Source organism: Trachinotus anak, unplaced genomic scaffold (assembly GCF_046630095.1).
Source record: "Trachinotus anak isolate AG129_WGS33_773 ecotype Australia unplaced genomic scaffold, CSIRO_AGI_Tana_v1 ptg000026l, whole genome shotgun sequence".
NCBI classification, from domain to species: Eukaryota; Metazoa; Chordata; class Actinopteri; order Carangiformes; family Carangidae; genus Trachinotus; species Trachinotus anak.
Genome location: NW_027273877.1, coordinates 1,771,147 through 2,045,000, shown reverse-complemented (window position 1 = coordinate 2,045,000; position 273,854 = coordinate 1,771,147). Strand labels below are relative to the sequence as shown.

General features: G+C 43.8%; 1 protein-coding gene and 1 long non-coding RNA gene across 3 annotated transcripts; both read left to right on the top strand.

The window, feature by feature from the left end:
- The first annotated feature begins 113,402 nt into the window (after positions 1 to 113,402).
- LOC139609895 (uncharacterized) lies at positions 113,403 to 231,692 on the top strand. Of its 2 annotated transcripts, none has more exons than XR_011685395.1 (4): positions 113,403 to 113,647; positions 122,264 to 122,343; positions 122,630 to 122,746; positions 230,913 to 231,692. It is a non-coding gene; the product is annotated as an uncharacterized lncRNA (long non-coding RNA). The 2 variants fall into 2 exon arrangements; XR_011685394.1 differs by lacking the exon at positions 230,913 to 231,692 and adding an exon at positions 130,431 to 131,298.
- A 32,957-nt stretch (positions 231,693 to 264,649) lies between these two features.
- On the top strand, positions 264,650 to 268,001 carry pou3f3b (POU class 3 homeobox 3b). The gene is made up of 2 exons (XM_071464853.1): positions 264,650 to 266,534; positions 266,868 to 268,001. The coding sequence occupies exons 1-2, from the start codon at positions 265,323 to 265,325 to the stop codon at positions 266,964 to 266,966; spliced, it is 1,311 nt and encodes a 436-aa protein (XP_071320954.1). The 5' UTR covers positions 264,650 to 265,322; the 3' UTR covers positions 266,967 to 268,001.
- Positions 268,002 to 273,854: the final 5,853 nt, after the last annotated feature.

Below are 273,854 nucleotides of genomic sequence, written 5' to 3'. Positions count from 1 at the left end.
GACTTTTTAAAAGGTTTGAGGTCTGATGTTCACCTACATTGCATTTGCATGCTCCACATACATTTTTGCAAAGACAGAACAATGTTGAATTGCAATTTCTTGAATATGAATGTATATTTTGGTGTTTTTCTTTCTGGATATATATACACATATGAAAGTGTTTCCTTACCCTGCGAGGGTTAAATATTATCATTGCATCGCAACCTAAACGTTGTAGTACTGCACTTTTTGAGTCTACATTGTGCTCGCATGGTGCACATACCTCAATAATTGTGTTTTCCACATAATATACAGGGACCACAAAAGCACCTTTTTACTCCAGGGCCCCACAGTAAGTTAATCTGGCCATGTTTAACGCCACTTTAAAAATTTCCTAACAGGAAATTAGCAGTACAAACACTGACTCCGACCTATTCCCACCGTACTGACTTCATTTCAGCGAGTTATTTGCAAACCATCTCCAGGAATATTATCTCAAGCTATATGAAATTTGAAAGCAAAATAATGAAAACTGAAAAGTATCGGGGTTTTAAGATTGCTAAAATCCCAGTCATTTCAACACTAGCTTCATTTCTCTTCCTCTCTTTTCCTTACCTACCCATGAGTGAACAAAGCCCCGACGTGGCCAACTTTCTCCTGGTGATTGGAAGGGATCTCCAGCCTATATCTGCTCATACAAACACTGTTTGCTCAGGGCTTCCTGTCTGTGGACTTACATTACAATGTGTAGATTTAGAGATTGGGAAACTAAAGTCGCCAGGCTTTTCAGTTGGATAAGGGCTTCCTCTCTCTCTCTCTCTCTCTCTCTCAGACGGCCCCTCCCCACTGCGAAAGACCCCCCCCCCCCCCCCCCACATTCCTTCCTTCCCCAGCCCTCTGTCTGTCACACTGTCGTCCAATACCAGATGGTAGGCGTTCAGCACGGACACCAGCACCACTAAGCTAAAACACCTGATTACAATTCACCAATACAATTCAAATATCATGGGCAGGCTTAAGGATAATACCTCTGTAACAATATCATTTATTTTTTTCCCTGTTCCCTTTATCCTTGTTTTACTGGGAGAGGAGACTGCAAAGCCCCTTCTCAAACAGATAAAAGAAAAGATAACCTTTTTTTTTCTTTCTCTGTCCTCTTCCTCTGATCCTGTTGGGATTATACCCCCCCCCCCCCCCCCCCCCCCCCCCCCCCCCCACACCCCCCCACCCCATGATCTGATGTGTTTTCATAAAGTGCCAATAAAAATAAAAACGATAAGAAAATAATATTTAAACAGGACTTTGCTCGACTTTAACTCCATATTTTAGGGAAATAAGTAGACAAATAATTGAGGTGAAAATATTTATGGGATGTAAATTGTGCCCTGGTTGACATTTTGGAGCCATGACAATAATGAATGAAAATTTTATGCCAAATTCATATTTATGCTGTTTATTCATATTTGACGAATATATTCAACTACAGAACAGTCATACATATACATTGTGTTCTTGTAAATGCATGAAGTACACTAATAATTAAGCTTCACATTAGTGGTAACATATTAGATAAACCTAAGGGCAGTTTTGCTTAATGGGAAATAATAATAAATATATTATAATATAATCTAAGATTATCATCATTATAATTTTTTACATAATAATCTGATATAACCTTTGATAGAAATGCACATTTTAAGATGTTTTATTTAACAGTAATAGTTTGTGTTTGTATTACTTCAAATTTAGGCAAAAATATCACTGAACTGAAAATAAATATTTACTTGATTTGATTTATTTTACATGCTGTGGTGGATTCTTCCTTAAATTAATAACATTTTTTGTTGCATTATGGGTGGACTGATTTTCTGTCTTTATGTGTTTCATGATCTTCTTTAGTCCATGTGAAATAATTTAGTATAGTCTCTTGCATGTGCTAAGACGGTTGAAATGGCTTTTTATTAACAACATTAATTGTAATTCATATGCTAATAATGCTGCTCTGGTGTTTCAGTGCAAATCCAGTGTCTTGGACAACATCTTGACTTATTCAATAGCAAGTACATTAAATCCAATTTAATACAATAAGTATAATGATACAGAATTATTGTATCAATTGCCATATGTGTAATTTTCCTGGTTTTCTGATATGCAGCTAATTTTAGCTATTGAGTTATAATGCAGTGTTTCACTTGCCATACATCTGAGTCATCCTATATTAGTCACTGTGTCTCGTATCTTCAACACGTCGTCTGTGGACAAAAATACTCATTTAAAAAACCCACAAAAATACAAACAAATGTCATGTTAAAGTTTCATGAGCCAGAACTCATCTGAAGAAGGTTCAGGTTGTGAATCTTTACTGTGTGAGTTGAGCATCAGCACTGTTATTTTATATGAGGGTGGGATGTTTAACCACAAATATATATACCATTAAATTCCTCATATCTTTGCTGCAGGAGATAATACAAGTTAAAATCCATTATGTTCTATCACATCACTGGATATCAGCAGTAAAAATATGATTACGGGTGATATTTTTTGGAATTATAAAATGTTCAGGTTAACCCTTAACAACTGTAACCTCACTGCAGACTTTCAACACAACATTTTAAAAATAGGGAGATCAGGTTCGAAAACTTTTTAAATGACTTTTTGCTTGAAGGAAACACAGTCTCAGCTCTAGGTGTGAAGTAACTGCTCAATATGCACACAGTTCCTCACAACACTTTACTGCATGTGTAACGCAGGAACCTCATATCTAAGTGAAAAGCAGTTTGCAGCTTGACCCCCCCCCCCCCCCCAACCAACATGCATGGTTTTTAATGTTGTCCAGCTGGTTTGGAAAGTGTTACATGAATTCAGGAGTTGTATGATTTTTTTTTTTTTTCTAACTGCAAGAGAGAAAGCAGCGGTTGCTCACTGTTTGGAGGCGAGTGTGTTATTCTTCCATGGCCAGAGCGTGTTTTTCTCTCAGAGTGTGATCTCTGGTGTGGGCAGAGGTGCGTCTAGCCGCCCACACCACTGGCACTCCTGCCCATGTAGCACCCATAACACCGAGCCATTAGTGGCATGGCAGTCTACCCACATCTCAACCACCTTCATTAGTCATTCAGCTCCTTATTTTTGTTTGGTTTCCCCTCTGGCTCCTAATTAATGCTTAATCGAAACTGCTGAACTGAGCTGGTAGAAAATTCATGAATATTAAAATCGACCCTGACGTTTTTTCTCGCTTTCTCCTCTTTTTTTTTTTCTCTCTCTCTCTCTCTGTTTTTTTGGCTTGTCTACAGTAATAGCCAGGCGCCATTTATTTTTGTTGCTGTCAGAGATTTAAGGCGTCATGTTTCTTTCCCACTTTTCAATGGAGGACAGCAGGCAACAAAGTCATATTTTGCCAATTTGAAGTGAACCGAGAGTTTTTTTGTGTGACTTTGATGTAATTTTCTTCTTTTGTTGTTTTTGTTCACTTCGAGGGCACTTGAATGTGCTTTCACTTTGAGTCGGGCCTGTCAGTGAAGCAAACCTGGGTTTGAGACCCCCAAGACGTAAACAGATAAACACTATCACACCATAAAGTCAAATCCCATGATGCTTTATGGATAATCCTTCTTTCACAGAGGAAACTTGTTAAAGAAGTTTTGTTTCAAATTGAATCCTGTTAAATACATTTCTATTGACCTGTGCTGACACGACTGAAAGCCCTGTGACATGCTACAACTCAATATTTGCCTTTATATGTTTCAAACTGCAGACTCAGCATTCGTTCTGTTATATGACCAAGGTTACTAAGTTCATTTCCCCAAATATTAGTTTCTGGATTGATCAGGTTTTCACAGAATAATACTTCACATGATGAAAAAGGGATGTTTGATATCATATTTGAAAAGTTACAATGAAGTTTGTTTGGGGAAATGTCGGAAAGAAGAGTCCCCTGATTTACTCCAAAGTTTAAAATTAAGATTAGGTTTTTATTCATAAGTGATAAACTTTATATTGATGTTGATTTGCAGCAATGCATACAGTACAAGGAATCCTGATTTTTGTTGAAAATTTACAAATTAGATGCATCAACAAATTCACAATTATCCACTTATTCATGCAGCTTACAGAGGATCACTTCTAAATGTGTTTTCTTGTTACCTCTAATGGGACATGATTATTAATGTTTCCTTGGAGGATGCCCTGTCAACTCTCTTCGAGGGGAGTGAGTTTGTGTGCAGAAAATCATTTAAAAATATACACTAACCACTGCTGTTTATCATATTTTATAAAAAAAAAAAAAAAATCTGAATCTCAAATGAATTTATTCAACTTTCATAATTCAAAACCTTCCACAAGATGTACTAACTGTATATAATAATATATGATTGTGAAAACTGCTTCCCACAACAACACAATCATGTTGCTCTTTGTAGAGAAATAAACATATGTCTATATTTGTTTTGACTAAATTGATGGTGGCATCGCAGGCAAACCAAATTGAAATCTTAGTGACAATTTCTCTGAAGTTACTCAAATACAATTTGACTTCTGACAAGGGTATGCAATTTATAAAACAGAACATGCCATCAGTGGAACCCAGCATTTGCATAATGAGGATACTTCCATTTCCGCCAGCAATGTTTTTGACAGCCTCTAACTAAAAGCTGTGGTGGAGAGGAGTGAGAAATGTCGATACAAATAATCCAGAAGAGGCAGGAAGAGGGGCGATCAGGGCAGCCACCGGATCCATCAAATAACCGGCGAACAAAACAAATGTAGTTTGGCAAAAAAACAAGTGTGCTCAAGCTGCAGTGATGCTAGGTGACCCTGGCAGAAAAGGGACGCAGGGGCCTTCTGCCCTGAGCTACGGCCTTGACTTTGAACGCACCGGAGAGGAGTTGGACCGCAGGAAAAGCTACTCCAGAGGTTTCTCTGATAGGTTGACAAATCTGACTGAACTGACGCTAATGCCATGTAGCTCTTTTGCTCTAATTGTTGATTCAATTTGCTAATGACTAATTTGATTTAAGTGGCAGGCACATCTCCATGTGTGCAGGACATGGAGAGGAGGAACAAAAAAAAAAAAAAAAGCGGACTGGAGGTGGCGTGATGGCTTGTCACGCAAAGGCTGCTCGCCTATGAATATTCCATGAGAGTTCACACTTAATTGTTTCTGATTTGTTTATTTTTTTCAATACAGTGCTTTAGCGCACACTCCATCAGTCTCTGTGTTGACACCCCGTGCACCCACACCCCCCCACTCAGAACCCCCACCCACCCACCCTCCTCCCGCTCATGCCACCCTGTCCTCACCATCCCCCACACTTTCACAAGTGGTGCTCAGATGTCCATCAAACACGGCAATGAAGGATCACTATAAGTTGTTGGAGCCTGTCAACAAAAGCACTCTACCACTTTGTCCCCCCTGTTCTCCCTTGTTGAGCCCGCTGGAGATCTCTGATGTGAAGGAGCAGATGAATTTCTAACCAGACATTTTCGGGCCCCTATTGAGCGCCGCTACCTGTTGCCAATGCAAATGGATTCCGACTCCAAAGTTCCAAAGGAAGCGTATTGTTCCACCACCGAGTGTTTGAGTCCACTTGCATGTTGTTTGCCTCGTGGAGTGGACGAGTTGCCTCGGCTAGATCGAGAATAAACTGTTGAACGTGACCCCGCGGTTGCACTCCGCTGCATTTTGAGCAAGCGGCTGCACATGGCAGTTCAAAGTCTTTCCAGTTTCCAGCGGCGCAGACAGAAATGACAAGGGCCAGAGTAAATGTTTCAACAGTGAAAACTGTTTGTGCAAACGCTGATATAAATGTGTTCCAATATGGAGACTGTAACATAAGGAGAGTATGAAGACGAGAGTACTCACCCACATGAAAGCTGTGAGGGACGACCTCAGACCGAGCTCTTCTCCTCTTCCTTACTGGAAGCACTGGCGTCCGTCCGTTGGTTGTTTGTAACCGTTCCAAGCCTGTTGAGTGGTCTCCTGTAGTTTTTTTTTTTTTTTTTTTTGAAATCCCTCTCTGCTCTGGCTCTCCTGTACTTTTGTACTTGCCTTGTTCTGGCCGGACTTGTAAGGAAGCAAATCTCTTTCCTTTCTGCCTTTTATCTTCTCCCTTGATGTGTATTCAGAGCTGCATGACTTGCAAATCATGCCATGATATTGAATGGGACTGACATTTTCAGATGTAAATACATAGAATATTTCATATTTGGTAATGGGCAATGGAAAGTGGATGGAAGTGTAATTATTGTATAATGATATTTTTCCCTCTCAGATCTGCCGGGGCCGGCGAATGTGTTACTATCGAGATTATGAATAAATATGGCTGTGTATTTATGTATTAATTCATCTGTGTGGATATTTATTTGGTGTTTGCTCATGTATTCATTTATTAATTTATACATTTGGGTCGTTGTTTTGTCCGGACAAACAAGGCCGCTGCGATATCGAGCACTTCCTTCTGATTTTGTGTTCAAATCGTTGCACCGGAAGTTAGAGGAAAGCAACCAATCAGATGACATGAGACATGTTTTAGGACTTTCCAGACAGAAACTGACAAAAAACTTTACTAATTTCTCTAAGTTTTTTCTTCTTCTTCCAACTGTTGGATGTGAGTTACTGATGCGAAGCCTGGAGAAATCCGAGGCAGGTCACAGGAGAGTGACAGTTTAGGGCAGTTTATATTAGTATTGATAAATAAACATTATTTAAAACATCTGTCAGGCCCGGTTAAATATCCTCGGTGTGGTTCAGTAGCTTCACCAACCCAGGGCATCGAATATTTAATTATTATACTAACTGAATAATGAAAAAGTCAATTTCCAGACCGACGCCCCGTATGCAGAAGACAATTGCATTTGTAATATCTGCATGTGAAATCTTCTTCATACACCCTCCCCTTCCCACGTCCCGTCTCGATGCCTCGCAGGGCTGCGAAGTCTCCTGCATTACCATAGCTCCCTTCCTGACTAAGTCTGTTCCTCATATTCACTTGTCGTGGCTAATTACGTGTTTAACCCTGTGCTGGTGAGCTTGTTTTACATTCAAATTTATGGGGACCTCACTGATCTGAGGAAGCAGGAATGAGCGGGGACACGACGGCAGAGATCAGTCTTCTGGTAATTGATTACCCTCTTAGAAAAAGGGACAACTTCCAGAGGAGTGCTGTCTTTGAGCTGTTGACCTTTGACATCTGACAGCTGAAAAATTTAAAAGGCAAAGGTGACAGGTGGAAGATGGGTCGGAGGGGGCTGCACTTATATTTGCAAAATGTTGGATTTACTGTATTTATATTTCCTAAATTTTGAAATTTTTCTGGTGCTACATTGTATACATTATCATCATTATTATAATTATTATTATTATTATTATTGTTGTTGCTGTTGTATTTGTTCTATAATGTGATTTGCGTTTTTATTACCAACAAATGCAAATATTTCTGTTTTCATATTAACACAATGCTGTCGCAATAATTTTCTGATCTTGTTGTGTGTGGAATAAATAATTATGCATATGTTGTCAATATTTACATTTCCACTGTTTAATTCAATTCTAATAGAAGTCCCTGGGCGATACGAGCAGCAGCTAATAGAAGAGAAATGATTAAAGCTTTCTCCATAATAACTCTGCTGAAACACAACTTGCTGTACTGTAATCTAACGTACCATTTCAGTGTTTACAGACTACAGCAACTTTGATCACTTCTATTGTTGATTTAATTTCTTAATGTAATTTTTCAAACCCTCCTTTAAGGACATCTTCTCTGGCAGGTTTTATTAGTTTTGGAGCTAAATAAAAAGAAAACAATTGTTCGTGTGTATGTGTGTGCGTGTGTCTTGAGTGTGTGTAACAGCTTGGATTTGCTTTTTAATCATTGCCACACACCCTCCCCTCTGTACAGTGGTTCCATTGTGCTGTAAGCACTGTGTAGGGGGGGTGTGTGTGTGTGCGCTTGTGTGTATGTTTGGCATGCAGTACCAGGCCGGGTCAAAGCAGCTTAGTTCCGATCTGTTGGATGACCTGCCCGAGCCTCGCCGGCCTCACTGACCCGCATGATTTCGTTATAGAGAGGTGAGGCTCATGGCCTCTGCACACACATGCGCACACACACACACACACACACACACATACACGCATGGAGGTATAACTGTACATATGCACAAATACAGCTCAGGCATATAAACATACACTTGGGCGAACATTCACTACACAGGAATCTACACATACGCATGAAAACATTTAGAGAAGAAGTCACTGACATTCTCTTCTCTGTGTTTATAACCAGCAGCCTACCAGTGTTATTGTGTTAAGTCCATTTTTTATTATTTTTCATGTTTTCGGCTGCAACTCATGGAGTACATTGCAAATACAATCAATGGTCCATTTAAAAAATGTATTGACAAATAAACAAAAACAAGTTTGCATCTCTGAAATCCAAAACATTTTAGAGATACAAGGCTGTAATGAAATTAAGAAAAAACAAAAACAAGCTGCAGTACCTGGTCCTTTTAAAACGGCAAGTTGGCAAAAAGCCAAAAATGAAATGTTATTTCTTAAATTGTAAATATTTTTGGAGATACAAGACAGTGATGCTGTGATACAACACCAGAAACAAGCTACAGTACCTCATCCATTCAAAACTGCATTGAAAAAAATGTGAAAACAAAGTTGTGTTTATGAAATCCTAAATATCTTTGAAAATACAAGGCAATGACAACTGCATATAACACCAGAATGAGCCACAGTATCTGGCCCAGTCAAAACTGCATTAACAAAAAGCCAAAAATGAAGCTGCATTTGTTAAATCCTAAATAATCATGCTGATATGAGACAGTGATAATGTGATACAACACCCAGAACAATCTGGAGGATCTGTTCCTTTCAAAATTTCCTTGACAAAAAAGACAAAAATAAGGTTGTATTTGTGAAATCCCAAATAGCTTTGAAAATACAAGGAGCTGACAGTATGATACAACATCAAAAACAAACAACAGTATCTGCTCCATTCAAAATTGCATTGATAAAAAGCTGAAAACACAGTCATATTTCTGAAATCCTAAACAGTTGTGAAGATACAAGGCTGTGCCAAAAGAAAAAGCTATTAGGAGGCAGACAAATCTCTTAGACGTATGCAAGTTGCAAGTTATGTGCTATCGCTTCCTAGAAAACCATGCTTGGAAATTAGTAATTTAACTGTCACAGGAAGCAATGAGAACATATTGATCCCCAGTCTAAGAGCCTTTTGAGATGACTACATAAATACACCAGAAAAACAGATTTTATTTGTGTCTGATTGTGTAACGTGCCAGAACCAAAACCAGGATTAGGTTTAAACACACACACTTATACCATAAACTTAAAAGCAAAATACCCAGAATCCCATACAGACATCCTGCTGATTGTAAATGTTTCTTTGATCTGTTTTGTGTGTGGTTGCTGGAGGTGTCAGGAGCTGTACTGAACACCATCACTAGATGGCGATCTAGGTTAAAGCAGTGTGTTTTGAGGAAGCCTTGAGTAGCAGGGACACAGGGCTCGTCAGCAGTCTACTGTTCTGTGGCAAGTGATCCTCCTTATTGAAGTGTACACACTCGTAGCATGTAGAGCTATGGAATATGGAACAGGATTTGGTTTCACTTTTGCTAGGACTGAGGATTTTCTGGCGCACTTGTGAGGGATGCATGTTCTGAGCCTGAAAGCACATAAACAACACTACAGCCTCAGAACAAATTTATCACCGGGGTGAGATCACACCACAGCTAATATCTGAGTCCTAATTAGGTAAGACTGTGTTTTAACCCCAGCTAGCCCAATTAGGCTTAAGCAAGATCAGGGTGACAAATTCATGTCTGAGTTTTAGTTTAATTTGTTTATTTGTCATAAAAAAGTGATTAAAACATGGTAATGAAACACATGAATTAAAAATAAATATGTGTGGGAAAGATGGGGAATGATGATAAATCTTGTTTCTGTAATGGTCAAACTCTGGGTCTCACGACTTTAACATTTATAATCAATGGATGCGACCTAAAGACAGCAGGAGGATAATCCAAGCTACTGCATTTCAAGTGAAACCTAAAGTGACATTTTTGCTAAAAAAAAAACAAAAAAAAAACTCTACATAAGCAAATGTTACCGTATCCAAAATGGTAAAATGAAAATTGTGCAAGGTTGAAAGGTTGAAAGACACACTGACACAAACAGGGCACCGAATACTCTCTGCTGATGCTCTGGTGCTTGGCTTTTAGGCAAAGCTGATTTCCAAATGCCAAAAAGACATTTAAAAACCAAAACCAGAGGAGCTGATAAAATAAAACCAAATCTGTTTTCAATACAGGGGGAAAAAAATGCTGTGGCAGAAATCTCATAGTGGGAGGAGCTACAGGTGCTCAGACTGCAATATAGCTAACAGTCCAGCAGATAATATGAGGTGGCCAAGCAAGAGAAGCACAGGTGTGATCAATAACATTCATTATGGCCACGTTCCAGTTAGGTGACAGACACGGCTAACTGAGACGGGTCAGAGGCGTCCTTAATGTTATTAATTACACCTGTGCTCATCCTGCTGTGAAACGTCAGAAGTCTACGCGGGGAATCGAACAGGTGAGCAGGTGAGAAATGTTCTGGCACCTTTTGGTCACTTTAACTGCAAACTTTGCAGCTTCACAAAATTTATTTGCTTTGCTTTGCTTGATCCCAAAATGGTTTCGTATAATGGAAAATAAATAAAAGATCTGAGGAATCTGGGCCTTAGTGTTCTTAAAATTCTGGTTAAGCAGAATCTATAACTTGTATATATAGAAGTTAGGTTTTATATATATATATATAAATATATATATATATATATGACCTAGAGATAAGAAACCTAAAGGCAGACTTGTTTGGATCAGCTTGAGACCTTATTTCAGTGCTTGTTTAGCTGTTGACGCTGCGAGCTACAGCGACAGATGCATGAACAGTGACGGTGAGCAGGCTAGCTCACTCATTTACATAATTTACATGCATGGCTAAAGGAGTATGTGGCTACTTTGAATTTTGGAGATTAGCTTAGCTAACTAGCTAATGCAGATAACTGACTTTTCCATTGGTGTGTTCAAATGTTTGTTTTGTTTGTTTTATTGCCAGAAAAGGACAGTTTTAATAAACGCTTCAGCCAAACAAATATTGTAAATATTGTAAAAGCAGGCTTATGTTTTAGTTCAGTTCTTTGTGTCCAGTTTTACGGCTTAGCAAGCTAACTGTCATAACTCTTTATGTTTACTCCTTAAAAAAAAAACATTTTTCTGTTCTTATACTTGTTTTCCTATTTCTTTCTGATTGTGAAAACCACCGCACTTGAACCGTTAGGTTGGCAAATGAAATTCAGTTAATGAGATTTTCTAAAAAAAAGTGTGAAAGTGCTCTGCTTCATGGATGCATCTTGAGCACGTAGTGGCCGCCCCCTCGTATGATTACATGTTAAAAACAAACAAACAGGGAAAACACATGACGCGTAAATGCATCCTTAAATTACTTGTCTAGAAACAAACTCTGTGGCTCTGTCAGATGTTTCAAGTTTAGCTGAACAAAAAGGTAGGAGAGGCAGGAAACCAAGGGGGGGAGAGTTAAAGAAAAGACAACAATGAGAGGGAGACTATGTTTAAGGCCAGGGAATCAAAGCATTTCTATTTGCATAACCTGCTTGCATGCATTTACAATACGCACACGCATACATCCCATCACTGTAGTATCTCATCACTTCTGTCTCCGCCTCTTTCCAGTCTTCCTAGCCTTCTTTACATCAACTCTTTTTTTCCACCCTTTTCTTGTATTTCCTCCTCTCTCCTCCTGCTCTCTACCTATGCAAGTTGTCATTCTCTCACCATAATAGCGCGTCTGTGCCTTCATGTTGCTGGTTGTTTGCTTGAAACGTAATCTGCAGATGTAACAGAGGAAGAAATTGAGTCTAACAAATGGCTTGAAAGGCTCAAGGCAGCATATCAAGCCCAAACCAACAAAGGCAGACAAAACGCCCGTCTTTTTTCCTCCCATCAACATCTGAAGTTGATATTTTCAACAGAATAGCGCGTGGCTGACGTTCCCTGAATAAAGAACGCCGCGTTTTGCTGCTGTTGTGTTGTGTTACGCTGTCATTCTGACTTGAATGGGAAAGTTGAGGCCCGTTTGTTTGGTTTAGCTGTTGAGGAGAAATGGGTTTGTTTGATTAACATTTTGCTCGCGCATGTCAGTTGCAGCGGCATCATTTCTATTGGGAAATGAAAAGAGCTGAGGCTGTGTAAACTGTAGAATATAGGAGGATTCTGTCTATCTATCTATCTATCTACGTGATGGTAAAAAATGCTTTTTGTTTATAATTGGCACATGAAATCTATCTGAAACAACTGTTATTATAGTCATTGCTGCACACCGTGACCCACACATTAATGGACATAATCATGAATCTCTGTGTGCACGTGTGTGCAGCAGGTATAAATGTCTTCGTTTTCGCTCATGAGCAGTGATAACATTGTTTTTCAAATCTCCAAATTGCCTCTCACTTCCCAAAAATCACATCACACATTAATGTCATGTCTCATGCTGCTTGCTCGCAGCTTCAGCCAGTGCAACCTCCAATATCTTGCTAAGCACTGTAATGTAGGACGTCATACATCACCTGTTCCGTGGTGCAAAATGTTGAGAAAGATGTTACAAACACAAATGGTAAATCCAACTCCTTCAAAGTAAGATTTCGCAGACCTCTTCATTTACTTTTTACAATACAATTCCTAAACAAACACTTTGTTTCCTTATGTTACAGCTTGCTTCTCGCTGTCACCGCCATACATAAAACATTAGCTGTTTCTTTCACAGAGCCTCATGTTACCAAAGTGTCACTCCTCTCTGCCACTCTCAACACAAGCTTGTTAGCCACCTATCTATCTATCTATCTATCTATCTATCTATCTATCTATCTATCTATCTATCTAATGGCAAATTCACAGACACCTCTTCCCCACTGAATAATCAGCTGTCTTCTTAATCGCGAACATCACACAATGCACATCGTGTTGTGAGGCAATTCACTGTTGTTGTTGTTGAGTTTTTCTAATTGCTACAAATACAAGTGATTAAATCTGAACATACAGGATAAAAAAACACCAAAAACTCAACATGTAATCTAGAGAAAGTTGAGGGGGAGACTGTGTTTTTCAGACATTTCAACCAGCGATGCAGTGATCCAACTTATTTCTATTAAATAATTAAAAGTCAATAAAATAAATGAAATATGTTCTGGTAAAATGTAGTGGTGTTGAAATGATTGTTAAGTTGCATAAAATACTGATAGTAAAGTACCAAAATTTCACTTATCTTACAACTGTGGCTCGCTAAGATACTAATAAACACATCCTTAAAACGTCTCATCCTTTCTCTCTTCACCTTAATGATGAGTTGTTCAAACAAAGAAATGAAAAAATATCAGATTTTCCATCTGATAACATTTTGGTGAGCACCTTCTTGCAACCATGAATTTCAGTAGCCAGTGGGATGGAGGATGCAGAATGCAGCTTTTAATGACTGGCTGACTGTGCAACAAGCCAAGTCTTAAAGGGGTTCACTTGGAAGTACAGTGCAGCTGGGGGAGTGGGCTGCCTGTCTCACTGCAAGACGGCTTTATTCTCAGCACTTGGGTTTGAATTTAAAAAGAGTGAAGCAAAGGGCTCTGCAGTTTACTGCATGATGAATCACACTGCAGAACTTATTGTACGACATTATCAATAGTTTTCTGCTGCTTTCCCGTCACAAAGCTTTGATATTGAAAAAAATGAACAAGAATCACAGTGGAGGTCTGACTTGCTTTCCCTTCAGGGATCAATACAGTTAACCTTAAATCTGATGGAGATGAGGTTTACACCCCACCCAGCAGCATGTTTAGCCCCGACTGTACCTTGTTTCCTTTTCAAATACGCAATAATCTATAAGACTGCTATGAGGTGACCCTCCCCTTGCACTCTCAGGACCCCTTGACCACCCCCACCCCCCCTGCCCGTGACACAGTGTGCACGGTGGGGATCGTCCGCAGCCCTCCTCTTCTCATTAACCTCGTCTAATTAGATGGCAGGGAAGTCCATTGTTAGCCCTAATGAAGCCTCAATGGAAAGACAGGGCCTCGGCTGGCTCTTCTGACACTGCTGTGAAATTACAATCCCCTTAGCCCCCCCCACCCACCCACCCTCTCCCAGCTTGATTTCTCCCTCTTTCCTTCTCCTCCTCTTTCTGTTGGGTGTCTTTGAGAGCCACAGCTGAAGTTGGAGATAGTCTATCAGAAAGAGAGAAAGATTGAGAGACAGAGGCAGAAACAGACCAGCGAGCAGGGCAGATAATCCGTGTGATAGCTCCACACATTCCCATACTGCTAATTTTGCTCCAGTAGCAGAGCCCAGGGTAGCATTAGCTCTGCTTAGCGCCCCCAGTGTGGATCCCATCCACTAATTACTTGAGCTGCCGTGGTTCGCTGAGATTTAAGTACCACCTCAATCCCATTATCTTCCATCCCTACAGCTAGCCCCTGTCGCCCGGGCCCTTTGTAGTGGAGGAGCAGAGGCTGCAAGGTTATTGATACAGGCCTCCCTTGCAGATAAGATCCACGGCACTCTGAGGGAGGAATGCTGCTCTACTGTACGGCTGGTAAGGGAGGAGAATGGCCCTGGATCAGCGCTGGAAGGAGAAACAAAGAGTGCTGAAGGGCTAAGGGAGTGTGTGCGTACACCTATGTGAGAAAATCAAAGAAATCAAAGGCGGTGACAGGAGCACAAGGTGGTGATTGGGGGGTTAAAATTGGATGGGGTATTTGGAAAGATTATTCGCCCTCCAGTGTTTTTTTTTTTTTTTTTTTTTTCTCCTTTTTTGGTTCTTTTTCTTTTTGGGAGGTGGGGGTTTCGCTCTCTGCTCACCCCAGAGCGACTAATTACAATTCACATGTCACACACTCCACACATAATAAGAGTTAGGGAAACAGAATTAGAATATTCCAAAGGCCTGCAGGGGGTGTCATCTCAGGAGAAAGAGGGAAAAGTGTGTCTTTTTTTTTTTTTTTGCAAAAAGGGGGGAGAAAAACGGGGTGAGGAGGGGGGAGAGAAGAATGTGCATGTATTTATGTGCCAGTGCATGTGGCATGTGCGTAGTGGTGGTGTTTGTAAGGGAGAGGTGGGCGCCTTGCGGGCAGAGGGGGAGGCGATGGAGAGAGTGCGAAAAATCTACAACGCTCCCACACTGTGCATTCCTGCCTGCTGCCTCCCCCCACCTCCCCCCTCCTCCTCCTCCTCCTCACCCTCACTGTCCCGTCGATATGCCCGCCACCACTCTCTCTTCACACGTTGAGTGCCGCCTGCTTGGCACGCCGGCGCGGCTGCCTGTTAGGGTGGGGGTGGCGGTGGCGGTTGCGGTGGCGGTGGTGGAGTTTTCGAGGGAGGTGGAGGGCAATTGAGTGACATCTGCTCTGCTGAGACGAGGGGCAGGCGGGCTCCTGGCATTGGCGGCTGCGGTGTTGGAGGCGTTGGCACGAGGCTGGCTGGGTACAGCAGGGGTGGCGACGCCGGCAGCAGGCGGTGGATGGCCTTAACAGAGAACCGTTTGCTCAAACAGCATGACATCTCCTGGAATGAAAGCCCCCACACACTTACAAATACACACTCCTGGCAACACACACCCGTCTATGCTTCCATGCACACAAACTGGCACTTCGTCCTCCTCCTCTTGCTCTGTCACTTCTCTCTACTTGACTATTTCTCACCTCACACTTCAAGTTTTCTCAAAGCCGCCATGTCCAGCACGGAATTGCTGTTCAAAGGCGTTTTCATCTGCAGTCTACGAACGTGGACAGTGTCAGCGCGACACCAGGGTTCATTTATGTTGCCAATTACTTTTCCTCGCCGCCCAGTCCCTTCCATCTCTACCTGTCTTTCTGTCTTTTATCCTCTCTCTCTTCAGGTTTCCCTAAACCAAACACCGTTAATGAACCATGAAGATGACATCTGCAAGAAAGCAACAACTACATTAATGTGAGCGGCAGCAACATCCCAAATCTCTGCCTTGTCACCTGCCACCTCCCAAAGAGAATACATAAGTAAACGGGACAAGAAGAGGGACGGGAAAGTGAAAACGCGCTGAAGGAATGAGGTTTAGTAACTTGCAGTGGGATGAGGATAAACATGTTGGCGTTGCACTTTGGTTAAACTATTAAAGCTTAGCTATTTTTTCAAAATATCTATAAAAGTTATTAGCAAATAGTAATTTCCAGTGGAGGACAAAGGATGCAGGTAACCTGGGGGGGATGGAAGAGAAAAAAAACAAGATGAGTGACGTTTATTAGATTGTATCTAAACGAATCTACCACCGTCCTCTGTCTTTCTCTCAGAAGTTGTTTCCCTCCTCTTTCATATCACTGCTGTTGTCGAGGCACTGTGACGCTGATGCGGTGTAAATTGATTTCCCGGAAGATGTGATGGATGAATAGAGAATGAACATCTTCATCGCTGACCCCAGCGCCGATTGCTTCTCCCCCTGCCCGCTCCGATGATTGACAAGGCTGCTAACGAGTGCCGTCGCCGGTCGTGTTATAATTTCGCTGTGTTGAAAACAGCCGAGACTCGGTCCCAAGGTAATGAGCTTCTGGAAGAGAGGGAGGAGAAAGGAGAGGAGAAGCTCACCCCGGGAGAGGTGAAATAAAAGAGAGGAAGTAAATAAAAAAAGGAGACAAAGCACATGAAAGTAGATTAGAAAGAAGTTGAGGTTATCATCGACTTCAGAGGGGCTGTTTCATTGTTTATCTGCTGTCTTGATGGATGTCTTTCAAGCTGGGGTTTCTAAGCTGCAATGTATTCATTTCTCAATCGCTGAGAGGCAAGAAATTTCAAAAGGCACCATAAAATGTGGTATTTGCATTAAAAGTATTTGATGTAAAAGTGCTGCGTGCTGCAGATTGCATATCTGAGCGTGCACGTGCGCCGACATTCAAGCTTCTGTGTGTGTTTTTTTTTTAAGCAAATTCTGTGTATGTATGGGCAAAGTGTGCGTTTATGTGAGCGTAATTGTTTGCATATGCATGGAGGCATGTGTAAGACGTGTGTGTTTGTGTGTGTAATTTATTCCTCCACGTGGGGGCTGAGGGCAGGTCTCTCTCTGTTTATTTGGATGATTAGGAGGTGACAATATGTTGCTGATGATCAGGTTTATAATCAGCTACCATCACAGATTATTCTAACCTTGATTAAAGACCTGCAGTCTCCCTATCATCTCCCAGCTCAGCCTAACAAGATAGGACGACGCTCTGATTAATGCCGGAGAGCGACTAGTCATGACACAAAGGACAGGCCTGCATCACCGCAGGAGGACTCAGGGAAACTGTCACGCATCATACTTTGTTGTGTTTCTGATTTGTCTGCTTGATACAGGACCTTTGTCTTAATTATTTTTCTTTTACAAATTAATCTGTGTGAGACTGATTCAGTTTTCATTACCACAATAATAAGGACGGCATTGTTGACGTCTGCCGTGATTAGATATCAGGAAAGACGTTGCGCCAGAATGTTGCTGCTGTGCATCCATCTGCTAAGGCAAACGACGTCTCTCCCCAGAATAAGTCATAAACTCGTCTGCAAACTTTCTTTTGTCTTCGCTGACAATCATTAGTGTGATGTGTGTGCATGCACGAGTGTGTGTGTGTGTGTGTGTGTGTTTATGCGGGGGTTTGTGTTTTCCTGGCAGAGCGTTTGATTCATTATGCTGCGAGGTGTTGGTGAGGTCCCGGAGGTGTGTAGGAGAGGACTGAATGAATGAGTCGCTCTCACAGGTTGTCAGATGATGAAGGCACTGATCCAGGGTCTCTGGCAATCAACCGGCTGGAGGCAGACGCAGCAGCCTCTGGCCTTTGATTCAGTTTAGCACCGAACAGCACGGCCCGGCCTCTGTTTCTCCCCTGCCCTCCTCCGCCACAGTGGGATCATCACATACTGTTGGCGAAAACAGACCTCCAGTTTAGCAGCAGTGTCACGCCGAGGAGGAGGTTCAGCGATCCACCATTATTACTAAGCAAAAGTTGCTGTTTTCTTCCCTGAATTACAAATCTTTTCTCTCACTGTTTGACATTAGAGAAATGAACATTTATACTTTTGTTTTTTTTAAACTGATATTTTCAGATGTCTGTTACAGAAAAGTAATGCACCCAAGACCCTCACTGCAAACACAGATAAAACATGACAGATTTTCATACGATCTGTATCTGTGATTGGTGTTAACTGTTCTTACTGCTCCTTGCAAATACCAGATAAGATCTAATGGACCCAAAACACAAGTAACACCTCTGTGTATGATAAGATATTCTACATCTCGGTGTCTGTGGGATAAATGAAATATATTTGAAAAAATTTGGGTTTTAATAAGGGCAGAGGAATGACTGCATCTGCAGTTATTATATATAATCATGATTTTTACACATATTTCCATCATGAAACATCAACTTACAAACAAAATCTGAGCTCTAGCCCTTGAAACGATGGTGAAAAAAGCTCCATAGTTTCAATCACAGTCAGTCGAGAAAAGGTTTATTTTTGATCTACTTGTCAAACTTCACTTATATGTATCGTTAATTTATACAATTGAATAAAAAATATTTATTGCACCCTTTAGTACTGCACAAAACCTGACCTGAGTATAATTGTTTATAAATAGGTTTCCACTATCTTTCCATTCAAAAAGATCATTATGTGCAACTCATACTATCTAAGCTTAATTTGTTGACTTGAACAACAAAGAGCCTCAGTACACTGCAGCGTGCTGTCATGTTCTCTGTTTGTCCGAAGTGTTCTTGTGTCCAGATGCTCTTTGGACAAGGTGCCTCGTGAGGCCCCACACTGAGCCGTGGGACAGTCTAAATGGAGGAGATCCAGCCACTGATTGTCCCGCTCCTCTTTGATATTAAAGGCATTCTAGTGAGAATAATTTGTGTTTAGTGCCCTGCTGAGGAGAGAGCTGTCCTGTTTGACCAACGAAGCTGACCTAATTCATCCTCTCCAAGTGTGCATGTGTGTGTGTGTGTGTGTGTGTGTGTGTGTGTGTGCTTGTATTTGTGCTAAATGCAGAATAGCTGTTGTGACTAGCTTGGCACACACAGAGCCTTGTATTTGTTGCTGAGAGAGGCTGTGTGTGCATTTGAGGGCCACTGGGTACGTGACCTCTCCTCCAGCATCCCCAAAGCAGCGGCTCAGCAGGCGGGTAATTCATGCCAGAGCCCGGCCGCCCTGCTGCTTGGAGCACGTGCCCTCCCCAAGCGCCCCCCCCACCCCGCCTGCATGCCCCCTGACCCATGTCTCCGTGGCGATGGGGTGTCCCTTCACAGGGAGCACCTAGCACCTGGCCACCCCCTCTTCTCTCTGTCTCTCCTTTCTGTCTCCCCCCCGCCTCAAATGCCTCATTGGGGGGTCCACAATGAAGCTTCACATCTTCATTCAGGGAGCAACAGGAAGTGGTCCAGGCCTGGAGCGCCATCAAGCTGCTGCGGTGACGCAGTTTGAATGATGCTGGACAGTTTGAAGTATGAGTTACAGTTGTTTCCTTCTTGGTCAGCCCGCAGCCATGTTTCTCAAACATTTCCGGACCAAGGGCCGGTTAACCTTTAAAATAAAACCAAACAAAACGAACAGGACCTGTGGCTTCAATAGTATTGTGGCGAGCTCGTGGGGAAGATTGTCAGGCGGGATAGATATTTAATTCACACTCTGCACAGCAGCAGGTGGTGCTTTTTATTTAGCATGATAATGAATACACACATATGAACACTGTGCAGATGGACTACATTACTAGTAAAGCTTAACACTTGCCCATTGTGTCAGAGGTTTCATTAGATTTTCTTTTAATTGACCCGGTCTTAAGTCTCCGGTCCTTGATTGTGTCCGTTGTCTGTGTTCGATGGTTGATAATGAAGATGAACAATCCCAGGGCATGCTAACAGTTAGCTTCAGCCATATTTCTGCTCAAATGTCATACTGATCATGTTTGATGTACATCGTAAAAGAGAAAGTGTAAGCATCACAAAACCTTCGGTTACATTAATGTAAGTCCAACAACACTGCGCAACAGCAAATTAAATTGATAATGTTTGAACCAGTCTTAAAGAAAGGCTGCACCTATGTATCAGAAACGTATTAAGCATTTTAAGTGATAAAAATAAATAGTAATTAGACCTCTTTTGACATCCACTGTTGTAGAATTGTGTTAAATGAATTTCTCCTGGAGCTAAATTGGCTCCAAGAAATCACCTTTTGCAGGTGGTTTTTAGGGATTTATTGAAGTCATCACAATGATCAAAGTCAAATCTGTAGATAGATACAAGTCTCATTCACTCAAAACTAATTCATATTCATGTAACTTTCATTGTACTTACAGTCCTGCAGGCGGCTGATCAGTGGGTGATACACATTTTGAAATAGCAATAAAATACTGTCACATTATCAGGATCAAGACGCTGAGTCAGAAGTGACGGTGTCCAGATTAAAGATCTCCATTCCCCCTCCTGTCACCACCTCTTCAGTTTTTTATTTTTCCCTCTTCTGTTTTGCCACCACCTTCAGACATGACATCACACGGCCACTGACTCAGCGAATCACTCAGCTCCTGTCTCTTCTCGCTCCTTATTACATGCCGATTAGCCACACAAAGTGGTGTAAAAAGGTGTCTAATGCAATTACCCTAGTTAGGACGTTTTAATAGTGTGCTGTGCCTCAGAGATGTATGTGCCAGCCCGCCGCTGACGTTAAATCAATAATCATCCTGTCACGCCCGCTTGTTAATTCAGTGCTTTGCATTTTATTCCCCAACATGGTAAGATTGATTATTGGTCGCAGGGGTTTTGAAGTGGGGCAGGGGTTTATAATGATATGTGTAATGGAGTATGGGCTGTGTGGCTTTAATTTGCATGGTACTGTAGGTAGTGACTGAGATTTCATCTGTGGGATACTCGCAGCCTCTAATTTGCTCGGATAAATTGCTGTATGAACGAACAGTGGTTTTATTGAGTGTGTGAGTTTGTGCATAAATGTGTGAGTGTGTATGTGTGTGTGCAGGAGAAAGATAATGAGTCACGACTTAGTGAGGACACTTCCTTTGTTTCTGTTAACTTTATTGAAACAGCAACCATAGTGCAAACACAGTGTTACTCCGCAGATCAGCTGTTTGAGTCAGACGGAGCCAAGCGTAGGTGAGCTCGTGTGTAGGAATGCAGGAGCCCAACGGTTGGAAAAAATGCTTGGAGAAAGCTGTTTGATGGAAAGATAAAGTGGTGAAAATATTCACAATACAGCATGCAATTAAAATGATGTTCACCTTTTTATGGGCATTTTTGTGCAGCAGCTCATCACTCAGCTTCTCTGCTGGTGCTCCTGCTGCTTCTCTAACCTCAGAGCTACTACTACTGCAGGTCATACACTGACTACAGATAAGCACCTCTCACAATCCCATGTTAAATAACCCAAACTACCACTTTAAAGTCACATCACTACGCATTACTTAGCAATCATTTCACTGGTAACTGCTTATTTGCTACATTTTAAGAGGGTGAAACTTTTTTTTTAACTTGATATGTAACTCAAGAAAATCAAAATAGCGAGAATAACTTGAAATACCACTCATCTATTATTGGGATTCACTGTTTCATGAATTAATGTATAGGAGAGGGCTGATCATGGTGAACTGACTCCCACCTTCTTCCTTGTTCCAATGCTAGATGCTGATTGGTTGTTATGTAAATGCCTAATTGCTCTGCCAGGTGCAGTGCCAATTACCACGAGGGGGCTCACCTGTGCTTTTGCTATTTCAGAGGCATGTGTGCTGCACAGTTGAAACACTCATGAAGGCAGGAGGCTGTCATTGTGTTTGTCACCAACTCTTGGGTTAGCTGTTAAAAACGAGTGGAGTCCAAGCTAATATAATCTTATATCTGCATGATGCATGTAGAGAATTAAAAAGTACATTTTGAAAGATTTATATTTCATTTATTTAACTGAAGTTTTCAGTTGGATTCACTGCCACGTGGAAGCTATGTCGCTGGTGTTTACTTTTTTTTACTACCCCACTCTGTACTCAAAACTACATGACCACCCAAATGTACCCCCAGCATTTAAGAAAGTCAACCAGCACCTTCCCACCTCCCCAGGAGCTGTGGGGCACAGGGGACTCTCAGTAGAGCTGCATCATTGATCCTATTAGGCTTAATTAGGCCTCTGTTAAGAAGGGCAGCTCACTGTACGAGCACATATTAGCAAACCACTGAGAACACAGGATCCCTGGCCTCTTGGTCACAGTGACCAGGCCTTGTGGGGAGACTCCGCCTCACGTCCTCATCTCTGCAAACTTCATTTGGATTCCATTTATGCAGAGGCACGCCCCGGCATTCCCCTATGAACCCTCCTACCAACTCCAAACTCCCCAGCATTTGTTTCTCACTACGTCCCCACTTTTCCAAAGCTGAAAGTTAAGAAAAGTGTGCAAATGTTCTCTTATCATTTATCACTTTATAACTCAGACAGAAGGCGCAAAAATACCTGCTCAGCCCTGGAGGAACGGCATGGAAATCAAGATGAGGCTTTCATGAATGTGACAAAGTCGCAACACTTTCCCCCGATGCATAAAGTATAAGTTTCGCCTGTGCAATTCAAGGTTGTGAATAATGTGTTTTCACTAAACATTTTAATTAAAAAAACATCCATATATGGTGATTCAAAGAATTATGGTGCCGCTCTCTCATCCCTCCCCCGTTTCTGCCCCCCATCCTTTCGAAGCCAAAGTAATTCTACTGCGATGCAATGATGCCTCGATTTCCTTCAAGGAGATCGCTGGAAGTAGTATTAATCATTGTCTGGTGCTGGCCCACCTTCCCCGGGTGTTTTGCATCCTGCGACATCACTTTCAAAGTGTACCTCCAAACTGGGGAGAGTGACAAAGTGGTTCTAAAAGACAAGCAGCGCCAAGCATATGGCGGAGGGGGGACGGGCCCACTCCAAAGCCAATCCTGCAAAGAAGATGAAGAAAAAGAGGAAGACGCGGGAGGGTGGGGAAAATGCAGAAATGAAGCATCTCTTGTGTTTGTTTCAGACTTTACTTTTTGCCCTTTGCCAAGAACTGTTTACTAACTTGACGAAAATCTTCCCACTGAAAAAAAAACAGGCTTGCAAAGCACTTGCACCTAATAATTCTATTTTCCACAGCTTTTATTTCAAGCAGGAGGATTGTCATAATAAGGCACAGTGCTCTGACCTGCGTACACGCATTAATAAATCAAACATTGATTCAGTGCTAAGTACCTGGCGAGTGTTTGCCTCGCAAACAAATGAATGCCTCGCCGTGTTCCTGTTTCCTGGCTGCCTCTGATTGGTTCTGACAGATATTCAGGCTTTTGGTGGAGTAATTAGAGAGCCTCGGGGTGTGAGCTGAGGAGAGGCCTTCAGCGCTGGGTTACTTCACAGTCTCTCCTCTCCCTCTCAGGTAATTGCTAGCAGCTGCACAGCCAGGGAACCGAGCCTAAAAGAGCTCTGCATCGATTCCACTCTCAACCCCCCCTCTTCCACGCCATCACCACCTCCCTGATACCTCAGATCCCACAGACCACTCAGATGTACCTGATGCTGCAACAAGCCAGAGCCACTGCTGACAAGTACCCAGGTGACTGCAAGTAAACATTACAAATTTTGTTTACTTACAGTGTCCTAAAGGGGTAAAGGCGCAGAGTTAGAGAAGAGAGGAGGGAAAAGCAGTTTTATGTTGTTTTTTGTATGAAAGGAAAATGCACTCCCAGCTCTTTTTCTCTAGAGAAAACAAAGTGTGTCTGACCAAGCGTTCACCACCACCTACAGCTTCATCCAGCTCTGTGGAGCCTTGGACCACTTAGGTTCCCCGTCAGGGTGCCCTTGCTTTCTTGCTTCCTTCACATCTCCACGTTCACTTTATCATAGCTCCTATTGCCAGCAGACGTCAGGGTGGATAAATATGAGAACTGAACTGAAGGAGCATGGGTGTTTGTGCTGGAAGAAGCACGACTGTGAGTTTTTAAAAGTCCGTAAATGCACACAGAGTTAACTTTGGAAAGTAAAAACTGGTCAAGGTTAAACCAAAACTTTGAATGTTTGGTAACATTCAGCGAAGGCTCTCTGCGTTATATAAGAAATATTTTTACTCAAAATTAAAAATTAACTCAAAACTCTGCAAAAAAAAAAAAAAAAAGGAAAAGTTTGCATGACTCTGGAGTTCAACCAAGGTTGGTGCATTGGCTGATCCTTCCACCCTTTCCACCTCCACACACTGCTTCCCTCAGCAGTGTTTCAGTATCAACTAACATCTGTTTTTATTCACATCCTCGTCATGTATCCTTTTTCTGGTGGGTGCGCTCTCATTCCATAAAACAAGATTGATCATTTTCCTGGTAGGCTCTTGTGTTTTAGTACTGTGTATGTTTCCAGGCAATGATTTCAGTGATTGTTCACTCAAGACAGGCCTCTCTTTTGAAGTGGAGGTAGGAAGTGATATTTTGTGGCAGAAATACTCAATTTTCTAAGTAGTAATTAGACACCTCAGAAATTCACCCCACGAGGAACAAAAGGCAGTGCTATTAGCAGATGAATGCGCTTTTTCTTTCAACCTGTAAATTTTCTGCGAGGCTGGAATCAGCCATTACTGTCCATCATCCTCATTTTGATACAGTGTGGGCTCTTAGCTTGTTAGACAGGCAGCTAGCATGTCTGGACTGGAAAGGGGGGGTGGGGGGGGAATGGTCAAATAATAACTTTTAAATACTATATAATGTTTTGTTAACCATAGAATAAAATGGAAGAGCTGAGAGGAATTCATATTGTCTCACTTGTCAAGCTGCTGTATCCATGCAGGCTAAAAGAAAGTGCTGATAATGACCTGCTACATCCCCACCTCAGGTGAACTAGAAGCTGCGATATGCCAGGAAGTTCAGGACTTCATCTCAATGACTTGATATATTTATGGATCTGATTGGTGTTTCTATTTTCTGCTGCCTCTACATGCCCACACATAGCTTGAGGAGAATAGTGATAGTCTTACGAAAGCATTGTTTGTTTGGAGACATTGAAGTCTGTCTTAATGCATTCATCCCGCCAATGAAAACAAGACAGAAGCTGACAGAACGCATGCCTGACATCCACCAACACCCAAATACTTGAAGGCGAACGCTCAGATTGGCTTACAGTATTTACACGCTCACTGATACAGCATGTCACAAATCTAAATTTTCTTGACGTGAAATAAAACAAACCCTAAGGGCCTTTAAGAAAAAAAAAGAAAAAAAAATCAAACATCACCTCTTTCTGAAAAGATGACAAGCAAAGACAAGGCTGAATCAGATAACAGAGACCTAAATGACAACAAAACATAGGAGTGTGATATACAGTACCAATTACAAAATGCTTAAATGACAAGCAAAGGGAATAAAGTGAAACACAGTGTTAACGCTTCACCTCACATAAACCCGTCACCATATAAGCCAGAATCCTTGTGGAAATGGCAGGAAAGTGACATGTCATTGCAAAGCTTCTTATTGAGGGGGAATGTCCATTGCTCAGCTCTGTGCAAACCACACACAGGATTAGTATGAATTACATTTCTCTTAACACAAAAGGTTATTGTTTTGCATCAGTGGAACATTGCTGAATGGACTCTTTCTCTTATTTTAATTAACATCACAGGCGCGTCATAATGTCACCACTTTTCCCTTTTGTCTCCCAAGTGGCACCCCTTCTCTCTCTCTGCAAAAACTGTTTTTCTTTCGCAGACCCTTGACAGGGGAGCCAGTGAAAGCTGGAGACAGGGGATTGTCAGGAAGGAAATATTGTAGTAAAATAACAGCAGGGGCAGCTGTTTTGTCTGAGCGGCCCTCTTTGGCATTTCTCAGCCGCTGAAGAACACCACCGCAATTATAAGCGACAATGGCTTCACAGACACAGGTATAGATTCATTACCTTTTAACAACCTCTGGATTCTTTCACCAGATCCTATCAGTTGATCCATTCTTTTCATTTATACCACCCTTCATCCCCCTTTTTTTTCTTTTTCATTCATGTCCACTAATGTATACACAAAACACAGAGCAACACAACAGAAGAACAGAATAGTCTGGCAGGAACAGCACAGATGCACACTCGCATAAAAACCCCTGTGCAACCAGATGTTCACATCTGTGAAGCTATAAATCCATAAAAGACAGGAAGTCATTTCCAGTGGCAGCTCCCTGTGCAAGAAGACATCACTGGTAAGTTTAAACCAAGTGAGGCTATGAAGAAAAGATGAGAAACATTCATCTTAATGCAAATGCTCGAAGGAACCAATCACAAAGAGGCACCGAAGCTAAATAGAGAGCATTGGTTCCTACTCAACTCTCGTTCCGACAAATCAAGTTATTATGTTGGATATTTTCTGTCCTGCTTAATTAAAAGTGCAGGAGTGTTATGGAGATGAATGACGGGAGCGGAGAGAAGAAATCAACCTTTTACTACGCAAATCTGTATTCACCTCCACTCACCACCTCTTACCTTTGCTGGTTTTTGTGATAAAGTGGCTTATACACACCTGACATGACATACACAAACATGACAAGAACCTTATTTCAAGGGTTAATCTCTGATAATATATTGACTTGTATGTTTTATGAGCTTATGTTTCTGATTCATAATCTTTAGCCTTTAAATTAACAAGTGATAATAGCTGTAAATACAGTGTTTCCCTCTGAAATGTAGTGGAGCAAAATTAACACAATTGAATTAGGTGGGAGTTTCAGGGTTTGTATAGAGGTTGGAAGAAAATGAAGCTGTTATATAAGAAGCACTGGATAAATTTAATTTTTGACCTCACTCATAATGAACTCCAGAATTTCACCCCTAAAACAAAAATATGTCGTCTTGTGGTGCTACATGAAAGGTCAGAGGATCACCAGAGCCCATAGGATTCATCCTCTGAGTACCATAAATATATGCACAATATTTCCTGGCAATCTATCCAATAGTTGTTAAAATATTTCCATCTGGTCTGCAGAGCTGGCCAACAGACTTCATTCAGAGGATGTTCTTTGGCTCTGCCTTCAGGGTTTAAATCCAATCACAGATTAGACTTAATCAGATTAATTTTCCCTGCAGGTATAGGTGTCTAGGTAAATGCTTGTAGAGATAAAATTCTAATCTGTGGTCCAGCATGGTCGTGTTGAGGGCAGGATTAGTGATTTGATCCCTACTGGGGTCTCTACAACTAAAATATGCAGAGAAATGTTATTGTGAAGTGCTTTGGATAAACGTCACATGCATTAAAGGTCCCATACTTTACATTTTTCCTGTGTTTTATTTGAAGTGTTGATCTCCATAAGAAGATCTATTTGTGGTTTTAAGAACTAAAAACCATCTCAGTGTAGTTTTCTATCTCCTCTCTCAGGCTTCTCTCTGGAGCTCTAGTAACAACAGATGGATGAGCCTCTCTTCTGATTGGCTCTTTTCTGAGTGATTGAATAAGAATGTAGCAGATTTCAGGTAAACACTCAGTGACTGCTTTGTTGTGACATCACAAAGTTGCAGAAGTCCTGACGGCTTGTTTTAAGGCTCAGTGTCTGAATACAGGCTGTGTGCATTTCTCTGTGGACTGAGGCTTTGATACTTTCACAGTATTAATATAGAATCTAAACCTGCTTTATAATAAAAAACACATAGACATCTACCTTTAGACTGTATGAGACCTTTAAATAACAGATAAAAAGATACTAATGTTTGTTCTCTATTGGCAGAGAACTCATATAAACAACTATATGATATGTGTTGGGTGAGCAGCTTTATAGGCTGCCATATTTGGATACCTCATCCAGTCTTTAATGGTAGAGACACTGAATGACCCCTGAACAGTCATTGTGGCAGTGCATTGTGGGGGAGAAAGTGCAAAAAGCTGCAGACCATAAGCAGCCAGCAGATAACTGTTATCACGTCCAACCTCACTTCTTGTTACCTTCCAGCCACCCAGGGGCACATTCAAAGGTGAAATGAGTTAACACAAAATTAATTTCCTCTTTTCACTTGATTTCTCGAACCTAAACACCAGAGGGGTTCTTCCAGGGACTGGGATTGCATGGGGGTTGAATCATTCAGATCAGCTGCACAAGATGTCTCGAGAGGGCAAATTGACATGGCTCTGAGGGAGGACAGAGATTTGTCAGGCCTGATGCTGCACCTTGTGACAACTCTCTGTAGTAACCCTCACGTAGCTGTTCATTTTACTCCACCACTCATTTGCTCCCTTGTACCAGAAAAGAAATCATAGTCTTATCTGTGCCGGCGTCAGATGAGGAGTGCTTCTCCTGAGAGCCGAAAACAGCTGATTCTATTCTGAGAACAAGTTTTTGTCTTTGTGTTTGATGCTCGTTAACTGACTGACGGTTTGATTGGCAGACACACAGGAAGTTTTATATACTGTAACCCCGAAGTTACCACAGCTACACTGAAGTGATTTATAATAGTTAATGCTGTCTGTATGAGCACATTAATGTTCACAGTTTTGAGGAAATTGTACATGATTTTCTTTTTTTTTTTAATCCTCTGCTATTTGATAATTCCAATTAATAAGTAACTGGTCATTGATCAAGAAAAACAGGACAACATCTGGCCAGCTGTTACAAAGACACCCTAAAACTAAAATACAATGGCATATCTGATTAAATTTATATATATAACGTAATTAATATCTTAAAAATTGGACATAAATTAATACAATACACATCCACTTATAGATGATATCACAGTAGAACATGTGGCAGTTACCAAACATCCAAACTAAATAATAATATGATAAATATCCGTAACTACACAACAACTTCTCCCACTACTGCTTAAAATGCAAAATCAAATCACATAACACAGGTTTGACCACGACAAGCCGATGTGTTGGTGCATTTTTCACTGAACATTTTGTCGTGTAGATGAAAGTCAGACATTTTTTTTTGTAAAGCCAGTACAACCTGAATGTAGCACATGGGGCAGGCAGACAGACAGATCATAATTTCCACAGACAGGGAACCGTCTGTCTCTGTTTACCCTGGAAAGTCAACAAGACAATTGAAAGGTCAGAGGTCAAACGGCTGTCTGGGGTCAACCCTGCGTCTGGGCAGGGGCATTAATTTTAACACCAGGAGGTAGTTTAAAGACCCGCTTAGGGGAAAAATGATATGTGCTGAGGACGTTAAAGTGCCCCAGGGGCCTGAACATTTGTGTGACAGGTAATTATTTAGAAGTAAACAGAAAAACCTCAGCCAGACAATCTGTGGATATAAACTGGGCTGTGAAAACTCGAACGATTAACATACATGTTTAAATAGCTCTGCCACACAATCAGCTGTCTGAGAGATTTCTAGTCTTAAATGTACATAGTAATTAGTAGCTAAATCCTGTACAATAGCACAGTTGCAAATTATACTTCCTTAGCTAAACAATACCTTAATGATTGCAATACATTTTCTCCAGCCTCCATTCTCCAAAAGCAAACTAGGACAATGTGAATAATCACATATTGTAATTATGGACTGAAGAGGAATTTTCTTTTCTTTTTATTTCAATTTCCACCAGCAGCAGAAGAGTTTTAACTTGTTTCATTACCTTTGCAAAAGGGCAAAGATTTGATTGGAAAAAACAAATCGATGGCAAGACTCAATCTTTACTCTACAGCTTTTACTTTATACAAACTGATAATAGTCCCAAATATCCAGATTTATTCATTCCAATATTCCTCATTTGAGAAGTCATCTTGAGTTCAAAATATTGCAAGCTCCCCAACACTTCAAAACCTTAAAACCCAACTTTTAATGGAGTCCAAAGGTCAGGCTCTTGGTGCTCTGACAATATTCCTGTGACCCTGAAATGATCACATCTGTAATAAAGGAGGTCTACATGTGTGAACCTGACAGGTACAGTAGTAGGTTAACCATCAGAGCTCAGACCTGGAGATCATGAGGTCAGAAAGGCTGGCGAGGAGCAGCTGGTGGTTGTCAATGGCGCCGGACATCTCCAGGACACTGGTTACCTAAGCACAGGTCGCACAGACCTCAGAATAGACAAGTTTTTATCCTCAAGCTGCTCTCACTGAGAAGTTCTCACTGTTTGTAAGGGTGGGAAACCTCGAAATAGTGTTGCTGCCATGTTGCACAGGAATGAACATCTGCATGCAGCTGGGCTGTGATGACACATGGTGAAAGTGTTACTCCAAACATTTTTAAAGTTGATCTCATCCCGCTTTGTCCTCTCTTCCATTCCTATTCCACTGAATCTGCTATAGTTTTAACACTACCTTTCTGGCTACATGCATCTGTCCGTCTCCATGTTTTACTGTGTAAAGTCGTCGAAAATAACCATAATAAACTGAAATTAAAGGTGAATTGTTGTGTTTAATAAAATGTGCTTTAGGTGCTGGTTTTTGAAGTGTATGCTCTGGATGAAAAGGACTGTGTGGGAGAGCACAATGGCAGGAAAAATGTAATTAGCTCAAATAATATTTCATCAGCAGCCATTAGTGTGACCGACAGAAGGTTTCGTGAAAAATATAAAGCTGAGAGTTACCACTGGTCAGAGGACTGAGGGACGAGCGATGGCTTTACCCAGAACTGAAGCACAATCTTCATTGACAACACAATTCATCAACATTCACTGTACAATGCTGCAGAAATCATCTCGCAGTCTTTTCAAGGTGTATCAACACAAGGTTCACAAACTTAAAGGCACCAATCAAAATCTCCTGCAGCCAAGTTTCCATCTAAATATAACAAATTTTAACCAAATGTAAAAATTAATGTTTCCATCAGAAAAACGTGCCATTAAACCACTGCAGAAGAAGAAGAAGGTGCAGCAAGATGACGTAATCTAAGGAGCACCAGTGGAGCTGTGTCAGTGGATATTAAAGTTTTTGATGTGCGTTTTTTCTTTGAGTGGGTCCTGTTTCGTTTATCTTGGAGGATTCACACGCAGGTGACGCAATGCACTCTCCTGCCAATGGCGACACACATATGCTACAAGCAGGCTGGTGAACATGCATGGGAACAATGCAGGATTTAAAATGACACACACTGTAAAGTTGGGTACATAATTAAAACGTGTTAATGTCTTAGCCTATAGATTTATTATTAATATAGTTTTGACTGTAATCACAATAATCTTATTTACAGAAGTCAGCATTTAAAAAGCACTGTAGTGGCTGTGCAGAGGGGAGAGTAAGCTCATGTTTGTGTGTCCTCGCTGCAGCTCAGCGTGATGGGGAAAAACAGTCCCTGCGACCACTAACTGTACACACACACACACACACACACACACACACACACACACACACACACACACATACAAAAAAAAAGAAAAAAGCTCTGCTGACATTATTTGTTCTTGCCCGTTATTCCCACTGAATGTGGCACCGGCAGCGCAAACAGCCCTGCTTGTTATCCAATTGTGCCTCTGCCAGGTATGGCAGGCAGAGTAGTGTTTGCCGAGTTGACTGGAAGTCCCGAAAAGCAGTCTCTCTGTGACAGCCTGTCAATCATTACCTGTGGCGGCTTGCCTGGCGCGGCGCTCTTACACACTGCCAACATTGCCAGTTCAAACTGTTGTGTGCTGCTAGTTTGTCCTTGCAGAGATATCTGTCATTTCGCTCACAACCTGCTCCTGTCGAACTTTTATTTTTAGCTTCTCCTTCTGTTTGTCAGCCCCTGCTGCATTGTAAATCTCTCTATGTGTGTCTTACACTGTTCAACCCGATTACACCAAACACCTTCTCAGCTGACAACTCTGCAACCCTTCCTATCAATTACTATCAATCTTCGCTGGCCAATTACAAGCTGATGATGCCATTATCACTTCAAAAACAGACAAAAAGAGAACGAGAAAGGAAGGGATGGAAAGATGGAGGGGGGTAGAGGGGAGAGATCCAGCCTGTAATTAGTGGTCCTAACTGGAAGAGAGAACAGGGGGCCACATGGTTAGGGCATCTGTGGCCGAGCACGCACACACACGTGCACACACACGGCCCCACTAGTGTCTGGGGGTCCGGTGGTGTCAGCCCTACTCTGGGCCAGTGGCCAGCGCCTCTGTCCCTGTCATGTGGGCCCGTTAATGAGGAAGTCACATATGGACTAGGGACCCTCGTTAGGCAGCCGGGCAGGGAAACACACACACGCCATAATGTGGGAGGGAGCGCGTACACACACACACACACACACACACACACATACGAAATGAGGGAAGCGTACACGCACACATAAACAGGTGCAGGTGAGGGCACACACACAGAGTGATGGACACCAGGCAACACAAGCAAGCTGGGGGCAGAGAAAGTACATGCTGTCATGGACAACATGAGGGCAGCACCAGACGGGCCACACGCACACACACACACACACACACACACACACACTCACTCCTGTAGGTCTGTCTCGTCAGTGCTCACTCAAACACACACAATACTACAGGCCTCAGAGCAACACAAGCTCCCCCTTGTTAATGAACTGAACTGACTAGAGAGCCGTGCTGAGAGCAGACCAACTACTGTACTTTAGGGAGGGCAGTTGGATCAAGTAGCTGGGTACTGTGGAGCCTTGTTGAAATCCACCAAGCAAGTTCAAATTGTTCCAGGTTACTGTAAATGACGGTTAAAGTCATAATCCTTGACATTTTTGCACAAATAAATGTGTTTTGGTGCTCCATTATTACCTAAAGTGTACAGCCAGTTGTCAAAAGCTTTTTATTTTTGCTCCTAATACAGTTTTTCTTAAATGAATAATAATATGAATAATAAATATAGTGGGTTCCTTTTATTTGGCTGTACCTGAATAAAGTTCACTACTTATATTTCTGTCATTTTTCAATGAATTGTTTTTTAAAGGGGCTGAAATGAAATTTGAATAAATTTCACCTGGATGTCCTGCTGCAAAAATATCACTGTAGTTGACCATAAACAACGTCCTCTTGTTACGAGCAAAACTTAAAGTTTGGCTACCAAATTGGGGTTCAGGCTCCCGTCAAAGGGTCCCATGATGGATCTAAGGTGCCACAAGATGATTAAAAGAAAAAAAAATTCAGTTTTACAAAATTATGCTTTTTCTTTCAGCCTTCTGAAAATCCTTCCAATGAAGTCAAGTCTGGGGTGAATAAATTCACTCATGGGTTGAACTTCATATGAATCTTGTTCTAATAAATAAGGCAATAGTGTGTGTTTGTGTGTGAGATTCATTGATTTTACGCTGAAAAAGTTGGGATTCATTTGGGTAAAACATTACAGAGACTCAGTGAGGATCTGGTGGCAGCAATGCTAAAAAGATGTCTGTTCAGCAATTACTTAATATATATACATATGTGCATATGTGCATATGTGTGTGATTATAACCAATGGAAATTATAGCAGGAGAAGAGTCAAGTCAGTGACATCTTCCTTTATTGATGTAAACCAACTCAAACTTGTTGAGACTTGGCGCTTTAATGCAATATCCATTATTTTAGCCTGGAGGACAAAAAAATGTGTAACAGCTCAAATAACAGTGGCAAAAATTCCATCATTGCAGTTTTATGCATAAAACAACAAAAAACTAAACAAAAAAAACTTGCACACCTATAGTAAACAGACACTGATAACATTAGCTGTCAAAAGTTACCGCTCAAACCCGAACAAGTAAGGTTGCATCAGCAAAATCCTTGACTGTATGAAGTGAATGAAGGGTGCATTTTATCTGTTACCATTTCAACATTTTATTGATGAGCAGAATAGATCCCTGCAGAAACTCTGCACATGGTCACCTGACTGACAGGTGATCTCTGCACAGAGATGCTGCAGCGATGACCATGTGGCGCCAAAGATGTCACCGAAAAAATACAATAAAAAAGAACCATAAATTGACGCTACCTGTTTTTCTTGTGCTGTCGAATGAGACTCAAAAGGGGGGAAAGGACACGAGGGGGATGACGGAGCAGAGCCGGCTCAGCTGCTGCCCAGCCCTTTGGTTTTGCTGCCTTAGCTGTGTGTGTGTGTGTGTGTGTGTGTGTGTGTGTGTGTGTGTACGGTAAGAGGAGGGGTGGTGTAGGCATCATGGGGGCAACGCTCTTTCACACGGGCCTCTCACCAGCTGTCACCCCCAGCACACCGCTGAATGGGGCCTGTCACTCTGCCGGGCCCCGTCGGGATTTAACTGGTCAAGAGAGAGAGAGAGGAGAGGAGGAGTGGAGGAGAGAAAAGAGGATGGAGGGCAAGGAGGGGAGCAGAGGGAGGAAAAAATGAAATACAAAAGCAGCTCAGAAAAAGCTGGAGAGCAGGGATTAGGGTGCACATGTGTTGAAGACACTAATGCATCTTACACTAACTTCAACCTCAGCCCCTTCCCCTTGCGTCCCCCTCTCAAAGCCCAGGATTAGAGATCCCGAGCGGGCAAAGGAGAAACATATAGGCCTGGGTCTCCACATCTCCTGCTCAGGGTTATTATCCATGTAGCCTCTTTAGCTTATTACTGGCCTCATCCTCCTATTTATCATCCCTTTGTGTCATATTATTTTTCCTGCCTCAGGAATACATTATATTTTCTTTAAGTTAAGATGCAGATCAGATGGGTTTAGAAGACTTGGGGGGGTTTGAGGTTGGCGTGTTTGCCACATCTGCTCGCCGCCCGTTTGCTTCCGCGAGGGCTAAGACGAACAACACAGGGGTCGCTTCAAAATCTGAACCTACCCTGCTAAATCTTACTTGCTCTCTCCCTCCCCTTCGCTTTCTCTCTCTGTGTCTGTGTCTCTCTCTCGGCTGCTTTTTGTTTGTAGAGGATGATAGAGTAAGAGCGGCAGGTCTCGGCTCAGGCAAAGTCCTCTTTTTCTGGAGACCTGAGGGAGGTGGAACGGGAGGTGAGGGGAGGAGGAAGCGGGTGCTGTTCACCGCTGATACCGCTGCTGTCACAACCCCCCCACCCCCACCCCCCACCACCCAACCCCCCTCTCTCTCTCTGTCTCACATACACACTCCCATTCAAATTCAAATTCAAAATTGCTTTATTGGCATGACCCTACATAAGTGAAGAATAACCAGAGATGGTGGTGCAAGGGTTAAAATGCAACTAGAACGCTTCAGAATGGAAGAAGAAAAGGCAACAAATGGTTTGCACTAAACTACACTGAAAGATAAACAATTATTGCAAGCAAATTATTAAAAATTAAGAATAAATGATATATAATTGAACAAAAAAACTCAAAAAACGAACTGATTGTGTTCTGCTTGTGTGGCATCATTTTGTTTGGTCTTGGAGCGTGTTGAATGCTTAGTTTTTCAGTTTTATTTTGGTAAAGAACTTCCTCCTTCTGTCTTCATGTGAGCTGCAGTGTAGCAGGAAGTGTTGCTTTGTCTCCATACCTCTTGTCATCTCTGCTTTCTATGGGTTGCCAGGTTTGCTCGTGTCCACCAGTTTTAAAGGGCCAATCTTTTCTGTATATTTAGTTCATGTCTTCCTCAGCGTCTGGGTGCTCATGACGCCCAGATATTCTGCCCCTGGTGTTTTTGAAGTAGATTAGAGGTAGATTGTATTTAAAATATTGTTGCATGGCTATTGTTTTTTTTCTTTTTCTGGCAGTTATCCTAAAAATCTTCAGAAAACCAATGTGGAGAACTTTAAGATGCAAGGAAATGAAATCACCAGCTGGTTTCTACATTTTTGCACCACTTTGGAGAGTAATTTAAATGTTCCAGTTCTTGGCACTGCTCGGGGAGGTTTTACATGACATGTGCATGTTTTTTCCTTTTCTTCCATTGGGTGAGTGCAAATTCAGCCATGCACATCATGAATAGCCAAAAAACCACAGAATCTTGCCCATAGGGGTCACTAGCACTTCACCAAATGACTGAGGATTTGCAATGGAAAAGAGCTGCTGGTAGATTGTGAGTGTAACCACGAGTGTATGTGGGCTTGTGGCCTTTCCACGCTCTCACACACACACACACACACACACACACGATACTGCTAGAGCTAACCTGCCAGCAGCCCTCAGTCTCACCTTTACATGTATGTAGCATTTTCCCAGCATGCCTCCCTCGCCATAGTGTGCGCCATTATCTGCATTTCTTCACATGGTGTGGAAGAGCCTCGGCTGCTTGGCCGCGGCTCAATCCGGCCCTGATTAGCAAGGGCTACATGGATGTGACACGTCCTCTCTGCCAGCGCGCGACCCCCCCCCCCCCCCCCCATGCTGCCACACACACACACACACACACACACCAGTCTACTGCCTGGAAGAGTAGACAGGCCTCGAGCGAAATCCACCCCCCCACCCCACCCACCCTCCTCCGTCACCCCACACACACACTGCTAATGCAAATGAGCTCTCTGGTCAGCCAGGCTGAAAAGGCAAGAGAAGGCAGGAGCGTATGGCCAAACAGCGGGGCTACCACCCAAACCCCCCCCATCCACCCACCCACCCATCACCACCAACACCACCTTCTCCTCGCCCCTCTCCATCACTCACCCCCATGAGCACACGCACAAACCCACACAAATAACAAAAACCAATATACAGTATCTTTCTTGTCAACACACATCCATTTCCACCCTCCTTTCCCACCGGCTCAGACACACACACACACACACACACCTCAAATGTTCTTCTTCTTCTTCCTCTGTGCAGCCTCATATTTACATATTTATCATGCGTGGTATTGCACTTAGATTCCCTCTCACAGGATGAAACTGCATCTCACCAGGACCGAGTTTTGGGATGAGGAGAAAGTTTTGTTTCGCACATGTGAGTGGGCAGAGAAATCAATGAATTGTGGGTACATGGTTCATCGCAGACACTGTACTGGTTGCTACAATATTAAAGTCAAAAAGAAAAACAAAAATCTAATCCCAAAGCTGTACATTTTTCCCAAACAGAAAATATGCATGTTGTTATTGCGCATGGTGCATTTTAGCAAATGAAGGTAGGATTTCACAAAATTGAAACACAGGGAGGACCTCACTGTAGTCTTATTAAAATACACATACACTTTGAATAAATGTATACTTTGAAGACGTTGGATAATTTATTTATATTCTTTTAAAGTGAAATCTATAAATATATATTGTCTGTAATATCAAAATATCTCTATATCAGAAAAGTTTTAACCTTTTTTTTCTTATCTACATCATGCAAATAAGCCACAGGTGGCAAAATCCAAAAAAGTATGAAGTGCTGTGTTTTGACTTTAAGCAAGCCCAATTAATCTGAGTGCAAGTCACAAGATAACAATAAAAGAGGCCTAACGTTTATTATCTCTGGAAGTTGCACGTAATATTGGTGGCCACTTGTGGTACATTGTGTAAAATCAGTTAAAAACCATTTTAAAACACAGTTTTCCATTAAAAGGTAGAAAATAACTCTTTTCCCATAAGTCAATTTACATGTTGTGTCACTAGGTGAAAGTTTGAGCCCCCGTGCATCTGCACCCAGTACCAATAGCTTGTTTTGACTCAGTATAAGTGTTATTTTCTATATTACTATTGAGTTATTTTCCCAAAATTAAATATGTTAGATCCAACAAGCTGGAGTTTTATCTTAGAATATATTGTAATGCATATGACATTCAAGACTACAAGGATATGCATATTATTACCAACAAATAGTGACATTTGCACTGCACATTTCCCCACTGTGGGACTAATAAAGGATTACTATCCCTATTTCTATTACTGTGAAAAGAGCTAGTGTAGATTATATCAGCTCACAACCAAATAAAACTCATATAAAAACACAACAACCAAAGTTTACTGTATAAAGTTGAGCCAAGACTACACTGGGATTATATTAATATATTTTGAGCCAGTGATTTTAATGTTATATACACGTTAAATTAAAAAAAAATAAGTACCACTCCAGGTTAAAAAAAAAAAAAAAAAAGAAATAGAAATAAATGTGTCACAGCTTGAAACTCTCTTCTTCCTAACTAATCACTTTGCCTTCTTGTCTAGGCAGTCGTGCTAGCTGTAATATATTTGCAGTACATGAAAGTGTGAGCCAGGCAGTTGGAGCGGATGGCCTACTTCTCATTCTGCTCATTTCCTGCCTCTGCTCTGCTCCTCGCAGCTCACCTCTCTCAGAGCTGTTTCCCCCTCTCCACCTTACAGTTTGAAATCAAATCCGAACTTTACAACTAACTTTTACAAGTAGTTCTAGTGGTCACATAATTACAGGTCAGCATTTACCATTGATGTTTTTGTGGGTAAAGCTTCTGATTATTGATTTAAATAGCAATTTAATGTGCGTGTTAGTGGTGATATAAACCAGGTTGAGAGCATGAGAAATGCACTGGCCGCTGAGGTCGAACTAACTGCCGAGCGTGTGTCCCTGTGAGGCCCTAACAGAGCGTTTTAACTGATGCACAAGCACGCTATTAAAGCAAGTGCCCTCATTTTCACTCTCCTTGGCTCTTTAGATTCACTTGCAGCATCAATTTCTGCCTCTAATTCTGAATCCCAGCAGAGTGACTTTTATTCTTTCATCACACTGGCATTGTCTTCAGGTCTCATTAGACGGCCTCTCTCTCCCCTCGCTCTCTCTCTCTCTCTCCCACTCTCTCTCTCCCTCCCTCCTTAGGAAAGACCCACTCTGTTGACTACACAGTCAGGTCTGCACTCATCAATCAACGCTCAGCAGAGAGAGCGCGGAGACACAAAAGTTGAAGTCCATAGATGAAGGAGAGAGAGATTTTTTTTTCTTTTTTTTAACCTCTCTGTGGTTAATCTTTCCCCTACAGACTTCATAAGATTTTCAAAGAATTTACTCCTACCTGTGGAAACTTGACTTTCTTTGTATATCTGGTAACACTTGACTTCAGTGAGTGGCCTTATTCCAGATGTGAGTGAGGGTGTATCTGCACAATTTAACCTTGTATACATGTGTGTTAATGTAGTTCAAATATTTGCATACAGTGGCTGCAGAGGGTTGCCATGCTTTTATTTTCCTATTAATGACAGCAGCTTGTTTAAATCATTAGGATTTTTTGCAATAAAATAATAGATAATTTGATGAATGAATAAGCAGAATGCTTGTTAGTGAATAAACGGTTATATTAATGGTTGTAGAAATTACAGTGTGAAAGTAACCCTTCCCTGAAAGCTTGAATTATCAGATATTTAAATGACTGTACTTTTTCTTGTATATGCAAAACTCTGTGCAAATTAATAACTTTTTGTTTTTGTTTTAAACAAGTATTCTACCGTGAGTTTGATCCAATGTAGAAATACATTTGCATTTTTAAAAGAAATAGATTTTATTATAAGTAAAAACAAAGGAGTAATTAGATTTTTATTTGTTTTTGTTGACTCAAAGTAAAAAGAATATTTTAAAAAAATAATTAATTTAATGAATAATGGTAATAAAAAGTTCTACAAGAAGCTGCCCCCATCAGGCATTTAAATGTGTATAAAAATGAATGTGCTTTTTCCAGTACAAGCCAAACTCCATGCAAATGAAGACATTTCCACTCAAATCCAACAAAAACAAAATCAAAGTCACAATTACAACTACAAACATGCAAATGACAATAAACATGAAACATGTCACACCTACTGCAACCAGCATTTCAATATTATGACAATGCAATGGATCAAAACAAGAACACACACTATTTATTGTAAGCTGCTTTCCGTCTCCTCAAAGGGAAAAATATATATAATTTCACCCAGGTCAGGGTCAACAGCCCACATCTTAGGAGGGTCATAAACTTGACCCTGAAAGGTGACCCCCGCAGTTCCCAAGGAAAACCTGGAGCATTGTTTAGTGAGCACTTACACGCAATCTCCGTCCCACGAGTTACAGTACACGCTCCGTCCTGCACAGCTCCTAGGTGTGCAGCCGCCCGGTGATAAAAATGTTACAGCAACATCAGGGCCTGTCAGGGAAGTAGACGGGAGTGGGAGGGGGGAGGGGGGGGGGCTACAGGAGGTTTTCACTCAGCGGAGGAAAGAAAGAGGGCAGAAAAGAGGGAAAAAAACACAATAACCGATGAAAAGATGAGATGTGAAGAGGGAAAAATGTTACTTCTGGAGGCATTTTTCTCAAACCAATGAGAACAGAGCTTTTCACCTTTGTGGTGCAAAGGTCAGGTTTTGCCTCAGGCCAAGTCAGCCCAGACTTAGAGAAGCAACTTTCCCTTTTTTTCCACCATAGAGGGATAAAAGTGTGTGTGCATGTGTGTGTGTGTGTGTGTGTCTGTGTGTGTGTGTGTGTGGGCGAGAGTCTGTCTGCATATATGTGTGTGTGTGTGAGAGAACCCAAGCCAGGCTCACACAAAGTAGACCCTGTACATTATCCTGCTGTTAATGGGGCTGTTTAATGGCTACAGGGGGGGTGTTAGCTCAAAGTGCCACCCAGACCCTTGCTCTTTGTCTCCACTTTTTTTTTTTTTTTGGAGGGCTGTAAAGAAGTACGGGGCCTACTGTATCAGTGGAAAAAGGGAGGAAGAGGTGTGAGAAATGTGCAGACAAATGCCAGAATTCAGGAATGGTGAGACATAATCTATTGGCAGGGCTAAACTTAATGAGGACTGAGGGATCAGAACCCATTCAAAACTCCACCCGAAAAACTGGTATTTTAAAGATTTGGAACAATATAAAAATAATTTAAGAATCTATACATTTAAATCTAGGAGAAGAACAGTGACCCACAGCCCCAACCCCTGGTATGTGGACCTGAACCTGGCCAGGGAACATCTGCTACCGGGGCTCAGTGAAATAGTATAATTCAACAAGGGCACCTGAATAATTATTAGATAACTTAATTGGCTAAAGTTGTGTTGCATTATCTTCAAAACACGAACTTCTCGTGAGTGAATAAGTTCTGTTTTCATCTGTATTACCGCAAATTTTTCAGTTAACCCCACCAGTTCTTAAATAGGCCTATATATTCTGAATTTATGTGATTTTCATTGGACAACAATGCCAGGCTGTTTATGAGTTACTGTGCACGTGCAAACACCAGCAGGACACTGATTTTGAACTCAAATATGTTATCAGTACTCAAGTTATTCAGACATTAGCATATCAACCTGTGTGTTGTTTCCAGTGTTTCAACTAGAATAAGTGAGAAACACTGAGAGAGAATTTGAAAGAGCTTGAAAAAAGTGTTAAAACATCCCATAATATCAGAATATCTTAAGTAAGACTAATGTTTGCTTTCTGTCAACCTGTCTGCAACAGAGCTGTCAACATAAGAATGCACCAAAAAAAAGTAGAGAACAAAACAAATTCACTTCTACATATTAGCAGTCGCTGTAGTTGTGCATAACACTGAAGCTGCCTCTTTAGCATCGTACAGCAGGATTGTTTGTCTCTGGTTTAATGAGAAAAGTTCATATTAACAATAAACTCCCAAAATGTTTTCTGACGGTTCAGGATTCATTAATTAATGCTGTAATTTTATCCTTGTAGAAGTCTCGTGCAGCGGTGGAGGAAGTTCAGTAAAAGCAACAAAACCACAGCACAAAAGGACCTAATTACAAGTAAAGATACTGCATTCAAATCTTATTATCTTAAGCAAAATGTATTGATCAAAAGCATCAAAGTAAAGTATAGCCCCTGCCAGTGTTATGTAATTATGCTACATGGTATAATATTAGATTATTATTATTACTGATGCAGCAAAATATGAGCTGCTGGTTCAAAAGAAGCCGATTTTTTAATATAAAATCTTAAGATTTAATTTAAAAAAGTAGTGGAATAGACGTATGGCACATGGTTCATTTTCTTTACTCCATTTTTATTAAATGTAAGAGTCAGAGTCAGAGTCATTCCCATGACATCTTTTGCTTTCCTGTTTAAGGGTAAGAGAGTTGAATTTGGTGGTTTAACAATCTTTTCCCTCCCTCTCTGAGCCAATAGATCCCTGCGTGTAGTGCAATAAAGACCACTGTACCTATCAGCAGAAAAAAAAAAAAGGGGAAGGAGGGGGAGGAAAAGAGGGTGTGAGAGAGAAGGGAACAGTTTGACTAACTGATGAATAGAGTAGAAGAGAGAGTGAGTGAAAAGAGGGAGAGAGAGATAGAGGAGGCAGTGAAAAGGGAAGAAAAAAAGAGTGAAGTCTGATTAATAATTGCAAGGCTGCTAGGTGCCGATCTTCTGGCTTCTCACTTCAGTGGGCCGGCGCAGGGATCTCGCCTTCGGCCGTGTCGGTGGGGCTCATTAGGGAACCTCTAGGGACCTGACAGAAATTGTTAGCGGGATGTGATGGCCGAATCAGATGCCCCCCCGTCCACCCTCCACCTCACCCCAACACCACCATTCCCTCCACCCCTGCTTCCTTCTTAATTCCCTCCACCCACCCACCCACCAACATGCCCCTCATCCGGACAGGAAAGGAGGCAAAGGAGTAAAAGGTGGAGAAGGGGACCAACATTCCTCCTTTACACCTCCCTGTACTACACCTGTAATCAAGCTGCCCCCCCCCAAAAAAAAAAAACGCACCAGGAGAGTGTGACCAGCTACAGACCTCCGCTCTGATTGGAGCCGGCGGAGGAGGAGGCGAGGAGTACCAGAGCCCCAATCCATAATTGATGTGTGTGCACAATTACAGGCCCCCAGACATCAGCAAAGTGTTGCACAAGCGCGCCTCAAGGATAGTTGAATTTTGAACAGGCGTTGCATAAAAATCAAGGATCACTCTTTTTTTTTTTTCCTCGGACTGCCGACCCCCACCTCCACCTCGCTACATCTCTCTCTCTCTTTCCTGAATTTTGATACCCACTATCTGTCCAGTGAGAGTGAGTGTATGTGTGTGTGTGTGTGTGTGTGTGTGTGTCTAAAATGTGCCAAGCTAGTATAATGGATGAGTGAATGTGGGCTCACTTCGCTGGATATGCATACGATTTCTCCGTCTAGTGCATATTTCTGACTTTGAGGGTATTCTTTCTGCACTTGTCCACTCCCATGAGCTACACACAGCTGATCTACTTATTTTCTGCAGCAGCAGAAAACACATTACAACCCATGCTTACCTACAGCCTGAAAAAAGATATTACATCTTACCAGGTTTGGGTTAAAACCACTTTACTTTGCAGATTCTTTGATTTATTTTCATTGAAAAAACTGTTTATTTTGCTTTATTTTTGACTCTTTTAAAAGGCTCTTTTTAAATATTTCTCAACTCATAAGATTTTTGCCTTTTTGTCATTGAATTTGTCCTTTAAATAAATTATTTAGTTCTTTGAGGCTATAAATGGCAAAGAAGTACCCATAGTCACAGTAACACATTATAAAGTTTAACTTTCATTTAAATTATTTTACTATAAAAGTTACAGTTTGTTCAATATAAATTTAATGATTTGTCATCTTCAGCAATGAGTAAAAGTGAGAGAAATCTCAAAATTAATTAATGACGGTATATTATGCTTGAAAATGAATACATCTTCTTGCTCAGTTAACCTTCTGTACAAGGGCTAATTTAGAAAATAATCCAATTATACATTCTTAGTTCACTGAAAATGATCAGAAGTCGATATTTTTCCTCCATTAAAAGCTGTTTGCACTGATTTTAACACAACAGACAAAAAGAGACAATAGTAGCCCAAAGCACAGACGTACTGTACATTACAAGTGTGTTTTTTTTCTTGTGTGTGAGGCCTCGCTGAGTAATGTCTCACAGAGGAGAAAAGATTATTGTTGATTAAGTCTCCGTATGCACCAGCGGTCCAACACTAATTTGGCAGTTCAGCAAAAAAGAAAAAAAAAAAAAGTCCATTTGCAAAGTTTAAAAAATAAAATTTACATAAAGCCTAATTTTCAAAGAGGTGTGTGTGTGTGACAGAGAGAGAGAGAGAGCGTGTGTGTGTGTGTGTGTGTGTGTGTGTGTGTGTGTGTGTGTGTGTGTGTGTGTGTAGGTCGTCTTGTGTTGTATAGGAAATGACTTAAAGGTTGTTCAGGTCATCAAATCCATTGTAACTATAAAAATATCAGCATAATTTCAGATGTATTGATCCCTTTTCTTTTTTCTTTTGTGCCGAAGCTCTGACTCTTAATACAACTTTTAATTAAAATCTATTATTCTTATGATCGTATATGTGCTACAGCAACTACTTTTGCTGAATAAAATAAAGTAATTACCAGAGTTTGAGAGCAAAATGAACAGGTTTTCCATCTCGGACCATACCTCCCCTCGTCACTGATGTGTTTATTTATTGTATCTGCAGCTGCATCGGTTTTATTTCGGTGTGAACTTTTAACCAAAAGACAATCAACTCTGATTGCATGACAAGATTATTTTAAGATTCCTAAAGAATTGGAAAGTTAAGCTCTTGCAGTGTGAATAAAAGTGTTGGAATTCAGGAGGTGAACTTGTTCAGTAATCAGTTGATGACCTTATGAGTTTTTTCACAATCAGCCGCTCACTTAAGTGAAATCCTTTTAGCTCTATTGTGCCTCTGTGTGGGAGTAGGGAGGTTAGGAAATATTCTAATGATGGAAACACTCATATGCGCACATTCATGCACGCACACCAGGCTGACCCCCTCCCCAAGTTCAGGTGATGCTGTTGCATTTCCTTTGGAAATGAACCAAATAACTTCAGATGCGAGGCGTCGAATAAACCCGCGTGAACCTCGCAAATAAAACCAACCTCTGTCTGAGCGTCCTCAGCGGAGACATATATGCTAGAATGAAGAGAAAGAGACGGAGAAGAAGGAGAAGAAGAAGAAGAATGTGAAGCCTTGCCGCTCTCAGTGCTGAATCTAGTGTCTTCACCCTTGAGTGTCAACAGGTGAAAGTGGGCGATAACACTGTTTGATGTTGCCAGACAGAATTTCTACCACCCAACTTCACTTCTTCTTCTCCTAGACCTCTCAGCAGACTTCAAAGCCCCCCCTCCCCCCCTCCTCCCTCCTCTGTCTCTCTCTTCTCACTTTAATCCACTGCAGCAGAGTCCTTCAGTTCAAAGCGTTCAGGAACACCCCCTCTGCTCTCAAAAAAAAAAACAAAAAACTGCAACCCAAACTTTTTCTTCAGCCACCCCCTCCCTCCCTCCCTCCCCCTCATCCTCCTCCCTCTGCTGAGTAGCAATTACAGCTCTGCTAGCGCGCTGACCAGCTCCCGCTATTAATTAATCCCACAAAGAGCGTTCATTTCCTGGATTTCTCAGATTGACAAGAGATGAAGGGGAGAAGAGGGGAGCAGAGTTGCCTGTTTCAAAGGCAATTCAGTCTGACCAAGCCAAAGAGAGGAGAGAAGAAGAGAGTAAAAAGGGACAGGAGAAGAAAGACCTTCTCTCCTAAAGTAGGTGGAGGTGGAGGGCACATTTGATACAGGGCCCTACTTGAATGTGATTGAATGCTTTGTTGCAGAGGGCTCTTTGCTAATCTTTACCTGCACAAAAATTCACAGCGTTAGAAAATGCCCACTGAAGGGCTTGAGAGTTGAGAGGCTTTGGCCTGGGTGGGCGAGACGGTTGGGAGAGAGCTTTCAGGTCCTGCCTGCGCGCTCTCTCTTCCTTTCGCCTGTTGGACTTTCTTCTCGGAAAGAAAGGGAACTCCTTTTCCTCTAACGGACAGTCCGTTGGGTGGGTGGGTTGGTGGGTGTTGAGGTGGTTGGAGAGGGATGAAACCGCGCTGAATGAAGAGAGAGAGAGAGAGAAAAAAACAGAGGTTGAGAGAGGCGAAGGGGTGGAGCTGGAGAGGAACATCGCCAGGAAGAGGGGCGCAAATGACAGTGAGGGGATTCAGACATTTCATTCATGGCCTGTGTGCTGGTATGTTTGAATGGTGTGACACAATCAATCTTATTATAAAGGGAGGTGGGCCTATCACAGCTATTCCCAGGGTAGGATGGGAAAATCTACCTGGGCGAGCAGATGTGACTTCAGCAGTGTTTTCTGACCCGCCACCTCTATGGAGAGGCTCAGGAAATTAAAACTACATAGTTAAGTTCAGGGAACAACCATGGTCTTGGTTAAAACCAACCAACACTGACTTTTTGCAGGAGACGTGATGCAAACAGTTACTCTGCTGCGTCAAATCTGCCCGGCTACAAATCAAATGTTGCCAATTATTTGCATGGCCCTTGACAGGAAAACACGGACTAAATAAAAGATCAGAGCTGTTGTCTCTCTGCTGATCAACAAAAAGACTCATCATACAATCAAACTGCCACATTCCTCATTCAAAACCTGCCCCAGAAAAAGCTGTATTTTAAAAATCTGAACTGACATATCCGCTAATATTTTCAGATAATCTAGAATTTTAAGTAATGCATTGGGCCCAATAACCTGCCCTGAGCTTGCATCTAACACTTTAACACAGTTAATTTTAGTTGTCATTTTTAAGTTGGGACAAAAAAAAAAAAAAAAAACGCAACTAAATTTTATCGAAACTTAAAAAGTGCATATAAAGTCAACATCATCAAGTCCAACATGACAAAAAATTATGAACAGTCGGATAACCAGACGCTGGCAATAGCAAATAGAGTTACGGAAATAAAACCCAAGTTGTGATACCTTACTGCAGTTTTCCTTCGAAAAAAGACAGTATTTAAAAACTAATGGAATTAATCAAGTCTACTGTTCTTCAACATTTGTGAGTGGCTTTGGAGTACTTTGAAGAAAAAAAAAAAAGAATCATCTGCCTTAGTCTGATGCAACATCAATAAACCCTTCACTCACCTGATGAAGCATCAATATTTCACATAATCAATTTCTTTGAAGGTGGTTGATTGAGGGCCTGAAATTCATTTTGAGATTTTGCAGTCGATAAAGTTTAAAATATTAAAGCGTAGTCAGCTTCTCTTTGTTTGTTGCATGCATGAGAGATGCTGGCAAGAAGCCGGAGAAGAAATAACCTATTTTCTTATGCAGTTTTGAATGGTGTTAACATTTAACACAAACAAGGTGTAAGAACTTTGTATTTACCATCAGATGTTACTTTAGTCTTTTGTGGTGATGTCTGCTCTGCTTGTGGATGTTAAAGGTTCAGTTTCTCATGGCCAGAATTGCCTCTGTGCAAATTAGCAAATGTTAGCATGCTAATGTGCTAAATTAAGGTAAACCCTATACTTGCAAAAGATCAGCATGTTGGCATGAGCACTGTGAGCTGTTAGCGTGCTGATTTTGCAAATAGGCACCAAATAATAAGACAGGAAAAGTTTTAAATAATGTGAAATAAAATGATTTGTTTGTAAAAGAAGTCCGTGGTTGAAAGAAATGATTACAGGTTAGCGGTATAGATTATTGCAGCAGTGTCCTAGTTTTAATTCAAAACTTTTCAAACAGAAACAACCCAGATTTACATATGAACAGAGTCTCTGATTGTGTCCTCAGAGCTTGACAAAAGTGTACTGACTGATGACTTCTCCCTTGTTCGCTGAATAAAATCACATGTTAGCAGTATATCATGTTTCTGCATCCAAGGGCAAAACACTGGCAGGTGTGAAGGGAGCGGAGCCCTTCGATAGAGGAAGTGAAAATTTAAATATTCAGCCAGAGGGTGGAGAGGAGAGGGCGAGAGTGTAAAGGCCATTTTCACTGACCCCAAATGTCTGCAAGTCCAATACTGGCCCTCTCTCCTGATGGGGCCAGATGTTCTCACACACATTTTTGGTGTGAGCATACAAACACACACCGAACGGCGATCTCAAAAAGCTGGCCGAGCTCGTGGGACACTGCTTGTTTTTCTACCATTCATCACCCTGATGTCAAAAGTCATTACTGAGCAGTTGTTTTCATAAATGAAGGGCAGCAAAAACCTTGAAAATTAATAGCCACACCTAATTGGATGTGATCTCCTCTTCCTGTTGTATGTGTGGCCAGACTTAAGAGTTTGTTTTCCTTTTATTAGGGTTCAGACATTTTCTAATTTCGACTGGGACTTCTACACCTCACCGAGCTCTTTTTGTGAGTCGGACAATGACAAAGATATATTTTCAAGCACGGTGGATTTGCCAGTTTACCAGTAGCCTTGCTGCTTTAACACTAGACGTCATGTGGGTGTTTGGCCCTTCAGCAAATTATGAGCTGGTGCTCCACAAACAGAGAGCTCCCTTCAGGATAATTTGGTCCTCAGGGATGGACTTATGAGCCATTAACAAACTTCCCTCTGCTGTTCCAACAGGCCATGATTGTAAGAAAAACTAACACTTTAAAAACTTAATTTTCCCTCCTTGTTTGGTCGACCTGATTAGCACGCTGCTAATTCTCCTCCCTGGTGCAATTAATCACGTTGACACCTGTACTCCAGGCTTCACCACAGTCTTCATTCTCACTCTCTGCCAGGCTCCTTATAACTGGTTTGCTGTAGGCACATCACAAAGTGTTATTTCTGTCATCTCATTACCAGGGTAAAACAAAAGTCCACAATGTCAAGTCTTTGATTTGTGTCTTTTTTTATTTTTCTTGAAGCCATGTGATTAAAAAGAAAGAAGGAAAAAAAAAATCTGTTCATTCGTATGTGAATTTTTTCTCGAATTCACTGCGTCTCTTTCAACTGTTTGAATGATAAAGAAGCAAAAAGGTAGCACTCTATCTTAAGTGCATTATGCATTTCTGCTGTCAAATGGAAACCTTTATGAGAGCATGTAAGTGTGCTTGAGGCTACCTTGCTGTATGAATATACCCATTAAATCTCATTAGAATGAAGATTTGAGAAATTGTATTTGATGGAGTGTTGCCTTCTTTGCTTCTTCCCAGCTGGTAGAATACCCCAGACTAGAAACTGTACTTTTCATGTTACTGGACCTTAAATGAGGTGAAACTGAATTTAAAAAAAACCCATATTAAATTACCTCACCACTTTACTGGCTTTTACAAAATTTGATTTCAGAAAAATAACATTTCAAGTCCTCATGTAGAAAAGCAACCTTTTTATGTCAACTAAGTGGGATCTAAAAAAATTAATAAATGATTTGATGAAATTGTCTTTTTATTGCCTCTCAAAAGAGGGTAAAGTACAAAAAGTAGCTCTCACGTATTTTTTTCCATTTTTCCAAATTACAGTATGTACAGTTTACGCTCCCGCACAGATGTTTTTCACATCTGATTCAGCCTGTGATTTTTACCCTGCTGCTACATGTGTGTTTTGATTTTAGGTCATCATTTGGTTGTTTGACACATGAAAAAGTCCCATGTTAAAGTCTATAAAAGTACTTTGAATTGATAATATAACACAGAACATATCTGTGTATGGCCCTTAATATTTCTAAATGAAACTACAAATAATTTAGTGCCATAAAAGAGAAGGATTTATTTCTTTTTCATTTCACCATTGCTTCTCTACTGTTATTGTTTCATGTCTTGACCAGTGATCAGTGTCATCATGGATGAACCTCCTGAAACTCAGCCTGAGGAAGAATAATTCAGTAGTTATTGTAAAGAAAATCTAAGCTGCGAGCACGTATCACATGTACATTATCACTTTCATATTTTTTTACAAAGTAGTTTGAACTACTTTTAGCTTTGGTAACTTTAGTTAACTAAACTAGATTCATCCCTAGCACAGCTTTGCTGGAGTTCAACTTCTTCCAGTGTAAAGTAACTGGTAGCTTGCAAAGTTATGCTTCACAAACACTGGTTATCCTGTTATAAATGTCACCTCAACGGGCAGCTACAATGCTAATCTAGTCACTGTGATATCAGATTTGTCGTTTGGTATCAGAACTTGTACGATTCTGGTGAGAACTTGTTCAAAAGTTTGTAGTTGGGAGTTGAAAAATTATTTTGTGGCCTTTGAAATTCTCGCCGAAGCTTTTTTAATTCTTGGTGCAGAGCTCGAAATGGCAGGCTGACTGTTGTTTGAGAGGTCAGGGGCCGATCTGGGCATCAGAACGTCCTGGAAGCCTCATGTGACAGTGCACCTGCCTTGAATTTCAATCCTCGCACCCCAAACCTCGCACCAGACCTCGCCATCAAAGAGCTCACCCCGCACTGACTCACAAACAGCAACAGCCAGGACATCTGTGGAGTTTTGGCAGCTCGTACGTGTGTGTACATGTGCGCACGTCCGCTTGTGTGTGTGCACGTCTCCTCTCGTCCAGACAGTGTGTGCGAGACCTCACATTCCAGCCAACACTGACTCTTACTCAGGCTGTGTTTGGCCAGCAAGCCAGTGGGAGCCGCGCCGCGTGTTACAAGCGGCGGCCATGTCGGAAGCAGAGGCCTGTGGCTGCATCCTGCATGGGAGCCTGCTGGGGAATCACTTTAACAGAATCCTGCAAAAAAAAAAAAAAAAAAAAAAAAAAAAAAAAAAAAAAACACCATCAGACAGTATGCACACTCACATGTACTCACTCACACATCACATTTTTTCTGTGTTTGTCGCACTAAAATCAGGCACACACGTAAATACGTTGCACACAGGCGCCCTCCGCTGCATGAATATTCATTTGCAACTGTGATGAGCTGTGACATGCTTTCCTGGCAGGGCCCTGGGACCACATGGCCGGGGTGTAAGAGGAAGAGAAAGGCCGTGTCGGAGCGTGTTACTCAGGCCTGCCTCATTCAATTGGATCCAACCATGATGTTCCGATTTCTCAATCTCAGATGGATTCCAGACGTTCCCTTAAAGCCACTCCTCCCCTTCCTTCGCCCTTTGATTTCTAAAGAGGGGCTTAAGGGCCGGTTAAGGCTGCAGGGTGAGGGTGTATCTGCGTATGTGCGCGCACATGTGGATGTTTAAGAGGAGAAGTGAGAAAATGGAAACCATGTCGATGAAAAGGTGCACCTTGCTCCACATCTTCTGGGTGAAATTTGACCCGAGGTAACCCCACTTTAACGAGTTGTCGCCTTTGTCCGGTGTCGGCACGAGGAAGCTGGCATGGCCGACCGTGGCGGAACAATGCTGCCTTTCCACGGCTGCCCATTGTGCACAGATCTTTGCATTGTTTGTGCCTCCCTCGCCCCCTTCGCCGCTCACACCCGGCCAGCTGGCACGGAGATGGCAGCGCCGTTGACAAGGTTCACAATACCCCCTCTAGTCCACGCTACAATAGAGGGACATGAACACAGGCACCTCTATGGCACACAAGAGGCTGAGGAGGGGATACTGGGGCCTCACAGGCAGGTGGTGCTGCCAACGTCTCTGCGACATGTCGGTGGCTTTCAGTGCTGACAAGGGGCTGGCAGAGAGGTTTCTTCTTTTAAAATCCACATTGTTCGTGAGGGACTCTAGAGGATGAGTGTTTGTGTGCTGTTTTTTTTTTTTTCTCAGAGAAATGTGGAGCTTAGTCTCCTCTCATTCTCACTGCACACAGCCAAAAGAGCTGCACACACACATGCTCAAAATCCAACTTCTTCCCCTGTCTGTCTCTCTGCTCTCTGTTTGCCTCAGCTTATTGCATTATTGCAATGACTGCAGACTTTCGTCAAGGCTTATCAATAAGAGAGAAGTGGCAGATTCACATGTTGTGGCAAACTGGAGGGGAAGAAGAAGAAGACGGGTTTTTATTTTCTGAGAGAGGCAGAATGCTGAGGTATTTCAAGTCTGAGTGACAGCTGGGTGCCAGGGCGCTGCTCCTCAAGTTGCGATACGGCGTTTGCAGCGGGGCTTGTATTTTGTCTGGGTGCTGTTGCTGGAGCCTGAGCTGCTGGTTTGTCATTTCACAGGGAGCTTTAGTGTCTCTGGGAAGCTGAGACTGAGCTGAGGGGTGTGTGACAGCACCGTCAAGGTCACTGAAGGTCATTTAAAAAATATTTTCGTACTTTATATGAATTATTGGAGTCATTTGAAAGTATTTAAAGTACTCAGAATCATACATGCTTATTATGATTTTTTTTCACTCACTCTTGTATAGACTCAAACTGGCAACTATCTAGTCAGCAGGTTTTGGTAACATCTTGTCTGGATATCAAATTGCCCTAAAAAGCCACAATAAAATGATTTGCTTTGAGTGATTATTTTTGTATCATTTTATCATTTTGAACAGGTGCCAGCTTTCTACCTGCACTTCCATTGTTAGATCATCTGTTTTAAAGATGCAGAACTGACCAGAACTCACTAACTCTCATTTTCAAGTGAGCTAATAAAGCAATCTTCATTTTACTGTCATGCTTAATCGCTAAAAAGGCCCTAAGGAAGAGGAAATGCATAAGAAATAAGCTGAAGTAGGATCTGTTCTCTTTACAGGACTCACATACCAGACTTCATTACTAATTTTGCTTTTTTAAAAGGATGAAAGGTTTTTGGGCTTCTTCCTGTCATGGGTGCAGGTCCAGTCCCTGCATGTGGAAGTGGCCTATCATTAACATCCCACACCAACACACAGCACAAAGAACAGCTGTTTGACTGGTTGTTTTCTGTTATTTATTTATTTCCTTTAATAGCAAGTTGCAATTTCGAACCTTTTCACCAGTGGACACACACACACACACACACACACACACAGTGTCAAATGTTAATGTATGAGCTTGCATAAATTCTGAGGAGTCCTTGTGTCAGACGGCGGCTGTGCGTGAATATCATTACTGTCAGTGAAGTAAACAGCGCGCCAGTGGCAGCACCAAGATGGGTTTGATGTTGAGATGTTCCACTGCCCCGGGTTTTCCAGCACAGCCATGTGGCCCCAGTGACATCAAGGGATACCTATGCAGATCCAGGGCCTGATGGGGGTAACAACATAGGGTGGCCTTCCTTTTGGTGGTGTTGTACATACATTTAGACATGATAGGGCCATTGCTCTAGGGATGCTGATTGGTTATTCAGTGAGTCAGAGGATGAATCTTACTGAATTTGGTGCCATCAATAGATCTAAATTTTAATTTATCCATTACTCGCATTTAAGACCAAATGTCTGCAAAGCATTCCCATCATGTGTTACTGTTTAGTGCTAATTAGCTAGCATGCTAACATGGTAAACATTACAGATTCATAGTTTTATGAAACACAGAGGATAAACGGGGGATTGGTGGCTTGGTAGCATGTTAGCTGTACCTGCCAAACAATGTCTCCCTGGTCTGGTCCACTTTCAAGTCCTACTTCAAGTTTCATTTATTTTCTAATCAGTCCATCCCTGTGGACCCCCACCCACCCTCCCCCTTCCTCCCCCTTTCCCCTTCAGCCCCTCCTGCCCCACCCCAAAGGTTCTCCCCTCCTTGCTGCTGTCAGTTCAGCACTTTTAAGGGAATTGGTGTTCTTTGAAATGCATATTCCACAAGGCCTGACACTGGCATGTGTACACTGCTGAGTAATTGTGGAGGCCAAATGTTTAATTACACATGGCAGGCCAAGCAGCAGGAGGCCACACCGCAGCAGGGCTCAAAAACAACGGCCTAGCTTCTCGTCTCTCGGTTGGACACGCCAATAACAACCAGCCCCCCCCCCCCTTTTTCCAAAAAACCATACTGAGAGTACAGACGGCCGGGCGAGAGGAGGTGAAGGGAGGGAGGGAGAGACATTTGTTTTCATGTTTATGTGTAAAGGCAGATCTTGCAGTTGATATCTGATCACTTGCAAAGTACTGAAAATACTGGACTTACCATCCTGCAGCTGCATGCCAAGACTTCAAGCAATGATACGGTTCACTGAGCAATGCATACCTACAGCACAAGGTGTGCAAACACTTAGCCTGAATATGTTCTTCTGCTAAATGTGCTTAAGCTTTGCATTAGCCCTATGGTGGTCTTTAGTCTTCTCAGCAGGCCTGGGGTTTGTCCTGGTTCTGCTAATGGATCCAGACTGGTCGTGGGGAGCTGGGTGGAGGACGTGGCGATGGAGGGGGAGGCATGGAAACTGGGGGCCCAATGTCTGTGACCCCCGGGCGGCAGGGTCGGCGGGAGGAAGTGCAGAGCAGCAGGGGAAGTGGGAGCACCTGTGCAGGTCAGCGGCAGCCCGTCAAGCTTAACTAATTTTGAAATCGACCTCCGACCTCCATTCCCACGGTGCACCGGGGCACAGGCTGAGGAAGGTCTGGTCTCCTCTTCCAGTTTGACTCCTGCTTTTAATTACCGGCTTGAACAAAGTTGTTATCTGATTAAGCCTCCTTATAAAACCATATCATTGATTGTATCCTTTGCTCGGTGTCGGTACAAATTAGCCCATTAACACACAACAGGGATGTGGCAAGTGATTTAATAAAATGAAGCTAAAGCCGATAATGGCTGCAGTTCCTTGAGTGGTTGACCTACTGTGAGGGATTAGCAAGGCCTGCTCACAGCCCTACACCGATACTAACACTGCGCGCACACACACACACACACACACACACACAGATAGAGGCAAAATTAACTGCCCTTGTTGGCCCTGAATTCTACACTGAAGGTATAGGTCTGAAATAATGGCTAAAACTTCATAGACTCCATTACTAAAAAGTCAGTATTTACTTTGGCATCCCTAGCATGTGGTTCCAGTTGATGGATTTACAGCTTGTTGATTGGCTAATCTTGCATGTCAGCATCAATGACGTGGTGAATCAGAGCAGGAGCCTTCACATGCAGTGCACATACTGTACGTCCACGCACACCTGTGAGCATGCATGTGTTTTTGAGGCTCTTCTGAGCGTGTTTCTGTCTGCCGGTGTGGTCTGCGCCGATGTGCCTTCAAGCTGTAACATGCTCAAACAATCACACGGCGATTAGACCGCGGCGGCCCCTCAATTTTCAGCCACACTCGGCGTCACGGGGAGAGCTGTCCATCGAAAGGAGCGCTGCCAGATGTCTGCAGATGTTTCATATAGAAGAAAAAAAAACATTTACTCACACTGTACTGGAAGGATGTACAGCAATAAATAGATGCATAATTGTTTATACTAACATAACCTTAAGAGGCTCAGTTTACAATGATGCAGTGTTTATGCAATGCACCTCCCAGTTATCACCTGTCAATCAAACAGTATGGGAGGGTCCTGGGGTATCATCATGTTTAGATTTTGTATTGATGAAGTATGGTCTTTGCTGTTCATGCTACATCTCTTTTTTTCTTGTGTTAATTGAGCAGCAGAAGACCTGACTGCAGGTAAAGAGTTTTACTTTGAAGCGTTATCAGTCTCACCCCTTAACGTTCTCTCCTCTGCAGCCGAGGGACGAGGATTAATTTGAAGATGTGTTTTAAGGTGGACTGACTGGTAGGTGCTCTGGTGGAGGGCACCTGAAGGATGGCAACCAACATCCGGCGGCAGGCTTATTTTTCATCCTAATTGTCAGAGCCCTTTGTCAGGGTGCAGCAGCGGCCAGGACGCTTGGCATTCTTGACTTCCTGCCAACTCTCTCTCTCTCTCCCTCTCAGTCTCCGTCTTCCTCACTCGCTTTGCCCCGCACTAATGGAATTTTTCCTTGTTTGTCGTTGCCATGGTGAAGGGATCATTGCCAGGCACGCTGTGTGTTGACACATCTCCTGCTATTGGGGTGTGAGCGGCATGAAGAAGGGGAGGTTTGTCACTGGCAGATGGGTTATTAAGGATGTCATGAAGGAGGACAGGGGAAGCCTGACGGTGACCTCTGACCTCTGATACACACATGCAGATGCAGACACAGAAAGATGCACACACATCCACTTGCATTCATGCACTGACACATCCACACAGTTGCACACAGTAATGTGTTTTCTGTACTTGTGTAAGAATGTCTATGGTGGTTATTAGTGGGTAAAATTAGCTCCACCTGCAGCTACAACCACAAACTGCTGCTTACAAATATTTGCAGATAATTCTTATGTATTTGTACTTTATATTTATAATTACTTATTATTATTATTATTATTATTATTTTTATAGTATTTTTACACTGTGGTATTGCTACTTTAACCTAAGGAAACAACTGCAGTAAACCTTATGATGATAATTGGCAAATATTTGACATTTGCTTGAGGGTTGTAAGTAAACACTGCAGCTACATCCACTGCAACATGCAAAATTAATGTATACAAATTTGACTTTACAGCCATCTTTAAAATAATTAATTTGTTATTGATTTTACACAGGAAACACAACATTGTTCATAACAAAATCAACATACCTGGTGTCTTTAAAATATTACAGGTAATTTTAGGTAAATAACTGTGCTGGAAAAATGGTTCTTCAGTCATCACTTTCAGAAATATCCTATATCACCAAACAAATGAGCAGTTGGGAAATGATTGTGTTTGTGCATCATCTGAGGGGCTGTAAAAACTAAACACAAGAAAATCATCTCTTGTGCAAAGCTGCATTTTCTGGCAACAAGCATAATGTTGTCAGTGCCTTCATGTCTGCAAGACTCCTTGGCATCCAGCACAAGGTCAGTGAAAAAAATCTCCCTTTGTCAAACCAGTATTCTTTCACTGATTGTTGTGTATTTCCAAAACATCTCTTCATCCACGTCTCCTTCTAACCGCCATCTCCCAGGCTTAAAACACGCATTAATCTTATTTAATACAGGGCTTACTTTGTGTTTTTGGGTTGAGAAAACTATTTGTTTAGAATATGTCAAAAAAAATCAAAGTTGACATTTCAGAGATATGAAGTTTTTGCCCATCATTGTCACAAACAAACAGTCACTCACACGCACCTCCTCTGTTTCCCACAACCATAACCTCTGAATCCCAGCGTTCTCCCTCCATTGTTCCTCCACTGCTAGTCATTACCATCATAAAGGCTGTGAGGATATGCATGGTTTCATTCACAAAATCATCTCCCAGTGTAGGGGCGATGAAATCTGGGGAGGAGTAGGAAGAGGGGAAAAAAACTGCCCCAGGAGCAACAACTAAATGAAAACAGCAGTCTCAACCCAAAGCGTGTTCACTCAAGCAGGAACTCCCAGAACAAAGGGGCTGTTGTGTGTTTTCAACAACCCTGGTGTTGTACGGGGGCCTTGACCTTAGCTGAGCTTGACCCTAACCTGTAAGAGAAGTGGTTGTTTGTTTGGAAATGACACATTACACCTCACGTGTTGTGCGACAAAGCTGCTGTCAGTCACAGCACTGGGCATCATTGATTCTCATCCAGTGATGGTGAAAAAAAAAAAAAAACAGAGTTGACTTGAGTTCATTGTATTTCAGGATTTATGTTGTATTAAAATTTAGGTAAACTCCCATGATACTCTGCACTGAGTATAATATGTCATCTTGTCGTCTATGTGGGCCAAAAAAAGCCCGGGTACATCTTGATGATGGCATTGAAAATAATTTGGTAGATGTTTCCTCTAAAAAAAAGTCTGACATTATTTTATGTTTTTCTTATTGTCAACAAATTCAACAAATAAAAAGGCTCAGTAAGTTTCTAAAAACTGGGCACTGAAGTTTTTAGTAAACCTTTCACAAATAGGGAAATAGTGAAACAGTCAGTGCTCCAGTGAAAGAACATGTCACATACTGCAACGCTGTGGCTTGTTGATGTGCTTCAATAGTTTTTGGACAACAGTGGAGGCTTTGGATACACAGACAATACTTATGTCATCTGATAACATAAGTAAGAAAAATATAAACTCCAGCCTCATAAGAAGTGTGGATGACATCACAGCTGCTAGTCAGCTGAACTGTAAATACCTTGCCAGTGTTTTTAGCTGTTGTCCACTCTGCACTGTTGGGTGAGGCTCCCCCATCGTCCTGAAAGACTCTGAACATGAGGCAGCACTCAGAGCATGCTGGGCCTTCAGGCCTGCTGGGAAAGAGAGAATTTGAACAATGCTTTACCCGAGAGAAAGGCGCAGAGAGGATCTAAGCATGACCTTTCACCTTAAGAGTGGAATAAAAGTGCTAAAGATAGAGTAACCCAACAGAAAATGCTGTTAAATCAAATCAATTATTGGAGAATATTGGTGAAAAGTTTATAAAAATGCATCCGTGTGATGTTTCAGCATCTTTATATAGACCGGCTCCTGCAAGAACTGAGACAAATGCAATTTCAGTTTATCTGGCAGAAAATACTTTAGCAATCATCTCATTTTCCACTTGGTCTCCCTCTCACGTTCCCAATCTATATTATTTTCACATGCCAATATGGTGATCATACAGCAGCTCGTCCACCAGAGGGGAGAGGCATTTGCATACAGGTTCTCATGGTGAATGTTGAGACTGGAAGACACACATGCAAAGACACAATGTATACACAGAAATGCTTTTGTTTCCTAAACATATAAGACAATATGCAAAATATACCATGCACTGTGAACATAGTCTAAGCTTTTTACAATGTATATGCTTGCATGTAACACTGGATGCTGCAGTTATAAACATGCTTCTTCATACTTGTGCATAAATTACACACAGTGTAGACTAGTATGCATTTTGCACATTGGATTAAAACCAGATTTAAACTGTTTATTGTTTCATTAAAGGGACATTTTACAGATTTTGTAGATAATTTCACTCATTACAGGGCTCTGACTTCTGTGGCTGACAAAATAGCCTTGACGATATCACAGTGATGTCATCAGGATCAAACTTGGGATATTCAGGGCAATTACCAGGAAAGGGGGGTCTTGGAAAACACACCATTGAGTTGCATTATGGGAACTGTAGGATTTAGACTGTCACAGCATCTACTGCAGTAATTCTTTTATAAACTTCCTCCTCCAACTTTATGGAAGTGGTGTTCTGTTGCAGTTGGAAACACAGCAACGTTCGGATGGAGCAGAAAATCTAGTGCTACTTTCTAAAGCGCTACACAAAAATGATTTATGCACATGTGCTAACACACCATGGTATAGCCTGCTCACTCATAAATATGCATATGTTATAATCATACCAACACTGACCATAGGTATACTGGAGTTCCAGTTCATGCTTCACACTGATCTGCCCTCACAGGTACATTCCACATTCACAGAACATTAAAACTCTTGTGCAATAATTAATGGAGAAATGTAGATAATTGCCTTGCACTTCTCTCCCAGCAGCTTCAGCAGGGCTCCTTTTGACAATCAAACCAGCCCGCTGAATCGTTTCAATATGTATGCTTGTTTAAATATTTCACTTGTGATATGTAATATGCAGGCGGGGTACGGTGGTGAAACAGCTCCTCTGATGGTGAGCTTGATAATTGGAGGGTGCAGTTTTCTCTCCCGTCTTCACTCTCTCCCTCCGTCTCCTCTCCTCTCCTCTCCTTTACCCACCCATCGGTTTTGCACACCTTGCAGACCTGCGTTTACCGCTGACTTCTGAATGCCTTTGTTAAACAGCCATTTACACCCGCGTCCTGTGAATACATTTCCTCGGGGTGAATTCCATAATTTTTCATGTGCCAACGTGATGGATCGTCCCGATTTTAGATCCCAACTTTGACAAGCAGCCGAGGAGGGACCACACCACTGTGAGAGTGGCCTTTGTTTTGCATTGCAGCCCATTTACTGATAGACAATAAATCTTCCCCATGCAAATTTTATCTCCCTTAAGTGTATGATGCTTCCTGAAGGTTAACATGGATTGTGATGGAATTTAGCATTTTTGCCACAAAACGGTGTCCGTGCTTGTCCTCACGAGGAAATAAGCCAATGCGGATAAACTGGCAATACAGTCAGGGATTAGTGACGATGAGTGATTTTATGTTGGTTGTTACAATTTGATGGCTCTTCTGCTGTAAATGCTTGAAATAAAACCCATTAAAGTTTTTAGTGTACACTGTCTCTACACTCTCCCGTACTTTTACAAAACCATCTGAAATTGCCCCTTCAGGATTCCTATGAGCCATTATGCATTACACATGTGTGTGTGTGTGTGTGTGTGTGTGCGTAGCTAGGTGTGAGTGTGACTCAAACGAACCCGCCAGCTTGAGTACCTGCAACCAGCGAGCCTGTGCACAGAAGGAGGCACAACAAAAGCGGGCGAGCCATTCTCCCTCTGATAAACAGACATAATTCAAATGTCAGCATTTGAATGTCATCCTCAAAGAGCCCTCTCCATCAGCGCTCCAGTCATTACAGATGATAGGGAGAGAAAAAAAAGGAGGGGGACATTGTTTCATCTGTTTGAGCTTTCTATCCCTCTAATTATTAAAGCGCCTTTCTTCCTCTCCCCCCTTTTGAAAATGCACAGAGGGAGAAAGAGATTAGAAGTATTGTTGCCTTTTGACAATTCTATCCCCCCCCCCTCTCCTCTCCATACAGGTTGAGTTTTAATTTGTGGCCGCTGAAGAAGCAGAGCCCAGATGGCGAGGCACAACTCGTCATCCCTCTGTCTATCTTCCCCTCTCTACCTTTCTCTCCCTCAGAACCAGCACCAGATAACAAAGATATGCAGATGAGGACGAGGCGGCGAGCTCTGGATCGCCGCCAGAGAGATCGCCTCTCACAATGGCGGGGAACAAATTGATGTGTCCTGCAAACTGTGCCACAGTAGCAGCGGGTTACTCAGCGGCCTGCCAAAAAGCCTCGGCCTACCGTGCCAGGCGGTGTGCCCCCGGTGGCAAAGTGAGGACATCAGCTGCTGAGCGATTGCCAGAGGCCTGTGACACAATATGTAGCATCAGTGTCAACGATGTCATTAGACACAGAGCGACGCTGCCAGCAAACTCATTAGCCCGAGTGGAAGTGACCCAGCTCTTCGTATAGCAGCAATACGAGCAACAAATGCACTTCTGGAGGATGTTTTGAACGCTTTGATAGTTTTCAAGTGCTGCGATTCCTCCCAGTTTGGCGGTTACTGGGTCAGACTGATAAGATGAAACATGCATTATAGGAATATAGTGTGCCACATATTATGCCAAGTGGTACGCCTCCCGTTAGGTGGAGAAAAAACCAATACATGCTGTATGCATGGTGGAAAGTTCCAGTGAAATTAAAGTAATTCACTTTTTAAACAGACATGAATCAGTATTTCAGCTGCAATATCAAAACATTGCTGACCCTGTGGTGTCCTGTGATTGGCTGAACAATGATGTCACCATTTTATAGTGGGGATGAACGTGATTGGAAATTGGAAAATTCCAAAAAGCAGAAGAGAGGCTCACCTTCTGGCTAAATGCTCGTGACCTGATCAAGTGATACCACATCCAAAAGTGAGGAACCTTCTTGAGGCTGAAGTCCTCGTCCTGCTGCAGTCATGCCGCCTCCACAGGCTTCATAAACCGAGTTATTATAACTATTATGCTTATGTTGAGTGACACTGGCTGCTCACCTACTTGTTTGCACCTTTCCTCCACTCTGAGCAGTCAAAGACCGGGATAATTGATGCGGGAGTTTGTGTTTTCTGAGCTGAAAAAAAGGTTTTTGCAATCACTTTTCAAGTAAATAGCCAACAGATTGTGGAGTCATTGGTATTAATTAACTTCGGCTTCATTAGTCTCAGCAGATATGACGGTCTCTCTCTGAGCTGCAGGGCAATGCAAATCATATTTATTGGCTTACATCGTGAAGCAGATAAATAATACCCTGTAGTAGCACATGGTTCAGGCTTTTAAAAGTATTTTTGGGGCATTTTAGACTTTTGCTGAGAGTCTACAGTAGAGAGATGGCAGGAAACAAGGGGAGACATGCAACAAAGATCCAGTGCCTGTCCGGATGAGAAGTGGGGAGGTGCAGTGCAGCTCAGGGTTCGTGCCTTGGCCACCATGCTCTCTGATTCAGGATTAAAACCTGGAACAAGATGAACAGTTACTATCATATTTGTGTTGGAAGGACTCCTTTGATTGAAAAGTTTGATTTTAAAAATCCTACACAAGAGCAACCTTGCAGCACAAACCATTCACAGAATGTTTTTTCCAACTCTTTTGAGGGCTGATCTTCTGTGTAAATATTCATCCAGAGAGGAAGCTCGGCTGGATCATCCGAGCTGGAGACCGTGCAGGCCTGCAGAGACACCCACAGGCCCTCGGTGGGATCCCTGAGCCTCTTCCTCCATCCTGGATGCGTAATGAGTCTCCCTGCTTTTCTTACAATCAGCACAAATCAATATACATGCAACAAACATGCCTTATCCTGCTCTGATGAATGGCCGGGGTGGGGAGAGAGTGAGAGAATGTGGGGCAGGGGGGGGGGGGGGGGGGGGGGGGGGGGTGAAGGGATGGAAGAGGGGAGGAGAGATAATCATATCTCCAGCCTGAGTCAATAAGCCCACACCTCATTACCAATGCATAAGGGAGGGATGTGGGGGGGGAGGACAGTATGCACTCACATACTCATACTGTCATTACCTTAAATTAGCAGCAGAACGTGATTATCCCCAACTTAATGTCTCCCTATTCATACACGAAACCTGCCTGGTGTCATCTACACTTTGCCTGAGGAGGAGACCGAATCTGTACTGTCATTAAAATGTACATTAAAAAAAAAAAAGAAAATCTCAGTATATTTATGTTTTGGCGTAGAAAAATATTCACGATCTGAAGTCAAAAAATAACTCTCAGTTTGTGTTTTAGCAGTGGAAAATGTCACACCTGCAAGATGTTCCCTCCCACTGTAGTTTGAATTTCCTAACCCCACACCATATTATTATGACTCAGGTCTAAAAGTGGCTCTCTTTGGAGTAGGAGAGAGAGCTGGCTTAATTGCAGTGATTCAGGATATCATTCAGTGGCCTGAACTGAATCCTCGTCACCCCGCAGTCTGACAGCCAACGAAAACGTGAGGTGGAAATGATACGGTCACTGCCCAGACTGCGGTGAAACACTGAGTTTTGTTCAGGTTATCCGTTGCTGGGCTGCGCTAATCAGAGATCATGTGTCAATCAAACGCTGTGTACAGGACTGCGATTTTGTCTTCTTTCATTTTCTGTGGATGAACTTCAATTTCATGTGGTTTCACGTCTGTTCAGCCATGGTGGCGATTGCTGCTCATGCTAAGTGCAGACCCCTTTTCCTATTGTGTTGAGCAGATTTCAGACGTTTTACAGGTAATTTATTCACATTTATTAGGTGCCAGTGCACCTGTAAGGCATCGCATGTGAAAACATCAATTTCACATAGAATAATAAATGTGAACTGGCATTTAAATGTGATAAATTCACATATAAGTACATAGAATTCACGATACATTTGTATATAGCCTGAGCTGAACCCTTGAGTAAAGATACTCTGCTGTGATTAATATTTTGTCTAACATGATTTTCCCATATAAAAAGTGACTTACTTCCTCATTGAGAAATCTGGGTCAGGCCTTGTGTCCCGCCCACCACTGCTGCTTGCACTAGGTTGACAGGTGTTTTTTTTTTTTTTTTGGTATTTTGTGTCTGTGTGTAACTGTGCTCCCAAAACTTTATTGAATTTAGAACAGGCAACGTTTCGACCCTTGAATGACAGATCCTCCAAGATCAGGGTTTTAACTCTGACAACTTCCAGGGGCAAGCTCTCCTGAGGCTTTAGTGGGTGGGGCGCTAAGCCCCCCCCCCCCCCCCCCCCCCCCCCCAAGGGCCACTGATCCTGAGGGTCCCTAGAGTTCGCCTCCTTCAGCCAGATTGACAGATACTAATAGCGTGGACGCCTCTCATCCCATGGAGACGGCCTATTAGGGCAGAGAGCCGAGGGGAGACCAGGAAACTAGCCAACTAGCGGCTGACTTATTAGCGAGATTGGCTAGTCTGCACGCTGCTGTACGGTGCTACGCCGATATGCAAATGTCACACCGTCCTCTTCCCCTTTCACTCCTCCCAGTCCTCCATCCATCGTCTCCTCCTATCTTCCATCCCGCCCTTTGCTCCCTCCCTTCACCACCTCTACCGCTCCTCTGCCTCACTTATACTCTCATCACTTCTCCTACTCCCGTTCTCTCCCCTCCCTCCCTCTGAAGGGCAGGTTCCCTTCCTAATTGATCTGTGGAGATTTCGGCTAACCTTCTTCCTCTTGCAAAGGGAGATGAGAGAGCAGAGATTAGAGGTGGAAAAAGGGGAGGAGACAAGAAAGATGGATGGGTACTCTTTATGCCACCGCTGATATAGTAAGCCTACGACGCAACAGATCCATTATGTAAACAATGTAGGCAAAAATAAGTGGCCACTGTGTTCTCAGCTTTTTATGAATGTATTTCCTCGCAAGGATTTGGCTGGAATATGAATTGGACTCTGTAGCAATAACACTGCATTATTATGAGAGAGGAGGAGGATTTAGGCTCAGACGTGCTACTGTTAATAAACAAAAGAGGAAGGAGAGAGAGAAAAGAGATGAAAGACGCTGAGGATGTCTCTGAATGGCGCTGGCTTTTGCCCCTTTAGAAACCAGTGAGGTGATAAGCAGAACCATTATCCAGGCGATCGATGAACGGGGGACCATGATTAATGTCACCCCGAGCTCGCATGTCCCAGGGCTAGGCCACAGGGACTACTACTGTCCCCTCTCAATACGCTGCAAGCAGTGGCTCATAACAGGTTTTATGGACAAGCCAATTACTGTACTGTTGCTTTATGGGAGGTGATTTACATTGAGTTTCCTCTTAGATCTCTTCATATTAGGCGTTTTATGTTTCTGTCCTGTAATTCAGTCTTTCAGTATTTTTGCTGTCAGGACTCGCACTGGATTTTGTTTCACAACAAAGACTCTTAGTTCTTTATGTTCAAGTGGGAAATGTAATTACTGATGCTGCTGCTAACAGTCTCAGAACCTCAGTGCTGGTTTCTTCATCATGTCCTCACAGCAGTCTGGAAATCCGTTAAATTGCTTTAAAGCACAACAAAATAAATGACAGAACTGTTTGTAAAAGAGCTGAACCTTTAGAGGCTCATCGGCAAGTAGTACCACTGGGATGCAATGTCTGCCCATGATGCATCGCAGGCAAGTTTTCTGGATAGTTTGGTGATGAGGTTTTTGTGCACGCAAGCAAGAGTTTTCATTTTTACTTCCTCTAACCACGATCTTACCTAAAACGAATGTAATCTGTGGTTTTGTCAAATCATCTAATATCAAGGTTCTGGTTGAAAAGGCAGCGACTTATTGACTCAAGCTCAGACTCATTTATCAACAACTTCATCCAATGGCTTCACAATATATTTGTTATTGTTTTTTGATTTTGAAAAAGATGTTACTGTTTTTGCAGCAGCAATGGAGCAAAAAGTTGTAGAGATTCATATGAGGGCAGGTATTAAAGTAAACATTTCTTTAGAAAATTATCTAATATGGCATCATCTTGATGTGTAGAGACGCTGACTTTACCTGTATATTTTCCATCCATCCATCCATTCACATCTCTTTCCTTCCGACTCAGCTATTTCCAGTGTCACTCAGTGATCAGAGACTAGCTCTCTCCTCTCTCTTCCATGCAGCTATTATTTAAAGGATTAGAGTGGTAGAGATCTTAGCACGAACACTCCTCTACTGAGAGTGGAGAAAAAAGACAGGCAAATTACCAGCTAATGGACCACCGGGCACTAATATCTAAATCCCCAATCTGTCTGTAATTGCTGCAAAATGCTCTGGCTTGTGCTTTATGGGAGACTTCTAAGCGACTCTCTCTTTCTTCCCCCTCTCTAGTTCCTTTCCTTGCTTTATTAAAGCAACAAGGAACAGGGGAAGAAAAAAAAAATACGAGTAGTGTTCTCATTTTCCCTTTGAGTCCTTCCACTTTCCCCGGTGGAATCCCCAAGACATCATTAATGTCTCTCCTCTCTTTCATATCTCAACAGAAAGAGAGTGAAGTGACCGTCCCGCAGCTGGCTGCCTTCCTTTGCCATCTTTCCCTCCGCCGAGGAGTGAGTGATTAATTTCCTTGTAAGGAGAGATACAGACAGGGAGAGCTAGAGGGAGAGCTCTGTTTGAAAGGTGCTTTATTTGCATTAGCATTCATAATTACTTAATGACGAATCAGATATGGTTCATTGCGACTAACTGCAGAAACAAGCTGTCGGAATCATGTATTTCAATTAGAATACCACTAAAACATGGTCCTCCATGACCATCCAATATAAGGACGACTTATTTATTTAACTGGGGAATTATTATTGGCGGATGAGGAGGGCCTGCACATCCTTTGTCATCGTACTAGAAGACAATGCTCTAATTAAAAGAGGAGTGTAGAGCACTGAAGTCCTATGAACAGTGTAAAAATAATTAAGAATGAAGGGCTTGAGTTACAAGCACATTTGCACAAGTTAGGGTAATACTAGGGCTGCACGATTAATCAAAAAATATAATTGAAATCGCAATACGGCCAAGTGCAATATCCTAATCGCAGGAGCTGCAATTTTTTTAGATAATGTTAAAGTGTGTCACAACAGTGTTTTGCATTGTTAGCACAATAAGCATTTTAGTGCTACAGAGATGCCCCAGCCTACAGATCATGTTCTTCAGATGTAAGGTCGCTGCTTGTTTGGTACAAGCCCCAACAAAAATCACATCACCATCATTTTTATTTTCAGTGAAGATCGAATGTAAAACATCATCATCATTCCAAGTGAAATCATGACATGTCATTCAAACCTGGGCAACACCTTCCAGCACAGAATCATATTGGTATTTTCATTATGATTCATAATATTTATTTATTTGATTGCATTAAGCAATGCTGGAACTTGCTGGCATTCTTCTTATATCCTTGTTGTAACCTCAGTCTGATGTTTGCTGGATTTCCATGATGGAGATTAATCCCAGGATAACAAGGCACTCTACTCTGCAAATAAAAAATAGGTAGTAATACTGAACTCATTCGGGCCTGCTACAGCACATTCCTGAACACAATAAGTTAACTCGCGGACATCTCTATAAAGACCTAATCACTGAATCTGGATACAGTCCTGGATCAACACTATTTCCTTGTCCTACTAGAAGATGGACTACAGCTAGTAGGCTTGTTTTTAATACAGGACCCTATTTCTGATAGTATCTTTAGCTGGATCCATGGAGCCCACAAAACTTGCAATGTGTCCAAAAAGAACAAGGAAAAGTCCTTCGCAACAAAGTAACTTCTCTTTCGCCTACCACAGTGTGCAAAAAGTGCCTCCTTAGCAATATCCCTTTTAATCAAGCCAAGCCACAATACGAGACAGCAGGAAGCGTGTGTAAATAATGCATTAATAACCATCCCATCCACACTCCTGGAGGCAGCGCCGGCACGTAGGGAGTTTAAATATCTCTAAGGGATACCTTCATCTGAAAAGCACTCAGCTCTCTGCTCAGAGCCTCTGCTGGAAAGAAAGGGAAAAAAAAAACTCAAACTAATTGTGAGGAGTTCAATGGCAGTTCAGCATGGAGTGCACTTTCCAAGGCCTCAGCAGAGAGCGATAGAGGATGGCCAATCGTGTCCGCACTGCCCTCATTGACGGCTATTTTAGAGGGTTGTAACCTTTGATGATGAGCTATTGACAACGGTTTTCAAACTTTTCTCCCTCTTGATACTGACATTCACACAAAACACACTGCTTTAAAGCTACTTCTCTTTATACGGCTGTATTTATTGCTGCTTATTTTACATGCAGAGACTTCAGCGAAGACACTGAAGTCAACATAACCTTGTCAGTTTCCTGTTAATAACATGTGGATCAATTTTAAGGATCAAAGATTCCAGGAAGCATCAAAAATGGAAGAAATCTGTGTGATCGGATAAGAAATAATCAGTTTACCATGCATCTCTGGATTCTATTTGATGTTTATTCGTGTATTTTAATTTCCATATATACTGCCAGGTATAATGCCATGTCAGGCTATTTCACTCACATCTACAATCAAGACTGATAGTTGGAGTCATTGTAAACATAATGAGTGTAATTTAAAAACTGTGTTACCTTAAATGCCAAGTTAGCCAACATTTTAAAAGTTTTTCATGATGGTTATTAGTAATGATTATGGGATGGCAAATAAACTATGGTTAGGGTTAGACAGCACAGCATCAAGTGAGCGATGGCTTTTTAAACATTCAATCTTTTGCAAAGTCTTAATGTTCAGTATGAACATTTTCCATTGGCATGAAACAGTTTTGCACAATACATAAATACATAACACAGCCAGGATTATATTACTTAGAAAACAAATTTAATGCAAATTATTTGTTGGAATCTTGTGATGACTGTGATGTTTCTGGCAGTTAAAACTTGGTTGTAAACAGCCATAACATGTTGTAAAGGCAAATCTGTAATGATAGAAATATCTGCTGTGATTTATGACTTGTGATTTTTGAGATAGATAATATGGATGGTGCAGTATATACAGCGTAAACAATATGCAAATAAGGTTTGTGAAAAACATATTTGCACCACTGTTTTGGTTTAACTATTTCACGTTACCCAGAATCCTGCCTATTAGCCATACTGTGCATACCAAACACACTTGTTTGGTGTTGGACCAAAGTGTGTTGGCCTTGCCTTTGCTCCCGGAGCCTTGATGAGAAGCCCAATCAATGTGTTGAAACCTCAACCGGTGCTACTTCTAATCCAATACTGTTTATGTCTGCTGCAGTCGATAGCCTGTAACCTTGGACATGGGTGCAGCTCCTGCCTTCACATCGCCGCTGTCATCATGTAAAAACCTCACAACTGCGATTTTCGGGGCCATTTTTTTCACCTCAGCTGAAAGAAAGAGTGCGTGTTTTCACTGTGGCTTGTGAGAAATCTCAGCCGTGTTGAGGTCACGGAGAGCCTTTCAAAGCCAATTGGGCGACGTGGAAAACATACTGTCATCACGTTGAAGCTGAGGCTGTTATTCAGAGTTGCTGAAAAGTTGACATTTTAGAAGTGCGAGGTTTTCACCTTGCAGCGTGATATAGTATCCTGCTGTGGAGGCCTGAGTGAATGAGAACATCTGGTCGGTGGAGGAGAGCGTGCGTGTTTATGTACAGATACGTGTTCATGCACATAATGACACAAACCCACTCAGTCCCTGCCAAATCTTTAGTATATGAATCCCCCTGTACAAGTCCTCCCCAGTGGTCCCATTCAACACGGGGTACAGCGAGACCCTCTGCCAGTGTTAAGCCCTTTAAATGACTGGATTTCCTCCCGATTGCCAAGTTCCCGTGTAATTGCTTGATGGTCAGCCCGGTGCCGTGCCAGAGCCGGGGGAGCGCTTGGCAGTCGGTTTTGGTGTTGGCTTGGACAAGGGTGAGCAGAAATAGCAGCAGCGGAAGCTTTCGGAGTCGCCGTTCGGACAGTCACAGCCCAGGGTTTTCACACTGAGCGGGACCAGAATGAAACAGGGCCTTGTAGTCGGAGAAAAGGGGGAATAATGGAGAGACTGTTTCTGTTTGTTGAACCCAATAAGGATTGTGTTACCCCAAAAGCGTCACTTTACACACACACACACACATGCATCCAGATCTCTCGCTGTGTTCCTCTTGCCTTCTTCCTCTCTTTTTCTTGTTATTACACAGCTCCTTTCTTCTGCAAAATCATTATTATTGTTCCTTTTAATCACCAGGCTTTTATCTCTTCTGCACTCATTTCTGAAAATAGAAAATGCAGGTTAGCAGAATCAGGATAACTAAATAAAACACAGCAAGAAAAATAATTTAAAAAAAAGAAAAAACATTTCAGGGAGTTCAAGTGCAATAAATGGAACTGACTTCACCTATGGTGGCTGTGGGTTGTCAGACGCCTCCGAGCATGTCAACTAGAAATGGGAATTGCTGCCTTTTGCGCACATATCAGTGACCTTAAACCCACCACACTTAGCCTCCTTTTGTCTTAACACACAAAGATATCCAGGAGGCTGTAGTTTTAAAAAAGAAGGAAGGGGGGGGGGACAAAGATGTATGGTAATGCCCTGTCCGGCTGCACTGGCGCTGCCACTGTGGCAAACAAAACACTCTCTAAAAGACCCATAGAGGGAAAGAGGTAAGGAGATACATCAATCAATTAACAATTACCCCTGCCGCTAATCAGCTGTCCCCGGCCTGCACCGACCGGCCCTTTTGTAATCCCGTTGGCAGCATCAATTAAATTCTTAAGGTTAGTCTATTGAATTTTCCAGATAGGGGAAGATGGGGGTGGTGGTGGTGGTGGAGGGGGGAGTTTGAGGGGAAGGACAAACTGTAGCCCAAACCTTCACCTCTTTTATCCGGTACCTCCTCTCATGTACTGTATGTGGCTTTGGTATCTGAAGTGAAAAGACGGTAGAATTAGTAGAGTCAGCTGAGAGGGAGCAGGAGACGAGGAGACAATGAGATAGGAAAGGACAGGAGAGGCGACCTGTGCAGGATGGAGCGAGGCAGCAGAGGCCAGTGGAACACAATGAAGCACAGAGCAGGACAGCAGGAGTGTAAAAGCACAGTGGGCTGAAATACAAGCGAACAGGGTGATGGTCTTGTGTTTTACTGATAGCACCAGATTATCTCTTTACTAAGTAGAAAGCAAAGTAAATATGGATGATACATAAACCCTGAGCTGGGTGTTAGACAGTTACTAAGAGAAATCCTGCGTGATAAAGAAATAATTGTCTTTATTAGGATAAAACTTTGTAGTTTCAAAAGGTGTTTTTTTTTTCTTCTAGCGCACAATTAATTAAAAAAAGAGCTGCACACTAATTTCCTTATTGCACCCTTTTCTGGTCAGTACACAAGAAATAGAAACCGTTGCAAGACTATTAAACTCCACAGAGTCAGAGATTTAATCTGATCTCTTCTTTAGATGTGGTTTCTGAGGCGTCCTGCAGATTTTGAAAGTAGCTCAACAATGTCCTTTGTGTTATGCATTGTGGTGCCCACCAGCTGCACCTACAGCTGATTTAATATGTATGGTTACATCTTTGGGTATTGGATATTGTCTCTTTATCCAGTGTAAAAACACAAAATGCTCAAACCTGTTAGAGTTTAGTTTTTGGTGAAGGTTCAGGTTCAGGTATCATCCTGCAGATGAGGGCCTGCGTTGATGAAGCCGATTATGGGAAGGTTGAGGGAATGTATCATGCACAGTGTGTCAGGATCCTCACAAGAATAGAAGCACATACGTGTGTGCATCTCTGCTGCACAGTTAGCACAAATGCACACAAACATGCAAAGATGCAACCACAGAGCAAACAAAAGGTGGAGGAGAATCTTTCATCTGTCCTTAATGACCTGTAGGGAAACCAGGAATCACATCATTATGTTAAAACAATCCCCCTTCCATACACATTTGCTGACCAAACTAATTACCCATCACCTAATCAATACATTATTTAATCTCCTACCCAGTAACACAAAGCTCCGTGGAAGAAACCAAACGAGTTCTTTTCTTTTTTTTTTCTCAGTTCTTTTATTGCTCGCTGTTTATTGCTCGCTTCCTCAAAAAGCTATTTGTAATTTAAACCGGGATGCATGTGAACCTGATAGGAGCGGCGTCGCAGCCTGCTGGAGGAATGAGAGCAGAGAACGCTGACAGCGCTCGTATTTCCTCGAGTGAAACTTTAACTGGCTGACCCTCGGCGGCCTCTGGTGCCTTCACTGAACCTGCTGCTGCGCGCGATTGATTCGGATGCTGAACTTATCATCGAGTGAGATGTGACAAAGGAAATGAAGGATAGAAGTAGATACCCAGCATTTAAAGTTTAAGTAGCTTAACTGTCATTTTTCATCACAGTGTTGACTTTTATGCTGTTGTCATTGAGGATTTAGTGTCAGGTTTATAAAACAAAGGAACCACAGGTCAGTCCTCACTGTGCGGGTATTCACACACCACAACTGTACTGTAGCTACTGTGATGAAAGACTTCACCAAAACAAAAGCAGAGGGTACATGTTCCTTCTGCAACATCTCCCCATCAGGAGCCCTCCATCAGCGCATCTGGCTGCGCGTCGGAGCATGAACGGGCAGATTTTCCGGTAGCACAAGCCTGAGATGGGCTCCTGCGTCTCGGTGAGCTCGTTTCGCCGGGGCCCTCCTGCCGAGTCCCCCTACTGCCGCTGCACAGAGACGAGACTCTGCAGCCCCAGGACACAGTCACCACGGGGGGAAGAGGGGATATAAAGGGGGGAGAGGGGGTAGGAACAGAGGGAGGGAAGGAAGAGAGATGGAGGGTGGGTGAAGAAGGGGATAGAAGAAAAAGATGCATGAAGGGTAGGGGGAGATAATGAGAGGTGGAGAAGATGAAGGGACAGAGATGAGAAAGAAGGGAGTGAGGGGAGGGGAAGCAGAAAGAGGTAAACAGAAAGCAAGGAGAAGTCGACAAACACAGAGAGAGACGGAGGGGGGAAGAAAGAGAAGGAGAGAATGATTGCTCGCGGCTCATTTCTCCACACATGAGCCCATCTGTACAGCGCCCAGGGTGGGACGGCACCACTGCTCTGTCTGAAATGACTGAGCGAGCCAAAGACACCCCAGCACCACAGGAAGCCAAATGCAATCCCATGAATCCCTGGCTCGCCTATTATTCCGCAGAAAGCCCTTTTAAAGTGCCATTTTTTCTCGCTGATGGTGCCTTGTTGATTTACTTTCTTTTCCATCATGACTTAAGTTGACCATAATGTGTTTGAAAGAGGCTCATGGTGGAATGTCATGTTTGAGAGTTTTGGCCTTGCAAACTCATGTACCCCCACATATATATACACCTCTATATATATATATAAATGTATGTGTGTGTATGTGTACAACCTGTATGTGTGTGTATATATATATATATATATATATATATATATATATATATATATGCACACACAGAATTTCTCCCTGACTTGATTCCATCAACACTGCAGCACCACAGGGGTAAAGAAGGAAAAATTGACTGGCAGAGAGCAAGAAATGGTGTTTGCAGTGAGCATCTTGTGGTATTGTAATATTTACTGTTAGCACCTCAGGCTACATGATACGCTCCACTGTCACCATCAAACAAGCAGCTCTCTGAAGGAGGGAGCACATCTGTTGTCACCCCTCCAACCTCCTCCCTCCCTCCCTCCCTCCCTCTTCTCCTGTCTCTGGAGTGAGGAGAAAAAAAATTTAGAGTAAGAAGAGAAAAGCGGAGGAAGAGGACCCTGGAGTTGCAAAATACACAACTTTTTGACCCCCCTTCTCTTCATGCACATAAATATACCCGCACACCACACCCTGCCTCTCCCTTTGACCATGGCTTAGGATGCAGCCGATTCAAATTGATCATTCCTCTGACCAATAATTCATTGTGATGGAGCAGACGTGGTGTGTGCATGGCGAGCGCCGGCCACACAATAGCACCTGCATACTAAGCAGCCCCGCCGGCCAATCAAGCAGCGGCGAGCCCGGTCAGGTGACCCGCTGTTTATCCTCTGATAAATGGCAGGTCAAGCCGGGTGGCGTTCACCGCCACATCCCTCAGTGCCATGTCACCCGCACTCCCGACCACTCATCAAACCCCCTCGCTCCCTTTCCTCAAACTCCTCTTGGTTCCCCCCCACCCCTTAAACCCCTTCTGCAATCACAGCCCACCCCACCACCACCACCATCACAACCCCCCCACCCCTCGGCATTTGCCCCGCATGCATCCATTATTCTCCACGCTCGCTGCACCGTCAGCACAGTCATGATTGCTGACTTCTCCTTCTACTGCCAGCCTCCGCTTTGAACACAATTAACTTAGTAATTGCATTTGTTTTAGGAGTATGGGAGTGATTATCAAAGCCACCTATGATCCTCCAAGCATACACACTTGCTGCCTTCCCTGTCTGTTGATGGGCGCTTGTGCAGGCGAGACCACCGGGGGGGACACAGATAGGGCTGGGAGCACTTCAAAGCAAACCTCGCTTCCTTGCTCAACCTCATACACCTTATTAGAATACCCTGATTGCCAAACCCCTCTGTTGCTTTTGTTTATCTGTTTGTTTCTTGGGTGGCCAAGCCAGCGAGGCTTTTGAAATCCAGGGGGTCATTTTCAGCACAGTTGCCACTAACAATGCAAAATACAAGGGGAGATTGAGCAGTGGAAATAGACGGCAGAAGCAGTTTTGATTTAAATTTGAAGAGGCTGATGTGAAAATGTGTGTTTAGGGTGAAGTATCTTTGCTTTTAAGTTGGTCTCTTGTCGCAATGAAAGGAAGGAAGGGCCTGTATGCTGCATTAGATAGAACTTTAAGTCATAGTTAGTGTAGTTCAGGTGCTATAAATTGGCTCCCTGCAATAAATCTCCATCTTTTCAAGTATATATTTAGTAGTTTTATATTTAAAGAAGACAAAATAAGACAGATTGCTGCACTATAATTAAGAAAAAATGATTTTTTCTTGTGTTTTCAGAGAAAATAACTTGCAACAGCCATATTTTTCTATCAGTCCCCACAACCTTTAAACAATTCTCTAGCTGAATCACAACAAAAGGTCGTCAACTCTCCATTAAAGTCTTCAACAATGCTTCAATCATCTTCTTTTGCAGTGCAGTGAAAATCTTCCACCATTCAGCCGTGAACATCCCTTTACATTGGGATGCTGTAACACTGCATTGTGAGTCCAAGCACCAGCTTGTGTGATGTTCCTGCATTGTTACACATATACACAAAAATGCTTTATTCTGGCTGCATTTTCTGGATCCTTCTTACGACATTGACTTTGAATAAAAGAGCAGTATTGCAGCCCTTTTTTAATTGAAATGCAAACTACATCAACGGCCAGGCCGTGGAATTGGCAATACTCTCCTGGCGTTGTGATAAAGGCTTTTTTGCTGTTTCGGTGGCTATCGACTTGGTCATGTGTGTAATTGCCTAAAGCGTTTCTGAAGCCTCCGATGCACCAATGTAAATATTAAAGAGAGCGCTCAGCTTAATAAAATGCTGTTCAAACAATATGGGGCCCAAGTTATCTCCGCCTGTCCGTTTTTCAGCAGTGCACTGGGAGTCGAGGGGTGCTGCACAGGAGACGAGAGTCAGTATCAAGATGAGACCTGCTCCTTCATAAGTGACGGTGAGAAAAAGCAAGGGGAGCGAAGTGACAGACGATTAAATGAATCCACTAAAGAGTGAGCAGGGTTGGAGACAGAAAAAGGGAGTGAAAATGGGAGATATTATAGCCAGTGGAAAGGAGAAAAGGGGGAGGAGGAAGGGCAGGAGGGAGGGGGGGTGATGGATCAAACAGATTCTCTAATGGTATTGATCCTGTCCAAGGCCACGGTGGAGATGAAGGCCTCCCTGCACAGATACCCCTCTGTCACCTTGACCTTGGGCCAATCCCTGACCTCTGACCCTGTGACCCCCTCCAGCCCTGCTCCTCCTGACCCCCACTATCACTTCCCATGCTGGTCCCCACAGCCACCACCGCCCCCCACCAGCTTTTCCAAATGAGAATTGACTTTCCCGCTCTGTGCAGGGTGGAAATGCAGGTTAAAGTGTGTCAATAATGTTTCACAAGAACAATTTCTCTGGCCGTTTTTGTGCACGGTGTAACGTTTTGACATTTGCTCACTGTGTGGATACCATAGCATGTCCTGCGAGGCATTTGAAGGCCACTAACTGCCTTTAGCTATCGATCCGTCGGTTAAATTGCACACAGAGCCGGCGGAGAGGGAGCACTGAGAGTCAGCCGCTAGGGTGATGCACACTCGGCTCACGATAGCCACCATCTAATGGTAATTGCTTTCGATCTTTCCCCACAGACATGCGATTTACAGCCGCTCTTCTCATGAATAGGTGACAACAAATATTTAGTGTGTGTGGCGTGCGTGTTGGACGGGAGGAAAAATGTATCAGAGTTTGATCTCACGCTCAGGTAGTTGAGGAACTGTACCAGAAGAGACAGAATCCAGAAAGAGAAAGAAGAAGAGTTCATCGACATCAGGAGGAGTGAAAAAAAGAACAACGGTTGTAAAAACATGATAGTTGATCATCTCTAAAAGGGACACTTGGCTTTCTCCACACCCTGCACTTCATCACCGTGTCGCTACTGAATGGTGTTTAGGGAGCGGAGGGAGGGGTGGGCGATGCTTCTCTCGCGGCCCCAGGTGATTTCACTGAATGGATTACAGCGGGAAACGGCTGTCCTTCTTTCAAACTGCCAGGTGGCGTCCATTTTTCTCGGGGCCTCATTGTTCGGCTCTGTGTACAGGACAGATTTAGACGGCCCAATAAAGTCCCATCTTTAGACGAGACAGCTTGATGCAGCACCTTCTGATCTCAGTGGGGATACAGTAGATCAACTGCCTCGCTGCTAACGCGGTAAGCGCTAAGACAAAGGTAGAGTCTGGAATCATGTGTATGCTTGGAAATCTTCCATAAGCCTTTAACTGACCCCGCTGGTCATTTTCCAAACTAATCAATCTTGTGCCCATTCACTCGTCCCTCAACTTTTTTTTTCCTCCCTGCTCATCTCGTTCCCTCGTTACAAACAGCAGCCGAGTTCATTAGCTGGTATTTGCATCAGTCCTCTCCCTGCAGAGCAGGGAGCTGTTTGTATCCCTTGCAGCCTGATACCTGCCAATGCTAATCCTGTTTACACTAGCACTAAAACACAACTTAGTGGGCCATCCATCCCAAACATCCCTTCCACCTGTCAATAGGCTTAACACATCTACCAAATTTATGTCAGCGTTGTTGCACAGGATTACGTTAGCCATTTGTACCACTTATCCCACCGTTTGCTGTCTGCTAACAAACAGATCACTGCTGCTGGGTTCAAACCTCATGTTTCCAACTACTTTTCTAGAACTAAAGTAAAATAGCTGTAGGTGAACGAATGAGTCATTTATAAAGATCATAAAATGTTCTCATCCCTCAGACTGAGAGTGATAGAACGTGGTCCCTCAGACCTGTAAACATAGTGAGAGACTCTGTTCTCAATTAGTTTCCTTTCATTGATTCTTTAATGCAATGTTCCAGCAGGAACATGTTCTATAATGTTCTAACAGGAACACGTTCTTCAATGTTCTTACAGGTTCATGCTCTAACCAGAAACTTTTAATGTTCTAGCATGAACCCGTTCTTCATTGTTCTTTTCTGTTCCTGTACAAAGGGAAGTGGGCTGATCACATATGTAATCTTTAATCTTCTAACACAAACTTGTTCTTTTAATGTTCTAAAAGGAACACGTTCTTCAGTGTATTAAATGGCATTAAAGGTGTGATAGCCCACATAAACACACATTATTTCCTGTGTTGTTTTGTTTTTTCTCTTAACTTTTCTCAATGGTTTGAAGTGGGCGTGGCTTATTTAGAGATGGTGACATCACACACTCCCATGCACCAATCAGGATTCAGAATCAGATGACAGTCGTGTTGTTGGGTCAGTGTCAGGCAAAGCTTTGACGGCTGCTTATTTAGCTGAGAGGATTTGCGGTTGTGCAGATCTACTTCAGATCTGACGTTATGAGGTTTTTATCCAACAACAACAAAACAATGAGCTTGGCAGTTAATCAGCTGCTTGCAGGGAGAGAGTTATCCAGCATCGTTATAAAGTTGGATTCGAGGCTGTTCAGAAATAATATTATTTAATAAAAAAAACAAAAAAACTCGACAAGGGATCATTCACATCTGTTTGTGCTATAAACTCTTCAGTCGCAGCAGAGTTTGCATGATCCGGATGATGCCCGGTTCTGTCGCTGGTTTCACGAGGACCTGATGTGTCCAACTCTTAAGTGATTCACCCAGAGCTGATGTTAAAATGGATTCCTGGATGTTTTCCAATACTGTTTTGTTCTTGCCTTTGTTACTGTTGGAGTATTGTGTATGATAGAGGGACCGCTGGGACTGTTTGTCACACTGATCCTCTTATATCGCCTCTATCCCTTTGTTTAAAGCAACAATTAAAACTGTTAAGCCACCGACTGTTGTATTTTTTTCCCTCTAAGAGCAATTTTTTATCACTTCAAAGAGTTCAAGAGCCTTGATAAAAATACCATATTTTGAACAGCACTTGTTTTTATGTGAACAAATAATGTCACTTTATATTATAAGAAGGGGAAGAGGAGTGCTGTAGGCAGATAGGTGCAAATGAGATGTGTGTTTTTGTTGCTATTTTTTTAGCCTGGTCTGGCTGCACGCACTGATGTCTTGCTCCATAAAGAAAACTGCTTTTGTTTACAAGTTTCGGCTTAATTTATTCATATATGACATGAATATAAAGTTTCCTACAGTTGTGATGTATAATGGCTCCCTCAGCTTGTGAGACTCCTCCAACTATCCAGCCAGTATCCAGTGATAATCCCCTCATAATGAAGTCATTTTCATTTTTCAGAGTATCCTTGGCCTTGCTCCAGGTTCCCTCAGATGGCGACCAGATGTCGAGATGTATCTCTAAAGACTCCCGACACTTCAACGTTTAATTTTTACGGGATTCTTCTCTCGACATGTGAATCTGTCATTCACACATGAGGGGGTGGGGGGGGGGAGAAAAGCACAGAATCAGTTTTAAGCTAAATCTCATGTGTTTTTTTTTTTCCCTTTAGACTCGGAAAATATTGATCGGCATCCATGAGTCTTTTGAGTGAGAGGGTCTGATTGTTGGCAAAACATTTAAACATGCAATATGGTTGTATCTGCCTCTCTCATTAAGCCACTGCACAAGGCTGAATTTAAAGTGATGACAAGTTAGTGGCGAGTGTAAACAGGCAGGATTTGCTTGCCAGCAGAGGCAAGTGTGTTAGTGAGAGGTCTAGGGAGCAAGAACTAGTCTTGAAATATTTATAGGGTTTGACTGGGATCCTTCCCTCAGGAGCAAGCATTGAAAACTTGCAATCTGTGGATCGCCAAAGGCAAACTGACGCGGAGGTCAAGCCTATAGGTTTTTCTTTACATGAAAACAACTGGTAAAAGGGAAAGAGACAGAGCAAGGGAAGAGAATAATATATTCTGCACCCGGGAGCAGGATTTTAGCTTGAGAGGGTTATGGATTTTTTTTCTCCTTCCCCGTTTTTTGTTGTTACAGACATCTCCCCTCATTTTCCCGGGATCAAAAATCCATTTTGGATCATCCATTCAGTATTAAATCTGGCAGCTACTTGTATACACAACAAACTCAATTTGCAGAGGCGATTTTGAGATCTTTCGTGGATGTGTCAATGACAGACAACAACAATCCCGTCTTTCATTTTTAATACAACGCCAACAGGCCGAGTCACATGTAGTCTCACGGACGACGCTTTTGTTTTTTTTTTTTTACTTGCATCACTGTTTTTTGGGCACTTTCCTCATTGCAATGCAGATATTATTATGAACATTGAAAATCCTATTCATGTCATATCATCTATGAAATGAGGGCAAGACCTTTTCATGCATTTATCTAAAAGACACTCAAATCCATTTCATACAAAAAGAGAGACCACTCCACTGAACTGCCACCCATGACTCGCACCAAAACAGAGAGAGGTCGGCCACTCATTTCCTCATGGTTACCCAGGCAATGAGGCCAGGAAATTGGACAGTAGGAGGCAGTCTCTCAGTGCTCCCTCTGACATGCCTCAAATCCCTCCAAAGGAGTCATTTAGAGAAGTCAGAAATATGCCTGATTACTTTTGCCATCTTTATTTCAGCTTCTCCCTCCGAACCAAAATCACCATTTTTTTTTTTTTTTTTTTTGCAGAAAGCAATTATTTTTCATTTGAATCACAAGACCTCTGCGTGCAATTGTCCACCCAGTGCACGGTGTAATCTCCTGAAATGAGGCGAGACTTGTGTCCCGCGCTCCTCGAGTGCTCTTGTGCATTCGCACGGTGAAATTGCCGTTGTGTGGACCCAAACACAACATGCGAAGTAATTACAAGGCAACAATTACGCAGGCGAGGCCAGACGTAATCGATAGGCCATCAGACAGACTGGTCAGGGGCCAAATGTCAGGGGTCAAGGTTCAGCTTCTCTCTGACTCTGTGTGTGTATGTGCATGTACTTTTTTTGTCCTCTGGAGGAAGAGGATGCTGATTCATAACTAGCAGGGGGATGGACAGTGAGGTGCAGTCCAGCTGATCTATTCTTCTTGAGGCAGCGAGTATTGATTAGAATCTACCACATTAGTGTAGCCCTGAGGAGGAGCAATCCAAACAGCTGGGATAACACTCGAGGTCCCTGCTCCAGTGCACCTGGGGAATGATACAGTGAAACTGATAATACCACATGTGTAAAATGTCTCAATGAGAGCGTCTATTTTCTATCAGGTGGCCTAATTTTGTGATTTAAAAAAAAAAAAAAAATCTTGAATGACATATTTTCTTAAAACAAATGAAGACCCTGCTGCTTTTGTTTTACTTTAAAACAATCATCAGGTGTTAGGCTGCTAATATAATGCAGGTGTTGCTCTGTAACACCAATTAAGCTAATGATGCCACGAAACAAGTGAAAACGAGGATGATTTCAGGAACATATAGAGCGTATATACACCAGAGCAGGTCCGCTGCTTCAAGAACCATTTGGGATTAGATATACTGTCAAGTTTAAGTCTTGAAATCTTGTGTTAAGCAGTGATTTATACGTTGAGGTTCTTTCTTACAAATCACCAGAGTCTGGGTCTGTGACATCGTTAACCTAATTGCTGTTACTGAGCAATCAGCTGGCGCACCTGGTGTTCAATATCTCTACCAGCTGATGGAGGGGAACCTGCGAGCACGCCACAGACACAGGGCTGCTGTAGCTGTCGCTGTAGCTGTTGCTGGGAATAACTTGACTCTTCCGTGGATCGGTGTGTTTTTTTGTGAAATGTGCTTGAAGGTAAGATCATTTCTGAGACTCTTCTTAATCCGTGATGTGTTCGCTTCCAACCAAATGATTTGTATTTTGAGATATTCTTTGTTTCAGGGCGAGGTCACCTGCCTTTCATGTGCACTTTTTTTTTTCCTGTGGTTTTTTTTTTTTTCTGACTCATTCCGCACGTTGCTTGCAGTGCTGTCGAACTTCAGAAAAAGTTTCTTGTGCCCCTTGAGCTCTTGATCTCATTTGTGCGTGGTGGTGCTCACAGCTGCACTTTGCAACTGAAGAGTTAAAAAAAATAAAAAAGGAAACAGGTGGAGCCTTACTCAGGTGACATCAAACCATGTCAGAGCATCCAGCGGCTGGACCAAATGATCCAGAACCTTCTGCTGTAAAGTGGATGGCCTGCAAAGCACAGGAGGAAGAGGCACAGTCCATCATGAGCTTCCTCCCTGTGTGAGACCAACCCCCCTACTCCCACCCCTCCTCTTCCCTCTCTGATAGCAGAGATGTGTCCATGAAATATGTGCAACTTCCCGTTGAAATTAGAGGGCCCTGAACCATGAAAGGCACCACAGGTATTGGCTGTATGGCACAGCAGCGGCGGTGGCGGCGGCGGCAGCAGCCCCGCTACATGCCTGGCCTCTGTGTTGTAAAGCTCCGAAGGCACAAAGACACACGAGCACTCGTCTGTAACATATTAAAACCAAGGGAAATAAATTACCCCAGTGCTCTGATGAATTATGAGTTGTGTCTCAGGAGCTGGAAACGCTTCATAACTTCGAAATCTTCTTTGGAATATGGTGAGCATCACCTGATTTCTTTTCCCCGTGGACTCCTCAAATCCTGGTTAATTACTACTTTGAGTTAAACAGCATGTTCTCTCTCTTCTGTTTGGTTCCACATTGCTGTGAAAAACACTTTATATCCCTAAAATAAATTAATACTCAATACCTTGACAGCAAATATCAAACTTCAGACTGCTCAGAAAAGACCCAAAATGTCTTTTTGTTTGTTTGTTTCTTGCAATTAGACTCTGAACTCTGTTGCTGCTAATCCTTTTTTTTCCCCGATGTGCAATAAACTTGATTTATGAAACGATGCATCTGAAGAAGCCGAATATACAGAGGTGCTCCTGAACTCACCACTGCTCCCACTAGACAACAGGAGGACGTGGCTGCAGGATGAGTCTCCTCTCTCCTCTCACATTGATTAACATTTTGCTCAGTCACAGCTAGAAAGTGCACGTGGTCATCCATGCACCCTGCTCTCTGTTAGTAGGTATTTACATCTCATCATCGTCATCATCATCATTGGCACTATTTATAGCATATCAACATATTGACATTGTAGGGATGATTTGGATTTACAGTACGAAGCTTAGTGCCACATCCGTGTTTACACATCTTCGCTCGGCCTGTATCTTTCTGCAGGTGGATCAATACCATACATCAAGGCTTTTCCTCTCTCTGCATGAAGAGCTCTTCTTTTTGAAGCTATTGGAAATGATTGTGCACGATGCAAAGCAATGCTCTTATTAGCTTACAACGGCGACTGTGCAAGAGGAGAAATCCATAGGAGAGTAATGAGTTTAGGCCACTGGCGACAAAGTAAATATTTGTGGAGTTAATAAATCCAATCCGTTGTCCGATTCAATTAAGGAGGGGAACCTTATTGCAATTCCACCCCTCCCACTGGTTCATCCGGCTGCTTATTGACTGGCACAGTGCAGCTTGAGGTGGTAGCCTGAAACATCTTCATCAAGAAAAGAGCATATTGTGCACTTAGACGCAGCTTTCTGGAACAATCTGTCTCTCTGAGGGCACCTCTTGACAAGCTGGTGCAACATTTAAAAGGTGAACAACTTTATCTTTTGCGCCACTTTAAAGAACATCACCTCTGCGCAATCTCCGAGGACTGACGGCGTCAGGAGCGAAACGCTGTTGAGCCACATGACTGATGGGTCGCTCGCAGGAAAAGTGGAGCGCTTGATGAGATATTAATCAGGCGGCGTCAGGAGGGGTGGGGCGGCGCTGTTGCACGTGGAGCCTAAATGCGAGGCGTGATGGAGATGTTGGAGATCTGAGGTGTCTTGGGCGAGGCGGGGCTTGTTGGAGGGGAATAATGAATCGGCCTATTAGCATATTGTCACCGGTTGTCTTGTTTACTCCGAGGTGTTTGCCAAGCAGCTCTCCCCAAGGAGAAACGGGCGCTTCACAGTAACTTCTGGAGTAAACAGTGATATGCTAATGCGCATGCAAATACGCACACATGCCCGCACACACATACTGTACGCTCGCAGACAGCAAACACACAATAAACTTTGCTTTTAACAACCTGTGATGGGGCGATGGCTCACGTCCTTTGTCAATATTTATTGCAAAGAGGGAGGATGGGAGGGCTCAAGACGGAAACGCAAGGCCTCATACTTCTCATCTAATACAGCTCGTTGTATGGAATCAAAAGGTACAAAACACCCAAGTTTACCCAAAGCAAACATCAGAGCCATGCGTTCAGGTGCTCGCATCATCCACACAGGCGAAACAATCCAGCACGACAGCGACTCACTGACGTTTTCGTCACTTCTCATGACCCGCACACGCTTGTATCATCATTTACGGTTGATTGCGGTTGTATTCGCAAAAGGAGGCTGGGATGTTTAGGATCAGGCACAGCTCTATCAGTCTATTCTGTCAGCTTTTTCTTTTTTTTTTTTTTTACTGCCTCCATCTCTTTTCCCACCTTTCTCTTTCTCCGCCATCTCTTTGTCTGTCTATATCCCTCTCCCTCCGAAACTCTCCGCCGGCGCTCGCTCAGGCTCTCGTAATTGCTGGTAGTCTGCTTAACAGTCACAATGCCTTACTGTAATCAAAGAACTGACAAAAGACCCCTTTCATTTCACTGTCTGCCTCTGTGTACAGTATAATAAGCTTCCATCCTGCTCACATGTCGAGAAGCCAAGGACCCCAGTGCAGTAATTTTTGCATTGAATGAGATGCAGGTGATCAAAGTCCGCATAGTCTTTTTGATTCCCTAGAATAGCCAGGCCCTCCCTCTGCTATGCCTTTTGAACATCTTAAGATTCCTCAAAAAAAAGGAGGAGGACAAAAAAGAAAAAAAAAAAAAAGAAATGCTATTCCTGCATTCTTCTTGTAGATATTCCCACTACACGCCTGCCTGGGTAGCTGGCTCCCCAGCGTTTTTGGGGGGAAACTTTGAAGGAAAGTAAAGGACAAGCTGCTTTTGCAGGAATGAAACCCAGGCTTTGCCTCTACATCTGTTTAAATGCAGTGTGTACATGAGTGGTGAGGGGGTCAGGATTTTTGGTTTTACATTGGTGAACAAATAAAAGCGTAGGTCTGGGACTTTCCTACTTTAATGAAATAACAAACTGTATATTCAGATTTTCAATATCAGCCTTTAATATTCAGCTCAAGATGTAAACGTTAACACACGCATAAGCATTTTATTTGCTTCCTAAAGCATTTGCTCTTGAGGTGAAAGTGCAACCCTTCTTCTTTCTCTCTCTCTCTCTCTCGTATCCTCACTTTTCAAATGTCAGCCTCATGTCTGGCGTGCGGTGGCGGTAGGTGGTGTCTGGCAGGAAAGAAGTTTGGGAATACCTGCAGAGCTGCTCTCCGCGCTCCTACATTCAATTAGAGGATTTCTCGGGTGATAAGGCCGGCCGGCAGGGCAATATCCCGGGGATCCCGGCCGTCCCCTCTCCCCCTGTCCCTCCATCCGTCAGGGGCTCCAAATCCATTGTCAGAATTATGGCGAGCAGTTCAATAATTCAGATTAGAGCTCATGTTTATTAATGTCCTACATCTGTGCAAACAACGTGTCAAGCCGAGAGTTTATTGTAATTGCCTGAGCAAACAAAACCTGAAAGAAGCAATTTCCAGTTACAATGTGGTATGACAAGTAATGAGGCCATTGGCATTCTGCTCCCATCGTCGCCGCTGCTTCTTTTCATCGCCCCAGTATTGTGTGTGATAGATATTTTTATAAGGAATGAAGGTGCTGGATAATGTGGTGGCGCCACTAGAGGCAGGTTAGTGATTAAAGATAATCATCACCACCACCACCCCCCCTTGCAAAATCTTATTAGGTTTCCCTTAGCATTACTTACTTTGACTTCCACGTGGGACTGAATGGCGACGCGGCTGTCCACACCACAACCACAACTAGATGACAATTCAAATGACTATTCATTTGCATTCTTGGAAGGAGGAAAAAATAATAATATTGCCTTGTGCCACCTGAGGGACGCACGCCGCCTCCCAGTCGCAGTGTTTTGAAAATAGCTGTTGCATAATCTGCCAAAGCAGCTTTAAAGGAGAGCTCTAAATAATTGGAATTGACACAGGATATCAACCCCGACTTTCCTATCTGTGTCTAACATATTAGCCATCTCTGGAAATTAGCTATTATTGCCTAATTGAATTTTGTCTGCCAAATGTTTAATTAAATGGCAGTTGTAGGTTTATTGAATTTGCCCCTGTATTTGTTTAATGGCAGAGACCTGTGAGCAGATTATGGAAAGCGCTGCGGTTTGATACATTCTCTTGTCCCTCTATGGCGTTTTAATGTGATCACAGTCTTTGTTTTCAGTCACAGATGGTTGAGAGCAACCAGGGGCTTGTTCTGCGATAGAGAGCCGTGCTGTTACACCGGAGCTGATGGACCCACGAGGACTCAGGATGCCGATTGATGTCTCTACTTAGTGCTGCGCGTTGCACCTCAACTCATCTCTTTTGGGGTAGATAGAGTTATATACTGCTGAAATGTGCTGCTGAAGACATTTATCTTGTAGGAGCTTGGAGAATTAATGAAATATGTTTGGATTTTGCTTGTTCACACTCATTATTCTCATGTAATGTCAGTTTTTTTTGTTTTTTTTTCTGAAGAACTTCCAGGACAGATGCTTTTGGGCTATATTTACCTGTTACATAATATACCTATTCTTTAAAAGTGTGATGCTGCTGCTGGGATTCAAAGTTCTCTGCTAGGTTAGTTATGCTCAGAAGGCCTTGCACATGTTTTCATACTTTACTGTGGATGGAAATACACATTAGCACCACAAAGGCTAAGCTGCTCTCACCTGGCTGCTATGTATTTAGTTTTACAAATTAAACACCTCAGTTTTCTAACATTAAGATGTTTCAGCTACCACAGCTCTGAACTCCTTTGTTAACTCTGCTCTGTCGCTCAAAGTGCTGTGTTAACTATACACTAAGTGCGTGTTTACAGCGAACGGGGGGGCCGCTCGCTCCGTGACAAAGTGTTTAGGTTGCAACTCTGTCTGATGGCTCTGGGATTAGAAAATCCCTCTTATGATTGATAGATTTATTTGTCACTGCTGTCTGGACGCGAGCAGCTTACACCCTGCCAAAGCCAGGGACCATTAATCAGTGTAAATAACGCTCCTCTTATACACATATCAGGAGTCCGTACGTGGAGACTTTTGACACGAGGGGGAATGGCGGCAAAAGCATATTTGCAGCAAATAGGCATGTGACCAGATGATCAGAGATGTGATGTGCGGATGTTGGCGAGGAGCTGACTCGCTTGCTCGAGGAGTGCTGCCTTTGCTGCTGACGCTAACCAAGAGGAAATTGGTATTTTTTGCTGTGGGGCTGAGGTTGTGGAGTTTGGGACAGTGGGGTGCGGGTTGATTAATGACTCTATCGGACGTCCCCGCGTTGAGGGGGACGGCATCTCACTTTCTGAAATATCGACGGATTTATCACTTAGGTTATGATGCAGGACTGCAGCCAAAACAGCTGCCGTACCCTCTGCAGAAAGTTGCAGATAATTTCATTCCTAACATCAAATTCCACTCGGCTCTGGAAATGAACCGCAACACAATTCCCTCTTTGTGTGTTTCATTAATGCCTGCTGATTATTACTCTATTAATTATCATTCTAAATCCATCCAGGGCAAATACACATTGTGATGATTATCATACATGTTTAATGCCCTGCATAACAATGGTCAGACATGTCCGCTGGATGCATTTAATCTCAGTCCATTGTTGTCCAAAGAAACGATCTGATTGGGCAACTTCTCCGGGGTATCACTTCACCCAAGCTTTGCTATTATCTTTGCATAAATGCACACCTTGTCATTATTTACTGCTTAATTAGCGCACAGCTTAATTAAATCGGCATTAATCAAGCAGACAGAGGTGGCGCTTGGGGAACACTTTACACGTGTTAGCGATACTGTACTTTATTATCCAAGGAAACATAAATCAAGCGTCCCTCGCTGGAATTAACTGATAACATTTGGTTGTTTGGGGCCCCTTAGTTGCTCCTGTGCTCAGGTATCACCACAGTGTAATGGAGGTTTGTTGTGGAGGTGGACAACAAAGGAGATGTTATCATCTTAGTTCTTCCTGGCAATACAAAGACAATTAAGAAGTCTTGTGCTGCTGTATGGGCAACGGGATGGAGAGGAGAAGGTGATAACATTACAATCTTATTCTCTTATTGTTCTCAGTGTTAATATTCTGACGTCTGATCTGAAACATCAGGGCAACAAACAAACTCCAGATTTCACCCAAAAGCAAAATCCCAAACACATGAGGCTGGATTTTAATGAAATCACTCGCATATACGCAAGCATGCTCAAACACATGAATCACTTTTTAATTTGCTTCACGGATCAAAAAAATTCATCATCTGTGGATCAAAAAAAAGAAATAAATAAAACCTGTGAAATCTGCGAAAAAGACATTTGAAGCTGAAAATGGTGTTTGCTCCCTGCTGCATGTGTGGAAGTGGTCGACTCTGCAGGCTCCTTTCCCCTCGCTCTCTCAATCTTAATGGAGAGGAGACGAGGAGTGCTCCCCCGTGGAGAGGGAGAGATAGGCGCGGGGAGGGTGGAGGGGGAGTGGGTGTCGGAGGAGGGTGGGGGGTGGGGTGGGGTGGGGTGGGCTGGAGGAGCCATCTCTGTGTAATTAAAGCGAGTTTAATGGGAGGTGCAAAGCAGTGGAAGGGAGGTCAGTCCTGATGGAGACGAGCCTCAGAACGACCAGCCCCTGTATCCCACCCCCTCCTGCCTCCTGTCCCACGAGGCGAGGTGGGCGCAAACTCCTCTTTTAGCCCGTTGCCACTAAGCCGATTTCACCAGTGGCCCTCCTGGGGAAGGGTGCTTCGGTTGGAGGGGAAAAGTGTGGAGGGGATTGGGCGGCGGGGGGGGGCACGTATGGGAGCCCCTGCTATGGCACCATGGAAAGCCCTGATTAACTCCCTCCACCAGTCCAAAACCCCACCATGCAAATGAAGGCAGCCTGGTGCTTTTATGAAGGGGGAAGTGCTTGTCAGTCAGGCTTGGCCATCCCTTGATGTGCTTCCATTGTGATTCTAGGTGTGCTGCTTGTACCGTCTTAGATAGCAGTGCAAGGTTGATTCATCCCCATAGGATTGTTAAAAGGTGGATCCGCTAAGTTTTCAAAGTGACTCAAATGGGGGGGGGGGTGTCTGGCACTCTCTTGTCAGCTCTTTCTTAGCCCATCACAGACATTGGTTTTGAAGATTTTGCTGTCTGACTTTGCGATAATACATAATGGGGATTCTTTGACAGCACAGTCGTCCCCTGAGGACGGGAGATATGTTTGCACCCTGAGGTGTGGTCTGCGCTGTCTGTGCATCGTTCAGTCATTTAAGTGCTCCACTGAGCTCATTAAGTGTTCAGATTCTTTACACTGAGATCACTTCACATTGTGCACCTCTCAGTAGTTAATGGAATATAAATAAAATATATAAGGGCCTTCTATTAAAAAGAAAAAAAAAACTTGCACAGCAAATGATGCCAGATATCTTTGGGGTCACATTTTCACCCAGATGTTGGTTCTTGTCTATCTTCTCTCATCTTCTCTGGTCTTTTTTTCATGAAGCCTTCGTATGCTGTGTGAGAGCTAATTTGAGAGGTTTTTTTTTTTTTTTTTTTTTCCATTAATCCTCTGAGTAGCCTGTGAAACCAGTGTGGGAGAAAAAGGCAAAAGCTCAGCGCTCCTTTTAAAAAAGCAGCCCACTGTAAATTAGGACCTGGAGGTATGTTGCAGTGTTCTGGGGTCACACTCATCATTTCTCTCGTCCTGTTCTTGGTTTCTCTGCCTGTCACAGACTGTAGCTTAGCAACCTTTATCGTGAGCCCTCTGTGACCTTGTCAGGGCTTTTCCTTCCGCGCCATCCTCAACTTAATCACTGCCTATTCCCTCCAAATCTGACCATCATTAGGAGGAGTCTGGAAGCCAGATTTGAACTCTGCATTTTCCCAAACATGTCAATAATCCTCCTGACCTGCTGGCCTCGTTGGATCCACGTTCTCTGACATCATTCAGTCGACTTTATGGTGATAAAACTCTTCTTTCTTCTTTTACTTTCTCACTCCGCTTTCTCTCTTAACAGTCATTTGTAAGAACGAATTAGTTCTGAAAAAAGCAATGTGTGCTCTGCCTCACCCCTGGCACAGCAATAGTTTTAATTTTAGGAGAGGAAAAGGACTGACTTGAAATGAATGGATGGCAACTCTCCCATCTCCCGCATTTGTCATTTGTTAATGCACTTGACCTCATAATCAGACTGCCAGCGCAACAAGGCAGCAAACAAGTTGTGTCATGTTATCAATTTATCCAACATGACAAAGTAATAACAGCAATAAATGAACATGTACTTTGGAAGGGCGGCGTTGCAAATTGAAATGCCGGAGTGTGAGATGTGCTTCTCGCCAAAAGAAGGAGCAATGAAGATGATGGAAAATCTAATATGAAGGAAGACAAGTGTTTACATTGCAGCTTTGTGCGTTTTACATCCTAAGTACTCTCCGTCTCTCTGTTGGCATCCCCAGGGCTGCTTTCACTGTTAGCAAAGCATATGCAACAGAACTGAAATACAGTTGCAGCTCTAGCAGCGCGGTGAATGTGGCAAATAAAAGACACATGGGCCGAACTGATGAAACAATACTGTAAAATGAAAAAGCTTGATCGTTATCATTTCGGGTGCATTTGGTTGATTTTGCACAGGGAATGTCTGGTGGGTGTGGTTTTCCCTCATGGGGCATTTCAACTGGTTCCAGTTTGAGAGTCTAAATCAATCCGTCAATCACAGAAGAAAAGAATTTCAAAGACAGTTTGACTCAAGCTGGAATACATCTCGATACATATTTCATGGACCTGACCGACCTCTGAAGTCACTCTCATTTGACATCAATTCTCTGTGCTGCCCACAAAAGCCTTGGGCAGTTCACCTGCACACAGGACGGGCTGGCCGGTTCATATACCATCAGTTCTTCTTTATTCTCAACGCCCCGGGCGCTTCACAGTTCTGCAGCTCTGCACACCAAACACTACATCAGCTTGACAAATACAGTAGAGTGATAAAACACCGTGTTCTCTGCTGTGTTTCTTCACTCGCTGCAAGAGAGCAACAGGCCTGCGAGAGCGCACGGAGGAGTCACATGGAATCATGAAAGGAGGCATTGTGGGAGGTTACAGCCAGTCGAAATCCCCCCGCACACCTGCAGGTGTGGGATCAAATCAGGCCAGAGACCTCTCTCCTCCACCTCCCTGCGGTGAAATACAAAGAAAAAAAAAAGGGTGAAGCAGACTGATGGAAACAATCAAAGAGATACTCCTCCTCTTATATAAGTGTATACATGTGGTCACTGAGTTTCTGTGTCTTTATAAAGTTCAGAGCCAGACCGTGGCACAGGTAAACGACTGTACCTTTTACTGTCAATACTGTGGTTAATTTTAAGAAATGATAAGTTACTTTAGAGTCGAGAACAGACAAGAAAACACAGACTGATTTGGAGCCTGAAAACAGAAACTGATCAGTGTCAAAACATCAGAGACAAAAATTCATCTTTGTCATGATTAGACATATTCCTCCTCAAGTATAATAATATTATTAATCAAGAATGATTTTTTTGAAGCTGTCTTTAAAATGTCAGATGCTATTTTTTGTGCACTTTCATGACAAGCAACTTGTGGCAAAGCAGATAGTGATTGCTGTCTTTAAGGAGCTCTGCAAAATCTCTGAGTGAGGAGGTCGGGGGAGATGGTTGCACACCATACGCCGCTGTCTACATGCCATTAAACTCTGGCTCTGGTTCGTTTGTAAGGTCATTTGTAACAGGCAATGTCACCCTGCCAATAATTTTTAAAGCCTATGACAAACAAACTTTGTTGTTATGTTGTTTTCATCTAAGTTTCATTAACAATGTGGGATATTTAACTCTATATATTTAAATCAAAGTCGCCGCAACAGGACACCATTGAATGTCCAAGCCACTAAAACGCTGGAAGCACTGGCCACGATGTTATTATAGTACACCCTCAAAATGACTGTGGTAATAATTCATTCATGGTTAAACGCAGGTAGCAATTTAAGTCAAAATGTATTAGCTTTGCTTTAAATGAGCTTTAACATTGTTCCTTCTCTTCCTGTTTTGGTATCAGCCAACTCCTTTGTTCGTGAAGACTTCCTGGAAACAACTCTCAATCTGATTGGCTGCCACTGAAAACTAAAAACTTCAATTATACAGCAGGTAGCGTGTGAAGAGGGTTTTGTTCTTGTAAACATGCTCAGCAGTGACAATGACGGCGACAGCGCTGATGACCAGCAGCAATGACCAATGAGTATTTGCATTTCATTTCACACCTGCTCTCTCCCACTCGTGCCACCACCAGACCTTGCTGATGTCGTCTCCTCCCAACTTCGTCCCTTCATCCCCAGCTTCAAACAGGATCTGAAGCTAAAAGTACACCCTGTCATCTTTTAGCTTGTAATTGCTCGACTCGCCGTTGCCCCTTCGTTCTTCCAGGCTCCAGCAATTACAGAAAATACAATGAGGCTTGGCTTTTCTCGTGGGGTGTAGAATGTATATACTAATTCGCAATAAAGTGCTACAGCTGTCAGTGCATTTTCTGCTCGGTTACTTCAATAAATTGGAACTCTGAGTAGGGAAAAACGGGAATATCGTATTATGTGCTCCCCTCACTAGATGCGGGGGCCGACTCTTGCAAACACAATTTGAACAATTCCATTTTCCTGCGATGAGAAAATGTGACTTGTCGTTTCAGAGATAGACGAGCACTGATGCCTTGGCGCCCTCATAATGGATTTCACTTTTCAGGAAACAATTATTAGGGACTAGAAATAAACCAGCACAGTTCAGATAGGTTTTATTTTCAAATTATGTAAATAGACAGGAACAAAAGTGCTTGATTACAGTTGGCGACCTTCTTCTTTGTCTCTTAGAAGTGACCTGCTTCGCCCATATTGTTAAAGGCTCAGGCTGTGTATGCTCTGTTGCTGTGTGATCCATCCTCTGCCTTGACCCTTACCCATGATGCTTAGAACAGCTTCCTCATTGTTTAGTACCAACGATGGCCAGGGCCAGCTGGAGGGTTCCAGATGATTAGCCATTTCTTCCCCCCTCCCCAGTTGTTGCGATCTCTCCTTCAGTCTCCCTTTCTGTGTGTTTCTCAGAGCTGTTGTCACTCACATCTGTTCCCAATGGCTCGGCTCACCCCGGCTCGTCTTGGAATCTCGTGCCGGCCCGGCACCCCGGAAGTGCCGCAGCCGCAATCCAGCAACCACGCCGGAAGCGTTTGAAATCGAGGCTCTAATGATGCCACTGCATAATGCAGGATCTGCAGGGGTGATGGTGATGCAGGGAGGGGGAGGGGGGGCAATGGAGACGGGGAGAAAAGAAAGGGAGGGAGGTTGTACCCAGCAGCCAAATGAAAGCAGAAGGACTGAGAAGGAAGTGGAGCCAGAGTCGGTGTTAGCAGTGTTGTTCTGTAACTGCACGGCGTTAACAGCTGCCCCTGCCATTAACACAATGGGAGAGAGAAAGAGAGGGCTCCTTGTTAGGGATCATTTATTAACTGAGATCATCTTTTCGTTAGCCTTAGGGTAATGACTAATGTCAATGGCAAATTTCACAGTTGTCTAGAGAAATGAATTAGATTTGCAATAAAAGGGCCCTCGGCTTGTTGTACATGCTCATTTGCTGGAGTTGGTGAACTTGGAGAACTGTAAAGAAACCAAGGATCCTGGCTTAATACCCTCTCCCTTCCCCATCGCCAGACACTGACCTTTTTCTCTCATTATGAGGGAGAGAGAAAAAAAAAACACGAAGGCATCTATAAAAAGAAGCCTTACACTATGTGTCGTAGCACGAGTAACATCATTACAACGCATTCAGCAATGCAAATGAGACCTATAGATTCTAGTGCAACCGCCGATGTGAACGTTTAGCAAAACACACACACACAAGCTGCGTGGGACCCGACCCCGACACACTCAATTCAGCTGTGTGTGTGTGTGTGTGTGTGTGTTTGTGCATCTGTGTCTGTGCAGTTCAAAGATTAAGACTCAGGCGTATTCTTTAATCCGCTCATTGAGCAGTAGCAGAGTGTGGAGACAGAATGGAGTGGGTACAATGACCCCCCCATTGGTGGCGACTCACGCCATCTCAGACGCTCCTGATGGCACCACAAAACCGGCCCTCACCTACGCTCACCCCCCCCTCCACTCTGACCCAAACTCCCCCTTACAAAAGAACCTGTCAGGATACCCCCCCCTCCCTCCTCTTTGGCCCTTGCACGCACACACACACACAGACACAGAAACAAACCCTCCACCCTACGCTGCTGTCATCGCCCCCGGGGGTACCCTGCTAAGAATAGTGGACCCCCAAAAAACAGCACTTTTTCTCCCTCTCTGTGTCTCATTCTCCTCTCTCCCCACTCCTTTCTTTACAGGACAGATGACACAATGCGGTGATTCACACCGGCCTGGGCACTCACATACTGTAGGCAGCCTCTATTGGCCCATGTGTGGCTGGCTCACAGCGTGGGGTTAATTGCGAGCGAGGTTAACAAAATAGGAGACAAAAATCAGTTTCAGAAGAGGCCGGGGACCCAGGAGGCTGCACCAAGATGAAGTGGAGCCTGAAACACAATGTGTGCATGTGTGTGTGCGCGTGTGTGTGTGTGTGTGTGTGTGTGCACAGGCCCGGGTCAAATATTTGCAAATAATTCTTGCAGTTTGTCGTTGCCTGAGCATCTTAAGAGAGGGGTGGGCTTTTACAAGCAGAGGACAGTCCAGACGACTTTATGGGAGTTTGAAAGAAAATAGTGTGAAATTTACTTTATGGTTCTGCCCTGAGGTTCTTTCTCAGTGCCAGTCAGACATAAAAGTATATTGATGTTATCACCAAAACAAGTAGCCTGTCAATCGATTAATTGAACGATCAACAAAAATCTGGATAATGGATGAAGTTCTTTAAAGCAGTAATGGCTTTTTAGCCACATGGGGGCAGCAGACATAGCTGTAAATGCACAGTACCAAGTTAATAAGGCGACATTATGTCAAACCGGCACTGTTTTCACATCCTGCAAACATATACCAATTAGTTTGTGTCCATCTGACCTATGTGGGTCCAATATTCACTGTCCTTTTAGCTCTGTTTTGGTCTCCACCTCCTGAAGGAAGTATCGGCCTCTTCAGCTGCTAAATGCTAATTGGTCACTTTGCCTGTCCATAGTTTGGTGCAGGGCAGGTAACACATGGTTATAGTGCAGCTTTAAGTCAGTTACCAAACCTTTGCATTCATTTCAACTCTTTTCCTCTGTTTGAAATCATTGTAAACTGAACATCTTTGGGTTTTGCAAAAAAAAAAAAAAAAGATGTTGTGAAACTGTGACACTGTTTTTCCAGGGACATTGCAGATGATTGATCAGCTCCAGAGTACAGATGTGTCGGTGTTAGCCAAAAGGCTCATTTTCAAATGTTAGATGTTCAGTGAGCCGTTTTCACCTTTATTTAACCAGGTCTGTTCTTTGAGATCCCCAGAGTTTGAGCCAAAATGACCGCGGCACAAGATAAGGATTCAAGAAGATTTATATTCACCCTGTCACAAATTATTCTACACAGCAGATAAGGGATTATGATAAACTAACAGAAAAAAAACAGTGATGTGTTTTGCATGAATGGATGCACTATGCTAAGTATTTGTTACATCAACACACCCTGCCGCATTAGTACAGTACAGTGCCATAGAGCCTCAGCTGTGGGTTATTAGGGAGCACTATAGCAGTCAGTCACTTACTGTACAGTTTCTCCACAATCGCATTTTTGAAAATGGATGTAACATTTAGCTGTTAATACCAGCTGCTGGAGTGTTCGTCTTCAGATGATTTAATTGCCCGGCAATTTTCTCCTGTCAAAAAAGCAATGTGCACCTCGGATGAAAACGAGCGAGCGCAAGTGGGAGAGTTAATTAGCGACCTCGTTAGGGACCTGGAAGTGTCTGGTGGGGCCTCTGTGTGTGTGTTTGTGCGTGTCTGTTTCTATCTGTGTCTGTGTCGTCTTTGTCTGTTTGCCTGTGTGTGTGTGTGTGTGTGGCTGGTGACTAGGAAATGTAGTAAGGACCTAATCTGTCATTGTATGTATACATGACCAGTTTACCCTGTGTGACTGGCAGGATGTTCACACCATGGTTGACGTGTGCATGTACTGATGCATTGTGGGTGGTGGCAGAGGTTGCTATGGCATCTAGATGGGGATCCACAGCTAAATTACACTATGCATTTATGAAGACCATACATTTTTGATTTGCTTTGGGAGATGTATCCTTCAGATATGTCAAGTGGGTACTAATTAAGTCATATTAATCACAGATAAACACAAGTGTAATGGATACAAGGTTGATGAAAATTGAGTTTATTCTGTCACTACTACTACCACTGTGGTTTTTTGTGTGTCTTCAGGTGCAGATGTGCAGTGAAGCCTCTTATATACTTGCTTTCATCTTTGTGTTTGCACGTGCATGATGGCTATCCCTGCCTCTCCTGTGTTCCCTCACAGTTCCGGGTGTTTGCAATGAAGTAATGATGCACAGTGAGAGCAGGAGAAATAAACGCACCTATGCATATGCATTGATTGAAAAACAAACAGTCATCAGAAGCTAAACTTCTCAAATCAAATGTATTGTGATCACAGTTGAGATGTTCTTTAAGACTGATTTGCTGAGACATGTCCCCCTTTCAAAAACCTTATTGAATTAGGCCGGAGATTTAACGCCTTGCAAAAAAAAATGTCACCATCATATTCCAAGGGCGTGCTGGAGATTGGATGAACGGGCTGCGTGTGGCGCTCTGGCTGAGTGAACTCTGTTGGTTTGGGGAGTGGTGCAGTAATTTGTTAAGACTGGGCCCCTGAATTATTAAAGGCATATGAGTGTAAATAATTCACTGATCACCAAACAGCATGACAGGCCATTCATCAGCATGTGTCGCCTTGTGTGTGCGGGCACTTGTATCTATGGCGTGCGCGCGTGCACTTGTGGTTGCGTGTTTGTGGGAGGAGAGGTGGGTGGCAGAGAGTGGGAGGTTGCAGGTTAGAGTTGAGGTTTTGAGGAGGTTGCTGGCATCCAAATACGTGTGTAACGTGTTTTTTTGCATGCACACAAAGTCTTGAATTGTCCCCGTTTGGCTACTGAGATGAATTTCTGCACCAGTGTACCTTAATTACACTTCCATGAGCAAACATATCACCTGCAGGAGAGGAGGGTAAGCATGAGGGGAACTCACAGTATGTGAGTTTTTACACTTTGTGGAATTATCTGAATGAAAGTGCTTCATCATAACCTGCTTTGAATTTATATTCCTGCGAATCTAGCATTGCCTCCTTTTTTTTTTTTTTTTTTTCCTTCAGTGTCTTCTCAATGGCAAAGCGAGTATGGTGACAAATTGCCATAAACAGGCGGAAAGCATGCAAATGCAGCAAGGAGACAAATGTCCAACCTTGTGTTTAGTCTGAAGCTAAGGTCATCCACCCTCCCATCTATCACTGTTCTAATCAGCTCCACGCAGCCCCAATGCATAGCTCAGTACCTGCTGCATAGATAACACCCAGAGAGGGAGAGGAGGAGAGAGATAAAAACAAAACTGATAAAAGATTCAACAAGTAAACATTCATATTGCTCTGGAGCTGCTTGTGTTTTGTTGGGGCTTTTGCTCTGTTCCATTTTTATGTGTGTGTTTCTCCCTCCACCACCATCAACCTCCCCTTCATACACTCATATTCTGGTGTTTGCATGCTCCTAAACTGCAGCGTGTTTGTTTTGCTTGTCAGGTGTAGACAGAGGGGTTTGACCTGGGATCGCAGCGCTGTATTTGAAGGTGATTGGAGATGAACTGTATTGAAACGTTATGTTTTTTTGTTTTTTTTTTTCCTGTCAGGCACTCAGGGAGGGGGAGATGAGGCAAATCCAGATGTCTGACTCGGCTGTAATTGCAGTTGCACTTTTCTTTTCAGATTGTAACACCCAGGTGCATAATGGAAAAGATAGACTGTCTACTATTTTGATTTTACTTGCTATCACCCCCTTTTGTTCCTCCTTTAGTTCATTTTCAGAGCTACACTACTTGATTTGATATCTCTCCCTTTCTTTCTTCTCCTCCCTCCTTCCTTTCTGTCTTTGTGCTCCCAATGAGTGTTTCGTTTGGCCCTGTCAAGCGATCCAGAGATAGTTGAATTAGAGCCTTGCCCCACGCAATTAAAATCTTATTATTGCTCGAGTGTGACCCAGCCTAATTTAATTGCTGTACATGCTCAAAAATGATTAATAGATACAGTTTGTAAATAGCCTGGGCAATGATGATAACGCCAAAGATATGGTTAGTTGAGTGCATTATTTCTTGCTAAAATAAACATTTGGAAAACACATTCGGCTCGGCACATTGGATTCCTGAAATGTTAGCGGCGGCGGTGTCTGATTGTAATAACTCTAAATGAAAGATCAAAGGACACAGCAGCCTCCCGAGGGAGAAAGTTTATTCCAAACTAGGCTAAAGGAAGAGTTGTGTCTCATGCATATAGCCTATTAATCATTCAGCTTGCCTACCGTCATTACTCGCACACTTGTCACCGCGTTATTGTGCTGGGGTGACACCGTGGTGGATATTTCTGATGAGACATTTTGTCCCCCAGCAAGTGTTGCCGAAATCTTGCAAGACAGTTTTAGAAGGTGTGTGTGTGCGTGTGTGTGTGTGTGTTGTCTGCATCTGAGAGGGGACCACATTTTAATTTTGCCACTTCAGAGTGTCAGGACTTGGGTTTAGACTTTGCTTGGGAATAACTGTAGTCAATAGGAAAGTGCTGTCATATAAATCTGAGTGTGTTTTTGTTCACGTGCATGTGTGTCTGTGCCTTTTGTGTATCCTGTCGTCCAGCGGTGCAAGGTAAATGGGCGTGTGCTCATTAATCTCGGTGTGTGTGATGGAGAAGAGTGGTCGGCCAAGCTGCTGAATGTCTAAGCAGGGCGCTGTGCATGTGATTTATCGGGAGGAGCGTGCATTAGGGCCCATTCGTAGCCATTAGCCTGGACAGCTAAGGACGCCGCCACCTCCTACTACAGCCACAGGGACGGTGGGCGGGTCCTTGGCTTTACACTCCAGGGCTTGGTACATTTTGTCCAGGATGTTTTAAGAGCTGCACACGGTGTGTGTCAATTAGTGATGATGAACTAGTGAGATTTTGACGTCTTTGACGGCATTGTTGCAAGGCGTGTGCACGTCAGAGATCATCTGTCAGTCAAACAGGCCTATGTCTTTCTGTTTAGATTTACTGTTGGTGCAGTTTGCTTTTTTTTAAGGGCATCAAGCATCTTCGTTTTCATGCAGATATTCCCCACAGAGCTGGGTGCTGAGCAAGTCCATGAACTGGCTCAAGGTTGACTGCACTGTTTGGAAACTGAGCCTAGAGCAGCATGAGTGTACTGTATGTCGTACACCCATCCTCCCATCCTCCCATCCTCACCTCCAGGAAGCGGGTGTTTCTTTGGCTGCCATGCTTGTGTAGCTCATGTGTGAGGGCTTGACACTGCCACCACTGCCAACAGTAAGAAGTTTCACTCCAAAATCAGGGTACCCCTGCTAAAAGATATTTGCTCCCATGGTGCAGCGAGGTTCATCCATCAAATGGCATATGGTATTAAAAACAAGAGACGGAAACTTGGAAAAGTTATTGGCTCCCAAATCCGTTCAGATAGAATTTCAACTATTTGACCATCTCTGAGCAGGAATATAATTTTCAGCCAAAACTATAAAATATCTAAAAGCATAAGGCCTCTCAACATTAGCAACATTTGTATTGAAAAAAACACTAAAATTAAAAATGTAATTAATGTATATTAATAAGTTTGTGCCTCTTTATCACTTTGATCATTTCTGACAAGATCATCAGGGTTTCAAGAGCTGTAGCCATTTTATTTTCACTGTCATTTTCAGGCTTGTACACAGAAAAGGAGGATGGTTGTTTCAGGTTGTTTCAGGGTGAAACAAAGTTCGACAGTGGTTTACACCAACACTGGGTCGGAGCTGAGACAGAAAGTGTTTAATTCACTTTATTAAGTAAAACCGTGTTTTGAATTGAAGACCTTACAGAGGTTAGATTTGTGCTTGTGGTCCGGATATTTCAGAGAGGCATTGTTTTTCATGTGCTCATATCTGTATCCGTGTGTGTGTGTGTGTGTGTGTGTGTGTGTGAGAGAGTGTGTGAGCACCGACTATCATCCAGTGTCAGTCCATGTCAGTGGCTGTGTGAATAAGCGAGGTGGGTGGGTGGGGTTATGAGCGCTGGTGGGAGGGAGGGAGTGTATGTGTGTGTGTGTGTGTGTGTGTGTGTGTGTGTGTATGGGGGGGGGGTGTTCAGTCTATTTTGGCTGAGGTAATCCATCCATTGTGTTGAACTTCTTCATCTGTATCAATTCATTGAAAACACACTGGCACTGTGGAGTGAAACTGAGCCTGCCTGGTCCTTTCTTGACAGGGCAAGGAGAGAGAGGGAGTGAGAGAGAGAGAGAGTATGGTGGCTATGGAGAGGGGGGGGGTCATTGTGGGGGTATGGGTGGGGGTCCATGAGGGAGACTTCGGAGGGGGTGTGGGGGAAGGGGGTACTGGACCATGGGAAAAACACAATCTCTGGCCCCTCTATAGCACTTGTTCCACCCCACTTCACCCGCACACCCACCCTGTGTGTGCCACTTGTCACTGACCCTTGCAACCCCCTTCTCATTCTCCCCAAGCCTTTGAGCCTGTCTCTCTCTCTGGGCTGCAGATGTGTGTAAGCCTCCACCACCCACCCACCCACCACCACCACCACCACCCCCCTCTTCGCTCCACCTCCAGAGACCTGCGGACCTCCACACTCTAAGGCCCCTACCTCTACCTCTCACACCCAGGGATGGTGAAGCGTGGTGGGGCAGAGGCTGTGCCCGGACCCCCTGCTTCCAGTCCCATTGAAGAATGGACCAAAGGAATAAAGAATAACAGAGGATCTGTTGTCGTTGTGGTTGCACAAAGGGGAAGCAGGCTGTGGCAAACAAGGGAAGAGGGAGAAAAATAATGTTTGTGTGAGTGTATGTAGTTATCATGCACATACACATGTTCTGGCTGTGTGCACTGTGCATATGTCTCATCTCGGGGCTGTGGGAGGAGGGTAGGGCTGTGTATATGTGTTTGTGTGTGTGTGTGGGGGGGGATTATTGCTGCAACATGCACCCTCAGTGACAGAACAGTAATTGGTCTAAGGCATTCGTTCCCTTTGCCACCACTGACAACGTGAGCTTTCACTACAACATACAGCAAAAATAGTCATGAAATGAATCATTACCACGGACCATTAGCCTGTCTTCCTTCAATAATTGAATTTGTCAGCAGCGTCCTCTTCAACCACGAAAGCCACCATCATATTCTGAAGATGAAGGCGATCGCTACCAGGAATATCTGTATTCCTTAATTATTCTCTTCCTTCTTCTTTAGCTTGTCAATCACTGTTGTTGATGAACCCGAGTCAAATGATTAAGCATCAACACTGACATTACAAGATGGATTTAATCTGCGATGAGGTGTTATCAATATCATTGATTAATTGCTAATGCAAGTGCCATTTGGTGGATGCTTTAATCTGAAGTAATTACAGTAGAGAGAGTGGCTGTGTTTGTAGCCCTGTGGCAGTGTTAGTGCCACACTTTAAACATCCAGATATGCAAACTGTTAAGTAGCATCTGATGCTCTTTTGCCATGTAAAATGTAAAAATAATGGTAATTGTAACGGTGCCGAGAGGATTCTGCATTTGCCAAACTCATGACACAGCACATGGTGAAATGCAAATCTGCATTACAGCATCACCCCTGCTTTTTTTTTTTTTCCTTATGTTGAGCTCTGCTCGAGCTGCAACACTAAGGCGAGACCATGAGAGTCTTCTGAGGAAGGAGGAAAAAGAGAGGCAGCCAGCAGGGGGAGGTAAGACAAAAGGAAAAGTGAAGGAGAGCAAGAGAAGGAGAGAGGGGAAGGGGGTAAACAGAGGAAGGATAGGAGAGGAAGAGGAGACGGGGGAGGCTGGAGGAGGGAGGGGAGGCTCTCTGCTGGGGCTCCTATCGATCCCATTGGTTTTTGGTCGTGCACCAGGCGTGCCCCGGCTGAGTGGCAGCCCAGCCGGACCTCCCCCCTCTGGTGGCCTGGGGAGAGGAGGGCAGCGTGGCGGCAGCGCTCTGGCCTCTCCTGCGTCCAGCTGTGTGCTCTGTGGGGAGTACAATACTGCATTTTGGACCTGACCAGCACAGAAAAGACACCCTACTGTACTTTAACACCGCTGACCTTTTGAAGGAGAACGGAGGGAGGGAAAAAGAGCATGTACGGTCAATTTACATGACATTAGAATCACATTTGTTTACTTTACAGCCATGCCACTCAAGAAAATTAGTGCTAACTTGTATTACTCATGTAGGGCGTCTTCAAAAAGTGCTTGATATTCAATTTTGAGGAATAAATTCAATATTTTAAAGCACAGGCAGTTTAATCTGCTAAACTGACGTTCTTCTAGCCTGATTGACTTCAGTGAAATTACACAGAGATACTTTCATTGTTCAAATGGAGCCTATACTGTATGTTTCAGTTTGTATTAGTGAGTGTTCACTGGCCAGAAATAAGTAAGAAGTGTTTGCTAAATGTGATTTATTGATGCGTGCACGTTCAAAAAAATGAACAAATGGCTGTCGTTTCACAAACTTCACCTCCACCCTCTCTAAAGAGAGACAGATCCACAGCGTTTAGGGACAAAGCTCTCCTAAGCCGAGCAGCACTCACCTCTAAGCAGCGTGTTATAAATAATATATCACTTAGTTCATTTTCAGTAGGTAAGAGTTTAAGTTCACAGCCTATTTTCAGGGTGTGACACCAGGAAGGGCTGTGAAGTTTTCCCTTTGCAAGAGTCTCACTCAGCTGCTGCTGAAGCGAGGCGCTGCTCAGCCACAGTGTTCACAAAAAGAACAGGAGAACGGGGAGAAGAGAGAGGTGTGCAGGCACGGTAAAATCCCACTTTCACTTTACCTGTCCTGCAGTTACTGCATCGCACAACCACAACAGCTGCAGTCTGTTCTTTTGTATATGATGTGCAAAAGACAGGGTTCCCATGCATCCTGGAAAACCTGAAAAACCTGGAAAAGCATTGACCAGTTTTCCAGTCATGGAAAATATTGTGTTTTCCTGGTAAATTATTTCAACAGTCTCTTATTTTCTGCCAAAGTTGTGTTCAGCATCATGTTGAAGTTCAAATGGTAGGGAAGCGGTAGGTCACATCACATTCTGCAGGTTGGATGATTTACAACTTAAGTGGCTGAAACTCTGACGATGCTTATTTGAAATCACACTTCCACAGATAAGAACATATTGATGTATCGTCATATGAGCCAGATCATCATTGAAAATGTCCTGGAAAATGATCTAGAAAAGAGTGGGAACCCTGTAAGAGTTCACCAATAAACACAATGTTGGACAAAACTTTTTTTTTAATCCAATCTGACTCCTGCTAGCTGTTATATCTCTAAAAATACAAATTTTTGATTTCATTATTTGCAAGGTGATTTTTGTCCCATGGGTCAATGTCAAATCTTTAATACTGGTGTTGATGAGAATCAGGACGTCTTCTCTCCATGTTAAAACAAGCCACTTGCTATTATTCATTATTTCATGGCATCATTCATTACTGCAAGCATAAATCCTCACTTTGGCTTTGTAGAAGTTTCTGTTTTATCACAATTTCCACTGAAGCGACTTGGATGCTTTCACTCCAGCACAAGTTTTACTTTACATTCTGCTTGCTGTCAATCACCTGACACCCACAGGAAGAAACCGAAGTCTCTTCCAGGAAATAATCCTTCAGAAACATGCTGCTTTACAAACTGCACTGTCACATTCAGGTCTTTTTATTTAGAAAGTCTTTGTTAGCCAGGACAGCAGTTACTTTTAGGCTCCATTTCAAACTAAAAGAAAAAAATTTAAAAATCAATCCAAAACAGGAGTAAATTAGCCCTGAAGGATTTCAGCAAATAATATGTGTGTGTAGGTGAGTCATGCTTGGTTGCTTGAGTGAAAGGTGTTAGTGGTGATGGTGGAGGACAGATCAGGGAAAGTGTCCAAGGGCCCTCCAGTTTGCTCCAGCGCCCTGAGCTGCCTCTGTGCGTGCATGAGCCTCATTTCTCTGAGACGAGGGGGGGGGAAGCAAAAAAATAAAGGATGTGGGGTTTGAGGGGGATGAAGGAAGGAGAGGAGAGGTTGGAGAGGGCGAGAGAGAGGTGAAGGGGAGGTGGTGGGGGGGTGGGTGGCTAGAGCTGTCCAGTGAGATCCGCTCACAGCTGCCTCCCCTCCTCAACGGCTCCTCCGCTGAAAAGGGCCCTGAGTGGCGACCGGATCCATTTCAGCGTGGAAACCCCACACACACAAAGCTCTGAAAGCTGCTCTTATGCCACGTCTCGGTATCTCTTACCTGTTAGCCCGATTAATTATTCCCCCAAGTACAGGAGCCAGGGAAAGGAGACACCATGGATGGGCCAGCAAGATAGGGCTGCACTCTCTCAACTGAACGAGAGAGGCCAGATAAAGGAAGAGTGGGTGGCGGGGTGAAGGAGAGGAAGAAGAGGGGGAGAGCTCTCTGTTGTCTGTCCTTTTTTCTCTTGGCCTACAGTAGGAGCCTTCAATCTCCAGTGGCTAATGTACTAGAAAGTTTACAATGTCCCCACACTTTCTTAGTCACAGTAGAGTGGGTTGAAAGAGCTGGTAGCATAGTTAATCAGGAGGTTTTTTTTTTTTGTTTTTTTTTCCCCCCCTCTCACATCTATCAGCAGCATACAGGACACGTGAAAGACCCCTCATCCCCTCTGAAGCAGGTTTCCGCTGCTGGGGTTGTGCACCCCGGAGCATGTCGTGAGGATGGCGTTTTTGGCAGGAAAACCCACCGATGCAGTGACCAGGAACTCCATTAAACGCCCTGATTGTTCTGGCCACAAGGAAGCGGTGTGTCTTTGTGCGAGAGTGTGCAGCCATCTGTCAGACACTGGATATTTGTTCATATGACGTCTGGTCTGATTTCACCCTGTGTTTAAGGCAGAGGACATAAATTTGCTCTCTGCAACTTCTTGACAACATCCTTTCGCCTTAGGTCTGAACATCCAATCGCTTTCACGACTCAAGCACTTCCTGGTTATGCAGAACAGGGGTTTCCATGGCTATCAATCAGCCAATAGCGGCGCAGCTCCTCAGAGCAGCATGTTGAGAGTGGGGGTCTCTGGGGCAGCCTGTCTTTTTAAACAAGGCCAGACACTTCACAGACAGGGAGAGGGCCAATTAATTCTGCCGGGGGCAACGCTCCTAGGTTAGCATTTGCTTATAGTGATAAATTGGTGCTTTGTATCCACAGTAAACTACCTTAGCTCCCCCTATTTTGGCTGGCTTGGCAGGTCCAGGAGTGATGTCATGGGGTTCAGGCTGATTAGTCGGGTGTACCTCGTCCTTTTTCACAGGGTCACTGCACTACTGTCTGTGTAAAATTAATTAAAAGCCGGCTGGGGTGAGTGTCCACGCTAATTCCAGCTAGTCACTAACATCTGCTGAGGAGGAAAATGAGGGTGGATACAAGGTGAAAGAGAAACCTCAGTGTTTACAGTATCGGTTTGCTGAACAGGAAGATGGAAAGTATACAAATGTTTCTTCATTTGTACATCCGTAAATCACATAAATGTTCATATTAAAAGAAAGAAGATTAAGGCCCATTTTCCAAAAATAAAGTCGACATGGATTCAGGAAATCAGCAGTCACTTAGAAATCACCCCACTGAAACATGATGACTCAGTGATGATAATCTAACTAGAGATAATAGTATCTTGATGTAAAGAGAGTGCATCTTCATCTGTAGTCCTTCCTGCTCTCGTGCCAGTTTCATAAAGCTACCGTGACTAGAAGTAGCCCCTGGTGACTCCCCTTGTTCAGCCATGTGGCCATGTGGTCTGAATTTAGCCATCCTTTATCTTCCTCTCCCATCCGGCTTCCTTTCCTTACTCTCAGTCTTTGCTAAGTGGTTGCATGCATACATGTGTCTTCAGAGTCCAGCGAGCACCACAGCAGCAATACTGCAGACCAAACAGAGGAGGAGGGGGAGGAGGAAGAGGTGGGGGTGTGCTCTGGATATTTTATTTGCTTATTATTTAAAGACTTTTCCCAGTGCCTCATTCTTTCCTCTGCTACAGTTCAGCATCCTTGCAGCATTCCCCTTTAAAATCTCCCCCCAAGGTGAGAGAGGTTGATCATTTTTCTTTCTTTTATGCAAGCGGCGTGAATGAAAGTCACGGCCAATTTCCCTTTTAACATGGACACGGGAAAAACAACAAGTACTAGAGCAACAAAACAGCCTTCAGTTGCTGAAGCAGGATCTTTGATTTGGCATATCAAAGGGGAGCGCGATCCCTGGGTTGCCGTGGTTCCCAAGGTCAGAACACATAGACCTACTTCGCCTGGATCTGATTGGTTGGTTGTTCGGTGCTGCTGCACATTTGCCAGAGTGAATAAGGGCTCCATTAGAGTATAGGTAGAAAATGTACTTCCTACTAAACAAATAGTCAAAGTGTGTAAATGAATGAGCTTCAGAGGCGTTTGTTACTGTAAATGATGATGAAATACTTTGCAATCCATTAAGTACCTTTTATTTGTTTATCACATTGCTGCAAATTGAATTTGCATCAAGGCCTCACACAAAACCATGAATATGTGAAATACAACAATATTGATGAAATGTGCCACATTTTGCTGCAACACATGCATTGGAAGGTAAGATGTTGATGTTCTATTACCAAAATGTTGATTTACGATATTATAGAAACTTGTAGGAGCGGCTTTTCTAATTACGCAAATACATCTAAGTCTACTAAATGACAAATATTACATACAAACAGTAGTTTTCTAAGAGGCTCTGAAGCTGAAATAAACCCCTCTCCTCCCTGCATGTGCACACATTACTTTCAGCTGACTGGTTTATCAGAGCTGCTCAGTCTTGTCTGGATGTGAGCCGTGCAGGCGGAGGGAACTGCTGATCCTCCGCCGGATTGAAAAGGGAAAGTTGATATCATTCCCACTGTCGGCTGAGCAGGGCCCAGAGGTTTCCCCTCATGGGGGGTCCTGAGAATGTCACTCTCACTCCCATACAGGAGACCCCCCCCCCCTTCCTCCTCCTCCTCTTCCATCTCCTCCTGCCATTATACTCACCTACATTATCTTCAAATGTCACTGAGAGTAAAACCAATAGCACAGGGAGAATTTATCAAGGAGGTATTATGTACCGTTGGGTACAAGGTGCTTAATGGAAGCATGTAAACCAGTGGAGGTGATTTTAGCTCCATGTATGACACGTTAATCTCACATGGAGTATTCAGCTCCAGATATAATGTCTACATGTTAGAACTTAGTGCAAACAGTTTATCCTCCTCTTTACTAGATATTAGATTAGTACTTATCTTTATTTTGCAGTATAGTTACATCTAGAATATATATCATGAAATACTGATTCTGTTCAGCCTTCATAAAGATAAGTCTGGTGTCATACTCTCTGTTTAATATTGTCAACAAGTGCCATGATAATACTAAAACCAGCAATCTATTCATCCTACTAATAAAGTGTTGTTTAGTTAGTGAAAACATGACATAGCTGCTTCTTCTGTGCCCCAAAAAAGGATTAAAAATACAGTGTTCCACCAAATGACAGATTCCTTCACCGCACTGTAGTTTTTTTAAGTCACTCCCATAAACACTGTTATGCTGCTGTAAATACGAGCACACCAAATGTGCTGCTGAAAATAGGCCCAAACAAATCCAGTCAAGTCAAACTTTATTTACATTGGCCAATATCACACTTTTGCCTCAAGGGGCCTCTCTATCTGTACATCATTACAACTCCCTCTGTCCTTGGACCCTTGAATAAGACGTGGAAAAACTCCCAATAAAAACCTGGTAACAGGGAAAACATGTAAGAAACAGTGCAGGTGTTTCAGTGTTTTATTCAGCCTTAAAAAAAGTTGATGTTGTCCATTTTGAAGGATTTATATCTTCACTAGCAACCAATGTGTTTGGGACTGAAAGCTGTAAGAGATGGATTCACATCGTTGGCTTTTTTTTCATGGTATTTGTTGATAATCAGAAAATGATAGAATATCACAAGCCTTATCCTTTTATTATCTGATGATCTAACTCTGCTCTTCACCACTGGGACAACAGCTCAGTGCATTCACCTGCTGAACACACAGGAATGCCAAATGTGTCCTCCAAACAGCAGGTATCCGCATATCTTTACTTACCTTTATGCTGATATTCACGAACAGAAATTATATCCATGTTCTTGCTATTTTCACACTGTATCCTTCAGGGGAAATCTTGTCATTTTCTCAGGACTGTTTAGCATGTTAAATACAGGATACATGCACATTTGAAGGGGGCTCCGTCCCAGCTTTAAGTCCAACTACTGTCAGCATATTTCCTCTGTTGGTTTGCTTCATTATAACTGCAGCTTTATGAAATGTGACACTGTGAATAGTGGAAAAAAAAAAGGTTCTTTTTTTTTTTTTTTTTTTTTTTGCTTGAGCCGTGAGTTCAATTGGAACAGTGGGATATGACGGATCTTTCCTGAAAGGCTACAAACACCTGGTGGTTATGGGTTTGGACAGCAGACATGTCATATTGACGGCTTCCCCCCACTTCAGCAGCACCCCAAGCTCCGGCTTTTGTGGATTTTTTTAACACTCTGAAATTGTCAATCGAGTCAGTGGCCTGGACAAGCTCTTTCTTTGTGACACTGGGGCTTTAAAATGGTGCCAACCAAGCAGCATGGACGAAGGATTTGAAAAAGGCACAATGAGCTGGAAAAAAAAATCCTAGCTACCTGGGAAACAAAACCAGGGGCAGGCGAGAAAATGTCGAAGAAAGAGAAAAGGGGGGAGAGGAAAAAAAAAAGTGTCACAGACTGACCCTCCCTCCCCTCTATTCCCCAGCCAATTCTGAGTCCTAGGAGTGAGCGGCAGGCATTTCTAGCCTTGAGAGGAGTGACAGAGAGAAAGGCAGGGACAAAAAAAAGAGAGAAAGAAAGTGAGAGCCCATCCGAAAGAGGGGGAGAACAAGAGAGAAGAGAGTGGCAAGGGGGAGGGATGGAGGGAGAGCAACTTGAATCGTTGTCATCAGCTCCGTCACGTTGAATAGGCCTAATGAATGCAAGTGAGTGTTGAGGAGCCATGGCCAGCTCTATCAAGGCAGGTAATACCGCCCAGATTTAATTGGGAGCAGGTATTGGAAGGGCTGTATTACTTTAATTGGGAAGGGGTTCTCTAAATGGAAAAGACAAAGTATAATGGCCAAATTGTGGTGCACAATAGCACTTAGCCCGGGATTGTATGCATTCGCTAATCTGCCCTGGAATGAGGCAATTCTGAACAATTTTCTCAGTGAAACCAGCTGCAGAAAGCTTGTCCCCCTTTTTTGTTCCCCCTTGGGAAAATGTAAGATTGAAACAGAAAATACCTTTACCCGGGCAATCATTTGCCACGTGTGGAAAGCGGATACAGCAGTGAGTGGTGGAAAAAAAAGAAAGAGAGAGAGAGAGAGAGGGAGAAAGGGGAATCTTTGTAGCAGGGAGAATGGAAGGCAAAGGAGATAAAGCGGGGCTCAAAGTGGGGCCTGTCACGGTCGCCAACAAGAGAATAAAGTGATGACATTTACAGTGACAGATGAGACTGCAAGGGAGAACTGCCCACTATTTAGAGGGAGGAATCTGATATTTAACAGACATGGCCTCTGATAATTAACAGTGGACATGTATTTAGTGGTGGGCCTTGTCATTATTAATGACAGGCTGAGATACCCGATCTTAATGAAGTACAGCTGGCCGTGCCAGGATCTTGGGATGCAGGATGCCGCTTGGATGTGTTAAATGCTTGTGAGCAAATTGAGATGCGTTTTAGAATTCTCCCCACTTTTAATCCCGATTTGCTTTTTCTGAAGTTTGTCTGAAAGGAGTGAAGAAAAACCATCCCAGTTATAGGGAAATGCTGCAACTATAACCCCTGCACTTGCTGTGGACAGGAAGTGCTTAGCAGCATGCTTCCACATTATCCCAGCATGCACTGTGCTAGTGCGCTCAGTCTTGTGTATCTTATCACCAAGGGAAATGGAGGGAAGAAGAGAAACAGCAGAGAAGTCGAAGCCACGTTCGCCTCAAAAGAAAGAAGTCGCTACTTTTTTTTTAATCGCTCAACTACTCTCACTTTCCATTGGGAGTGGGGTGGGGAGGCGGAGGAGCTAAGTTGTACGGTAATTGTGGGGGTGAAGTGAGAATGATTGCTTTTTATTGTCCATTGTCCCCACAGGTTAGTGCGAGGAAGGTATTGTGTATCCTCATAGTGGAGAGGGAGAGGGGAGGGGGACAAAGCATGCAGTGGCGAGGGCCTCTCCTTTAGTCCAGGTGGGTTTTGCATTTAGCCTGAAAGCCGGCTGAGATGAGAGATAGCGGCTGGACACTGTGCTCGCTAAATGGACGCCCTGCTAGGTTGTCGCTGGCCTGCAATCCAGAGCATTCATTCCACTCAACGCACATATCCTTAGCTTCACAAAGACTCAGTGCAAAGTTTCTCAGGATGGCAGCAAGCGATCCGAGCCCGCCACTCTCTTCATTTTGCCGTCATCAAGCCCAAACTGTAATGACTATATCTTGTATTCTGCATTGTAACATGAAAAAAAACCCAACAGGAGTATTGTCCCAAGGAAGCAAACCTTGGCATATTGTTTGAAGGCTAAATTGCTCCCTGCGAAATGCACCCTCTGCTTTATTGCAGGCGTCTCTCCCATTAAATGTGTGGGTATTGTGCATGGATTACAATAGCTAAGAGGAACCCAGGGACAGCTTAACTGTTCAGAGAGAGTGAGAGGGAGAGTCTATAAAAAGCACAGAGAGTGGCTGGGGTTTTGTCAGGAGATGCATGCTTGCTTTCCCACCTGGTGAGGAGAGGAGAGGGTTTTCGGGAAGAACTCAGTGTCATGAATATTACATGTGGAGGAGAGGAGGCAGGAGGAAGTAGCCAACTCCAGAATAGAACATTCCCGTATATGAGATTACAGTACAGCGATTCCTTAGAGGGAAACTCTTGATTAACTTGTACCAAGTGTGTCTAGCAATTAGTTACACTCTGCAGTGGGTAATCCATTGGTATCAGAATGACTTAGTAATGATATGTAATTAAAATATGAATGAATATGTTACTCATGTGTAATACAAATTGGATCTAGAGCACAGTTTTAAAATGCACTGGACTCATATTCAAATTTATTAGATTAATACGGCAATGTATCAAATCCTTAATTTTACCTGCCAGCCTCTACAGTCTGCTTTATGTCTAACAACCTGAAACAACCTCAAGCCATTTTCATTTTTTCTACATTTCACTGATCATGATATTAAGAAACCATCAGCTCATCAGCTGCATCACTACAGAGCCACTGAAGTCTCGTTTGCAGAGATGATGATCTAAAGTCATGCTTTTTGTGCAGTTTACAGTTTGCTCTGTTGTAGAGGTTTTTTTCTTTTTCTGACAAACAAGTGTCTTTAGGGTAGAAAGAAAGAGGAATGGTCCACTGACACTGACTAAAAATCAACCCTTGCTCACTATTTGTCCATCACTGTCAGCTTTCTTGTACAACTTGAAGTGCAAATCAAAATTTAACAAATGAACATCTCATTATGCAGTGTCGCTGTGTCATTTTGGTGGTGCAGGGAAGTTGCCAGAACAAATCTGTTGGTCAGACAAAAAGATCTCACATAAATCTATCACATGAGAAACACAAGTATTATCTTCTGCAAAATGCAAAACACACTATTGTGTCTTCAAACCAAGACTCAGCACCAAATACCACGAAAGGAGACAATGCTGACAAAACAGATGTATGAAAACAACTGCATGCATGAAGTGATAATAGTAAACAGATGCACAAAATAAAGTTCTCTATCCTGTCTGAACCTGTCTGTGGGCGCCAGGTCAGGGATTTGCAGTTGTTAACCCCCAGTTGTTTTTGTGTGCTATACACATAATATATCAACACAAAATCAGATGATTGAAAGAATTACAATGAGATTTTTCGTATGTGCCTGTATATGGACACAGATGTGTGGAAGAATCTGTGTGATATCTCTCTCTCACTCGATTTTCTGGGTTTCAAAACAAAGCTTTTGCATTTTTCACAAGTCTCTCTTTCACCATCCACATCCCACATGTCATTCTAACACATGTTGCTTTCAGTGACTTAAGGCATTTGTCACTTTTAATGAACATTATTTCGCACCTGGCATGAGGACAATCTGCCATACAGCTGTACGTTATTTCAGCACTGCTGCAGCTTCTGTTTGGACCAAAGATTCAAAAAGGTGTTATTTTGTTAGAGGAAGATATATTTTTAACACAATCAGACCATCAAAAAGCTGAAGATGTAAGAGGAGTGGATGGCAGAAAACAGTTACTCTATCAGATTCATTGGGTGGAAATGTAATTAACTGCAAATGAACTGGCGCCTGATACTTCAAAATGCAACCAAAGCAGCACTTTGAAATTCTTACTTTGTTATCTGCTTTTTTAAAAAAAATAGCCATCTTTTCTGTTGATTATCCATTTAAAAAACTATTTATTCAATTCATCTTTAAAAAGACAAAACATTTTCCTTTCAATACACATATTTTTAACTGATATCAACATCTGATTGAAGCAACAGAAAAACATGTCAACAACAAAACAGACCTCAGTTGTCCTACTTTATGGCTCAGCTTTCCAATTAAGGATAAATAATACTGTATTTTTTTTTGTATTACAGGTGCGGCTAAACCTTTAGCCACACCAGGCTCTTTGATTGGGAATTTCAGCCGGTTTTTCAGTTGGTCAGTCAGTCAGACATTGATTGATGAATCCTAATAACTTCAGTGACCCCCTGACATTATCATCACCACTATAATATTGACAATTTGGCTTTTTAGGGACATGTATTAATAAGTATTTGATGGAGTACTGTAGCATTTTGTACAGGTATTTATTTTATCTTGAGAATGAACTCGAGTAACTTTTTTGACACAATGACTTTTCATGTGCACCCCCATGAGGTTGACATTTTTAATTTTGAATATTATGTCTCCACAAGGTCAAGCTTTCTTTTTATCCAGTGAAATATCTGTCTGCTTGACGGACTGGCTTAATATTTGGAACAGACACGTCATGCTTCCTCGATATTTAGCACCAAGATCAGGTCAAAGATTCAAATATTCCAATACAAATAACACGCTAAGTCAAACAAACACAACAAACCACTAGAATACCTGAAGATGTGTCCAATTATGATAATTTATTGCCCTGTATTTTTTTTATATTACAGCTGCTCTCTTCCAGTAAACTGTGAAAACCTTGTCCAGAGCCACAACAGTTTGCACTGGCACTCAAAGCCCAGTCTGTTTTGGCCTTGGGAGTTTCCTCCTCTGAAACCAGAGGTGGAATATAAATGGAGGGTGTCCATCCATCAGTGTACAGCAGATGAATCGGTCTGATTCTCTTTAAGGGTTTTTACGGGTAAGAGGTGGCCAGAGTCGGGACTCAGATTGTAGGATAAAGTATAGCAGGCAGATGAAAACAAATAGGACCAAATGAGTAATCAGGCCTTCGCTTCCTCCTATACGTCTCTCACAACAGAAGAACCATTGCGCTGAGAGTGTACGCAGACGCTACAGTCTGGTTGAGAGGTAATGTGAGCTTGTTTTTGGGTGGGGGGGGGGGGGGGGGTGGGTGGGGGGGGGGGGGATTGCTGGCAGTGTAATTTGTTCTGTCTGGCAGAAGCATGTTGTGTTGATGAGGATGGGGGCCTCTGTACACTTGTTCCCTGTACGATTTCAGTCTGGGGTTGCAGGGCCCCGGGTGGCGGTAACATACCCACATCTCCCTGCTATGTGAGCCCATTGAGGCCTCCACCGGTAGTCCTGAGTGTGAGATGCATAGATAACACACACACACACACACACACACACACACCCCTGGCAAACAATGTTTCCTTCACTCAGAGTTAAACATTTTCTCTGACAAGTCAGGGAGGTACTTTTCCTCTCCCCTGTCTCTGCAACCTTTTCTAGAACGGCCTCTCCGCAGCTGGCCTTGGCCCTGGTTGGTGTCAGTTATTTCATGGTGACAGGGAGAGTTAGGCCGACATGTGTTAGCACTGAACCCTCCCTGCAGTTGAGTCTGCCGGGGCTGCTGCTGATGAGAACAGACAGCCAGGTAGATCCACAGGCACGATAGAAGTCAACGGAGGATTTCTAGGCTTCTCAGAGGGTTTCATCAGTGAAGGATTTCTAGGTCCCTCAAAGTGTTACATCACCCTGACTGCAGTGATATACAGAAACAAACTGAGCGACTGTGGAGAGCTATGAGTCCTGAAAATATCATTGTCATATTCCTTAAATGCAGGGTTTTTGTGGTGTTTTAACCCACAGCTTGTGCAGTTAGGATGCCTGGTTAATCAGTGGGCACTGAATGTTATGTCATCTTTCTTCAACATCATCATTTAACACCTTTATATATATATATATATATATATATATATATATATATATATATATATATATATATATATATATATATATATATATATATAGCTTAAGTATTATAGTATTAGTAATGAGGTATGGTATAATTAAGGTGTATTAAATGGACTGTACTTTTCGACCAATCAGCGTGCTTTACCTAGGATGCCACATTACACAGTGCAACCTCTTGCCCCAGGACCGGACCTGGAATCGAACCAGCGACCACCCCGTTACTAGATGACCTCCTCTACCTCCTGAATCACACCTGCCCAGCTTTGACAAATTGCGGGCAACGGAAGCAGCTGCTGCTAACTTCCGCAGTCACCTGTTGCCACACCGAGCAGAGGGCGGGCCGCCTTGCGCTCACCTGGATGAATGTAAGTCCGGTGTTAAAGTGTGTTTTAGCCGGGGAATGTGTTATGTTGTTTATCTTTCGCTGCTTAATGCCACAGGTCTCTAGTTGCTAACTCTTTTAATTAATAAAGACCAATTATTGTGAACCCACACGTCTGTCACGTCAGAGCTGCTGGTGGCACTTCCCCACGAACATTTCCCCTGCCCCCCTGCCCCTCTGCCCTCTCAGAGGGGGTGAAATCACCGGAGCTGTGTCCGCAGAGGATAATCACACTCATGTTTGTGTACATTTCAACAAGCCTGCATGTTTCATAGCTCGTCGGTTTTACTTCCCCGTGTTGTTGCATGAGTCACAAGCTGCTCTGGTGCTGCAAATGTCTTGTGTTGCGTGTGGGCGGTGTGTGTGGGGGGGGGGGGGGGGCAAGGCCTGTCCAGCTGTAAGTGGAGAGGGTTGTGGGTGGACTCACAGCAGGGGATTTGCTGGGAAAAGTTCGGGGTTTGACTTTCTGCGGATAAATAAAGGTTAAAAAAGAAGAAGTGCTGCGGTGTGTGCGTGTGTTTGAAGCGCTGCACCTTTGAAGGCAGCCTGCCTGTGAGCTGTCAGTGGGTCCCGGGGTGGGGGGCGGCGGCGGCGGAAGGGACGAGGTTAAGTGCAGCTTTTACACGCACACAGGGAGGGAGGGGAAGAGGGCAGCAGTGGAGGCCCGGTGCATGGGATGAGCCGAATGTGCATGTGTTTGTGTGTGTGTGTTTGTGTGTGGGGCGGGCGGGGGGGGGGGGGGGCTTGGGTCTTAGCCAGCAGCAAGGTGAATGCAGAGATCCTTTCACACACAGGCGCCCTGTTTTCTCTTTGTCTTTCTGTCTCAGAGAGGTAGAGGTAAAGACACACACACACATGCAAACCATAGGTTCAAAGCTGAACCTTTTATTTGAAGTGAAGGCCATATACTAGACTTCACAAGGCTGGATATTCAGTTTTAGTTGTGTGAAGCTTCTGCTACTTCAAAACATGATGCAAACTGATCAGATATACTGTGCATTGTGTCACACGGAAAAGAAAACAGTCCTTACCACCTAATAAATGCGTGATATCTTGTTTTCAGTGTCCATATCTTGGTTTGCATGTATAAAAACCTCGCTCATTACACTGCAAGTTACCGCACGTGACAGACATCATATTCTTGTTGCAGCATTTTGTGGTGAAGTTACATACAGGATGGGTGTTTCGAGTGTGTGGCTGGATCGTCTAATGGCGTACAACAGGAGATCCTTCAGGAAATGATTCCCATCATCCCTTCTTGTTGTTGCTAACAGCCTGTTCGTTGTGAAGTCTGTGCGCCGGCTTGGAGATGACACAGTCTTGATTGTCCCTGTGATTTGTGTGATATCATCGCTCTCAGTGTCTCATCCTGCACCCTCTCTCCTTCCCCCTCTCTTCCTCTGTTTGTGGGGAGTGTGTTGTGTTTGTGGGTGTGTCTGAGAGACGGTGGGCTTTGAAAGAAAACACTAAACACAGCTGTTGGTGATATGCCAATATGCATTTCTGGATCCAGTTAGTTCTCTTATTTCTGTGGATTTCAGGACAGGTGATGTGTGGATAATGTGGCATCACTTTGTAGTGTTTAGATTGTCAGGTTTTGCTGTTGAGGGCCAATCACACAAGCCCTCATAACAAAAACATTTCCAAGTCCTTTTTTTTTTAAAGAATCACCGCAAGCAATAGGTTTGCTCATGGAGGCGAAGTAAACCTAAACAGTTCAGCTTTGGTGAATTTTGTTGCGCACATTTGTGCTGTTTAATATTTGTAACCATGAATTCCTGTCGTTGACCAACTGCAAATCATCCAGAGACCTGGAGCGTCGGAGCTTTTATAACCGCATCACAACATCCAAATATGTGATAACCCTCCTCTGCTCCACAAAAGAGATGCAGCGTGGTTTGCAGTTTGAATGAAGTGCATAAGCTTCCACTGCGTTGTAATGACATCAAACTGTTCTGATGTTTAAAAGTGTCTTTGTTGAGCAGGAAACTTCTCAGACTGTCTCACTCTCAGTATGTTCTGGTACCGTGATCACCTTTTCCACTCCAAGCTAGACATGACTTCTGTCGGTCATGAGCCTTAATGTGAAAGCACGTGACAACAGGTTGATGGAAAGTGTGCAAAAAAAAAAAAGAATAGATAGTAACAACTCATCACAGGCTAAAAAGCTAGTAACATATCAGTATCAGTAGATCAGTTTCAACCACTTCCTACTTCTTGTGATGTATTTCATGAAAAATCCTCAGAGGTCTGGGAGATAGGATAATTACGAGCACATGATGTTCCAGAGCTTGTGATACTTGTTGACAAGCAGTGATGCCTCCCTGCGTGTGTCTCTGATAGTCCTGGCCTGCGCTTTGTCCCAACGAATTAGACAAGGTGCTAACAAGAATCACCAGGAGGAGACAGGAGCTGCTGACAGTTAGCAGTTGTCTGCAACGACACTGGTCACCTCAAGGACTGTGTCAGTAACAGGATGTCGGTTTTTACACTTAATGATGATACTTAGAGCGCAGCGAGTGTGTACAGGATATTGCTGTGGAAAATCCTAGTTTTTTTTTTGTACTGTTTCTTTTGCTGCTGTAGTTCCTGATGAAACGTCTTAAAGCCTTTGGCTTGTTGTACTATCCTGCAATTATTTTTAACCTGTTTGCTACAAACATGTCGTCATTTGCCACACTGATGTTTTTAGAGTGCCATATGCTATCTGCTCTGTGCCGACGAAGAGAAAAAAAAGAGGCAAACACTTTAGCTCAGAGCAGAGACTTGCAAGCCAGCAGATAACCTCGCACCTATGGGGGGGGGGGGCATCTATGCATATATCTATGCTTTTTACCCAGACTAACCAGCTCGCTGTTCGAGTGAGGGTTCGCATCTGTTTGGACAAATGTTGAATAAAAGAAATAAGCAGCCCTGCAGTGAGCTGTTTTAAAAGCTCACTGCGTATTCTTTGTGCAACCTTGGCCTTTATGCATCTTGTTTAGACAGTGCTTTTAGTGTGATTTGTGTCCTTTATGGATGCTCTGCTCAAGGAGATCAATCTCCCCACAAAGCCCTTTATTTAGCCATTGGCCCGGATTATGAAAAATGTATTAATTAAAATAAGAGCCTTCTGGATGGTATCACGACACTGAAACAGATCAAACTAGAATATTTATTGGTGACTCAGCACGGAATGGAGATGAAGTTGATCTGCCATAACCTTGATTGCCGACAAAAACTCAAACAAACGTCGAAAGTTTGTGAGTTATGATGGAAGTCTCGGTAGCGCTCGCACTATCAGTCAGCAAACAGGCGGCTTTACTTTGCGTCAGTGGCTGGATTGCTAGAAAAACAGTCAGCTGATGACATGATGACATATCGGCATAGCGGTAATCTCTTGGCACTTACTCGGGCGCGCAACCCAGCAGCAAGGTCAGCTCAAAGTGGTGTTTTTAGTGTCCGTGGTTGTGTATTTGATGCTTGACTACAAGCAAAAGAAGTGATCTGTTTTATAGCTCAGGCTAAAATCTTCAAGACGTGCAAAAATGATCTTTCCCGGCTGTTTGATTAGCAATTGAGAGCTTCAACTTAGGCCTGCAATTTGATATTTAAAGAAAAATTCATCCCTCTCAGTCCAAGCCGACACATTTTACCATACAACCATATAAGCAGCACCTTCCAAATCTAACAAGTTTACTTGGAGCGTTGACAAGCCCTCGTCTCATTTCCAATGATTGATTAACGTTACAATTAAAATTCCTAGCTGAGATTGTTTTGATTAATATTCCCTTCTTGTCTTGAGGTTCCAAACCACCCATGATGACATGGAAATAAATAAACACGCACCGGAGCACTGGCAGAATTCTCAGAGAGACGAACAACATCTACCCAGGATCTTTGGCGAGAGAGAGAGAGAGAGAGACAGAAGGAAAGAGGGGAAGAGAAAGCGAGAGAGAGGGAGCACTTCCCATATTTCTGCCGCTGATTGACAAGGCTGACATATGGAATAGTTCACCTATTCCCCAGTGACAGGAAGATGGGGGAGAGCGCAGGGAGAGGCGGGTAAACTTGCCTGCGAGGCTGAGCAAATTTTTTTTTTTTTTTTCTTAGATTCAGCGCTTCTGATCAAAAGGACTCATATCTCCCCTACTAAATTTAGCACCAGTGGCAATTAGTGGCGGAGTCACACAGCCACTCCAGGAGCAGCTGACAAATGGTACCTTAACAAGTCGGAGATGTACGCCACAGTTTGATGGATTTGTGTGTGTACAGCTGAGGGGAACTTACTGGAGTGTTTTTCTTTCTGTGTGCATGGCATGTGTATGTGATGCACATACTGTGTGTATGTGTGTGTTAGCGTGTGCAGCTGGCTCACTGGTGGAAGCATGCTGATCAGCTTCAGCTTGCCTTGGTTAGCGAGTTTCAGTCAGGTTGTGCGTCCATGCTGGGAGCTAAAATACATGTTGTATACAAGTTAGCTTTTGTCAGTGCAGAAACAAGTCATCCATTTTTAAGAAAGTAATAATTTTGACCATCACTCACTTTTCAAATATATTTATTAAGCAAAAATGCTCGTTCCAGTTCCTCAGATGTGACGATTTCCTGCTTTTCTCTGTTTTCTGTCTTTGTAAATTGAGCATCCTTTGGGTTTCGAACTGTGGTGGGAGCACATGACCAACACATGCAAAAAGGAAACATAATTCTAACTGTGGCCATTTTGAATTTAATTATTAAAATGCTAAAAGTCAATTTGGAAAAACAGCAGCTTCCTAAATTTGGATTCTTTAAGATTTCTATGAAATACATGGTTGTCAAACTAGAGCAAAACTGGGCTGGACTTTCATATCCTATCAGCAGATGAAAGTTTAAACTGCTGCCGTCTTTTCATATAGATTACACTGCAGTATTTTTATTTATTTTTTTTACCAGCTCCCTGATTTAATCTAATTTAATTCCATTTTATCCCCAGATGACCAACTCTGCCTGTCATGAAACTATAATTGGACTCGATATTAGAAACAATGGCATTTGGCATCTTGAGCTGTTGTGTGGCGTAAAGTAAGGAAGTAAGTACAGACAAAGAAAGTACCTGCTTTTAGACAAGCGAAGCGTATATTCATTACTCCACTCATGGGTTCCTGCATCTCCGTTGCAACAAGTATGTTAATACAAACAGAAAAAGAAAAGACCTGAGCCAGCATGTGCACACCTGCACTGTTACTATGACAGCGTCATAATTAAGGCAAATTATGTTGCTGTCAAAACACACAGATCTGATCTGGTCGTTGCAAACGTGGACACTCTCCCTCATGGATCAGCTGCGAGACAAAGGAAACAGAAGGAAAGACAGACAGAGGGACAGACGGCTGGATCCGAGACGGGATCGCTAACAGAAAGGGTCGGATGACATCATGGCTCGTTTGAGTCACTTCCCAGTTACCGCTATGATATCAACAGAGCAACATTTCCTGTAAATTACCAAAACAACCACAAGGATAAACAGAAAACCAAGATGGATATAAAACACTGCTGGAATTTATTTTCATCATCTTTGCCAGTGCAATCTTTGTATTTGTGATTTATATCATTTAATATGAACTCGCTAATTTCTTGCAGCTCCTGACCCTGTGTTGTTTACCTGTAATAGCTGCCCAGCCTTTTTAAGAATCGCTGTGTGTTTCTGCTGCGCAAAGTGAAGTCGATGAACTGCCCTTACATCATCCTCTCTTACCCAGGAGAGTCTGTTGTCTGTTAGATGCACACACACACACACACACACACACACACACACACACACACACACACACACAAACACATTCTCACACTCTTCACATGGCTAGCCAACCTCCTGAGAGAGGAGGCAGCTAACCGTCTCAGTAGAGGAAATGAGCTATCTGCTCCACTTCTTTCTGAGACACACAGAGATTTTTCTCTGCACACACACACACACACACACACACACACACACACACACACACACACACACACACACACACACACACACACACACATCCAGTCCCCCCCTGACATTTTTAGACTCTCTGTACTCCTTGCAGTTCTTCTGTTTGTTTGTATCTGTTCCGTGAATACATGCATGCACATCTGGTTGTGCGTGCAGACTTGTGTGTGTGTGTGTGTGTGCACGAGCATCCCAAGCAGTGAGTGAGTTTGACCTTAAGCTTCTCCTCCCTCTTTACAGTGCCAGCTCTCGTGTACGTTTCCTGGGCCTCCAAGATATGAGAGGGGAAAATATCTGCCGACAGCCCATCACAGTTCACGGCTCTTTGTTTATCCATTAATAATTGAGCATAGCTGAAGACAATACAAGGTGTGTGCTTGTGAGCAGTGCGCGCGTGTGTGTCTTTTTTTGTGAGTGGATATGTTTAGCTGAGGGTTGGAGGTAGGATGGAGAGGGATGTCACTGAGGGAACTGACGTCTCGCATCGCAGTTTGGGCTAAATTGCAGGTTTTAGGGAGCCTGTGTGCACGTGCATTATTCCTGTTATTTGCCATAATATTAAGATAAAGAAAAATAAATTTGGCTTTTTGTTTAAAAATATCTTTTTCTCTTCCTGTGAAAGTATTTTCGATGCCTCCTCCTGCACTTGAGTGCATATTCATAAATAAATCCAATTAAATGTGATTTGGTGTGTCCTGCTAACCTCTTTAAAACCAGACTTGACCTTACTATCTTGTTAACTTGTGTGTCATACTGCTTAGTGTGCTTGGATGTCAGTCAGTAAAAACTTTGTCAGTGCACGCTGCTTTAACAGCTGCCTTTTGCTTCTGAAAACAAAGTTAATGTTGGTGAGTTTCAGTTTTGATAAAGTTAGCTGGAAGATGCTAATATGCTCCATAGATGGGAGTGGGGTTAAATAATCTCCTGTCACATGCAATAATTTTACCCATTGTTAACATAAATGTACTTACCAGTGCTTAAATTTCCTGTATTTTATTTCCTATCCATGTTGCTATGGATATGTAGTAATTATGATGGGTTAATTTTAGATAAATACAAAAATAAGTGATGCTCTTATGCTTCTGTTTTCATCATTAACTCCATTCATTTTTGATAAAACTGCGGGAGAGTGCAACTCTTTTGCAAACCATGTGGGAAACAATTAGGGTGTTCATTTTCCACCGGTGTCCCCGTCTCACTCCAAAGGCACTGAATCCATGAGCACAGGAGCATGTTTCCAATGTGTGGCATTAGAAAGTGATACTGTCGTCCGAGCCTGAGTTGATTTGCTATTTTGAGTTCACATCTAAACCAGGGTTTGTCTTTGTCTCTCACTCCCTCCTCTAATTATGTGGTCCTTTTAGACATTTTTCCCCACAGAGTGCTCGCTGCCAGAACAAAGTAGAAGTCGTTTCCCCATCGGAGGCGGCCCTTGAGTGAGAGTCTCCCGATGTCTCTGCGCACAGAGAGGCGAAGACTTCGGTCCTCTGGGGGCTTTCGGCAGAAATAAGTCGTACAAGCGGGTGGCTCTGACAGAAACAGAACCGACAAAAAAAGTAAAAGAAAAAGGGGAAAAAACAGGGACTGACAGAGAGGATGGTGTGATGACAGAGGGAATGCTGTTTCTTCACCACCTTGTCGTACGTCTTGTCCGGGATGATGGGAGAGTTTTGAGTCAAATAAAAAATGGAAACCAATAATCAGAAGATACTGTAACACTGGGTGTGGATTCCCTCTGTTGCAGGTTGATTAGCGCAGCACACTCAGCTTTAGACTGGAGAGAAAACTGCTGCTTGGTAGATCTTATGTCAGCATCTGGACCTTTACTTTGCTTTGATTCTTAAGTTTAGGTCTCATTTCCCTTCAAAACCCACCGTTGATGTTAACTATCATTAATCCATCCAAGAGCAGGAAGAATTACCATTCTCTCCATCAGCTGTGTTGCATTTTGACAGACAGGCGGCTTGTTCTGTCCTTGCTTTTCCCTCTCTCAGCCGACACATTTAACCCCCCCCGCTCAAACTTCAACATCCGTGGGAAACAAACAACCACTTTGAATAGTTGGTACAAAACAGGGCGATGGAGCTTTTTGCAGCCTCCTCTTTAAAAGCGAGGTCCAAGGCAGCAATTTGAGCGACAGGTATGAACGCTGAACTTTTACTGACAAACAAAACAAAAGGTGAAACATCCTCTGTGCTTCATTATACTGTCCCGGCGTGCTGCCTATTACCCGGCAGTAAAGGACACACGGGGTGACAGGTGTGATGTTGAATTTGGATCAGCTGATAATCAAACAGCAGCAGGCTGTGGTGACACCTCTTGCAGGGGGTGAGTTGCAGTGTTGCAGTGAGGTAAACTAGGAACGGGCAAAATTCTAAACATGGTAAAGCACCAGCTGTTTCGCAACATACTTTGCATTGTAGAGAGTGAGACAGTCGGGAAAATCTCACAATAAATGAAATTTATCAGACCGCAAAACAAAGGGAGACGAGATTGTCTAGGAAGCAGAACTCCAACTTTTCACTTCGGACACATGTGATTTGGCCAGATGTTGATATTTTAACATAAGAATATCATTCAGGAGCTGTAGTCATCCTGCGATGGAGCTGAGAAATCCTGATCTAAGTGTTGTTAAGTAACTCTCCCCTCTTCTTCCAGCTACTCTTGAGCAAGGTGCTTCAGTGTGACCTGCTGCGATGGAGCTGCTGCTACCGACTGTGTCAACATACAGTGTGTGTGTAAGTACCTGATGCTGTCAGTCAGACGCAGTGTAGCAGAGTAAACATGACTTAAAGGATGTACAGTTAAAAAAATAAATAAATCCTGCGTTATTTCATCTGAAATTTGCTTGTGTAATGACCACAAGTCTTCTCCTCCACAAACGTGCTCACATTCATTACAATGCAGTGTCATTTTGTCTGTTGATCCAGCTTGTTCTTTAAATTTTGCTCTGTTTATTCGTCTGTCTGTGTGTGTGTATTCGCCATCCGATTCACTGTTTGTCTCCCCTCTTCTCTTTGGCAGCTCCTGCGACTGTCTCTCGACATCCATCATGTGTCTATAGAAGTCCACCCTCCTGCTCACCCATCAACATGCCAACAGACAGCCGCGCAATCTGTGGATGCCACTTCCTTTGATATGGTAAAGCAATATTGTACTTCATCTCTCTCTCTCTTTTTTTTTATTTGCCCATTTGTGAAGGAGATGCCATTAGCAGTGTATTATGCTCCTCTGGCGGGGAAAAAATATCTCCAAAAGGATAGTCGGCGGCTGCCCGCATCCTGCAACGCCTCATTAGTGCATTGCCTTCGAACAAACGTATCAACAATGTTCTGAGCTAATAAGCTTTTATATTCCCAGGCTATATGATGTAGAAAGAGGCAGAGCTGAAGGTCACGGGTGCGTTTGAACGCAGCAAGTGGCTCCGTGAGGGAATGATTTATCTGGAATTATTGCTGTGCTTTGCTCCAGAGAGTTGGCTATTGATGTGTGCGGTTGAAATGGCTTCTTCAAGAGGGGGAGATAGGGAGAGAGCTTCAGTGGTGACACGCACACACACACACACACACACACACACACACACACACACACACACACACACAGCTTCGCTATCATCGGCTGGACACAGGCTCTTCTCTCTGCACTTCATTTCAGTCAGCCTGTCATCTGTTTCATACATGTAGCAGGCCAGTGTGGCAAGGCAACGTATAGGCTCTGTAAACAGAACAATGTTGGGTTGACCTCTGCAGCAGTCAATATGAACTTTAAGGGAACAATCCACCTTCAAAAAACAACAGATTTTAGTGAAAGGGTTGATTTTGTTGTTTAGTGATGTATTTTTCTTGCTTCTGCACTTAAATGTAGACAGTGTGATATTGCACTATTCAGACAATGTCACATTGAGATATTTCCTGGACATCTACGATGGAGTATTTTCAAGTATCAAAAGCATCAGGAATAAAAATCAGGTTCAGATCTTGTTTCCCTCAGAATTTAAAGAGCAAGGACGTCTTTCAACATGCCTGTTCCACTGATGTTTAATAACCATGACGGCATTAATCCATCATAGAGGAGGCATGGTTACCAGTCTCCTCGTCAGCTGTCCATAACTCAGCTCAACCACAACACGTGTTGCATTTTTACTGAAATACAGCGACTGGGAAAATGTCCTGTCTTGCTTTAAACCATCACCATCGCTCAACACCCAGCTGAACGTAACAGGTTTGGAAGTAAATGTAAGAAACCACGAACTGGCACAGAAGTAGATGTTTCACCAGGAAAATTCAGTTCAGAATGCAAAATAACTTGGAATGCATTCAGTACACCCACAGATTAATGATATTTAATACTGCAAGCATTTCCAATCATTTCTTTTTCCATTTTTAACACTTACCTGCTAACTCTGTGCAAGCTGCTGTGCATACCAGTGTCGACTAAATGCCTAAAATAAAAAAATATCTAAATGCATGCAGCCCGTGTGGATAGGCATAGAGGCACAAGCACACAAAAACATACATACAGCATCCCAGTCCTCCCCTCCCGATCATTTGGAATCCACATTAAAATGCAATAACGAGCGAGGTAACAAACTAATTATCCCAATTAGCTCACTGTTCATGCAAGCGAGCTCCACTGTATTTCTTATCATCCTACTATTCCAAAGGCGTCCTCTGGGGATTGCAGACTGCTCGTGCACACCCCACACAGTCATGACCACTTTACTGCAAAACATCTGGCCATGCACAATGGGACGCCAAGGTTTTATTGTGTTTTTTTTTCTTTTTATTCTGTCTGTCTTCATAGTTTTGAGATTTTTACCTCAGTGTCTGCTTTCCTGCTATCAGGAGCTCTGTTTTCTTGAAGTTGCACTGGTTTTCAGGCACCCCCCCCCCCTTGTGTTTATTTGAGCGTTTGAACGTGTAGTCCTGGTGGGATTGTGGGAGTCGGAGTACTGTCAGGTCTAATTGCTGTGTGGTGTTTGGAGTGGAAGACGGTCCTGATTAGGGAGGAGGTGAGGGAAAACATCATGTCCCCTCTCTCTTCTCTCACTGTCTCACCCATTTTCTCTCTCCAGCTCCTTTTTTTTTTTTTTTTTTTTTACCTCTTTTCTCTCCTCTCTGACTCTCTACATGACTACACAGAATGATGGCAGTCCTGCACGGCTCATTAGCCAGCAGAGAGAGACGGACAGACACAAAAGGATAGGAAAAGAGAGAGTGATGTAGAGTGGGCAGCCCACAGACTTCTCAAACACAGGTTACCACGGTGCTCGCCCGGCGTCCGCCGACTGCATCAAAGCCTTTAGATGCCAGTCGAGGGGCAACACGAGCTGCCAAATGAGTTAAGAGTACAGAAGGATCAGGGATATAAGGTAGTGGGAGGAAGTACAGGCAAGGACTAAATGAGTTTTATACATTTCATTTCTCTGATTTTCTCTAAAACTTTGTCAGTTTTACCGCCTCTGCTTTTTTTCTTTTTTTTTTTTGCCATGTAACTCAAGGCCTAATTTGAGTAGTCAACGTCGGTGCACTGTAATTAGCTTGTCCAGCAGTCATGATTATAGCTGATGCAATATTTTAGGAATCATGAAGTGTGAGCTGTATCACAGAAAAAGCCTGTTTTTATCACAAAGGACAGAATGTGATACAAAAAAGAAGTGATATAAAATCGGAAAGTAGTTGTGGTTCAGCTCGGTTGTTAGATTATTGATAGACAGACGATCAGTGAAGACATGAGCGTGAAGGTTCATCTCACAGTTGTGTGCTCAGTTATCTTGGACATCGCTCAGTTGTCACATGACCTCAGTATGGAAGTCTCTGAATCAACCCACAGCAGCATAAGTATAGACTGTTTTAAAAAATGGAAGCCAATGCTGAGGAGCCTTAAACCTGCATTCTGTCCAATAACCATCAGGGGGCGGCTCCACTGGTTGCTAAGACCTCTGATTGTATTGAAGTCTATGGGAAAATGTCTCTACTTCTCATTCAATTTATGAGTTTATGGCCTCGATCTCTAGTTTCAAGTCTTCATCAACACAAAATGATGTTCATTGTTTTAAACTATGGTCCCATTTAGAGGAAAATAGCAGGGGATGCATCCATCCACCCTGTTCTACTGCGCACACTGACTTTGTTGCTCTTTATACAACATCACCAGACTTCCCTCATTACTCCCATCATAATTAATGTTGTTACATGTTGCCTGACAATGAAAACGTATCAGTGGGTCATAGTAAGCTGCTACCATGGACAACCCAAAGTGGTAACCATCATTTTTTACTCTATGCAGACAGTAGTTTTGTTCTATTAGTGTGGAATATGATCTGTACTAATGGTGCTTCAATAGGCTTCAAGATAAGGATGCATTGGAGAGATGAGGCATCTCTCTGTTCTGTGCTTTGTAAACCTCTTCCTAGATGAGCAAGAGGTGAGAAAACCCACAAAGATGATATCAGCACGCTTGTGAAATAATCATCACAAGATCTTTTCCTGTTCTGAGTCATGGGGTGAAGGATAACGAGAGACAAACAGAGAAGGAGAGGAGAGGGAAGATGGATACAGGCAGGAGAGAGACAGAAAGAGCAAGGCTTCAGAGACCAAGGGTGGAAGTCTAAATCTTTCATCCTCTCTCCGGGTTCAGAATGAGAGGAGAATTCTGGGTTGGATTATCGGCGCTAAGCCACAAAAAGAGCTCAAACGTAGCTCCTCTCCTGTGTCCTGAAGACAGGCAGAGTCTCTACCTGACTCACTGTCAGACACAGAGAATTGGAATCAGGACTCACTGGCCTCTGAATGGACTTATTGTGGCCCTGAGGATCATTTAATTTGCTGTTTAATTTCCTCCTTGAATAGAAAAGTACTGTCTCAACTTCTCCTCATCATCAACAGCAGCAGCGCCACCGTCATCGTCGCAACGATGACCTCAGTCAGGCAAGCGTCTGTACAAGAACCAGGTGCTAATTTTGCCAAATATACCGATTTTCTGTGCCGTTATCTGGGGATGGTGGCATGTGGATTCAAACTGGCTGCCATCTCCGCTCCTTCAGCCCCTTTATGTCGACGCCAGCCAGTTATTCAGTCGGGAGATTCGACACGAGTCCAGGAGAAAACACTTGAAACACTATTAAGCCTGTAGTGGGGCTTGTGTATGCCAGTTGTAAGCCTCCTCTTGTCAATACGACTGTAGGATGCACACAAGTGCGCTGACTGGATGGAGGGGAAGGGAGAGGGAGATACTCTGCAAAAAATGCCTGTTCTAATAAGCCATTTATTCACACGCTCAGTCTTGAAATCAGACTTTTCTTTAATCAAGTGAGAAATTGAGCCAACAGCTTCACTTATTGCCACTGCACATTCAATCTTAGCAGGACTGTTCTGCAGAAATGAAGACATTTGAAAAACTACAGGTGCAATGATATCTTGAAAATTGGATTGGGACATCAGTTTCAATGTATTTATACTTTATTGAAAATATTAAGTGGGAAAAAGTGACATTTTTAGGTGTATTTCTGTGTTTTTGAGAAAAGAAAAATGGCTTTGATACCCAATACCGGATTAAATATCCTGCGAGGACGGATACTTCTTGCAGTGGAGGGAGAGATTGAGTTAGAGAAGAGATTGCTTGTCAGGGCCCTGATTTCGGCGTTCTCCGCTGATGACGATAATAATAACCATTCGCAGGAGTGGCAGCAAATGGGGAGGAGAGAGCATAGACGTCTTTTTAAAGAGGCGTACACGCAGTTACTCTCCGCAATCAAAACACAGATTTCTGAAGACGAGTTGGAGCAGAAAGCACACCCGCACACACACACACCCGCACACACACACACACACACACACACACACACTCGCAGTGCAGGCCACAGATTGCAGTGCACACATCCTGTTGTTTGCCATCGACGAAGAATATTAGCTTGGTATTTGTGTACAGTAATCAGTAGGCCCTTGACAGACTAGTCTCTAGACAGAGGCATCTGAGGAAAGATTGTCTTGGTAATCAGGCTATGTGGTTTAAGGTGGGGGGACTTGGGGAGTAAAACTTAGTAACTCCAATTATGGCGATTGTTGTGTTGTAATGGAGTGAGGTGAATCATCCTCAGATTCATATGTGCCCAGAGCCGTTTGGAAACACAGCAAAATCTACAAATGATTTATATTTCTGGTTTCTACATGATATGCAGTTACCTGCCTGGAAGGTTGTGTATACGGTGGTGTTTTCTCCCCCCTCCCCTCCCCCTCTCTGTTCAGTCCATATGTCACCAATCATCATGTTGTCTGGTGAAGGGAAATAACATCCTGTTATTATCTGTCAAGCAGCAAAGAGTGTTGGTTTATACCTGTGCTTATGCCATATACTGCACGTGTGTGTGTGTTTTCACATCCGGTATATGCATCTGCACGTATGTATGTATGTCTGTGCGCGAGTGTGTGTACGTGGTAGTAAATGTACACCACAGACTGTGTAACTGCGTTTCCCTGCTACCTTCAGGTACTTCTCTTGTCTCCAGCAGCACCCCCCCCTCCCTCCCCTCTCTTCTTCATCCTCTCTTGATTATTTTTTGTCTTCCCCCGTCTTGTCATATGCGTGATCACTCCCTCCCCCTCTCTCCTCCTCACTCTGCATCCCTCTCCTCCCACTATTCCCCCTCGACGCTTTTAATCTTGGGTTGATGATACTTGGTGGAAGCACTTAAGTTTCTGTGCCAGGTGTCTCCCCGTGCTTAACATCTCGGGCTTAGCTCCTCGTTTCCGTGGCTCCTTCGCCTCCCTCCCCTGGCTCCTGAACACACAAACACACATACGCAGAAGCATGCACATTTAGCTACTGACTATATGCACATGCACTCTATATACACATACATGCAATGGAATGTGCATGGCAGCATGCAAACATCTACATGCCTTGCAAACGTTTACTAAAACACACATGCACACAAACACACATCCCTAAGACATTAGCATATCGAAATCTTTAAACTCCATTTTCCCCACATCATGCTACATCTTTAGCAAAAATCATCTCTTTTATGAAGTTGATTATATCTCTAATTGACTCCCAAAATTGTTATTATTAAAACTTTAATTTTAATAAATCTGTAATAAATGAATAAAATAAAATCTGCCAGTGCAAATAAAAATAGTAAGTAAACTCTTAAGAAATTTTCTTGAAATTAGTCTCTGTACCTTGCATTAGCATTGAGAAAAAAAGAGAAGATTTTAAAACACAGTTGAAATATTGAAATATTCATACTTCAGTGGCAGATTTTCCACTTGTTTCAAGAATAAAAGCTCAAAGGCCTCAACCACAGCAAAAGAAATGACTTGATAAGGATATTTTTACAGTGTAGGTGTCTTGAGGGTGTCTTTAAAAACCCATAATTTTCAAAAGGTTTAGCTGCTCGTTGTAGCATCTGTAATTACAGTGGATTGAAATGGATAAATCAAATCCCCCCCGGCCACTGTAACACTTGCTGAGTCATATGGATCTTGATTTGCATCGACTGTACAAAATGGTATTTACAGCTAACACATTGCTATTGAGACTGAGGCGGCGTGTGGAGAATCTGTGCACTGACAGAGTTTGCTTAGCGTTGCTTTGTTCTTTAAAGACAGGACGGACAAGAGAGGAGAAAGACAGAGGAATGAAAATGAGAGAGAAATAGAGAAGGCAAGGAGAGGCAGAAAGATAAAGAGAGAGATAGCTCTCATGTGTTTATGATATGTTTGTTTGTGTTGCCGGAGGGACCTCTTTTCTTCACCCCCCTTCCCTCTCCCTCCTCCTTTTTTTTTTTAAGTCACCGTCTGAGTATTTTTTTTTTCTTTCCGTCATGTATCTGCCGCCTGTCCAGGCAGCGCTCTCTGTTTCACTCTCGTCTGATGTCTCAATTAAAATTAATGCGTTCAGTCTGCTCAGATAAAGAAGAAAGAGGAGGAAAAAGCCTTTCCATGAACAATGGCAGCTTCTTGCATATTGGTAACCAATCCTTCCTTGTCTGGGCCCACACTAATGCTTCACAATATTGACAGCTCTAATGGCACAGCTCCTCTGAAGGGGTATTTTTTTTTTATAAACCAGGGGCCAAAATGAACCACGACATGCATACTGGATTGGATACCAATTTGAAGTGGCTTTTATTGTGAAGGGATTACCTGACATGCTTTATTTCCTCAGTTCTGAGGTAGTATCACCATCACCTTCCTCAGTGTGGGGTAACCAGAAAGACAGAAGGAGGCAGGTTGTGTGTGGTCATCCCGGGAAGTGGATGCACTCCGACCTCCCCCCTCTCCACGCTCCATCCTCCTTCCCGCGTTTCCATGTCCTTGAGACGTCTTCATCACTGGGCTCGGCGGTGGCGCTCCTCTGCCCCTTCATCAGGGCAGAATGCTGGTGTCAGCACTGCCTTCCTCCTCCCCCTCTTCCTTCACTGCCCTGCTCCACCTTTGCCTTTATCTGTCGCTTCTTCTTAAGATGCTCTCTCCATCTCCGATACCCCAGGGGTCAAGCTGGTGGAAGAACAAGGGGGAGGGAAAGGGGGGCGGGGGGGATGCAGGGAAAGGTGGGAGGGGAGCACCTGACTTGAAGGCAGAAAGATAATTTCGGCCGAGCGGCTCTGTTTAAGGTTAAAGCCTGATTTGCATTTCAAAAGCGGCGGCTGGCCGTGTTGCCACCTCAGGGACGCCATCGGACCAACCAGCGTGTCATTTAATGTCAGCAGGCACAGGGGCCTTGATGAAATTAATAGAGCCGCCTGTGATTGATAATGGCACCAGCTGTCAACGCCGCCGTCATGACCGTCCGCCTGTCCCTCCTCCTCCTCTTCCCACAGGCCCAGGTGTCCACCGCAGCACCTTCAAAGATCCCATCAGTCCCAGCACTTTACCTCACGTCCTGATCTCCCAGCCAGCGCCTCAGCGTGGAGATCATCTCCTCCTATTTGCCAACAGGACATTGTAAAAAAAAAAAGATCCGAGCGCTGCAGCGGTTCTAGGTAACCAGGGGAACCTCAGCAGCTGTCAAAGCTGGATTACCTGCTGTGGATGAAGCATATGTGCCTTGAGGCAGCAGATGACCGAGAGCCTTGAAAGCTTCTGGTTTGCATGTAGAGAAATGTTTAACGTCTCACTGCACTTGCAAACCGACACTGATCAGCTGCTCAGATACTCAACAGGTGATCAATTTTGAAAGATGACAAGTCTTGTTTTCCGTTTCTTTATGATCCTGTCTCTACAGAACTCTTTTGTTAGGATTTCATCAAGTTTATTTCAGCAGTTGTCGTTCATATAAACATCATTAACCTGCATTACTTTTTAACCCTGTTGTCCCGCTTAGTGTTTTTGCATCGCTTTGTGCTCTGATCTGATTCAGATTTATTGACTAACATAGAAACAGCACATTCAGTGTATATTTAACTTAGTGTCCTGTGAAAACCATCCATCTCTCAGCTACTGCTACAATGCATTTTCAGATAAACCACTGGATAGTTAATAACATATTAATTGTTGAAGAATCCATCTCTTCTGTAAAGCTTCTGCCTTATTGGAGTGTAGTAACAAAATGAACTTAGACATAAAAGGATAGTTTAATTCTACTGTAGTATTACTATAGTAAATAGCCAACCACCTCACGTCTGGGCAGCAAAATCCACTCTTTGTGCGTTACGACCTGTTACTTAATTCATCCTGGTGTGATCGGATGATGAGTCACATTAAAATGACAAGAATCACTTCAACCCATAACTATAGCTCAACCCCTTGATTCTGGATGTCAGCTGCAACCGTGTCCCCTGCAGCCGGCTGTTTCTCCGCCTGACACCGTGAGTGTTTTGCAGCGGTAAAAACATGAACCTAAAGCTCAGAGAATAGCGAGTAAGGAAAGAGGGAGTCAGAGAGCGAGGCCCAGCGGGAGGTGTCAGTGCTGGGCATGGATGAAGCCGTTAGCCCTCGCTAATGGATGTCCCGATCCTGGAGGTTGGTGGTCACCGGGGTCAGTCTTGGCACACATTACACCTGCGAGACAAACCTCCCGGGCCTGTCAGCATGGACAGAAGACGGACAAATGAAGAAGAGAGGGTGAGACGGAGTGAGAGAAATAGAAACGCAAGAGGGGGAGACAGAAAGACACAAAGAGCAGAGAGAAAGGAGCTTTTTTCAGCTGAAAGGCACAGGGAAAAGACATGAGAGTGAGATCCGCTTGTCCTGAAATGACTTGATATGTTCTTGTCAGTCTTAATCTCTGGGTGTTGTGGAGGAGCGGGTGGGAGGGAGGGGTTGAGGCGCACAGTAATCTCCTTCACAAGCAACGGACAGAGCCCTCCGTTTCCCAGCCTGCATTCAATTCCACAGTCATCTCCAATCCACTTCATAAGAGCACGTTACTTTGCACACATCTCTCCTCTAAAGCAACAGCATGCACATGAAAAGACAAAACAAGAGGTAGACGAAAGGGTGATTCACATCCCTCTTTCTGCTCTCTCTTTCTCTTTTTCCTTTCTCTCATTCACTCATTTACATCAGCCATTATCTGTGTATATTGAAAGCGGCGAGATAAAGAGAGAGGGAGAAAAAAAACAAGTGCCAGGGAAAAAAAAAGAACAATAAAAGGAGGCAGAGGAGGCGCAGCGACGTTTGAATCAATTACATCCTAAAGAATCTTTCATTTGCATCCGTATCTGTTCAAAACCTGAACAAATGCCAGATGCCTTTGTGTGTCCAGTTATTTATAGTGGGTGTTTTTTCCTCTCGTAATTGTGCAGGAAATATCAAATTTGCATAGAGTGATTATTGTTGATTGTTTATCTAGCCGTCAGGACGTTTCAATATTCGAAGGCTGACAGGTTGTCAAGTACTTAAAACTCATTTATTTGGGAAAATTTGCATGTAATTTGGTGGTAATGAGGGGGATGTCTGTGGTCATGGATTAGATGCCGGAGATGCTGCAGGGAAAAGAGGGATTCTGGCTGACTGGCATTCCTCCACTTGAAACACACGCTTTATCCTCAGCTCGGCTGCTGGGGTGATGCTAACGCTACCTAGAGCTGCACACCCAAACAACAGAGGATTGTGTACAAACGCTTGGCATAGCTGTGGACTTAATAACAGGAGCAGGAGCGAGCCAGCAGTACAGCACTACACAGGAAGAATTGTGTTGAGCACTGTTCTGTCACCCTGTGAAGAAAATATGCTTGTAAACAAAGTAGCTACAGTATTTCTCAGCACAGCAGATGCTAACTTGTCTTGCTCGAGCTTACATACACTGTAAATTCTCAAATAAAAGGCAGTGTTTAAAAATGGCAGTCTCAAAAAATGAAGAAACAAAGCAGCTCCCTAATAGCAGCTAGGTAAAAACCATTAAGAAGTGACTGTAAGACTAAAATATGCAAATGCAAATCTGTGTTATTTATCATAAGAGAAATACTCTTTCCTCCCATTAAAGAACTCCAGTAGGTTCTACTTTGCCATTTTCTTGATCAGTGTTGTGCTACTTTTAGTTTAAGTCTCGCAGGTGTGTTTCACACTAAAAGTCCAACAGGATAGCAAGAGTTCCTTCCCTTTGAGCTTCTGGAAGACTTTTAATGTGAAACACCTGCGCAGGAAGTCTTAAGTTTCAGTTGTTGTGTCTAAACAGACCAAAAAAACGTCAAAGTGAAAAATTGTGTAAGAAAATTTACATAGAATTTGTAAGTGACAAACAGTATTTCAGTTAACATAAGAAAAACTCAGACAGTGTTGAGTATGACAGGACTATATTGTTGTACTTCTGGATTTACTGCTATGTAAACATAGCTCATCGGAATTTATTAACACAAACATAAACAATATAAGCCAGTTTTCAAATAAAGGCTAAATAAAGTGTTTGAGATTACTTGATATTCATCTCTCTCGGCTTACATCAGCAAAGCCTCTGAAAGTATAGTCTTAGTTTTTCCATTTTAGAAATGTTTCTGCTCAAATTACAGTCATTCCTGACTTGGATAAATCACCTAAATTGATACAAAACCTTTGGAAAACACTTTGAACCTAGCTACCAAATCCCATTTGAAAGTCTGATTAATTGTGTTTTAATAACCACCACAGAGCAGATACCCACCCGTTTCTGCTACGTGGACCAGAGAAGCGGGCTCCCACTGGGGTTTTGTGTGCACTGTTTGTTTCTGTTAACTGCATTGTCTTTCATTATCAGTCCTTGGCTTCATCTTTCATCTAGCAAGGTACTGGACGCAGCGAGCTAATGAGTAAACATAGCTGGGGGCAACCGGGAAACACACAGACAGAAACCTGACTTTGATGAGCGGCTTGTTTGTTTATCTCTGCTCGGATTTTCAAACTCCAACGCTCTATTTCACCTGTCACAGGCGAGTTCAGACCTTGAGACGACTGGCTTTAGCAGCAGGTAGTCTCTGGCCAGGATGAGATATGAAACTTTGAGTGCGTGTTAAAACATTCACCGTGTTTTGCTTTGAGCCCAAGGTCATCTTCAAAAAGAAGACTCGGCAAAGCGAGCCCTCAGTTCTCGGCTCACAGACTGAATGACTGACTGACTGAGTGATTGCCTGACTCACTTGCCGAGAACATGAGAAAATACAGCAGGAAGAGCTCGTCGACACCCACAAAAGCAACTCCCACACCTCTGTGACTCACTCAAAGTCACCTCAACTCCAAGGTTAAACGCTCACTGCATTTCCCTCTTAAATATAGATCCGTCCCTGAGTCGGGGCTGTAGCCTGTGTGAATACGAGCCACTTGGCAGATGTATCTACTGTAGCCTATGCGTGTGTGTATGTGTGCCTCTCTCTCATTCTCTGATGTGCTTATATCTCAATGTGAATGAGAGCATTGTGTGTTCATATGACTTTTTTAAAAGGGTGAGTGAGGATAATCGGCCCCTGGCGCACCGGACTAAAAGGCCGGGTCAGAGTTTTAAAGAGAAGCTATGTATTTCCCATCCCTGGATAACGGCGATGAAGTGGGCCCTTGTGACTCAACCTGAGAGCATGAAAAGGGCCTCAAAGGGGACCCGCCATCGCCGGCCCTCTCTTTATTGTCCTAACGGCTGCCTGAGCTCTTTTTCCCAACCGCAGCAAGCGAGGAGAGAGAAAGGAGTGGAGTGGTGGAGAGCTCTCAGCGCTTTACCTACCAGGCAGCCCTCCACCATGAAAGCCCAGGTAATGTCCCCTGTTCAGTGTGATAACATTTCAAAGAACGCCAGCCTTGGTATGTGTGTGTCTCTGTGTGTATGCAGTCACACATACCTACATATGTGTGTGTGAGATATAGGTTTCCACTGTTGCGGTGAAAATATTGGCTCTGGTTAATCAGCTCTGGCGGCCATTATTACTCGAGACAGTCACAGTTACGTGTCCAAATCCTTGTTTCTTGTAATGAGGCAACAAACCACATTACCGTCTATCAAGACTATAAAGCTGCAGGTTTTTCAGTTTGATGGAGATGCTGTCAGTGCACCTTATTACCACAGCAGCTACTTCATCACGTTGAGGATGGGAGACTCAAGCACAAGGGTTATCAGTTAGGTTCAGTTTCATCTGGAAGTTCACTGCAGGTTTACTGGTAAATTATTTTGTTCCTTTGAATATTGCTTATTAAATTAATTTGCTCGGCCAATTTTCCACATGGAGTTCAGTTTACTAGTCACTGCTCAGCCTGTGAAAACACTTATATATGACATCTTCTGTGGCTCTGGAGGAGCTTTGTCAAGTCTTAAAGAATAACATCGGTGATGTCAGGTACTACCCGAGTTTGTAATTCAAATTAGCGTGGTGCGTTTGAAAGACTTTGTGCAGTGAAGACGTCTTCTCTTTCCGGTAATTGTCCAAAAGAACAGTGGGTCATGAAAATGGGAGTTTTAAGAAAGAACGTTTAATAGTAAATTCTGTATGTGTTTATTTTATTCCTTATTTTGTCGTGTGTTTCTTTGCTGCGCAACTGTTGCTGTTCCAATAATGAAGTCATGCTGCCAGCTGTGTTTGTGCGATGGAAATTGTTTTTGGTTAAATAATACTGAGGGATTAAATTTGTGTTTGGAGTAGCTTTATTTTTAATCTGTTTATCACGGTCAGTCCATTAATTCTCATTTCAGCACCAGGAGCTGTCCACAGTGTGAACACCACAGGCATTTAAATGGGTTTTACATTGTTTCATTGTGTCGATCATCCCCAATAAGGGAAGTTCATACTAAAGGAGTGAAACACTGCATTTGGACCATAGGTTGCTATTTTCTGTGGGTTAGTCCAACTGGATGAGTAGGTACAGACCAACTGTGTCACCCTGTGGTGAATGGTTCAATGTCTTTAACCTGTGTGGGTCTGCAGGGCTTTTAAAGCGAGTCAGTTTGATCTATTCATCGGCCAGTTAGAGTGTGAGTTAATAAGAACTGGGAATTATCACGGCATAAGGTGTCAGCACCAGGAGGAAGAGTTGTTTGAGTGTAGCGTACAGTTAAAAGCTGCTTGGTAAATGTACCGGTCTAATAATTATTTCCAAACCATGTTAGTATCCAGACAAAACAGCGGTTTAAAGCACAGTGCAACAATTTCCATGAAGCAAAGATTTAAGTGAACTGAGGTTCCAACAGCTCCTCTTTTCTGGTTGAGCTCATGATTGAGGGTGAAGGATATTTTGACTCTTTTCAGACAGTATCACCTCACACGCTGGTGGACTGGTGTTACAGTGCTGTAAATACAGGTAGATAGCAGCTATCAAGCCGTAGCCCCAACAGTTGGACTGAAAATAATGTTGTCACTCAGGCAAATGCTCCACGGTGGAGGGTTTTCATGTCTCTTTTATAAAGTTTGATCATTGTCAGTCAGTTTTCAGCCGTACGTCTTTCTAGCCCTGTAAAAACACAGGCTACCTGGGCTCTCGTGGGACAGACAGCCAAGTCAGTGAATGTTGCTACCAGTCCATCTGAGTGCTTGTCAGCATTACAGCATTATTAATTCTTACCGCTGTACAGTGTGTTGACAGCAGAGACAGCAAAATATCTAAAAGTTGACATGGCTGACATCGTGACAGGCTGACAGAAATATGAAGTAGAGGTTTATATGTGCTTCACAGATGATCTATAAATAAGTGGTTTGGATGGGATCTATAAAGAGTGTGTACCCCATTAGTTTTTCCCTCTTTTTCTTCTTTTCTGGGCTCTGCCTTGCTATTTTTTGTATCACTTCTTCTCTTTCCGTTTTTTTTTTTGACTACACCTCCCTCCCTCCCTCCTTCTCCAGCATCTATCTCTCTCTCTGGATGGCTGCCTACCTCTGTGCCTGTGTCTGGGAGTTGGCTGGGGCAGAAATAAACCACAGTAATGGCTTTGCTTTGCTGCTAATCTTGTCATAAGAAGGTGCGGCCCTGGGAGGATAGCTCCTCGCGTGTGATATCCTAATTTAAACATCAAAAGATTCCATCATTAGGAAGCGTGTGTCTAGCCCCAGTTTTCAAGGGAAATTATTACATCTTCCCACCGCAAAAGTGTAATGCAGGAAGACGTTTCTGTCAAGCGCACACGCAGACACACACATAAATCTCACTGGACTTGATGTTTGTGCACTTGAAGAAAAACATCATCATTAGCAGCTTTCTCTTGTGAAAGACGGAGTGATGACTTTTAGTGTCGCAGCCCACCGCGGGCTCTGATGATAGCCTTCATTTGGAGTTGCTGCTTGGTGTGTGAGATTTGAGACGGGGATGGGATCTGCTAAGTGGGATCTGGCCTCGCCTCCTGACAGCTTCTCTGGTGGGTCTCCCTGTGCTTTCAGAGCCATCACGCAGAATCTGATGTATGTCGTGCAGCAAGGGAGCACGAGGCACTACCACACCTGGTTAATGTTCTCATATACTGCATGACAGGTGCAAATGCAAACAGGAAAATTGTGTGTGTAGACAGCAGGAGAGCATACATTTATAGCTAAAAATGTATCCTTTAGCACCAGAGGCATAGCTGCCATTAAAGTCATTTACGGTATGACCTTGGTATTGTTTATGGAACTTTTTGAATTGACAGCTTTAAACCTGGCTCTGCAGTTCACTCTGCTCTGCTCTATGCTTCTCAGCTCAGAGAAGTATTTTAGCAACAGGAACTTACTGTTGTGCTTCATTCTCACTGCTGTCGTCAGCCCAGTTTCCAGCCACCGCGCTAAAAGAGTTAGCGGCTAGCTCGTCAACATAGTGGCGCTTTTATCAACTAAAGAACTCTGATATTTTCCACAGGAACTGGTGGAGACCAAAAGGGAGCTAAAAGAAGAGTTAATACTGGATTACTACTTACTAAGAGGCCAGGAGCACGAGCAACATTAATGCTGCGTGACAAAAAGTGATAATATGTCAGTGTTGTGTTTACCCAAGTAGCCAAAAAATCAGTTATTGCAGGTTCAAGGCCAAGAAAATATAAATTCATGGAAAAAAATGACTCATGAAAATATGGAATTTAGTAATTCTCCACCACAGTTTTAGAACTGATCGTGTGGAGAAGATCATTCGGTCTAAAAATCATTGATATAAAATAAAAAAAATGACTCTACCTTTGGTGTCTGGTCAGATTTGGTGGGTGGAGGTGCTTGGACCTCATTATTTCTAAAATCCCAGCTACAGCCATGTTTGGTGAATGTGTTTAGTGATAAAAAAAAGATTAACACAAAATATGAAGCGTGGCTATTGAATAATGACACAGAGCTCATGTAGGTCGAACCAGCCACACCTTGTAGAAAAAGATTGATTGATTGGACTTTGAAGTTGGAAGTCAATAACGATTCCAGTTTTTCCAGTCTGGATACTGAGGCACAGTGTGTTAAGGTCTATGCCATTCCGATAGTAAAAGGATTATACATGTACACAGGACAAAAGAAAACAAAAAGAATTCACACAGCAAGCTTTTCTTTCAGTTTAAGCAAATACAAGTCTCCACCGGTGCTACAATACCAAAAATAATCTGTTAACTTTAGACGTTACAGCAATAAAAATGGCTCTTTGAGTCACAGTCTGAAGTTGATTAATAGGCTCTCCAACTGTTTGGCTCCCGTAATTTGAGTGTTCACAGGGGACGGCGCCTGGCACATGTGATCTGTTGCTTCACAGCAGCACTTACGTCGAATTATTAGCTTGACTGATGACGGATTTAAGAGTGAATCAAGAAATACCATGTTCCATAAGAGAGTGCCTTCAAAAGACCAAAGGAGGTGTTTGCTCTTTCCGTTTCACTTTCAACTCTCTTTTAGTCTCCTGTGCTCTCTGTGTCTTTGTCTCTCTCTCACTGTGGCTCTCTCTCTCTCTTCAGGAACAGTGCTACAGTAGGTTTCAATTGCTGTATGATTTATTCATTGTTGTGTTTTTTCCCTTCTCCTTGAATGTTTGGTAGAGAGGACAGGAAACTTTGAACCAGAGTACAAAGCAATGTATATTTGGGTCACACATTTTTCACATTTCTTCTGAGAGCTTTCTGTGTGTGTGCGTGTGTGTGTGTGTGTGTGCACATGCACGCTCGTCCACGTCTGCTCTTTCTCTCTCCGTACTTTGTCTCCCTCCCTCTCTTCTGAGAGCTCGTCTGGTGACTGGGCCGACTCCTCTCCTCTCTGCCACGTTCGTCCTTGAAGTGAGAAGCAGCAGGGTGCTCCGATCCAAGGGTAGGCAGTGGGGGTGGGTGAGGGGAAGTGGGGGTGTATGTGGATGCGGGTGTGGGGTGGGGGGGAGGCAGGGCAGAGAGGTTGGGAGCTAAATAATGGATGATTTCTTATTGAAATAAAGGCCTGGTGAAAACAGAGGGAGCGAGCATGTCATTACCTGGGAAACAGAGCAGAATGCTTAATCCTAAACACCACACAGCAAAAGCGGGCCACAGCAAAAAGCCCTGCGTGGTTACTGGCGTCAGCGCCGGCTCTGCCGCTCAGTGGAATCATCCCAGCGATGTGAAATTCACTGTGATTCTGAGCCTGTTTGTTAGGTGTCATCACAAGCAATGCAACACCTAATAGCGTTATGTCATTATGTCAGTGTGAAAGACTGAGCCGAGCCGCAGCAGCGTGGCAGCTCCCCGCTTTATGTTCTCCCCACACTGTGACTTTGACCTAACACCATCTTGGCTTGCGCTGATTGACTCAGCAGTCATTATCATCCCCCCCCTCCCCTGCCCCCTCCACCACACCCAGACAAAACTTGTCTGGCCCTAAGCCAAGCTGGTAAAATATGAGCCGACACTGAACCCGTGACACCCACTTCTTCCCAGATACATTAGCAGCACTTCCCGAGCCTCACCTTCACCGCAGACGTCCCCGCATCACAGCGTGCTCCTCCGATCCCGTGCACGTAATCAACATATTCACACCTGAGGAAAGATGTATATTTTTCCTCTTGTGTGAAAGTTGATAAATAACTCATTTGGGTGTCGAGAAAGTCAAATGAAACATGGAGGAGGATTGAGAATTGGACTGTTTGCCAAAAGTTAACGCAGGGTTTTTTGAATTTCTGCTGTTCCAGTGTCAGAAGTGTGAACACTCGTTCCCGTGTGCGAAACCGTTGCAGTGTTGCACAAGTTATTTTTTAGGAGTTAATTATTCCGGCCCCACATCGTCTGATGGTATTTTGAATTATAAATTCAGAAATAAGCTGGAAACTGCAAAACAAAATCAGGCTAACGATGTTAGCTGTAATTAAAATGGAGAAGTAGCAGGCTGCCACACGATTGGCTTGGAGAGAGATGTATTAGCCAGGCATATGGTTATGATAATTAATCCCAGGACTACAGAGAAACAAATAAACACACGCTAAACAAACAGGGGGGACCAGCTGAGGGCTGCAGGCATGGGTACTTCTGGGTAGGAACCCAAAAAGAAAAAAAAAAAAGCAGATTCTTATCAACCAAGTGCATGAGTCACACACACAAAAAAAAACAAAAAATTCCAAGTTGGAGGAGGGAACGGAGGTATCATGGAGCAGAAAAGGAGGGAGAAGACCCTTAAGGAAGTGCTTCGCATAAGAATTCATCTTGCAGTGTTTCCCCTTAAATAAGAAACTCATGGTCCCCTCTTTGTAGAATATGCTCTACACAACATTCATCTCTTAAGCTGCAGCAGTAAACTTAACCTTTGCATTCCTATGCTACTTTACATCAGTCGTCTATCTCTGAGTCACTAATATGAAGCTATCAGTGTTGACGGCATTATCCCTTTTTTTTTGTTTTCCACAATACAAACGAGCACAAAAGAAGCTCATCTTCTTACAGGCTCTGAAATTAACAGCCAACCTTTTGTATGGGCTTATAAATAACTGGAAATGCTTCCTTGTTTTTCTTCTTAGTGTGATTCAGGGCTAAGACTGTGAAAGAAGGGAAGGGAGAGTAGACAGGGAAGTGGGGCCACGCTGGCCCAGTGGCGCGTGAATAGGCACAGTGAGTGTTTGTGGTGAATCGGAAGAAGAGACGCCGGGATAATGCTGTCTCGTTCCCTCTATCTGCTCCCAGTTGGAGGATGAGGGAGACAGAAGGGAATAGCTGCTAATAAGGCGTTGGGTGAAAGGCTTTGGGAAAGCTCCCCGCGGTGCTGGTCTGTAATGGAGATAAGCGTTGCCGCGTTGTTGTCTCACAAAAATCAACAAAGGGAACATGCGATGGGAGATTTGCGGCCACGTCCCCAGTGAAAAGCGGGGCTTTCACTGTGCTGTAATGTTTAGCAGCATTAGAAATCATTAGGACTGGCACCGAGGGGGGAGCGTGCCAGACACCCATGCCCCAGTTAACGCTGTTTTCCAAAGCCGCCCGTAATCCATTCCTTAAACTTGCTTTCTTCTATTCACCTTCAGATGTGGGCATATCTGATGGGAGCAATGCAGGGAAGAAAATAAGGAGAAGCTCTCTGCGTTTTGTTTGTTTGTTTGTTTGTTTTAGCTGAAGATTTAGCCAATCTACATCCCTGCGCCTTGTGATCTGCAGAAGCGATAAGGCCACGGCCAGGCTGTAGTTAGACTAGCAGCAGGTGCCTTGCCAGGCAGTGGGGGGATACAGAGGATGCTGATAAATGGGGCCAGTTTCCCGCATAAAGCGCAGCGCCCTACGGAGGGGAGAAAGATAATGTATGCAGAGTTCACAGGCGCTGTGGGTTGCTGCTGCAGGGCGGGCGGACATCTTTGGAGCAAAAATGATAGCTGCATAGAGATGAGGAGACTTCCAGGAGGTTATTTTAGCCAAGTTTTGAGCTCGCTGGAAATGGGGAATGGACTCCTGTGATCTGCAGTGCCATGACTGCACATTTGCTTTTCTCAGATGAGAGGAGGCGTAACGAGGCAGGAGTGGTCAGGAATACTGGCCTTTTCTGTCCAACCCAGGCAACATGCAGTCTGTTCAGACTTTTATTCCTGAAACCTACCCAGCTTTCTATGAACTGAGAAAACCTGTTTTGAAATAGTTTTTGTCTGTGATAAAATATTGTAAACTCACTGGCTTTTCTGCTTTCAATCACGTGCATGTGTTGCAATGGTCAAGAATAAACCTCCACAGTCAGGTTTATCAAATCCAGGAAGTGGTGTCGTTTCATGGCTGTTATGGATATAATGGACTGATCTGACAGCATCATATATAATCTGCATCATGACTTCATGTTTATCTGTTAAATGGAAATATTTTGCATGAAATTTTAATGAAGTGTTGTTAGTTTGAACAATATTTGGCTTTTATTTATATCATGAGTCTGTAATGACTGACCCACTGGCAGGTTAATGTGTTTAAGTGAAAACATGATTAACATCAAAATATGGGTTTCTCTATTTAGATACACTCTGTTATCCATTATCGTGATGAGCATATATGTTGCATCCATGTTGCTACTGCAGTTTCCCGTATCATTTTTGAAACCTCCCTTTTCACCACTTATATATTATGCAACTGATGCTTCAGCAGCTGCAGCAAATCACAAAAACATATACTCAAGTGCAGTGGTCTTTAAGTGGCCCTGTTCAGCAAGCTTTAACCTCTAACTGGAGTTAACTAGCCGGAGCTACCCATGCTAGCACTAGCTGCTAACCAGCTGGTAATGAATGCACCGGGCCTGTGAGGTCAAGCCTGGTTGTCTGGGGACCCATTAGCGAGGCGAGTGAGCCCTCCCAGCCCCGCGCTCTCTCTTCCCCTCCCTGCATGGGTCCTCTGTCCTGCAGGCTCCAGCTAGCAACGCAGCCCCTGTGCAGCGCCAGAGGCCAGGCCAAGCTCTGCCCAGGGACCCCACCTCGGTGAACTGTCATTTGTCTCGGCCATCCTGCCAGCGCCGCAGGCTACATTAAGCCTTGATCTATGGGGCGGGCCAGCCTACTTGGCCCTGGGATTCAGATGCTGCAGAACGGCACAGAGTAGGGCTCATGTTTGGTATTAAATTCTTCATGGTGTATCAATGTGGACTTGTTTAAAAAATACCAGATTTTTTTCGCCCAATCACAGTCATTTTTCACAAACGCGTTACGCTACGTTTCTCCCTCGGCACAACAGGAACTTTTGATTGAGGCAAAGCTGTGGAGTGAAGGCCTTTCTCTGCCTGCTGGTTTACAGTATCTCCAATCTACTGTGTCCTGGCTCTGGTGTTAAGTGTCTGTCCAAAGGGTCTGTGTTGCTGTCAGCACTCACACGTTCACTTTTCAGCGCCGGGCTCCCTCAGATGGCCATGACCCCCCCCCCCGCCCTTGCTTTTTGCTTTATCTCAGGGTTTCTTAACATGGCTGTTAAGCTGTGTGTGATGAAATGAGATCTGGGGTTGAGCCCGGTTTGACCGCTCCCCTGCTTGAGTTTCTCAGCGGTGACTGCTTCATTTTCCTCTTCCTGGACCCTTCGGTGGTGTATATGTCTCCTCTCGTACACCGTCCCTGGAGCCCGGCCAATTGCGAGGCCTCAACTAGAGCTGTCAAACCCAATTTTGCCAATGGCGGGTGTTGAAAGCTGGCATGGTAGACATTGAAGAAAAGCCGGCGTGCTGCTGTCACATTACTCCTCAGCTGTGCGCGAGTGGGGGGAGGTTGCAAGTAAGATCATTTTGCAGAAACACTATAAAGCCACATCAAGATGAGGGACCACAGTTGCTGGCTCCAGAGCCTGCTTTCTGGAAATAGGCAGTGGGCATTTGCATGTGTCTTTCTAAGCCAGTCTATTCATTAGATTAGTGTTGTGCTAATGTGAGGACAAGCCAGACTTAAATGCAGGATGTCATAAATCATAATGTTCATTTTAAGCTCATTCACACATAGATACATGCGCGCATGCACACACAAAAGCATGCAATAATCGTACACACACAATTACACACTTAAACAAGCCCAGTGTTTGTGTTCAGCACATGTTGGAGGTGGACATCTTCCCGTCTCTCCAGCTTTTTTGTGGGGCTCCCATGAATCATTGCCTCTTATTCCTTTCTCAGCGCGGAGGAAATCACATTAAGTGGAGCGCCGTGTTTGGCTCACACCAGTCTTGTCTTAATAGCTGTAATTTGGAGAGCTGAGAAAGAAAGGGAAAGAATGGAGAAGAAAGCTCACTCACAACACTAATTCCAGTCAACAAAAACGCCCCTCTCCAATCCCACCACATTAATTTGCATTAAAATATCCAACAGCTAAATATGTAAAGACAAAATAGTGGCATACTATTTATACCAATGCACATCTCCTGCCACGTGCGCTATGGCAACAGCTGTGTGTGTGTACAACCCCCTGCTACTGTAACATGCTGAACAGACCTCCTGCACCAACACGGTTGCCATTCCACCTTCGCACAAGTTTGCAGGGGTGAGAATGTGGAAAGGGAAAAACAGTTTGCACAGTTTAATGACCATCTGTTCTTCATATGAAATGAATGGTCCAGGTGAATTTGGTTTAAGGCTGGTTCCTCCGTGATTCTCATCCATATAATTTAATTTTATCATTTCAGTCGCAAAGAGGATAACGGTCAAAATAGGGTTTCTCCCGTGATGACCAATGAGATTTTCCCTATTTCTTTTTATTCTCTTGTCGTGGTTGTTGTGTTTCTGCGTTGACCTTCTCAAGCGATGTGACGTTGCTCTTCTTTGTCTCTTCAAAAATGACATTCCAACAAGTCCTCCAACCGAAACAACCATACAGGTCACCTAATGCCTAACCCTACCCTGGGATGCGACCCATAGGAGCAGGGTGTACAAGACATCTGTTGTCATGGTAACAATAATGAAATGTGGTCATTGTTTGGTTTGGTTTAGGCACAAAAACAACTTGGTTAGGTTTAGGAAAGGTTGTGGTTTGCGTTAAACAAGTAAGGTTGGAGGACATTCGTCGCCATAGCTACAAGAAGAGGCACTTCACAATAAAAGCATAACAGTGGGTCGTATTAATCTGCTTGTACAGAAGATCTTTGGGGTTGTTTTTCACAGCAGGACAGTCTCTAAGATACTCTGTTGTGTAAGATATAAGAAATATACCTAACCCTATATAAAGAAAGACAGAAGAAGAAGAATCCACTGTTGCTGCTGCTATGAAGATAAAAATCCATCACTTCCTGCGTACCCGGATGATTTGTCCTTGGAGACCAGGCGTTGCAGTAAAATTTATGTAGAACAGAACTTAATTTATACGTCCAACATAAAAGCAGCCTCATCCCTGCCACTATTGGACTATTCTGCAAAACTACACATTCCATCCAATACCAATTTCTTTTTTTTAATCTGTGCTTTCTCATATATCAACCATTGCATTGGCACTGAGCATTCACATTAGACCTAGAAGTTTGTCATGGACATAACTCCTATAAGGACACTGGTAAGAGAATCAACTCACTGAATTTTTTGGTGATGTTTACAGCACCTATAGAAAAAAAAACACCATCTTAAGATGTCATTTGTATTCCATCTGTTCCTAGAGGATTGAAACAACAAAGAAACTATGGTGGTTTAATGGGAAATGCATGCATAGATGTGAAGGGTGTTGTCTTCTGCTGCTGTGTTTTTTCCAGCATGGCGAGAAAAGATGTGTTTGATCATCCTTTGTTAAATGCCTGTTTACCTGACAAGACACAAAAACGTGATGACTTATAATTCAAAGATTTACCGTCAGTTTTGATTCTCCGCAGCCCAAGTGCCTTTCTATATCTGGATCTCATCTCTTTGGCTATAATGCCATGATTTTATGGCGATTCTCTGCTGCTGAATCCGTGGAATTATCCATGCTAATGCTTCTTTCTAATGCTACTATCATACTGATAATAGCATTATCTAATCCTGTCGGTGAGCATCTGCACCTCTAGCTGTTGCAGTCGTGATCCACATAATTCCTCTAAGTAATGCGCCAGTCACTCCCCACACTTCCCAACTGCTCCACTGCACAGATGAGCACCTCTCGTGACCTGGAGCACAAAAATCAATATGAGGGCCCTGTTCATGGTCTGTTTACTGGGCTCTGTTAGTTTATTTACAAAAATCTAAAATATATTGTAAGAAAAGACAGAACCGAACAAATCCCCCCCCCCCCCAAAGAAAAAGATGGCAAAATCAATGATGATGCGTTGAAAAATGTGCTGTTGCAAGTTGAAATTTGCAAAATGGATCCACTGAAACATCAATAAAAATGATTTTAGTAAGTTTTCTTTGATTGAATATTCGTGCTGGACAAGAAAAACACCTTCAGCACGGAGAAGTGAAATGTATAAATAGTGCATTTCACTTTTTTCACCTCAGGAAACTAAAAATGCTGACTAAATTAGTCATAGCACAATTAATATAAAAGCCATAAAGTAAGTCTGTAGTTTTGTATCTGTTTATTTCATGTGCACAAGAGATAGAAATATACTCAAGCATGTGCAATTTGATGGCTCAGGAACACTTATTAAACCCAATGGGAACATTGGCACAGTGGTTCGTTTATAGCACATACATGCATACAGTAACTATTTTCTGTCCTCCCTAACCTCTGCTCCCCAGCGATTGCCACCCACTTCTAGCATTTCCACGGTGGCTGCAGTAATCTTTGGCTTCCCTCCTCTGTGGTCGGCTGTGCAAACAGCACAGTCTTGGACAGAGGCTCGCTCTCTCTCTCTCTCATTTACTGAGGTGAGGGAAGGTGAGAGAGATGGGTGGGATGAAGGTGGTCTGGACACGTTTTGGAGAGGGGGCTCCACATGCCACAGAAAACATCCAGAGAAATGTGATGTGTATTTCCCGATCACATCAGCTCGGTGAGCTAAATTAACAGACAGTATGTTGACTGTTGTTTTGGCGTCGCATCCGTAGCCATTGATCCTTCCACAAAGGTGAACCAAGGGAAGGCAAAATCTTATGTTTTCATGTGTGGCAGTGGGGGGATCTGGTGGCTCTATAATGCTGGGAGTAATGAATGAATGAGTATGAATTTATGCAAATCATAAGCTGTGGCCTTCACATTCACTAGATCTCAACCTAAATGAGCACCTATGGGAGATTCAGAGACTTGTAGAATCAATACCAAGGCGCCCAACACCTTCCTGTGCACTTTACTGGTCTGTAGTTCCTGGATTACTCTGCACTGAGGACTGAAGATAAGTTACTAGAAAGCAAAATAACTACTCATGGATTTCTAATTACTTACAGTCATTATTTCTGTGTGTTTCAAATGCAGTTGTGCATCAGTGTGTTAGAAATTCTTCATTATTACCTGTACCTTACAGTTTTTATCTCCCCTCAGTAAAGTATCACACCAATCTCCTCCTAAGGCGCAGGTAGAGGTAGCTTCTCACTTTTTCTAGATTCTCAAAAATAACTTCACTTATTCAGAAACTACTCAATCGCGATTAATTTACTATCGCTTCCTGATTTGTTCCCTACTCATTGTTTGGTAATCATCCAAAATCTTCCTCACCGTATTGTGAAGTGCTACAGTGCCAGTTTTAATACATGGTTAAGTGCTGTGGTAGTCCCACAAAGCTATAACCGTGGCAGCATTAGTGTGTACACTTGGCTGCATTACACTGTTGAATAAGAATTGCATTCAACAGCTTCAGTATAAATATTAGCAGAGGCTCTGTTTGCAGTAAAATCAAGAATAGACTGACTGACGGAATAAAACTTTAGTGACGATCCCTGATTCTGATTGCTGTTAAACCCATTTGGGAGATGTCCTCTCAGCACAAAAAGGCCTCTATAATCATGCTGGACGGCTGGGGACTGCATGGAGAAAACCTTCCTCTCTGCCAACCTTAGATTCATGGCCCTGTGTGTTTGGCTAGCCATTTCCTGGTGCAGCACTTTCTATTTTATTTGGCCCGCTTCAGCCCCAAGGATAGGGGGACAGTTGTCTTCCCCCACTGCTGAGCCCGGAGAATTTCCCTTGCTTACTTTTCCTCTGCTCTGTGGGAGGAGAGGGAGAAATAAAAAAACGTTACAAAAAAAAGAAGAAAAATGGATGGTAGCCCTGTTATTTAGAGTTATTAGTTAAGAGTGGGAGGCAGGGTGGGATGAGCAGAGGGCTAGAAAAAGATAAAGAGGGGCAGAGATTGAAAGAGAAGGTACTCCCGTGTCTTGTGTTTGGAGTTTGTTTCTATTTTTTTATCCTCTGCACTCTGAGTTCTCGCCTCTCAATGCTTCTCGGACTCAAAGAGAAACCGCTGTATTTGGCTGACACCAGCTCTTCATCCCAGAAAAGGCAGCGTTGATTGAACTGCCACGATCTAAACAGATTCCTATACGCAATATTTATTTACAATGCTTTCCATGGAGCAGCATTTGATGGGAAGGCGCACTGAAGGAAATTGCAGGGTGAAGGACAAAACTATCTTGGGGGCCACAGTGAAGGAGGCTGTGTTTTTCAGGTGGAATTACAAGGCTGGAACGCGCCGAGCCCAAAACACATTTTCACATTATGCTCAGGTGTTTATTTGCTTTTGGCCCTAGAAGAGTAAAGTGTGTGTAATTTTTGTGCTCTTCAGCCTGCGGGACATTCACGATGATAGTTTGGCTGAATTCCCTCCAGGTGCGTGTTATGCGTTTGAGAGACGGCGAGGCGAAGAGGGAACCAACAGAGAGAAAAAGACAAAGAGGGAGCGGCGCACCTGGCTCTCCACCACACCTGGGTGGAGAGCCGGATGGTTGCGAGCTAATAATGCGGTTTTAGAGCTTGCTAAACACTGCGAGCGCCACACTCTGTCCCTAGACAACCTGTGGTTGGTTAGTCCTCGCCGCAGAATGTTCCAAGCGATGCGACCCCCCTCTTCACTCCCCTTCACCTCCATCAATATGAAACTGCTATTGCTATTGTATTCACACACATTCCCAGACATGTGAAATTCACTTTCTCAACCACCAAGTTGGTTTTCGCAAGAATATCTGTCGGATTGCTTTGTGGCACGGAAGAGAACGAGGACACTGTTCTCCCAGAGTAAATGGAGCTAAAACTATTGCAAAAGCAGCAGATGTCTGGTAGAGTATACATTTACAAAGATCATCTTTTGAATGGAAAGCAGCTTGTGAGAAATGTAGCGTTTAACTTCAGAAAAACAGTCAGTCAAGGGAATCACTTCAAGTCTGGCACAAATCTGTAGCTGTTTTCTGATTGGTCGGTTTGTAGTCGTATTCTAATTCTTGTTGTTTTGCTGTTGAAAATGGTCGTATCATACGTAATTTGCAATATTAGAAATGTCACTGTGATTTCGACGTATGTTTTATCGCCTCGGGAAAAGAACCTTGAACTTCCTGTTTCAGCTCAGCTCTCTTTGTGATCCAAGGTGGTTCTGAAACAAAATGCAGGAGATGGAAAGAGTTTTACAGATGATCTATAGAGCAAAAAAAAAAAAAAAGAAGATATACAAAAATCCTGCAAATAATGACTTTAAAATCCTCACTGCATCTCCTCATATGGAAGTCAATTTCTCATTTCTGTGTTCTATAAATAGGTGCCGTACAGTAGCTTCTTTACAACCTCTCCTCACCATCATCCAGATTTTAGCACAGCATTCCTTATTCCTGCCTAACGTAGCTGATCCCTCCACACATTTTTCTGCCTCTCTCTCCTTCTATCCGTCTTCCCAGGCTTTTGTGAGGAGGAGAGGTGAGCCGATATGTGTCTTTAACTGAGCTGGAGCTCTGCTGCAGCTTACCTCTTACCGTTAAGATAGGATATGTGCTTTGTTACTTCTAACCTGCTTGTTTGGGGTGAGATCAGTGTATTTGTGTGTTAGTGTGTGTGCATGTGTGTTTGTGTGTATGTGTGTGTGTCTGAGCAGAGTAGGAGTACTGAGAAATCCCATTATGGAGCCAAGTTGCCGCCACGCTTTCCCCATACACACTGTGAACCCGGTGTAATCCACTCACACACTCACCATGCTTCCTTGTTTGTGTGCGCAGGCTCACACAAACACACATATACCCTCCAGACTCGGCAGTGAGCTGTGTATCCCTGTGCACTGTTGTGTTACCTACCGTGAAACATGACAGCTAATGATATCGAAGGCTTTTTAAAGGTGTGTTTCTGTTCGTGTGTGTGTGTGTGAGAGAGAGAGAGAGAGCTGGATTTCTTCCAGACAGACATCGATTAGCAGGGAGAGAGCATTGACTCAAAGTGAGAGCCACAAAATCAAAAGCTGTGCTTTCATGTATCAGTTTAATCTGATTGGCCTTTTTACCGACACATTAGGTCACTTTTCAAGCAAAATTCAACCAGTGAATGTTTCACTAATCCACTAATGCACCTGGTCATTTTCTTAGGTTAATGTACTTGTCGACTGAATCTGCCCAGCAGCATAACATTGGTCATTTGCTGGTGAAATTGCACAGGATGTAATTAGGTTGTGAAGTAAATATTTTTTCGCATCTAAATTACACTTAACAATAGTTTCTACATCATTTCAGTGACTTTGCTCCATTTATGTGGAGCAGGGACATGCTACACATAGAAATGTCGTCATTTAACCACTTAAACTTCTGCTGGTGGGCTGCTCATTGCATGTGCTTCAGCCGAACATGTTTTGAAGCAGCAGAATTTTATTTAGCATTTATGGGAGATCCCAACACTTTTAAAGACACCAGGTGAGCCAGGCTGAATTTGGAGGAAATGAGATAGAAATAACACACAAGACATGGAGAATATTTCCATTTGATGGACAGAGGAGGCCATAAAGAATATAGTATATAGTGTAGTCTCAAACAATTAAATTAAGCTTCAGACCAAAACAACGTGTTCATCTGCTAACATTCAGATTTTCCTACGCTTTTACGTTCTGTTGCTTTTTGCCTCGACTCCATTGTTTCCTTTTTAAGATCTTAGATCATTTCATTTTAATTCATTTCATTTTTCTTGGCACTGTCGTTCCTCCATTAAGAGTAAATAGCATATTTGTTTGGGACTACTTTCAGCAGTGGACTAAGACACACTTGGTGCTCTTTTTGTAGGACTGAGTCAGATAAACTGTCTTTGTTGTCCGTGTTTGTAGTGAAGGAAGGTGTGGCTCATATGTGTTTCATAGTTTTGTAACAGTGTCAGATTATTTTGTAGTAGATCAACTCTGTGTGTATCCTGATCTTTGAAGGGGATTTGTGAACAATAAGAAAAATCTAGACTATCATGAGAAGATTAAGGGGTTAAATGGTCATGTACCTGCGAGGTGTTGTTTTTCTGCAAATCAACAAATCCATGCACGTTTTTTTGCTGTAGGTGAACATGCTGTACAGTAAACGCACCTTCTGAGGGGTTGTCCTCTCTTCCTCCATCACTTCCTCCTGGCCGGGTGTAGGGGGCGCTGCACACACTGCCTTGCACCTGTGAGACGGCCACAGAGGGGAGCCTATTTGTCACCAGCCTGTCTCTCTGCCTTGCCACTGAGTGCTCGCTCACTGTGTGTGTGTGTGTGTGTGTGTGTGTCTGACAAGGGAACTGGTTTCACACACATACACACACTCTCTCCATCCTGTCCTCCTCGACTCTCTCCCTCTCTCTCTCCCCCCCTGACCCCAGCGCCATCTTCTCTGTCTCATCCTTTATGCATACTGACAGTGAGCCCCTCCGTTTATGGCACTGCATAACGTTCCCTCATTACCGCCCAGGACTCAGAAACCCAAACGCAGCAAGGGGAGAGGGAGGGAGAGGAGGCAGAGGACGGGAGGGAAATGTGTGGGGGGGGGGTCTAGGTTTGGGTGCAGGTGGGCTGGTGGTGATAGAAAGGTGGAGGAAGAGTGGGGAAGTGCCAATGATGACATTCGCTTTGGCTAATATTAATCTGATTCATTTGGCACGCCAGGAAGCATCACTTTAACCGTTTCTTTGCTGCTGCGCTGCTCCTTCATGTGCACTAATGTCTGTGTGTGAGTGTGTGTGTGTCAGGAAAGAGGGCACACGTGCAACATGCAATTAAACAATACACACTGAGACAGAGAGCAGATGCAGGCAGACAGAAGAGATACAGCCATCAAGCAATTTGTTGCACATGCACTCAAATGACATACATTTACTGTAGAGTAATCACAACACAGACACACACTATATTTGATATATATACACAAATGCATGATAACACACTCATATACACACACATTTGTTGGTGCAGAGTTAAATGCATGCACGTACAACACAAGCAATAGATACATTTATTATGTCAGCGCTTATGAATGATTACATGCACACATGATGCATGCATACACTGATGCAACTCACACACACACACACACACACACACACACACACACACTGATGTATGAATCCCTCCAGTACACACACACAGCACATATATACATACAGCTGGTGCAGAGTGTGCAGGCAGGGCGCAGCAGCTTGTGTTGGCTGTAAACAGCAGTGCAGGCAGTATGGAGAGCAGCGGCTGTGTGAGCGCCGGGCCGGCCAGCCAATCAACCCCTCGATCTCCTGTCCCTGCCCTTCCATTGATCCCCATTAAAATGCTTAGCAGATGCTTGGCTTGAGAGAGACAAGCGCTTTTCTCTGCTGCTATTTTCATTTGTATGCTCCTTACCGCCGGCCCACAGTCTGGAATAGTCATTCTGCCAACTGGGATACAGGCCCACTCTAGACAGTACAGTAGCATCCATTCAGACGTAGCAGTGTGCTAAACTAGCAAGCGTTTAAATGTTGAATGGATGTTGTCAGGACGGCCTGCACCAGCTTTCAAAACCTGTTGTGGGTTTTGAGCCAGAATAGCGATTTTGCCATCTGTGGTTGTGCAGACAGACACACACCTGTGCAGCTTTGTTCAGTGAGGACTTCAGTATTGTTCATAAATGGTTTCTTTTGAATAGGTGACGTTGAATTGCAGTGTTTTTCAGAGGGGATTGTTATACCGTTTGGATTAGTCATTGGTAATAATCATATAGTAGTCACAGGGTTGATCTGTTCCAGTCTCAGAACGTGGTGACATCTTATTTGTCTTTTTTGATGGAAAAAACAAAGGTGAGCATCTTTATTAACGAGGCATATTATTGGTTTAAAACGTAGTTCTTCATCAGTGTGGAGATACACTTCTCTTTCCGTCTTTGCCTGAAGAGCATCTCTGTTGTGTACCAGCTATCTATCATCAACATCACGTAGAGTTCACATCATTCAATTTTGACCTAAACGTGCACTCACCTTGGCTTTTACCTGCATATAAAGAGAGTTGGATAATCTGTCTAAAGTGCTGACGTGTTTGCAACCTTTCTGACTGTCTGACTGCTAATGATGCAACTTTCCCCAGATCTCATAAAGAGGTGGATTGCCAGAACTAGAAAAAATAAGACATATGTTGAAGCAAACCAGAAATTTCCGTGCAATTTATTAAAATATCGACTTTCTTTACATCTAAAATCACAATTTTTTGCAATTCTGCTTTCTGTTTTGGGTGTTAATTAATGGCAGATTGACATAATCTTACTGTCTACCACGCCCTCTCTCTCTCTCACCCTCAGACACACACACACACACACACACACACACACACAGACACACACAGACACTCACACAGGACTATAAACATCTCATTTGTGACATAATCCTGTGAGCAGCGCGTGTCTGGAGCATGTGGGGCAAAGTATACCCGGATCAGGACTGGCTTGTGTTGTTATGCCAGCCAGTCAAAGAAAGCAGCTATTGTGTGTGTCCATGCCTGCAGATACTGTACAGTATGTGTCTGTTTTGTGTATGTTTGCACTCATGGGTGGGTGAGTGTGTGGGGCATCTTCTTGCACGCATGCATACATGAGCATCTTTGTTTTTGCGTATGTGCTCGGACGTCGTGCCGTGTTTTTTTTTTTTTGTTTTTTTTTTCCAGTGCCAGTGCGCCTGCATGGTAACTTAACCTGCTGTCTTCCTGTTACTGTGTCTGTGTGTGGCACTCTCCTCTGAGTACAGGCGGCGTACACTGGCGGGCTTTGTCTGTCCAGGGGGCTGACGTACGTCCATGGAAGAAGCCCTCCACTTCGGGCCGTGGCTATGAAAGAGAGGCTCTGTTCTCGCGGCCTGCCAATCACTCCCCGGCTTGTTGAAGGGGCGGAGAGGATGCCCAGGGCTCCTAAAGGTTCTTCAAGCGTGGAGAAAATGCAGATATACGTTCTCTAACCCGACCTGTCTCATCTGATGACAGAGCAGGGTTTGGTTCAGAAAACAGACAGGATGAAGGATCACACGAAGCTCATTAAACCACCTGCATCACTGGCATAAACCATCCACACACTCAGGGCAGTGCCCCTGAAAGTTGATTATGAAGCTGGAAATTAAAATGAGAGGACAGAATATCTCACAAACAGAATTTACCCCGTCTTTGACACAGAGTTCTACATGAGCCCAAAACTGACCTGAACTGTACCTGTGACTTTAAGAGCTGATGCAAGACTTCACTGCAGCTCTCTCCCTCTTCCCACGGGGCTTTGCATATCTGCTTACAACATGACACATGTAAAAACAGACTGTTATCAGAGTGGTGAAGTGACATTTCTTCATAAATTAGATTGGTACATAACCAAACCCCAACCTGTCCTGAGCCTGAAGTTTTGCAACAAACAAGCCTAAACTCAGCCTGAAACCTGATTCCAGGTCTGGCTCTGTTGTGTTGGGGTCACAATCGTTGCTCTATAATTTCACTATAAGAAATTATAGTGAAATACAACATAGTAAAAGACAAAGAAATGGGACTTTAAAAGCTATTGAAATGAAACAATGTGTAAAGAGAACTTTTTTTTTAAGTGCTCACCAATCATAGACATAAAGGGCTTGTGGCGAGGGGTTGTAAGTAGGTATTATTTATGTATTATATTATATAAATGGTCACAAGCCAAAAAATGTGCCCTAGACTATTATACCCGCTAAAGGAACTGGTGGATTTAATCAAAAAGTTTTGTTGTTTTATTTCAAAAAGATCCAGTAGGACATCTGAAGTGGTGTGGCTGGGAACAAAGAGGGAAGCTCATGCTCTTACTCAGAAATGATCTTAAAGGCAAAACAATTAATGAATAAAATCACCAAGCACCATAATTCCCCTTAAAAAGAAGAGTCCATACTACACACACATATACAAATACAGACATACAAGTAGATATATACACACTTCCCACTCCTCTCTTCCCGTAACCGTCACAGCGAGGGTGACACGTTGACAGCGCTCCATTTAGTCGACAGGACAACTCTGACAACAGCTCGAACGGCGCGCTGGGAGTTGCCGAGACGCGCAGAAGATACGATAAAGGGTGAGGAATGTTTGGTGAGGAGAAGGGAGGTGTGAGAGGAGTAGGGAGGGGGGGTGAGGCGAGGGAGGGGACAGAAGCTGAATTTGCGATGTCATGCGGCCGATTAGGCAGCTAGTCTATCTCTCCGGCGTCAGGGGGCCCCTGACGGCAGCTACGCTGTCCCGCCAGCACATCGTATCCATCACCCTCCCTGCTTACACACACACACACACACACACACACACACACACACACACACACGCACACACACACACACACACACACACTCTGCTCGCGTCAGGAAACATCATTCCTTTCTATGTCACCTGCTCAGACCAGGAGCATGAAAAATGGCTGTCACGCTGACGCCCAAAAATGATTGCTGAAAACGAGAGGAGAGGGAAAATAAAAGTGGAGGGAAAGCGGGTGGGGAGGAGGCGGCGGGGAAGGTGAAATTGGAGGAAACTCTCGCCAGATTAGGTGCGGGTTAAGAGAATATTGATCTGTGTGCCGAGGACTGTTGATCTCTCTTAGCAGCACAAGACAAATGGCAGCAAACAGAAAATCGAGCGCTCGCCTTCTCTCCAAGGACAGGTTCAGCCTTTCCCTCTCTCTCTCTCTCTCTCTGCCTTTCTCCTCTTCTGCCATTTTTTCCCCCCAGTGTGGAACTCTCCTCATAACAACATCCAACTTCCCATAGAGTATGAAATGTTTAAATCGACAGGTATTACATTTTCAAGCCCAAACACAGACAAGCGACTGAGCTAATGACAACATCTTTGCTTGTGCATGAAGCTCTTTTGCTGCGCACAACCTTGCTACACAACCACACTCACACACACCTGCCCTAAATGGTAAGAACCAGGAGTTTGCGTCAGTGTTAGATGCTGCTGAGTGATTCTGAAGGTTGCCTTGATAATTAGTCTTTTTCTCCCAATCGGGGTGTACGAGGGGGTCTGTGGAAGAGCTGTGTTTGATTAGGGCCACAGCCTTGGCCCGGCACCCAGTCGGGGTGTTTGATGATGGGGAGCGAACTCTGGGCGGGGGCTGAGGTTCATCCACGCCGGCTCAACATCAAACAGCCGGGAGCAAAGGAGTACAGCCCTGGGGGACCCTTCCAGCGCTGCTGCCTGGATAGGTAGATACACTCCCAGTCGGATGAGGAGGGGGGGGGGGATCAAGAGAGGAAAAAGGGGGGATGCAGAGGTAGAGGAGGAAAAAGGAAGGGAGGGAAGTAGAAATGCTCACATGAAGCAGCAAAATTCAAGTAACCCCTCCAAAAGTCTGCACAAATGCAAAAAGCAGAAATAAATACAACAACTTAGATGTTATTTTCCCAAGTTTGGCCATAATTTCTATACATTGTGGTAAAACTGCACTCGCCGTGTTAAATGCTGCCATCTTGGAAAACTAAAGGTCTTTGCACATCCACTTGTTCGCCCCAGGCCACAAGTCGGACCAACAAATACCTCATCAGTTTGGGGCAGGGTCCTGTTTTGTTGCTGGGACTCTTGGTTTGTCTCGTACCCATGAATCCAAGTGGTTTTCGTACAGAGTCTTGATCTGATGGTGTTGACTTCAGGCAGGTCTGTTTTGGGTCAGGTCCAGAACTTCAGACTCATCCCTACGATGACACACACCTTTAAAAAACCGTCAGATTTTATGATATGACTGGTGATTTGTGAAACAAGCACACAGTCAGGATTGCTCTGTTTCTATTTAGTCAACTCAAGCATCATCATTTTATTTTTTTCAGCATTTTAAAATTGAGTGGAAATTTTTAGCTCTCTGTCTTACAATAATCTCTCTCTCTCTCTCTCTCTCTCTCTCTCTCTCTCTCTCCCCCTGCATTTCTCTTTCTCACTTTCAGTCGCCATCACTCTCTGCTTCCCCCTTCCTGCCTCTTCCCCTCAGCATCCATCACCATTGTCTCTCTCACTCTTTCACCTCACCTCTTTCGACACACTTCCTCTCCTGCTCTTTGCTACAGCTGTCTCTTCTTCTCCCAGGGGAGAGGTAGCTCATGCACTTGTATGTGTTACTTTTTTTTTTTCTTTTTCACCATATTGAAATTTCACCCAGTCAACACATGCAGCTCCTTTCCTTTTTCCAGCTTTTGCCCGCCCCTTCATCTTTGTCTTGCTCTGAGGTCGGAGTGAATCTTGATGTTGCAGCTTTGCCTGAGTGTTCACCCCTCACGAGTCATGTTTCATTACAAGGCCTCAGTCTTCCCTCTGTCTATACCTGTCGGTCCTCCCTGTGTATGCGGGTGTGTGGTGGTACTGCGATGTTGCATCCGGTGCATCAGGGGTTCAGAGGGAAGCTTTACCCATATGTGACTGCTGTACGTGATGATTGGACAATACAGATTCCAGTTCATTCCAAAGGTGTTGAAGAAGGTCGAGAGCTGAAACTGCTAAAAATTAAAAAGACACTATTTCCACTGGCTTCCTTGTGCATCACTTTCATGTCCTTAATTGCAACTTGTATATTTCTGGAAATTTTGGCGATCTGAGTGTGATGCACTTCATCAAAGCAAAAGAAAAACAAAAAGATCAATACTGGCAAAGGATGCGCTGCAGCTAACACAGTAGCCCACGTAATAAGATGCACCAGGCAGAATGCTCCTCAATTAGTGGAGCAAAACTCTGGAGAATATTTACAGTAATCAATGTACAATTCTCAAGTCAACATTTTTTTTAAATTAATTCTCTTCAGCAATTACTCCCTCAATGAAAAAAAACACCCACAATAAAGACCTTTCTTTGTGACATTAAGCTTATTGCTGAAGCGGGTTGTCTGTACTTCATTACTCCTCATGGCGGAAACAAATGAGTGTGTTGTTTTGGGAGTGTCAGAAAACACACACACACACACACACACACACACACATACACACACTTGTGGCTAAAAAGCAACTAGTCTCTAGGTGTATATCCACTTACCATGGATGGATATCTGAGATAAAGTGGGTCAAGCTCACTATTTAGTTTTCGACTGCAGGGACTAAGTCGCCTACCACTCCTCCCACCATCCATATGTGCTCATGCATATGCATGCTCTCTGGACAGGTATGCCAAAAAGGGATTTTTTTTTTTTTGTTATCCTAGATTCACGGTTTTGTGGCGAAGACCGGTGGCTGCGACAAGCTGTCTTTTGACTCCTTTAAAGGGGTCATGTGGAAATGAATTCCACCGTGGCAGAGGGAGACGTGGCGCTCGGCAGGAAATACACACTGTTCTGTAGATGGCAGAACAAATGGAATAGTTCATATCAGTCAGAGGAAAACAATAATCCAGGGCTAGATTTGTCGTCGCCCGTAAATGATCGTGGCAATTACGCTCACATTGTGAGGCAAGCAAACAGAATTACAGTGAGATTTTCTCTGTGATTGGGGTGTCACCCCCCCATTATTGTTGTGCTTCCTGATTGATCCTCTCCCTCTCTCTCTAAATCACTCTCCTCTCCCTTTCACTGCCTGTCTTGTTTCATCTTTTCCTTTGTCTCATCTTGCTCTTTTTCTCTCTGCCTCGTTCTCCAGGCTAATGAATCTAGAACTTGGGGGAATAGTCTGGCCCGGTGAGACCTCCAGCCTGTTCGGGCCTTATTTTCTGCTCCACAATGTCTTCACGCCCCGGTCATCTGGGGGAATACAGCTGTCCATCACTCTTTCCCAGCTCCCTGCTAACACTTTTACTACCTTTAAATTAGCCACTGTCACCGCCAACCAATGCCTCGGTGTCACACGTCTCCAGATGTTGCAGGCTGCTTTTTTTCCAAGGCTGCCACTGTAAATCTTTCCTCTCCAGAGTGGCAGACGAGAACGGCCTGGTGGACGACCACAGCTCAACACCACCCATCTGTTGGCTCAGGCAGCGTTCACACAAAGACTTCTTCTCCATAGTGTCGGCTTGTGTCGCCCATGAGGAGCTTGTCACTTAGACCTATAGATAGATATATATAATACTTTATTAATCACTTGGGGAAATTCAGATTGTCCAGTAGCTTATTAATGTATTCAGTTAAGATTTGAGTCTGAGTCATAATCCACTGCCTTTTGCAGAGGTGTTGAACAGTCTGATGGCAGTGGGAACAAAGGACTGTGAATAGTAGTCATCACCCAGCATCGGCATGTCACTGTGGGGGTCAGGTGATGGAGTATGACGCCAGTTGTGGTTTCACGTAGGGAAGAGTTGTTCATTGTCCTGTGGAAGATGACAGTGCAAACTCGACTGCCAATTCAACTATCAAAAGATACAGGAAAGTTCAGTACAACTTCTGAGCTGCAGACATTGCTGATCTGATCGGCTATCCTTATGGATGCTATTTGGGTTTAATAAAATCAATCTGCAGTGGTCATGCTTGGTGTGCTTGCAACAATAAGGGCTTGTCACTGGGGTTACAGCCCGAAAATGGCATTAGTTGTTTGGATGGTAAAGATGAAGGGATGATAAAGGGAAAGAAATCCCACATAAAGAGTTGTAGTAAGGTGATGGTCCACCATGATTCTCCAAATCTCTACAACTCTGCCTTTTTGCAAAAGATAAAGACATGAAGGTGGCAGAGAGCTGCTTAAAGTCAACTGTAAGTTACCAAATGCTCAAATGGGAAAGGGCAGTGTTTGTATTTTGTTGGTAAGTTGTGAGACTTTTACTTTTTTGAACACGTCTGTGCTGATTTCACAGACTGGTTCATCTTGACAGTCTGCTGTGATTGTGGACTTTCAGTCTCTGTGTTCCGTTATTCTTCTGTCTGCCAAAACAAGTTAGATGAACAACATTCACAGATTTTTTTTTTTTTTAAGAAAAGAAAGCTTTATCTCATGTATGGTGTACATTTGACCTGAGTGTTCTTTGGACAAAAATCCACCTACTTGTGTTCTTGGTTGGAGGCCAGTTCATAGGTTATCCCACGCCTCAACACTATATTAGGAACTGCAGTTTTGCACAGTTGCATTAGGAGGTTTTTGGCAGTGATACATGCTGCACCTCCTCCACAATGGATAGCTGTGAGGGTCAAAATACCACCACATGTTCCAGCCATGCCGTTGGGGCTGGTTTTCCATACACATCAGCTGGGCAGTGCCCACTTGTTGCTGCACTGTTGCCATACACTAAATGTAAAGACTTTAAAGCAACATGTCACCACAGCTGTAAGCAACAAAATTAGGTAAAAACTGAAGTTTGTAATTATGACAAGATGCATTGGGGCGCTTACTGTCCAAATGCTCTTCCTAAGACACAGAGAAGAAAAAGTCGAATCAACTTCGGGGTCGTTGAACTTCCAAATGGTGATGGAAATTGCTCAGTGAGGAATCTGATTAAAACATGGGCTGTTCATGACCAAAGCCAAGACCACGTTCATCTGCTGACTGAAGATGAATCCCCCAAATTTACTTACTTTCTTAAATAGAAAATGATTATTCTGAACCTAGTATAACTTAAACAAGCCTGTATGGGCAGAATGAAGAGAAGAGGGTTAAAATAAACCACTGGGACTGAATGAACTGAAACGCATGTTTATCTCTTTTTCTTTTCTATCTCTTGTATCTTATCCTCTTTTCCTTCTCCCCTCATCCTCTCTGTTCTCATTCTCTTCCCTCCTCGCGTCTGCATTTCCTTTCTGTCTCCTCTGAAGCTGCCTTCCTCCCTCCCTCCCTCCTCTGCGTCCATTCATCCAATTAACAATAGCCCTTCAGTTTTGTGTAATTTAGAACAGAACACAGCGGTCATGGATGTTATTAGAAGCAGTATCAATCAGCACGGGGACAGTAAAGAGACATCCCTAATGCCCCGTCACGTAGCTTAGCTCCTGTATTTACGACCAGGGGCTTCTACTGCACGGCTGGCATCACCCAGCCATCAAATAATAAAATAAATCAAAACATAAGAGTTTTGTCTATTTGCAATTTCCTTTTCAGGCTCCGAATATGAAACCAGATGTTTCCGGCATCCTAAAGATGCTTTTCATCTGCCTTTCTTTTCCGCCCCTGTCTGTGTCTTTTTCTGTTTCTTGCTCTCGTTCTCTGTACCCCCTCTGCCTCCCCTCTGCTTTCAAAATTAATGTAAGCCCAGAAAAAAAGAAGGGAGGCTTATAAAAAGTGAAATGTCCTCTTTGCCCAAGGAAGTAGTCTGTTTTACATTGATAGAGAGGCACAGGCAGCCCCTGGCCATCTGAGCCTGAGCCTGTTTTTCCTCTGCGATATCCTGCCGCCACATCTCTGCCTCTCGAGTGCGCCTCCAAGTAAAGCGGGCGGGTCAAAGCAATAGCGTCCCCCCCCCCCCCTCCCTTTTCCCAATCCTCTAATTGGAGGTGCTCAGGTTAAAGAATGTCCTGGTTATCGCAAAGCCAGCAGAGAAGCACAATTCAGCACTATAATTCCACTGATGAGTGACTTGCATTTTCAAATATTTAGCATCCGTGTTTACACAAGCTGTGTGTCATTATCTCATTCATGCACATTCAAACGTTGACATGAGTTTATACAGGAGAATTAATTCCAAGTCAACCCGAATGGGATTTTTAATAGATTCTGGATATATGTCCGGGAATTCATAACCGACTCGAAAGCGCAGACATTGATAGTGTTTGTGTAATTCTCTCGGTGCAGTAAGTGTGGTCCCAGTCATCTCCCTTGTATGAAGAGGTTGTCTGTTTTATGCCTCTGGCCTCTGTTCATTTTGACAAACCGTGCGTGCTTTCTGCCAGTCACTTCCAGGCAACCACAGCTACAATAAACACCATTTTTTTTTTTTTTTTTTTTTCCAGCTCGAGGCCCAGGTTTGATCCCGAGCAGAACCTTGGCCAGCTCACTTCCTCCAGGGGCTTGAAAGAGGGGCCAAGCCCAAACAAACAGGAACTCCAACATATACGGCAGCTCCCCTTGAGCCCCGCACCTGCATAGTGTTACACTGGACTTAACGGCTCCAGGTTCAGCCAGCCAGGGTTTATGTTTGCAAGATTGGTGCTGCTGAAATTTGCTGACAAGCAGCAAAAGTTGTGCTGCTGAGGAATGTCCCAGCTGAGATGATTTGTAGACTATCAATGCAGGGATTTTGTTGGTAGTTGAGTTTTTATTTAATTTAAGGGAAACCCAAACAAGATCCCTCAGCAGAAACAGTCGGATCGTTCATAAAATGAACTCAGCGTTATCCCTTTAATGTTTGGAGACGTGGTTTTGAAAGCAACTACAGGCAGAGCTGTATGAGCAGCTTTGAATTGATAGTCTTTGGTTAATACAGTCCTTACTGCCTCATTTGTTGTGCAAATAGGTCTTGAAAGTCTTGACATTTACACTCAGTTACTGCGGGCAACAAAAATATCCCTCCATGTTTATAGAAATGAAATAAATTCCTCCTTTTCAGGGGCGCACAAAAATGTAAGTGCTGACAACTAACAGCATTTTACGCCTACTGTTAAATACACGAGTCCAATTATGGTTGTCCTCGTTAACGTGACAGGATGTCAAACAAGCACTTCCTGTTAACTGCCTCTTATCTTAATTGGTCTGGTCTCAGAGGAGGGTCCGGCTCTGTGCTGACGACGGTCACAGAGTCTGCTTCTCGTCTGGCTCAACCCAGCACAGTCTCATTTTGTTGTCACCACAGTCTGTTCGTAGACGAAACCTCTTCTGGATGTTTTAGAGACGTCCGACGTCAGGAGGTGGCTGGGCAGAATTTTTTAACTTCCTCTGCAGGAAGGTCAAATCTTCTAAAAGTCTGAACTCTAAAGCACGTCAAGCTCCCTGATAATGTTCAACAATCAGCTCAACTCATTAAAAATAGTAAGAATTCAGTGGTTTCATTGACAGAAGCAGCCTGTGGACCTGGACTTTTGGACTCACTGTCACTCAGACGTCAAAGCGTTGCCTCCTCTTTGGGGTTCTTGACAACGCCTGAGAGCAGCACTCTTAATAGAGCCCAAATGCAATCTCCCTCTAACCCCAATGAGATGGCGGGGCTCCTCAGCGCTTCCATAATGCACTATTCATGCTTTTTATTAATCTCTTTTTCCTCCAGCCATTTTTCAAATCACTCCTTTTGTTTACTCATGAATATTTTTCTGCCTTGTTGAGAGACAGAGACAGAGAGAGAGACAGAGAGAGAGAGAGAGAGAGAGAGAGGGAGACAGAACTACAGAGAGAGAAAAGGGGGGCAAAAAGAGAAAGGCCATGAATAGGGTGTAGGAATGACCCGATGGTGCTACATCTGCGGGTAATTTGTGGCAGAGAAGCCTTGTATTTCATCACGAGATAATCTAACCTTAGAGGTGTTTTACAGACTGCCTCCGAGCCCAAAATAGGTCACTTAAGCAGGCTTAGCAGGCGAAGCCAGCCTGATATGACGGCCCTGCACCCCAGGGACACCTAGCCACGGTAATTGGTGGTTATGGCCTGGGGTTTTTATAGGCGATGAACAAAGTTGGCCATCTAACGTTGCATTTAGGACAACAACAAGGCCTATGCTGGAGATGGCATGGGCTCATTCACAAAGTTCTTAGACAGAGACACTGGCAAGACAACTACATGGAAAAACCCCATTTCTCATTTGGTATTAGTTCAGTGTTGTCCGTTTCATCCTTTTTTTTAGCAGATTTCCAGCACCCTACTCTGTATGTTTGATACAAAGGGGTACTGATCATAATAGGCCGTCCATAAAAAGTACCCAGCATTAGGCTAATCTGTCGCCCATTTCAATTTTTTTTCAGATCCAACGTGAGAGGGAAAGAGTGAGGTTGTGTGTGCAGCAGAGGGGGGGAGGCATAATGAAAAGGGCCTAAATGACAGTGGGTTGACAGTGGGATTGGCTGGTAAATGACTGCGGAGTGGCTCGCCTGCGGATAGGGGATGGAGGAGGCTCCCAGTAGGCCTGATTAATTCCACTCTCGGCGGCTGCCAGGGGAGAGCCGGGGTTAGCGGCTGCTCGAAGAGGAGCCTATTACCAGTCCACCGCTGAAACTGATATAATCAGCTACACAGCGACCCGGCCTTCTCCGAGACAAACTTTTCCAGGGCTCGCTCCCCATTCGTTCCACACGGGGACTTAAATACTACAGTGGAGAGGGAAGGGGGAGTGGGGGTGGAGGTGAAGGAGGGCGCTGGGTTTGGAAGAGGGGTACAAAGGATTTTCCTTTTGAGAGATGGTTAGGGGAGCTTTGTAAGAAATCCTCTCTGCTGTTCTGACTGCACTCTCCCTCTCTCTCCCTGCACCTCTGTATCTCTTCATCCCTATCTCTCTCCCCTCTCCTTCCCTCTCTGGCTGATTTCCTGCAGCTTTGATAGTGACAGACCCTCCCGTGTGGCAGCAGCTTTAAGTCTGGTCAGATATGAATATGTCACAGCTCTTAATCCCAGACGCTTCTCTCGCAGCTTCACAAACCGCAGCAAGTATGGCGGCGCGTTTTATCTGATGTGGGCTCTACAATATGAACCACCCCCCCCCCCCCCCCCCCTTCTCCTCGTACCCATATTGTTCCCCTGAATCCTGCTCCTTCTGTTTTTGTGGGACTGACCCGGAATATAAATTGAGGATAAGATAGCATAACATTATCCAAGTGACACATGTTCATCTGCGTTACAGGTACATCTCATCCTGTAGTAGGAGCTGCATCTCTCCAAATGACAAACCCAGGGAGGATAGCAGGATAACCAGATGAATGTCATGGGAAGTGCATTTTCTCTGCAGGTGTTGATGCATCTGCCACCAAATCAATACAATAAGATTTAGGTAGTTTTCATCGGCCAAAACATATTAACGCTTCATGCATTGAATCATAGATATATAGCAGAGGTACAGCTGATGGACAGTTTACCTGTATAACATGCTTTACCTCCTTGTTTGGGGGCTTGTGCATGTCACCAGGTACTGAATGAGTTCATCTATGACCAAATCCACACACAACAAGTACACATAGGTGCACAAGAACGCAGCACACAGCTGTAACACATCCTGCCCCATGTCTAGATCACACATGTACACTGTCTTCTATATTTTAGTGGCATAAAGATACATAATATAATGACAAATGTTCACCAGTGTTGTACCAAACAGGCGAGACGTTGGGTTTTTCTTTAATTTATTTGAATTTATGTCTGTGTGTTGAACTTTTGTTGCCCTCAGAGGAGCTCAGGTATCTTCTCTCCCCTGCCCTCCCTGTAAATTAAACACTTGAGGTGTAACAGGAACATTTTTTATCTTTTTTTATCTGGAAAGAGGTGTCACAGCAAAAAAATTCCACTCACCGCGATTGTATTGGCAGAAATCACAGAGGCATCTAAACCCCGCACAAAGAAACCTGCAGGTTAGATGCTGCTACGGCTAATTTCTGCCCGTGTATCTCACGGCCCGTGGATGTGCTCCTGCAGTCAAGGATGCAGCCGCTCTCACACATCCACACATGTACGCACACCCACAAACCCACAGCCCATTTTCATTTGTGTCCATTACACAGTCCTATTCATGTCCCAGATAGAGCAGGCCCTCTCCCTGCCTCAGTCTGAAAAATGTCAGCCCTCCCCTCCATATATCCCACCCATCCCTGCCTCCCTCCATGCTGATAAAGGTCGTGAATAATACATATTAAGCACTGTACTGAAGGCCGTAACCGAACTGTTAAAATATTGATCTTGGCCAATCATAATAAAGAGAAATTACTGAAAGCGATCCATCACCATAAGCCAAGTGTCTGCTCCTACTCCAGGCTTAACTTGCTCAATTTCCCCCCTCTGTGTAGCGCCACATTATGGCTCAATAATAATAAAGATGATATCAGTGCTGCAATTGCCGCTGTGTGCGCAGTGAAAGGTAGTGTGTTGTCATGCAAATTAAGCGACAACAAATCCATAACACGACTAAATATATTTGGAGGATTACGTCCCGTTCATCTGTGGAAAGAAATAAATACTTTCAATATTTGCCAGTGCTCGCTCATCTCTGCTCTCCAGATTCCAAATGGTGCATGACATTTGGGTTGTGATGCGTGTGTGTGTGTGTGTGTTGAGCGTGCACGAGTGTTAGATGTGTTCGTGGAGGAAAAGTGTTTGTTTGGAGAGAGTGCGAGTGTGTGTAATTCCACGTATTGCATGAGGATTTTAGATTGTCAGTGCAGACACACAACTATGCGTGTGTGTTTGCTTGTATGAGAGTGTGTGAGGAGGGATTTTTTTTTTGCATGTGTACATGTGTGTGATTCCAAGTAGAGCATGATATTTGAGTTGTATGCTCACAGCACACACACATGTGATGCCAAACACTGCATGAGGTTTTATATCCTGCACAGCCGTTTGTGTGTGTGTGTGTGTGTGTGTGTGTGAGAGGGAATATTTTAAGGTAAAAGCAGCAAACTGGAGGTTGGAGTCACCTTAAAGCGGCTCTGATCAGATCAGCCGGTCCACCTCCAACCTGAAACTCACACTGACATTTCACACGGCCGTTAATAGCACCTAAAGGTGATCATACAAGGCCGCCTGCCCAACTAAGCGAGACGTTCCCACACTTAATGAGTTTTTAAATATTAAAAAGCAGCACACATCGTCGTCACTATTGTGAGCTCTTAATTTACCAAGCAATTAGGCGCGGGCCCTCATTTATCAGCGTGTGTTCATTTGCTGAAAACCTAGTCACTTTTTATTAATCGATGCCATAGAAACGGCGAGGTGAAATTAATGTGCGCCCAGCGGAGGTCACGCCAGCCGTGCTAGCTATCTGCGGCTCATGTGGAAAAAAGGGGAGATAAATAGGAAGTGTGCTTTGCCAGTTGGGAGATGTGTCGAGGCGTCTGCACAGTACGCCAGGGAAACCGGCGTCGGCGGCTGGAGAGGCGAGGAACAATGCAGGAACGCTGCTCAGCTTTTCTGTGACCATCTGGGTTTTTGTTTTTTTTTCTCCCATGCAGGAGGCAAATTACCCAAATGCCTTTAAAAGGAAAAACAATTATAGTTTAACCTTCCTGCTTTGGTGTTTCCCTACTTCATGTTTTCTTCTATCATGCTGGAAAAGTGGGAATGAATCAAAAGTATGTTGTTTGCAGGGAACGTGCTGTTCCTCCTGTATGTATGTATGTATGTATATATAATAGCTACTAATATTAATTTTTATACCTTTACTTGATACAATACTTGCCCATAGGCTCACACACAGGTTCATACCAAGTCTTTATCATGAAAGATGTTGTCCGACCTCTTCATTCTCTCCATTGCTATGATTTGCAGAGTGATACATAGTGTTTCACTTAAATACAGTCAAAGCGCTGCCGCTGGTGATGGATGAAGAGACACCTGCTCGGTCCGTGTTCACAGCAGCGTCCCAGTGTCAGCTGTGTCCTGGGACGGCTGCTGTCCGCTGTGATGTACACAGGTGTTGTTTGCCGCGTTGGCCCCACCACTGTCGTGTCTCTCAGGGCGGCAAATGTGGGATTCCTTAATCTCGCCGCCACTGCAGTGAGTGAGCAAACACACTGTAGGCTTTGAGATACTGTAATTCCACCGCCAGCTCAGATCTGTTTTTTTTTTTCACTAGAAGAAATCCAGAAGGAGGAAGTTTAAAGTTATCTGGACAAGATCCGGTTCAAATTTTATCATTTAGCAGATTACTTCTGTAGTTGCTCGGGGCTATTTATGGAAAGATTATGGAATAATTGATCAGTTAAAAACAGAATGGGTGTGGGGATGATCTTAAGCATATTTATTGCCCCAACAATAAGAAGCTACTAGAAACACATCCCACCTGCCTGAGTCAGTTCGAAGAAAACTAGTTAGCATGTCGCTAGCTAATGTTTGTATTGTGACTGATTGATAATTATTAATCAATGAAAGTCTGATCGAAGCTCAGCTGATATGATTCCAGCACCTTTTTGTTTTGTGTCATCGCTCCTGATTAATTTCCTGCCAAGTGACTAATTGATGAATTGATCAAATGTTTCATCTGTAGCTTGAAAACACAGGATGTCATGCAGTGAACTTTTACAGCCCACCTTAAAAAAAAAAAATGTGACGACGCTTGTTAAGTGGAACTATCTGGATTCATTCCTCCACATTCCCACCCTCTCCACCATCACTACAGACAACACCCCCCCTCCTCCTCCTCCTCTTCATCCCTGTGTGCCCCTGATCCACGACCCCCAGGGGTGTTTACAGCAGACTGTGATGGGGCTGTGCCAGGTTGTTGCTGCTCCAGCCTCGGCCCCAGCCCGTCCCAGGCCCGGGCCCGGCACTGCGCTAATATGCTCCCATTCCTCATCTAGACAGTCCGTAAAGCACTGGGGCAAAATATTCTGTCTCCCTGAGCAGCTCCTAATAAATTGTCCTTTCATCGACGCGCAAGACAAATTTTGCCTTCTCTCCCTCCCTCCCTCCCCTCTCCTCCGCTCTCACCCCCTCACCCTCCTTATCTTGCTACACTCTTTCTCACTTTCACCATGTTCAGATACTCTGGAGCTCCCTCTCTCCCAGTTCCTCTGCTCCCTGTGGTTTAGTGAAACTGGCACACTCACTCTGCCTTTCAATAAACTACAGGGATGCCGGGGGGGGCAGCTCAGTTGGCCACAGCCCTCTGCAAAGGGGTGATGGAAAGGAAGAGAGACGGAGGAGGCAGCTAGGGAGGATTAACAAGGTAGAGGAAACAGATAAAAAGAAATAAAGAGAGAGGGATGATATTGTGCACAGTCCTCTCCTCCTCCCCTCTCTTCCCCCGTCTCTCCTCCCCACGCTGCCACAACACAGTACCGCTTCCGCTTTGTAATTGCGCAATTAGTGCCACAGCCTGGTTTTCATATATCACAAATGGCTAGCTGCTGCTATTAAAGCAGCCCCAGCGCCGGGCTAGCGGGCATGGCTAGCTGAGGTGCATTAAGGGCAGCGTTTTGTAAAATGTGAGCCAATTTATCATGATCTGTTTTTCGCTCCCACCCACTGCTAAAACGCCCCTACTCCCTTGTCTTTGAGCCTGACCTTGCGCTTGGGCTTGCGTGCATGTGTGTGTATGTATTTGTGTGCGTGTGTGTGTGTTTGTGTGTCAGTGTGCGGAGGTTCAATTTGCTCATTGTTACTTGCTTGCATAATTTCAGGCGGCTGGCTCGGCACAGAGCCTCACACTGAGCCACACACACGCCCGCAGCTACGCACACAGACTGTCTTAGTGCACACACACACACACACACACACACACCTCCGCAAAACACGCCGGCCACTGATTGCTTGCGCCGCCACTTTGCCTTCCTCTGTCTATCATTCCACTTCTCTCCTTTCGTTCTCTTTCCCTCTCCAAGCAAAATCCACTCATTTATATGCCGAGGCTAAACGGTATTCATTTGTAAGATGGCAAGCAGTATAACACTGGTAATTCCTCCTCACCAATTTCCGGCGCACTCTCTCCTTTAGCTGTCATAAGCAGCGCATTAAGTGAGTGAGGCAAATCCGCTCCCCATTCTACACCATCTCTCCCTTTTTCTTCCTGCCTGCCGTTCACCATCACCCACTCGTCACCCTCCCTTCTCCACGGTTGCATGTTGCCGCTGTGAAGATTTACAACGCACGCCTATTCACTCAACCATCCCCTCTCTCTCTCCTTCTATTTCACCCCTCTCCCTCTCTTTCTCTCGCCCTCGTTCCTTTCATTTTGCCGGGTGGTGGAAGCCGAGGATGACACCCTGAGCTCATCAGAACCCTGCCGGCTTTTCACCTCGGAGTGCCGCCCTGAGCACCACGCACAGCACGCTGCACTGCAGATACCTGCCCTGCTTCAGCACCCCCTGCTGAGTAGCCTGTAGCCCAGAGAGAGGCTCAGCCAGGAGGGAGAGGGGGGGTGAGGCTTGGGGTGGGGCTGGAGAAGGCTGGATGAAGGGATTTGAAGGTGGGGTTACAGCGGGAGAAGGGAGCAGAACAATGGAAGAGATGAAGGGGGAGGAGGAAGGAGCTGAGGGAGTTGGGGTGGTGTTGAGGTTGAGCTGGGAGCTGTGCTGGAGGTGCAGAAATGAGTTTGCAAGCACAGTCAAATTAAACAGTGTTTTTTGCCTAAGAATGAAGCTTAAATATCACAAGGTTGGTGTGAGTTCAGAAATATAGTTCTGGAAAACATCTGAGAATAAACCAGAACACAGTGTTGAAAGGTGATCACCTGTCTGCTAGAGTCATTCAAACAGTAGAGAGCTGCTAAACTACTGGGGCTTTGAGGTTTGCATCATCACTGCAAATGCAGTGATATTACTTAAAGCCAGCTTCTCCATTTTTAAACACAAGATGCATCAAGACAACACTGTCTCTATTTGGCAACTTTGTGCAATCGCAACTTGAACAAAGGTGGACTTTGATCTGCGCCTCTGCAGGAACTGGCCGTAGCTCGCAGTGAAGCAAGAAGCACATCGGTGAAGTCGTGTTTCACTGGCATCAGCAGAGGTCGACGAGGGCTGGAGGAAAATGTTCACAGAGGCAGGTGCCCGTGCCTCTAGGCTGCTGGGTATGAGACCTGGATGGAGTCAGGGCTGGAGGCGGGGGGTGGGGGGTTTCTGGAGGTAGGGCCTTGTGGAAACAGTTGGTTCCAAAGGACTGGAGCTGGACTCAGGCTCTCGCTTCCTTTCTGTCAGGTTTTTTCAGGTATCCTGTAGCTTGCTAAAGGGCCAGGGTCTGATTCCTCTCTCTCCCCTGCTTTCCCTCTGTCACTCTTACACTCCATAGTTTCATCTCACCACCACTCCTGGGTTTTCCTCCTCCTCTTTTATCCTTGACCTCGTTCTCTGAGCTTGTCCTGAAGGCCCTTGTTCCCTGGATGAGGACGGAGGGCAGAACCTGTTTGCTCCTTTACAGAAATCCTACAACCCTTTCCACCACACTAACTCTGGTTCCTGCTCTAAGCTGGTCCTAATCACCACACCGTGACGACAGCCAATCACTGAGGCCAACACAGCTCGGCCAGATGAATAAATAAATGCTGTTTTCCCTGTGCTGACAGCCACTCCATCATGTCATCGAAATCACCAAACCGTTTTAATGTCTCTGTTGTGGCTGCTGGACCACAGTTGTGGAGCTGCTGGTAGCATAATTATCAGGTAGTTAGTCTTATTTGCAGATTAGGTTATAAAGGTTATGAAGTTGTGAAATGAACAAATGCTTCATGTGGGTTTCTGAGTGTATATGAAAAAGAAATCCAGGATCACAAGCTCGTTCCAGACTGATCAAATCCAAAATGGTAGAAAAAGAGGCTCAAACATGTGCTGACCAACACTCAGCCACTGAGCTACCATTTCTCCCACCTTGGCGTTAATGTGTTTGTCGCTACTTGTCAAACACCCACTTGTTTTGAATTTTCCACAAGAGTCTTGGCACCGCTGCCTCGTAGCACCGGCAATACGGACAAGAGAGCAATCATTGTTTTGTTGTTTAGAGTGCTACACGAGTTGCTAACTTTTTTGGAGGACTTGGCAAGGGTCCCTTTTTTTTTTTTTTTTTTTTTTTGCCTCACCCCCCATTTTGATAAGTGGCCAACTAGCAGCTCGGAATGGGGTCAACGCAGGCCAATGGACTCAACCATTTCACCCTCACACAGGGGTGCAAATTGAGCAAATACAACGTAGAAGTGAGTTCAACTGTTGCATCCATACATCTACTCACAGATTCAAATTGATCTGATGTGCAACACCTTGATTTGGATTCAGGGAACATGACGACTTTTTTTTTTTTAATCCTTTGTACTGTCCAACAACAGAAAATACTCACTCTGTGTGGTCTCTCCATGTGAGCCAGTAGAGAGGATGAGATGGTGGCAGAGGGGTTACATTACTGGCTCCACCAAATATGTTCTGTGAAGACCAGTAACAGTGATAACTATCACTGGTTTTATGTATAATTGCAATATTTCTCTTGATATTCAGCATCTAAAAACTTACCTCCATTTGTCTCCAAGTGGAAAAGCCTCTCAGACATTATTTAGAGCATCATGGGGCAGCTCAGCAACCCAATAATAAATATATATTATAAATAAAAGAATGAAAATCTATTAAATTAACGGTAATATAATCCACTCATACCTACAGAGCAGATTACATTGTGGTCAGGAAGGAAACTCAGGCTTTAATGTGTTTTCCACAACGTTAGTGAGGTCTACCTGGCATCTCAGTTCATCCCAGAGGAGTCAGACCTCAGTGCTGGCCTGTCCAGTTCCTCCACAACATTCTGGTAAAACCATTTCTTTGTCATGTTGAAAGTGTTGCCACAGAACATTTCCGTTTAGGTTTTAATTTAAATGTGACTCCGTGGTGTAGAGGACACTGACTGATGAATTAAAGATGTTCATTTGATGTATCGTCGCACATCCTTCTACACAGCTCTGGAGTGAAGCCATACAGATGCCGGTGGGTCGCATGTCTGTTGTGTTGCTCTCACCCTGACCTGGTAGATGACACTGCATCATTATTCTTCCCCCGTTGGTTTCCACCAGGAGAGCAGAGGTCAGCCTCAGGACCGCTCCCCTGCTCAACACAAGCCACTTCCACGCTGGGGCTGACTTTGTGTGTCTGTGAATGAACTGGAAATAGCAGTTGTGTCTCTCTGCATCAGTCGAGCTGACGTCGAATTAAAGGGCTTTTCAGTTCCGTTCAAGGTCGTGTTTGATGATATCTGAGGAGTTTTTAATCATGACCAGGAAAATTATTTTACTACGGCAAACACAGATAAGTGGGTTTTTTTAGATATTTTGACACATTTTTTAAAAAAACTTCAGTTCCCTCTCAGCCATTCTTTACATTCCTATAATTGTTTAAGGATGTTGTAGATTTTTCTCCAGTCATATTTCTAAGGAACCCTGTGCTCTGCCTTTAATTACTTTAACTGCTCCGATAAATTGTCCTGCAGTACTTAATATCAGTGTCACCGGCTAAGTCAATGGATTAGATGTTCCTGCGTTAAAAGCCTTGGATTGATAAAGCTCCTCCACTTAAAACCCTGTTGGATAAAACCCAAAATATATGCTAAGTTGTTTCAGTTAGGAAAACATAGTGGTATTTTGGAGAAGCAAGGTGTTAACCAAACAACTATATGCTTGTTGGTTTGTACGTCTGTTTCCTCACACATACTGCACACAAACTGCTTTACAACCTCAAATACCTATAAAGAAATGCAAGAGCACACCTTAGGAAGTGGCACGGCAGATAATTGAAATGTATTCCCAATTACGCCTCACAATAAACAACCCTCTCTTCCTCCTACAGCTCCTCCACAGTCGAGGAGCGGCAATCGCAGCGCTGCTTTCCTGTGGGAAGAGTTAAGCTTTGGCACCGGGGTGTAATAGCTGAGAGAGTTAATGTAGCTTAAACAGCCAAACTAATTGTCCCTGTCTCTGTCATATTTGTCTAGTTGAACACTCCTAAATACCACAGCGATTAATTACCTCGCAGCCAGGTATGTGGAGACGGCGTCTACTCTCATCCTCGGCTGGTTTTGTGTGTGCGTGCAGGAGGCGGCGTCTGTTACATGTGTGCATACTATACATCTATGTGTGCGCGTCAAGCCGAGGGTAGTCAGGGGAGCATTTTTCCCTGCTTACCACACAATCGATGTCATCAAGTGGTAAAGCTTCTCCTTAAGGTACCAATGGTAGTCGCTGAGGTGGCATCAGTGCCGGAGGTCGGCTGCACCACTGCACCGTCTCTGCCTGAGGCTGCAGGCAGAAGTCGGTGGTGCAGATGCATCTTTTGAACACACTGTGCGAAACTTCTTGTCCCATTAGCTGAGCGAAAAAAAGTTTGATGGATGGGCGATGATGGATGGGCTGATTTTTTTTTCATTCACACTGTCGTCATTGCCGCTTCTTCACTTTGCGCAGGAATGAATGGAAATGGATGACATCACATCTGCACAGCTGACTGTGGGGGAGCTTTCTTGCAGATCTCTCCAGGTGATGCACGCGTGTCGGTTCGCGTTAGTGCGCACTTGCCCACATGGTGGGGCTAAGATCAGAGGCAGGCGACCTGGCTGTGTGAAGTGTTCCCATCATGCATCGCTCCATGCCTGGGCAGCCCACACCCACTCATCATCCCCACATTAGTGTTCATCTCTCTCCTGCTATCTCTCTCATGCACACACACACACACACAGTCTCTTTTCTTCTTTCTCATTCTGCCTGTGTTTCTCTCTCCCTCTCCGTGCTCTCTCTCTGTTTATGTTTGACCTTTTTGCCGCTCTGCACCAGCTAATGATGGTACAGGGATAGCAGGTGTGCTGCATTAGCCGACTTCTGCCGTGGCGGAACAAATTAGAGGTCCACCGACACCGAAGGCCAACCTTTCGCCGCCAATGCTCCCGTTAGTGGCCGCGAAAACAAACACACCCACAGATGCCCACACACTCTGGCGCAACGCAGGCAGATATGCAAACATACAGCAATGCAGCAGCTATGTACACACATCCACACACTCTCCAGGATGTCAGGTGTGTGCAGTTTGAGTAAAATGACACAACACAGCCACATAATCTTCTCACCTGGAAAGATGGGAAAAGGAGGACAGGGGAGAGAGAGGAGGCGAGATATATAATCATGCTTTGTTTGAACAGCTAGCCCAGGTTTACAAATACTATACTCTGCTGATTTTGCATAACTACACAACAGTGTTGCTTTGATAATTTTTTTTCTTCTTCTCTCCTCCTGCAGGGTTGCACTGTGTTTAGAATTTGAACAGAGAACGAGATTGAAAGACAGAAGAGATTACTGCCTCACACACACACAAACACATGCATCCTTGCCTACATTATAAAACTCCGCCTCGTCTCCTGCAACCTTCCAACTAGCCTCTCCAGTCTGACTTTGTAGAGTCAAACACGAGCAGGCCTCCCCTGGAAAAAATCAAAGGGGGATATCAGCTTGATTTGGACCCCTGCTGCTGGCGAGGATTTGTAGGTGTGCATAAATGCAGATATATGCACATGTGCTATTCTGTGTTAATTTGGGTATAATCAGTGAACACAGAAAGATTCGGGGGGGGGGGGGACACCTTCAGCCTGTCATGTCTGATCGTAACTGCAGTAATAGCAAATCTGCACCAGACAGTTGTCAAATACTTACAAATGAGATATATTTGAGGACATTAATCTAATAATTCTAGGTCAGCATGTCATTGCTGCAAATTCAGATGCATAGCCTGTTTTTGCATTGCCTGATGACTACAGATAAAGACAATTTGATAAATATTATGCAGCGCATCATCTGCTATAGTGAGGTTCTGGGACCTTATGTGTGAAAGATAAACCATGCATAAGGCTTTTTTATTTACATAAACTGCTGTTTGATAAATTGAAAATGTGCTGTAACAACACGTGAGCCTCACATTTTCTAGGGCAAGTTAAGTAGCTATGATAAGGTGGAAATGAAAAATAAATATCACTTGTTTAGGGTTCACAGGAATCTATGATGTTCCAATCAAACACCTTCATTAACTTAATTCTGATGAATCACTTTTTTTATTTTTTATTTTATTAGAAACTTTCCCTTTTGTTAATGAATTCAGTCATTGATTACTTTATGATTCTGGTTTCAGGTGCAGTACATGTGATTAATTAGTAATGAAGTGGGTGCTGTCCTCCATTGTGAGGAGAGTTAGGGCTGCAGAGAGCGGTGGTGCAGGTTTGATTGATATTCATCGATATTTATATGCAAAGAGGTGATTATGGGCGTAGCTACTATCTGGCCTCTGGTGCAATGTTTTCCCATGTTGAGACGGCAAAATATGTACAAAATACAACATGAACAAGTGGACAAAAGAGGCTGTGGCCCATCACAAGTTTCAACCAGACAAAGAATCAAACCCGTTTATATTTAAGGATTACTTGTAATGGCCGAGGGAAGGCCTCCAGCTCCAGAAATTGTACAATCAAGTGAGATGTTAACATCAATTGTAGCCTTCACACACAAGCTGCCCTGAGAGGCAGGTAAAAAAAGGGGACAAGGAAAATTAAACACACACTTGATGGGAGGGAAATTGCCCCCCGCTTGCAGTGTCGCAACCGTTTCACCTCGGCAAATGAGCACCTTTAGCTGAGGGAAAAAGAGAGAGACCTTTAAAAAAAAAAAAAAAAAAACTGGAAATCTTTTTCCTTATTTCGTTCTCTGTCAACCTTTGGCAAAGTGCTATTCTGTTGTCTGTCATTGGGCTGGCTCTATTACTGTCATTACGGCAATCTGCTCCCGTGGTTAATGTGTTTGTCTATGTACACAAGTCAGTGGCAGCCCGTGGTTGAATGACACCCAATCTACATGTAGCGGGATTGCCTTTGGTTTGGAGGGAAATGGGAGCCTGCCTTCTTCCTCTTAATCAGACATCTTTGATTGATCCGCCTCTCTGCTGCCCCACACACACACACACACACAGACTCACACAGACACACACACTTTTGCTGACTGACACGCGACCAAACACCTCTCTGACCTCACCCTCCTCCCATAATCGCTGTAAAGATGTGTTCGGTCATCACACCGAGTGCCGGGGATGAGTGAAAGCTTGACAGTCCGGCTCTCGGCCTTAATGGGCAAACACACGACGTGGGCTGACACCTTCGCCTCTATTTCAAGCGCCGCTCTGAACCGCAGGAACTTTGGGGGCTTGGAGATGAAAGGCAAACAGCGAAGACAGGCTCGGGGAGTCTTTAGCTGCTCTCCTTCTGCTTCTTGTTGCTTCAATCTCAAGGTTCAAGTGGGACGTCGTAGAACAGAAGGGGTACGCTTGCAGTGAAAGTGTGCCCAAGGCTTCCTACTCTTCCTCCTCTTCCTCCTCTTCCTCCTCTTCCTCAGCAAGTTGATCCCATGCAGACGTAACACACTGCCCACACTGTGAGAGGAATAGTGTGTTTTCTGAGGGAATCCAGTCCCTTAGGACTCCAGGGTTTTCCAGGCAGACAAGTGGGCTATCCACAGATTTGTGTGTACAAGTTTATGTGTGTGTGTGTGTGTTCACGCATTGGGGGTATTTTTTATCCACGCAGGCCTCAGGAAGCATGTGGTCTGGCCTGGGATCAGCAGTGCGCCTTCGGAGACACCTCTATGGGAGCAGTGTTTGGCCACTGGAACAAGCCTCGCACACACACACACACACACACACACACTTGGCTTCAGCTCCCACTTCACATCCAAACGCACACGTAAATACACTAATGGACATAAGCACACACACAGATTTACCTCCTTTACCACCGTCCAAACACACGTGCATACATACGGCCCGACCACAAACCGTGGATCACATTACAGCGCCACAAATCTGGTCTCGATCCCTCCAGAGGACAGACAGAATCTGATCTGGGCAGGGGTTAGCACGGGGGCCTCTACGGTGGAAGGTGTTAATGTCACCAGCCGGAAGAAGAGATTCCCCCTGTAACAAGACTAAACTAACACCTAATTGCTGCTAAAATAAACATTTGTCAAGTCTCTTTCCCCGGCAGCGAGAGGATATACGCTGCTGTTAATGCTGAAGATGCAAAATGATTTTGTGGCATTAAAGCTGATAATAATTGATCAGGACTGCTTCACTCTGGAGTAAAGAATGTGTTAATTCACTGTTGCTCTGCAGAGCACAGGGCTGCAGTTCGGTCCATCAGATGCTCCACATGAATTACTTCCACCTTTACTTTGGCGAGGATCATGTGGTGGCAACGACTGCCAAATAAAACACAAAGACTCCCAAGAAAATTCTGATGAAATATAGGTGCTCGGAGTAATCGTGGCGATACCAGTAATTTTACACACAAGTAACAGAAAGCTTATGTTTTGCGAGAGGCCTCAGTGTCTTTAACATTTAAACTGAGGTTTCAGAAACAGCTCGTTAACCAGCACGTGACACTAAAGCGTTTCACCGCAGCGGCCTAATGTGATGGTCTTTGTGGGGTCGGCACGATGACCTGCTGCAGCAAGTAAATGTCACACAAGGAACTCTGGGAACTATCGTGTTTTGAAATGAAAGATCCACCGCAAAAATCCAGGCTAATTACTGCTAAAATAAACAATTTAAATACCTCATTCATTCTCTAAGGTTACAGCTTTTTCTGTTTTATATCCTCGTGAGTTTAAAGCTTCAGGTTTTGGAAAGTTTACTATTTTCTGACACGAATGGAAAAAAAATTATGCAACTTTTTTTCTGTTTGTATTTTGTGAGTTCATACATTTAAAATGAAAAAAGGGGAAAAAAAAACACTACAATACAAATGATAATAAGTTGTCCATGTTAATGTCAGAATAAGATTTTTAGACTGTTTGTCCCACATGTGTGTGTAAAATAAACACATCACTTAGTACAAGGTGACAGTGAAGGACAGGGCATTATAGATCAGTGGTTTCCACATTTCTTACCCTTTAACATCCTGAAATCCAGCTTGCAGCACCTTGTGATATCTGGAAAAGCCCCAAAGAGGTTGAACTGATGCCTGAATTAAAACAGAAGTAGGTGAAAAATAGTTTATAGTTCTTTTTTACCCTGTTAATCACCTTGTGACCCATATGTTGTGACCCTTCAACCCACTGCTGTAGGTGAAAGCTGTCACTTCCTATATACAATTAAATCAATGCAGTGTATCTTGCAGCAAGACTAAAGTAGTTATGGTGAAAATATCACAATAAAAATTCAACTGGCAACAGTACAAGCTACCAGGGGTGGAAGCAGTTCAGTTTGAAATGAAACTGCAGTTTGATTTCTTCCCTCCTACCTCCACTTCCTCAACAGGCGCACACTATTTCACACAGAGCCCTAATATTGATATCACACAATAGATTTTAATGAAAACATATGGAATGCAGCTGCGGAGGCACATTCATCCACTGCAAATGTTTATGAGGCGCTCTCTGCGAAATGAGCCAAAGCCTGGCGAGCACTTTGAAATTAAATGCTATGATTTGTTTGGGGCGCAATGCATTACACCTGATTGTGCGTTTGCTCATGTGTGCTGAGGACGCGGCTAATGAGGCATTACTGGCGAGGGGGGAAACCCAATCGATGGCGTGCTGTCGCCGGACAATGCTGATCAATTGTACTGTATTGACTGTGTTTCCCCCTCATTAGCTTCTGTGAGGCGAGCGTGTGCGTGCAGCGGGCGGGGGCGACATGTGTTTTGGGTAAACACACTCAGGTGGCAGTGCAGGCCTGTGCCATGTCTCTGCTGCTCTATGTAGGCTGGTAGCAGGCATGGGGGCACTGATTACTCTTATTAACACGGAGGGTGTCAGGCACCGGTCCAAATGGCACCGCGGCGCCTGTTAGCTCATGCACACACACACACACACACACTCGTGCGCGCGCACACACTCGCACGAGCCCGTTTGAGTCAAGAGCCTGAGCCAAGAGTCCCAGCTGAACCCTGCCGTTAGGCCCTATGTGTTGCCATGAGCGCAGGAGGAGATCTTTGTAGTGAGCTGTCAGAGTTTTAACGACTAATATGTTGCCTCCTCACTCTCTGAAGCTGTTGTCTCCGATGCCATTCCAAAAAAAGCACAAAAAAAACCACCTGCTTCTTGCCAAATCCTGTAAGGAATATTTCAGTTGGAGGAGCTAGAAAGACAGTTTCCTCATTTTAATATTTTTGGGTTTGGGCTATCTTTCATTCCTCCTCATTTCTCCAGCCTCCCTCCATCCCCACCCGCAGCTGACCATTCAAAAACCAACCCATGAAGCCATTTAGAGGCTTTTTGGTCCATGGCCAAGTTCCACAAAATGCTTTCAGCTCTGTGAATTCACAATGTACCACTCAGCCTGGCAGATATCGAGCCAGGGTTCATGCATTCATTCTGTTCATTGTGTTGATTTCTTTATTATTATTTTTTTTTTTCATCTGAGGGGTTGGAAAGTGCATTGCTTCACCCCTCCTGATCTTTACTGAACTTTTCCAGTAGAATTAAACAGCTATGCCCCACAACAGGATTTCCTATCATGGCAGCATGGCCTTCCTTTCCATCTATACTCCCTGAATGATCTTCTGGTACTGTTTTCACCTCGTGTGTGTGTGTTTGTGTGTGTGTGTGTAATCATGGTGAAATGTGGTCATAGAGACACCTACTGTAACTGGTTTTGAGTACGTTAGCAGGTGTTTATATGTCCATGGAGAGATTTTTGTCAGCGTGATAGCATCATAATTGTGCACGATACCACCATGAAACTCTGCTCTTCCCACCAGCTCCACTCGTCTGTACAGTCTTTATTAGTTAACTCATTAAGACCGAAGGCGTCCTCTAAAACAACCTCTTAAAACCTGAGGGTTTCTCAGCCTCTGAAGCAGATAGAAACATGAAATTAAAAAAAAAATAAAAAATTTATTATTATTATTATTATTTAAATTGATGAACATAAGGGCTAATGCAATAAAAAGCCACAGGTTTAAGGTCTCAAAAGGTTGTTATTTCATGTTTCTATCTGATCAAGAGGCCTAGAAAGGTTTGAGTCACAGCGTTGCATCAGGTGAATCTTCACTCACCCTGAGCCTTGACTAGCTGGTTAGCAGCTTAGCAGGTTGAAGTCAGTGTCTGAGTCTTGTCAGGTGTCTTATCAATGACATATTCATTGATTATGGCTTTCTAACCATTCAATTTGTTTTTAAGTATCTTCAGTAATGGCTTTGGCCAATGTGACTTGTCCATGTTTGTTCGCCTCTTTGCACTTTCTATTATAAAGCACCAAGTGTCTGTGAACTGCATTTCCAAGTCAAAAGTAAATGCTGTCACTCCCATTGTGCAGTGCTTCCTCTCAGAGCTGCAGCTTTAAGGGAGATTTCCACTGTAGGAGAAGGTTGGAGGCCAGTTTCTACCTAAAAGGCAACTGAAAAGAAACCAGAATAAAAAGCAGCTTTCAAGACAGATTTCAGCTAAACTGCTTTTTTCTTTTAAGTAATGGATCAGCACAGGTATTTGGTTGTACGTGTGAGCGCTTGAATCACTTTGCCAGGGGATTTTAATCTAAGTTTCATATTAGTGTACCTGCAGTTTGACTGCAGGGCAAAATGAGTTTAATGAACCTTTCCTGAACTCGTTCACTGCCACTGGACAGCCTGAAAGAATCGAGTCAGTGAAAACAATGAACCTTCCCACCACTCTCGCTATCAGTGCAGACGTCTCCTCCCGCTGTGTCGTCCCGCTAACAAATAACCTGCAGCTGGTGCTACGAGTCCTGGGACACTGATTGTTTTTGAAAGGCATTCTGGGAAATGTAGGGAAATCACTTCGCTGAAGGAGGTTGAGATAAAAGTAGCAAAATTACACTTCATCACAAAACAGCTCGTGCTCAGAGGGGAACAGCAGAAAATTATGGTTGTACTCAACTCCAAGAGGGAAGCGGCGAAGACTAGCTGCACTGGGAAGTTCCCAGCAGGAAGTGTGTTTAACTGAGTGTGAAGTAGGGCGTTGCAGAAAATCAAGCGTGCATTGCTCAGCAAACCATCCTCAGATAAATAAACGTTGCATCTCATACATTTTTGAAGAAAAAGAAATGTATGAGATGTGATCTTCCTCGCTGCCTCCTCCATGTTGGTTCCACAGTGTCTGTATCAGGAGAGCCCAGCTCCCCGACTGTAAGATGATTGGCTTCCACAGAACTTATTAAACATAATTGCAAACTAATTAGTACAGCGATGGCTTGGCACCTCCGTCTAGTGCCAGACACTCGATGTGGGTTTACAACATGCATTTAAATTTTACACTAATTACCAATCCCTGATTAATTCATGACTGGGGTGTGCTTTATAATAGTTATTAATAGGGCTGTATAGATTAGATTAGGAATTAATTTCCAAATAAAAACCTGGCATTACATGCATGGGGAAAGCCATGTGTTGCAGAGCGACCTGTGCACGCTGATGTATGTGTTGTGTCACAATGCATTGGCAAAGCACTTTGATTTGACAATCGGGTTTGCTTTTGTGGAGCGGCAATTTGTATGAAATCACTTGATCTAATGAGGATTTGCTTCAAACTGCTCGTCTAATGAGGGCTCGCGTTGAATCCGCTGTTGAAACAACTGACTGCGCCCACAAGACGTTGCTAATAACGCAGCCAGAGACTTAAAATCCAATCTTCACAGCCCTACCTGCAATGGACCTCCTAATTATAACAAGGGCTAGTTCAAAACAGACTCGATATGACACATCACTCTGTCATCACAATCCTCCACCCTGGCTCGCTGTCATTAATGTCAAAACCAAAAAGCTCTGCTGGATGGTGACCTGCGAGGTTCTCCATCTTGCTCTTGAGGGATTAATCCTGGCCCACACTCCTTGTCCTTCTCTCCAACAACTAATGGTCACAGCATGGACCTCACAATGCTTCCCTAATTTCCACTAATTGAATGGTCATTAGCAGCCATGGGTTTTGGCACTAGAGCATATGTGGGTGTGTGTGTGTGTGTGTGTGTGTGTGTGTGTGCAAGTCTATGGACATGCATGTATGAACCTTCATCTAACTACACGTTTGCCTCCACATGCACGAGTATCAGAGCGTATTTGTTCTGCATCAAATGGCCTGGCACCGTTTGGAGGGCGTGCAGGGCACCGGTGGCACAGGGAGATCATTAATTCACCCTGCCTCTCTGCACGGCTTATTTTGATGTTTTTGTAATGAGCGCCTGCTAGGGAGGGTAAACAGCGAGACTCGTCGCGGCCCCTTTGATGTCAAATGATGTGAGAGGCGATGAGGGTGGAAGAGACATGGAGGAGCAGGTCTGAGGAAGGAGTGGATGCTGAGAGGCCCGCAAGGAGCGGTGAAGATGAGGAGAAATCGCTCCTGGGTCGAGTGGCTGCCGGTGGTTTCCTGTCACACACGCAGGATGGTGTGAAGAAACTAAGTTGGGTGTATGTGTGTTTGTCATGGCTTAGGAGTATCAGTGTGTGTGTGTGTGTGTGTGTGTGTGTGTGTGTGTGTGTGTGTGTGTGTGAGCTTTGGCTTCATTCCCACTCAAACTAAGAGGGCCCCAAGATGTCTAAAATCTCTTGGATTTAATACCAACAAGGATTAAGTGTTGTTTTTCGATGGTAAAGTTGTGTTATGATGATTTGATTGTTGAGTGGAGCAGAGAATCAGACTCTAAATACACCAGAGATGGATTTGAGTCAGACTTCATTCACAGAAATGAAGACTTGACCTGGACTTGACGGCTTTGAGACATCACTTTACTAGACTGGAGGCTCAAAAGCAAATAAATCAGATCCGAGCTTTGAAAATCATGGAACAATCATAAACAAGAGAGAGACAGGAAACATGAATGCTCGCTCGATTTTGCACAAAAATAATCTCAGCTGTGTTAAAAAAAAATAATTACAAGTTACCAAATATAGTGTTTAATTTTCAGCCTTCAGATTAAAACTTGCAATTTCATGCAATCAAAACAGCTGCAGAGGTTGCATCAAAAAAATCAAACTCCACCCACCGATGAAGACCATGTGACACAGTAGAAAGCCCCTGAAAAAGCTAATAAGTGGACATTAATTTTGGATTCTTACTTGAGGCTCGTCTTGTTTTAATTTGAAGTGATTGGGTGATAAAATAACTCATAACTTTCTCCCTCATCAAATTAATTTGTTTGTAATTCCAAACACTTGCTGGCACAATAAATTTAAAGTTCCAGGTAAAATTGCAACATGCACTTCCAAACTCTTGAAGTAAACAGCTTCGGGGTTAGCAGCAATGATTACTCAGAGTGGGAGATTGACAATTTTCTAATGTTAAATTTGTTTCATCCCTTTCTGCTCCAGACTTGCATCAGTGTCGCGGCTGGATTTAATTTTTAGGTTTGGAAATGTGGGTGGGTAAAGTGGGCTCTTGATGCTGGGGTGACGCACCCAGAACTTTTGTGTGACTCGGAATCACCGATCTCCCACCGACGTGTCCTTTTCAAACCCATTTTGCTTTTGATTCCTCTCTTTGTCAATCTTTCTAGTGTCTCCACTTAGTCCACTTTTCTTTACCATCCCCCTCTCCTCTTCCCCGTCGTCCTCACTGTGCCACCCCCGACCACAATTAGACCCCTCCTCTGCTGTTTACCTGGGCGGCGGGCTGAGGCCCCAGCCCAGGGTGACATCTTGACAGTTTCCTGTTTCACCGCAAACAGAAAGGCCTTTTTGAATGATGATGTGTTATTATGTAAATGGCTTCTGACTGAGTCTCGTAGTCCAGTTGCTGCCGTGATAGTGATCATTTTGATGATTGCGGGGACCTCAGAGAGGGGCGAAGAGGGTAGAAGTGACCAGGGGTTATGTTGGATGAGTAGATCTGTTTACTTCACAGTGAATGACCCCCATATGAAAAACATAGCTTTCTCTTGTCATCGTGGATTGACTTTGGCGAGTGTATTTCAGACACACTTATGCTCAAGGTGAAGAAGTTGCTGCTAATGTTCCATGAGAATCACATGCAAAAACAGGCGGTTTAGACCCTGTACTGGGGGGTTTATCCCACATTGTTCAGGCGTTACACCGCTTTGCATGAGCGACATTGTATTTAAAGGGCCAGTCTGCCATTTTTTCCACATGAATTTCAGTTTACTCATCGTGTGAAAACAAGTGAATAATGTCCACTTTGATTCAAGTAGTCACACTTTCAGGTCCGCATATATATTTCTTTCAGTATTTTAACACCACTTAAAGATTGCAATGCTGCAAGGTGGGGAACTTATTCAAAGTTGCTGCTTTTTTAGGTCTGTAGAGGTAAAAATCAAAAGAAAAAAGAAAGTTTAAAGGGAAAAAAACACAATTTTACCTTTGCTGTCCTTTTAATGATCTCACTACCAGTCAGATTTAACTCTCCCAAGTTCCCACACAGCAACCACAGCTTTAAGTACTGTTTTTTTTTAATTGGAGCAGATTTGCACTTGAGCAGGCATTCAGTAAAAAGTGCAACTTCTCTAATGCCTGTCTGTTTCATGAGTCTGGAATGAGATACTTCAGTAAGACATGATAATATTGTTGCTGCATTCCTGTGGGCTACGAACTGTTTTTAATTGATTTTCTGTAAATAAAACCTAGGAGGCCCTACAGCAAAGGCCTAGTGCGTGAGGATGTGCGTGCATCAAAGTGCAATCTCGATTTCTCTGCGTCTTTCTCAGTGTGGAGCTCTTGCGTGGAGCAAGCTGCGCTCTGTGTGTGTAGGCCTGTGTGGTTGCAGTGACTCACTCTCCCTGCCAGCCTGACCTCTGCGCTGCCCACACACACAAACAGAGAGAGGAGCCCGGCGCTAGCTTTGTGCTTTCTCATCAGCCGACCTCTGACCCCTGCCAGCAGCCTCTCCGACGTGGAGCTGAGCCGTATTAACCTGGACCTCCGCTGTTTCCAAGCACAATCATCCGTCCGCATAACAACCGTGGCCGCCGAATCCGTCGCAGCACTGCTCCCCGCCATCACGCCGGGTGGACGCGTAATAATACATGCACGCTCACACCACAAATAGGCACCTCACCGCTGTACGGCACACCTTTGCAGGGAGATCAGAGAAGAAGAGAGGGGGTGGTGATGAATATGAGGAAGAAGGGGGGGGGGGCAGTGAATGGAAAAGGGAGGGAGAAGAGGTGTTGTTGTAGACGAGGTGTGTTCATATTCTTCACTTCATTGGGTCTCATTATTCCCTTGCATGGGTGTTGTGAGCATGTCCATGTATGATTCATCCAGGAGCACCTCAGTATGGCTCAGGGAAATTACCTTGTGCTACACACACACACACACACACACAATCACACGCATGCGGTGTACAAAATGTTAATAATACATGCTCCTTCCAAGAAATAGACTGACCAGATGAGTCCAGCTGATGATTTCATTTTGAATTTGTCTGTTAAATTCACTTAACTGATGCAGCCACGACCAAAACTCCCAGCTTCTTCTTAACAAGATACTTTGATGTTATGATGATATATTTTTCTCCATATTGTGACATTCCAACTTATTTAGCTTTAGGAAGAGACTTTTCTCCCGATAAATATACTCCAATGTATCTCCTGATACGTTTTAAGCAGCTGTGCTGAAACTCAGTGTGTATTATAATGTAGTGTAAGTGCGGTGGGAGTGATATTTTAGAAAAACATGGTCTAAGATCCCAAACTTGAGGTGAACATGTGTAGAAATGCTCCCTGCAGGTCAGAAACCAGGGCTCAGCCTCCTCTGAGCTGATGTCACATTATTCTGCCCACAAAATAGAGTTTATCTCCAGAACATGTGACTGTATTGTTTTCTTCATAGTTGAGTCACACGTTGAATAACTTGATGATATGTGTGCGTAATGGTACAGGTTGTCAGGTCTGCAGCTGCTGATTGACGTTACACTCATGAGTCATGAATACAGTGTGATGCTTTAGTATTATTACATTAATATTTAGTATTATTCTCGTCTTCCACTAACAACCTTAATTCCACCAGTGAGCTGTGATGTGTCGTGTTAGATCTTTAACTTGGTGTCTGACCTGCTGAGACCAGATGGAAACAGAGGAAACTGTATGTTTCATTAGTTGTCGTTTTAATCTGTATTGATTGACTGATGGATGACATGATAAAAGGAAAAGCACTGGCTGTATTGATTCCATCATATGCTGTAAGATTATTGTAATGATTATTGTGCTTGGATACGTCTCTGGACACAGAACATCTCAGTCTGTTGTCAGGCGTCACATTGTTTTGCACTTGTTGCTGGTCTAAAGTAAAAATATTGTGATCTGAAATTTTACCTTAAATTACCACAACGACTAATAGCCCTCATGATAAAAACCCAAAATGAAGGATGCTCAAACACACACACACACACAATCACAACACCTCACCTCAGCAGCTACACACCCATCACCTCAAATACTCTGAAAACACACACACACCTGGACACATGCAGTAACAACACACACACACACACACACATACTCTCGCTCTCTGAGCCAGACCAGTATTTATGAAGCTGCCCGCCTGCCTATCTCTTCACCAGCCCGGGCGAATGATTTTCTTTGAGTGCTGTAACTATCATGTCACACCATGTTGTCATTATAGTGATTGCCGACGGCCCTGATAACCTCCCTGCGGTGATTTGTACCAGTGAGGAGTAGTTTCATTTTTCTCTCTTTCTCTCTGTGCTCTCGTTCTCTCCTCTCATCTTGATTGCGGCAGCTCCCATCAGCACCCTCGCCTTGTTTGTAGTTTCGGTGAAAGAGATCTCTCCTCCGTGTGAGACATTTCATCTGTCAGCGGAGGGGAGACGCAGCTCCGTCCTCCTTCCGCCCCACCTCCACCTCCACCTCCTCTCCTCTCCTCTGGCGTCACTCCCTCCCTACCCCCCCTTTTTTTTTCTTCCTCACACACTCCAGCTCAGTCATCCCTCCCTCCTCCCAGCTCCCTTCTCCTAAACTCTTTACCCTGTACCTCACATTCCCTCTGTCTTTCTCTGTATCCCCTTTCATTTCACAGAAAGCATCAGCCATCTCCTGGCATGATACGGCTTGCCATCAGCACTGTTTACCGCCCGCCTTTGATAGAGGAATCAGCTCTCCCCTCCCTTTTCCATCCCTCTTTTTCTTTGTTTTCTCCCTCCTTTATTTCTGCACCCCCCCCCCCCCCCCCCCCCCTCACGTAAGTTGTCATTTGTTGCCCATTGTCTCGGTGGTATTTAGTGGCGGGGAGATTAGGCAGCTGTGAATGGACTGCAGCTGTCTGTGTTGGATTAGGGGAGTTTAATCAAAGTATTTTCTAATGCGCCTCGTAATGATGATCCATAGGGACGGAGGCTCTTTAACAGATAATGATAGCTAGGCTGGCTGCCGGAGATGACTCGCTTGGAAGCACCACAGTCGGCGTCTTATTGTTGCTTTATATAGGCCCAGCTTTCCTGTAAGAACGTGCGACGCAACAGTCAGTTAGCAGAAACAGTCGCCTTTCAGGAAACCACAGGAGTTAGTTTGGAGGTTTTGACTCTCTTGTGCGCTGGAATATATTTCCTGATGATTAAATGTCACTTTTGATGCCGTGACACCAAATGTTTCTCCGTGGAAGCGTGACAACAGCGGAAACATGTTGATTGGCCCCTTCCAGTTATAACTCTGGAGTTGGTGACAACTTTATAAGCCTCTCTGCGTGTCTGCTTGCATGGTCCAATTTAGTTGTTACTTATCTGCAAAAAGCAACATTTTTGTAGCTTTGTTTATCCCTTGGTCGACATTTTCACTGTGGTATCAACACATAGGCTCTACTGGAGTAAATGTTTGAGGTACTTTTCTTCAGTATTTACATTTTAAGATCCTTTATACATGTAGTTTACTACATTTCAGAGAGAAAAATTGTGCTTTTTACTCCACTACATGTTTTTGACAGGTGTTGTTACTAGTTTTGTAAGATTTTACATATATAAGACATATATAAATCTTTGGTTAGCAAATAGTAATTTCTCTTCTCAACCTCTTTCAGTAAAACTCCAAACTCTGATCCATCAGATTGATCTTGTGACCCACAGGAGGGGGCCTGACCCATAGGTTGGGAACCAGTAGATTCAGGTAAACAACTGCATTTAAAGCTGTTACAACCAACCAGCTCCAACAGTACAATGCTGCTTCCACACTGAGGCATCAGTAACAGTTTAGTAATGTCATGATGCAGTAGCCTTGTAGAAGTTGTGATTGTGTATTTTAAAACTGTGCGATTGTTACTTTCACTTCAAGTGAAGGATCTGAGTTCTTCTTCTACCGCTGACATTTCCAGCGCTGGTGTTGTCCCAATAACTGACATTTTAATCCTACTTGATACCAGACTGAGTCCAAAATGGAGTTTAAAGCAATAATTAAACATTAATGTAATCGACAGACTATTTCAGCCTCACCTCCAAGGGCACAAGTGTGGAGGGCAGATTGATTGGAATAATTTAAAAAAGAAAAGTAAATATTTGAATAGTTTTCTGGCTCCTGACACTGGGAAAAAAAATCATTTTGGTTAAGATATGCAAAATATGGCAATGGTGTCAAAGCATGTCTTGAACTGAATCCCAATCCAGCTAAACTGGCCAACGAAATCAGAGCTGGGTGAAAGAACTTACAGTTTTTCTTACTGTGCCAATGAAGATGTAGGAACTTTATTTATTACAACGTCCAGATGAAGAGTTTTTTTCTTGTTTGCCTTATACGACTTCATCTGTAGATGAATACATTATATCCTCAGTAAAGCAGATTCTTCTGTGTTGATATCATCATCTGCAGTTACTTTGCCAGAATAACAGTGGAAATGTTCTTTTTTTTGTCTATTATATTCATCCATGTTGATCCTCATGCCGATCATGTAAAGTTTAGATCTATGAATCACTCATTACAGACAGACACACGTTACAGCTGCATGCAAAAATATGACATTATTGAACAGGCAAGTGAGCAGTTGAAATAATATGAAAAATAACATTTCAATTATTAAATTAATGTTTATGAGGGTTTGAAAGGATCAGTTTTTTCAGTCAGATTTTAGCTTTTCTTTCCAGGAAAACTGTCTCTGAATCAACAACCACAACTCAAACAGCTGCCTGAGAACGTCACCTCTACTGTCCCTCGAATTTGTTTGAAACTGTTCCAGTTCTTTCCAAAAAAAACTTTTTATTAGGAAAAATTATTAGGAGATTATGCAACTCATAAAGACAGAGGAGAGACTTAGGAAATAATCTGATTTCTGATGCGACAAAGATGGAAAGTTAATCGTCGTCGCCTGGTGGTACCATGGGTTTTTGTCTGATTCCTGTTAAAGTCAAAGAAAACTCCTGTACTGTATGTAGAAGAAAAAAACCCTCAGTCATCAGCTGTTTGATAGCTCCAAAGCTAAAAGCAACCGTGTTTGTGTTTATTGACATGTGACACATGAGAAGAGAAGGCGAGGCACACCAGAAGAACCAGCTGCGCTCACATTGGCATAAAACAGAACACGTTGTTTTGAAGATTGTAGCTGCTGTCTGTGGATGAATGGCTCTGAAATGCCACTTTACTCATCCAGCTCCAGCCTCACACACATTTACAGTCTGGCTTTTAATAGACTCGTCTACCTCTTCAAGGACACTCGGGGCTGTTCAACCTTCACTCAGGAAGCTGTTTAGAGTCAGATTCTATTCTTTTAAATCCAACTTCCACTTTTGTTTGCAGCTAATATGAGGCTCTGATTTTATCGACAGGTCATAGCAGCTTGATTCGAACTGATGGTGGACAACATATTCAAAATATAGAGAAAGGCTGTGTGGATATATCAGTGGTAGAAGGGGTTCATTTAAAACCAAAAAAAGAGAGAGAGAAAAGAGACATCACCAACTTCAAACTTGAAGAACTGCTTATCCAACTTGTCAAGTTCCTGTGGACTGGGTAAAGTGGATGTAATAGCTCTCCAACAGAGCTGACATATGGAGCTGATCATCTCACAGCCGGCTGACTCCGTTTTGCACCTTTATCACTCATCATTACCGCCACAGAGAGACAATATGTGGTTCAAGCAGAAGAGTTTGCCTTCGCATTTCAGTTCAACTTAAAAATGTTCATTTGACCTATATTGAGAGTTGTAGACAGCAGAGCCCACAGTGCTCACTTAAACACAATACAAATGCTTCGACTGGGAATCAGTTTCTTCTGCTGCTATTTGTTCCAATGCCTGTTCCCACTTTTCACAAGCAGCAGAAAGAGAGGTAAGCAGCGGTGAGATTCTCCTAACATTCAGGACAGCTCCTCCATTTCTACTATCTGCCTCATCTACCTCCAGTATTTTGACAGTGCGGCGCAGTGTGTCTCAAAGAAACTGTGTCTTTGCAGAGGAAGTGGTGGGGAGCTGGCGTGTCTGGTGCTAAACTCACAGCAGAGCACGTCGTGTTGTGATATGACCCGGCGCTGACTCACAGATGATGGAAGACAAAAAAACTCACACTGAGACGAGAGGAGAGGGAGGGGTGGGGGGGACGGAGAGAGAGAGAGAGAGGGAGGGAGGGAGGCAGAGAGAGAGGGTCTTTTTTTCAACTCTAGTGTTGCCTCCCAAATAATGAGAAGAGAGAGAGGAAGCAGAGATGAAGGGAAGCCGCCTCTCCGTGGCTTCCTCCTCCCTCCCTGTACGCACGGAGGCCCCATGCTGCTCAAGACAGATGCTGGAGGAAACAGCAAGGCATGTTGCTACTGTGGCTTGTTTCTCAATCAGAGGCTTAACTCAGCACCTAACACATACACACACTGAGTATCTTGGCACAAAGATGAAATTTGTGTGCATATACACACTCACAACCCCCCCTCCTCCTCCACACACACACGCACACACACACACTCACACACACACACATTCCGATAATATCCGTTGAGATGTGAGATTACAAACGCTAAAGCTCCACCTGTTCTTTGCCATAACAGGTGCCTGTGATAATTATTTCACCTCTCTCTGATGAGCCTGGGCTCACACTAGACAGCATGCAACTATAGCAACCAGAAAATATCATTAAACTATTGATTTGTAATTACTGCATTAGATTTCTGTTTGATCCTTTTATCTGTGCAAACGCTGCAATCTTGCCAAAAAAAAAAACGAACATTGCGACACTTTATTCTCGCTATTCTTGAGGTAAATTTTTTTTTTTCCCTGAGGAGGCAACAGATGGTCAGATGTCAAAGGTCAGTGTTTGGCTTTGAGGTAGCAGCCGTCTTTAGGAGGGTCAATCTGTGTGCTCAATAAGCCAGGGACCTGGCGGCTGCGCAAAATTGATTCAGTTCTCAGTGGCGTGCTGCTAGGATCCGCACTCCTGTGGACCCCCCCCCCCTCGTCTTGGTTATCTGTAACAGTTATCAGTGCTAATCACGTGTCAGTCTCGTGCCCTCGTAGACAACAGGAGTTGTGAAATCAAAGTCAGCATGTGGAAGAGGATGTGGAAAAGGTCCAGGTGTGAGGAAGAGGAAATGTATGCATGTTTGACTAATGATGTAGAGTTTTAGCCCCCGTTTGCTGCTCTGAACGACCTCTTGCTCATCACTGGAAAGCATCTGCCTCTTGGGATTAGTTCGCTTCAACTTGGCCTTTTCTGATTGGTTGACTGGCTCTGCCTGTTGACCAGGTGAACCTTGTCTTTATCCAGCCTGGTTTGTGTGTCTGTGTGGGTTTACTTTGGGTCCGCACCTTGGTCATCACAGCTGCTGCATCAGTGGCTTTTCAACCAAAGGGTCCACATTCTCTGAACTTTTAAGGTGGTATCTTCGGTGCTGAATATCAGCGTCTGGTTAAACATGAGGCTACGGCTGCTACAACTTGTGGAGCATAATTAAGACAGCAGGCAGGAACTTAGGGTGCTTTTTAGTCCAGGTAAATCAAACCCTGGTTCATTTTTCCCCTTGGTACGATCCGTTAGGGCAGGTGTGAAAACAGTAATCGTCCTCAAATGTGGACCAAAATAATTGCAACCAGACCCTGGTCTCAGTCCGGTCCCAGACGAACTCTGGAGCGGTTCGTTTTTGATGTGAAAGAGTTGTGAACTCGATCGATCCCATTAACAGGTGACCTCACAGGTTTGAGCCGGATGATCGTTGTACATCTTCAACATGAGCTCCATCCTTCTGAGACGTCTTACAGCAGCAGAGCCAGAACCTGCACAGCATCATGACGACGCACCGAAGCAAATTCAGCATTCTGGTGTTGGATAGTATGTAGGTAAATTACCCAGAGACTTAGTAGAGCTGCAGCACCTTATTTCATTTGTAAATGCTATCTGACAAGCAACACATAAAAAAAAAAAAAAAAAAAAGAAAAAAAGAACCACACCAACGTGGTTAAGAACTAAAGCATGAAACATCCGTCCTCAGGAGACAGGTGTCTTTTCTGGCTTTTCGTTTTCCTTCCTCTTTTCCATCTGTGTCCTTTTCCAGCATTTATTCAAACATCGAGCAGCCAGTGCGTCATGGATACCATGACTGTGTGGTGCGTTGTTGCATGCACAAATGTTTCACACTGAGCTTTTACTTTTTAATCCATCAATTTGCCCAAACTTCATGGTTTTTCGGAAGCAGTGGGAACGCAAACACAAATAAGCTTAAGAGGCTTTCAGTTCCTGAGTTTAGTTCTTGACTGGTTAAAAAAAAACAAAAAACAGCCCATTAGTTCACTCTCTGTTGTACATACTGTACAAGCAGCTATTATATGACTTTTTGCCACAAAGCAACATATTTCTTCCTTGCATCTCATAAATGAAATGGCTCTCGTTTCCTGTAGGATGAACAGAAATAACAAGGCCACGGCTGTCTTCCTCTCGCTGACCCGCCGTCCTATCTGCGACTCTGCGAATAGAACAAGACAAAGAAAGCCTTTGCGTTGGTGGATGTTTGCAAAAATAATCTCTCACAGGGCTCCTGCATCAAAAATAATGGCGTGACCGCTTCGTTTTCTCTCTGTGGGCTGGTGTCTGCACTTACTTTTGACTTTTGGCTTTTGATAGCTCTGTCTGCGCTGATAGATGATATCACCACTGCTGGCTGGAAGTGCACTCACAGAGGGGAATAGAGTTTTATTTTATTATTTTTTTTAAGCTGTAGCATTGATGATATACATTATAGGACTAAGTGTGTGTGGAGTATGATTCTGGCGCTGCCTCATTACAGCAGGATTACATGTGCATCCATCGGCGAGGGGGGCCTCAATCACTTTCCCCCTCTGCTCCTCTAATTCACAGAATGATGTAATTATCCTCCGCCTGACACCTCACACACATTCTCTCAAGCACAAAAACATTCACGCTCGCACTCGCAGGTATTTTCTCTGCCTCCCTGCCCCTCCCTGTCACACACACATGCTCGCAGAGAGAGAGTGAAGGCCACTCTCTGACAAAAGAGGAGCATTTTGTGCCTTTGACATGATCTCCCCTCCCCACGGCAGACGAGAGCCTACAAAGCCTGGCGGTGAATGAGGGTCAGCTGCAGCCTGGCCCCTGGGAGCCTCCCGTCGAGCCTTTTAATGAATGTCATTTTCTTGCATTAACCACCCCGATTGTTGGATAATGGCCTCCCAACAATAACATTTAACCAATTCCCCTGTCTTTTGGGCTGGCTCATTTGGGCCACAGCAGGGGGTGGTAATTGATTGTGTAATTCCAATCAGAGCTGTAAACAGATTGGAGGTTCCTTCAGAGTCATACAATATACAAACACACATATATCCATGCACCCTCCCTTGCATCAGATTACATCAAAATAACCTTCTTTTCCTGAAAGTAGCTGCAACACACACACACACACACACACACACACACACACACATGCACACACACAAAGACACACACACACACACACACACAGAATGAAAGTTACTTTATTCCTTATCTTCAGTTCACAAAAACTAAAAACCATGTGGCTTCTTCATGACCCCAGCTCTGTTGTGTGCTAACACGTTCCACTGCCTTTTCTCTTACTCCCCCCTCCTCCCCCTCCCTTCCTCCGCTCCTCTTTTTTTCTCACATTGATTGTAATCCTCTCCCATCGTCTGCCGCACAGATCCAGAGACTTAGGAGGCTGGCTGAGGAGGAGGTGAGGGGGTTAACTGCACTCGCCAATTTAGATTTACCGTGAGACAAACACTGGTTGGGTGGCGGAGGTGGTGGCGGGGGGCTGTGGGGGACATGTTGTCTCCATGGAGATAAGGGTGGTTGGGTGGGCGGGGGGCAGCGGCACATAGTGCGCGTGCGAGTGTGCGTGCGCATGCTCCAGCGCTCATTTCAAGACGATTGGACTAATTGTCACCAGAAAGCTATTTATTTACTAATTGGTGTTCGCAGAGAGTGCTGGAGTGTTGTTGTGTGTGTGAAAACATACACACAAACACATCAACAACACACATATACCTCCTTGTATATGTGAAGCTTCAGTTTAACCTAAAGCTGCAGGTGTCATGATACCTTCTGTCACTTTGCAGGAAATGACACCACAGCTAACGCATGACAAACGAGAGGCTGTGGTCGCTTTAAACTTCACATATAAGTGACTTCATTTCACTTTCCAACTTTCCCTCAGTCCTCCTTGTCTGCTTCAGTTGCATGTAGGAATTCTGTGTATTCCCCAGAATCCCATTCAGCACCAGAGAGAACAGGTGTGAGTCTGTGAGTCATGTCAGTGTAATGAGGCGGCTCCATGATGGATTCCACTTCCTGAATCAAAAGGTGGACATTGTGACGCTGAAATGTCGTCATTTACAAAAAAAAAACACGTACTTTTCAACCACATGCATCTCTGGTTTAACCTCACCTAATTATTTATTATTTATTCTCTATTCTAGTCTAAGCAAAATTACATAGTAATCAAAATACTCAACATATCAGAGAATTTAAACAATACATGTTCAGTATTTAAACAGTCGAATTAATGCTGAGGATTAAAACAAACCTCTGTCATTTCTATCGTGTGCTCTCTTCCATCAGTTTGTGTTTGAGTGACTTTTTTAACAGGTATTTATTTCTGATTTGTTTTATATGTGTCGGTTGTGAGTTTATAGGTTGAGAGGTTTAAGTGAAGAAGTTGGCTGACCTTTGCAGTTTGGTGAGTGTGCGTTCGACCTGTTTGTACTCATTGCTCTGAACAGAAGTCTTGTTTTCTGGATGTTACAATGCAACATTCAAACAGCCTCCACAGACGTTTATGCTGCACTAAAGTTAACCATCAAGATTCCTCACAGATGGTTTCTGGGTAATGGTTTTCCTCATCAAAACGCTGGAGTTAGGATATCAGCAGAAAACAAGAGACAGTCCTCAACTTCTCCTCGCCCTTCTACTCAAAGATGATTCTATTATTTCACCACGCCTCAGAGGCTTGATGTGAGTGTAAAGATTTATACCGGCACCCAATCTCCTGACGCTTAGGCCTAGCTGGATCTGGGTTCATTTCGGCCTCTGCCTTCCCTCCATCTTTGTGCTGACTCAGTGCAATCCGAGCAGGGTGAGTAAATCTAATATAAAGGCGTTATTGATTTGCAGGTCCTTAATCACTTTGATTTGGCCCAGTTTTCACTGACCCCCACTGCAGCTATGAGCTCCCCAGGGGTGGGCCTTCAGTATCGTGGATGGGCAGACACTCAGAGGCAAATGCAATTTTTCTCCGATGCCAAAGAGATTTAGAAATGCTATCATCAATCATCTCATCACTAATGTTTATACATGTGGTGTGGCGATCGATAGGGGTATTTTTTTTATATGCAGCTCGTCAGTGTGCTGGAGAACTTCATGCATGTGTGTGGTGTGTGTGTGAGTTCTGCGTCTGTGTACGGAAACCTCATAACTCCTGAACCACTTTGTATTTATGTGGTCTCTTCTGAGTTTGAAAGTTTTGACTTTTAAAAACTAAGAGGTTAACAATGTGGCCAAAAGTATGCGGAAAGTTGAACATCACACCTGTATATGCAGCAGCAGTTGAACATCTAATTCTAAACCATGGGCATCAGGAGTGTGTGTGTGTGTGTGTCAGTTGCAGTGTTAGTGTGTGCATGTTGGCCAGCTTGATTCATTTTGTAACTTTGCTCAGACACAGATCATGTGAAAGCTTTATTCCTCTACAGTTGCGTGCACTATATGGGTCTGTGCATGGCTGTGGAAAGAATGTATTTTGATTGGTTATCCTGTTACCTTGGCAGCCTGTCAAGGGGCGGGATATATGAGGAAGCAAGTGAACAGTCAGTTCTTGAAGTTGAGGTTTTAAAATTCGTTGTAACTTTGAAATAAACAGATTGTGATGGGGAGAGGGTCAGAGCACCTCCGAAACAGCAGGTCTAGCTCAGCACACAAACGTCTGTGGAGAGCGGCGTCGACATTTTAACCATGTGGTGTATTTCAGATGTAGAGATTTCACCTGAGAGAAACATTCATGCTACATCAGACCAAGTCTGATCAGAAACCTTACAGTCATATGTGCAAACCACATTCCACGTCTATACGTTTGGTGCGTCTCAGCACAGTGTCCACACGTGACTGTGGGAGCATTAATTTATCTAATAGATGTGTGCTGCTATGTAGCACGAACCAACTGTGTCACTTGGTAAACAATGCTAATTAAGAGAGACAGTGGGATTGCCTCGCTGACCCCTCTCCCCCATCCGCGTTTGTTTGTTTTTATTGTTCATGGTAATTAGGCTTAATCCCCTGTTCTCTTGCTGTGGACTCTGACCGGCGCTGGGTGTCCGTGCCGCAGCCAATCAGGTGCAGCGATACTGCGGGGTTGACATGTAGAGGAGGGAGTAGGGTAGGGACATGAAGAAGGGAGGGGGATTGAAGCTTATAGCTGGACTTGTGTGTGTGTGTGTGTGTGTGGAGGGGGTGGGGGCTATCATGTCGGGTGGGGCCCCTGGCAGCCATTGTCTTGCAGTACAATGATACGGCTCACAAGTGAGCAGTGGGCCAATAATGAGGAGGAGGCCCCACTGAACAGCGTGTCCCTGCCAATTGTTCTGCCGCCACAGTGGGAGAATGGAGCTGTCCACACACACACACACACACACACACACACACACTACACATCCATACTCCTAACACCTTTCTTGCAGTATGCCTACTCCCACTCTCCTCTCTCCATGCCCCCCCCCCCCCCCCCCCCCCCCCCCCACACACACACACACACACACACACACACACACACTCCCTCCATCTCATATCTCTGACACGGGGAGTGTGTTCACTAATGGCTAATTAAAACAAGACTATTAATGAATGGCCGAGCAGCAGACATGATAAGGAAACTTAGAGGAGTGAATTAACACATCCTTAACGTGTCATCCCAGCCAGCCCAGTGTGTGTGTGTGTGTGTGTGTGTGTGTGTGTGTTAGCTGTTGTTTCACACGTGCATATTTTAGACAATGGAATACATATAAAAAATGTGTGTTGTTCCTTTAAACAAAGGATATACTGTATGAAGCACTGAGCTCAGTGCATCAGTAGATATAATACACCAGAACTCACTGAACTGATGAGTAACTGTGTTAATTTGTACAGAGGCAGTGAGTTTCTTTTACATGCATTATTAAGTCCATGATCAGCTCAGTGAAGCACCTGAGGCCTGATGATATTTCTTTATAATTAATCATAAAAAAGTATATACATAACAGTTATTTAGAAAATAATTAACCTGTTACTGTAAATGTAATCATTATTAATATCTAGTTTTAACTACTTTACATGAAGTTAACTGTTGTATAAAAAGTTCATTTTGTAGTTAATAACAATAAATTCCACTGTGAAAAGGAACTTTATTGGGACATTTATTCACATCAGGACTGGTCGTTTGAGTTCACACAGCCACTGCAAATCAAACAGTTCGCTTCCAAAATGTGCCAACATGTTAATTTTTGAGGAAAAACCCCTTCATGAATAAGAAAGCCAGGTTTTCATCATCATGATGACTTCGTTTGACGCCATCTAAAGAAACAAGCCCTTAAAACCCTTCAAGTCTTTGTGTCTCAAACCCTGAGGCCTAGAGACTGTGTTCATGAGTGTGAAACCACAATTCACATACTGTATGTCACAGGCCTGAAGTAGTCAGACTACACTATAGTGTGTTCAAAGCCTTTGTGATATATTTGAGGAGGTTAAAAAAGTGACAGTAATGGATTACTGTATGTTTTAGAACAACCTCCCCAGCGCCTCACTCACTTGGCCTCGGGGTCTGCCGTGCTGCGAGGACTGGGGTGAGCTTGATGGGGCATGATGGGTCGCGGTGTGCAGCCAGAGGTCACCAGAAGCCATTACTAGAGGCAGGAAGTGGAATTATGCACGACTACCTGTGGGTTTGTACCCGTGGCCCGGCAGCGGTCAGTGGGGGTCACTCATGCCTCGGTTGCTGCCCAGTGAGTCGTGTCTGCCTGTGATGGCGGTGGATTGTGTGTGTGTGTATGTGTGCACATTGTAAAGGAAGAAGTGTTGTGTTTTTTTTTTCCCCCAGTGTGTGTCAGTGTTTATTAAGAGGAAATATACATTAACGAGTCTGTCACCTCCGGGATTTAAAAGCTCTCCTCTTTTTTTTTTTTTTTTGGTGGAAGTGAGAGTGTTACAGCTGAAAGAGCGGCACATTTCGGCTGCCTGTGAGTGACACTTGGGGAGAAACTGGTGACTGCTCTTCATATTGTGGCTGGCAGCAGGCGGTGCTTCCCCTTCTCAGAGCTGCTGCTGTGTTGCGCCGTCGAGGTGCAGCTCCTCCTCGCCGCCGTGTGAGATTCTGATGGGGGAGAGCCGGCGGAGAGGGGAAGCAGAGTTCCTTTTTGTGAGAGCTCAGCAGATTTAGAGGGCATGCAAGGTAGTTCTCAGAGCAGAAGCCTACTGCAGAGTACACACAAACACACACACACACACACACACTGGCTCTCTCTGTTCTCACTGCTTCACTCATTTCCACACACACACAAACTGTCACTTTCACACAAAAAAGGAGAAGCGATGCACAAGGGGAGGTGAGAGACCGGGGTCAGGGATGGGGGAGATGTTGGAGGGGGGGGGGTGTAAGTGAGAAAAAAAGTGCTGAACAGATGAGAGGAAGATGTGTAATGATTAGCTACCAAGCCAGGCAACCATAAAGCTCCATAAACTACCAGGAGGCAGTTTGGAGCTGCCTTCGTGCTCTGTCAGCTTAACCCCTCTGAACGACAGGAAAGCTCACTTCCTAGCCTGTGGCTGTGTGACCAGCGGAGGGCAAACTCACATGGACAGAAAACAAACTGCTCCCACACTTAAAGTATGTTTAACATTTCCAAACATCAGTACATCATTGTCAAAGGAATGACAATACCTCCAGGGAACGATTCAAAGCCTCTTTTTCCACATTAATGCCGCATTATTTCTCCTAGTCTAAAGCTAATTTACACTTTTGCAAATAAAGGTGGGTTCTGTTTTGTAGTTTTGTCCATCACTTCTATAGATAATTGCTGAGATCTTGGAAGGCAGTGGAATTGCTAAAGGAACCCTGACTGGGCAAAAATAAACCCAGTAGTCAGCTAAAATTACCAAAACAAGACCCAGGATGGAAGAAACTGGAATCGTGCTTTCATGCTATGGTATCGTAACTCTTTCATTTGACTTGTTTCTTATTGAAATTGGTCACTGAGGAGTTTACTAATATGTAGACTAATAGGCCATTAGTATAAATTACTATAAAATCTAAAGTAATTTGATGGAAAGGTGAGATTTAAAAAAAAAAACTGTCTGAAAAGGTCGAATTCCTGCACTGTGAACTTTGAGATCCCGGTTTTCATCAGGTGTCAAACCAACAACATCTTTATACTAAAGCCACAGGTTGTAACAACCAATCACAGGAGGAGTCGCCACATCCATGTACCTCTCTCCACCCACGACTGCAAGCGTGACATCGCAAGGGGAAATTCAGTGTGATTTTTAGGACCACATTCCCCACGAATCCCTCTGTGTCATTGCTTTACTTCAGTCACTGCTAAATTAACAGCCCATATCCGACCTGAGAGCAGACAGGTTAAAATATATAACTCTGCTGGTTTCATTTGTTTGCAGCAGTTTCACTAGTATCATACAGTTCATTAAATAATGCTACAGGTAGCGTACACACTCCGTCACCCTCCCTCATCGCACATACAGTCCTGTGATTCACACAATCTGCAGAGTACACACACACACACACATACATACAAATCTCTGCACGCACAGTGTGTCACACTTTCAGTGTTGACACCTGACATCCCAACAATACACACACACACAAGCACGAACAGATTGATGTGCAGTTCTTCTTGATCAGTAAAGCTGATGGATTTAGGTGGCTCTCTCCCCAGCGGCTGCTTTTTGACGTTCAGCCTCAGCAGCACTACCCGACTGGCTGCTATTCAGGGGTCAAAGGTCGCCTGGTCTGCCTGTGCTGTATTCAGTAATCTCCCTTTCCCCGCCGCACGTTCCTGCCTCATATGAAATCACTCCTGACACACCTGGAGCACTGAAGCAGCCTCATCCATATTTTATCCCCGCGCCCGTTTTTAATACTGCAGCAATTTTTAGGGTGGCAAACTGATATATTTATTAACTGACCCACACCGTAGCTGCACACGCCATCCGGGGGTAGAGGAATAATCAGGTTTGTTCGGGAAATAAAATGAAAAGGAGCTGTGACAAGTTTATGAAGTAAGCACAATGGCCCTTCATTACTCTCCCAACCCCCCTCCGGCGCTTTCCAATGCCAGGTTGCACAGCTCTGCGACTACCGGCGCAGCGGCGCTCGGCAGGGTAAAGTGAGAGAATTGTCAGGGAGAATCTTCTTTGTGCTATAACTTAGCCCTTAAAGGCCTATTATTCCTGAAGAGCCCTGTGCTGAAACCAGTTTACTGTCATAACTCAGGGGAGGAGGCCCTTTTCTTTCAGGTGGCGGGGGGAAAATGTTTACAGACGAGGTAATCGGGTGCTTTATCATGCAGGTGCCTCACTGTCATTCACCTGTTCTCAGGCTTTTGTAGTTTCTTCTCCATACAACCTACTCTAACAGTCAGATGATAATGAGTACAGTTCGCCCCTTTTTAACCACAATTTAGCAGAATGAACAACTTATGTGGAGGAAAGGTTAAGTAGGGAAAAAACAGGAAAAATACCCACTTGTGTGGTTGTGTATTTGGTGTGTGAGGGGGTTTCTGTGGCTGACTTTCACATACTTTACCCCCTGCATTGGTCGGTAAATGTTAAGAAATTTGGAGCTACCAAGAATAATTGTGAAAGTATCTCAATGGCTGCTCAATCCTCATTTTATTTATACAGCTTGGGTAATTTTTGCAGAGTTAAAGCCTGAACGACCTCTGTGACTACAAGTGCATGTAAAAGCAGAAATGTATCTGCATTTTATGATCCGGAAAGGGCCACATGGATCAGTTAATCTGCCACTAAATGGTGATTTTTAACCAAGCTTTGCTTCAGCCTCGTCCTGAGCTCTCATTTCCTCCCTCGTTTCCTGTATTTCTTCTCTGCTTTCCATTCTACCCACGACTGCCCTTTACTATCCCTTCATGTGTCCCCACCTCTTTGTTTCTCTCTTTCTCTTTCTGTCTCTGTGGGGAAATATAGACAAATTAAAAATCTATATTCACTCATTAAAAATAGTTTCACACACTCTGAAGTCTGCTATTTAACAGACCGACCCTTCAAAGAGGGACCTCAGACAACCTTACAAGTCGATTGAATCTTTTTATGCCTGTTTGTTGTTTGCACTTGATTCAGTTGTCTCTGTAATAACTCCATCTGTAGTTTCTTTTCTTCCTGCTCATTCTTTGTCATGATTTCAATGTGTCTTAACATAAGCAAAGCCATATTAATCAGGAGCTGGTTTCATCCTACACACTTTGCATCTGTTCGTTGCATATATGATACCAGAGGAGTCAAACTAAGGGTAACTGAGGCTACACGACACCACATGTGCTCTTTTTGTTTTTAATCTTATTCCTGTCATTAACAGTTGAATCATTTACTTTAATTAGAATAAAACTGGCGTCAGTTGGATAAGTGGCAGAAAAGGGATGGTGTGATGCTCACTACAACTAACACCACTCATTTACAATGAAGTCAAACTATTGGACGTTTCTCAGTGGACTTCTACAAAGGTCAGAGGAGAGACTGTAAGGGACAGGATCCAGGACGCCTTGTGCATTAATCCCGTTATTTACTTTCTAACTCTTTATCAAGCTGCACTGTCCTTTATCCAGTCAGATGGAGATGTGATCTACAGTGTGTGTGTGTTGTCTGCTTGACTTACTGCCCACACCAGGTGTGTCTTCCTCTAAATAAGGTGTGTGTGAACTGCTTTCAGTGCGCAGGCCAAATGTGTGCACCAAATTTATGAGGGTGCATGTCTGCCTGTGTGTGTTCGAGTGGTGGGAGATGGAGAGAGAAAATGATAACCGGCAGCTCCTGCCTCTCTCCAACAGCTTCTCATAAATTGCCTTATAAATTCTGTCTGTCCTCTTCTCTATCTTCTCTATCAGGGCTCTGGCCTATATTAGTACTTTGGCCACTCTGAGTCCAGTCACAGTGAAGAGGATATCTGCTTTTTTTTTTTGTCTCTGGCCAAATTTTGTCAAAATCTTCCCTTCAGCTGTTACTCTTTCACTGACCCGCCGAATACCCAGACAACCTCTGACTCCACCCTCTCGCACTGCGAGTTCTGACCCAGAGCGTAGTTTTCACTTGAGCGGATCACACTGACATGCTGTGGGCATTAAATAGCCACAGCGGCAACACATTCCAACTGCAGGCACATTGAAACTTTGAGAGTGATATTTCCTACAAGAAAAGTGAGTGGACATGGGAGAGTGAAAGGAGCTACTGGTCCGTGAGAAAGGCTGAAAGACACTGCCAAGCTGAAGCCTTGATCTGAGGGGAAACCATTCATCACAATATGAAACGTGGCGTCTAAAAAAAAAAAAAAAAAGTTTTAGGTAACTAGGGCAAATGGTCAAACGTTAAAATTCAATATGTTCATGTACTCACACACTGAAGGGAGAATTTTGTGTCCCCAGATCTTTTCTTTGCACTGTGATCCAGACTGAAACGATGCAGGTTTGAATGCAAGCCAGCGAAGAGAAAACAAGAGAGAAATGGATGGAAACATCTCTCTTGGCAGACAAAACTCTGACAAAGAGGTGTTCATTCAAGTCGAAGCTTCAAGTGAAAGCCAATCACCCTCAAGAAGAACTCTTGAACAAGAGCCTGTGATTTTCTTTCCTGATCATATGGTTAAAGTTACAGCCAGAAAAATATCCACTGTGTATTTGTGACCGATGGCCATTTTACAAAGAGTCTATGAAAGAAGAAGACAGTAACAGTTATGCTGGATCACTGTTTCAGGTATCAGGATTTGGTTTTGATCTCTAACCATTAATGAAAGGTATTAAATGAAGCTCGCTGTAGGTCAGGAAGAACGCTTTTTATTTTTCTTGTAAACCTCAAATCATCCTGCAACAGACCATATCAATCACCACTGATTCAGCCTGTCCTGATAGAACTAATCGTAACGGTTGTGACGTTTCCCTGGCTGTTTTCTTTGAGGTCATTAGACTGCTTGTCATCGTGCCGGCGGAATGTGACAGTTTGAAGTAAGATCCTGAACAGACAGGGGCTCACTCGCCAGATTGTCATGCTTTTGATTTTCCCAGAGGATTTCAGGATTTATAAAGAAACTTAGAAGTGTGCCTTGAACTGGGCAGACACTGCGGATTAAACCAAATTTCAACCCTAAATTGGTCACCCCCAATTAAGTTTAGAATTGGGCTGAATTCCTGCATCATTTTTGGTTTGGTAGAAAGTTTTTTTTCTGATTTATTACAAACCAAATACAAAGGTTCTGTTGTAAACCTGCCGTAGAGCTTCTGGCTTGGACTATAAAACATCTCAGTTTTGGTTTCTGGGCGCCCAGGTGGCCTGCAGTGCTTAAGAAGCATATCATATTTTTCTTTGAATCACTCTCCATTGCTCTCGTCCCATTGAGTTACATTTATTTCATCATAAAATAAACAGCATTGCCACGGGGACACATTTTGAACGCCTCTTACTTTCCATCTTGTCGTTTCTTATTTTTTGACTCGTCAGTCTCCTCGTCACTCGGCCAAATGTCTTTCTTCACTTCACTTCCTCACACAAATCTCCCAGAACTCAGCCACACCTGAAGGTGACACACCTGTTTAAAATTCTCTGCAAACCGCAGCTGACGGCGGAGCGTCGACTCGGTTGGCCGGGGACTGCCGGGACCAAAGGGGGTTGTGATGAATCTATTGCCTTATTTTGCCGCCGTCCTAATCAGGAGGCATTGATTAATTGGATTAACCCAAAATGATCTTAATCATTGATCAATTTCCATTAGACATCCTTAAATACGTCTTAATGGAATTGGATAGTGTCAAGTGCATGCGCCTGAACAGTGGTGTTTATGTGTGTGTGCATGGTGGCTTCACTGAGTATGTGCATGTGCTTCATTACGTATACCTGTATATGAATTTATGTTTTGTTGACAAAAGTATGTGGACGCCTTTATGCACAAGTCGCCCAGAATCATGGGCATTAATATGCTGCTGTAACCGCCTCCGCTTCTCTGGAAAGGCTTTGCTCAAAAGCATCAAGAGCATGACTGAGGTCAGTGATGCTGGGTCTGGCATTCCAGCTTGTCCCAAGGATGCTGGATGGGGATAAGGTCAGGGCTCTGTGCAGGCCAGTCGAGTTCTCTCATACCAAACTGGGAAAAGGACAGGTCTGCTCTCACCTGTTTTTTATGGCCCGTACTCTTACGTGTACGACTGTAAAGTGAAAGATGCTGATTTATTTCCTTTGACTTGGGTCAGAAAAGTTTCCACTAAATACAGTTTATCACACCTGTGGTGCAGTGGAAAGGAAAAAGACGAACCAGCAGGTGTTTTGATGGAAGGTTTCAGGTTCACGTTCATTCATAAAACCATGTTTACATATGTGAACATTTGTTTGTGTTCTCGGGAGGAATAAGGCAGACAAATTTCTATTACAGTTGAGTGTCATTTTGTTATTAGCGTCTTTTGAAAGCATGAAACGGATAAAAACCAAAGAATACCCAGTGTCTCTCCTCCACCTCTTCTCTCCCCTCCTCTTTTCTCTCTTCCACTGTCTCTCCTCCCACCCTCCCTCCCTGCCAGCTCCTCTGTGATCCCACTGTCTCCCTCTGTTGTTGTTCTAAACAAGCAGCAGGGGGTTGTGGGTAGAGGCCTGCACTCACGCTGAGTGTGTGAGTCACCGTAGGGGGTGATGGGAGAGGAGGACGACGAGGAGGGTGGGAGCGGCGAGACTTCCCCTGCATCAATCCCCCCCTCGCTGGCTCTCTTCCTTCCTTTCTTTCTCTCTCTCTCTCTTTCTATCAGCCAGAGGTCACTCACTCAGCAGAGGAGACCGACCCGGTTGGCTGACTCATCTGCAGATGTCAGGAACACACACCAGAACCAATGATATTAGCCGTTTTATGCAGGAAATGCACATAAGACATCTTATTCACATCTAGTGTTAAAAACAGACACACTGAATAAAACACCCTTTAATTTACAAGTTTAATCACACATATATACACATTACGCCAAGTGCAATCGGCCTCGAGCACACATTCATCAACAAAGACACTCAAGCATAAAATAAAGCAATGGATGTCAACACACACACACACACACACACACAAAGAAGAAAACCATAAAGCACCATAAAAAACACACTCACACATAAATCTTCAACCTTGAAGCACTGGAGCATAAAAATTCCGGCTCTACAGTGTATCAAGAACAAAATCATATGCCATAACCCATAAACATGTAAACAAACTCCCACACGAGCAGCAATACAAGTAAACAAAGAGATATATACTGTATGTACATATATATATATATACACATGACTGTAGCCACGCTGGCACACGCCTACAAGCAGAAATCTGGAAGTTTATTGGCAGGAAAAGATGTTCAGTGATGGAAGTGGCAGTCAGAAAGCAGGAGCCTGGATCTGCAGGAGCTGGGGGTGTTGGTGGGGGGGTGAAGTTAATTCACACTACATGTATGGAGATGTATAGTTGTATCAGAGCTTTCTGTGTGCAAGCAGAGAGGAAATGCGTGGCGTGGATAACGGCGGTACACAGCTGTACGGTCCACATCTCCAGTGGAATACTTAGCCAGGGGATTATGGGGCCGCCTCCATTTGCATAACTCCATTAAGGCATCTTTCACTCCCTCTCTCGCCTTCTCTATCTCTATCTCGCTCGCTCACACAGAGACACCTGTGTAGGAAAAGCTATAAAGACGTTTCCCCTGCAGAAAGCAGAATTGCATTTTCTTTCACATTTAAGGAAGACGTAATCTGCGCTACAGCTGTGAAAATTGTGCAGTGATACAGAAAGAGAAGCATAGACTTTGTGAAGAACTAATAAAAAAAAATAAAAAAACACATTATGCTTCTCAGATTTCACTGCCCTGACCCAGCATGATGAGGCTGATACCAGATCAACAGTCAAAGGATTAAAATACTGGAGGTGTAGAAGTATTTGATATTAACAAAACTGATGGAGGGAAATTTCATGAAACTATGTTTCTTGGCCTTCGACTGGATGAGCCAGCTTCATGAAACTACCTCGCTGAAGTGCCTTTGAGCAATAAACTGAGCCCCTTTCGATCGTTTGCTGGCCCTGAAAACCACGTGGAGTGAGACAATGAACACTTTTGCCTCTAAGCATCAACATGGAGGTTATTACTCTTCTCTTAGCGAGGTAATCTGTGAGACAGCAGGATTTCTTGAAAACTGGAAGGATTTTCAGGTGCTTTTTTTTTTTTTTTTGAGCAGATAAACCTCGGACCAGTACTTAATTAGGCTGTATATGGATTATTGTCTTCACTTTTCCATTGTTCCAGAAGATATATTTGTGGTTTCAAGAATCAAAAATCTTATCAATGTAGTTTTGCAGCTCCACTCTCAGGAGAGGATGGTGGGTCCAAGTGGGTGGGGCTTGGGGCGTGGCTGAGAGTGGTTACTGCTTTGTTGTGACATCACAAAGTTCCAGAAGTCCTGACAACTCGTTTTAAGGCTCAGTTTCTGAATACAGGCTGTGTGCATTTCTTTGTGGACTGAGGCTTTGATACTTTCACAGTATTAATATAGAACCTAGACCTGCTGCATAATCAGAAACACATATGGACACCTTTATACAATATAGGCCAATATAGACCTTTAAAAGATAGCTCTCGACTTGGGTCTCGATTTGGGTCTTAATTGGTAGATTTGGATTGTACATGTGCATCATGTTCACAAAATTAAGTCTGTGTGCAGATGTACAAGTACGGCAGGTCAGTGGGTTTATCTTTTAAGGGAACAAACTTGATGCCTAATCCAAAGTAGAAAAATGTAATTTTGCCACTAAATAGAGATTTGTTCACCCTTAGTAACAGGTTAATCATGATAATTATCTCTTATTTTAGCACAGATATCAAATAAAGTTGTGTAAATGCCGACAATGTGCTACTGTGGCACTGAGACGACCAAGGATAGCCAAGCAATTTGAACAAAAAAAGCATTCAGATGGCATATGGTTTAATATTTTTACTGCATATGGTTGCAGATTTGGCCCTGGGTGAGCTATAGTTAGTGTTAGCTCTGATGCTGTTTGCTTGATGATATTAACACCTTCAAGGATCAACCTCTTTCTTCCTTTAAGATCAATCTGGCTGGGCGCGGCAGCTATAGATAGCCTGGCTGTGTGTGGTGCTAAGGAGAGCAATGACCCCTCAGGGTCGCCTCCTTCCTCTGGTGTCTTTATACCGCCGGCCCCCGCAGTGGCCTCCCTCCCTCCTCCTCCCAGCCACTGTCTCTTCTCCCTCCTCTTCCTTACCTCCCCTCTCTGTGTCTGTCTTTCTCTTCTTCTGTGGCGTGAATCATGAAAGCGAGTCCTGTGTAGTTGATGGGCCTTTTTCCTCAGTGGTGCCTTGTTGCAGAGAGAGACAGAGAGAAAGAGGGTGAGATGAAGTATTGATTTGAGATCCTCTGGGAAGAGAACAATAGGTCCCTTACTGAAGCCACTCTGAAACACAAACACCTTCCCTGCAGCCTCTCAGTGCCAGAGAGAGACCAAAGAGGAAGGGAGAGGAGTTAAGAAACAGCTTTGCTCTCTATTGCTCCATTTTACTCCACTTGCAGCTGATTGTGGATAGCCCGGAGGGGAGGGTTGATGAAGGGGGGAGAGGAGGAGGAGGAGGAGGCCAGACCTTGGCACTCCCCAATTCCCTGCAGACCCACTAGCTGCACAGACCGGGACCCCGAACCCCCTGAACCTGCCCTGCGCAGAGCAGCTCTGGGCCAATCGCACAAATGCACAGGGCCTAGAACTGTGACACCCCAGAGGTCGCTGGTTCAAGTCCAATACTTGGACGCCTGGAGGCATGCTGAACTTTCTTGGCATGCAAACCCAACCCAGCCCAACTCCCCCCACCCCCACCACCCACCCACCAACAAACATCTTGCTCATGATTTTGGTCCAGGGTCGACAGTTTGCTCCATGCGTCGGATAAAAGCTTTCAACTTTGACTGATTTATGAAGGAGAAAGCTCGGCACATGATGTCATCGCAAAAAGTGCATGTGAGGTTACGCGCGGCGAGGTCGATGACATCATCAGAAGGGAGACAGCGAAAGCACCTCCTCTGTCTCCTTGCTTTATGAGCCTGTTGTCCAGAGAAGTCGCAGCAGAGACAAACATAATTACTTGCTGTCAGTGTCTGTAAGGAAGCTGCCGTGAAATACAACGTTAGCGCTTGAGAGGGTGTTTTCTTTTCTGTGATTATTTGTATGACAAGAATAAATCCATTGTCTATAATCACTATAAATATTCCCTTAAGATCATTACAACTCTGATACAAGTTCTCCTTACAATAAAAAAGGAAGAACACAAGGCAGATACCTATTTTCTTAATTAAAATCGTAAATAAATCAGCGTTTTCTGTGTTTTATGGAAATGATTTGCACAGTTTTTGCCATTGTGCACTATAGCACAACTTGTCTTCATCGGACCACTGTTAACGGTGGTGCACATTTCAGAGAAGTGATGTGTTAAGCAGAATATTTCATGTGCCGTGGAACAGACAAACCGATACAAGTCTCGAGAGACTGCAGCTCTCCCAGGTTGAAAATAGAGGCAGGTCAAACCGCCTGACTTTACCTCTTCTCCTACACAAACACAGCCTGGCCCAGGCAACGCGCGGGTCGTCGGGGCTTGTATATGCTGTTTATCTCATTATGCAAAGCAGCTGAGGGATGCAAGAGGCCGTGGAATAGCATAATCTGTGGAGTTCATTTAGAGTCTCTTATATGTCTGAACGTTGTTTGTATTGATTTGTGTTTAGAGGGATCCCTGATGCTTTGAGGGATCAGGATGAAACTGAGGTCAGCTGAGGTTTCATCCATTTCAGGCTTAATGTTATAATTATTATTTCTCTGGATAGAAAAGTTGGCGAGAACATGAGGTTGAGTGAGGAGATGCAAAATGTTTCTCACTAAATGTCTTGACAGTTAACAGAGGACAGAAAGATACAAGAAATCCAAACCTTCTTCAAGAAAGTTGTTGCTTTTTAGTTAGTCTTTCTTTTTTTTTGTCCAAGGTGATGGATGACCAGCGGCGATTCATATCACAAAACCTCCTATATGTTTTGCCCACAATGCACTGCACTTCACAACAGGAAATGAGAACGGCTCCCCTCTGATGGCACGCCGTGGCGGAAAAACAATTTCCAACTTTTCAATTTTGTCACAGTGTCACTCCCTTTTCTTTGCTGGTCACTCCTGCAGGCAGCTCATGTGGAGACTCGTAATGAATGTGTTTCATAAACAGACATCAAGAGCGACCGCTGCAGCCATCAACTTAGGTTGCTCCGCTTTTTATAAGCAGCCCTTGTGCTTTATCATCGTGAGTTGGCGGCAACGACCGGCTTCTCGCTAATTTCCTCTGCCTCCCATTCGCCAATGAGGGCTATTCATTTGGCGTGATACTCTTCTCCTTTATTGGGTGTCAGTGCTCGCACCATATCTCAGCCAGATCTCCTCTGTCAGGCCACGAGCTCTCTGGGTCTCCCTGCTGGCAGAACTTCAGGCAGAGGCCATTTTGAAAACCCCTTATCCCTCCTCTATCTTCCACCCATTCCTCCTCATCTCCTCCTCTCTCATCTGTTTCCCTCCCTCTCTCCCTCCCTGCAGGTTGCCTAAGCACGCACAGTATTTAATAATGTTCAGTCCCTTTCCTCACTAACAACCACCCCAGCAGGCACCTATCGGTCTAAAAGAGACCCAGGGGGTCATTTCCCACTCTTCCTCTTTCACTTCACTTAGAAAAAGCAAGACAGAGGAACTGATATGAACTCACTCTCCCCTCCTCTCTTTGTCCTTTTCCTCTTTCTTCTCTCCCTCCCTCTTTCTCTGTCACCTGAAGTTCTCTCAGGCCTTTTTCTTTCCCCTCATTTCTATCTCTTCCTCCTCGCTCGCGGCTGCATCACAGCATCACAGGAATTTTAAATGCTCTGGATGAGCTGTTTGTCTTAGGTAGGGGCAGCAGGATACGAGGAGAAAGGGTGTGTAGAGTAAGGGTGGAGAGGTGTGTGTGTGTGTGGGGGGGGGGGGGCAGCGGTAAAGAGGCTTGAGAAAACTGAAAGCTTTGTGGCATGGAAACTCGTCCTCTCGTGTCTTCCATCATATGCAAGGTCCTGAGCGGGCGGGGCCTTGATGGAGGGGTGGTGGTGGTGAGGTGGGGGGGGGGGGGGGGGGGTTATTAATTTCCACTATGCAGTATCATGCAGCTGGTGGCTCCAAAGCGAGGTTTGGCGGTAATGAAAATGGCCTGAGTCGAAGATTAATGGCTCATAAAGACAGAGCGTTTAGATGGGACGGCCGCCTCAATCTGGCCGCCGGTGACTAATCGCAACGGACGCATGCACGTGCTCGCTCGCGCACACGTAAACATGCATACACACACACACACACACACAGCTCCGCCGTTACCTCACCCACCATCCCTCTGAGCTGGACTCCCATCCCCTTTCTCCCACTTTTTTACCCACCTACCCCCACTGTTTCATTTCCTCGTCACTCCCCTTGCTCCCCCCTCCTCGTCTGATGTTGGTGTGAATTGTGGTCGGGTCAGAGTTCAAGGCGTGCAGAGAATTATCTTGATTTATGCCCCCTGAGCTCGGCGCTGGTCGCAGCGCGGCGTGGCAGGCGGTCGGTGGGCCGTTGGGCTGGTGAGATGTAGGGGTGAGGTCCCCCCCTAGCCCCCTATTTTTTTTCCTCTTTCCCTTAATGGCAGCAATGGTGACAGGACCACCGCATCATCAAGCTGGACAAATGGGCTCGCTGGGCGCCAGCAATTTTTCCTTCTTTGCGGCTGAAGGTGCATCATATATCTCTAAACCCACCCAATAAGGTTGTGAGAGATGTGTTTTTAAAACAAATTGATTTGGGTGCTTTACAATGCGAGCGTGTGTTTGTGGCGTAATAGCAGCTCGGGAGGATGATGCAGCTGCGGGTTTAACTGCGATGGCTTCAGCGCCAGGAGCAACGGCAGCACAGGCCGTAAAACCGGTGATTGCCATCAGGACGGAGAGTCAATCCGGTTTTATTCTATTAGGATGACATGTGTACACACTATATAAACCAGATGTGTGTGTGTGTGTGGGGGGGGGGGGGGGGGTTACATCAAATCCTGTTTTCTTTCACCTTTCACCCTGCTGAACCTGCCATCATTTATTACATCAGCTCAGCTGCCAATCGCAAACAAGTGCACTCACCAAATGTTCATCTGCTCACCTGTGGTTGTCTGACTGTGAGAGTGGAAATGGTAACGAAGTCCAGTCAGTGACACAGAAACTGGATTTCAGTTGCAGCTATTATAGGAGGATCTTTCAATGCATAAGCCCTTAAATTTAACAGTAAGTGACCAGTGATTCTACACCAGTGTTTCCACAACTATCATTCAAAACCAGCTCTTGGATCTGAAGGATTTGGAAGACTCTACAGAGTATTTACTTCCAGGAAATAGACTCGTCCAGGAAATTAAACAAAACCTGTCTCACAGTCTGGAAATGCAGCTGTTTCTAATTTAACCACCATCAATAAATCTGAAGACAGTTTGTTGCTCAGGTTCGTTGCTGTTCAGAAGTAGAAGAGACCTGACAGAACTGACTGGAAATGGAAAACGTCTATCAACAGCTCCGCTGGTCGTGCTGTTTTATAGTCTCTGTGGCGAGACATTTGTGAGTAACCCTTGAGCAGCGAATCTAAATGTAGGTCTTGGCCTAGGACTAGACTGTGGTCAGGGTCTGAAAGGCTAGACCAAGTTTAATCCTCCAATCTAAACACACGGGCTGCTGGCGTGCTGCTGCAGAGGAGACCTGTCCAACACGGCGCATACGTTTCCACAGTGTAACCTGACGGGCAGAGCATGGAAAAGAAGGAAAACTCTGCCAGGATTAGAGGAATACAGACCCAGAGCTCTGCTCAATCAAGCATGGAACTAAAAATATTAAAATTACAAGACTCAGGGGTTTAGTTCCCACTAGGGCCACCAATGCTGCAAATGTATACAGTATTGATACTGTGTGTGTTGGCAGGTTAACCTCTACACACAGCAGAGCCATCAACTGATAGAAATAAAGAAGCACTCATGTCCTTGCTACAGACTCTAATCTCATCTGTACATAAACTCCTGAACGTGAAGCCTCTTTAATTTTCATGTCGTTTCAGTTTTCTGCTGAATCAAAAGGGAATTGAGCAAAAAATATGTGAGACTCTAGAAGCTGTGGTCAGTCAGGTCACCGCTCTTTCTCTCTCCTGGTTTGTGTGTGTTTGCTTGCTGTATTTGCTTTGTCTTGAATTTTGCTTCCCTTTCAGTCAGACAGACTTTCTTATGTTCGGACTCGATGCAGTCTCCCCTTTTGTCCGGCCTCGATCTGCGATGTGCGCCGTGTTCGCTCTGTCCTCTTTTTGTTTCGCTGCTGTTGGATTATTTTGGAGGCACAAAGCTTTGCAGAATTTTCCATAAACAAATTTCATCACAAAGGTTGATGTAGGGACCAGAGGGAGTCTTGTAAACGTTTGTGTCATCTGATTCATTGTTGTGAGACGTCCCTGCGTATTTGGTTTCCAGGCACTTCCATATTCGGCGCCAACTCAGATATATTGAAACTGAGAAAATTAATTCAATTTAGATGCTGACTGGAAACCACAGACTAAATAAAGATGGATGTAGCCTCCATGACGTCAACCATGTGAACCAGAGACTTTGGTATGTGGCAAACCTTAATAATGTTTAAACAGGTGAGTTATGCAAAAATTCCCCCCCTGCACAGTTGCCATGCAGGAGGAAATTAGCTCTAGAGACCAAAACTGTCTTTGCACCAGGCTATAAACATGTTTACTTCAATACCAATATTGAATTGTTACAACAGGAGGTAGAAATGCAGGCGAGAGCCAGGCAGAGGAAGTCCCAGAGGGCCATTTTTGGTCAGGTGCATGTTGTTCAAAGGGGTAAACTCCTGCTCAGTAGCTTGATCACCGGTCTTCAAGATGGAAATACAAACTAAACTTTCACCCAAGTTAAAGTTGATAAACGTAACAATGATCAAATCTTTCCACCTGTCAGACACATGAAAACGCTGTGTCCAATCCGCGCCGTTGTCACATAATCCTCTCATGGTGGAGGAATGTAATCTTCACATTATCCGCATCCACCACACATAATCTGCGTTTCCGAGTCCGTGCTCATTTCACGTCATTGTCAAGACGCTTCTCAGAGAGTTCCCCCCCCCCCCCCCCCCCCCCCCCATCATCTGCTCCGTGTATGTTCGCAGGGTGACATGTGTGCATCTGGATCAGCCTCTCCTCCCCAAGCTGCCTGTATGATTACCTCCATACCTGTGTGTATGTTTGCCAGTCACACTCCGCCGTCGCCGTCTCCATCCATCTGATCAGGCATTGACACCCGGGTGACTGTTTCCTGTCAGCACAGAAAATGAGAGCGCCCGTGTCAGATTTATCATGCTTCTGCCACGTCGCCTATTTCTCCCATGAACCCCCTGGCTCACTGTTGTCGTGACTACCCATGCACAGATATGTTTGAGGTCGGGGCGGAGGTGTTAGGGAGGTGTGTATCTTCCCGTCAACTCAGTGACAGCGTGACATGAAAATGTATTTGTTTTTATGTTGTAAGAGGAGACCATTTGGAGTAAGGAGGCGGGGGCGACCCCTGGAACCTAAACTCCATCCAAACCTCATCTTCTACTCTCCTAACCCCCAACAAATTGGAAGCCCACCCCCCCACACACTCCCGCCACCTCCTTCTTCTCCTCTCGCCGTGCCCTTGCACCTGGCCCCTCTGCTGGGGCCTGTCATCCATTTTATCTCTCTCTTCTTCAGGGGTCCCAGCATGTGGGGGGTGGGGTCAAAGGGCTCGGAGTGCATGGCGGCGCCTTCGCCGTTTACCTCCAGTTCCAACGGGAGCCTATTTGCTTTACTTTGACTTTACTTTGAGCCCGTTTGACTGGGAGACGGTGTTAAGACAGAGACGGGAGGGAGGGAGGAAACAGAAGCTGACAACACTTCCTCCTTGATGGTGATGGCGAGCGAATCCACTGCGTTGATGAGGAGGAGGAGAAGCAGGGAGGAGAGGAGGGGTTAGAAGAACAAGGGAGTCAGGGGAGAAGAGAAGGAGGGACTGCTGATTCAGCACTGCAGTATGGATTTTCATTTTTCCCCCCGACACCACCTTCGCAGGTTTCTCCTCCTCCCCTCGCTCTCCGAGTCGGAGCCAGTCCTGCCAAATGAAGTTCCCAGTCCGCAAATCTAATTTCTGCCCTTTTCCTGGGGAAAACCTATTGAGGGGCATTAGATTTTCCCTGCCACATAATATCTAGCAAGCAGCGCCTCTAAAGAAATCACCCTCTTGAAAATAAATGACAAATTGGGTTTGGGTCCTGTGGTCTTTATGCACGTGTGTGTGCGGTTTTGTGTGTGTTATATGGTGTGCAAACCCTGACCCAGCCGAATGAAGTTGGGGGGGGGGGGGGACAATTCCCACACATTTCCTCCTGGTATGTCCGTTGAGAGGGGAACTTTTCATTCTCATCTGAGGAGGTTTTGGGGGGGGTTAAGGAGGACTGCAGGGGGGGGATTTACAGAGTTAGAAAGAAGCTGCAGCTTTGGCAGATCTTCAGATTTACACAGGAATTCCCACACACAGAAACGCCTTATTCACACACAGATATACCTGCAGGCTTGTAAACATGTGCATCTATAGATACATACCTAGAAAACACATGTTGCCAATGCAAACAGACATCCACACACACATTTAAACACTGACACACACACACACACACCCTCCCTGGTTCTAAAGCCCTGATGGATCAGGCCTCCACACTGATAACTCAGCGTTGGGTTTGTGTGCAGCCAGAAACTATGCTGTTTAATTACCCCAAGCGGGCGCAGCAGTGGGCTGGGCTGTTCATTTCCACGGTGAAATAGCCCCGATAATGCAGCTTTTTTTTGTTGTACAGTATCGCAGGGGCCAGTGATTGAATTACAGAGCATCCCCCGGTGACTAAGAGGCTGTAATTATGGCGTAATTTAAGATTACATTATTAACTGGCTGACTTTATTAGAATGTAACTTCACCTCCGCAGTTAGTTACATCCTTATCATAAAAAAAGGAGATGATTAAGGCAAAGAGGAAATTGCCGCAATTGTCCTTTTGTAACTGCGAGTGCGTCGGGCTTATTAGCAGCGTGATTCAGGAGCCGAGGGATTTCATGGTGGTGTTTTGACAGGGTTCTGCAAGGAGGTAAAAGGTGCTCAGGTAATATCTTTCTGACCTGAAATAGAAAAGCCACATGTATTCCAGTCAGGCCTTTTTTCCCGCTGCTGTGGTTTAGAAATTGTCCTCTTTTGCCTGTTCTCTGACAAATGTGTGATTGTTTAAGGTCAGCGTTAAATGGCAGCTGAGGAAAGATGCTCATTTCTTACACATATATGTGATTCACACCTCAGAATCCATTGTAATTACCTGAAGGAATATGTGTGATCTGTAGTGATTGTGGAAACTTGCAGATGAAAAGGCCAACACTGACACACACATACTCATTAGCTCTGACCCTGTTTCTCAGAATTTGTTTTTTTTTTTTTGTTCTACTTGTTCTACTCTCTGCGTTTTGTGATCTTTTCTCATCACCACTGTTGTCTTCTGTTGTCCGTGACAAAGCTGCGTCTTTAAAATGCTTTTATACTCAAAAAGAAACTTGACGCGCCTGCACTTGACTCGCTAATATTATGCACATTTTCTCCTCTGCCCCGCTGTATTGATTTGCCCTAGTGAAAAGATTTGAGCTTGCGTGGATACAGGTGGCTGGAATTTGACAAAACAGTTAGTTCTTCTTTCTTTTCACTCCCTCATCCAGAAACATGAAATCTGCTGCCTTGACACCTCAGTTCCCAGCAGCTGCTAATCTCTGGACACCGCCAACCCACTGAGATTATGTCCACGCTCTTTCTCTCTTCTTCTGGCCCTTAAATTCTCACCTAGTCATTATTTTCTGCTTCCAACGATTGAGCTTTTTGAAACTGCTCTGCAGAGTAAATGAATCTTTCTTGATGAGAAAACTCTCCAATACACTTGAGGACTTTCCTCCGAACGCCAAGTTCCTTTTTTATCCGGAGCATCAGAACGTTTTCCTGGATGTTTCTTAGGTTTTTCTCGCCATAGTCTCTGCCATATATTTGTAGTTGCTGTAAAATGCATCGCTACCAATGGGCCGGCGTGGGAAAGACGCCTCACACAAGAGATTTAAAACTCTGGTGTACTGTAAAATACCTGCCGCTGATGGGCTTAATCAGCATTGTGTGAACTCGTTTGGCAAAGGGCTTGACTGTAACAGATGTTCATTTTCATGTGAAAGTCCTGCACTCCAGCTTTAAGTGAAAAATATGTAAATGTGAACAACTAAAAGGTGAGTTTATTAAAAGGCAGTGCAGGTGATGACAGAGGGCAGGAGGAGACAGAGCGGATTATAAACCTGCAGAGGCTCAGTCTTTAACATATGACGGCTATGAGGTTTATCCATTAATCGCACTTTCAAATTTAGCCATTTGACTGTGGATATGGTCAGAGTTGGTTAATCAAATGAAAGTGAACAGATCTGAAGTCCTGACCTACCAGAATCAGTCCATACATTAAATCGCTCCACATTTGCCCTTAAGAACTTCACACACACACACACACACACACTCAGAGACAAAGCTGAAACCACACACACCAAACAACCCAGCTAAACAGCAGCACTGTGTCAAAGTTGACCTGAAACTGAAGCAAGATTAACCCCGGTCGCTGGATTCACACACAAATCCTCTCAAAGTGCAGAAACATGGGATAATGATTACACATCCCTTCATTAGCATCATATCAGTGTTATGGATTAGACTCAACAATAGCAGCCATTGTAGCAGCGGCTATCAAGCATCTGCCACACGAGAGGCTGAAGACAGTCACTTGTAGGACAGTGGCTCTCAGTCACCAAGCCCCAAAGTAGCTGAATGTCTCTCTTTCATACACTGGTGACCCTGATGACACTTAGTCCTGTGATTCTGTATTTTATTATCTATTTGTGGCAAAAGTTGTGAGGCAGCACGATGAAACCACACACAGCGTGTTAATTAAAAAATGTGGAAAATGGTTCTTTACACATCCAGCCTCTTGTTGCTAGACCGCCAACAACTGGGCGGCTGCATTAAAGCCAAGGGCTTTAACACACAGTGTTCTGGATCTTGGGTTGAGTAGTTGGAAAACTTACTAGCATCCACTGATGAAGACCATGAGAGGTACGTTGATTGTGTCTTATCAGCTTGAGCCTAATAATATTGTCAAAATTTAAATATGTAGAAATTTGGATCAGAAGCTAAAGCTGTTTTATTGGTCCTGGTTTATTGCATCCTGTTTCTGTTCTGGTTTTATTTTGAAAGTCTGTATCTTGAATTTCACTTTGTGGCAGCCAGAAAAATCACAACAGCTGTGAAGTCCAGAGGTGAGAGAGGGGCTGGAGAAAAGGGTGTGTAGGTCTACACAAAGAAAAGAAGGAAGTTACAAAGCATCACAGTTCAGTACACAGCCACACAAACCGCACAAACCGTCGCCAGTCTCGGCAGATGTGTAGTAAACATACTTCTCTCTGATGTTGATAACGATCCAGGATGAAATTATCTCTGTCCCGTAACACCAACGTAGCAATTACGGACAACGCTCGGGCTATTTCTGCAGCACTTATGCTAAACGTATTGTGAACTTTGTGTGTGTGCTTGTGTGTAAAAGACAAAGTTCCTCCCCAGTAGAAAAAAAGGAAGGAGATGGTGTTTCCAGTAGCTGTTATTAGACAGCTAAAGCTACTGTTCGTCTCCGTGTGTGTGTAGGCGGCGGTGTGTTTTGCCTCTGCTCTGTTAGCTGAGTTTGTCGCTGTCATATGGATGTGTGTGTGTGTGTGTGTGTGTGTGTGTGCATCTAACTCTCTCTCATCCCTCTTGTCTTCAGACACACGCACACACACTTGTACAGTAGCTATCTCTGCAACTCTAAATGCACTCTAGCTTGTCAGAGCTGCAGGCATCAACATCTCAACTGCTTCTAAATATTTGGGGAGGTAGAGGGGGGAGGGTGGTGGAGAGACGAAGGATGTGTGTGTGTGTGTGTGTGTGTGTGTGTGTGTGTGTGTGTGTGTGTGTGTGTGGGATTGTAGGACACAGTTAATAACAGCAGCTTCTTCCTTTTCGAAGAGCAGGAGCAGGCTTGTTCTTCTGCCTCCAAACACAGCAGCAGACTGGAAGACCAGGCGAGGAGGAGGAGGAGTGTGTAGTGTCGTGGATGTGTGTGAGTGTGTGTTTGTTTTCTCCACCCTGATCTTTGACTTTATGTGGAGGGACTTGATGTTGTGTTTAGATTTAAAGATCATTTATGTGTGTGTAAAAAGAAAAATCCAATCTGTTCTTCTTCTGTACTTTTTGATATAAATGACATTTTGTGACTTAAATTTTGTGCTTTTATAAAAGATGGTGGTGGTGATGATGATGGTGGTGATGGTGGACGTGGAGTGAGACATTTTCCAGTGTGGAGTCTTCATCAGTGTTTTTATCTGCAACCCTTAAACTAGGTTCCTCATAACCTCTTATCCACCAAGGCCTGAAAAACTGGTCCTGGTGGCACCAAAACTTCGCTGGTCTGCCTACGTCAGCGGCTGGAGGCGGGGTTATCGTGCCCAACATGACCACCTGAAACTTTGTGACAGCCATCGCTCAAATTAAAAAATGTTTAAAATCACAGAGGCTCACAAAGCCAGGAGCAACACTCGTGAAGAGACGGTGTCGTCCGCCGGTGTTGTTGTGCTTGATGCTAGTTTTTAATCTCAGGATCAGGTTCAGTCAAACCTGAGTGTGTGTTTGATGTGTGAGACGCACACCCACCTTTCACACCTGTGTGTGTCCGTGTTTGTCTTGGTGTGAATACAGGCCCTATAAATGAATGATCGATGAATGTGTGAGGGCCCGCAGCTCTGTAAACATTACCTCATCACCGCCATGCTGCGGGGGCCCAGGCCCCCCGTCGGCCCCTCAGGTCTGTGGGAACTGAAGCCCACTCTGCTGACAGGAACAAAGGGCAGCCCTCCCCTGCCCCTCGCCCCCTGCCCCAGTCACCGCTGCCCCAGCCTGCTTCACAACAAAAGGGGCCACGGGGCCTTAATTCCCAGGCAACGATATAAATGGTGCCCCCCAACTCCAGAGGACGAGGCAGGAACGAATGGGCCTGAAAACCGAACGGGAGGGGGGGGGGGGGGGAATGGCAAAGAAGTCATAAAAGAGGTTCCCCCCCCACACCCCACCACACCTCCTCCTCATCCATGAGGACCTTTTGTCGGTGAGGGTAAGGGGGCAGGGGGGTGGGGAGCAAGGGAGCCAGGGTGAGAGGAGACAAAGGACAGGTCGGAGAAAGTGGCAGAGGTCAAAACTGCAGCCACCCCCTCCACACATCCACCAGAGCTCCCTATCAGACATCCGATCACACACACACACACACACACACACACACACAGGAGAAAGTTTCTCACACAAAAATCAAAACTTTCTCTGTCAGAGTCAGTTTCTCCCGGTTCTTGTCTCTGGAGATGAAGCAGGAAGCCTGCATTAGAAAACAAAAACAAATGACAGATTCCTAAAGCTTTGCATTTAATGATGACCTTTGACCTTTGACTTGATTTCTTTTTCCACATCTTCTGTGCCAAGCATTGATCACAGCTTTCGAAAACCTGGCCTGGATAAAAACTTGGCAGTACATCCTCTTCTTTATATATCCTGTTGGACCTTCCGGCCAAGTGCAGACTCAAGCTTTTACCTTGATTTGCCCGTCCCAGATTCACCGATGTGGTCTGAGACAACAAACCCCGAGTCTGCGTTTGAGCTCGTACCTGCTGTGCCTGGTCTCCTTGTTGAAGCGGTTCTAAAATGCATCTTGACCTCTGCAGGAGCTGGAATGATTTTCTTAGAGTCTTCGATGGGGGATGAGAGGGGACACATGCACACCGTGATCTCATATATATTCAAGGTAAATGGATTTACCTTGTCTGAGATATTTGCATTCTTTGTGCACCACCATGTTTTGTAGTGTGCACATTACAGCGATTCTAAAATATGAAAAAAAATGTCCTCTGGCTTTATCTTCCACTCTTCTCCTTTTGTCTAATTTGGCCGTGATGTCTTTGCGTTGTGCAAAAAAAAAAAAAAAACAAACCAGCAGTTTGGTCCAACTTCTGTCTGGACAGTGGGATAGAAACAGAGACAGGTAAACGCAGATTGTTATACAAGTTGTAAAGAAGCAGACATCTCCAACCTGTGCACGTTTGTGCAGCGTGCAGCACATCTCAGCCTTTAGAGACAGCACAGGAGCTTTGATGGAGCAGCCACAGGTTGAATCACCACTGTGTTACATTAGCACACAAAAGAGGTGTAAAATTATTTTTTTCCATGACAATGTTGCAGCATAAGACTTTGTTGTTGATTTGTGCTTTGAAGAATTTTTCTTTTTTTTACTTTAATGAAACCAATACCAGCACACAAACACTTTCAACTGTTAAGAGGAGTGTTTTTTGTTGGTTTTTTTCTTTCTTTTTTTTTTTGTTTTTTGCACCAGTGTGGTTGTAGTTGAGGCGGGGTGTCCACTGGGTTGGTGAAGTGGCTGGGGAGAGTGCAGGATAATTGGGGCTATGTTGTATCTAGTGTCTGTGGCACTTCAGCGCTGGGGGTCAGGGACCTGAAAACATTGGCTCAATAGTTACCAATCATTTCAAACCCCCGGCCGAAGAAAAGCATTGTGGGCCAGCTTTCTCTCTCCCTGTGGAGGTTGAAAGGGACAGTGAGGTTCACAGGCCTCTGTGTGTGTGTGTGTGTGTGTGTGTGTGTGTGTGTGTGTGTGTGCACTCTTTTGAAGGGAAAGAAGGGCTCAGGGGCTAGAAGCTTGAACAATTAGACCAATTTTACTCCACTCTAACTCCCTCCCTCTGTCTGTCTATCTCTCTCTCTCTCTCTCTCTCTCTCTCTCTCCGTCACACACACACACACACACACACACACACACACACACACACACACGATCTTTACCAAACAAAGATTCATGCTTTCACAGTCTCCCTCACCTTTCATTCAGCAGTATATATATATATATATATATATATTTAACTTCTTCTCCGCGTATGAGCGTTTCCAGTCACCCAGTCTCTGTCCTAAAATTAAAGACAACAGGATAATGTGCTCTTGGGAAATGTGCAAAATTGAAATTTAATGTTTTGGTTCATCTTTAAGCGAAGCATTTTATCACCACAAACAGCAATAAAGAGAATTTCAAAGCCATTTTGCCCCACGTTCAGTTTGTGAGGCGTTTTATTTTCGCTCCTAGGCAGGTGTTTACCAAGGACCTATCCCCCGCCCGCCTCCACCCCAACTTGCTCTTCCTCTTCCTCTGCATAACATTGTGGCCACAGATTGTGTGGAATGCAATTAGAGTGCCTAAATTAAGTAGTAATGGAGAACCAGGTCTCCCTAACAGTGTTGCCCTGGCAACGAGCGCTCACAACACCGCCTCTAGTAGTTTTGCTACTTTATCTGCAAAATGCACAATTGAGCTTTAAACCAGCTCTCTGTCTGCAGGAGCCAGGCAGGCAGGGCGGAGGGCTGCAAGGAGGGAGGATAAAGGATGGGAGGGGAGAGCGGGAGAGGCAGGGGGGATGATTGGGAGTTGAGGAGGGGGGGGGGTTGAACAGCTGCGTACTCGGAAGTTTCTCTGCATCTTGTGATATTGCCGGCCGTCAAATATTTATTCCATAAACTGTCTAATGCAGGGTGATGCGCTCCTGTGTGCGGATGAGGGCCAGATTTCAAAGACCCCCTCAAAGGATGACGTGTGTTCGGCAGGCTTTGATTGCGCGGCTCCCCTCCAGTTGTAGCGCGACGTGACAGGGAGGAGAGAGGCTTCGCTTTGTAAACAGCCTGTAGTCGTGGGGGCCTTGTTGACTGATTTGACAAAAGCTCTGTGAATTGGAAAGGCGCAGTGGATTTTCATCATGAGCCGCAGATTTTAGGAAATGGGATTAAATGTGAATCAAGCAAAAGGTGCCATCACACCTGCAGACTTTGGTCTGAACGGCAGAGGCAAAGATCGCTTTGTTGCATTCTGATACTCACTCGTTCACGCTCCTCAATTTACAAGTGAACCAGGACTTGTAAAAAAGTTACATGGAATCTAGTGCTTGTTTCATCAAGGTGAGAGATTTGGCAGCAAAGTTGAAGAACTTCCTCTGTCTGTCAGCTTCCAGTCAACAGAAAAGAACTGGTATCCGATGACACGTCCGTCTGTCCCATAAAAACAACTGCATTATCTCCTGCAGCTGGAGCTCTTCTGGCTGTGTTGTGGTTAGCATCTAGTGCCACCTGATTTCTGCCTGGTTTAAGCCACATATTTAATCTTAAAGGTGAATGTGGGAGCAAACTAAAGAATGCTGTCTAACAAGAGGTCGACCCATCCTACTCACTGGCAGAGAAATTCTGATTCATCTTCCAGAAGATCTGAGCTGTTGCATTGCCTGTGTACATGACTTCTTATGAAAGGCTCATACAGTATATATAAAGACCTTTTTTGGACTATGGACTATGGAGTGCTGCTGAAACTCTGATTCATGCCCTCAGCAAATCCAGACTCGACTACTGCAATAGAATTCTTCATGGTTCATCCTATTGTCCCTAATAAACTTTAATATATCCAACGACCTTCACTACCACACTTCCTCCCACACTCTCCCACTTCCTCGTGATCTCTCTCCCCAAACACACCTGTGACCTCCTCCAGTCTTCAAGTGTTACTCAAAACTAAACTTTTTAAAACTGATTTTAATGTTAAACTTAAACTTAACCCAGCATCCGACTTTGAAGGATTTGGTTACTCTGAGTGTTTACCTGAAATCTGCTATATTTTTATTGGATCACTCAGAAAACAGTCAGCCAATCAGAAGGGAGGCTCTGAGTGTCTCTTCTGATTGGCTCACTAACCTGTTGTTATTAGAGCTCCAGAGAGAAGCCTGAGAGAGGAGATGTAAAACTAAATTGAGATGGTATTTGGTTCTTACAGTCATCAACACTTTGAATAAAACACAGAAGAAGAGTAAAATATGGGCCCTTTAAACTATGCACACACTAAGGCAGCTACATCTGTTTCCCTGTGACAACAACATGCTGTGTTCTGTCCCGTCCTGCTCAACATCATCACCTATATTATAATTTAATACAGCTGAACTGATGACTGTTCTTATTTACATGTTTTATCTGTTTCTGTCAGACAACTAAATACAAGCATAAACTCGTGATATGATCGCAGCTCTTAAATGCAAACCAGATGAGCAGAAATTCCTGAAGTGCTGCGCGAGACGTGATCAAATCACTGCTTTATTATGATGAGTTTGTGGCCAGTAATTTCAGACTGAACCACTCCAGAGGGTTTTATCATAAGCTCTGTTTTGGATATGAAAAATCCTGAGTTACTTTGGACATGAACAGTTTTAGATTTAGCTGGCTGAAGTGTGTGATCCCCTGTGTTTACCACGTTGTCCCGAGTAACCTGAGCCAACTGTTAAGACAATAAAGTATGGAGAATGATGCCATGTGTAAAAGAGTTAGTGTCTCCTAGTATGACACTTGCCCTGGTTTAATAGCTCTGGGGAAGGAGCATCAAATACTGTGTGCTGGTTAAGAGTGACAGACATGGAGAAAATATGACCTTTCATCTTCCCTGTGTGCAAACAGATAACAGGTCATCTTTCAACCGAGCATGCATGCGTGCTGCAAGTCAGGCTTTGTTGCAAACCAGCCTTAAGTGGAGATAACTGGGCCTCCTCACTGTCCTCAGGAAGTCGGTGCTGCAGATGTCAGCGTGATGTAATTTCATATATGCACGCGCATGCACGAACGTATGCAACTCCAGCGTATGCGCACAAACTGTTTGTTTTTCTTTTTACATTTTCACACAACAGCTGTGGGCGTTTAAAGATGACCATGCACCACAGGTTTTTAATTTGGATCCACACACACACACACACACACAGGAGTGGAGTGGAGCAGGACACACAGGTGCTGTGCAAACCTCTGACTGTAGCCGTGCCAAGAGGCCGTCCCGAACAGAGGCAGAGCAAACGTATGGCCCACACATGTTGCAATAGATTAGGACTCTTCCTACAAAACGCTCTCTCCACAGAAGACAAAATACATCTGAATCGACTCCATGTGTTTTCACTTGCCTGGAAACTATTTTTCTTTGGTGGTAATTTGTACTATAAAAAAAGAGGTTTGGCTAAACTACTGTCTCTGTTGAAAAATGACTGACCTCGCTTAGTTAGAGCAGCCAGGTGTGTTTTAGTGGAGCGTGAATGTTGCACGGGAATGTTTCAGGTTTTGAATGATTGGCTTCATCGGCTGTAAAATGATCTCCTCTTTCTCCCTGCTTCGAACTTGAACACCCGTAGACAACAAGCTGTGATCATTTAGAAAGTGGATGTTTTGTTTTTGGAAATTTGTCCAAAGTATGATTTACAACTGTATCACAGACGAATACTTTTTTCTGTTTCCACAAGGAATCATGTAACAGTTTAACAGGGTACATATGGGTGAATTTGTGCTCATCACTTAACAGGTAAGGTGACCAATGGGAAAAGCTCACTGGTGTTTTGCACTGAGAAATTATCACACCTTTACGAGCGCTGCAGAGGTGTGAATGATCAGACTGCTGTCCACAGTATGGGTGGCAAGGCTCGAGGTGGTATATAAGGCAAAGTGAGATGTCTAACAGTTAGCATCCCCGATGTTGTGACATCTCTGTGATGTTTTAGACATATAAATACACACCGCTCGCTATTTTGGTGCCTGCTCATCTGGCTAGGTGAGAAAGGGAAGGTAAGACGTCAGGAGAGGAGGAGGGAAGTGGAGGGAGAGAGGTGCTGGTGGGGATCTGAGAGGAGAAGCATGCTGTTTTTGGTGCTTGGATGCTGCAGGACGGCAGCCAGGAAATCTGGCCAAGGTGTGTTGTTGTGGTCCACCAGCGCAGCGATCGCGGGGGTCTGCTGGAGAGAACATCACACCGCTTCATCGCCATGGCAGCAGCCAGCCACAGAGGCCCTTGCCAAGATGCTTGGCCGGCAATCCCACAATCCTTTGGTGCGTGTCAGTGATGAAGGAAGAGGCCTCCAGTGCGCAGTGAGAGCTTTTGGAGCTCTATCAATTCAGGGTGGAGTGCTCCACCTTCTCTTTGTAATCGCAGTCAATACATGATTTGGATAAAATAACCTCAATCGCTGGTTAGCTTTCTTATAAATGCATTAAAGTTAGGCTCTGATCAATGATTGGCTGGAAGGCTGGTGATTAAGTGTGACAGGATCCATGTTACTGGTTTCTCTTGGTTTTGTTCATTGGTTTTTGTTGGATTTGGTCTTTGTATAGGATTTCTTGCCAGTAAAAACAATACAGAAAGTCACCAGCTTTTTCCTACGACTGAGGCAAAAGAATATAGAGCTGTCTTATCATTTTCTCTACAAAAAAAAGAAAGAAATACACACTTATTCACAGAGGAAGTCGAGACCGCTTTGCAGCGTCCACAGGTCAGAGCTTCGCTGGCGGAGCGAAGGAAAAGAAGCATCCTAACCATCCATTTACCGGCTCGTTGAGGTGACTCGGGCGGAGAAGTCAGACGACAGGCAGGAGGAGAGTGTGTTTATAGCATAATGTAATCCATTATGAGTGCTTTAACTAGGCCACCCTCACAGCCTTTTACATAGCCGCTAGCCCACAGTAGCTTTCCTCCTGCTGGCCTCTCTTCTCTTAATATAACAGATCAAAGTAAGAGGGATTTCTGGCCTTTTTTTTTTTTTTTTTTTTTTTTTTTTTTGTACCCTGAAGTCGACACAGTCCTTCTTTCACTTATTCTCTAGGTTAGTTAACATAAGAAAATAAGCATCTGGTTTGTTTTGAAAGAATCAAATGTTCTTTCGAGACAAACAGAGGCTAGAATCACAGTGCGGAGGATGAATCAGTAGTATCCTACAATTAATTTACAAATGAGAGTCAACATGTCGTTCTGAGCTCTCACCTCATGTGGAGGAGGTGTGAGGAGGCATCAGGAGGTGCAGCAAGGCTAGAAAAACAGCAAGAAGGAGGTGTGTGTGTGCAAGATGGACAGAATGTGTCGGCTCCTGCCGTCGGCCTGCCTCGTCGACGTTGACGTTGTGAGGAGTGTGAAACGCGCACATCACGGACAAACGCGGCTACACACTGAAAAGACAGCGGTCGTCAGGGTGCGAAGCATGACTCACACGTGGATGCGCGAGGACATACATGCCGGCCCACACGCCGAGAATCACACATGTAAACACATAGATTATATATGTGTGTCCAGAAATGTACATCCCCAGAGGGAACAGAGGAAAAAGTAACTTAAAGAACAGAAAGACCAAAAATCTAATGGAAAGTTGAAATTGACATTTGAAAGCTTCAATTTTCATCAATTTATTTTTATCCACAAACCCACCCCGAGCTTCACTTTTCCAATTTTTTGCACAAGAAGTCAAACTACTGACTTCCTACTTGCTCTTCAAAAAAACAAAATCCACCGAGACTTTTCATATTTGTTGAGTTCCGGTGACGTGCAGTGGTTTTGACATCGCTGTTGGTACCAAACGGCCTCTAATCGACTTTTAAAAGATCGGGGGGGGGGGGACAGAGAAGCGAGAAGACGGAAACGAGAGAGAAATGAGAAAGGGAAGGGAAATTTAGTTTATGAAGTTTGGAAATATAATTGCAGGCTGCTGAGGGAAGCAGCAAGAGAGGAAGTGCAGCAGACTCGAGTACATGTCCCTCACACACACACATACACACACACACGCACTAGTGGGGAGTGTGGATATGGCGCTCTCCTCTTTGGCCAGAGGCTGGTAAATAATGGATGTGTTGGTGGAAGCGCAGGCAGTTTGAAATGTAAATGTGACGGATGGAGAGTAGTGTGTGTATGCGCACGGCTGGATCATGGGTTTGTGTGTGTGTGTGTGTGTGATGCTGTCACTTGTGCCTGGGACTGGTTATGTGTCTAGAATGGTGATGGGCCGTCCTCCTTGAAGGGAAGAAGCAGAGGAAGCACAGAGGTGTGCGAGTCCTCAGAACAGCAAAGAGGAGTGGACACGGGGGAGATGCATGAGGGAAATACAGAAGGGAAGGAAGGAAGGAAGGAGGGTAAAACTGAAGAGGAGAAGAAGGAGGAACAGCCTAATTAGTTCTCCTTTGACCCAAGAAACCTTCGAGTACAGTCATGAGGTGGAACAGGATAAAGTATTGATGCTGTGTTGAATGATGTCAAGTGGAGGTGGGCTGGGTACTTGGAAGCTTTTACATATCCAGCAGCCACCATCCATCCTCTTGGATCACAGAAGAGGCTGAAATTTAGGCCCTGTAGCTCAGCCAGACTTAATTTATTCAGGTTGTAGTCACCCAAAGATTTCATTTTTAAAAACACACATTTTACACACACAAATGCAAACAAGTGGACTGGTCCAAGTCTGCATGCATTAATGTCAGGAAGCAGCTCCTGCAGGAAGCACTGGGTTGTCAGGCAATATAATTGTTGATCACACAGTCCACAGTTTGCATGTTGGTGTTGTTTCAGTGCAGCTCCGCTTTGGCTCTGAACTGAAGAAGTCACTTCATTTTTCCTTGTACTTGAAGAAGAAGCACAGGACTCAGTCTGAGCAGATCAGGACCACGTGCAGATGTGTGCTGCAGCTGTGTGCACTGAGGTTGTCACTGAACTGCAGCGATGCCACATATTGAATCAAGAGAGTTATTGGTCCCTGATGAACCGTTCAGCTCCCTGTGAGAGTGGCTGGTGTAAAAACTGCATCCCTGGTCTAATGCAGCGGTGGAGGTCAGCTCCAGCATATGGCTCAGTGTGTGTGTGTGTGTGTGTGTGTGTGTGTGTATGTGTGTGTGTGTGAGGGTAAGAGTGTGGCGAGTGGTGTGAGATGCCAGCTGGCCCAAACATGACAGAGACCGAGGATGGAGTGAATGAATACGAGACGAGAGAGGGAGGGTGGGATGGAGGGAGGGAGAAAGCTATGGAGATGGAGGAAAAGGAAGAAGAAGGGAGAAAGGAAGTGAGGCAAGGAGAAGGGAGGAGGAGAAGGATGGATGGATTGATGGAGGGAGGGAGGGACAGAGGGGGACAGAGATAGATGGAGAGAGGTGGGAAGGTGAAAAGCATGGAGGGAAACAAACGTGGAGAAACTGGCATCTGTTGCCCTCCCAACCCCCGCCGTCACCACTGTCACCACCAGCTCCCATTGGTGCGGCGTGTGTGTGTGTGTGTGTGTGTGTGTGTGTGTGTGTGTGTAGAGATAAGACAGAGGAAAAGGCCCAGATGGTCTGAGGGGAGAGTGACAAGTGGCTGTCAGGGGATTCAGACAGCCTGGCCCTCTGCTGCCCTGCTGGCACACACACACACACATACACACACACACACACACACACACACACCATCTCTTTGAAGGACCTTTGCCTCCTGTGGGGCACCTGTTCACCCTGGGCTGCATCTGTTTGTGGAGTAGTCACCCAATCTCTGGTGTCCTGCAGAAACAAGGATAGATATTTTTACACCCGTCACCTTTCAGCACAACTGTTTTTTTATTGTTTGTTTTTAAGTCCAAATCAAACTGGAAAAACTGCTTTTGCTGTGAAAAAAAAAAAAAAAAAGTTGGATATTTGGAGTTGGATTCATGTGTTAAATCAATGAGAATGACCTGTTTCTATTAAAAGTCTGAATAAATCTCTCGAACCTGAGTCCTGACGGCACCAGGGAACCCTGTCGTTTGTTTACCGTTCTCGGATGAATCTGATTCGCTGACCTTTATCATCTGCAGACATTTCAACTTGTCATGGCAGAGAAAGCACAGGTTGAACTTTTTCTCACTACACCAAGTGCATCAGGAGGAAAGACACACTACACACTCTCTCCCTTTTAGTAAATAAGCTTCAACAGTTCAACATTAACACAGTTATTCATCTGAATGAGGGATAAACAGCATTTTCTCATTCGACAATGATTGTTATCACCTTCTCCTGCCTCACTGCAGGAGAGATGCATTGTGGGCCTTCAGTCTACTTTCAGGTGGTGCCTTAAGTCCCATTCATCAGTAAACGTATCCAATAGCAACAACTTCTTATTGAAAGATGAATATGAATTAAACAGTTATCGATGTAAACAGCTTCATCTGAACACCACCTTGCTTTCCAATATTTGTGTCAGATTCTTTGTCCTACATTTCTCTCCCTGCCTCTCTCCAGTGTTTTAACTCTACATGTGTGCTGACCGACAGAGGGATTGTCACAACCAGTCAGAGTGTGTGTTATCTGTCACTTCAGAGCCATGGGACCCCATTTATTGGATAAAGCCTGAGGAAAGCCCAGACTGCCGGCCACTTTATATCTTTATGGGTCATACACTCATCTTTCCAAACACCCTTAATACGCTTTATCTCTCACACTCCCTCCTTCTCCTCTTTCTCTCGCTGGAAAGTGGACACATACACACACACACACACACACACACACACACACACACACTCTTAACTCGGTTGCCCTTGATTTGTATGATCCTGTGATTCCTTTTTTTTCTGTCTTTCCCAGGGAATTTCCTGCCCGTCCTTTCTGAAATGAGAGGAAATGAGGATGGGACTTTGGGCTCTGAGGCCGCGACCCTCGTAGTCCCACAGCAAGGCTCCCTGGGATATGTAGGCGCCTCCGGACTTGGGGACACCGGGGGGTCTCCCTCATCGGGAACGTTGGCGTGTGAGTGTGTGAAAGAAAAAGAGCAAAAAAGGGGAAAATTAACAAGAGAAATTGGGTGTGAGGAGAGAGGAGGAAGGAGATGTGTGCGAGAGAGAGAGAGTGTGTGGAAGTGTGTGTGAAACTGTGTGTGAGTTAGAAAAAGAGCAAGTGTGTGTGAGGGACAGCTCGTCCTTCAGGCTCACCTCGCCCGCCCCCCCACCCCCACAGGGGTCTTTCTTCTCGGCAGCAGCGGCGGCGTTTTACTGGCCCCGGCTGACGGCCATGAAATGGCAAGAAATTTACTGCTGTGGAGCTTATGGATCTGAAGGCAGAGTGAGGACATCATCTCTCTTTCACTGTCTCTCCTCCTCCTTTCTTCTCTTCATGAATCCCTCTCACACCTCCATCATCCCTCCTTCCCTCCCAGCTGCCTTTGCTTCCCATCAGTCCTCTCCTTCTTTCCATTTTACTGCCTTCCCCCCATCCTTTTTTCTGTTCTGTCCTCTTCCTCTTATTTCTCTTTCTTTGTCATTCCTTTCTTCCTTTTACTTTATCTTCCTCCATCCTCCAAGTGTTTTTTCTCTGAGTTAAATTACAAACATCAAATTTTTCCTCTGTATTAAGTAACAGAAGCACAGACACCTTCAGATAATGGAACCACCCAATATGTTTTATAGGCAACAAAGTCTGAATTATTTCATCTTTGTTTCTGAGAAATAATGGTGGGTGGCTCTAAATACTACAATACCCATGATCCTCGGTGGCCATTCTTATTGAGAAACAGCCAGTCAGAGGCAAATTCAAATTCAAAATGCTTCATTTATTGAGAAAGTTGCTGAGTTTTATCACAAAAGTGAAGTGAACTGATTTCAGCTGCAGACTTTTTTCAATTTTCTCATTTTTCCCTGATTTTCCTTCTGCTCTCATCCCTCCGTACTTCCATTTTTACACATTTTTACTTCCATCCTCCCTTTTACTTTCTTCCTCCATCTCTCCCTGTGCACCTGATTCACTCCATAGCTCCATTCCTCCTCACAGTGTAAGAGTCCTTTACTGAAATGCTTGTATTTCCTTCAGGTAAAAGGTCCTGATAAGACAAAAAAATTAATTTATAATACAAAGGTGTACGTAAGAGTCAAGAACTTCACTTTAAATAATAAAAAGCCCAGTTTTAATGTGTAACTGTGAATTATTCCAATCAGCTTCAAACTGAGGCTTAAAACAGGTAACAAATAATAGAACTTCATTACCCAGAAATCCTATTAACCTGGCATCAAACGCTCCTATTTGCCATTGTGTACGGGGGGGTGTGAAAAGGCCACTCAAACCATGACAGTTTTGGTCTGTCGTACAGTAACAACTGTAAGTAAAGCTTTAGGTGGTGTGTGTGTGTGTGTGTGTGTGTGTCTGCTCTACCATCCACAGCCAGAGAGCCTTGCAGCGTTGGGGAGTAGGAGGGGAATATAAAAGGATTAGCAGTTCCAAATTAATACTTGGAGAATTGTTCTTGCAGTAATGTATTCATGTTGCATCTACAAGCACCTTTACACAGCCAGTTAATCATATTCATGTACAGTATGTATGAAAAAAAAAATTAGATATATTCTATTTATTTACATCATTTCATTGCAAGTCTAAATATGAGTGAGCTGTGTTACCTCACACTGAGTGTTTCTGGGTATATTCTGCATTACAGCACAACTGAGCAGACATACAAGCTAAACTTCTGTTTCCCAGACTGATTCTCATATTTTCTGACGTCGGGAAGGAAAGCAGCGGGTCGCAGCAAAATGTCAGACTTCTACGGGTTTGTCACATTTTAGGGATGCAGCTCACACTCTCATCCAGAGCAGCTTTGTGAGCAGTTTATGGAGGAAACCCAGCACTGACACAGATAAGCTCAGGTCGTATTTTCTGTGTTTCTGGGCCAGTTTGTTTTTGACTTCACTGCTCAGACGCTGCAGAAGAAGGGGACGCTGCAACATTGTGAGGAGAGAAGTCACATGATCAGATCAGAGCTTATTTGGAAATGAGAAAACAAATGCATCCATTACAGTTACTGTGTTACCCAACATGTGAGTTGTGAGGATGCCTTAGACTTTGCAGACAACCTGTAATCATGATTGCACATATTTTCTCTATGCAGTAAGACACTATTAATGACTTACTCCTTAAAAACTTGACTTGGGGTGAGACTTAGGTTTAGACCTGGTAAAAACTGTAAAATAAACCAAAGACTAAAAACAAATGCAAAAGCATCAGACAGACTTAGTAGTCACGGTAACAAATAAGACTATTAACATCATTTTGAAAGGAAAATGTTCAAATTCAAACCCATTTTAGCTAATAAAACTTAAAACTTGATTTAAACTCATCCTCAGACTCATCTCGAACAACTTAAAATGCATAATAATAGATTTTACTTTGTTCACTTTTTGGATTTGCCACTGATTAAGTGGTGAAGAATATCTGGAGGTTTGTTTACAACCTCTCTGCTGAAGAATAAACTTTGATTTCTGGCTCAGAATCATAAGACCTGACAGAGTCAGATGCAAAATACCCTGATGATTTTCCAGTGTGAGAATCACTGCTTAAAATAAAAAAGGAAGAAAGTGTATCTGCTTGTGTGTGTGTGTGTGTGTCTGTGTGTCTGTGTGTGTGTGTGTGTGTGTGTGTGTGTGTGTCTGTGTGTGTGTGTGTGTGTGTGTGTGTGTGTGTGTGTGTCAGTACAGTCTCCAGCATGTCAGCCGTGAAAGGCCGCTACACGCTGTTTGAGCTCTCCTGAGTGAGAGAAGTGTGACAAACAGCTCAACAGGCTTTGGCATGCCAGCTGTCCAGAGGGGACACACACACACACACACACACACACACACACACACACACGCATGCATCCATTCACGTGCACGTGTAGGCATAGGAATGGTTGCACATGCACAAACACACACACACATATATATTAACACGACATAAAACACACACACCCGGCTGCCAAGTGTGGCGCGGTAATCTTTAGTAATTCCAGGGGTCCTGGGGACAGAGCATCTGAACAGTGCCAACGGCCACACAACATCAGAGCCTCGGCGCCCTGCCTTCCCACAATCCCCCTCTCCATGGGCAGCCAATCCACTGTCGGACAGGAAAAATTGACTTTTCTGGCGGCGCTTCACCATTTGAGTTCTTAGAAAGGATGCTGCTGCTGGAGGGAGCGGGGGGGAAGAGTGACAGAGAAACCAGTTGGCTGAATGTTGCCATGGCTCGCTGCTTTCTGATCGCCATGGCAATTTTTTTTTTTGATCAACAACCATTAATAATGTGTAAAGCTGTTCATTAGGGCTGTGACTACTCATTTTCAGCATTTCTTTTCAAAGCCTCAGCTGAACCAAAACTTCACTCATTGTCATTTTAATCTTATAGTTAGATGAGGACAAACATGTTTCCATGTGCACCTTCTTCCACAGACTTGTCAGCATTGGTTTTTCTCTCCTCTCTGATCTAAAGGGCAACAAACAGCATTAGTAATCACATTTTCCTGCATGGTGAGAAGCGAACATGAAACATTACTAAGCAATGTCAGCTTTCAAAGCCTCTGCAGGAGTCGTGATTCACTTGCAAATCTACCATTTAACCTGATTAAAATAATTTGCGCACAGTGTGTGCATCCATGTCCTGTTTCCAAAACCTAGAGATCAGATCGAGTTCATATACAGGGTTGTTGTTTTTTTTTTACCCCCCCAGGAATTAATTATGGGGTTTCTGCACTGCACTTGGCCAATGAAATAATTCTTCTTTGAAACACTGGTTGTTGATAGTATAAAAACCTCATATGTGTCTGTAACTTTCCATATGTTGTCTCCTGTAGACCACAGCAAAGATGGTGTCACTGCGTTCTATGTACGCTGCTGTCGAACAACGAAAAACATCACGGACCGAGCAGGTACCTTGATTTAACTTTATGCTGTGTGATACTTACTTTATTTATACTGCCAACCAACTGCAGGTAACCATGGATGATTGACAGATACGAATACCTGCTTTGTATGATCCAAGTCACACAAGTTTTCCTTGAGCTGCCTCATCAGTTTTTAGATGATATTTCCTCACTGAATAAGTTAGTTTTTAACACTTTAGATGGAGCCTGTGTGAATTGATTTTTATTTCTATCAGGAAGAATATGTTATTTCTTCTTTGAAAAGTCTGACTTTAAAGCTACTACACGTAGCTTTATTGTCCATTTAATGATCTTTTTCGAGCTTTGAACATATAAAAACCAGCAGCTGCAGGGAATCTATACAATAATGTGCAAAAGCAATGATATTTCTTAGAAAGTCATTAGTGATGGAAAGTAAATGGGTTAAATGTGCAGTGTGTAGCGTGATCATTAAAAATGCAGCACAGAAAACCCCATTCAAAAGGAAGCTGAACCCGGTCATATTTTTGTTTACATTTGCTTTAATTGCAGATTGGCTGCAGTCGCCCGTTGCCTCGGCCTCAGGCTGGACACCGATTCAAGGTTGACAGCTCATCAAGTTGAGTGACAAGTGCTGGGGTGGGAACTCGACCAAATGAGGGGAAGGAGAGAAGGTAGGCCCAGTAAAAACACCTCGCTGGCTCCGGGCGAAAAGCAGCATATTGCAGCTGGAAATCGCCTTCACCTCCTTCTGCTGGGTCATGAATCTCGCTGAGCACCTGAAAAACTGTCATCTTTTAATTTAAGTTAACAAATTGCAGTGAAGGTTGGTTAGGTTTTCATGTAAGAAGAGTTTCCCCTCCTTTCTTTTCTCTGAGGTGCTGGAAAGCGTGAGCTGTGGGTGGTCAGTTAGTGAAGCCATCAGTTGTAGGAGGGGGGGGGGGGGGGGGGGGGGGTTCAGGCACCCACCTTCCACACCTCCACATCGCCTGTGGGGTGAACCTCAGCTGTTCTTCCCTTCCCTTCCTCCCCCCTGACCTTCCTCCTCCTTCCTCCACTCCTGCTTGTTTCATCCCTCTCTCCTTTCAGCAGTCGGAGAGGAGCTGCTGCTGGTGGTGGTGGTGGTGGAGGTGGTGGAGGGCTCAGGGCTGGGGGGGGGGCCTGTCAGGAAAGGAGTGAAATGTGTGTATATGTGTGTGTGTGTGTGTGTGTGTGTTTGTGTGTACAGCTGAGGGAGGGGTCGATATGATGAGGCTTCAGTGTTGTCAAGATGGATTAGCTGAATGACTTTGAGGGGTTTGTTCTCTTGTCTTTGAGCACACAGCCAACTCACTGTACTCTCTTCCTCTCCCTCCCCGTCTTTCCCTCCAAATCTTCATGTCTCCCTCTCAATATCTGTCTCTGTCCTCTCCTGTTTTCTCATAGGATACCTCATTAACGCTCTGCAGCATCAGTCTCCCAATCCCAACACGCACACCTGCCCCAAAACATCCATTCAGCTACTTTGGGATAACAAAAATTGACTGATTTATTTCTGCAAAAATGGAGATACGGTTTCATAAATGTATATTTGGATTTGTTTTTCTTACTTGCTGCACTTTCTGTCACTTTACCACCCATTTCCCCTTTTTCCCCGTTTCTCCCTTTCTCATTCAAAATTGTGATATTGTTCTATTTTTAAGCCAGTTAGGTTTGTTTGTGGCCTATTCAGAGGAAATATGGGAGCATCTTTGTCTTTTTTCTTGGTTTTGCTGTGATGTTATTAAAGGTACTATGTGTCGCATTTTCAAACATCAATATATCATTGTCTAATTAACTGTTGTACCAAGGGATAATTATCTTAAACAGATGAAGCCACAGTCAAGATGATTTGTTGCCTCTGTCTTACACCGGTGGTATTGTTAGTGCTAGTCTTTGTTTATTTGAAACCACATTTCCCATGATTCTTGTGGCTTGCTCTGACAGGATTATCCTGTTTCTTTTGGCTTTATTCAAGGTGCCATAAAGCATTTTTATTTGTATCCCCAAAGTGGAAAAGGTTGGTGAATGGTCCAGTGTCTGTTTTCCACACAAAAATCATGAAAACACAAAAGAACATCCACTGCACAGTCTCTTAGAAACACCACCTCCATATCTTCAGTTCACATCTTCATTTCCCCCAAAGAGGAAATTCCTTTTGGGGTAAGGCAACACAAAACAATAAAAACACAATAAAACAATAGAAGATGTTAAAACATATGAGTTTTATAAAGTACAGACAGCACAAAAAACAATACAGTCCATGTGACAAAAACCTGCATTCAATAAGCATAAGGAGGAGATAAATTACACCGAAACCAAGAAAGCAGTTTAGGCTACAAATTGTGTTTTTCGCCCACAATATAAATGCAAAGTTGATGTGGTTACATTGAATTTTCAGAGTTGTATCTTTGAGGAGAAGCGAGGTTAGCTCGGATTCACTGACACACATTTTACTCTGTTATTTATTGGTTATAAAACCTGTGGAAGGTAAACCCTGACCAGGATCATTCACAAAACTCAACCACATGTTTATTATTGTAACCATGACGATGAAGGTCCAGGGAGTAGTATGGAGTAGTGATTTTAACCCGGACTGTGATGTTTTCCCAAATCGAAAGTTGCTTTTGTGCCCAAACCCAAAAAAAACGTAACATCACAAAACAGATTTATTTCAGAAGTGACTTGATGTGACATGATATCGTCCTGCTGATAGAAAACACAGACAGTTTGGACAACACACATACTATGTTGTGTAATTTGGAGAAGTTGTTATTAGATCTTTTTGCAACACGTTGCAACTGCATCACATTTCCACCTTTTTTTTTCCTTATGCAGGCAAAATATCCAGATGCTGTTAATGCCAGGTGGGACTGTGGTTTTACTGCAGATTCCCACTCTGTGCAGTCACTGAAGGTCCAGCACAAATATATAACAGATCCTGTCAATGCTAAAAAGCATTTAACCTCTGCAGCCTTTATCATCTTATTGCTGCAGAGTTTAAGTTCTTACACCTCTCATCTCCGTCCACCTCTCTCCCTTTAGCCACGAGGAGGTGGAAGGGATGTTTTTCTGAAGTCAACAGCCACGTCTTTAGTTTTCAGAAAGTAAATATCAGCCTCTGTCTTTCCTCTCTTCTCGTTTGTGCTCCTTTGACATATTTCTTTCTTCCTCTCTTCTCCTGCGCTCCTCTTCCTCTGCCTCCTCCTTCCCCTCCTCCCTCTCGCTCTCGTCCCTGCTTCCTCCTACCTCCCCGCCCGTCTCACAGTGTGTGATTGATGTTGCGAGGTAGCATTAACACTTCTCACGCTGCTAGTACATGGGGGAAGGGGGGGAGGTGGCGTAATGTACATGAACGATTGATTACCTTACTGCTACTAGCTGATGACTCCTCCAAAGATGGCTCCCCTTGAATCGATAAACAATGCTCTTTCTCTCTTGCCCCCCCACCCCCGCCACCTCCCCAAACTCTGTACCCATCTCTACCCCCTCCTCAATTCTCCAAATCAGAGACGAGGAGCTCATGCAGCAATTATGAAGCAATGGCACATTTGCATACGGAAAAATAATTAAAACAAACAAAGTGAGGCTGGGACCCCCTGGAGAGAGGAGCAGGGAGGAGGGGGAAGTGAATAATGTGGGCATAGAGAGAGGTTTAATTGCTCCACGCCGGGGTTGTGCCATTTATCTTCAACTCTCTTGCTCCACCACTATTTCATTTGTCACCTTAGTACAGATGAGAGTTTACGTAGGTGTTCTCAGGATATCTGTTTCAAGGTAAGCACCCAGACACACACACACACATATACACGCCCACACACAAATGCATTTTACTATCATCCTTTTAAGAGACAGGTACCGACGTTGTGCCGTCGGTGTGGAAAGATGACTCAGAGATCTCCAAAGTTAACTACATCCTTTCTCACTTGCACGCACGCACATCTTGTTGCTTTAGTTTATGGGTCTGTAAAGAGCTGTTGTATAAAAGAGTCCAGCTTTCAGAGAGAAACGTTCTCTCAGAAGCTGTCATTACGCTCCTGGAGCTTCCATACTCACTATTTAGTTTCTTCTCCCTGATGTGTGTGTGTGTGTGTGTGTGTGTGTATGGTTCTTCAGAGCAGGCTCCCCGCTGACGCCGCAGGGTGTGAGTCGTCACGCACCGAGGGCCGTCCGCTACGTTAGCGCCACGGTGGCTAAAAGTCCATTTTCAGCAGAGTGTTTGAAGCCAGAGGATGAAAGTCCCTGCTCTCTCTCTCTCTCTCTCTCTTCTGACGCCTCTGATGGACACTCAGTGGCCACTTCTTTAATTAAAGGCACAGTCTGCCGTCTTTTCCCTCACATGAAAGAGTATTGACCTGATGGAGGCTCTGGGGAGATAGGGACGACGCAAGAGTCACTGAAATCAGTTTGGAGTATGTGTCTTTTTGTGTGTGTGTGTGTGTGTGTGTGTGTGTGTGTGTGTGTGTGTGTGTATGTGTTCTGTATGTGCACCTAACGAAGTACGTTTTAGCTAAGGAGCCAGTTAGAGGGAGCATGTGGCCAGAATCAACACTAATGTGAATCCAGTGTAAATTCTGTGCAGTTGTAGTTTAACTGGTGTTTCATTCATAAAGGTCTGGTATCAGGCGCTTGATCACAGCTCACTGCAGTGTCTCCATCATGGCTGAGGAAGATCTGACACCATTGGTTGTTTGAGCAAGCACTCAAAACAACCTATTTTCTCTTGTGAGCCTGTGAATAACGACTGTCCTTTCTAAGAAGCATTGTTATGGTGCTGCAAAGCCTCTTAGGGTGGAGCTCAGGATGAACAGTTTGGTGTACAAAGCATCTGATTTGACACAGGAAACCACTGTTCGCACTCTGTCTTTAAACCATGACCGCGATCTGGTCCTGTCCTAAACTAAGTAGCATTAACTGCCTAAATCTTAACTGTAGAGGTGGCAGACGAGAAAACAGTCAGTGCATTTTTAGAAGCCGCTGACAATGTTTCCCTAACAATAGTACAGCCAGATTAGGAAATGCTCGTATTGGAAGGCAGCGCCAAACAAACATCCCTCTCATTTTTTTGAGTGGAGCAACTCAGTTAAGTGGGGTTCCCAACGATGGGGACTCCGGAAACTCATCTGGTAAAAAAAGGCTCAATGTTTGTTGTCTGTTTGGGTGACCTACATGTTTGAGTTTGAGTCCCACTGGTCTGTTCAGGTTCAAAATTCTGGACCTTCTGAGGTGAACTTTAACCTGAAATCAGTTTGTTCCACCTGTTGGGATTATTATCTTTTCCTCTGCCCAATAACAGGCTGTTTATGTGAGGATCATGTGACTTGTTTTCAAACCTTTCTTCAGTTGTAATTGGGCGACATGCAGCTAAAAATGGGCCGATACAGAATAACAACATGCTGCAGGTGTTATCAAAGCCTTGAAAACATTCTTAGAAACAACAGTGGAAAGCAGCGTGCCACTTTGTAACTCACAACTATAAATATATATCATCAAATTAAAACGATGCTTCTTTTGTGCATGTATAGTAAAGCGATGCTGGTTGGTTTGTGAGCACAACAACAAAATTAGGTGATTTAACCAAAGCTGGCGTTAAACCCTACGTGGTGAGAGTGAGCTTGCATGTTTTTTTTCCTTCCTTTTTCAGATATTTGTAGTCTGCATTAACATGCTGCTAAAGCAGCCTGGTTCAGCCTCTGTGAGGAACTCGACATCATCCGAGCTGGCTGTGGCTGCGGGCGAAAACAACAAGACTTTAAAAGCACACTGTCGAAGAAGAAACGCTCTCAGTCTCTCAGAGCTCATTCTAATCGTGTGCTTCCTGTTTTTGTTGCTTTGTGCATTTGCTTGTGTGTGTGTGTGTGAGTGTGTGTAAATCCCTCGCTGATTGTGTGCTGTGCGACACTGCTGGGTGCTCTCTGTGTCTACTCACTGGATATCAGGCACCCAGGGATCCTCAGATGCAGGCATTACCAGTTAATGCACCTCTGAAGAGAGCATCCGCACTTAAGACAATTATTCCACAGATGGGTGTGTAGGTGTGTGTGCTGTGGGTGTGTGTTTCTGTGTGTGTGTGTGTGTGAGAGAGAGAGACAAAGAAAAAAGAGTGAGACAGACGAAGAGGATGGGAGAGGAAGAGCTTTCTATGCCTTCATGTAAAATTCGATCTGCGTTTCTTTTCCTCTCTGAACCAAAATCCGTTTTTCTCACCTCTCCTCTGGGTTCAAACCGTTTGAGGTTTATTTTCGGGACCTAGCAATCACACCTTTTTTGCAGTAAAGCTAGCAGCACACACACACACACACACACACACACACACACCTTTCTTGGCTATCTCAATTTGTAGAATCTGCAGGTACACGCTTGTATCTTCAGTCGCACCAGTTTTTTCTCGGAGCCAAAAGTGGAAAACCACCTTGACGCAGCTGCTGTGAACTTTGGTTTGAAGAATAAAAACTGGTCCAAAAATTCCTCTTCTAAGAGGTGTGACCTGTTCTGAGGGAAAAAGTAAAGCTTTGACACCAATGTCAGGTTAAAAGGTCAAAGGTCAAATGAAACTACGACTTCCATCAGAACTGAACTCAGGCTCCTTGGCCATAGAGATGTTCAGCAGCTGCACCCTGCAACTAACGTGCATGAAAGCACCCATCCTTTTTTTTTCTGCAGCATAAGCCCACAAACTCCTGCGTCATCCCAGTGCTCCGAGCAGCGATTTGATCTCATTAGGTCCCATCCCGGCTAACGTACCTTGACTGCTTCTCCTCTCTGTAGGGCAATGACTTTGAACTTAAATCTCTCAGTGACCAGAGCTGCTGCCATCATGGACAACCGCTGAACAACTGACTGTGCACAAATAATCTCCACTTCATACCAGCCTGGCACGACAACGCCCGACTCTGCTAATGTGTTGTCAGAGAAAACTAAAAGTCAGACTTCTCCTTTAAGTCTTGTGAAGTCAGTCAAGGATACATTTCCATAACTGTTGGCACAATAAGGTCTTATCCCGGGTAATGCACCTTAAGTTGTTTTGCAAATAATTTAGCCATGAAAGAGCTTAGCTAACAAGGTGATATTATGCGTGATGTTTTAGTCAATACCTCATCAAAACAATCTGTGAAAGCTGCACGTTGACCTCCAATATGGCTGCCATTTCTGTCACCCGAGGTCCCTGCCAGGATTATTCGTGCCAGATTTTATATTCAGTACATCCTGGTTTGAGAGTTTGCTCCACTCAGCTGTCCCACATGTCAGCAGCAGCACCTTTTCCCCTCCAGGGGACAGCAGGACGGACGCTAACAGATTGGACCCCCCCCATATGCCAGGCAGTCCCATCCTCTGATAAATAAACTGCTGGCTATTCTGACCTCTCTCTGCACCTAGCTCGGAGTGAACATGTGCTGCTGCTGGATGGGAAGAGCTCAGCATGAAGGGGGGGTGAGTTCCTCCTTCCTCTCTCTGTTCCCTCCACTCCCCTCGCTCACTCCCTTCCCGTCCTACCTCCACGTTCTCTCCCCTCCGCCGGAGTCAGCGGTCCATCTCGCGCCGCAGATTGCCTGTGACAGCCGCGCTATTTCAAGTCGGGGGTTTGAGCTAAATTGGAGTGAGCAATACCACCTGTGCCTGCTGAAGGGCCGCTCTGGTTCGCGCTGTTGCTCCACAGAGAGGAACCGGGAGGAGGGGGAGGGGTAGGGATGGGGAGGGCTGAGGGGGGGCAAAAAAGCTGCTACCTGCAACCATCAAAGCCTCTGTTTCACATGCAATCTGCCCAGCTGGCTCCCCTGTGAGGAGGGGTGAGCTCAGAGCAGAGCTGGATGTTTGCCTCTCTCTCTCTCTTTCCCCCTCTTACATCCTCTTTCTTCCTCTCCTACTCTCTGCACTCACCTCACTCTTTCTACAGGTGTGTATCCTCTTCACCTCCTCTTCACACTTCTTCTTCTTCTATTGATCTTTTTCACATTTTTTCCCAGCCCTTTCCACTGCTCCTTATAGGCCCCTTTACACTGCATACCCTAGATGAAAGATGACAGTCATGAAAGAAACGTGGTAAATACTTGGCCGTCAATCCAAAATGAAATGTCACACCTTGAGACGCATCCACTGACGGCTGATCAAATCTCAAATCCATCGAAACCAGGGATTGTGTTTGCATAGAGTCCTATCACTTATAGAAAGAGGCTGAGAAAATCAGCTTTCAGGCCCTTTAATTGACCTTTAATTCTTGAAGTTGCAAGTACATCCACAATATTTATGGATAATACGCCTACAAGTCAGAAACCGACACTGTCACAAGTGAACAGTCAAAATGCCCATAGTAGATGGAATTAGTGCATATCTTTGCTGAGTTGCTCCTTCAGATCAGCTGATAAGAGAACACTAGGGGTGGGGGCAGTGGGAGTTTAGGCTCTGTCCTCCTCCTCCTCCTCCTCCTCCTCCTCCTCTTCTTCTTCTTGGGCAGGATACAGTAGGCATCATTTAGTGGGGAGAGCGGGGGAAACAGCGAGGGGTTAGCCACGAGGTCGCCACACTTACTGCACGGCCGAGCTCATTTCCACTGCTGTCCACAGCTCGGGCTTCCCCTCCGAGAGAGAGAGAGAGAGAGAGAGAGAGAGAGAGAGAGAGAGAGGAGAAGTGCAGCCAGTGAAATGGCTCATTCACTTTCTGATCACAGCCCGCCACTCTCTCTCCCTCACACTTGCTGCACAAACACACACACACACACACATTCAGCCACACACACTGTCTTCATCGTGTGGTTATTTGGGATTTTCGTCCGTCGCTTCCCGAGTGTCATGAACAATCTCCTCAGCTCTGACAGTTCACTCTGTGATCGCCATCACTTACCAAACTCACCCGGTTTGATTCAAAACAAGATGTTTTTAGAGCTGTTAGTGCATCGTGTGTCTTGAGATCACAATAGTGAAAATAGTGGTACTTTTTTTTTTTTTAATCTGCAGATAAAAGCAGAACAAACCAGTTTTCAGACTCAATACCTAAAGATTTCTCATTGATATTAATCCCTTTCTCAAACTAATCTGATAAGCCACTAATGATATTTCAGAGCATAAGCAAGTCAAAACAGGCTGTCGCTGTCATAGACTGGAAGCCTGTTTCTTCACAGGAACACACACACACGCCTGCATCTTTTTCCCCTTCCACACACACACACACACACACACTTTCTCTCTCTTTCACCCACACTCACAGATTTATGTTCAGGCACCCCAGAAGGCACAGCAGTGCTGAACCACTCCGCTTTTGTTGACTTGTACCTCTGCCAGCTCCGGCGATGAAGATGTCCGATCAGCCAGACGGTCGAATACCTGAGATACAAAGCCTGTAACACGTGGGCTCACATTTGAGGCATTGAGCTAATGCTGCGTGCTACACAGAGCGTGAGTTCATTCATCAGAACGTGTGCTGAAAGTTGTGTCAGTCAAAACTCAATATGACATCACAGGATACAGAAATAATGTGCTGAGACAGCTTTGGGAAATTGGTGGGAATTGGTAGATGAATATGTGAATATGAATTTATATCCATGTATTTTTACATGATAGTTTCCATTGAATACCTGCATGCTACTTTCAGGAAATGTGTTTGCAAAAATAATAACAGGTTATAATGGCAAATAAACTACGGTCACGCTATGTTAGGATTAGGTTACTTCTAGGTTAGTAAAAGTGAACGTTAATTACAAATCCGTAATTGGATGTAAACTCTGTACACTAATAATCACTGGGTTACTTCTTCATATCATTGCAGATTCTAAACAAACAGGCAGAAAAGCATGAAAGAAAGTGAAAAAGCTTCTTTCATTGTTTTCCTCTTGCTTTTTTCTTTTGCATTATGTGTTAAGACGTCGTGCACACTGGACAAAACTCCCTCTGACCAGGCTCCTTCTCTCGGAGCTAAAAATCGCTCTCACTCCGATTGTAAACTTGTCTCCGATACAGTTTCCCTTTCGTGACCCCAGTGTCTCATCCAGGGATCAATACCACCACACACCACAGCCCTTTACTCACACTTCAGCCTGGCAGTAAGGGATTGCAGGGAGCCGGTGGGTCAATTGCCAGGCCCCCGGTCGGTTGATGGCCGTTCGTTAAAGAGCGGTCGACACGGCGGAGCTCGGTGTTAACGGTGTCAGCCCTGATACTCCCGCTGGGCCTCGCTCTCCTAATGACCAGCCAATCAATAGTCGTCTGCCCTCAGTACTGACCAATCAAATTGACATCTCTTGTTGACACATCGAGCTGGAGTGGAAGAGGAAGGTTCAGCTGTGTCAGTATATAATAGTGTCGCAGTTAGGTTGGGTTTTGTGATGCATTTACAGACACTAATAAAATATTATTGATCAATTGGTAACAACAAGGACATTAGCAGTTTCTATGCAGGATTTAAGGAAGGAGGGATTGGGTCTAACACGATGGCGTTATTTTTGTTTTTTTGTTGCAAACTGAGGATTTGAAGACGTCCAATTCAAATGAAAGGTTGTTTTTGAGTAATTATTAATGGCTCCTGGACTATTTTCTATGCAAAAAAACAAGTCTACATTGCCAGTCTGTATCAGTTTTTTGCTCTATTTTTTTTCTGTGACAAATTCACCTGTGTCTCTGCTGGTGAACTTGTTTTGTTTCCCTCTTTTCTCTTTTGGGGTGAGATATTTTTATCAGCTCCATGGGGTTTCTTTTCTCAACCGCACAGTTTGTATTTCTGCCTCTCTGCCTCTGTGCTCTTGTCAGCTTTTGGCATTTATTTGCAAATAAACCAAACCAAAACTATTTATATATAAATAAGGCCAGGAGCTGTTTGAAAGCAGTTATCATTGGGAAATGGCCCAATCTTGTTCCCTGTGACGCCTCAAAACGCCAATCCTCTCCTTAAATCTATCCATCTAGCCATCGCTGTGTGCTGCATCATGGTTTGATGTGTTTGTGTCGGGGGGGGGCAGGAAATCGGCAAGTCTTGGATGTGAAAGTGGATTCAGGCCACGTGGCGGCGGCTACACTGGAGCCTCAGTCCTCTGTGTCTGTCGCTGAGTCGCCCCGTCCATACATCTGTCCGGGCGCCCTCAAAGGGACGTTTGTCCCGTCACAAGGGTCATTCAGAACGCACACACAGATACAGAGATAAAGAAAGAAAGACACACACCCTCTTCTGACTGGACAAATGGACATTTGGTGACTCTGAGTGAGGCACTCCAGGACCACTTTAATCGCCTCGCACAATGAAAGTAGAGGACGTTGTTTTCAATGTAAAGATGGACAAAACAGACAGAGAGCAAAGCTTCTGTTGATCAGGTTTTATTGTTGAGGTGATTACAGTAGTATAAAGACAGTGGGTCATGCACAGAAACAGATTCAAATGCAGTGAACAGTCAGGAGCAGACATTATTAGGCTGAGATTTCTCATGTTTTGCAGACAGATTAATGCCATTTCTTACATGTAATGTATTGTCGCCATCCTGTAAACACCACGTATCTACACAACATCAGCTTTTCATGAGCTAAGAAAAATGACCTTTGTTACACAACATTTTTAAGATAATCCAATCATTTTGTTAGTTTAAAAAGTAAATGAATTTCCTCAGATCATACAGGAGCACTCTCTCCGGATTTGGAGATAGGTGGTTTCCACTGGACAGAGAAAACATGTAACATATCAGATTGTTTTTGCAACATCTGCTGCACAAGAGACCACTTCCACTTTACTCACAGTGAAGTGTTCTTGAATGCTAAAATGCTCTGGAGACAAAAATTATACTTTTCTCAATAGAGTTTGGAATATAAAAAACCTTCTTTCAAATATAGCAAAAATGTTATTTGGCATCAAGGCACATTTACACAACATGTCATCTACCTTGTCGCTGATCTATTCATGCCATATACTTTTGTTCATTCATAGAAACACTCATGTCAGCACATTATCACCATTTCTGTTATATTATGAGCACCGAACATCTCATTCTACAGCCTATAAGGTTAAAAAATTAAATGGTGCACATGATGTAGAAAATGTCTGGTTACACCTCAACTCTGGCAAAATACCTTATGAAACAGTATATTCGAGAGGAGCTGGCAATAGAGTATTTTCAGGAGGAGACGTGACAAAGTGACATCATGCTGAGGGGAAATGAGCACGAGCAGAGATATATTAAAAAAAAAATAAAAAAATCTACCGCCTCTGAGCTTCACTGACAAAAATGCTTTAGGTGCTGAGGATTATGGATTAATCTATAATAACTAGTGAAGGAAAAGAGAAAGGAAGAAAAAAAAGAAAAACAGTCTCCCGAGCCTCGAGTCTACCATACCACCACGAGAAATACTGCCTCATCATCTAATGTTCCCACTAATATTCCCAAATTGTATCGTTTAGACCTGTATCAGCGCCGCAGAATTAATCATCATTTCTCTGACACTGCCCGTCCCCAGAGTTCATTAAATAAACTATATCTCTCCCTCTAATTTCTACAAGTTGGCGAGATATTTCTTTATTTTTTTTCTTTTTGGTCCCTTCACCCAACCCCACCCTTCCATTCCTTGATAATCTGTTTATCCGTAAGTGTCACATTACATTTGCAAAGCAGCTGGGGGGACCACTGCCATCTTGTATGGAGGGGCTTGAGTGTGATTACCCGGCCTCATATTTGGCGCACACTCAGACTTGTCAAATCCTTTGATCTGAACTGTCTTCATAATCACTTCAAAAAGTCTTCCTGAGAGCGTGAGGGCTTTACAAATGGGCTTCCCACTTTCACAGGGCTGCACTCTTATTCTCTCTGAGTGTGTGTGTGTGTGTGTGTGTGTGTGTAGTGTGTGTCTGCATCTATGTCTGTTTTATTTCTACTTTTGGTGAAGTGTGATTGTCTTTTTTTCTCTGTGTGCACTTGTGCTCCTCCAGTTCGCTCTGACAAAGCAGATGAAAGAAAACAGCAGATAAAAACTAATTTCAATCACAAACTGGTCACATGAAAGAAGAATTATGAGAAGTAAACATGAACAGAAATCAATACATCTTGTGTTCAGTCATCGTGTGATACATAAGTACAAATACTTTCATGTTTGTATGTGTGTTCGTTTTATACGTTACACATAAAGTTGTTCAGGGTGCTCCCAAATCCATACTACTGTCCATACTAATAGATAAGTATCAGGTGGACCAAACTCCCATTAATAGACGTATGAATTTAAGGAAGAAAGGAAAAAGGAGGCACTGTCCTCCTTACATCTATCATCAGGGTGTTGGAGGATTTTTTATTCTTATCATCCATCCATGCATTAAGAAGAAGAGCACATCATTATCAGTTAGGACACAGGAAATAAATAAATTCCATAGGAAATAAGGCCACAAAACTGCAACTCTGGTACACTACCTCCTATTAAATTTAAATATACATGTAATACATATGTTCTGTTGCTCGCTGTGCATTATTTTATTTCAGTGTCTTATGGAACAACGACATATACACTGGATGTCATGTGACACTGCAGCTGGTGGTGATGGTGTAAAATGAAGATAGTTCCTAAGTGTCCTGACTCAATTTACTGCAGAGTGAACCTCTGAGTGGCTGTTTAATGTTGAACAGCTGTGGCTCCTCCATCCTCTTGCACTGTGATACAGTCGTGAACGTCAAGTCTTTGTTTTTTTAACATAAGTATATTTTCCTAACCATTTTTAAATGAAATTTTAAGGCAGGACTTTTACTTGAAATTGAGTGTTTTTACACAGTAGCACAGTAGTAAGTAATGACATTAACGACGGCTCTGTTCCATTCAAGTGTCCCAGTAAGATGGTGAGGCAGCGTTCACTACACTAAATAGAATTCAGCCATCTTTACTTTTATTAGTTACCTGCTCTTTTCCCAGGCTCAGAGATTTAAGAGCTTCGTCCTCCACTGTTCTCAGGACGACGTGGGTGTGTGCAGACTGTCTTTGATTGACATCTCATTGCAGCTTTGTTGCACCTGTTGGGGCGGGACCGTTTGCACCTATTTCATCATTATGACGCCCGGTGACAACCCGGCAGCTCAGATTTGAGACACAGTTGGCCCTCTGTCTCCATCAGTTCAAATCAAATAAGCTTTATTGGCATGACTGTGACGGAACAGTGTTGCCAGAGCAGCATGGGTGGTGTTGAGTTACATGCATACGTTAAGTACAGTCTACAGTACATGATAGGCCTCTGCTTTGCTCCCCATATTTGTACGTCTGGCTTTGTGGTTTGTGTGATGGATTTCATTATCTCAATAGCTGCATGTCTCTCACTGTGTGTGTGTGTGTGTGTGTGTGTGTGTGTGTGCCTCACTCTGTGTGTCTTTTTACCATAGGGTCCAGAAAAAGGGCTCAACTGAAACAGATAATGGTGGCCTTTCAGCATATTTTTAATATCCTGCACCGTTGTCTCTCCCTCTCTCTCTCTCTCTCTCTCCTCGGTCAGACCCCCCCCCCCCCCCCCCCCCCCCCACTCTCTCTCACCCTGCAGTGGATGGATGGAGGCGGAAGCAGCAATGGTGGCAGCGGCGGGGTGCAAAAGGAGCCCCCCCCCCCCATCTTCGTTCTGCGCTTCAACAATAGCATTTGCATATTTTTATACTCTCTTTCCCTCCCCTCTCGCTCTCTCTCTCTCTCTCTCTCTCTCTCTCTCTCTCTCAAAGAAAACAGCCTGAAGCGTGAATACTCCAGCAGCGGGCGTGTAGAGGAAAACGGAAGCTGGGGAGACGGCGTGTCCGCTTTTGCTGGGGGAGAGAGACAGTACGCACACACACACAATCACACACACACACACACGCAAGCTTGGGCCCTTACCTCCAGAGGTTGTGCATCATAGGGAGGATGGAGGGGGGGGCAAGTAGGGGTGTCACAGGAGGACCAAAGTTTTGTGTGTGTGTGTGTGTGTGTGTGTGTGTGCCAGGGGACTGTGGCTCTCCTGAAAGAGGAAGAAATAAAAGAGAAAAACAGACATTAGAATCAGATGGTCACAATACACTGAAATACTGTCACACTGTGAATATGGAAAACGAGTGGATGAGAGTAACTAAGTACATTACAATAATACTCACATTTGTCTCTATCATCTACTTTATGTTTGGTGCTGCAAGTGGTATTTTTACCGCTTCTTATGCTTTAATAAATGATCTGAATACTTCTTCCACCTCTACTGCTTTACATATCAAAATATATAATATAATAAATGTGTGATTTTGTGACATTCAACGTGTGTAATGAGTTATTTCTTTTCTTGTATTTTTCTGTTGTAGCCCTGCCTGCTCACACAGCTGCCCCCTGACCTGTACAAGAGTTTCAGACAGCGCTGCCAGCTCTCCTCTGATTGGTCCATCCTGCGAGCAGACTCTTAATCAAGGAGACTGCAAACACCTGAGTGGCGAGTGTGTTTTGCTTTTTCTACTCGACCACGCCTGCGACTGCGATTGCTCATCAGTACAGTAAGTAGATCTTCTGTTAACGTTAGAACCAGCCACCTACTACAACTAAAATCATCTACCAAGACCTCTACAACCATGCGTCAGAAATGATAACCCAATAACATAATTACGTTTTCTATTTTGGGAATTTTGCAAAACTAAATAAACTCATCCCATTTAATTTTGTGAAAACTGTGCCGTCACACAGCTGAAAACAAGACTCATGTAAAAGGTTGGTGATCTGGTGATATTATAATGAGCAACACATGGAAAGATAACTCTGAGAGAAGCCATTCCTCATTTACTTTTAAAACTTTAAGTATATTTCTTTGATAATACTTAATAATAGTCATTTTTTTGAATGCAAGAGTTTTACTTGTAGCAGAATAAGGGGAAGTTCAGAGTGCCTCTACCACTCCACAAAACTACACAAAAACTACAAAACATTTCTCAGCAGAACTGGTCTTTCACGTCACGGTTGAGACTTCCACTCATCTGTGACATTTTTTTTTGTATGAAGTTCCGTTCGTGCCAGAAAAGCCCTCGCTCATTTGTGCAAATATTTGTCAAAGTCCACCGCCTGCATTTTTGCGGCCTATAGTGAGCTCATGAAAGCGTTTCCATTTGCTGTGCTAAACACACCTCTGTGTCTGGCAGCTCCTTCCTGGGTACACGGTGTGTTTTCAGTTTGTTTGGAGTAAGCAGAAGAAGAAGAGGAAGAACTGTTAGCATAAGCAGTGATGGCCGTCGTTACTGAGATGTAGAAAAAAAAAAAACACAGCGAAGAAACTCAGATGCCAGCGACAGAAAATGTGTGTGGAAGGACAAAACAGGGCAACCTGCAGTGTTTGATTGACAGGTGGTTTCTGGAAAGTGCAGTGCAGAAATACACTGCTTCGAAATGTGGAGATAAATGTTTAAAGTTATTAGATGCTTTAGAGCAAAAATAGATGCTTTATTTTCAGTGCTACTGAATCAGAACATTTTCTTGTACAGACAACCCAAAAGAATCGACCAATTTTAAGAAAAATAATGAATAAACTTGAGACTACTTTGTTCTTTTGCAGTGCACAGTAGATTCAAGGGTGTGAATTGGTTTCCAAATACAGATAAATTCATGGTTAGTGACCTCTGTTGTGTAAAAGCAGAAATCTGAGCTGTAAAAACACACAAAGCCGTGCACAGGAGCAGCATTTTGCAGAAATGAGACATCTGAACATGAGAATACGGATCACAGCTCTGACATAGACTCCTGTGGGTGCATTTTATCTGCACTGAAGACTGTAAGACATGCAGTCAGATTACTGGGAGAACCAGGCAGCGTTATGTAACAGTGTCATTCTTAGTTTTAGCCGGAGGAAAACACACAGGTTGGTTAAATGTAGGTTTCTGTGACAGATATTGACAATGCATTGAGACGTGTGTTAGTCATTGTTGGGAGGATTTGTGTTTGTGGACCACTAATCTGAAAAAGGTCTACGACAAACACAGCCACGCACACTGGGGAGGACTGAATTTAAAACACACACACACACACCAAGCACAGGCGTAACCACGGAGAATTGGCCATGCTTTGCTAAGTTTTCGTCTCACACCTACAATACGAAGGTTACAGTCTGAGAATAACAAGACGCGCAGCACAGTGTAGAGGAAGGAGCGGCGTGCTGCATGTAATTTCATCTTACATGACACCCGGCATTATCTCAAGTTCAGTCATACAAAGGAGGCGTCCCTGTGGAAGACCTTGATTTGGAGGTTGTGGCAACATAATACAAGCTTGCAGTCTTTTCTCCTTCTCTGACAATGGAGACATCCACACGAGCAGTGATATTGTTTGCGGCAATATATATTAATACTAGCATGTGTGGTGCCGTACGCGCTATAAAGTCACAAAGATGTGTTTTGTCCCAAACTGAAGACACATGACGTATTGAATGTGACACTACCTTTCAGGCAGCGAGAAAAATATTCAGAAAAATATGAAAACTATTTATATAAAGACAGAAAAACCTGTTTAAATCCTCAGAAGGACAGATTTAATGTGATGCTGCTTGGCTAAAAACAAATCCTGTTATTCATTTTTTTGAAGAAAACACTCGCCAAAACAGGCATCAAATGGAGACGCACCCACACACACACACACACACACACGTATGCTGACTACACATGTTCACACACAGTCAACATCACTTCCTGGAATGACGTCCTGACAGTGCACGACCAAAAGCCAAAAGCTGGGAGGGATATTTGACTTGACAGTCCATGCTGAGGCAATTTTCCAACATGGTTGAACAACAAAGTTCTATTGTACTCTAGTCTGAGCTGCATTGTTTAATTCTCTTCCGACTAGTCATCGTTTATACAAGCTTATGATTCCCTTTCAAAGTAAAAAAAAAACCAAGCCAACAGTGGAAAGAGGTTAGTAGAATAAGAGAATAAGAGTCCCCTCTAGTTCTGTGACATGCACTACTCCCTCGTCTGGTCCACAGTCTGCACTGAGGCCTGCTGGTGAGTAATGTGTGGTGGGCGTGAGCTCAGAGGGGTCGGCGGCCAGCGCGCAATCCCCTCAAAGCCGCTTTTGTGATGCTGCTTGCTCGAACGCTCACGTCAGGCCTGGGCGAAGACGGAAGGAGGGGACAAGGGGTGGGGGGTGGAGGAGCTAGCAGCACCTCTGTGAAGCAGGGAAGAGAGAGTGTGTGGATATAATGATCACGTCAGGTGTCTCCACTGGAGACTGTTAAGTCAACGAATTAAAAGGTGATGAAGAACTTTCTTTTATAGACACAATGAAGAGCATGAAGCAGCTGCAGTGGCATAAATTAAAGTCACAAAATTTGATTGCAAATAATTTTATGAGACAGGGAGAGAATCCTGCCAACATATATGCTGGAGCTTGAGATAACACATATGTTTACATCACAGGCATCTCAGTTTAAAAAATGTGAGTGGACTACACTAACCAGGACGCATGTAGCTCATAGCTAACCAGCCGGCTAATTTAACAAAGAAAATTTAACTCTAGCATGCTAATTTCTCCAGTGTAATCAATTAATAGTAACCTGTTTGTAAAGCAAAGCACTTTTCCAAACAAAGTTACAAATGTGTTTACACAAGAACAGACAGCAAAATAGCATCAAATGCAGTAAAATGTCAGAAATAAAAGAGAAAATGCAAAGAGAAAAACCCCAAATAATCACCAGGGCAGAAAAGACCACTGAATACTGAGAAGCAAGTTAATGAATTTAGTTCCGAGCTGATATTTAGAAGAGATCACGGAGGTGGCACGATGTTGTTGTTGCAAAGTTCACAAATCAAAAAGCTCTCAAATGTATGTAAGAGTCAGAATGTGGAGTTATTTAAAAGTGAAACTTTAAAGACCCTAAAAATGTTCCAAAAAAAACCAAAAAGTACACAAGTGCATTTCTATTCTTGACTAAATAAGCAACAACAACATTTTTCAGTACAGGCTGATATATAAAGAAAAAGACTCAAAAACTGAGCTGATGTGCTTCATCAGGACTGTGTGGGTGTGGTTTGACCACATGTCACTGACTGTGGCCTGGAAAAGAACAGAGAGGGAAAAAAAACTCCATACAGAATACAGAAATCTCTAATCTGTAATTGCCCAAACTGCTGCAACTTTAGCAGATAATTGTGTGAGCTTGTAGGCTTGAATAGGTTTCCTGGCCCTTTGACTTTGGACCAGGCTGCTGCTAGCAGAGTTTTGTTGCAGTGTCTAAGATTGAGTGGAGCCAAACCATGTAGTGCTTAAAAAGAACTCAGTAAAACCTTAAAATGAATTCTAAAATCAACTGGTTGGCAAAGAAAAACGGCTAAAATGAGACAATCTCTTGTTTTTTAATGACACCATGTTAGCCTTTACAGTTATTCACAGGCTAGTTATCATGTATAGTTACCGAATAGACCTAAATAGCTGGTGCACTGAAACAATGAGGGGCATATGGTTTGAAAAACAAAATCTACTGTATGAAAATAGCTCGAAAACTGACTGTGATCATTCAAAGTAACTGAGGGAGCTTTACCGCTACATGTAAAAGCATAATCACCCATTCATATCCACAGCTGCACAGCTAAATACCTCCAACATCGAGGGCGAATTGCATCACCTAAATGCCCCCTGTTGCAGCTGATGTGGCTGCACGTTAGTAGCTAGTTTACCCAGTCTGTATGTGTGTGTGCACAAGCTGTAAGCCCAGGGAGGGGAAGAGGGAGAGTCATCTACAAGAAGATGTATGTAAACCCATTTCCAAACAAATGGGCCTGACTGCACGGCAACGGGGAGAGGTGCCATAAGCGTCCGGCGTGCATAATACCCGCATGAATCAAGACTTCCCGGCTGCTGAACGTGACCACACAAGCTCTTGTATGAATAGCACGTGTCACCCGCGGTCGCATATCATCAACAACACCCTGCGACCCCAGCAGCAAGGGCCTCGTTCTGAAGTTGAGAGTCACTCATCATGACTATACACGCCTCGAATCTGGAGCTAGCTAGCCTCGCTCAGCCAGTCATGCATGTTTATGTTGCGTGTGTGATGAAGACGCAGTTCAATGTAATGCATGCAAAACCTGCATTGCGTAATAGAAGGGGATGTGTGTCAAAGTGTGGCCTGAGGACACACAGGGGCCCCATGTAGGCTTTTAAAGGCTCATACCAGTGTGTTGCACAGTTTTTTGCATATGCTTTTGAATGCACACTGCAGATTTTTAGAGTTTTTTCTACTCTAGCAAGCAGCCATTTATTTCCATTCACTTCTATACAATATGAAAGTCAATGAGCCCTCTCTTGCAGCAAACCATTTTGCAAATCACATTACTGTTCCCCTACTGTTCCAGGCAGCCATTGGCTTCCATTCATTTCCAAATGGTATGAAAACCAGTCAACAGAAACTTTCTTGAGTTATGTAATTCATCACAGTGAAAATCAAATCTGTAAATGTTATATTATCCTCTTGTGGAAATGCAGTTTAAGCACAAGTTGCTTTATCTCAGAATGATAATGTTACTTTTACAGAAAGAGAGTTTGAAGAGTACAAATAAAAATAAAAAACTGGGAAATCAGTTGAAATCATTGGCTGTCTGGGAGATGGGGAAAATAAACGGCATGTTTTTTGAGTTAACATGATTTGTAGCAATGATTTTACATCATTTTCATATCATACATGAATGAATGGAAGCCAGTGGATTCCTGGAACGGTAGGAATAAAACAATCAGAGCTCTAAAACAGCAACGTGACTTCCTGTGATGCAAAATATGCAAAATCTGATCCTGGTAGCTGCAAAAATAAAGTGCAGCAAAAAGTATATCAGGGATAAAACATGAACATAATAGACTTAAAAGGCTATAACAACAAGTCAAAGTGTAGCAGTTGGCTACATTTACATAGGAACACTTATAAGTACTGATTTTGGAGTTTATAGCACTCAATGTTCATATCCTTTACTTTCCGCTCCATCCAACCCTCACTGGTCCCATTAGAGCTGCAGATTTTCTGCTCATTTGCAAAGCATCATGGATCATCAGATGGATCGTCGGAACGTGATGGCGAACACTGTGCGCTGTCTGTCTCTGCGTATGCATCGCACCTGCACCTCGACACGTGTACATACTGTGCAGAGACATGCAGGCTGGATAAAGTGGGTATATATGTAGGGATACTGTGCACACACTCACACATACACTAGATTCTATGGAAGCCACGTGTGCAGCTTCCTGTGCTCTACAAGTGGAATATTCATAGACGCACGCACAAAACACTTGGACACACTTAGTCCATGTAGACCGTGCAGGCCGGCTGCCTCCATCCCGAGAGGCCTGGCTCTGAGTCAGGGCCCCGCCGGCAACTCCAGCGACCCCTCATACCCCTCAGCTCATACATGGCTGCAACAGTTTGTGTGCGTGCAAAGCATGTGTCTACAAACATAGAGTTGTGTTTGCAGGCATTCGAGAGCCTATGTGAGTGTGTGTGAGTGTGAGTGTGTGGTTGGGGGGTGGCAGGTTTTCCTCCAGTGCGATGCAACGAGGCCATCATTTATCCCTGATTGGGATGAAGGCAGTAGTGTTGGATTTGCGCTACAATGCGGCGCCCATAAAGACAGGGAGACGACATTTCCTCCCCATTTCCCTCATGAATATCAAAGACGGAGGCAGCGCCACCACCACAACAGCACATAAGGAAAAATTACAGCCCTATTATTTTATTTGCATTACCTGTAATAGGCAGCATATTAGGTGCTGTATTTATTGCCTTATCAGCACCAGCTTGGCTGTAAACATTTGCAGATTTATTAGCCACGCGGGCTTTGCCCAAACATCACACGTAATTACTTAGCAAATACTGCAAAGACGGTATCTGGAGGGTTTTTTTTCCTGTTGTTGTTGTTTTTACTACTTTGTGGGCTTTGCGATGGATTGACCAGACTTAGCCGAGAGAAAGCAGGCAGCGCTGGTGTTGGAGGTTGACGCATCTATCACAGATGGGAGATCTTAGAGGCGAGTTTTTCCTGCTGCTGGCCCGGACCCAGACATGCCTATAGCCTCGACAGGGAATCAGAGAGTGGCTGTTATTTGTACAGCTTTATATCCAGAGTCACTCCTTTCGGGGATGTGGTTAGTGTTGTTTTTTTCTCTACCTGAGCGCCCGCTTCCATCCAATTATGTTGTTTGTCTTCTCAAAGGCCTCAATACCTCTAGCTTTGCAACCACCCACCCCCACCTCCTTGCTCTTCCACACACTCTGTTCCACAAAGTTAGATAGAACTAGATCCATTAAGTTGGTGAAATGAGCAAAAAAAAAGCAGAGAGAGGGTTACCCTAGGTGCGCCCGTTCTTCTGTTATCCAATTTTACTGGGATTTGGAGTGATTTGCGCCTGGCTCCCCGAGGGAAATAAATACTTTGATTAATGTAATCCTGGGCAGGGAGGTGCCACAGCCCCCCCCCTTCCTCCTCTATCCTCAGGGAACGCCACTGTTTAACAAACAAAAACAAAAAGCAGGGACTATGGAGAGACATGCACGGTGGCTACAAACCAGGCTGCTGAGGACTTCTATAGATTTGACTTCCTGCGGATTTAGTTTTATTTATTAATTACTCTGCTTAATAACACAATATCATTCTTGATTAGCATGTGTAATACAGTCTAATAGAACAGAAAAATACCAGCGTGTCCGGCCACTGATTTGCATACACAATAACGCTGTGGTTTGTTGTGATGCTGCTGCTGCTGCTGGAAGTGGGGGTGCTTAGACATGTGTGTCCATGCTGATGTGTTTTACATCTGTATGTATGTGTGTGTGTGTGTGTGTGTGTGTGTGTGCACAGAGAGAGACAAGAAGGGATGTGGCCGAGACTGTGAGGCAACCAACATCCAATGAGAGATGGGTGGAGGGATGAGGGTGGGGGTGGGGTGAGGCTGAAGACTGACAGACAAAGCACCCCCCCAACACACACACACACACCTCTCTCCCCCCTCAACCAGGCACACACACACACCTCTTTTCTCTCCCTCTCTCTCCCCTACCCCTCTGACTCAGAAAGCTGCACTTCATCCTATCTTTGCCGATCTGTCCCCCGTCACTCACCTCCTCACCAGCCGGCACTAGTGGTTTTGTGTGTGTGTGTGTGTGTGTCTCAAACAAACACCTGCCTTTGTATCAGGCCACATAGATGAATCTTTTCCTCCCTCATGTCACGTTTTCACAAAAAAAAGTGACCTCTCTGCAGCTTTCGACATTTATTTTCAAATTAAATCACACCTCTACGTTATTTTATTAGTTATATGTTTTTCTAAGGTGGCTCATTTGAATCTGTTGCTCATTCTCTCTGTCCACAAATAAAAACTTGATTAATTTTGCCTAATTGAAACACTTTTTTATGGGTTTTTTTTTTTTTTTGCTTTAAAAAAAAATCTATTTTCAAAATTTAAATTAAAGCCAAAACACACACGTAGAAGAAATTACCAACAACCTTGTAAACACCAAACACACCCCTGACTATTTACTCTCACCACTGAGCCCTATTTTAGACCAAATTATGACATCCCTATTGATTTCCAATCGCAAATCAATCCCAGCTGTGCTGATACATGTCTGAGCCATGACTCATGCTGAAATGAGCAGTGAGCACCACTAGAGTCCTGTGATAACACTAAACATAAAATCTTTACCTGCATGTCAGCCCATTTACAAGCTGTAGGCACACAGAGCTGCGCTGCTAACACAGGGCAATTACCAACCCCATGCAGTGGAATAAGAGGTGTATATAACTCTATATTGGCCTTTATTAATAGAATATTAATAAAGTGTCTCAGTCTCGTTTGAATGGGTTAAGAAAAAAAAATCCCATTCATGTCCTAAATTGAAGGCATGTTTAATGCTTACACTGATATTCAGTGTAGCCCATTTAATTAACGGTATAGTAGCTACATTATCATGTAAGTGCTCCAAGTTGGATTCGGCTTTAAATCAAGGTTTGGCCTGACGTGAGACGCACTCAGCGTATGTCGTTTGGCATTAGTGACTGGACCAAAGGGAAGAAAATAAATTATGTAGCCCATAGGCAACTTAAGTAGGCTATAATTAAAACGGCAGGAATTGCATCAATTTAATCTGAATATTGTAACCAGGGGTGCAGTGGAAGCTACAGGCTCCCACACTGGGTTGAGACACCTTTTGGAGGGTGACATAAATCTGCATGTCAGGTGTCTGGAGTTTATGGCTGCTGTAGAAAGTAAAACCAAAGTGATGAGACTGTGAGGATGTTTTATGAGGGAGAGACAGCTGATTGATGTTGTGGGTAAATAGATTTCTCTTCATATTAGTGACTGTTTTTGTCTTGTGATCATCTCCAAGTGGACATTTTTATTCCCCAATGAATGTGATCATATTTTTATATTTTTAAAAAATGAATGAAATCACCTTTAAAAACAGCAGAACCCCTCCCTCATCACCTCACCTGATTTTTACATTTACATTTGTGTTTACCGGTGCACTGTCTGGAGACATGTGCATGCAGGCTACTTGTGATAGATTTCGCTTGTGACTGGGGAAAAGCAAGTTCATGAAAGCATCTTGATAAATTAGCCAATCTGCTCCTGGAGGAATAAATAAATGGCCTCCTGCTCCCTCCTGCTACCAATAACCGTCATTGTTACACCATGACAGAATGGGTGCATAATGCAGAGTAATAACGCACAGTGCTGCTTTGATGCTTTGCTGCTGCTGCTGCTGCTGCTGCTGGTGGTGGTGCTGGTGATGATGACGATGATGAAGAATAACACTGGGTAGTGCAACACTAAATGGCCGGTCAAGCATGCAGTGAAATTGCAATGCACTAATTCCCGGGATGATTCATGACTCCTGCACAGCCCTCATTTGCTAATAATTCTTAAAGTCGCCGGTGAGTCATATGTTTCCACAAAGAGCTGCTGGCTCAGACGTATGGCTCATAGGCCACTGCAGATGGCGACTGGCTTAAAACAGCGTGCAGTGCCTGTCTGATCACACACTATTTGCATATCAACCACTGATCAATACGAGCAGCTTTCTCCATGCAGATCCTGAGAAAATAATAATGCGGGTCCATCCTAGAATAAAATCAGGAGGGATATCTTTTTTTAAAAAAATGGGATAATTAAATTAAGTTTTTTTTTTAATTGCCTCTGGGATTGAGGGATGGACAAGTATATAGAATAATATTAGCGACAGCAGGAATTAGTAAGGTATCGCACATCAGCAGTGCTCTATTTATTAAACAGCTTCATATGTGCAGCCCCAGTGCCTGGCATTGTTTTTCTGTCGAGGCCTCTGGAAATCTGTCCCCATTTAGTCATTTCCCTCCTATAACCCAGTGATATCTTAATTGTCACTCCCGCCATCATGTCTGCCCATGATGGCAGCTATAAGAAGGCACCTCTACACTGCAAAAATATAGACATGAATATAACATTTAATCTCTCTTAAAAAAAAAAAAAAAAGCAGCTCACAGTGAGGTGGTTTGAAATGCATGCAGTGCAAAACAACTGAAGCAGAAGATTAAATCAAAAGATTAAAGTCAAGTTTGCTATTTTCTTGCAAAAGTAAATCTCAGAAGAAAAGTTAAAAAAAAATGCACAAGTGGAATCAGCTCAACAGGGTCAGATTTTTAATGTATAAAATAAAGTTATTCTAATAAAAAATAAAAACATGAAAATGATTTAGAGGTTTCACATAAAACGGATTTTTTTTTTTTTTTTTTTTTTGCAGTGTAGGTTTTTACATATTTGCAGAATTTGCATCACGAGTGAGCGCGACACCTGGCGGCAGTTATGATTTTTATTATTATCATTTATGATGAAGCCAACAATGAAGATCGATTTGACCTCCACAGCCTGAGCTGCAGCAACAACTGTGCACAGCAGACACTCAAAGAAAACACGCATTTCTTTCAGCTTAGCACTGTAAAAAAATGAAATAGATAAATATAATTTCCAAAAGGAAAATAGCGCATTACTACTTTTCAGTTATGCACCACAAAATGACACTTTGGCCTTATTTTAAAACATCGCGATAACTTAGTTGCTTCTCTAACCCAGTCACCAGCCAAGTGATCATTGCTGCATCATGTCCACTCAGGTGAAGCCAAACTTAGGCCACAGTCAAGTTGTTTTCCATTAAGATGTAAACTGCATGGGAAGCCGCAGGGATCACAGTAAACAGTGAGAACCGAACAGCAGCTTCTGTCTGATTTCCGCCTCCATGCCTGAAGTGCTGATGCTTCGTTACTGTAACGCGTTACCGCCGGGCACCGGTGCTGCTGGCCCGGGACACCGAGGCTCTTTTCATCTCGACTCCAGTGCACAAACATACAGCTTAATGCGACTAGTGTTTCCCCCTTTTATTGGGCTCACCATGGCTACCAAGTGCTGGGCTCAGAAATGCACTCCCCATCAATGAAGGAGAAGGAGTTAACCCGTGAGAAAAAAAAAATTACCCTTAAAGCAAAGTGCAGCGAGAAGCGAAAAGTTGTCCACAGACTCGGGTTAATGTGTGATAGATCCACAGTGATGTCGCACAAAGTTGTGACAGACACTGATATGCAGTGCTTTAGGTCGTTCAGGATCATGCTGGCTGCTGTTCACTAATTGCCTGTGACCACATCTCTTTCATGCATCTGCACATTTTTAGAAAAATCTGTCGTTTTTAGTTTGAGCTCTTTTTCTTGACATTCCCTCCTTCACTCGCTCCTTGGACCGGCTCCAAGACAAAAGCAGGAGAATCTAAAGAACAAACCGGTCAACATTCATTACCATCCAAAGCTGTTTATGCGCAATCGCAAGCTTTTGTCTGTGTGGAGGAGAGCAGCTCAGGAGCGAGCTGCGGTCGGCAGGCTGCTGCATATAAACTTTAAACAAACTTTGCAGCGGTGATATCGATTTATATTAAAGGATTTCATATTGCACTTGCCTACGCGATCCCTCTGGAGGATTTAACCGAGGGGTCTCTCTCTCTCACACACACTCTCCCCCCTCCTCTCTCTCCCTGCTTAAAATGTGATTGATTGCACTTTTCTCCGGTGGACATTCACTACAAAACAGCACAGCTTATCCATCTGTCCGCTATTTATATAAAAAGCAAGAGGAAAAAAAAAAAAAAAAAAAGCTGGTGCGCAAAAGCAAACAGCACCGCGCGTATTGATTTTTACGCATTCGGGGGGAAAATGGAAAAGGACACGCATTTGCAATTCGGTTTTAAATATAAGTTAGAGAAGATGTGGCTGCATGAAGGCGCAGAAGTGGGCTGAAATATCACGTAAAGCGACCGACAGTCTGCAAGGAAGCATCTAACCACAGCTACAGTGCAGAAAACGCGCAGGAGGGCGATAAACTCCAACATTCCTCAAGCGTAAAAAAGAAATCCGCATCGATAACTGTTGACTTACCTTGTGTCCAAGAACAGGGAAATAGCTTCACATTGTTCCCATGGCGTCTGTAAATGGTTATCTCCCTTTCCTACGACTCGGTGCTCCCTAAGATTTTCTTTCCTCTGCCTCAACTGAGCAGGAGCACTCCTCGGCTCCCGCTATTATTTTCACTAAAATATATGAAAATTTATGCAAATGAAAATCAGCACTAACTGTTCGTCTCTTGTTATACTTGGGGATGATTTTTTTTTCCTCTCCCCCCTTTCTTTCTTTTTTTTTTTTTTTTTTTTTTTTTTGCATACAAAATAAATGAACTCCCCCAGCAGGGAACTTGGGGACCTTTTTATAATAAGCAAATAAATAATAAACACATCATATATCAGAGAGGAGTGTTTTTATCGGCGCACGGTGATTTCGAGGAGCATTTCTGAAATGGCTTTTTGAATCTTTGAACCTTTTACATGTTACATGTTGTTTTTTTTTCATTTGAGGGTGATCTTGTGTATGGAGCCCTCTTCTCCGCTTATGTACCCTTGGTGTCACGTTTCTGCTGGCCGCCTGAGACGCCCTTTCAGAGCGTGCAGTGCGGATTGAACAGCAGTAATTTAGACAGAAATCCTCACTGTATATTAATGAATAGAGGGCCCCATGGCTCTGGCCCCTAGCCTGCCTATTCAATGTAAACAAATCCACGAGGCTCCCTCGGTTTTGAGCCCAGTCCAAATTAAATCTACTGGGATGAGAAGAAGAAGAAGGGGGGGGGGGGGGACTGGCATGGAGTACACAGCCTGTGCACAGCTCCACTGCCTTATATTTGCCCTTAAATCCCTTTCGCAATAAAATCTTTGCGTCAGCTTTGATTTGGAGAGCTTATGGGTTTAAGGCGTGACATGTAGCTCCAACCTATAAACAAAATACTGTTAATCCTGTCAGGAAGTCACCTGCCACAGCCCTTGTTTCGGCCAGGTGGACTCAGCAGGCTGCAGACACCCTGAGCTCAACCAGTGGATGCAGTGGGAGCTATATATCTGGCACTTGTTACCACCCATGGGTGCATCCATAGGCGCAGGGGTCCCACACATTAACAAAGGCCCCGTTCATCTGTGGGGTACTGTGGTCATCTCCAGGGGTGGTGCACATTTTAAGGGCGATATCTCAGGACTTTATTTTATTTTTTCTGAAGCAGCATCGCCACCCCGTACGCACGAATCCCCCACGGACTGCTCAGTTCGCCCTTGTTTCTGCTGCCACTCTCTTCCTCTGTGCTTCAGTGAGGTTGCCTGTGCGCGGCGTTTCCGCATGGAAGCATCCCCGCAACCTTTGTGCGTTAACTCCTGAGGAGCCGAGGCGCAGAGCTGCGGAGGCTCCTCTGCCCTCGGATCATGACGTGCACTTGTCCTCTCACATGCTGCTCTGAGGTGCGTTAAAGGGACGACTCAGTGTGCGGGATGGTTGTCTCATTGAATTAAAAATAATCATATATTTATAAACCTGAGCTGGTAGATTTTGACAGGGCAGTTTTGAAATGCTAAAGGAAGCATTTGAACACACCATGTAGCTTCATATAGAGCATGCAGCATCCAGTAAACCTTTTTTTTTTTTTTATTCTAACCCTTTCCTATATTTTCATTAGTGGCCCAGAGGGAATTGAACCCTAACCGCGGCAGCACTGACGCCTTATTCTATTACACAATCAAGTCAGGCTACCAGATTATTATAATTGCTGCCAACAGATCTTACAATGTCAAATGTGCATGCAAGGTTTGCATAAATTAATCCTCGATATGTTTGCAACAAGAAAAACAGAGGAGAAAACCACTGACTGTCTTTTTATTGACTAAATGGAGTTTATCCATGTGTCAACCTTTATGATGTGCAGTTATAATAAAACTTATACTTTCAAACAGGTGCACTTATACATAGACACAGAGGAAAGAATATAGTGAAGAATCAAAGGTGTCAGTTTGAGTCATGATGATCAGAAAGCAGAGGTCACAGTTTATGGACCTCTTTTATTTACCCCTTCACCCCTGGTGGTGTACTAGTATCTCAGTACTGTTTACTACCAAGTTGTCTTCCCCGTTTTGTTTGGACTGCAATTAAAAATCAGCCAATTGGAACAGCCGGAAGGAGGGCTCTTGCGCCCGCAGCAAGGCTGGCGAGACCTGCCAATCACACCCCGGGTAACCAATCAACGGGGACGCACAGGGTAAACATCCGAGCGTCGTCGGGCTTGCAGGGGGGTGGGGGTGTTTGGGGGCGGGACTACACGGCCCGTCAGGGAGAGAGAGAGCGACAGAGAGATATAGAGAGAGAGAGGTGGAGAGAGAGAACAAGCGAATGAGAGAAGAGGCTTGCAAGCAGCGCCGTACACTGTTATACTGGACTGTACTTCAACGGGAGTTTGCGGTTTGGCAGGTTTATATACATCAAAACAGAACAAAGAGAGAGGCTCCACAGTGCTATAAAAGAAGAGAGAGAAAAGAATAAAGCGAGGGAGAAATCTCGGCGACTGAATTACAAAAGAACTAAGGACACTCTGCTAATGTTTTTCACATCCAAAGGGGACATAAACTGGGACTTTGGACATTGTGGAGAATTTGCAAGGCTTTTTGTTTTTTGCGACCTCCAAAAGTTTGTTTGGGACAACTCTTTTTTCCTGTATATTTGAATTTTAATGTTCACAATTTCATCCCAGTGCAAAACTTTCTGAACGGACTGCACATGGTTTCAAAGGGCTTTTGAAAAACCTGGGATTTTATTCGTCCACATCCATGCAGAACTGTTTGAACTAGAATGTTGTAAATACATGCGGATTTTATTCAGCTTTCTGTCGCCGTTTTTGAAGCTTTTTGGCGTTTTTTACGCACGTCGATGGTATTTGCCAAAAATCTACCCATACTTTTAAAGTTTGAATAATTCATGAGATACAATTTGCCCGCTCGAAAGAAGTGACTGTAAAAAGGGAGGGGGGTTATCCACAAACATATTCATAAGGGTTGACGGAATGGCCACCGCGGCTTCCAATCCTTATCTGCCCAGCAATAGCATCTTATCGTCCGGCTCCATCGTGCATTCTGACTCCGGAGGTGGTGGCATGCAGCCGGGCAGTGCTGCGGTTACCTCGGGGTCTGGGGGCTACAGGGGAGACCCCTCAGTCAAGATGGTACAGAGTGACTTTATGCAAGGCGCAATGGCAGCGAGCAACGGGGGACACATGCTGAGCCATGCCCATCAGTGGGTGACATCCCTCCCGCACGCCGCAGCGGCTGCAGCAGCTGCCGCGGTCGCTGCAGCCGAAGCCGGATCGCCCTGGTCGTCGAGTCCCGTCGGGATGACGGGCAGCCCGCAGCAGCAGGACGTGAAAAACTCCGGCAGAGACGATCTGCACACGGGCACCGCGCTGCACCACAGGCCCCCTCACTTAGCTCCCCACCAGACTCACGCCGGGGCTTGGGGTAGCACGACTGCGGCTCACATTAACTCCATATCCGGGGGCCAGCAGCAGCAGCAGTCGCTGATCTACTCCCAGCCGGGGGGCTTCACTGTGAACGGGATGCTGAGTCCTGGGAGCCAGAGCCTGGTACACCCGGGCTTGGTGAGGGGGGACACCCCGGATCTGGACCACGGCAGCCACCACCACCACCATCACCACCAGCATCCGCATCACCAGCACCACGGCGGCGTCAACAGCCACGACCCGCACTCGGACGACGACACGCCGACCTCGGACGACCTGGAACAGTTCGCCAAGCAGTTCAAACAGCGGAGGATCAAACTGGGCTTTACGCAGGCGGACGTCGGCTTGGCTTTGGGCACCCTGTACGGGAACGTTTTCTCTCAGACAACCATTTGCAGATTCGAGGCTCTGCAGCTCAGCTTCAAAAACATGTGCAAGCTCAAGCCTTTGTTAAACAAGTGGCTTGAGGAGGCCGACTCGTCCACCGGCAGCCCCACCAGCATCGACAAGATCGCGGCGCAGGGCAGGAAGCGAAAGAAGCGCACATCCATCGAAGTGAGCGTCAAGGGGGCTTTGGAAAGCCACTTCCTAAAATGCCCCAAACCCTCGGCCCAGGAGATCAGCAGCCTGGCGGACAACTTGCAGCTGGAGAAAGAGGTGGTTAGAGTCTGGTTTTGCAATAGGAGACAGAAGGAAAAACGGATGACGCCCCCAGGAGTGGCACAGACGCCGGAGGATGTGTACTCTCAGGTCGGCAATGTGAGTGCAGAAACACCGCCCCCCTCCATGGACTGCAAAAGAATGTTCAGTGAAACATAGAACAGCACACCAGAATATTTTATATGAAATTAAACTGATAAAAAAAACATACAGACTATCGCCAGGATAGCCAAATTTTTTGATACTGTGATTGTGAGGGAATATGAATAAGACTGCAAATGTGTTATCTATTTTTCACCAGAAAAAAAAGAAAGAAAAAAAACAGCAAGCTCTCCCTTTTTCTTCCCAACCCCTCAGAAAACGCACCGTTAACCTTTTTCCAGGCCCTAAAATGTCTTTACCTAAAAGGTTCCTTCTGCTTTTTTCTTTCAGGGGCATTTTTTAGTAGATTACTTAAAAGATGCAAGTGAAGCGAGCGACCAGAGGGTGACAACTACAAGTTCATTCCACCAGGTAATTTTGGCGCATTAAAACACACCAAGAGGAAACCAAGTATTGTTTTTTATTATTTTTTCTCTCCCCCCTCCAACAAAAAAAATACCCCCCTCATTATCCTGTGTTTGATTGAAGAAACAAAGGAGCAGGCATTTTGTATATTTAGAAATGGGACTGAACCGCCCCCCCTCCCCTCTCCATGCCCAACAATAACAGAGGGGAAAAACTGCAACAATATGAAGAAGAGTGACATCCACGAAGCTTCCATCATGATTTACAGCTGTTTGATTTTTTCTGAGGTGGATTGCATGGTTTCTTTTACACACACACGGAGGATTAGGGATTTTTTCCCCCCATCTTGAGGCCCTCATGAAAGAAAAGACAACCAGGACCAGGACTGTCCCAGCCTGATCTCAAAGATCACCTTCTTTTAGTCTTTCACATGGGTTTTTTTATTATTATTATTTAATGGACTTTGACACCGTGAGTGGATTTTTTTTCCTCTTTTTTTCCAACAAATAGAGCATAAGACATTTGAAAAGACTTCAGCTGCACTTATTTGAGAAAAAAAAATCTGAAAATCTGTTGCCAAGTGTGACTGAGTGGGTGCTGTGGATATACTATTAATGCTGCCCTTTCTAAGCAGTGTTCTTTGGTAGGTTTTAATAAACAAAACTCTGTAAAGCCGGCAATATAGATCACTAGATCAGATACTGATCTGAGTTATTTACTTTATATTTTTCATCAGAATGACTTGTTTTAATATTTTATTCGGAATACATATGAATTATTCCAAACGGTAATTTATTTCCCCCCCAGGAACTTGTGTAAGATGCTTTCCCTTTCTTGTTTTATTTCAATTTTTTTTCCCTTATATTTTGGTTGTTGCCCTTATTTGTTTAATTTTTTGTATTATCGTTTCTAAAGGAGCACAAATCATCATAAGCTGACATTGACCGTTGTTAGGTAATAAGGGTATATTTTGATGTGATCATTTGATTGTAATTTAATTTCAGTAGTGGTTCCGTACGAGCTGATTGAGACACAATAAATTTGTTAGAATGAAATGCAGTCATCTTGTGTTTTGACATTTCTATTCTTATCATATATTGGGCTGTATTTTGTTTTTAAATTCTTTATTTATGTATTTATTCATAGGAAGGGGAGTTACCCTGTGTGCTGTTTGTGCATGCACAGCAGCAGAGGCTAATGAAGAAAATGGAGGACTATTTTGTCCCAGATGAAGCTGCGAGCTAATAATACCCTCCATTAGGATAATGCACAGCACAGGCTCTCTGCAGAAAATGACAATATTGCACCTTTAAAACTAAAAAAGCGGATTTTATTTATTTACCGAATATAAAAAATATATATATCATGGCGTATTAATGCAGCAGTTGCCGTTTAAAGAGCCAATAAGATCCAAAATGATTGCCTAAGCTTAAATAAATGTCCGCCATCGTTTGTTATCATCATCCCATAACTGTGCGTTACCATTTAACCGGGGACCGCGGCCAGTTGCAGGCCTGCACAATGGCTCGTCTGTTTGTTTACATCTGCTGCCTCTCCAGGCCCTGGGCTCCGAGCAGCGGCCCCAGCCCCAGCCCCAGCCCCAGCCTGCAGCATGGGCAGCAGCCGAGGCCGGGTCCGTTTGTGGCGGGAAAAATAAATAAAAAGCAGTGACATTTCTGAGAGAAAGAGAAAAAAAATCAGAGGGATGACAGGCGCGTTTCTGCTGTGGCTGTTAACGCACAGAGCGTCCCGGTGTCCTGACTGTGTGTTATGTAATATTTACGTTGCAGCTCGTAGTCCAGACTCTGCATCCCATAATACACATAAACACATATTTAGCATAATTATTAGCCTGCTCTGTGAGCGCCTTATTCATGCGCGCGTCAACAAACACCAACTCTAATCTGCAAAATAATTGATTTCCATTCACTGAAGGAGCAGAATTGAATCTTAAGCTGTCTGCTTTGGGCGCACGCAAGATTATGAATGAGTGCAGAACAAAAGTGTCCTCTAACGCTTCCCCTGCACCCCCCCAGCTCGGCAGGTGTTTCTCAGGTGGGCTGCAGAGCTCGGCTGAGAGCTGACGTGTGGTGTCAGTATCCGGGGCACTGGGTCACAGAGCTGACTGACTGTCTGTCCAGAGCTGAGCAGCCTACAGGCTCCGGCTCGACCTGCACCGTGAGGAGCAGTCTGACAGATTCATATCACGACTGTTGTTTCAGGACTGTCGACAGGCAGGGAGCGGGACAGGCCCAGGATGGGATGATGAAATAATGTCCAAAGAGGGGCTGGTGAAGCGCTTGAGTAACCATGGTGTCGTGTGTGATCTTATTTCCTGCAATAAGTCTGGATGATAAAGGCAGCACTTTGGCTGTGAGGCAGCGTTATGTATATGTATAGTATATATATATATATATATATATATATATATATATATATATATATATATATATATATATATATATATTTTAACAACTGTACTGTTTTTTTCGTCACGGCTGCAAGAGGCAAATGTGTTCCTGGGTTTCAAACTTTCTTTCTTGAGTTGTCTTGCTCGCCTATTCAGCAAAACTCACAAAACGTGTCCTCTCGCTGCAGGATTTGAATTTCGCGGATGATTTCCCATACTAGTTGCTTAGCAACTGAATTCAATGATATAGAGAAGTAGGCATCATTTTTCTTTGTCTCCATTAGTAAAAGTGGCAGCAGAGACACGCTGTGCATGCAGTCCTCAAAACTTTAGATTTCATTTATTTACGTTAATGGCGTTTGCAAGGACGTTTGGAAATGTTAGGCCCCTGAATGGAAATAATCAAAGCTAATTATGAGGCTATTGAAAACAACATAAGATGGACTGCTCTTTTAATTGTATTTAAACCAAAGAAAATGTTGCATGCTGATGGAACAAAAGGGAGAAAAATAAGCTTTTAAAATATATATTTAGGCACAGTGAGGCTCTGCTCTGGCCTCACATTGTCTACCTATGCACTTGCTCATTATGCATGCAGCTCCTGTGCTATAAAATCCAATGCAAAGTCACATGACGTGCTAAAATAAGCCTGCCACGCTGCCCAACTCACAAGACCCTCAACACTTGAGCTATCCCGAGCAGTTGACTCTAACGGATCCCATACAGCAGGCCTGTGCGTTTACATTACGCACGCATATGGATCCTGCAAAAAAAAAAAAAAAAACAGCTCCTGGAGCAGCCAGCAGCAGCTTGCATGGTTTGTGCAGAAATATCCCAATCTAGTGAGAGATTTTACCAAGGGCGACACAAAAAGAGTTTCAAATCTCATAATGGGTTTTGATCCGCCTATTCTCCAACAGCTTTGCCTTTTTCATGGGTCTTCAAAACCATGTTGGCAGCAGCATGGGTGTGCGTGTGTACGGCGGCGCTGCACAGGCCTGAGTCTGTGTGTGTGTGTGTGTGTGTGTGTGTGGGAGTGTGTGTGTGTCTGTGTGCACCGATACGTTCAGGCCCTAGGAGCACTTTACTTTCCCTGTTATTGATTTAGGACGCCAGTGGCCCAACAGGCTCGTCGCGCCCATTCGCTCTAATTAAAGCTGCTCGTTGTCACACCACTGTGCCCTTTAAAACAAGACTTGAGCAGGGGGAAGTGGAGGGACTCCGGATTTGTCCTATAAAACCAAACTTTTAATGTCTAATTGTTATTAATATTTCATGTGGCTGTCAGCAGCGCGCGCCCTTCAGTCAGCCACTGACACTCACATGAAGAGTAAATGTAATAAAAATAATCTAATGACACAGAATTATATTCTATACAACCGTCTAAGCAAATAAGAGTCTTTAGGCCCAACTCAAGTGTATTTCAATATTAAAGCATCTCTTTAATATGTATTACAGCCTGTACCTTTGTAGATGCTGTTTAAAGCTGTGAATATGATGTAACACAGTTAGTTTACAAATTAACACACTTTTTAATTATATATACACATTAACACGCCTTTAATCATATTTATTATGTGTGTATATGGTTGTTTACAGGGTTAAAGCACCGACCTCTGATCAGTTTAATATAAAGGTGAATTTATGTGGACGCTGCTGCAATAACTTAGTTTGTATGTGCTGCTGCACCGGGACTCGGGTTATGCTTCCGCTGTGTGTCTTAAAAAGAGCGAATCCGCTGACATGTACAGTGCAGCAGGTCGGTGTCAGGCTCATTCTGACCTGGTGAAAACCTGCACTTTCACAATGGTTCCCCCCTCATACTGTATTTACTCCACGCGTCGAGCGCATGAATATGGATTATCCTGAGCTGCTCTCCGCAGGGAGCCTCACTCCTTCACGTCCACATGGATTTATCTCTGCTGCGGAAAAGACGCGCAGAAAATCTCCCTGTGTCTGGCTGCGACTGCTGACTTCTGATCATTGTTATTACTGTTATTTAAAGTAAGTATCGTATCTTATTCCTTTTATCCAGCCCGCATTTGTTTGGTTATCATGGTGCATGTTAAATATGCTTCACTTCTTATTTATTTATTATTCCTTCTCATTTATTACACATTCTTTAGATGATTCACTGCAGAATTCTCCTATAGGCTCTTTATTGCTTCAATTTATGTTTTATTTAATTTTATGTTAATGTATTGTGTTGTTGTCAACAAATCCAGTTGGCACATATTTGAGTTCATTCATATAAATAAATTAGGAGAGTTAAATGTCTGTAACGGCGGCGGTCATTATTTTCATTATTGTTATTATTATTATTTATTTCAATTTACACAAGGGGGTTTTCTTTATTGCGACACCAGAATATAAAAAATCCTATAAAATTCAGGGCAGCACATGTAAACAGAGCTCATCAGGTCTGTGTTCTGGCTGCAGCAGGAAGAGAAGAAGAAGAGGAAGAGGAGGACGTTTTTAAAATATGACGTGACTCTCGGGGGTTTCCTCTCTATAAATTGTGAAGGTCATGGTTTTGTGAGCAGGCAGGATGGATAGGTAGAGGAGGGGTGAATGGAGTCTGAAGGCAGCTCAGCCATACAGAGGTAATGTGCTTCAGCATCTCATCTGCCTGTCTGCGTTTCCAAAGCACATAAAGCCTGGTGCAGCCTCGTGCTTTTTCCCTTCCCCTCTGTCCAATCTGATTCTGGCTGCTTCACTCAACAATTCAAATACATTTATAACTAATAAACAGGAAAATAGTAATTTGATTATTATTTTTTTCAAATATGGATTTTCAAAATAAAGTAAGATTAAACACTTAAATTTTATTCTTGAGCTGCGTCTGAAAATAGGCCCAAAAAGAGGAGAAAATATAATATTCCTTTAGGCGTTTATAGTGTTTGGTGTTCTGCTTTTAATTTAATGTGTTTCCAAAAATGAATTTCTTTTTGTTTTCTAGTAACGTAATATTCCTATAATATTCAAAATAAATAAAAATTTTATAAAAATTTATAATTTTCCTATTGTGAGATTTTAGAAATCTTAATATTATCCACACCATAAACAGTAACAGTAAATATATTACATTTCTCCCATAATTTTCCTTGTTGGAACTTTCTTAGTTACAGTGGCTTCATACGTTCATTGGTATCACCGTGCTTTTATTATGGTAACTTTCTTAGCACCTTGTGTATTTGCACACACTGTTGTGTTGTTATAAGTTGTGTTTTCTACGGGAACTTTTTTTGGCCGGAGAAATAATGGGTCTCTGCTGTAGGTCAGTCCCCAGTGAGCAGCCCACACACACACACACACACATGGACACACACACAGACACACACTGCACTGATTGAAAAAGTAGAATAAAATGAATCAGGTGCACATTTGTTTGTTTGTGGTCATTTTGTCGACTGCTTGCGTGTGTGTGCTTTTCGCTCGGCCACTAATTTGTCTCAGTCGTGCAGAAACTGTTCGCGGAGAGAGATCCGGTGTGTGACTGAGGGAAAAGTTGCAGCAGGAACAACCAGCCCGCACCAACACACTGACACTACATTTCTACTTTATGGATGTTCGCATTTGCACCATTTCCTGCCTGCATGGCCTCATACTTATTCTATTCATAAATGAGTCGCTTGGAAAATAGAATTGTGTATTATTAGTTTGTTGCAGTCACTGACAGAAAAGAAACAGCTTTTTAATAATATAATCACTTCAATAACAGCATTTAAACCTGGTATTCATGTCGCTTTCTCTCATTATTAATCTCATATTTACCAGAATTAAAACTATTAATTATATAAATTCTTAATTGATTTCTTTCCACAGTAAAAAGCAAACTCCTCTGGTGCAGATATAACCCAGATCTGCTCAGTACAGAGCCCCTCTCTCCTTCATGATGAGAGTCAGAGCAGTGGCCGGCTCCTCTCCAGCTTCCCTGACCGTCCAGCGCCACCCAGTGGCCGCTGCCGCCGCCGCCGCGATTCCACCGCTGCTGTCATTATCTCCCCCAGAATCACCTGCCTTAATTAAAGTCACTTAATAAAGATGACATTTTCATGTAGTGTTGATTATGGAGATTTAGATTTTGAAAGGGTTTGTAGCCACTTTACATGTTTTGTGTGTCATCTTATGAACATTACACTGAAAATTCAGGGATGCACAATTATTATTTTTTATTTGCCACTAGACTGAAACAGAATTAAAATATACATTGTTACTGCAAGTTTACTGCCTGACATTAGACGTTGAATTCTACTTACCGCCAAGTGGATGTTTTATATATATATTATATATTATTATATATTTTTATTTCAGTTCAATACATATTGTCCACATCCTGTGAAAACCACGCATCTCTAAAATGTCAGCTCGTCATAATCGTCATAAAACACCCCTGTTTTCAACTATCTCAGATCACCCAGTGAGCTTTTTAAAAGTGTTATTTATCTGAAGCACACACACAGGAGCACTGAAAAATTCAGAATCACCAAATAAGCAGATAC

What these genes read in the sequence shown, in the direction of transcription:
- pou3f3b (XM_071464853.1), top strand. Translation starts at nt 265,323, where the DNA reads ATGGCCACCGCGGCTTCCAATCCTTATCTGCCCAGCAATAGCATCTTA. An exon ending in TGTACTCTCAGGTCGGCAAT is followed by an intron (nt 266,535 to 266,867) that starts GTGAGTGCAGAA and finishes TTTTTCTTTCAG; the next exon opens with GGGCATTTTTTAGTAGATTA.